General features: G+C 43.3%; 4 protein-coding genes across 12 annotated transcripts; 1 reads left to right on the top strand and 3 right to left on the bottom strand.

Moving 5' to 3' along the window:
* Positions 1-18,911: 18,911 nt before the first annotated feature.
* On the bottom strand, positions 18,912-27,492 carry SLC30A1 (solute carrier family 30 member 1). Its single transcript, XM_073338949.2, has 2 exons — positions 26,667-27,492; positions 18,912-24,544 (listed from the first exon to the last, which is right to left on the bottom strand). Exons 1-2 carry the CDS (start codon positions 27,274-27,276, stop codon positions 23,640-23,642), a joined length of 1,515 nt encoding a protein of 504 aa, XP_073195050.2. The 5' UTR covers positions 27,277-27,492; the 3' UTR covers positions 18,912-23,639.
* A 62,382-nt stretch (positions 27,493-89,874) lies between these two features.
* On the bottom strand, positions 89,875-103,099 carry NEK2 (NIMA related kinase 2). Of its 2 annotated transcripts, none has more exons than XM_073338946.1 (9): positions 102,923-103,099; positions 102,173-102,390; positions 99,495-99,735; positions 97,818-97,900; positions 97,409-97,535; positions 97,008-97,227; positions 95,866-95,920; positions 95,715-95,785; positions 89,875-90,829 (listed from the first exon to the last, which is right to left on the bottom strand). In XM_073338946.1, exons 1-9 carry the CDS (start codon positions 103,016-103,018, stop codon positions 90,612-90,614), a joined length of 1,329 nt encoding a protein of 442 aa, XP_073195047.1. In that variant the 5' UTR covers positions 103,019-103,099; the 3' UTR covers positions 89,875-90,611. The 2 variants fall into 2 exon arrangements, with proteins under 2 accessions (XP_073195047.1, XP_073195048.1); XM_073338947.1 differs by having other exon boundaries at positions 102,281-102,390.
* Positions 103,100-153,627: 50,528 nt separating this feature from the next.
* LPGAT1 (lysophosphatidylglycerol acyltransferase 1) lies at positions 153,628-287,595 on the bottom strand. Of its 8 annotated transcripts, none has more exons than XR_012158243.1 (10): positions 284,806-285,073; positions 235,848-235,966; positions 222,820-222,915; positions 217,434-217,478; positions 215,192-215,465; positions 193,083-193,209; positions 169,688-169,794; positions 164,760-165,224; positions 160,984-161,019; positions 153,628-157,319 (listed from the first exon to the last, which is right to left on the bottom strand). XR_012158243.1 is itself a non-coding variant. In XM_073338978.1 (10 exons), exons 3-10 carry the CDS (start codon positions 285,041-285,043, stop codon positions 165,073-165,075), a joined length of 1,158 nt encoding a protein of 385 aa, XP_073195079.1. In that variant the 5' UTR covers positions 285,044-285,073; positions 286,498-286,674; positions 287,357-287,595; the 3' UTR covers positions 157,603-165,072. The 8 variants fall into 8 exon arrangements, 5 of the variants coding, with proteins under 5 accessions (XP_073195079.1, XP_073195078.1, XP_073195077.1 ...); XM_073338978.1 differs by lacking the exon at positions 153,628-157,319 and adding exons at positions 286,498-286,674; positions 287,357-287,595 and having other exon boundaries at positions 157,603-165,224; XR_012158244.1 differs by lacking the exon at positions 160,984-161,019.
* Positions 255,183-256,963, top strand: LOC140908217 (uncharacterized). Its single transcript, XM_073335171.1, has 2 exons — positions 255,183-255,762; positions 256,352-256,963. Exons 1-2 carry the CDS (start codon positions 255,183-255,185, stop codon positions 256,513-256,515), a joined length of 744 nt encoding a protein of 247 aa, XP_073191272.1. The 3' UTR covers positions 256,516-256,963.
* Positions 287,596-288,358: the final 763 nt, after the last annotated feature.

The following is a 288,358-nucleotide window of genomic DNA, read 5'->3' as shown; positions in this document are numbered from 1 at the left end:
GTATGTATCCAACCAGAAAAGGCCATGCATCTAACATACTCTCTGACCTTTCTAGAGCACCCATTGCCATAGTATCTAAGACATTTTGATTGGCACCACTGTGATTTTCCTAATTAAAGTTTGAAAAATTGGCAGGCGTCAGCAGGGTGTTTTTATGTTGAATTTTGCTTACTTTCTTTTCTTAAAGAGAAAATTTTAAAAAGAGAAATTAACATGGTTTCTCAATTGAAAATTGATGCTTTGGTTGGTCCTAGCCAGCTTTGTTTTGTTTTAGTTTAAAAAAGAAAATCTTTGTTTTGTCAGCCTAACAGCGGTTCTCAAACTGTGGATTGGGACCACAAAGTGGGTCACGACTCTGTTTTAATGGGGTCGCCAGGGCTGGTGTTAGACTTGCTGGGGCCTGGAGCTGGGGCCAAACCCTGAGGGCTTCAGCCCTGGGCAGTGGGCCTCAGGCTTCAGTTTCAGGTGACAGGCCTCAGGTTACAGCCCCAGCCCCACCCCAACCCCCTCCGCCCCGCCCGGGGCAGTGATGCTCAGGCTTTGGTCTCCCCTCCAGGGGTCATGTAGTCATTTTTGTTGTCAGAAGGGGGTCATGGTGCAATGAAGTTTGAGAACCGCTGTGAGCACTACGGGATAGTGTTTGTCTGAAGCATTAGATAATCATTTAGTTCAATGTTTATTCTAAAAAATAATTTGAGTTATTACACCCCAGCCCTAACTGTAAGATCTTAGTGCTACTACTGAAATACATAGCTAGGGTTCCATTCTCTGTGTTCCATCTGCCCTCATTTCATTAACAGTCATAGAAGTTGCAAGCACATTAAAGCAGTTTTCAAGTCTGTTTCCTTTTAGCATGAGGAATAAAATTTAGAAAAGAGTCTAATTCCCATTGAAAGTCAACTGGACTTAAGCTCCTACAGGTTATATAGGCCAGATTTACAAAGGTATTTAGGCTCCTAAAGAAGCAGATAGGCATCTAATGGGGTTTTCAAAAGAGCCTTAGCAGGTCAGATGCTTAACTCCCATGATACCTAACCATCTAAGACCCTTCTGCAAATCCTGCTAGGCATCTATCTGCATCTTTCCACGGATGCTGCAGGTAAAGAAACCGTCCTGGCGCACCAGCAGATTTCCCTGACAAGCCGCATGCCAAAGGTTGCCAATCCCTGCATTAGATTCTCAGCACGATTGAACAGAGTTTCATAGACTCATAAAAATGTAGGGCTGGAAGGAACCTCAAGAAGTCATCAAATCCAGCCCCCAGTGCTGAGGCAGGACCAGGTAAACCTAGACCCGCCTGGACAGGTGTTTGTCCAACCTGTTCTTAAAAACCTCCAGTGACGGGGATCTCTCAACCTTCCTTGGAAGCCTATTCCAGAGTTTAATGTCCCTTATACATATGAGGGGAAACTTTCTAACTAAACTAAATCTCCTTTGCTGAAGATTAAGCCCATTACTGCTTGTCCTACCTTCAGTGAACATGGAGAAAAATTGATCACTGTCCTCTTTATAACTGCCTTTAACATATTTGAAGACTTATCTGTTCGTCATCCTAAGGGAATTAAACTGAGCACTATGCAATTAACTAGGTGTGGATCTCTCAGGTGAGACTTTCAAAACATGGGTCCTGTCTGTTCTGCATACACAGTAAAGGTCCCATGAGATTTTCCCTAAGAGAAGGGGTTTGCCTTAGCAATGACTACTATATCCTTTCCTCCCTCTGTTATCTAACAGGCTGTGTATCAGCAGTCCATGCATTGCAGTGGTATCATATATATGATTTGCAAACAGCTTTCAGGTCACTGAGGCCAAAATACAAAAATTAAATTGAAAATTTAAAAATTAAATTAAAAATATGTGTACATGGCAGAAATTGCTTCCTAGGAGCACCTTCTAAGATTAAAAACAAAACTGAAGAATTACAAGTGATATGGAAAAATCTCTCTCCTCTAGAAAGGAAAATATCTTTATGCAAGGGAGGTGCATGAGAGCACCAAAGGAGGTGATGTGGGGTAGCTGTTCAGGACTTCATGTTTATGCAGTTGGTTCTGGTCCATCTGAAGAGTTTTAGTAGCATTGTTTTATAGTGAATAAAGGTATTGGAGCAAATTTCCTGCTGCTGCAGATTGGTGCTGCTCCATTGAATTGAATGGCACTATACCAATCAACAGCAGCAGAAATATGGTCCAGAATGTCCATTTTCTTGAGCCTTTTTAGGAAATCTCCTCTCCAGGTAGAATGTTCTCCCTAGGGAGAACCTCTGGGCAGGGCCAGATCTAGGCATCAGCTAAGGAAGCTGGTGCCTGGGTCGGCAAATCAGAATGGGCAGCTTTTTTATTTTTTTCTTCTTCGGTGGCTGCTTTTTTTTTTTTTTTGCTTCGCTGCTTGGGGCGGCAAAAAAGGTAGAGTCGGCCCTGCTTCTGGGAGAATCCAATTTTAGTAAAATGAGAATAAAAGAACTCCTGTTATTTTGACTCTGCCAGCTTCTCTGGGCATCAAAGAAAACCCAAACCATGCAGAGCCCAACTGCTTCAGCTTCCCTCCTGCTCTGTTGGCATGGCAGTCGTCTTCAATATCCCTTTCAGCCCGCTTGCTTTACAATAGCATTCAGGATGTGAGAGGTTAAAGCACCCTGCTGTGCAGAAAGCTTTTACTTGAAAAGTCTAGCAATCTCTCTCTCCCCTAATCTACAGAACATAGCTGTGATCATGAGACAACTAAAGTCATGAGGCTGTAAATGCTAAAATGAGGGCTATTATAACAACAGGGTATTTATTAAGCGTCCTGCAACCCTGCTGTGTCCTCAGACACCAACTTCTTTCCAAGACTTTTTTGTTTTTAATAACCAACAGTTAAGAACAGAAGTCTGTTTCTGTCACTCTAATAAGAAGTTATGTAAAGAAAAAAAAATAGTTTATAAACTCTCTTCCCTCCATGCCAGCTTGACTTCCATTACCAAGGGAAGCTACATTTGTTCTGCCCTATTTTTCTGCCTGGATGTTGCAGTATAGTCTTACTACACACACACACAAAAAGCAGCATAGGTTTATCTTTTTCTGGCATCTAAGTGACACATTATAATGTTGCACAGAAGGTCAGTGCTGATGTCATTTTACAGTCATGGATACCATGGCTTTGTCATGACTTACAAGTTGGCACTGTTCATTTAGTAAGTAGTTTGTAAACTACCTCCAGTGTCTGGTAGAACTAGACTTTTCACTAGTGTTCATCTGTATTAGGATAGCACCTGGAGGCCTCCACCAAGTTGGAGTTCCATTGTACAAATAAGAGATATAGCCTGGCCCCAAAGCACTTACAGTCTGAAAGACAAGATGTAACAGGTGGGTGAGACAAAAAGGCTGGAGTGGGGAGGGAAGACGCAGTGGCAGTAAGAGAATTTTTTAATACACGCTAGCTGTGTGAACAATTCAGAGATGTCCAAACCAATTAGTAGCCTTAGTCACAGGACTCTTTATACTGTATAACCTAAATTGGTTGTTTCACTGCTCAGTTCCTAAGGCAGTTATTTCCCTCAAGTTTCTCACTCCCTGGAATTTACGATATATGAAAGATAGATTTGAAAGTCAAAATTAGACCTTATCTATTCTCAAAAAGTGCAGTAGTTTCAAATCAATCTCGTTCAACCATTCCAAACTCTTCACTTAGACACACAAACCAGTTTAACTCTTGCTTATATCAATTTCTTTTAAAATCAGTAATTTACATAAGCTAGATCCATATAACCAACAGTTAAACCGTTTTAAGTGTATGTGTGTTCGGGTTTTGTGCTGGTTTAACTAGATAGGTTTAAAAAAATCTAATTCATTAGACTTCTAGTACACACAAGGCCTTAGTGGCAGAATATAGCATTTCTACAATTTTGCTGGAAGCTATGCCATGTTCATGCAACTTTCAATTTCTAACATTCACAAATTTGCCAAAATCAAATAAAATCAATAAACACACTCATTGTGCACCTATGTAATTTTAATGAAAGCACAACAGACTGACACTCCTCCATGTAAGAGATAGGATGTAGTTAGGCTTGGAAGGATTAGATTTTTATCAATAAATGTTGGTAAACATCAATTTACTGGCTGAATTTATTGGCTGTATTTCAAGGAATCCCTGTTGAGGTTACAGGGACAAACCATCCCAATGAGTCGAAAGAATAGTAAATATGGCAGGCGATCAGCTTGGCTTAACGGTGAAATCCTAGCGGATCTTAAACATAAAAAAGAAGCTTACAAGAAGTGGAAGGTTGGACATATGACCAGGGAAGAGTATAAAAATATTGCTCGGGCATGTAGGAATGAAATCAGGAGGGCCAAACTGCACCTGGAGCTGCAGCTACCGAGAGATGTCAAGAGTAACAAGAAGGGTTTCTTCAGGTATGTTGGCAACAAGAAGAAAGCCAAGGAAAGTGTGGGCCCCTTAATGAATGAGGGAGGCAACCTAGTGACAGAAGATGTGGAAAAAGCTAATGTACTCAATGCTTTTTTCGCCTCTGTCTTCACTAACAAGGTCAGCTCCCAGACTGCTGCACTGGGCATCACAACATGGGGAATAGATGGCCAGCCCTCTGTGGAGAAAGAGGTGGTTACGGACTATTTAGAAAAGCTGGACGTGCACAAGTCCATGGGGCCGGACAAGTTGCATCCGAGAGTGCTAAAGGAATTGGCGGCTGTGATTGCAGAGCCATTGGCCATTATCTTTGAAAACTCGTGGCGAATGGGGGAAGTCCCGGATGACTGGAAAAAGGCTAATGTAGTGCCAATCTTTAAAAAAGGGAAGAAGGAGGATCCAGGGAACTACAGGCCAGTCAGCCTCACCTCAGTCCCTGGAAAAATCATGGAGCAGGTCCTCAAAGAATCAATCCTGAAGCATTTAGAGGAGAGGAAAGTGATCAGGAACAGTCAGCATGGATTCACCAAGGGAAGGTCATGCCTGACTAATCTAATCGCCTTCTATGATGAGATTACTGGTTCTGTGGATGAAGGGAAAGCAGTGGATGTATTGTTTCTTGACTTTAGCAAAGCTTTTGACACGGTCTCCCACAGTATTCTTGTCAGCAAGTTAAAGAAGTATGGGCTGGATGAATGCACTATAAGGTGGGTAGAAAGTTGGCTAGATTGTCAGGCTCAACGGGTAGTGATCAATGGCTCCATGTCTAGTTGGCAGCCGGTGTCAACTGGAGTGCCCCAGGGGTCGGTCCTGGGGCCGGTTTTATGCAATATCTTCATAAATGATCTGGAGGATGGTGTGGATTGCACTCTCAGCAAATTTGCGGATGATACTAAACTAGGAGGAGTGGTAGATACGCTGGAGGGCAGGGATAGGATACAGAGGGACCTAGACAAATTGGAGGATTGGGCCAAAAGAAATCTGATGAGGTTCAATAAGGATAAGTGCAGGGTCCTGCACTTAGGATGGAAGAACCCAATGCACAGCTACAGACTAGGGACCGAATGGCTAGGCAGCAGTTCTGCGGAAAAGGACCTAGGGGTGACAGTGGACAAGAAGCTGGATATGAGTCAGCAGTGTGCCCTTGTTGCCAAGAAGGCCAATGGCATTTTGGGATGTATAAGTAGGAGCATAGCGAGCAGATCGAGGGACGTGATCGTCCCCCTCTATTCGACATTGGTGAGGCCTCATCTGGAGTACTGTGTCCAGTTTTGGACCCCACACTACAAGAAGGATGTGGATAAATTGGAGAGAGTCCAGCGAAGGGCAACAAAAATGATTAGGGGTCTGGAACACATGACTTATGAGGAGAGGCTGAGGGAACTGGGATTGTTTAGTCTGCAGAAGAGAAGAATGAGGGGGGATTTGATAGCTGCTTTCAACTACCTGAGAGGTGGTTCCAGAGAGGATGGTTCTAGACTATTCTCAGTGGTAGAAGAGGACAGGACAAGGAGTAATGGTCTCAAGTTGCAGTGGGGGAGGTTTAGGTTGGATATTAGGAAAAACTTTTTCACTAGGAGGGTGGTGAAACACTGGAATGCGTTACCTAGGGAGGTGGTAGAATCTCCTTCCTTAGAAGTTTTTAAGGTCAGGCTTGACAAAGCCCTGGCTGGGATGATTTAATTGGAGATTGGTCCTGCTTTGAGCAGGGGGTTGGACTAGATGACCTCCTGAGGTCCCTTCCAACCCTGATATTCTATGATTCTATGAATTTCACATTCACAAACCAATGAAAATGTATTCCATTGATGATAAACATTTACAAATAGGCAAAGTAAAGAAAATGCAGCTGCGTGAGAACTTAGAGTTTGATTTAAGGATATTTACTTTGTATATTGTAACATGTGATGCTGACAGTTTGTGTTTTAGCGGTTATAAAGCTTTAACTTTTTGAATCTCCGTGTCTGCAGTTATTAAATAATTATCTGACTTCCCCAACTGTCTGACCCCTCCAGTTTCCCACAACTGTGAAAATGTAAATAGATAAAAATAGACATGCTTAAAAATAAACATCGATATTATCCATCAAAATTATACAAAAATAAAAATCAAATTCAGACAAGCCTCAATATAGAGCCTCAATGTAGAGCAAAGAGGCATGTTCGGAGGATTGAGATAGGTGGAAAAGGAAAGAAAACTAGCCCAAGATATTAGCCTAACTTTTTTTTAAATTTTTTTTTTAACATACATGCGGGACTCCGATTTCTTAGGAGTTCAACTCCTAATTTAATACACTAAGGCCTGGTCTACACTCAGAAATTAAGTTGGCTCAACTATTCACTCAGAAGCATAATTAAATTGACCTAACCCCCAACTTAGCGCTAGGTTAAAAGAGGAATTCTTCCATGGACCTAACTACCGCCTCTTGGGGAGGTGGTTGATTACACCGACAGGAGACCCTCTCCCACTGGTGTAGGTAATGTCTACACTGAAGAGCTACGGTGGCATTGTAACATTTAAAGGGTAGACAACTCTTATGAGTTGGATCCAAAAGCCCACTGAAATCAGTGAAAAGACTCCCATTGATTTCAATGGGCTTTTATCAGGCCCATAGATTCAGTATTTAAGCAACTAATTTCAAGCTTTATTCATGCATCCCAGCTGCTCAGGGTGCATAGTTATATACAACTAATTAAACCCCACCAATCCCAGCATGTCCTGGATCTCAGCTAAACCCAAGCATCAGTTCTATAGGCAGCTCTCTCTGCTTCAGTTGTTGCAGAGTCCTAGCCAGGACAGACACAGGGTAGGGGAGACAGGCAAATTAACAAGGCGATGGCAGCAAACAAGCTAGTTCCATATTTGTGGGGGGAATTTAGCAGGGGATAAGCCAAGTGGAAAGAAAAGGGAAGGAGGGGGTGAGGAGGGGTCAAGGGAAGGGGAGAAAATGGTAAGAGAGGCAGTGGGATGGAATGAAGCGGAGGTGAAGAGACTGTGAGGGAGTGAGAAGGTTGGAGCAAACAGCCAATCGGCACAGGACAGAGAAAGTCCAGTCAAAAGTACAGGAATTTCTCTCTTGGTCCTACCAACTGGAGTCTCTGGATGGCTCCTCTGTGCAGTCACCTCCTCCGCATGGGGACTTGGGGGAAAGAGGGAGACAATACCTGGGTCCTAGTACCCCAATATGTGGAGGGTCTTTCCTACACAGTTCTGGGCTGAGAAGTTCTCAGAGGAGGGGTGGCCCTGGCTGGGACCCATTTTACCCTCTTCCTCCAGTGCAGCAATCCCAGCTTTGGTAGCTTCTTCTCCTATCTTCTGGAGTCTGTGGCTGAGAGGGGTGGAGGGAAAGGAGACACGACGTGGGTCCTACTGTCCCAAGAGTAGGTGGTTGTCTCTTATATAGGCCACCGCCTCTCATGCTATGGCTTCTGCAGCTATCGTCTACTTGGCAAAACAGTATCAGGATCTCAGCTGGAAATAAGGAGAGCCTGCCCCATGTGCGCAGCTAGCAAGTGCTCCAGACACCACACTTTGGAGACCCATTTCTATACATTTTAAGCAGAGCTCAATGAAACTGGGAATTTCCATCCCCTGGGATAGTTTGACATTTCAATGTTTGTTTCATCACAGATTGGGACAAAAAGCTGAAAGTTTGAAACTTTTAGCAGAACAGAAATTCTGAACAGTTTAGATTTAGAAACATCAAAATGTTTTGTTAAACATTTTCAGCTGAAAAGAAGTCATGTGTGTTCCATGATGCTCCACACAACTCAATAAGAGGGAAATCCATATTGCGTTATGGGAGATGAAGTCCTCCAGGTACCCCAGCCTATAAGAGAGAATGGGGGCTTGAACTACAATTCCCACAAGGCATGCACTGATGAGGAAATGTAGTTTAATATTTTGTTGAACTGATTTGAAACTAAACATTTTGGGTCAGTTCAGCAAAAATTAAATATTTTGATTTGGGTCAAATTGACCCAAACCAAAACATTTCATTTAGATTTTTCCCAATGGAAAACATGATTTTCAGCAAAAATCAAAGTTTTCAATTTTGTGGAAACTATTTTCCATCAGATCATAATTCCATTGTAATTCTAGCTCTAATTTTAAGAAGCCCGAAGGTGTTCTAGTCATAGGCGCCAACTCCGTGGGTGCTTCAGGGCTGCAGCACCCATGGAAAAAAATAGGGGGTGCTCAGCACTCACTGGAGGGCCCTGCTGATCAGCTCCTTCCCCTCCCCCCCCCAGCATCTCCCACCCGCCGCAATCAGCTATTCAGCGGCCTTCAGGAGATGCTTGAGGGAAGGGGGAGGAGCTGGACCAGGAAGAGATGGGGGGGAAGGGCACGAAGAGGTGGGGGGAGGGATGGGCTTGGGGGAAGGTGAGGACTAGTGGAGGGATCTGGGGCGGAGTGGGAGTCGACCACCCCCCAGGAACTGGAGAAGTCGGCACCTCTGGTTCTAGTAATTCTAATAATTTGAGGGCAGAATTCAGAGTGAACTGGTTACTGGAGTTACAAACTCCTGAAAAGCAGATTTTAAAAATTAAGTTAATACACTCCCTCAAAACCAAAACATAGGGTTCAGTGTAAATGCTTCCGGAGTGTTAGCATTTGTGGTAACAGATAAACTGGTTACAGTCTCCTATTGCACAACTCAGAGGTACTGTCTCAGCGCATTGCAGAATCTGCAATTTCACCTGTTTGCAATGTCGTCGTCACCATCCCAGGATATTAGAGAGACAAGGTGGGTGAAGTATTATCTTTTATTGGACCATCTTCTGTGGGTGGAAGAGGCAAGCTTTCGCGCTTACACAGACCTGAAGAAGAGCTCTGTGTACGCTTCAGACTTTGTCTCTTTCACCAACAAAAGTCAATCCAACAAAAGATATTACCTCACCTTGTCTCTCCAGTTTCACCTGTCATTTATGTTAATGAGATGTGTGTAAATCTTCACACAGCTAAATTAAAGCTGTATTCCTCACCTCAAACAGACATAACCATTTACACTGCATAATATTACAGGAATGAAATAAACACCTGAGCACGATGATCATAACCAAGGTTTCATCACTTTCGGGTGGTGACTTTAAGAGTAATTAAACAGTGCAATGAGCAGGCAGTACTAGACTGATTTAAAGGGATAGGACACCACCGAGGAGGAGCATATGCATTCAGCCATCATCACCAGTGAGGAAGTGGAACTTTTTCATTAACAGCCAGATTTCCCATTTACTGCTAGCGTACACAGATTTTTCATGGTCTTTGACAGCAGAAAGATGATCTTATGCTTAAGATACAAGACTTTCACCCAGGAGACCAGGGTTGTAGTTCAGATTTTGCCACACAGTGTGGCCATAGGTAATCCATTTTATTTTGCTGGGTCAGAGTCCACATCTGGAAAACAGGGATAATAGTACTGCTCTATATCTGAGATGTTGTGAGGCTAAACTAACTAATGTTTGTGAAGCATTTGGACACTACAGTGATGAGCACCATAGAAAAGCCAATAATAAAATACATTAAGGATCAGCATTTTAGTGGTTTCAGAAGAGTGAACATGCAGACTTTAACAATTTATAAACAATTTATATAATTTGCACACATCTTTTATCAATTCTATTACACAGGCAATTCTCATTTCCATCCATGGTAATGCTTCATGAAGGAAAACTAGATTCTTCTTAGAGTATGTGTCCATGTGGATCCCACCCAGTGTGCACATATCCTATGAGCACAAGACTTGATTCTTTGCATAGTGTTCACCGGGCCACACCTGCACCCTGCAGGTCCTTGCCCCCTCACTCCCAGCCCAGGGCAGAGCAGTCACTACTTTCCCTCAGTTCATGCTTACCATCCACAGCAGTGAGATGGAACCAGGCTGTATCTGCCTGGTACCTCTTAGCACATTCTCAAAACCTGTTCTAGATCCAGATAGTTAAGGTTAATTACATAGACATTTCCACCCTTTTTCCTTTAAATTTACTCCTTTTAAAAGCATTTCTCTCAGGCTCTGCACCACAAGCACTCCAACAGCAGGTTCAAAGCCTTCAGGCTTCAAATGCTGTCCATCTTATGATGGCCTCGTTTCCCTTACAGATGGTCATAAGCAGTTGTTTTGTCTCAGCAAGGGTTATATACTTGACTGTTGCTCTGTCTCCCAGTTGTTCTCCTTAAAAGAGACAATCTAAAGACAGACTTTTAGCTGTGTATCTTCTGCAGCAGTCTGTGAGGGGTACTTTGGACCCAGAAGAATGGGCACAGAAGTTCAAGACAGGACTTTCCACATCTAAGTCCTAGTCTGTCAGTGCTCGTCAATCAGAACGTGACTCCCAAGGCCAGTAAGAAGTCTGACCCAGCACCAATAGGCCAGAAGCAATGACACACCACAGACCAGCTCAGCACTGATGGCTGCTCCAGCACCAAAAATTAGTTCTCCTCTACACCAAGAGGTAGATCAGAAAACTAGAACAAGCACAGTGCCTCGGTGGGAAGAAGCGGGGAGGGGGCTAGCTTCCCCAAGGGGAAGCTTCACCCACCACCCATGCCTCATAGGTCATGTTTGCTAGATCTTTAATCATTTTGGTTGTGCTTCTCTGGACTTTCTCCGATTTTTCCACATCCTTCCTGAAATGTGGAACCTAGAACTGGACACAATACTCCAGTTGAGGCCTAATCAGTGAGGAGTAGAGCGGAAGAATTACTTCTCATGTCTTGCTTATAACACTCCTGTTAATGCATCCCAGAATTATGTTTGCTTTTTTTTGCAACAGTGTTACACTGTTCATTCATATTTAGCTTGTGATCCACTTTAACCCCCAGATCCCTTTCTGCAGTACTCCTTCCTAGGCAGTCATTTTCCATTTTGTATGTGTTCAGCTGATTGTTCCGTCCTAAGTGAAGTACTTTGCATTTGTCCTTAATTGAATTTCATCCTATTTTCTTCAGACCATTTCTCCAGTTTGTCCAAATCATTTTGAATTTTAATCCTGTCCTCCAAAACACTTGCAACCCCTCCCAGCTTGGTATCATCAGCAAACTTTATAAGTGTACACTCTATGCCATTATCTAAATCATTGATGAAGCCATTGAACAGAACCTATAAACAAAGGAAGGCATCTTGGACCCAGTCAAAGATCTCTGGCTGACCCCTGTTACCTTAGCCCCAACGGCAAAGAGAGTAGTAAAAAAGATGTGTAATGCCTCAGAAGGGTTTCAAACAATTCTACATTCATTTAACAGATGAGACCTTACGCTCCGTGAAAGACTCCAGAGCCACTTTGCAATTTAAACCCCAGCCTCAAGGCAGAAGTCTTTCAGACACTAATCTCAGACCAGAGCGAGTGCCCACCTACAAGGTCTCTGGATCTCTGGTGGTCTCTGTGATTCAGGAGAAAGCTAGACGGTCTGACATACCAAAGTCTACAACCAAAGATAAAGACTACAAAAAGCTGGATCCCTTTGGAAGTAAATCTTACTCCTTTGCTTCACACCATCTACACATAGCAAAGTACCAAGCATGATAAAAAAAATCTCCCTTTGTGAACAAGCTTCCTCCAGGTGCCAGAGAGGAATTAAAAACCTGATCTCTGAAGGGCAACTGGTGGAAAACGTTGTTACAAGCAGCCATAGACATGTCTGAGATACAGTTCGTTCCATGCCCACAGAAGTTTCAGGGAGGGAAGGCTTAGTGGTGACAAGTATCAGCTATCCCAAAAGGAGATTCAGAGCACCATAGATGACTTGCCTTTTGAGAGCACAGACTTGGTTACCTATTTAACAGCTCCTTGAAAAACTCCAGAGCCACTTTGAGATCTCTGAGTATTTATATCCCAGCTTCAAGATGGAAGCTTTTCAGACACCAATCTCAGACCAAACAAAGCACTCACCTACTCTCAACAACTTCCTACTTACGCTCACAGGAATTCAGGATCTCTCGAAGGTGGCCTCCATCTTCTACAGTCAGTAGCCAACCTACATCATCAAGAAAGCGGGTTTCAACCATCATGTCTGAGTAACAACCTAGTCAGACTAGAGCTATCCCCAAACCCTGTCTTCAGAAGCCATCTTTCCCTAGTCTATGAGGCTTGGGTTGGAATAGTCACCAACAAATGTGTATGAGAAATCCCCTACCATGGACACACCATTAAATTCCAGTCCCTGCCTCGTAACCAAGCCCCTCTTCATCCCTGTTCAGAGGCCCTTCTCATGAAAGCCAACTGAAAGAAGTTACCCCCCTGCTTCACCTTGGAACCTAAGAAATTCAAGGGAAGAGGTTTCTACTCCTAATATTTTCTTACTCTAAAGGAAAAAAAGACTGAAAAAATATGTGTGTAGTCTCAGATTCAAGATAGTAATGTTAGTCTCTATCATCCCTTCCTCACAGGCTCAAGACCGGTTTTTGGCTTGACCTCCAAGATGCATACTTCCAGACTGTGATCCATCTGTCCCACAGGAAGTCCCTGTAATTCACTGCACACAACAGAATTAAGAGGAGCACATATAGACTCTGAATCAGTAAAGGCATACCTTCCCAAGGACAGATTTCAGTCTACCAGTATGTGAGTCTGGTGGGTGGAACTACATGCTCTTCTGTCTATCCAGACAATCTTCTACAGTATCAAGATAAATCTATCACAGTATGAACCTGTCTCAAATATGTCAGGCCACACATCAGCTTTCACTTATGTGGCACTTCTAGCCGGACTTAACCTACATCTCTTACAGGGCTGTCTGAGTCACTGTATCAATCTGTGAAACACTGAACGGACATGTTCCTCGGTCCCAGCTCATATCCTATTGTCACTGAAATGGTAGATAGATGCTCAGAACGTTGGGAAAAGAATATCCTTCTCCACACACCTGCCTACAAAGATGCTGATCAGGAACAGTTTGGGAATCCATGCTCACCTGGACCATCTTCAGATACATGGGATATGGTCTCAGAAGGAAATGAGTCTTTCCATACACATCCTAGAACTCTGGACAAACAAAGAATTCCTCTCAACTTTAAAGAATTTCATTATACACATACTTACAAACTTACACATCTATGATGTATTATGGTAAACAAGCAGGGAGGTGCCCATTTACCCCTTCTGTGCCAAGAGGCAATCAATCAGTCTTATATTGGTATAACTCCAATTGCTTTTCATCTTCCAGGGGCCAACAATTTAGATTTCTCAGAAGATATGTCACCATTCACAAATGGTCCCCAGGGAGCTCCATCCTCAGACTGATATTTCAATAGTGGGGAATCATAGAAAGGTAGGACTGGAAGGGACCTCAAAAGGTCATTTGGTCCAGTCCCAGGCACCCAAGGCAGGACTAAGTAATAACTAGACCATTTCTGACAGGGGTTCATCTAACCTGTTAAAAAAACCTCCAATGACAGAGATTTCACAACCTCCCTAGGCAATTTGTTCACGTGCTTAACTACTCTGCCAGTTAGGAAGTTTTTCCAAATATCCAACCTAAACCTCCCTTGCTCCAATTTAGGCCCAATGCTTCTTGTCCTATCCTCAGAGATAACAAGAACAATTTTCCACCCTCCTCCCTGTAACAACCTTTTTATGTACTTTAAAACTGCTATGTCCCCCCCTTCACTCTTCTCTAAACAAACCCATTTTTTTCAATCTTTCTTCATAGGTCACAGTTTCTAGACCTTTTAATCATTTTTGTTGCTGTCCTCTGCACTTTCTTCAATTTGTCCACATCTTTCCTGAAATGTGGTGCCCAGAACGGGACACAATACTCCTGTAGAGGCCTTACCAGCACAGAGTAGAGCAGAAGAATTCCTTCTTGTCTCTTGCTTGCAACGCTCCTGCTGATACATCCAGAGGCGAAAGTGGGCCAGTACGGTGTACTGGTAAGATGTGGCAATCAGTACTGGCCTGTACACTGCTGGGGCAGTGCTTTAACGTCGCTGCCCCTTTTGCCTCCCCTGAGGGCCGCTGATGGGGGGTGGCAAAAGGGGCAGCTGCTTCGGGATTTAAAAGGGCCCGGGGCTCCCGGCTGTCAGAGCTCCAGGCAGCGTGGGCTGGACAGCGTGGAAGGGTTAGCTGGGGGAGGCTTTCCCCCCAGTCCTGCCCCTTCTGCCTCAGGCCCTGCCCCTTCCAGGGGCCCAGCTCTGGGCCCCCATACCAGTAAGTCTTTTATGTTACTTTCACCCCTGGACACATCCCAGTATGATGTTTGCTTTTTTTGTAACAGTGTCACACTATTGGCTCATATATAGTTTGTGATCCACTGTGACCCCCAGATCCCTTTCCGCAGGGCTCCTTCCGAGCCAGTCATTTCCCATTTTGTATGTCTGCAATTGACTGTTCCTTCCTAAATGAAGTACTTCTTTGCATCCCATTGTAAACTTATACACCAAAGAGAACACAAAATGCCCCTTTTTTTTAAACTCTAACGGGCGCCTGAGCCCTTAATCCATGCAAGATATGTTAGATCAGGGGTTCTCACAACAAATTTTTTGGTGGCCTCAGAGTGCGGCCGCTCTGACACTTTTTCCTAAAATACTTAATTAACTTTGGGGAAAACAAATAAATATACATATATACATGTCCGAATCATTGTAATTTATTTATGTAGGGTGGTTTGGGTTTTTTGGGTTTTTTTGCAGACTCAATAATAAAAATAATGTACAGCTGTTGCCATGCTTTACTGGACCTAAACAGAATAGAAACACAAATAAGGTGCTTGTTGTCTTTTTTTCTTGTTTCTTTTGCTTTTTTTGGTTGCTTTTTTTTTTTTTTTTTAAGACTTCCCAGCTACTAAATCTGCTGTGAAAAGTACTATTAACATACAAATAAATATCACTTCACAGCAGACTTACTCAGCCCTGGCAAGCCTGGGGACAAATTAAGTCCTGAATGAGGAGGTGGGTATGGAGGCAGTAGGGGTCAGGACATGATGGGGCACTGGGGGGAGGCAGTGGGTGCCAGGAGTGATTGGGGAGCAGTGAGCTCAGAGCCAGAGCCTGCCACGAAAAGGCTGGGGAACAGAGCCTGAAGCCCCATGGCTGGAGCCTGCCACGCACCACCTCCGGGCTGAAGCCTGACCTCACTGCCCCCGGGAAGGTGGGGAGTTCACTGGCTGCCTGCTCCTCCAGCTTTTTGTGCCTCCGGGGGGGTGGGGGTGGGGGAAGTGGCAGGGCCCAACTACTGCTGGTGGCCCTGGGGGAGGGGCCGCTGCTTTCTCTCTCCCAGTCACCTCCCAGCAGGCTGTGGCTGCAAGAAAAGCCCCTGGTGGCTGCATTTGAGAAATGCCGTGTTAGATCCATGTGAAATGGAAAAATGTATTGAAATCTTTCTATAGGACCTGCTACCATAGTATCTAATTTACTTGGGAAGGGCTTAGCTCTACAAAGGAAGGGCCCTAGTGAACTTCATGGAGATATCTGCTCTTCCCTTTTCCCTGGTTAGGAGAGATTCTGCTTGGCTTTATCATGGAAAAGCTCTCAACAAGAGCTAAAGACATTGAATTAGTCTGACCTCCCCTGGGAGTTCATTCCCCAGCCTGATCTATCTCAACCAGGAATGTATTCCCTCACTCATCCCAGGTTCTCACACTCACTTCATCCAGGACGTTTATTGCCCAGAAAAGCACAGTTGTCTCATTGCAGCACAGATAAAGATTGTCACTGATGTAGAGAGACATCATTTGGAATATGAAGGGCATTTCACATCAAATTCTCAAACTAGTGAAATATAGCCTAAATGAACCTACTATAAGGTGGATTCACAACTGGCTGGAAAACCGTACTCAACTATAGCTAACAGTGGTTCACAGTCAAACTGGAAGGGTATATTGAGTGGGGTCCTGCCTTGGGTCTGGTCTGGTCTATATCTTCATAAATAATTTGTATAATAGCATACAGACTACACTTATAAATTTGCAGATGATACCAAGCCAGTAGAGGTTGCAAGCATTTTGGAGGACAGGATTAGAATTCAAAATGATCTTGACAAACTGGAAAAATAGTCTAAATTAAATAGGATGAAATTCAGTAAGGATAAATGCAAAGTACTACACTTAGGAAGGAATAATCAATTGCACAAATACAAAATGGGAAATTACTTCCCAGGAAGGAGTACTTCCAAAAAGGATCTGAGGGTTATAGTGGATCACAAACTAAATATAGGTCAACAGTGTAATACTATTGCAAAAAAAGTGAACATTCTGGGATGTACTATGAGTGTTCTAAGCAAGACACGAGAAATAATTCTTCCATTCTACTCAGCACGGCTAAGGCCTCAACTGGAGTATTCTGTCCAGTTCTAGGTACCACACTTCAGGAAAGAGGTGTAGAAATTGGAAAAAAGTCCAGAGGAGAGCAACAAAAATGACTAAAGGTCTAGAAAACATGACCTATGAAGAGTTTGTTTAGTCTGGAGAAGAAGGGGAGGGAGGGTACAGTACAGTCTTCATGTATGTAAAAGGTTATTAAAGAGAAGATAATAATAAAATGTTGTTCTTAACCAGAGGATAGGACAAGAAGTAATGGGCTTAAATTGCAGGCAGGGAGATTTAGCAATTTTTCCTGTCAGGGTAATTAAGCACTGGAAGAAATTGCCTAGGGAGGTTGTGGAGTCTCCCTCATCAGAGGTTTCTAAGAACAGGTCAGACAAACATGTGTCAGGGATGGTCTAGATCAGGGGTGGACAAACGGTGACTTGTGAGCCACATGTGACTCTTGCTTTTGGAGCCTCCCGCCCCCAATTCCCCACCTACCAGACTAGGGCGCAAGAGCTCGGGACCTCTGCCTTGTGGTGGGGTGGTGAAGTAGGGGCTTCTGCCCAGTGGGAGGGGGACCTCGGGGCTTCAGCAGGAGCAAGGCTGAAACCCAAGCCCCAGCAAGCACTTCCTGAGGTGCTGAAGCCTGGACTCCCAGCACGTGTGCCCCGGCTCTTGAACTTCTGAAGATCGTTGTACCTATCCCACAGTCCGTCTCTCGCTAGGTGTTGTGGGATGACGGAGCAGATCACAGCGCATCTGGGGACAGTGCCCATGATCATTGCTTTCTGTCCCATCACTCCATGGGCTTCCAGCTTTCTTTCCATTCTTTGGCGTTTTTTCAATGGCCCTTCTTTACTGTGCACCCTGGCATCTTTGTGGGAAGGGATGGATCCTGCACTGCTCTCCTATGCTCTGTTAACTGTCAGGAAAACATCACAGATGGCAGTGCAGTTAATCATGAAGTTCCTAACTGAAGAAGACTCGCAGGCACCCGACATTCTACACGCTATGGATAGGAGCAACTTTAGGTTGCTTTTGGCATTCACAGAGTTGCATATGGTAGACCATCGCTTTTGAGCTCGTGAAACAAACACTGAATGGTGGGATCGTATCATCATGCAGGTGTGGGATGAACAGCGGTGGCTATAGAACTTTTGGATGTTGAAAGCCACCTTTCTGGAACTGTGCGCGGAGCTCGCCCCAAACCTGCAGTACAAGGACACTAGAATGAGAGCTGCCCTCTCAGTAGAGAAGCGTGTGGCAATTGCTGAATGGAAGCTGGCAAATCCAGACTGCTACTGATCAGTTGCGAATCAATTTGGAGTGGGGAAGTTGACCGCTAGGGCTGCGCTAATGCAAGTGTGCAGGGCAATAAATCACATCCTGCTACGAAGGACCAGGACCCTGGGAAAATGTGCTCATGAAACCTTACATGGGACACCTGGACAGCAGTAAGGAGCGGTTCAACAACAGGCTCAGTAGGTGCCAGATGACAGCTGAATGGGCCTTTGGCAGATTTAAGGTGCACTGGCAATGCCTTTATGGCAGGTTAGATCTCACTAAGGATAACATTACTATGGTCATAGCTACATGCTGTACATTGCATTATCTCTGTGAAGCTAAAGATGAAAGGTTTGCTCAGGGTGGAGTTATGAGGCAGACTGTTTGGCCACTGATACCAGGGCTGTTAGAGGAGGTCAGAGAGGAGCTATTCGAATGAGGGAGGCTTTGAGGCAGCACTTTGACAACAACCACCAGTAATGTAACATTGAAGCAACTCAGACAGAGAGATACATTACATGTAGTTTTCCTAGGGGACAATGCTGACATCTGGGGCCTTGTATTTCTGTAATAAAGTAATTAAAGTATCTGTGTAGGGACGAAAGAACCATACCCACAGAACTACAAAATTAGTTACAGCTTCCCACCACTCACTGAACTTTAAACAAAAAAATAAACACAGTAGCATGTCTCATAGAACATTTATAATACATGAACAGTTCACAAAGCCTCATACTGAGGTAGAAACAGCTTTGTAAAATGATGTACATTACATATATTCATAGACATTACAATGTTTTAAAGTAAAAGAACCCAAACATACAGATCTGCAGGTAGGAAGATGACAACCGCATAAAACTGCATCACTTTTTCCCCAGGCAAACGCGAAAGTTACATAAAATAAGGGCTTCATGAAGAACACACTGATGCACGTCAGTGTGCTGTTAACTTAAGAGCATTCTTGTCCTATGACTTATTAAAGAACCTTACATATACTTTGCTGCAGTCCCTTTTCTAGCAACAACTCCTTAGGACTGCAATGTTTTTGGATTGAAAATTTAAACTATAGAACACAAAACAATGTTTTAAGTAGTTAAAGTCTACAAACTCTGAAAGCAAAGTGAAAAGTGTATGTCATAGATTTAGCAAACCTACCTTAAATTTGAGAGACCTACATGTTAAAAGTTTAATTACCGTTATGCAGTGATGTGGGGTGATTGATATTCAAAGATTTATTCAAATACTGACTACCTCTTTAAAAAATGGTGAAAGATGACACAAACTCAGTAAGTATTCATATATTTGCACCAGAAACCATGACAGGAGGTACGATAATTTGGTTTTACAACTCACTTCCCAACTTTGTTTCTACTTACAATATTCGTATCTTTAAAAAGACTGAATGCATGTAAGAGTATACTGCTAGTGGTCAGGCAGCTGAACTTGTAAGCAGAACAGCAAGATTATTTAAGTGCTTCTCATTAAATAGATACGTTTTCTCACAGGACTAATATGCTGTTTCTTTTAATGTTGGTTTAATAGAAGCCAAACCCAGTTTTTCCACTGATGAAGTCTAGACAATAGGTACAGACATGTCAAGTAGGTCCCCTCAACGATGGTTACAAAATTAAACTCATGGTGTGAGAAAAGAATCCTAATATAACCTAAAGGTGTTGTGTTGCGTTTTTTTAAATGAATACTCAGATATACGAATGGAAAAGGTATCAGGCTCACATTTATACAATATCGAAAGGTATCCCATATAGGCAATTAATTTCACAAACTAAAGGTCATAAGGAAGAATCAGACCTTATCAGTAAGGCTGCATCAGGCCTGGAAAGCTTTCAGGACTGTCTCAATTCAGGCACACGAAGAACCCCTCCTTTCCATCCATGAGGAGAAATAAAAGGTTCAAGTAGAAGGCTAAATCAGTCACCACAGAATTGAGTAAGCAACATAAAAATCAGAATTCTAAGAAGGCTAAATAACTGATGCTGTGTTATGAAATAAACCCAATGTTTTAATATGCTGTTTTAAATACCCTTAAATAGAGCATTTCATCACATGAAAAATCAGCATGTCTAGATATAAAAATTCAGGAAAAAAGTTCCCTATGGCAGAATAGGTTAGCATGTGCATTCTAGAAAGAAATGTTGTTTCCCTCTTAACTACCCATTGAGTTACTTGATTGCCTACTTTTCAAAGGTGCTAAGTAACACCAATTCCAACTGAAGTCAATAAGAGCATTGGTGCTCAACGCCTTTGAAAAAAAGTCAGACCAAGAGTTAAAAGTTCAGTTAAAAGCCAGTACTACTTATGTAACATAATTTTGATGGGAAAAACTCTCTATTACCACCCATTTCATTTTATATTGGATTTTAAAATAATCATCACTAAAAATCAGCACCTAGCTTTTGAGGCTTCTTTTGAAAAGCCATAGAGCCCTCTCCCCCCCCCCCCATTGCATATTTAGGGTCCAATCCTGCAAACACTTATTCACAGGCAAGTAACTTCACTCACACAAGTATTCCCTCTGAGTTCAATAGGACTACTCAGGAATATAAATGTTTGCAGTATCAAGCCCCTACATAGTTTTCCTCAGGCTGTCTCAATTTTGATCTACTTCTACTTGTTTACTACACACCTCTAGGAAGTGGACTCTAAAGTAAGTATATTTATGAATGAAACATTTTACCAGATATAAGATACTCTACCAAGTAACATTTAATGGGAAGCAAACAAAAACAGACACTGGAGTATACTTTCCTTTTTCCTAAAAATCAGTGTTCCATGTTTTAATTTATAATAAAAAAATAAAAATAAAAAACACCCCACACCCAGGAATGCACAATGCAGACAATTAGCTGCTTTCCTGTTCCACCTGGTAAAGTGCTTACTCATATGAGAGTCACTAATTTCATGCTTTAAAAAACGATTTATGCAATAATTCGAGAAAGCTACCAGTATTCTGGAATTACGGTCTTCAGAATTAAATCAAGTCTGCATAAATCAGATTAAAAGATTGAGATGTATTGCAAGTTATCAGGTTACAGTTTGGGCTAATTACAGCAACATGAATGTACAAATCATACTGCCACTGCTGTACAACTCCCACTTTGGGCCTAAAATGAAATATATACTGTACTCAAGTCCGAGGAGGGAAAAGTTTTTTTTCCTTTTATTTAAAGATAGCCATTGCCTGCAATGGACATAGCACTAGAAAAATATGACTTCTGGCACAAACAGATTAAAAATTTACAATGGAATGAGTGTCTACATTTCTAGACCTATTCAAATGTATTTATCTGTGACTGTTACCTAAAAAGGACAATCATGTCAGGACTAGTAGCCTCTCTATAAAAAGCAAAAGGAAAACGAGTAGTCGTGACTTTCAGTACTACTATATTTTTGGCAATAAACTGTTTTATATTTTGTTAGCGATAGTTATACAGCAGGAACTTGCCAATTCCCACTAGTGACTGGGAGACCAAATACAAACTATTAACCATACTAGTCAAACAGCTTACAGTAAAAAAAAAGCAAGGTTATCTATTTCAAGTGCACTTTGTTCATGTCAGAGGTGCAGTTTGACAATGTTTCATTCATTGCACATTAGTGAATATATGGTAGTATATTTTGCAAACAATCTTAATGTAAAACCTCATTATAATGCTTTGCTGAGAAGCTGAGGAAGCCCACTGTCACAAACAGGCCTGGTCCCCCTCTGGAAGGGCACCAGTCAGTTGTGAACCACTTAAGAGTGGGTATTATAGGGAACATGAATTAGAGATGTGCAAATTAGTGAAGAGCTCTATATTGAAGAGGGGGGAAAAAACCTACATTTCCTTCACTAACCAAAACATTTTAATACAAAATATATTAAATTTAAATACTGTTTAAGGCCTTAAAAACACAGTATGCAGTAAATCCATAAATAAGGCCAAAACGGTCCTTAAATAATCCTGTTGTGCCTGGCTATTGCAGCACATATGTAAAAGGAGCCACTGTTGGAAAACAAGCCATTTTACAATTGTGCACCTCTATAGGGCCTTCATCAGAAGATCTCAAAAGGTCTTTAGAAACTAATGTATTAAGCCTCAATACCCCATGAGGTAGGTATTATCTGCATTTTAAAAATGGGTAAAATGAGGCCAAGAAAGGTTAAGCGACTAGCCCAAGGTCACACAATGTAAGTGGCAGAGCTGGGAAAAGAACTCAGTCCTTCCAACTCTCAGTCCCATGCTTAATTACCAATCATTGTTTCTCGTTGTAAATATGCAATTCCAAAGGTGGATTTAAGGGTACATTTTGGCCTGGAACACAATTCTCAGCATGGGACCAAAGTCCCTTAGTGTCCTCTTTTATATTGCCTTCTGTTCTCCCCAATACCCTGCTGACTCAGAGTCAATAACCCAATTCTTGAGAAAGTATGAGTTGATGGCACACTGTAACAGCTTCTTCAGAGCTAGTCTATTTAGTTGAGTTAAACATTTTTAAACTGAATATTTACAAATTCAATAGGTAAAATTCTTTGACACACATTACTTTAAAAAGGGTAAAATATATTGGATGAAATCCTGGCCCCACTGATATCAGTGGCAAAGCTTCAGTTGTCTTCAATGGAGCCAGGATCTCACCTACTGTAAAAAGTACTTACTGCTGCATTGAGACTATCAGCAAAATTTCATCCAAGTGAATTTTTACTACAGTTATAATTTAAACCCTTGAAACCCAGGAAATAGAATGCCAATGTTGACAGATGCTCCACTTTAACAATGCTGGTTGGCATTACAATGATAAATACTAACTCCTTTAAATAAAGGTTCCAACTCCAATGTTACAGCACTGGAACTTAAAGGTTCTAGCAAATTCTTACATTTACATAATGATCTAATGAAATCAAGAGTGCAACTGAACTTGTGAAGAAGGAAGAACACTGAATGCATATTTTATGAATTAGCCAACAATTAGTTACTTTATCAGTCACTTCATCTCTCAGTCTGATCAAAGGAGCATACAGCAGGTTGAACTTACATTTTAACAGAACATAACTTTCACAACCGATAATTTTTACAGCCAATTTTAATTACCCCATAGCCCCAGTGGGGAAAAAAACTAGACAGTTTTCTATCAATCATGTGATATGTTTCCTTTAAAATATGCTACTATTTATGCTATGCAATAAATCCACCAAAAAAAGCACTCACATAGTTCACTGTATAAGTGTAAGGAAAAAAGTGTGAAACTGACAAAGCGGTTTTAGTTTGATGTTATTTCCATAAAAACATTCTATGAACTTTGGTTTTCATATGGGTTACAAATAATATATTAAAATATCTACAAATCAAATATTAAGGGAAAAGAGTAGCCCCAATGAGAAGTCTAACACAAACTGAGTTCCAATTTACTTATCCCTCAAGCAGCTTTTCAGGGGAGAAAATATTTTAATTTGAAGCAAACTAGTTTTCCAAATTTTTTTACAGCATTGGCACACTTTCAGTGCCACTTATTACAAAGTCAACACAAACACATTGTGTCATGACAATGCTAATATGTTCTTTAAAACAAGCATCCTAGATTTAGCAATGTGACAAGAACAGGGACTTCCGCAATTACACTGCTTGACAAACTTGCATCTCAAATATTACTCTTCCTCTTGCAATAAAGCTGTAGTAGAAGCCATCAAAACTCAAACAGCACAACTTTGGGAATTACAAAGATGATTCAAATTGCGTGTCTGGGTCATCATCTGCCTCTAGCCTAACAGCAGGTATACTTTCAGATTTAGTCCTCCTAGTTTTATGGTGTGGAGAGTCAATGATTATTTCTGAGCATGAAATAGCAATTGAAGAGGTCTTTGCGGTCTTCTTTTCAGTACTGCCTTCTGCTGTCCCACAACACTGCTTCAGAGCACACTGAGTTCTGCAGGGAAACTCACATTTGCCAACACCTGATTCAGAGCCTACACTGGCAAACTCAGGCTGAATTGTAGTGGCATGGATCCCTTCATCATGAAAAATCTCCTTAATGTGCTTTGCCACTTTCATGTATGATGCAGGGTCATGACATTTTATGTGAGCAGTACCAATGATCCTGCTGCCTGCCAGCTGCCAAACATGTAGTTCATGGACTGCTTCAACTCCTTCAAGTTTACGTAGTTTCAAGTTCAGAGAATAAATATCAATTTGTTTGGGAACAGTTTGCAAAAGGATAAGGGCAGATTCCTTAAGTAATGGATAAGTTGTGTAAAGGAGTATACAAACCATTATCAGACAAAGAGAGGGATCTAAATACAGCACCCAGCAGGGACCAGCTACATGAATACCCTCTTGTGTGAGCAGATCAGCACTGTCAAGCAGTGGGGCTACAGTAGCATTTTCTATGCAATGGCTATCAATACATGGATTAAAACAGGACCCATCTTTGGGGCATGGATTCCAAGAAAAGTAAAAGACTGAGGCATTCACCACCACAATCACTGAACCCAAGGCATCTCCAAGCACATGCAGAAAAACTCCACGCATGTTAAGCTGTCCACTGGAATCTTCTTCGACCTCAACGTCCAGAGAGTTAGGGCCAATGCTCCCATTCGCTTGTAGTTCTGCCTTGCCATCACCTGCAAAGAAAACAGTAAAACAGTTACATGCTACATCACAATATTAGATACTAGAAACATTTTACTATATCATGGTATTAACTCACAGTAAGTTTAGAAACCACATTACTACAGTGAAATATTGTAGCAAAGTGACTTCATTTAGGTTTTTGTTTTTTAAAACCTCTACCACGGCACAATTCAGCTACAGTTATACCCCAGCAATTCAATTTGTGTTCTTGTAGCAGAACAGTGGATGGAGAAGTGTATTTATTGATTATCTGTACAGAGTAAGTTGTGAAACTGTTGTCCCTTTCTTATTCTACTATAGAAAGCACAAGTCTGTATAAAACAGGTAAGAGAAAAGATGTTGTAGTTTATTCAAAGGCCTGGTCTACACATTAGGGAGGTGTGTGTGTGGGGGGGGGGGGGAAATCGATCTAAGTTATGCAACTTCATGGATAATTTAGCTGAAGTTGACTTACTTAGATCGACTTACTGTGGTGTGTGGTGTCTTCACCACAGTGAATCGACTACTGCCGCTCCCCCGTTGACTCTGCCTGCGCCTCTCACAGCGCTGGAGTACAGAAGTTGATCGCTGCCCGCCGATCTGGCAGGTAGTGTAGACATACCCAAAGAGGTTCAACTGAGTGAGGACACTATAAACTGCTCTACTTTCAGAGCAAAATGCACAAAAAGCAAGCCAGCCAGTCTACCACTTCCACAATAACTAGGAAAGAAAGTCTGCTGGCCACTGCTGATCAGAAGAGAGAGAAATATACTCATATGTACATTTTATAATTTTGGAAGGTACTCAGAAAATGGGGACCACAGAAGAACTAGATGAAGAGACAGACAGATGGCTCATACATAGAGGGTAGTTGGTTAGGAAATTAGAATGTAGATTGTTAGTGCTCGTCTGCACTAGGATAGGACAGTGTTAAAACACATGTTAACTAACACAATGTTAGACAGATGTTAGCCCTTGTCTATGCAGAGTAGTACCACATTTTAAGTTTATCAGGTGGTCATGCTTAACCCCAATATTTATATAATGTTTTCTAGTGTAGAAGAGACCTATGACAGTATAGCAGGCATGTAGTGGATACTACAAATTTCAGAGGTATATGGTGTTCAGGTATGACAAGAGAGAATTAGTATTTTTCATGGAAATTTAACTCTGCATTTTCTGATCTAATGAGGTTCTGTCAGATATACTTAACTTTAACGGCCTAAGGATTTTTACAGAGACAAGGAGGTAATATCTTTATTGGACCAATTTCCAACGGTCAGAGAGACAAGTTTCTGAGCTTTCCCAGACCTGAAGTACAGCTCTGTGTAACAGAATACCTCTGTGTAAGCTTGTCTCTCAAACCAACAGAAATTGGCCCAATAAAAAGATATTACCTTACCAACCTTGTTGCTCTAACTCAGTGAGTTACTTATGTTGAAACTAGGATACTTACCTAGGAAGTGAAATAACACTAAGGCTTATTAAGTGGTCAAGTTAATGCTTAAGGTACTAGAGCAACCTTCCTATATTGTCATAAAGCCCATCTTTTAAAAATCAACATACAGCCCAAGTACACAATGATTAGTGGATTGATTTTATGTTACGCTAGACACTTAGAGAACAAGAATCTGTAAAGTAATTCATTGTTTACCTGACAGGTGTCTGGCAGAGAAGCATTTCCCCCCAACCCACACTGAAGTCTGCTGGATTGCCAAATAAGGGCACAATGCAGAAAGCAAGTTGTCAGAGAAAGAGCGTGCATGAGTGTACTGAGTACCTGTGGATCGCCTGACCGGCTAATATAGGAACAGAAACTGTTGCCGATATATTACTACATAAACAACTATCTAACGGGGGAGTCTCTTACCTTTCTTCCACCAGCATGCAGGTGGCCTCCAAAATCCACTGCCCTCTACCAGGTTACTTGACAAAGTCTTATCTCCCTTACTTTGTCCTACTTCATCTCCTCTGAGAATGAGGAAGCGAACCTCTCCCCTACCCACCTTCCAGTCTGACACTGGAGTGTCTACCAGCCCCCCTCCTTCCTAAATTTGCTAGGAGAGATTTCCCCCCCGCCTCCTCCAGACCGCAGGCTAAGGGAGGGCTCCTCCCGGAGGCAGTACTGCTTACCTAGCTTCTCCTGGTTGACCCCATTGGTGCTGCTGCTGCAATTCTCCACCAGCGTGTTGGTCTCCTCCTTGCGCAGCACAGCATCCCCTTCCCCGGAAGATCGCTCCAATTTGGCGCGGCTGCCGCTGCGGTGGTGCTGGCTCCCCCCATGCGAGTGCCCGTGCCCGCCGCCTCCGTGCTGGTGGAAGAGGCAGAGCCCCAGCAGATTGACGAGCAGCCCGGCGGCCCCCACCCCAATCACCACGAGCGGCTGCTGGATCTCGTGGGGCTCGGTGAAGCGCTCGATGGCCTCCAGCAGGATGGTGAAGCAGAGGGCGGTGAGGAAGACGGCGTTGACCAAGGCGCCCATCACCTCGGCCCGCACCCAGCCGAAGGTGTTCTTGTGGGTGGCGCGGGTGCGCTGGGCGAAGCGCACGGCCACCAGGGCCACCACCAGGGCCATGACGTCGGACAGCATGTGGAAGGAGTCCGAGAGCATGGCCAGCGAGGCGGTGACCCGGCTCACCACCACCTCCACCACGAAGAAGAGGAAAGTGAGCGCCAGCATGCACATCAGCCGCACCCGGCGGTAGCGGGGCTGCCGGGGCTCGCCCGCCCCGTTGTCCGCCATCCTCGCGCTCCGCCCCGGCGGGGAGGGGAGGGAGGCTGAGAGGACCCGGGTCTCGGCGCTGCCGGCTGCGGGGTGAGCCCGCGGGAGGGCGGGGCGCTGCGAGGGGACGGGGCGGCGGCGGCGAGCTCCGCACTCACCTGGCCGGGCAAGGAGCGCCGCGAAGGAAAAGCGAGAGGCGGCGGCGGCACGAGCCGGGCTGAGCGGGGCGCGGGGCGTGGGGCGTCGGTCTCCAACTCCCCCGCCTCGGCCGCTCTTTGCAGACGGTTTGAAACGAAACTTTGCACCCGAGCCCCCTGTTCTTTCCACACGGAACCCCAGCTCACCGCCTCCCCCCCGCGCGTCTTATTGGCTGCGGCCCCAGCGGTGGCGGGGCGGGGCTGCCTCACATCTTCTCCCCGATTGGCCCGCAACCCTCACGACAAGCGCTTGGCCGCGCCCCCAACGCGGCGCCCATAGGCTCCGGCCGCCACCTCTCCCGGGCCAGAAGCGGGGAGTAGGCCAATGAGGCGGGGCGAGGAAGCCGATTGGACGCTTCTCCCTGTCGCTCTTGCGGTGTCCCCTTAGCCCCGCCCCCTCCGAGAGGCCGTTTGCGGGACTGGTGCAAAAGGGGGTTACGAGGGGCGAGTACCGTCCTGCCGCGCCCGCTCTCCACACGGCCCGGTCGGGCCTGAGGGCGAGGGCGGCTGCTCGCTGCCTGCCCGGCGCCACTGCTGGGCTGGGAACTCGCCCCACCCAGGGAGCGTCTGCACGGAGCCGCCCCTCCCGAGCGGCGGCAGCCCCGCGGCACTGGGGCCGGCCGGCCGGGGGGGGCCCGGGTCCCTTTGAGCACGGAAATACCCCCCCCCCCGCGCCATGAGAGCAGCGCCAGGGGGTGGGCAAAGGGCACCCCCCAGACATCTCGGGCTTCGAAGTGAGCCCCCCCGCCCCCCCCCAGGCATCACTTGTCTGCAGCTCCCCGCCCGCGCCGGGACTTGGGCACCCCCAAACAAACCGCACCGCGGGGGGCCGAGCCCCTCTAGGAGACACGGGCACCCGCCAGCCACCTCTCTTGTAAGGGGGCCCTAGGGGCGCTGCAGAGGCGGCCTGCACCCGTAGCAGCAAATACACAGCTGTCTGAACACCCACCTTCGGTCCTCTGAACCCATTAAAGTGAGTCCTGCTCCCACGGAGTCCCCTCCGCCTCCTAAGCCCCTAACTGGGGCCAGCACCCCTGCAGGGCTGCACCGCAAACAGCAGAATGAGGGGCCCTTACATCTCCCACAAGACTGCACAAGTAACACCCCCTTCAATGGGATACTGCCACAGGTGGCTCAGACCTAGGGTGATCAGATACTTCGATTTTATAGGGACAGTCCCGGTAGTTGGGGCTTTTTCAATATAGGCTCCTTTTACTCCCCGCCCCATCCCGATTTTTCACACTTGCTATCTGGTCAGGCTACTCAGGCCAGCCTGCAGAAATAGCACCAGAATCATAGCAGCTTGTTTAGTTTCAAGATAATCATTACTCATCAGAGAAACATTTTTTCTTCTCTGCAACATTTTGAAAGTTAATTTTAGTGCTGCTGTGTAAAGCACTGGAGTTGCCAGTAGGTCATGCCAGGATAATGCTTATGTAAACCAATAGCACCTGCCCACAGTAAGCATCAAAGTTAGGAATGGGAGAGGAAAGGAGGGAAACATTAAGTTTTTGCTTTATTGACCGTCAGCTGGGCAGACCTGGACTAGAAGTTATCCATAATGATCACTGTATCCTAAATCAATATCAGATTCTTAACCAGATGTTTGTTAAATCAAATGTTTCTACAATGAGTAAAAAAGAACTGGGAATCATAAACAAGTTAAAAATAATACAAAACACTCCATGCTTTCCTAGTACATAGACTGCAAAGTGTTTTGTCTTAATTGTAGCTAAAGACTTTTCAGTCTCATCATCCCACAGTTACCGTTATGCATCCTTTCCTCATTTGAGGTTCTCATACACAACAACTGGATGTCTGGGTACAGAGGTTGATAGGGTATGTATGTTTGAGACTTAACTAGAGCTGCACTGGAGAAGGCAGAAGACTGGAAGTGCCACAGAAATGTGTCTCTTGGTCCCTAGTCACCATAAATCTTTCCTATAATTCTTTCCCTGTTCTATAAAAATCTTATTCTCTCCCTCTCCTTTGACCATTAACTATTTTGCAATATTTCCTTTTCTTAAAACTCTCACACTTATAAGACACTGGTTTGCAGTGTTGTTGTAGTCAGCTGTGCTGGATTCAGCTGGGAGATAGAGAGACACGGTCATAGAATATAGTGTCATAAGACACTGAGACATGCTACTTATTACTTTAACCATCAGCAGCTCTTCTGTTCCACCAGAAGGACCTCATAATGAGAGCAGCTCTCCTCAGCCAGATGGTGCCACCAACCAACCCTCAAACTGTTGGTTCCAATGGCCATTCCTGCAACTACCAAATCCACTAGCCAATCTTCCACCTGCCAGATCTGACAGCCAACCTTCAGTGTTACTCCCAATAGCCAACTCAACAGTCATTCCCAATTGCCAAGCCCCCAACTGCCATGAAATTTTCTGATTCCAGCATTTCATCCATTCTCTTGTTAAAGGGGTATCCTCCAAACCATTCTGCTCACCACTTCAATAGCAGCAGTGAGGAAAATAATATCACCCTGTGACTACTTTCTTTCCACATGCAAAGTTTCTCCTCCTCCCATGACCTCAGCTCAACCATAAGACTGGACCCTCAGGGACTGCCTATTCTGGATGCTGCAGTTATGATGAAAATAGTAATTAGACATGGCTTGGGACTGGCCAAGCTCCATTGGATTCTTGGCCTGGCCAGTAGCATTCAGTCACATAGGCTGAAACTCATAGACTGAAAGAGTTATCGCATTGCATCAAAACATTATATAACAATCTTTCATGTCCCCCATCCTCTTGCTGCAAACATCCTAGCACCATGATGAGAGGAAATAGAATCACACTAATGAAATAGGGAGGATCCTGGAAAATATGGGATGTAAAATGTTTTGGCAGGAACCTTTCTTGAAATGAATAGACAGTTTCCCTTTGCATCTACTAAGACTGCACACAAGGGAACCAATTATGGTGGTTATTTAGTGATATGTAAAATTTAAGGAATGACTGAGTTTTAAGTTAAGTCCTATCTCCTCTGGTAATTCACTCCACAGACAAGGGACATTAACAGAAAATCTCTGGCACTCTATAGATTCACTGTGGTCATGTTTTGCTGCATTACCCCCAAGGACTGACCCTTTTTGGGTGGATCATAAATGGAGAAGTAGTCTCTGATATAGCCAGACTTTAACCCATTCACAGCCTTCATGACTGAGACCAATGCTTTGAATTGACATTGGAAGCAAAGCAGGAGCCAATGTTGTCTCCAACTTTTCAGTCTTAGGTACATGAAATGAAACAGGTGGTTTCCTGGCAAGCTGGAGATGGAAGACATCACTTATTGCCACTGTTGCTATGTGACCATTCCTATAGCTACAGAATAACCATTATTGTTATGTTTAGACAGATAAACATAATAGCTATTCCTATTTTCCTGTTGTCCAGAGCAGTGGTTATCTACCTTTTTTTTTACTCGTGGCCCCTAAACTTAAATAGACACGCCTGTAGACCCCCAATCAGAGGTGACATATGGGGGTCATGTGTCCTCACATGCCCCCCTCCTCAAGATTTCTGCCTTCCATTTGGCCCTGCTCCGTGAAGTGCAGAGCAGTGGTATATCTCCTTGGCTAGCTGCTGCCTGCTCATGGAGTCAATGGCTGTGTGGCAACCCCTTCTAATGGCAGGGGGAGATCTCTCTTCTCCAGTGATTCTGCAGTTTTTGGTTGAGCCCCCTCCCCAACCCGGACAGTCTGGGTGGCCCACTGAAGTGAGTCAGGGGGTGGAAGTGGCACTCCCTCCCCAAGTCCCACCCGGGCTGAAGCCCAAGCCCCCCACTACCTGGACTGAAACCCAATTTATTTTGGCAGACCCCTCCCCCCCGTAACCTGCTCATGGGACCCCAGGAAGCCCCGGACCCCTGGTTGAGCACTGTTGGTCTAGAGGAGGTTTAACAGGACTGACCTTTACTCAGAGAGGAGCATGAGTGAACAAGAATTTCCCCAGAAAATTACATTAATGTTGTGAATCTTCGGTCCTTCCTCATCACCACCCTACCGCCTCTGTAGTCCAGTTATCTCACCACCTTGAAAAATCAGTTCCTGGGCATAATAATAATTATTTTTATAGCATATATATCCCATTGTCAGGGCAGAACTCCACTTCCATTAGCTGGCCCCACATTGGGGAATGCCCTGAAGTGGTGACCAAATTCTATGGATTTTAAGAAGATTGAATAGGAAACATGAATATGAACATGAAAAAGAAGCTGCATCTGTTTATTGCACCAAGTCTTACATAGCATCAGTGGCCCAGCCAATACAATCTAACCAGTGTAATGAGACTTGTGGGGAAGGGTAACTGTGACTGGGAAAGATACTTAATCCAGATAAAAGTTGATTCTAGATGTAATCTTTTTCTAATTCCCCCACTAACGTGACAAATATTTTGGTCATCTTCTTCAGCTCTGCAACCAAGTTATGAGCCAAAGCATCTGTTCCTTGCATGCCATTAATACTGCCATGCTCCTTCCATGGCAGTTTAGATTAGAACTGTGTAAAAAAAAATTCATTTTAGACTTTTATTTGATGAAAAATAACCTTTTAACCAAAAATTTTCACAAAAGGGTTACGTTTTTCCAATTTTTTTATTTTTTGTTGAAACCAACATTTTTGGAATTTCAAATTTTGAAGTTTTTGAATTCTGAATTTTGAAGTTTCAATGTTTTGTTTGTTTCCCCACCCTTCCTCCCCATTTTTCTCTTTATTTCTTTTTGCTACTGAATACAACAAAATGAATTGTCTAGTTCTGGGGGAGAGAAACGGGGTATTTTTACTTTTTCATCCTCCTTTTTTCTCTTTTCCTTTTGCCATTCTATAACTTTTCCAAACTTGAGAAAGTTTGGGAAAGTTACCATGTACCATAATAAATAATAAATTAAAAGAGTAAAAGAACCCCAATCATCACCATTACTACACTAGACATCATTCATTTTATATATTCAGTCAAGAGTGCTGGAACAATTTGTATAGCGGGGGTGCTAAGAGCCAGTGAACCAAACTGTAAACCCTGTATATAATGGAAACCATTTCAACCAGTTCCAGCACCTTTGTATTCAGTGTGGGAAAGGGTTGGGTCGGGGGAAGAAGAGAAGAGAGAGAAAGGGGAAAACCCAAATTTTGAAATATCTTTAACAAAATCAGAAAAATGTAGAAAAACATGACCAGTTATTCTCTTTCAAATCATGTGAAATAGAAACAACTTTGAAATTTCAATTTTTTTTCATTAAATCATTTTCCCTATTTTTTGGCCAGCTCTAGATTGGATTTACATGAAACCTTGCTTGGGCCCTCTGTACTGAGATGAATTTCACAATGAATGAGAAAGGTCTAGATGAGCTCCAGAGATATTTTTCCTGCCTCACCTGTGGTGTTCTCAGAGGCCAAAAGAGAACAAACACTGGATAGCAAATAAAAAAAAAGTATCAAGGAATGAAATATGCTTGGAGGAGCGATAGTGTGAGGTGAAGAGGGAGGGAACTGAAGCTGTAACTAATTCAGATGAATATAAGCAGAGGCAGCAGAGACAGTTGGGAAATTGAGAGAATGCAGAAAGAACATGAGAAGAGAATACAATAGGAGGACAAGAGACTGAGTCTACAGGTAGAAATATCAAAGGCATCGTGCTACATGAGCATACGATATGTTTCAGACAGATTGAGATTGAAAACCAGGCCCAGTGCATTTATAAGATTACTGAAGAGGTTCCTACTCCTGTGAGAAATATCCAAGCAGCATAACCAGGCCCAGCAGTTTAACACTGGCTTTCACCAACCTCAGCCAAGCACTTCATAGTCTAATGACTCCCTTATTATCATCATCCAGATTAACCTGATCCTACATGCCATCTTGTATGTCCTCTTCCTCCCTCCTGCTAGATCATCTTCCTCATATTACTCAGACTGCCCAGGCAGTACAAGTAACTCCAGTTATACTAACCTATATACAGTTTCTTGAACCTCATTTTGTCTGCATCTGTTTATATGTAAAAATCTAGGTCTTGTTTGTTTGTTTGTTTTTTAATTGTTCTGCTGGAGAAAACTGCATGGAATGCTTTAATGAGTTTCATAAAGAGAGGCATTATAATAGAGTTGATAATTAGACTGCTGAAATGTTTTCCCAAACATCCCACTCCCTCTGTATCAAAATATGATTTAATGATACATTATACATCATTATACATAAGCAGGAAGTTGGTGACCAATTATACTGACATGGAGCATTTCCATGTTCCCCATTATCACCACCATCTTCTATATCAAAGTATGAGTTAATAAGGAAGCATTATTCATAAACTGGAAACTGGGGACAAAATAGGTAATATGTCTTTCACTCTTTAAAATCCCTCCTGTCCTACAGGAAGAGAGGGTCTTAATTTTATAAGAACTCTGTGTTATCCAGTGGAATTTTACTTGTAGGACAGGAGACATTTTGGAGGCCCAGGACTCTAAACTCTGTCATTTATTGCATTACAGCTGCTATTATTGACAGGGATGTTAGTTGTTTTCCCCATCTCTCTCACTGAAGGATTTCATTGATGATTGAAAGTACTGGGCTCTCTCCTCAGTCATATAAAGTATCAATATAGTAATATCAGTTTAATCAATACAGCTTAAACCACAATAATTTATGATCACTAAGCCCTTATTTTATTTCACTTCGGAGACTTGGGCCCCCACTAGAAAAAAAATGCTAAAAGACCCAGGTTTATTTCATTATTAGTTCTTAAAGGTAATTTGGAAGGAAGGGGAAAAGTGTGGGAGCGGCTCTCTGATTGTATCTCACTTAATCAATTCCCTACCATTGCAGGGGACTTGGACATGGGTGTACCTTAGCTTTCCTCTGCCTGTGGCACACAGAAGTTTAGTCTCCTGAGAGCTAGTCTAATTCTGGTTGGTGTGAGAGGTGGCTGGGTAGCATTTATTGGCTTGTGATAAACAGCAGGTCAGTCTAGATGATCTGGTGGTCCCTTATGGTCTTAAACTCTATGATCCTATGACTTAAGCCCTTTCTTTGCTCCTTTCTGAAGTGTAAAGAAGGCCTGATTGGTTTGGTTCTCTCCCGCCCCCAAGTTACATGATCTCAAATGTCTCAACTAAGGAAGATCCTACCCTACTCAAAGATGCCAGGCAAATGTATCTACCATGCTCAGTGTGCTGCCACGTCCTCCTGTCCTCACACTATTGCATCTCCTTGACCATACCCCAGTGTCATTCCCACTAAACTAGGTTGCCATATACTGCCATTCCCACACATTTCTATTGTAATATGACTCCAAATTCCCATTAATTTCAATAGAACAGGAGTAGACCCAAAGTTGGGGATTTGTAGGTCATTGGACAAATCCATGGGACTGCCTCATAAAATGCAGGCTAAGTAGGAATGCACAGATTTAAGCCATATGCAGGTATGCTTATAAGGGATCATTTTGTCCCAACTTGAATTAACTCCTTGAGTACCATACCTCTAGAGCAGTCAGGACTGTTTTTTAAAGGCTTCCAGGCATCGTTAATGGCTCCTCTGATTCTTCTATAGAGTTTGCTTCCTGTCCACATGTGTGAAGAAGAGTTTTCAAATGTATTCAGTCACTTTATCTGTGTTTCAAGAGGAGAATAATTCTGAATCTCCCATCTAGGGTTTGTTACTGCCTGGACATAGTCTAGTCTCTTTATATCTTAACCCAATGCACAGCTACAGACTAGGGACCGAATGGCTAGGCAGCAGTTCTGCGGAAAAGGACCTAGGGGTGACAGTGGACAAGAAGCTGGATATGAGTCAGCAGTGTGCCCTTGTTGCCAAGAAGGCCAATGGCATTTTGGGATGTATAAGAAGGGGCATAGCGAGCAGATCGAGGGACGTGATCGTCCCCCTCTATTCGACATTGGTGAGGCCTCATCTGGAGTACTGTGTCCAGTTTTGGGCCCCACACTTCAAGAAGGATGTGGATAAATTGGAGAGAGTCCAGCGAAGGGCAACAAAAATGATTAGGGGACTGGAACACATGAGTTATGAGGAGAGGCTGAGGGAGCTGGGCTTGTTTAGCCTGCAGAAGAGAAGAATGAGGGGGGATTTGATAGCTGCTTTCAACTACCTGAAAGGGGGTTCCAAAGAGGATGGCTCTAGACTGTTCTCAATGGTAGCAGATGACAGAACGAGGAGTAATGGTCTCAAGTTGCAGTGGGGGAGGTTTAGATTGGATATTAGGAAAAACTTTTTCACTAAGAGGGTGGTGAAACACTGGAATGCGTTACCTAGGGAGGTGGTAGAATCTCCTTCCTTAGAGGTTTTTAAGGTCAGGCTTGACAAAGCCCTGGCTGGGATGATTTAACTGGGAATTGGTCCTGCTTTGAGCAGGGGGTTGGACTAGATGACCTTCTGGGGTCCCTTCCAACCCTGATATTCTATGATTCTATGATCTTGCCAAAGAGCTTCTTTCCATGGCCAGTTACTTTGCAAAGTGCTTTGCGCTGAATTCCATTGAAAGAGTGATCTTTCAGTCAATATCTAAAAGCAGCTGAGAGCTGTGGAAAGAAAAGAACTATTGCATGTTTGCTGTGTAAATAAAGTCACTTCTTTTCCTCTGAATGTGTGTGCCAAATCACAAGTCATATGTGCCAAGACTCCAGCCATCTAGGACATTGCATCACTCCATGGCATTCCCACAGGAAAAGGTAAAACTTTATCCATAAACCTGTAGAGCAGTCACACACAAAATTCCTCTTGTGGGTTGTAGTTTGCAATTACATTGCTGAAGTTCCCCCTGCCCCTCTTTTTTTTCTTTTTGTTTAAAAACAAAGCTTACTTACATTTCGTTGTGTTTTATGCAGTAATCAGACATTTGTGGTAAAATCCTGGCCTCACTGAAGTCAATGGCAAAATTCCCACTGACTTCAGTGAGGCCAGCATTTCACCCGGGGACTTTGGGATGTGCTCAGATGCTATAATGACAGACCGGTAATCCCAGAGATCGTTCTCATGATCATCCATTCTTCTATGCTCTGTCAACACTGGCCCTCACAGTGCAGTCTGACTTCTATGGACCCTTAACTTGTTCCTCTTCTGTACAGTCACCAGAGCTGTCTTTGCTTCTAAGAGAGGCTTTTTGGACTCTGTTTGGCGAGCGTGACTCTGTCAGTCTGTTCCAATTCAGAGACTGTAGCTCTCAAGCCTACAGAGACTGTGTTCATTTTAGATTGTGATTCTAGTAGGCAATGTCTCTGTCAGTTAGCTCTCCTTAAAATGTACCTTCAGATTACATCCAGTCAGCAATAACAACAGCATTTACTCTACAGTTGTCTACACAAACAAGTTTATGTATTGTGATAGAAACAATACAAATGAAAAGTAAATCAGCTACATATATAGCCCTATTTCAGTTCAATCTGAGGCTCTAATTCACAAAAGCATCCCTGTTCAAGAAAGTGCTTAAGCATGTGCGTAGAGCTGTGTAAGTGCTTTCTTGAATAGGGATCGACTAAAGCATGTGCTTAAGTGATTTCTTGAACTGTGGTTTTAAGACGAAAACATATTGCTGTTATCAGCCTAGAGATAAGACATGAAGAGCATCTTATCACTCGGGAAAGCAAAGATACTTCTTCTTCCAAGGAGACATTGGGTGAAATTCTGCCCCCATTCAAATCAGTGGCAAAACTCTCGCTGACTTGAATGGGAACAGGATTTCACCACCCCCCCCCTTTTTTTTTACCTAACCCTTGCAAGGTAGGGGGAAATGACCCATTCCCACCAACTTTTGAGCCTTCCCTTCTTGATTAGATTTAACCAGTTTGTGTTCCTGCTAGCAATCTATTCATTTGATTAAGTTGCATGACATTCGGCAACACCTCCAGACCATCTGCCATAATTAAATACAGACCCTATCTATGACTCTTTCCATTGAATGTGTACTTTCCTTTGAACTTCCAACGGATTTCCTGGCTGCTTTAATTACCATTTGATCTAATTTAAGTTTCAGACAGACATTTTCTCCAAATTCACATGTAAACAGGCAAAAACTCTTGCTTTGGTCAGCTATGAAGTTCAGAATCTTTCCAAAATTATTTGAGCTAACACTTTTTTCTGTAGCAGTTTGGGCTCTCATGCATTCTGAATTAGATTCTAAACTGAAAAATATTCACCACTGTATTAATCACCTTCTAGAAAAAATTACTTTGAATGTCATGCACATTTCCAGACTATCATCTGTTCTCTGCTGGAAAGACAAGTAATAATGATTCAACAGAGAGGGGGGAAAGTCTATAAATATTGAACCCATGGAAGGAAAAACTATCTTTCAAGTGATTGGTGGGGAATACTTGTATCTTATTGCTGAAGTGAATAGTCCTTTATGTGATATTTTTAATAAATCACATTGTCAAATCATAATTCTTGCTGAGACTACATATTGTTTATCTTTAAAAAGAACCTAAGAGATATAGCTCTATCACCAATAGGAGTGGCTTACTGATCTAAACAGCTTATTAGGCATGCTTATGTTCCCTAGAACCACAGGTTCAGATCCCAGCAAGTTCAGTTCATCAGTCTCTGATGCACAGTAGGTAAAGTAAGTGCAGAGACATTTGCACTGTAAGTGTCTTTCGGAAGAAACCTTAAAAACTAAGGCCAATATATTCAAACTTTGGCCCTTAGAGCTAGGCATCTGAATCCATATTTAGGCCCATAGCCTGAATTTCAGAGATTCTGAGCACACTCATTGAAACAAAAGGCAGTTGCAAATGCCCAGCACTACTGAAAAACCAAGCCACATATTTAGGTGCCAAACTTAGGCACTCAAGTTTGAAAATTGTGGACGTAGGTCCCGTCTGCTCTGTGCTGACATTAAAGATCCCATGGTGCTTTTGTAAGAGCAGGGCTTTCCTCTCATTCTTGTGTTGTGTGTTTAGAGCAAGGGCCTCCCCTGCCCTTCCCCCAATCTCTCATTGCAGTAGTTTTCAACTTTTCCTACACTAGGACCTGCTTTTTCATACCAAGACTCCACTGTGAGCCCCCTCCCAGTTAGCAATAAGGAAAGGATAAGGGTGGCCATGATCCTCTGACACTTGTTCATGACCATCCTGAGAATTGCAATCCCCAGGTTTTCAAAAAGAAAAGGAGTACTTGTGGCACCTTAGAGACTAACCAATTTATTTGAGCATAAGCTTTCGTGAGCTACAGCTCACGAAAGCTTATGCTCAAATAAATTGGTTAGTCTCTAAGGTGCCACAAGTACTCCTTTTCTTTTTGCGAATACAGACTAACACGGCTGTTACTCTGAAATTCCCAGGTTGAGAATTCATGTCTTAAGGAACCTGGGGCAATTATTTCAATATGCAACTGAATTTCAGTGATGCATTTTGTAGGGTTTGTGAAGAAATCCATCAGAAGGCAAGATGCTTGATACACATGAAATACTATGACACTTATAAAAATGAATGCTTTGGGGAAATGATGAGTGTGCACATCTGTCATTTGAAAAGACACCACTTTTAGTTAAAATTAGTTAACACATGCAATGGGGAAACAGACCCTAATTGTGTGACATTATTAAATATGTAAATGCTGCCACAAAAGAAATGTCCTATTGTGGCATGAAATATTGGGCAATCAAATCTACACAGTCACAATCGGATCTACACAGTCACAATAAACATTTTCTTTCAATACCTGCTTTTGGTTCTCTTGAAACACCAGTTTCACCAGGAGGCAAAGGTACGTTTTATTGTCTGCCAACACTGCTCCTTTTAAGTCATCTAATACCAACATTTACCTGGACCTGCCAGCTGTCCTGTTCCATGGTTTGGCTCACGCTGCATTCCTGACTCTGAGCTCTTGTGCATTCTATTGCTTTCCTTGTATGCTAAACATACTTTCTAAATTAGGACAGGGATTCAAATGAATGATCAGCCAGTATGTGTGTTAAATCTAATTACATTTTAAAAACTGCTTTTCTGTTGGAAGGGACAATGGTATTTGATGCTTTTCAGACCTAGTCCTACAAAGTGCTGAGTACCCTCAATTCCTATGGCCTTCAGTGGGGAAAGAGGGGTTTTAACATCTTGCAGAATTGAAGTGTTCTACCTTTAAATCCCTCAACCAGATGACCAGTTAATCTTCACAACAGCTCTTGGAGTTAGACAAGTAAGTGTTGTTATCATCATCATTTTCCAGTCAGGGTTAACTGAGATAGAGGGGTTAAGGCCCAGATTCTCAAAGGTATTTGTATTTAGGCACCTAATTCTGATGGAAATCAATAGGAACATAAGCTTTGGAGCTGCCCGGGGGCCACCCAGCCCATGATCCAACCATTTTTTGGCCGGGCCAAACATGAGTGGCACAGTGACCCCATGTGTCAGAGTGCAACACCACTCACTTAAATTTGGAAGGGGAATGGCATAGGTGCTCATGGACTAGGGAAGGTCAGAGTGCTGAGGGGGGGCACCTGCGAGAGAAAGAAGAGGTTCAGGTGGGCAGGCAAAGCTAAATCCTCAGCCCACTTTAAATGGCACTCCACAGGCCTGGGTAGTTAGGCACCTAAACACCTTTGAGGATCTGAGCCTAAGTGACTTTCCCAAGGCCACAGAGAGTGTGTCAGAGCCAGAAGTAAAACTCAGTGGTCCTTCCTCCCATTCCAATCCTCACACCACTAAACCAGAACCAAGATTGTCAAAAACAGGTGCATAAAGTTAGGCCCCTAAATCCAAATTTAGTTGCCTAAATAAATAGCAGTAAATGGGAACTGCCGGGTGCTCAACCCTTTGGAAAATCAGGCCATTTATTTAGGCACCTAAATGAGGATTTAGAAGCCTAACTTTAGGCACCCAGTTTTAAAACTCTTGGTCCAAACCTCTCATGCTGTTATTCTATACAGTTCATTAAGTCATTCATATGATAAAATGGTGATTGTGAGTGGCATGTACCTGGGAGCACAACTTGTGTTTCCCTACTTTATATCTACCTTAGTTAAATAGTAAACCATATACATCCATGAGGTCTGCATGGTAGATCTGGGATAAGAACCAGATACATCTGTTTTCCTGGGTTGCAATGTGAAAATATGGCTTTTCCAGAGGCATCTGTACACCCAGAAGGGATTTCTGAACCTGGCACAACACATCTGCTTTAGCTCAAAAGGATCCCCCAAAAGGGGCATTTTTAGCACATCGCAGCACCCATATAGACTCTCCTATCTCACCATTTGTGAAAACACAGACTACGTGTTGCAGAAAAGATCCTCCATCCTACTCAAGGATTAATTACTGCTCAACACCCTCTGAAGATGCAACTGAGTGAAGCCATCTGTACAACAACACAGCCACTGTTAAGATTACAAGACCAACATTAGCCATCAAGAATATGGAATTGATTGTAGCCACTCCTGGAAGGACGTGTCCACAGAGTCTCCATGTAATCAGGGTGGCAGCTTGTGAAATATGTGATCCATCCCACATGATACTCAGAACTTCTGGAGTCTCACATTCCAGCATGTAGGCACCCAGAAACACAGTTGAAAATGACTGCATCACTAAGTGACTGTGCATCCACATTACAATGAAATGGGTCAAGAACGTTTGTTATAGTCATTTGTGTGACAACTTAGTGCTATATTTGGGGACATGTGGCAACTGCCACTGAGTTGTCCTCTAGGATGTGTTATTAATGGAGTCAAAGGCATGAAATGTTGGATGTTATTGAACCCTTACTCAATTCTACTTTATTAAGAGATGCAGGATAACAAGGGATGGGTTATAGCTGTTGCTGTGGTTCTCCATTCTGTTTTAATAGAGACTTGTCACACTGTAATTATGTGTAGTATTATCCTGGTATGGGGTCTAAACTGTTAGTATCAATGATCAGGACTTGTTGGACAGTCCTGCAAACTTGTTATGTGATGCTCTAGGTTGTCTGCTATAGGACATGATTAGGTTCTGCTTACTGAGAAGATTAATGATGGCCTCATAGCCATGCTTTCCCTTCTGACCCTTTTATTTAAGCACACTGTAAAGGGATCCATTACTTACTGTCAGGCCACTTCCTCCTGTCTGCTCGGGGATTAGCTCTGTCTAGGTCTCACGCCCCCTTCCATCATTTGCTCTTGCCACAGCCTCTCTCGCTCTTGATGTGCTCAGTCTTCATGACTTGGTCCTCCAGCCAGCTTACTATGGGTTTCCCCCCTTTTGGGTTATCAAACTCCCACAGAAAGAATTGTCCTTGGAGGTTTTCAAATCCACTGCCCTGACTGTGCCACTTCCCCAGCGGTTGGTAGGGGAACCCAGGCCCACTCTCTACTCCAGCTTCCAGCTCAAGGACCTTCTTCTAATCAAGGCCTGCATCATCCCACTTTGTTGCTATTTCCCTGAGCCTTTTCCTACTCTGCCTCTCTCAGGCTTTTGCACTACCAGCCTTCTGGGAAAACCTGGAGCCCCCGGGTTTCTACTCCCCTGCTTGCTTTTCTCTTTTCCCTCTCTAATGTCAAAAGAGTGACTATAGTTCATCACACACACATGCAGGAACTCCTCACTTAAAGTCATCCTGGTTAACGTTGTTTCGATGTTAAGTTGCTGATCAGTTAGGGAACATGCTGGTTTAAAGTTGTGAAATGCTCCCTTCTAACATCTGGCAGCCACCTGTTTTGTCCACTGCTTGCAGGAAGAGCAGCCCATTGCAGCTAGCTGGTGGGTGGTTGGAACTAGGGTGGACCAGCAGCCCCCTATCAGCTCCCCACTCCCCTAAGTTCCCTGTGCAGCAGCTGTCCCTTCCCCCACTGCCATGTGCTGCTCCTGCCCTCTGCCTTGGAGCTGCTCCCAGAGACTCCTGCTTGCTGTATGGGGCAGGAGGGAAGACGGGGGCTAATGTCAGGGTGCCTCCCCCTCCCCCCTGCTCCTGCACCCCGCTTACCCCATCTTCCATAGAGCAGGGGGGACACACTACTGAGGGAGCTTCTAGGCAGTAGCTATGGTCTCAAGTCTGAGCAAGCTGATTTAATTAACAAGGCAGTGTACTTAAGCCTGGGGTCAGCTACTTAAAGGGGAAATGTGCATTTTTTCTCTCACACCCAGGGTATGTGTCTGTGTCTCTATCTGCCCTCCCTCCTTTCCTGTTGCCTTGTAGAGTGTGCGAGTTAACCCTTGGGGGCTCAGTCAATTGCTAGTTCATTTGGCAGTAAGGCATTCCCTGGGAAATATCCCACCCTCTGACTCCTCCACCTCAACCAAGCGTCACAATCATCATCACTGTGTACCAGTATTAAACTGTTTGTTTAAAACTTATATTCTGTGTGTGTGTATATATATGTAATCCTTCTGCCCATCAGAGTTGGCAGCAACAAGGGCCGGGTTCAATATCTAGGGGATCCATTCCAATAACACAATGCAAACCGACTCGAGCCCCCACCCCGTGACCTGGGACAAATATATACCACCCCCGCTGGGCGCCTCCAAGAGGCGATACTTCCCCTCTCGCAAGCACATAGTCTGAGTGTAGCAAAAAGCCTTTTAATAACAGAGAGAAACAATGTGGCATTATGTTGGGGAAACACCACCAACAGGATTCACAACCCATGAGCAAAAACCCACCCCAAGCAAATTTGGGGCATGCCTTTCCCTTTGGTTCTTGAGTCCAGCAACCCCAAATCACCCAAAGTCCCAAAAGTCCAATGACCCAAAAGTCTCTGTCCCTGGTCAGGGCAGCCCCAGAGTTAGAAAGCTTATCTGCAGAGCTTTACCTCCCAACCTGGGTGGAGATGGGGGGGGAAGGAAGGGGGGAGAGAGAGGTAAGGGGCACCTTACTTGATCTGAAGCTGACCGCCCCACAGCTCCATAGGCCTTTGCTCCGCTCCGCTGCACCAGCCGCCCCACAAACTGCTTTGCTCAGTTCCGCTCTGCGGCCCACAAGCAGCTCCCACCGTCCCACAAACTGCTCCACCAGCCTATCTACAAGGCACTCCAGCCGTCCCGCTCCACAATATATCTTCAGGCTCCCCCACTACTTAACACAACACTCAGTGATTTCAGCTCTTAGTCAGTTCAGCTCTTTGGTGAATTCCGCTTGTAGTAGGGGAGCCTCAGTGCTGGTGCACCATTAGCCCAAAGCGAGCTCAGCAGCCTTTAACTAGACTCCTAACAGAATCAAAATTAGCTCTGATATTACACAATAGAGAGAGCAGAAAGTGCAATTAGCATGTAAGACCCTCACCAGGGGGCCCATGCCACCAAGTATTAATACTTCTCCCCAGCCTCTCTGTCAATTCACAGTTTTGGAACCCATGACCCTTGCCTAGCGAGTGCTACTTAGTTGATGGTGAATCCCTCCATCATAACAAAAGGCCACGTACAGTTCCAAGCACAGTTCCCATAATCAGGGTAATAACAATTTATTCTTCCTGCCCCAATAACAGAGACACTGGGGATCCCACAGCAGCCAAAGTGACCATTTGGGCATCTATGGCCTCATTCTAGGCGGGGTGGGTGTGCCTATGCAAATGAGATCAGCCCCTGAAGTTCTTTTCCACAACTTGCCACACCTCACCACCAGATGTCAGGGTGGAGCTCATCCTGACACTGCTTACATATATATAGTCTTTTGTCTGGTGAAAAAAATTTCCGTGGAACCTAACCCCCTCATTTACATTCATTTTTATGGGGAAATTGGATTCGCTTAACATTGTTTCCCTTAAAGTCGCATTTTTCAGAAACATAACTACAACATTAAGTGCAGAGTTCCTGTGTATCGTAACCGACTCAGTCTGTTTATGTCAGGATGATCATCTTTGTACACACTGGTGATGGTGGAGACTGGGGAGTGAGGTCTTTATTTGAGAGACAAGGTGGGTGAGGTAATAACTTTTATTGGCCCAACTTCTGTTGGTGAAAGAAACAAGCTCTCAAGCGTACACAGAGTTTTTCTTCAGGTCTTTATTTGCCAGCCAAAACACAGCATCTTGTCCCAGTAACACATATGCCATCTAACCAACATATAGGGAGAGACGTTAGGCTGCTGGTGTGTACTGTACAGACCACCACCTATCATGCTGACCAGTATGTCTCTTTGTTTCCTTGCATTCCCCAGCTGTTGTCTCTTGTCTTAGATTGTAAGCTCTTTGGGGCAGAGACTGACACTTTGTTGTGTGTGTATACTACCAAACACATTAGGGTCCCGGTCCATGATTACAATAATACAAATAATAATGATAATAAATGTGTCTGAATGCTTACCAGCCTTATCACAGCCTTCCACCAACCAGAGTCACAAACACCAAACCAGCCTGGCAGATAGAAGGGGATTAGAAATGTTGCCCAGTGACCTGCTGAACTTTGAGAAATCCCCCTACAGATTCGCCACCAGGAGGATATAGCCCTATTCCGTCCTTAGATTCCTGACAATGAACAAAGCACAGCCGGTTGTGGTGTTTCGACTCAGAGCAGAAATCCACTTACTGACATGTCCTAATTTAAACCTATGCTTGGATGCAGGACAGTTTCATGTTTCACATTCAGTGCTCCACCCAGAAAGCCCAATAAATAAAAAAGGCATAGATCCTTCCTCTCTGGGATTGCTTGGATACTGAGAGCATTAAGACTGCTCTTCCCAGCAAGAGGGATACAACAAGCTGCGGCAGTTCCCAAAGTTTGGTTTGCAAAGGTCCCCCCACCCCGACTCCCAAACATGGGTTTATCTCAGTTAGACACAGCCCTATAAAGAGAAATGTACACCCAAATCTTTCCACTGTAATGAGCATCTTTGTGTGCAAGCCTTTGGGTGTGGCAGAGCATCGTTATCTCTGGAGGACATGAGCAGCCTGCTGAACTCGGTGTGCTGGCAATGGAGCTGATAATTAAACCTAGTTTTTTAGTTTCGCTGCTAGAAAAATGCTTTCATAGCAAACTATTAGGAAGAATACAGCTCTCCTTTATATCAAAGGATTATTCAGACACCCAAGTTAAATACTAGGTCTCACTTAGTATGCTATTTTCAGTGCTACATTCTACATTCCTAATACTTCCAATTAAGTAAGTCAGTCCTAAAAACACTCTGATCTATTGTTGCTGGGACAAAAAGCTGCTTTTGCTCTTGGAGGTGGCTGTATTTCCAAGGTGGGTTGAAACTATTCCTTTTTGGGAGCAAAATTTCAAAACTGTGTCACAAAACGTACACATAGAGCCATTTGTACATCATAAACATACATTTGCATGCACAAATTGGGCGATTACATAGGCAGCTATTTGCACACACAATTGTCTTCTTCCCGGACTGTGTGAAAAGGAGCAGAATGCAGCAGAGAGAGAAAAAATCCTGTGAAAAAAAACAAAGTGCTGAAAAATAAGCAGAGTGAAAAATAAATACAGAGGAAATGGATAAAACACACAATGGAGCAGAGACACAGACAAAACTCAAAGGAAAACAACAAAGACAATTCCTACTGTAGCCAAGATTTCTACCTACCTCTTCCAGCTTTGCTTGTCTTGGGGGAGTAGGAGGAGTCCCCATTAAATAACATAAACTTCCCTTTAGATTGAAAGGTTTATTGGTATTATTATTATTTCTTATTTCTATTATAGTAGCATTTAGAGGCCCCATTTCAGAAAGAAAATCTCTTTTCAGCAAAGGATTTAAGCAGATGCTTAATTCTAAGGATGTGCTTAAGTGCTTTGCTGAAAAGGGAGAGATTTATATTCACAGTTAAGTGCTTTCCCAAATCAGGACCAGAGCCCCAAAGAGAATGGAGCCCCATTGCGCTAGGCACTGTATGAACAGTAGGAGAAGAGTTTACGGACAGAATGGACTAGACAGAAGAAGGCTAGGAAGAGAAAAAAGGCATACAGCCACACAGCCGGTCAGTAGTGGAGCTGAATCCCGGCCTTCTAAGTCACAGCCCAGTGCTCTGTCCACTGAATCACACGGCCTCTCCAGACTTGGGTTTATTACAATAAATAACGCTTGGGGGAAAAACAGAAACAAAAAACACCTGGAGTGAAATCCTGACCCCACCCAAGTCAATAGTAAAACTGTGGGTAAAGTGGTTGTGGATGTTTGTGAGGCCGCCAGGCAGGTGATTTACCCAAAGGTGGTGGGTGTAAACAATATCCCTGAAGTAACTGAGAGAATGAGGTTCTCAAAATTCTCTCATTTTGAGAGAATGAGGTTTCCAAACTGTGTCAGGGCCATTGATGGCTCTCATGTGCCCATAGTTTGCCTTCCTCGAGAAGCACGAGTATACATATACCACAAAGGGTACTCTGTTGTTATGCAAGCCCTCGGGGACCAGAGAGGCCAACGTATGGATGCCATTGTGGGCTGCACCAGAAAAATTCATGATGCCAGGGTTTTCCACTGGTCAGGACTCCACATTCATAGACAGTCTGGGACACTATTCTCACCAAATGACATTGTCATAAACAGAATTACTGTCCCCATTGTTACTCTGGGGACCCTACATACAATCTTTTGCCTTGGCTTATGAAACCATACCCTGATCTCAGAGGCCCTGGTAAAAAATGTTTCGCTACATACTCAGGAGGTGCAGAATGGTGGTCCAATGTACATCTGGCAGACTGAAATCCCGCTGGTGCTGTCTACAGACCCATTTTGATTTCAGTGTCATCAATGCTGTCTGCGTTACTGTGGCTTGCTGTACTCTTCACAATTTTTGTGAGGCCAAAGGTAAGTCATTTGCTCCTGAATGGACCCATTCCAGTAATGGATTGCTGAACTGGTATACTGAGCCAGAAAGTGCACCAATCAGAGCTGGAGCAGGATGCACCTGGGCAACAGAAATCAGGAATATTCTGTGCTCCCACATTGTGGACTTGGATGAACCAATGAAAGAGGGAGAATAGTACATTTATGATTGTTTTTGTACAGCAGTACTTACAGTACATGAGGTACAGTCACATCATCCAATGGACGTGGGGGGGTACTGTGGGGGATGACTGTTTATGAAAGGTGAGGAGCTGTGCATTTACATTGTGGATTGTGGTAAGGAAATATTTTGAGAGATTGTATTTGGATACATTGTCCCTGTTGTGCTGTACCATGTGTTTATCTTTATTTATTCAAAATACACATTGTATGATGTGAGGTAGTGATGGCAGTAAATGTTCTTAATTAATAAAAGCTCTTATTTGGCTGTATTACTAAAAAAAATATTCAAGCATTCCCAGGCAGGCCAGCTGCCATTAGAACATCTAAACACACTAATAAACCAACACCAAAACCAGTAATAAAACAAAGTGCATAAACCGGACAGTGAATGGTGAAAACAGTGCCATCAAAGCAATCCTCTAATTTTGTATGTTTTTTGGCATGTTCTCCTTTCCCTTTTTTGTGCTTGCACTTGGTGTGGCTGCATGGGTGCGGATGCCTGCTGGGAAAGGGGTTCAGCAGCAGGGTGAAGGAAGCCTGGACTGGGGGAGGTAGATTTTTCATGTCCAGATGCTGTTAAGGCTTTGTCTACACTGCCAATTGAACAACAAAAGGTTTGTCGTTCACAGGTGCCTTCCCTTGTCTGAAAGACAAAAGTTTTGCTGTGGCAAGTGGTAGTGTAAACAGCTCGTTCTCAGCAAGAGTGCTCTCCTGTTGGCAGCGCGAACCCCACTCGTAGGAGGTGGAAGTATTCTGACGGCAGAAGTGCCAACAAACAGTGTTTACACTGCCCGACTTTTAGCGACATGGCCGTGTCGACACAGCCATGTCGCTAGAGGCTGTGTAGTGTCGACAAAGCCTAATTAAGTTCCAGTTGCATGGGCCACCCAACCATGGAATTGTCCAAAGTGTTCCTGTCTGCATCACATGGTACTGTGGAGGGGACTCAAGCTATGGAGTGGGTGCAGCAGGAGCTTGCAGTCTAGCAGCCCTTAGTGAAAGCAGCTGTTCAAACAGGCCTTTCTGTTGCACTCTATGTTCCTCCCTCAACCAACATTCCTGTTCCACTGCAATGCTAGTGTCTCCTCCTGCACCACAATTCTCTCCTCAAGCTCTGCAGCCTGCCTGTGCTTTCCACTTGCTGGGAATCCTTAGGGTTTGGGGTGGGGTGTGGCCCGCATCTTCCTATATAAGCCCTTTCTATCATTTCGGGCATTCCATGTTTTGGAGGACATAAGAATTCTTGTGGCTCCAGAATGGAAAAGGGATATTTTATTCCGGGGGGGGGAGGGGGGGAAGAGGGAGCCTTCTGTAATTCAATCAATGTACTGCTTGTATCATTTGGGTTCTCATACAAAGTTCTACTTCTCCCTTCTGCAAGTTCCCTCCCAATGGAGCTCTCCTGCAGGATCTAGGTTCCCCAGGGCTAGGTTCTTCCAGTCGCAGAATCAGATGAACACACACACACACATATTAACAGAGCATGTCTGAGAGGACCGGGTTAATCAGCACTCCCAAGCTGACCCCTTATATGTCCCTGGACTCAGAGGGCTAGGTCAAACAGCACTTCCAAGCTGCCACCCTCATATGTCCCAGGTTCAGCATGTCCCTATCCCCACTTTCATGTTACAATTGTTCTGGTAGTAACCCACTTGATGAGCAAACCCCACAGGATTTTTGGGCACTGCAGGGATCTTTTAGCTTAGGTACGAGGAGCGTTGCTGCAGAGCGAATGCGGAAGCCCAAACACACCCATGGGGGGGGGAGAGAGAGAAGCAACCAGCTTAACCATTAAAGTTATTTATTGCCAGGTAATAACCGTAGGGGAGCCAAACAAACAAAACAGTGATAATATTAAATCTAACTTAAATTTGATTTTAAAAGGCAGGTTTAGAAAACTACGAGGAGTCCGGTAGCACCTTGAAGACTAACAGATTTATTTGGGCATAAGCTTTTGTGGGTAAAAAACCTCACTTCATGGAGTGAAAATTACAGATGCAGGCATTATTATACTGACACATGAAGAGAAGGGAGTTACCTCACAAGTTGAGAACCAGTGTTGACAGGACCAATTCAATCAGGGTGGATGTGGTCCACTCCCAATAATTGATGAGGAGGTGTCAATATCAAGAGAGGGAAAATTGCTTTTGTAGTGAGCCAGCCACTCCCAGTCCCTATTCAAGCCCAAATTAATGGTGTTAAATTTGCAAATGAATTGTAGCTCTGCAGTTTCTCCTTGAAGTCTGTTTTTGAAGTTTTTTTGTTGAAGTATGGCTACTTTTAAATTTAAAGTTTAGAAAACTATAACTGATCACACAAGTCAGGGTCAGAAGGCTATACCTAGAGAGAGAGCAAGACAGAGAGAGAGCTGGGTTCTCACTACTCCGTGAAGCCTGAATCGATCAGAGGTCCCAGGTAGTGGTGGTAGCTGAGGGTCCAGAGTGCAGGAGACAGGCAGAGCCCCCAGCACGATCAGTCAGGAGAAGATGAAGTCCCAATGGTACTGATGCAGATTTTGGATCCAGGCATCAGAACACATACTTGAGCATGGGTAGGAGTTTTTGCAGGGAAACAACAATGGTTCAAGGGAGAACACTAGATTTGTTTATGGGTAAACAGATGGCTCAAGGAAGTATATCAAAGTTGTTTTGTTCAGGCTAGACAATAAGAACTGATAATTCCTAGCTATGGGCGGTGTTCCTTGGAGGGAGCTCACAATGCAATTAGGGAGCTTAACTATTTTGGATACCAATAAAGGATTCATTACTAGAATTGGTCTGAAAGCTACTGAGCTGGGTGTGTGCAGGCGTGGGTTCATTAACATCTGGAGCAGAGACTCCCATCATGCAGTGCTTTCTTGTTTTTCTGGTCCCAGAGTTCCGTGCGGTTCTTGCCTTGGAATCTCTATTCTCCATTCTGTATGCTAATGGAGATGCCTCCCTGTCCCATCTTTGAAGCAAATGAGGCTAGGGGAATTTTCTTAATCCTGTTACCCTTGTCCCAGGGGTTTAGGTGTGTCTCCCACTGCCTTTTCATTGCAGAACTATTAACTGTGGTTTGTAACCTGTCCTTTAAATCAGCTTCTATACCCAATGACTAGAAGATAGCTAATGTAATGCCAATATTTAAAAAGGGCTCTAGAGGTGATCCTGGCAATTACAGACCAGTAAGTCTAACATCAATACCGGGCAAATTAGTTGAAACAATAGTAAAGAATAAAATTGTCGGACACATAGAAGAAAATAAATTGTTGCGCAAAGGTCAACATAGTTTCTGTAAAGGGAGATCATGTCTTACTAATCTATTAGAGTTCTTTGAAGGGGCCAACAAACACATGGACAAGGGGGATCCAGTGGACATAGTGTACTTAGATTTTCAGAAAGCCTTTGACAAGGTCCCTCACCAAAGGCTCTTATGTAAATTAAGTTGTCATGGGATAAGAGAGAAGATCCTTTCATGGACTGAGAACTGGTTAAAAGACAGGGAACAAAGGGTAGGAATAAATGATAAATTTTCAGAATGCAGAGGGGTAACTAGTGGTGTTCCCCAAGAGTCAGTCCTGTGACCAATCCTAGTAAAATTATTCATAAATGATCTGGAGAAAGGGGTAAACAGTGAGGTGGCAAAGTTTGCAGACAATACTAAACTGCTCAAGATAGTTAAGACCAAAGCAGACTGAAGAACTTCAAAAAGATCTCACAAAACTAAGTGATTGGGCAATAAAATGGCAAATGAAATTTAATGAGGATAAATGTAAAGTAATGCACATTGGAAAAAATAACCCCAACTATACATACAATATGATAGGGGCTAATTTAGCTACAACTAATCAGGAGAAAGATCTTGGAGTCATCATGGATAGTTCTCTGAAGACGTCCACGCAGTGTGCAGGGGCAGTCAAAAAAGCAAACAGGATGTTAGGAATCATTAAAAAAGAGATAGAGAATAAGACGGGGAATATCTTGTTGCCCTTATATAAATCCATGGTACGCCCACATCTTGAATATTGCGAACAGATGTGGTCGCCTCATCTCAAAAAATATATACTGGCATTAGAAAAGGTTCAGAAAAGGGTAACTAAAATGATTTGGGGTTTGGAATGGGTCCCATACAAGGAAAGATTAAAGAGGCTAGGACTTTTCAGCTTGGAAAACAGGAGACTAAGGGGGGGATATGAAAGAGGTATATAAAATCATGAGTCGTGTGGAGAAAGTGAATAAGGAAAAGTTATTTACTTGTTCCCATAATATAAGAACTAGGGGCCACCAAATGAAATTAATGGGCACTGTAAGGGAAGGGGGGGGGGTCAAACTAGGAAACAAAGGACTCCTGCCTCATGCAAATCCTGTTTAAGGGTGGGGAGTGAGGTAATCCAGGTCTTCAGTTCTCTCTGCTACCCCACCCAAGATGACTGCTGGAAACAACTAAAACTGCTGGAAACAACTAAGACTGAACAGGGCGAAAGAACTGGGCCCATGCTGGAAGGGCATCTGGCCTGTGAAGAAGATTAGTAGAACTACATTTAGGGTGAGAACTTACATGTAACTGGTTTCTTTAGTGTACTAAGCTTAGTTTGCATGCTCCATTTTATTTTCTTAGAAATCTGCCTTGTTCTGTCTGCTACCTCCTTAACTACTTAAAGTACACCTGTTATAGTTAATAAATTCGTTTCTGGTTTATAATATAACCCAGTTTTTGTGATTTCTAACTGTGGGGGGGGCGAGAAATTGTGTATTCCCTCTTCCACATTGAAGGAAGAGGCGAATATGGTATATCTTTGGGTCTGTACTCCAAGGGCAGGGCCAGATTAAGGCAGGGGCTTTAGGGGCTGCAGCCTCAGGCCCCAGCTCCAGGGCGGCCCCGCAAAAATAAATCACAGGCAGCAGTCTCCGGGATGCTAAAAGGTGCTCTCAGGCTGCCTGGCTGCCCTGGCCCCATGCTGCTCCCGGAAATGACCAGCTGCTGGCACATCTCTGCGGCCCCTGGCAGGGGTAGAGCGTTGGAGGTGGCTCTGCATGCTGCCCCCACCCCAGCACCTGAGCCCTGCTGCATCGCCGGCTGGGAGCCGCCTGTGGCAAGCGCCTCCTAGCTGGAGCCTGCACCTCGCACACCCTCCCACACCCCAACCCCTACCCCAGGTCAGAATCCCTTCCTGCATCCAAACTCCCTCCCAGACCCCGCACCCCCCACCCTCTCCTGCACCCCAATCCCCTGCCCCAGCCCTGAGCCCCCTCCTGCACCCAAACTCCCTTCCAGACCCTGCACCCCTCACCCTCTCCTGCACCCCAACACTCTGCCCCAGCCTGGAGCCCCCTTCTGCACCCAAACTCCCTCCCAGACCCTGCCCCCCCTCCTGGACCCCAACCCCGTGCCCCAGTCCCCTCCTGCACCAGTCTCCCTCCCAAACCCCGCTCCCCCTCCTGCACCAAACTCCCTCTCAGGAAAAAGACATATATACAGGGGGCCCCACAAAATCTAATAGCCCTGGGCCCACAGGAGAGTTAATCTGGCCCTGTCCAAGGGAGGTGGACATCTGAGTGCTGGAGCAAGTCCCTTAAACTGCATCTTCCCAGAGCTGAACTGCAGCTGGGTGTGGCCCTTCCTGTGTGTGTGTTAGATGAGGTTTTAAGAGCCTGGCTCAACAAGACAGGTAAAATGGGGCCCATGCTGGCAGAACAGGTAGACTCAGTGGTATCTCAGCACATCAGGTGACTTCCCAAGGGGTCCAGCCCACCACAGTCCATATGTGGGGTTGGAAAGGAATTTTTTCCACAGGTCAGACTGGCAGTGACTTTGAGGTTTTTTCACCTTCTTCTTCAGTGTGTGGGTGTGGGTCATTTGTCAGGATTATCTGGGTATTTCTCACTTAATTATTTCCCTGCATCTTGGTCCCTCCTGTTATCTGCCTGCGGTACACAATAGTCTAGTCTCCTATGGCTGTAATACATCAGTGTCATGTGGATGTTGGGTTTAGTGCACAAGTGTTGGGGGCAGGTGGTGCCCTGCAATAGACAGGAGGTCAGACTATTACCACTTCCTTTAAAGTGAACTGATTTTTTCCCAATTACTTTTCATTGCTGCTCTGTCTTTTGCAGAAGAAAAAAGTTTCACAATAGGCGCGCTAAAGAGAGATATTAATTAAATTAATTAATTATATTATATTATCCCACATAAGTACCAATATCTACTTGGTTGGACAGATATCTTCAGCAAATCTACCAATAACTCCAAAGCTAAAAGTGGCCCAGTATTAAAAATGTTATAATAATAATAAATCATAGCAGTTAGAATATTCAGCACTTATAAATTGCTTTTTCATCCATTGATCTCAAAGCACTTTACCAGTGTGGGTAAGAATCACCATCCCCATTCTACACAGGAGCAAGCAATGACAGATATGGCAATTTCCTGCAACATCTCTGGGAGCTCTTACTGAATTAAGTTTAAGTAGCTGTGGATATAATGCCATTATGTATTAGTGTGGGCCTGGCTGATCAAAGGACTCTAGTGAGCAATGTGGCAGACAAGAATGAGCTTTTGGGACAATGTATGAAGTGGATTTCCTGAGAAATATCTAGGGGAAGGTGAATGGTAATTCCCCCCTCCCTCCAATTATGCCAAACCCCAGCCCTTTGAAGATACACCCAGAGGAGAGAGTGATTGTCTGCTGATTACCTGTTCCCAGAATCCCAAGATGAAAGGCTCAAACTGCATAAAGGAGTGACTCATGGATTCATGAGTGTGCTTGTTCTGAGCTTAAAGCTGTTACGAACTTGTAACCACAGAAAAACCCCTTGGTGGGGTGTGAAGGACTGATCACCTGCCAGAGCCCTTGCTGGTGTTGCGATGATTTCTGCTAAGTCTATTAGCGTGTGTCAGTTCTTTTATTGTTTTTAATATATTTTCTCTGGCATTACTCCACCTTAAGAATAAATATGCTTGCTTGTAAAAGGCTGAGAGATAACTGCTATTTTGCTATTTATAGACTCTGAGGAGAAAAGAATATGGAGACGCTGGCCGGCTAGGCCGGCCGGCTTCCTGGGGAACTCACAGTGTAGGCAAGGAACTGCACAGCCTGGAGAAACCCCGATCAGGAGGGAGAGAGCTGTGGGTCTCTGCCCAAGAGAGGTGACTGCTGAGGAGCCGGGAGCCTAGAGTGGATGACCTTGCTGGACCACAAGTGGGAGATAAAGCTGCAGTTGATCTGAACTGTGCTGTCATAAATATAAAGGGAAGGGTAAACCCCTTTAAAATCCCTCCTGGCCAGAGGAAAAGCCCTTTCACCTGTAAAGGGTTAAAAAGCTAGGATAACCTCGCTGACCAAATGACCAATGAGGAGACACGATACTTTCAAAGGTGGAGGGGGGGAGAAACAAAGGGTCTGAGTCTGTCTGTGTGATGCTTTTGCCAGGGACAGAACAGGAATGGAGTCTTAGAATTTAGTGAGTAATCTAGCTAGATATGCGTTAGATTCTGTTTGTTTAAATGGCTGAGAAAATAAGCTGTGCTGAATGGAATGGATATTCCTGTCTTTGTGTCTTTTTGTAACTTAAGGTTTTGCCTAGAGGGATTCTCTATGTTTTGAATCTAATTACCCTGTAAGGTATTTACCATCCTGATTTTACAAAGGTGATTCTTTTTACTTTTTCTTCTATAAAAATTCTTCTTTTCAGAAACTGAATGCTTTTTCATTGTTCTTAAGATTCAAGGGTTTGGGTCTGTGGTCACCTATGCAAATTGGTGAGGATTTTTATCAAACCTTCCCCAGGAAGGGGGGTGCAAGGTTTTGGTGAGGATTTTGGGGGGAAAGACTTTTCCAAACGGGCTCTTTCCTAATAAAATAAAACCGGTTAGACATTTGGTGGTGGCAGCGAAAGTCCAAGAGCAAAAGGTAAAATAGTTTGTACCTTGGGGAAGTTTTAACCTAAACTGGTAAAAGTAAGCTTAGGAGATTTTCATGCAGGTCCCCACTTCTGAACCCTAGAGTTCAGAGTGGGGAAGGAACCTTGACATGGTGGGAGCGGTGGGATCAACTTGAAATCTCAACTTTGAGATTTTTTGAACCAGAAGCACAGATTTGAAAAGGAATTTTTTTTTCCTTTGGGCTGCTGGAAAGCAGGTTAAACTGAAAGCAGTTAGAGGTGTTTTTTTTTTCTGCTTTGGGGCCAGAGCAGAGACAAAAGGGAATTGTCTTTTGTGAGCTGGAGTTTTCTCTACCTAAAGGCAGGGTAGTTAACCTCCTGCAGGGAAATTCACAAGTCTTCACAGACCTGAAGTTTTTTTTTTCCTAAGAGCAACTAGAGGGGTTTTCTGCCTATTTGCCTGGAGACAAAGGTGTTAGGGGTTTTTTTCTTTTTTTTTTTTTTTTTTTTTTAGGATTTCTCTGTAGGCTGACAATCATTATCAGAGAATATAGGTATCATATTACAGCACAGCAAAATTTTACAAGGCAAGGGTTTTTTTTGTTTTCTTTCTAACTCCCGGGTGTAAAGTTAGTTAAAAACAGAGAGGTTAGGATGACAGACTCCACGGTTCAACAAAAGCTGGAATTAGCCAGATTTGAGGCTGAGGAAAAACAAAAGGAACATGAAAGACAGGTAGAACTCAGACGGATGGAGATGGAGGAGAAAGAAAAAGAGAGGAAGCATGCACTGGAGATGGAGAAGGCAAAGGCTCAGCAGAATATACCAACAAACCCTAACAATCCTTCTCCAGGTACAACTTCCCATCCCAGAAAGTTCCCCACCTACAAGGCAGGCGATGATACCGAGGCCTTCTTAGAAAACTTTGAAAGGGCCTGCCTTGGGTACAGCATCTCCACAGACCAATACATGGTAGGCTGAGGCCGCAGCTCAGTGGACCCTTAGCTGAGGTGGCGGCTGAAATGCCTAAGGAACACATGAACCAGTATGAACTGTTTAAAACCAAGGCGAAAGTCAGAATGGGGCTAACACCCAAGCATTCCCATCAGCGGTTCAGAGCCCTAAGGTGGAAACCAGACGTGTCATTTACCCGATATGCCTACCACATTGCGAAACATTGGGATGCCTGGATATCAGGAGCAAGTGTTAAATCTCCAGAAGATTTGCCCTTCCCAATGCAAATGGAGCAGTTCCTAGAGGGTGTTCCTGAGGAAATAGAAAGATACATCCTAGATGGGAAGCCCAAAACTGTAATCGAGGCAGGGGAGATTGGAGCCAAATGGGTGGAGGTGGCAGAAAAGAAAAAAACTGGTAGCAGTTGGAGCGGATACCAGAAGGGACAAGCTCAGACCACCCCCTACTACCAGGGGCCGCCCAAGGCCCCAACTACCACCCAAGGAACCCTCCAGACACCTTATCGTCCCGCCACACCATTCTCCAGCAACCCACCTCACCCCAGTGACCCGTCAGCTGGACGATGTTTTAAATGAAACGAGACGGGGCATGTAAAGGCCAACTGCCCCAAGAACCCCAACAGATTACAGTTCATTGCACCAGAATCACACCAGAGGTCCTCAGGCCCAGATACCTCCCAGATACCCTTGGAGCAGAGGGAAACTGTGAGTGTGGGCAGGAAGAAGGTCACCGCGTGGAGGGACACAGGAGCACAAGTCTCAGCTATCCATGCTTCCTTAGTGGACCCCAATTTAATCAACCCAGAGATCCAAGTGATGATTCAACCCTTCAAGTCCAACTCTTTCAATTTGCCTACAGCCAAGTTGCCTGTCCAGTACAAGGGCTGGTCAGGAACGTGGACTTTTGCAGTCTATGATGATTATCCCATCCCCATACTGCTGGGGAAAGACTTGGCCAATCGTGTGAAGTCAGCCAAGAGGGTGGGAATGGTCACCCGCAGCCAGGCTAAACCAGCTGTCACGCCTAGCTCTGTTCTGGAAACTTCTACCAGGACCTGGTCAGAGGTGATGGACCAGGACCCCAGGCCAATGTCTGCAACAGCAGTAGTGGATCCAGTCCCAGAGACCCAGACAGAGCCAGTCCATGAACCGGAACTGGAGGAACAACTAGCACCAGACCCATTGCCAGCACTGAACCCAGTACTTGCAACCCCAACACCAGAGGGCCCCACCGAACCTGAACCGGCAGCAGCCAATAACTCTACACAAGAGGCTCAGCCGCAGCCTGAACCCCAACATAGTGCACCAGCAGAGAGCGGTTCACAGTCAATAGAAACAGCTCCATCCCCTATATCGTTTCCAGAGGGACCAAGCATAGGTCCACAATCCAATGAGGAACTGATGTCTCCAGCATCAAGGGAACAGTTCCAGACCAAACAGGAAGTAGATGAAAGCCTCCAGAGAGCTTGGATGGTGGCATGGAGCAACCCACCGCCTCTCAGCTCTTCTAATCGATCCAGGTTTGTTGTAGAAAGAGGACTTTTACACAAGGAAACTCTGGTGGACACCAGGAAGACTGGCATCCTTAGAGACAGTTGGTAGTTCCAACGAAGTACCGGGTCAAGCTCTTGAGCTAAGCCCACGATCATCCTAGTGGCCATGCTGGGGTGAACAGGACCAAAGACTGTTTGGGGAGGTCATTCCACTGGGAGGGAATGGGCAAGGATGTTTCTACCTATGTCCGGTCTTGAGAAGTATGCCAAAAAGTGGGAAAATCCCAAGACCAGGTCAAAGCCCCTCTCCAGCCACTCCCCATCATTGAAGTTCCATTTCAGCGAGTAGCTGTGGATATTCTGGGTCCTTTTCCGAAAAAGACACCCAGAGGAAAGCAGTACATACTGACTTTCATGGATTTTGCCACCCGATGGCCGGAAGCAGTAGCTCTAAGCCACACCAGGGCTAAAAGTGTGTGCCAGTCACTAGCAGACATTTTTGCCAGGGTAGGTTGGCCCTCCAACATCCTCACAGATGCAGGAACTAATTTCCTGGCAGGAACTATGGAAAGCCTTTGGGAAGCTCATGGGGTAAATCACTTGGTTTCCACTCCTTACCACCATCAAACAAATGGCATGGTGGAGAAGTTTAATGGAACTTTGGGGGCCATGATACGTAAATTCGTAAATGAGCACTCCAGTGATTGGGACCTAGTGTTGCAGCAGTTGCTCTTTGCCTACAGAGCTGTACCACATCCAAGTTTACGGTTTTTACCATTTGAACTTGTATATGGCCGCGAGGTTAAGGGGCCATTACAGTTGGTGAAGCAGCAATGGGAGGGATTTACACCTTCTCCAGGAACTAACATTCTGGACTTTGTAACCAACCTACAAAACACCCTCCAAACCTCTCCAGCCCTTGCTGAAGAAAACCTACAGGATGCACAAAAAGAGCAAAAAGCCTGGTATGATAAACATGCCAGAGAGCATGTAGGAGACCAGGTCAGGGTCTTAAAGGCGCTCCAGGCCCATAAAATGGAAGTGTCGTGGGAAGGGCCATTCACAGTCCAGGAGCGCCTGGGAGCTGTTAATTATCTCATAGCATTCCCCACCTCCAACCAAAAGCCTAAGGTGTACCATATTAATTCTCTAAAGCCCTTTTATTCCAGAGAATTAAAGGTTTGTCAGTTTATAGCCCAGGGAGGAGATGATGCTGAGTGGCCTGAAGATGTCTACTACGAAGGGAAAAGTGCTGGTGGCGTGGAAGAGGTGAACCTCTCCATGACCCTTGGGCGTATTCAGTGACAGCTCCACTATTAATGGCTACAACCCCCCACGAGTAATAATAATTTTATTGGGTGTTAAGCCAGAAATCCCACCCATTTGCATATTAATGGCGAGACTCATCAAGCCCTCGGATCGCTACCCCTTCCTGCTTCTCCACGTGGGCACCAATGATACTGCCAAGAATGACTTTGAGCGGATCACTGCGGACTACGTGGCTCTGGGAAGAAGGATAAAGGAGTTGGAGGCGCAAGTGGTGTTCTCGTCCATCCTCCCCGTGGAAGGAAAAGGCCTGGGTAGGGACCGTCGAATCGTGGAAGTCAACGAATGGCTACGCAGGTTGAGAGGCAGAGAGAAGGCTTTGGATTCTTTGACCATGGGATGGTGTTCCATGAAGGAGGAGTGCTGGGCAGAGACGGGCTCCATCTTACGAAGAGAGGGAAGAGCATCTTTGCCAGCAGGCTGGCTAACCTAGTGAGGAGGGCTTTAAACTAGGTTCACCGGGGGAAGGAGACCAAAGCCCTGAGGTAAGTGGGAAAGCGGGATACCGGGAGGAAGCACAGGCAGGAATGTCTGTGAGGGGAGGGCTCCTGCCTCATACTGGGAATGAGGGGCGATCAACAGGTTATCTCAAGTGCTTATATACAAATGCACAAAGCCTTGGTAACAAGCAGGGAGAACTGGAGGTCCTGGTGATGTCAAAGAACTATGACGTGATTGGAATAACAGAGACTTGGTGGGATAACTCACATGACTGGAGTACTGTCATGGATGGTTATAAACTGTTCAGGAAGGACAGGCAGGGCAGAAAAGGTGGGGGAGTAGCACTGTATGTAAGGGAGCAGTATGACTGCTCAGAGCTCCGGTACGAAACTGTAGAAAAACCTGAGTGTCTCTGGATTAAGTTTAGAAGTGTGTGCAACAAGAGTGATGTAGTGGTAGGAGTCTGCTATAGACCACCGGAGCAGGGGGATGAGGTAGATGAGGCTTTCTTCCGGCAGCTCACGGAAGCTACTAGATCACATGCCCTGATTCTCATGGGTGACTTTAATTTTCCTGATATCTGCTGGGAGAGCAATACAGTGGTGCATAGACAATCCAGGAAGTTTTTGGAAAGCGTAGGGGACAATTTCCTGGCGCAAGTGCTAGAGGAGCCAACTAGGGGGGGCGCTTTTCTTGACCTGCTGCTCACAAACCGGGTAGAATTAGTGGGGGAAACAAAAGTGGATGGGAATCTGGGAGGCAGTGACCATGAGTTGGTTGAGTTCAGGATCCTGACGCAGGGAAGAAAGGTAAGCAGCAGGATACGGACCCTGGACTTCAGGAAAGCAGACTTCGACTCCCTCAGGGAACGGATGGCCAGGATCCCCTGGGGGACTAACTTGAAGGGGAAAGGAGTCCAGGAGAGCTGGCTGTATTTCAAGGAATCCCTGTTGAGGTTACAGGGACAAACCATCCCAATGAGTCAAAAGAATAGTAAATATGGCAGGCGACCAGCTTGGCTTAATGGTGAAATCCTAGCGGATCTTAAACATAAAAAAGAAGCTTACAAGAAGTGGAAGGTTGGACATATGACCAGGGAAGAGTATAAAAATATTGCTCGGGCATGTAGGAATGATATCAGGAGGGCCAAATCGCACCTGGAGCTGCAGCTAGCAAGAGATGTCAAGAGTAACAAGAAGGGTTTCTTCAGGTATGTTGGCAACAAGAAGAAAGCCAAGGAAAGTGTGGGCCCCTTACTGAATGAGGGAGGCAACCTAGTGACAGAGGATGTGGAAAAAGCTAATGTACTCAATGCTTTTTTTGCCTCTGTCTTCACGAACAAGGTCAGCTCCCAGACTGCTGCGCTGGGCATCACAAAATGGGGAAGAGATGGCCAGCCCTCTGTGGAGATAGAGGTGGTTAGGGACTATTTAGAAAAGCTGGACGTGCACAAGTCCATGGGGCCGGACGAGTTGCATCCGAGAGTGCTGAAGGAATTGGCGGCTGTGATTGCAGAGCCATTGGCCATTATCTTTGAAAACTCGTGGCGAACGGGGGAAGTCCTGGATGACTGGAAAAAGGCTAATGTAGTGCCAATCTTTAAAAAAGGGAAGAAGGAGGATCCAGGGAACTACAGGCCAGTCAGCCTCACCTCAGTCCCTGGAAAAATCATGGAGCAGGTCCTCAAAGAATCAATCCTGAAGCACTTGCATGAGAGGAAAGTGATCAGGAACAGCCAGCATGGATTCACCAAGGGAAGGTCATGCCTGACTAATCTAATCGCCTTCTATGATGAGATTACTGGTTCTGTGGATGAAGGGAAAGCAGTGGATGTATTGTTTCTTGACTTTAGCAAAGCTTTTGACACAGTCTCCCACAGTATTCTTGTCAGCAAGTTACGGAAGTATGGGCTGGATGAATGCACTATAAGGTGGGTAGAAAGCTGGCTAGATTGTCGGGCTCAACGGGTAGTGATCAATGGCTCCATGTCTAGTTGGCAGCCGGTATCAAGTGGAGTGCCCCAAGGGTCGGTCCTGGGGCCGGTTTTGTTCAATATCTTCATAAATGATCTGGAGGATGGTGTGGATTGCACTCTCAGCAAATTTGCGGATGATACTAAACTGGGAGGAGTGGTAGATACACTGGAGGGGAGGGATAGGATACAGAAGGACCTAGACAAATTGGAGGATTGGGCCAAAAGAAATCTGATGAGGTTCAATAAGGATAAGTGCAGGGTCCTGCACTTAGGATGGAAGAATCCAATGCACCGCTACAGACTAGGGACCGAATGGCTAGGCAGCAGTTCTGCGGAAAAGGACCTAGGGGTGACAGTGGATGAGAAGCTGGATATGAGTCAGTCTCCTGAAAAGGGGAGCAGTGTGCCCTTGTTGCCAAGAAGGCCAATGGCATTTTGGGATGTATAAGTAGGGGCATAGCGAGCAGATCGAGGGACGTGATCGTTCCCCTCTATTCGACATTGGTGAGGCCTCATCTGGAGTACTGTGTCCAGTTTTGGGCCCCACACTACAAGAAGGATGTGGATAAATTGGAGAGAGTCCAGCGAAGGGCAACAAAAATTATTAGGGGTCTAGAACACATGACTTATGAGGAGAGGCTGAGGGAGCTGGGATTGTTTAGCCTGCAGAAGAGAAGAATAAGGGGGGATTTGATAGCTGCTTTCAACTACCTGAAAGGGGGTTCCAAAGAGGATGGCTCTAGACTGTTCTCAGTGGTAGCAGATGACAGAACAAGGAGTAATGGTCTCAAGTTGCAGTGGGGGAGGTTTAGATTGGATATTAGGAAAAACTTTTTCATTAAGAGGGTGGTGAAACACTGGAATGCGTTACCTAGGGAGGTGGTAGAATCTCCTTCCTTAGAGGTTTTTAAGGTCAGGCTTGACAAAGCCCTGGCTGGGATGATTTAACTGGGAATTGGTCCTGCTTTGAGCAGGGGGTTGGACTAGATGACCTTCTGGGGTCCCTTCCAACCCTGAGATTCTATGATTCTATGATTCTAATAACCAAACATATGGAGGTAGCAGAATACCTGGCTCCAGCTCCAGCTCTAGATTCCACTGTTATCTCTGTTTCTCCCGCCAGTTCCAGCGCAGCTACCCCCTCCCAGACAGCTCCTCCCTCCCAGACAGCTCCTCCAACTGTGAACTAGGACGTGCTGTAGTAGCTCTGGGACATCACCTTCTCAGTGACCAGTATGAGAGCCAGGGCCACTTCCTCACTTTCATCCATGCGGGGTCTCCTCTGGTGATGCCTGTGTCTCAGGGTTATAAAGGTGCCATCCCTGCTCAGCAGATTTTCATGCATCACTGTGGGCTCAGTGCTCATTGAAGCCCCCAGCACCTGGTCAAATTGTTCATAGAAGTGGCAGGTAGACAGGGAGTTCTGAGAGGTGTCATTACTCTCCCTGACCTTCGGGTAGTTGGTCTTCAGGCACTTGACTCAATCATTGCACTGATAGGTGATCTGATGGCACCCAAACACTGCAAGTTTCTTCTCCATTTCTTTGTAGACATGATCATTCCTTGCACTCTTACCAAAGCTGAGTTACTTGCTTGCCTCACAGCAGAGATTAACCAGAATTGAGCTGTGTTCCTCTAGCCAGCTAAGCAGCACTCTGTGGGTAGGGCTTCTTCCCACTGGTGGCCATAGCTGTCATTGGAGACTGTCAAATGTCTTTCCAGGTGAGCAGTCAGCATGGAAAGGAAGAGTTAAATGCTGAGCAGCTGTACTCAGACAAGTGGGGTTGTTTCTAGTTCCTGGGAATTGAATGGGAGCTCTGGGGATTCCAGGGTCAAGAAACACAGACCCAGGGGATTGTTGGATAGTGTTGGCAAACTCTCCAGACATGGGGACCCAGGCTTGAACTGTATCCACACTGCAGAATGATGGGATTTAGACCTGGGCTCAAACACATATACCCCTGGAGTGTTCCTAGGACCCAGATCCTGAGATCTTGCTGACCTGAGCCAGAAAGATTTGTGTGTGGACAGCTTGGTCTCAAACCTGGGTCTAATCCCAGGCTTACAATACAGTTTACCCTCCAAGGCCTTACTCCTGTAATTGATAGATACAACTGGGCTGTTGTGCAGGTGTGAGTGTCCACCTATAGATATCAGTTGCAAAAATGGGCCCCAAACACCAAATTAAGACAGACATGGGTTACACAAAATACCTAGATATGGCTTCCAAGTAAGATTATATAATGTTATACAATAGGGAATGAGAGCTTTGACTCATTACTAAGGGAAATTCGGTAACACTGTACACATTCTTGGTTACAGAACAGGGATTCTGGTCATGATTCTAATCCACTTAAAGGAGTAACACCACTGAAGGTAATTGAATTAAAATTGGTGTAAGACTATCAAGCACAATTAGAATCAGGCACTGCTACCTGTCTCAGAGCATGGCTGATATGCTCAGAGCCTCAAACAGCATTAGCTTTGCCTTTCTAACCACACCTGTCTCTAATGATAGTGACAACATATTTTTAACCTTTCAGTTCCTATAAGGAAAAACATTTTTCTCTTCTTTGGGGGAAGCTATGTAATAACCCTCCTAAATATAGATTGATGTTTAATTAAAGTGCACCCTGCCTTGATAATGCCATTTTCCTTCAGAGACACCCCAACACGTCCTCCTTCCACTTCTAGTTTTAACAACAAAGTACTTATGTCTGAGGTCTAGCTAATTACCGAGGTCACTGCCATATGATGTCTTCGTTTCACCCCTCAGGAAATCATTATCTGTAATGATCTACCATCTTTATGGACTTGTTTATATTACTGTTTGAGCCTCAGAAAGCCTATATCCTCTTTCCCTAATGGTATCGAAATATTGAGTAAGACTGTTCAGACAAGATTTTTAATAGCAATTAGCACATAAGTAGGCCAGTGACTCTGACACGTGTGTCTGTGTCAGGATTTGCCAGACTTCACAGATGAACTGAGATCCCAAACCACAAAAGTATTTAGGTATTTAGTTTAGGCACCTAAGTCCCTGTTTTAGGCTCCACTGCAATCCACAAAACTCCCACCATACCGTTATGCACCTAAACTCAGTGCCTACATTTTCAGGGTAAAAAAATTCCTAGTCATCTATGTCTGCCTCATGTTTCCCAAACCTCAGCCATCCCTTTTAGGTGACAAAGCTGAGGAACTGTCCCAGACTGATGTGTCATTAGAGGAGGTTTTGGAACAAATTGATAAACTAAACAGTAATAAGTCACCAGGACTAGATGGTATTCAGCCAAGAGTTCTGAAGGAACTCAAATGTGGAATTGCAGAACTACTAACTGTAGTTTGTAACCTATCATTTAAATCAGCTTCTGTACCAAGTGACTGCAGGATAGCTAATGTGATGACAATTTTAAAAAAGGGCTTCAGAGTTGAGCCCGGCAATTACAGATCAATATGCCTGACTTCAGTACTGGGCAAACTGGTTAACACTATAGTAAAGAACAACACTGTCAGACACATAGATGAACGTAATTTGAGGAAGAGTCAACATGGTTTTTGTAAAGGGAAAATCATGCCTCACCAATCTACTAGAATTCTTTGAGAGGGTCAACAAGCATGTGGATATGGGAGATCCAGTGGATACAGTGTACTTAGATTTTCAGAAAGTCTTTGACAAGGTCCCTCACCAAAGGCTCTTAAGCAAAGTAAGTTGTCATGGGATAAGAGGGAAGATCCTCTTGTGGACTGATAACTGGTTAAAAGATAGGAAACAAAGGGTGGGAATAAATGGTCAGTTTTCAAAACGGCGAGACGTAAATAGTGGTGTGTGTCCCCCGCAGGAGTCTGCACTAAGACCAGTGCTGTTCAACATATTCATAAATGATTTGGGAAAAGGGTAAATAGTGAGGTGGCAAAATTTGCAGATGATACAAAAATACTCAAGATAGTTCAGTCCCAAGCAGACTGTGAAGAGCTACAAAAGGATCTCATCAAACTGGGTGACTGGGCAACAAAATGGCAGATGAAATTCAATGTTGATAAATGGAAAGTAATGCACACTAGAAAACATAATCCCAACTATACATCTAAAATGATGGGGTCTAAATTAGCTGTTACCACTCAAAAAAGAGATCTTGGAGTCATTGTGGATAGTTCTCTGAAAATATCCACTCAATGTGCAGCGGCAGTCAAAAAAGCAAACAGAATGTAGGGAATCATTAAGAAAGGGATAAATAATAAGACAGAAAATATCATATTGCCTCTATATAAGCCCACATCTTGAATACTGCGTGCAGATGTGGTTGCCCTATCTCAAAAAAGAGATATTGGAATTGGAAAAGATTCAGCAAAGGGAAACAAAAATGATTAGGGGTATGGAACAGTTTCCATATGAGGAGAGATTAAGAAGACTGGGACTTTTCAGCTTGGAAATTGTAGGACTAAGTGGGGATATGACTGAGGTCTATAAAATCATGACTGGTGTAGAGAAAATAAATAAGGAACTGTTATTTACTCCTCCTCATAACACAAGAACTAGGGGTCATCAAATGAAATGAATAGGCAGCAGGTTTAAAACAAACAAAAGGAAGTATTTTTTCACACAATGCAGTCAACCTGTGGAACTCCTTGCCAGAGGATGTTGTGAAGACCAAGACTATTCAACAAAGAACTAGGTAAGTTCACAGAGGATAGGTCCATCAATGGCTGTTAGCCAGGATGGGTAATGGTGCTGTCCCTTGCCTCTGTTTTTTAGAAGCTGGGAATGAGCGACTGTGGATGGATCACCTGATGATTATGTGTTCTGTTCATTCCCTCTGGGGCACCAGGCATTGGCCACTGTCGGAAGACAGGATACTGGGCTAGATGGACCTTTGGTCTGACCCAGTACGGCCGTTCTTATGGGCATGTGCATTGCTGCCTCACTTATTCCCTGCCTAGGCCCCAGAGTGACCCACAATCCAGGGGAAAATAGGTGTTTGCCTGCCTATCTTGCATGCTTAGAGACAGCCAACCAGAAGATGGGTCACATTCAAAATCAGGAGTGGTGGTGCCCACCTTCTAACTTTTATCCCAGTGGTTAGAGCACTCACTTGGAAGACCCACATTCCATTACCCCCTCTCTGCCAGAGTTGGAGAAAGGATTTGAAGGGGGATCTCCCACCTCTCAGGAGGCTGCTCTATCCACTCAGCTATGGGATATTCTGACATGGGGGTCCCTCAGTCTCCCCTGTTGAAGCTAATCTATTCAGGATCAATGAAGAGTCATTGGAGAAGGAGGACTGGACCCTGTTTCTCTGATATGGGTGCTGTAAACACTGGACTGTTCACTTGCTCTTTCTCTCTACAACAGTGACTCATTAATTATTTATACATAAGGCTACAATTTAGTCATGGGTAGTTTCAGTAAAAGTCGTGGACAGGTCACGAGTAATAAACAAAAACTCACGGCCTTGACCTGTCCATGACTTTCACTATAAATACCCCTGACTAAATCTTAGGTTCTCCAGGGACCCCGGGCACTGTTGCTGCTGCTGGGGGTGAGGACTCCGGAGGTAGGCAGTCTGGGGGGGAGAGGGAGACCTGGAGCCCCACTGCTGCTCTGGAGGGGGAGGGTGGCCTGTGGCCCTGCTGCTGCTCCTGGGAGGCCCTGGGGTCAACCACATTGGCCGCTGCAGAAGTCCAGGAGATCCCAGAAAGTCCCGGAATCCATAACTTCTGTGACCTCCGTGACAGACTTGCAGCCTTATTTATGAACAGTGGAACAGTTTCCACATGAGAGCAATTCCATTGCCTTTACAGTACCCAGACCGTAGTTACCTGCTGGAAGAACAGGTGAAATAATAAAAAAAAACTGATTAGCAGATATTTTTGCAAGTAAAAATATTGAGTTCAGGTCACTGCAAATCATGGAATCATATTATTAGTTGTTCCTAATTATTCAGACAGCTGTTGAATATTTATGAAATGCGCAAAAGTACCAAAAATTTCATGTGTTTTAGGACAAATACATGTGTGACAATTCATGCTGGAAACTGCATTATTCACTATTCATCATCTCCCCTTCAAAGTTTTCCACTCAGGAACAGAAACAATAGCATGTGACTTAAATAACCAGCCAATATTAATAGTGAATAGTTTATTTTATTCATTTATTTAGATTTTAATTACTTTAAAATAAAAGAATATGCTAATAAACAAACAGATCTGTCAATTACCTAAGCTCAAACCAAATAAACCAGCATCACTCAACTTCCCTATACAATCCTCACAAGTGCTCCAGAGTTGCAGTGAACAGTTGGAGAACTGCCGACAGGCTGAAAATTAATTATCCAAACTATTCAGTGAATATTTACAAGTGACAAACACCTCTGAAGAAAATCAGGATCCATTTACGAATGATTCTTTAACCAAAAAAGAGATTGAATTCAGAACTAGTGCTATTCACCCCCAATGGCTCTGTTAACTCCTCATGGAATTTCTGTGGCGTTTCTCTTATGGTTCTATCATGGAACTATATGACCCTGTACATTCCATATCAGAGAGGAGAGCGAGTCACTCACTTTCATTCTGAAAATATATAAATTGCTCATTATGTATCTGCTCAGTGTCCCCTTATCTTCACAACAGGACAAACCAAAATTTTAGATCTGAATTATCGAACCTTTGAGGTGTTTGAAATCTAGATCCAAATTTAGTGGCATGAGCTCATTTCTAAAGACTGCAGAGTTTTCTTCGAAAAAATATTACCTTCCTGTGATGCACTAATTCCCATGTGTGCACTTTGCTTTCAGTGTGATATAATCTTAGATAAAGGCATCTTTATGTCTGGTTTAGTAACTTTTTAGCATTGCTGATCAGACTAAAAAGAAGATTAATTGAAAAAGCAGTGTAACAATACATATTAGTAAGATTCCAAAGCCTGGCAGGCTGATTAGTTGTAAAGATTAATCTTGGCCTAGGTTTTTAAGGTGGCCCAAAAGACCTTTTAAAGTACATAAATAACTATTTCCAACCCCAAATGAGGGTTATAGTGTATGTAAACTTAGCCAGCGCATATGTAAGGCCAAATTATTCCTCCCTGCAGAAATGCCTGCCAACTAGGTCCCATATGGAGTTTGATTTTTCATTCCATTACACCAGTTTTCTGGTGCTAGACCTCCATTGGCTTCAGAGGACTTACATGGGGTAATAGCAGCATACCCAGAGTGGAGAATCAGGCCCACACTGTAAAAAACAACATCATTAAGTCCCTTATTATTCTGGCTGAACAGGCCCTGCCTCCCACTAATTTATGAGTTCTAGGAGAATAACCTGCATGGGTAGGATCATAGTTGCTGCCCACTGGTGCATTAGGAAACAGACAATCATGCAGGCTGTGCTTAGGCCCTGAATTCCAATGCTCTTTCTGCAATGGGCTTTATGGAAGGAACAGCCTCCATTCATGGTTTAGGGCAGCAAAAATGGTGGCAGGAAGCATCTGTTCTGCTTTGCCCTGCCTTTTGTACCTGCAGGGTATTTTTCTGGTGGGCTCCCATGTACAGCATCTGCCAGAATTTGGCACCTCTTGAAAATTATTTCCTCGCTTACTCGCCAAGATGTAGGCAGGGCTGTGTATTTCACCATGGTAGAGAATTAGATGATTAGCTACCCTATAAGGATTTTACTCCAGTACTGGCTACAATCAGGGATGGGATTCAGATGAAGTGGCCCGTAGGTCTTTTCTAGTCCGGCAGTCTTTATGTTTAGAAAGGGAATTAGTGGCCCTGCATTTTTAGCTCAGTATTTTGTAGCCTTTTGTTTTATTTAAAGTGAATTTAGTAATTTAGTAATTCGTGGGTTTGGCTCTGGCAGCTACAGTTTCAAGCTTAACAGAGTGAAAGTCACCTCTGCTACTTGCTTCAGAGTTAGCGTCGCTGCAACACATAAAGACCAACACATACAGATATTCACAAGTACAAGGTCTAGACTATTTTACAAGTTTTATTAAAGTTACAATTAAAGTTATGATTACCCAAGCATATAGAAATTCTATACAGACCTATGCGCAAATTACAAATATAGTTATACTCCCATCCTTAACAACAGTGTTAGGGTCTGATGGGTCTCCCATGGCTTGATCATCAGTGGAGGGATGGTTCCTGCTGGAGTCTCCCATAGGGAGTTCAATTTTCCTGTTCTGGGCATCCCCTTTTCATAATGTGATTCTGTGTGTACCTACATTCTGCGCATGTCTGTAAAAGTATCAACCCTCTTTTCTCTTATTGATCTGTGTCCCCAGGAAACTTAAGGGACCCCAATTTTACCTAGGTTGTATAAGTTCCCTTTATTCTCATTAGCATTGATGCATAACCTGTATCCTGTGGTTAAGACACGTCGGAGACAAATGTGCCTTTACAGTATTTTTATGATCTAATATTAATCTCCTGGGTAATTTTGCACAATATTACCACTTGTTACCTCTTTTCCCACAATCTTAGTGCATCGGGTTATTTTCCAATCACTTATGTCATCATTTTTTGTCTCCAAGGCCTAAAATACCTAAGCTAAAGTCTTGCAGGCGTCAACCCACAGATTCTTGCATTTCAGCTTGTCTTACTCATGTCTAATACTTGGTTCCTCTAAATACTGATCAGTCTTATACTTTTATAATCCTACAAATTAACTCTAATGACCATACAATTAATATATGTAATATAACATATTGATTAATCATAATATCACACAACAAATGGATAATAAACTAAAACCATTGGCTACAATTTAGATTCCTTTACAGGTCAAATTCCTCCAGATACAAAATGCCTGCATAAGGCCTGTGAAGAGACTGACAATATCCTGTAATATCCTGGATAAATCTTATGGAATTAAAATAAACTTTACTGAATTATTTAAACCTTATTCAATTAGGTTTAATACATTTGGGGTATGTTGTATTAAAAATGCAGTTGTGTGTGTCTTATTGTATTGTATGTGCCTCCTATAGTGGAAGGGCGATGCTAATGTAATTCCTCCATTATCAGCCCTTTGAAGCCTCCCTACTAGAGAAGTCCCCATATACGACTTCAGAACTCGATTCTCCAGGTTCCAATAGACAAAGAAAGGATTTTAGGGTAAGTAGCCTACTTAAAAACTCTCAGGGCTTTCTTCCTGATCTGGCAAATGAACAGGCCCCCTGGTCCACAGCAGGCCCCAATCCTTAGGGAAAGATTGGAAGGACTTGGCTACTGAGGTCCATGAGATTGGGTGCAAGCTCTGAGCTGAGGCTGTTTTGAACTTGTGACCATAGAAGAGAACCCCCTTTGTGGAGTTTTGAAGGGCTGCTTCTGCCAGAGTCCATGTTAGAGCTGGGGTGACGTCTGATAAGCTTATTAGCAAGTGTGTAGGTTCTCTGATTGTTTTAATGTTTTCTCTGTGGTGCTTTAACCTTAACAATAAAATAAGCTAGCAGAAAAAGAGCTGTGTGCTATCTATAGATGTGGGCATTCACACAGTTAACCATCTCTGAAGGGGAAATAAGCAGCTGCACTTGGGCAGTCTGTCTGTGCTGGGAATAACACAGGGAAGGTAGGAAACTGTTCAGCCTGGAAATACCCCTGTCAGAAGGGAGGGAGGAAGCCTGAGAGTGGGTGCCTTTGCTGGCCTGCTGAGGGGAAACACAGGTGCAGCTTTCCTGAACTGTGACAAGGTCTTCCATGCCATATAAACCCTGTGGTCAGATGGAATGGCCTCTCCAACATGGCTGCAGAGGGGTTGTCCATACTGCTCACAAGTAGGCCTTAAATAGCCCTACAGCCCACCCATAGGCTGGGAGTGAATTCCATAGCCACCTGGTCTCTGCACAGTCCTCCACCCAAAGCCCAAGTAGCCTCACTAAGGTCCCCATTACTACTGTATCTGAGCACCTCACAGTTTTTAATGTATGTATCTTCCCAACACCTCATGAGGTAAGAAAGTACTATGGTCCCTGTTTTACAAATAGCAACAGAGACATCAAGAAGATAAGTGTCCAAGGTCTGTGATGACGCAGGGACATGAACCAATTCATTTGCAAAGTAACCTAAACACTGGACCATCCTTCATCTCAGCTAATCAGGCTTTGTGCAAAGAGGGTGACCTTCACCCCTGTATAAATAAGGGCAGCAGAGGGATCTTACTGCCAACAAAACAAAAAAACATTAAGATCTTCTGTCTTCAAGCCAAATTCTGCTATCAGTATGTGCAAGTTCCATGATGTCCAGTGGGAGATTATATAGATAGACAGATATATAGATATAGATAATTAAAGTGCGTGGTACCCAGGACTCTTAAGCCATTTTATAAACATTAGTGAATTTATCCTCACTACTAGTTATAAGGTACATCACTATTATTATCCCCATTTTACAGATGCAGAAAACGGAGCGATCGGAGAATAAGTGACTTAGCTCAGGGTTACACAGCAAATAAATGACAAAACTAGAATCTTGTCGACTGACTCACAGGCTAATTAGTTTAGCCTCAAAAACAACCTTCCCTTCTGTGGGCTGACCACTAACTTTTATAAATGCAGTATGTGGAGAAAGCACTCCGTTACCACTTCCTTGGGCAGGAGAGTGTATGTATACACTCTCCCATACACACATCAGTACCCACGTATGATGATGTTATGCTACAAGCACCTTGTAAGCAGTTACTATTGTCTATGAACACTCAGTCTCATTTGCCAAAAATATTTGAAAGCGAGGACCTGAATGTTATCCTCAGTGCTGTGTGTGAGATCTAAAAAAATCACTTATGTTTAGCCTTTGTAGGAAAATGCAAAGTTCAGCAGAATTCCAAAGCCAAAGACCTGCAGGATAATGTAGCTGAGCTCCCTACCCTTGATTATTCATTGCTGTGCAGTTAGCATTCTAAAAATATCCTCAAGACCATTCTGGTTAGTGTATTAAAATAGCAGTGCCTCAAGTGGGCACCTTGGGTAATGCAGCTGAAACAGCTGGACTCAACCTTTGTCTAGGCCAGTGGTTTTCAATCAGGGGTCTGGAGACCTCTGGGGGTCTGCAGACTATGTCTAAGGGGTCTGCAGATGGTTGTCATTACCATAGAAGAGTAGCTTCCAACCTGTGGTCCGTGGATCCCGGGGGTCCACAGACTATGTCTGAGATTTCCAAAGGGGTCTGCAACTCCATTCGAAAAATCGTAGGGATCTGCACACGAAAAAAGGTTGAAAACCACTGGTCTGCACCACAGACACTATAGCAGCAGAGCTACGTCACTGAAGCTATGCTACTGTACCACCAAGGGTAGCAGTACTGTCAATCCACATCTTCCCGTCTGAATGCAATTGTTAATTAGGGTTTCAAGTTGACTTTCATTGTAACTAGGGTTGCCAACTTTCCGAATGCAGAAAATGGAACACCCTTGCCCTGACCGAACCTGGCAGGATCCCTTTTCGACCAGGCATTCCAGTCGAAAACTGGTCGCCTCGCAACACAAATCACAGGCCCCAAACCAGAAACTAGTGTTTGTGCCCATTGAAATCAATTGCGAAACTCACATTGATTTCTATGGGATCTGTATCCTAGAAAAAATAAAACTAGCAAGTTGCAACACTATGTGTTTATACTTTTCTAAAGGGACACATGAGAAAGAAAAGATACAGTTTAACCAACTCTTGAACTCTGTATTTATTAGCAAATATCAAGACAGAGAGCATTAACAACACTCAAAGAACAGCAGCACCATCTTGAGGCCAGCAGAGAATTAAAGAAATGGGTAAAAATTTGGTTTGGCCTACAAACCAATGACGTTTTATCTTTGACAGCAAAGAGAGATTTGTTTTATCCCTGTATTTCAAGAGAAAACTGATTGTCCATTTGTGTTCTTATTTTGCCTTTGGTTAAAACACACATTTATAAACAGCTATCACTTTTCAGTACAGTTCTTGGTGGGTTCTTCTGATTTCTAATTTCATTTTTTTTATTATTTGTAATTTCCTGATTTCTTCCTTTGATTAATTAGTGCTCAGAGTCTGCATTGGTGATATCTGGAGACATCTAGCAAAATTCTCCCCGTTCATTCACATCTGGTGAGTCTTTTCAGAACTGTGGAATGTTATTGCATATTCTATACTTAGGTTACGTTTATGTCTCAGAGGTCATGGAAGTCACGAAATCCATGAGTTCCAGTGACCTTCATGACTTCAGTCTGCAGTGGTCGGGAACTGCAGGGTCCCTCGCCACCTGCAAGGGCAGGGAGCTGTGGGGTACCCCTGCTGTTTCTGGCAGCCCCCGGAGCTCCAAGCTGCCACAGGTAGCAGGGTACCCTGCCGCTCCCCGCTGCTGTGGGTGGTAGGGGCACCCCACAAAGCTCCCAGGCACTGGGGCCATGGGGGAACACCCAAGCTTGCCACAGTTGCAGTCCCCTGGAGCTGTGGGTGACAGGAGTACCTCGCAGCTCCTGGTTGACACAAGAGGTGGGGGCACCCCACAGCTCCCAGCCCCCATGGACAGCAGGGGACCCCCAGAGCTGCAGGCAGCAGGGGTATCCCGCAGCCCCCAGCTGCTGCAGGAAGCTCCTACCCCCTGCGGGGATGCCCCATTTCAGGCCATGTGGGGACCTGCAGATCAATATTTTGTCACGGATATTTTTAGTAAAAGTCACGGACAGGTCACGGCTTCCATGAATTTTTCTTTTTTGCCCATGACCTGTCCGTGACTTTTACTAAAAATATCCATGACAAAATCTTATCCTTATCTCTGCTTGTGTTGTATTTTTGCTATATGCAGTGAAGATCTGGGTAAAGGGTAATAGATCTGCACTGCAGATCAGAGAGGAGAATTTTTGCCCTAGTTAGGAGCAGAGGCTGTGTAACTGAAAAATGTGAACACAAAAATATAGGGAGCAAAGGGAAGATTTCATGTTCAGGGTAAATATGGAAACCTTAAATAATAATTTTAAAAGGTCCTAGATTTACAGCTCTGGAGCCCCATATATTGTATTTATTCTCAGCACAAATATTGACATTGCAAACTCCCCCTTTCTACCCTGCATCCAGGCCTGCTGACAGCAATTCTGGGCCACAGGGTCAGGGCCGTCCCTGGGGAGGGGCAGGGGGGAAGCCCAAGGCAGAAGTGATGAATCCGTCACTTTCGGGACCGCCCATCACTTCCGGGGCTGACTGCGCTGACCAATTGTGCTGGCCCACAAGGCCCCCCAAAGCGTGGGGCCCAGAGCAGTTGTGCATGCCTAGGAGCCCTGCGGCCTGCCCGGGTGATTTTTAAAGGGCTGCAGGGCTCCTAGGCATGCAAAACTGGGCCCCTGGGCAATTGCCGCCTTTGCCCCCCCATCGGCAGGCCTGTCTGCATCCCCTGCCAATGTTTCAACCCTGACCTTGACTAGGATGACCAGATGTCCCAACATTATGAGGACCATCCTGATATTCGGGGTTTTGTCTTATATATGCATCTATACCCCTCTTCCCATCCTGCCCCCCCAAAAAACAAGTGTCCTGATTTTTCACACTTTCTATCTGATCACTCTAATCTTGACACAACTCTTGTTCATTTTCTATTGTCCATTCAAGCCAGGGTCCAACTCAGTGATTCTCAACCGAATATACCCCTGTGGGCCGCATATGCAGCTCTCTGTGCGTTATGTGGACCACATCCATACAATATATACACTACCTGCATGGCCCTGAGAATGTCACATGGGCTGCAGCAGTGTGCTGATTGGGCTGCAAGCAGCCGTGGGCTGAGAACCACTGGTCTAGCTTCTGGATGAAAATAAGTCTCCATTTCAATGTCAATATTTGTGACAGGAGTTATTGACCACTGGGAACTGAGTTAACACCAAATTGTGTTTCGACTGATGCTCTCCCTTCAAGACTTAGCATTCTAGCAGATAATATTAAACAAAAGGCAATTGCAAAGGAATTATTTTGAAGACCAGCTGCTTTTCATTGGTATGTGAAGTGATCACCGGTGATGGTATTTTGAATTCCAGCCGTTAGCTAGGGAACCTTTACAGGTAACATCACAGCATCACTTAGAAATACCAGTTCCAAAGGTCTTTTTAACTAACTTAAGTGACTGAGTTAATTTGGGAGCTTGACATCACACCAAGCGTTCCATCTCTGGGCTGGTCTTCACTATAGGGAGATTGACTCTGCTGCGATTGATGCAGCAGAAATCAATTTAGCGGGTCTAGTGAAGACCTGCTAAATCGATGGCAGAGAGCTCTCCAATTGACCCCGGTACTCCAGCTCTCCGAAAAGGGTAAGGGAAGTTGACCAGGAAAGGAACTGGAGAGTATAACCCTGCTCCACTGTGCTGAGGAAGTATTAGCCATCCATACAGGGAGGAAAGGGGAAAGGCAGTTGGAGAACACTGGGAAAGATGGATCGGGGGAATAGTCTAGTCGGTCACCATCTGGCACACCCTCTGAGGGACTGTTTGGCCCCTTGTTTGGTACAGATTGAGCACAGGGCAGAGGATGGAGGCAGGTAGCTCGGGCAGTGCTTGTAGCCCTTGGCTTGTTTGTGGGGCTGGTCATGCCAAGGCTGGCTCCCCAGGCCCTGAGGCTGCTGTGGCCCAGCCATCGAAGCACAAGTCCTGCATTGGACAAGCCAGAGAGGAGCAGCCAGGAGGCTTGCTGCATGGAGATAGCGGAAGCCATGGTGCAGGCAGCAGCAGCAGCAACATCTGATGCCACCTGGAGGGCTGCCCTGGCTGCGTTCGTGCCCTCATTGAGGATTGCTCTGAATTCCTTCTTAGAAGCCTTGGGAAGTGACCCTTCGAACTTGGCCATGGCTTGCCACATATTGAAGTCATACTGGCCAAGAAGGGCTTGGTGGTTGGCCACTCTCAGCTGAAGGCTGGAAGACAAATAAATCTTACGTCCAAAGAGATCCAGCCTCCTCAAGTCTTTATTTTTGGGGGTGGCCCTGGGTTGTCCCTGCCTCTCCTTGTGGTTAACCACCTCGACTACAAGGGAATTGGGGGCTGGGTGGGAGTATAAGTACTCATGCCCCTTGGTTGGCATGAAGTACTTGCATTCAGCCTTCTTAGAGATAGGGGCCAGGGAAGAAGGGGTCTGCCACAGGGCATTAGTGATTTTGGAAACCCCTTCATGAACGAGTAGGGCCACCCTGGCAGGAGCCGAGGCACAGAGGATGTCAAACAGAGAGTCCGAGGGCTCTTCCAATTCCTCTGCCTGAAGCTCCAGGTTGAAAGCAACCCTCTTCAAAAGTTCCTGGTGTGCTTTGGTGTCATCCATTTGGTGTTTTTGGTGAGAGGGCCCCGTGATAGCCTCATCTGGCGACAACAAGGATAATACTGGTGCCGCGGGAACCCCCACATCCATTGGTGGCCCAGCAGCTTGCTTCCCTTGATCCTCAAGCACCGGAGCAGGATGGGACACTGATACCACTGGCCTCTCTGAGGCTCCCAATACCGACTGAGCAGCCTGGAAAGGTTGCCATGGCACCGGCCACTGCACCTGGGGCCATGGGACAGGCGTCGGTGCTGATGATGTAGGTGGCACCATAGGTACCAGGGCTTGTCCTGCAGTCAGGGAGCCTCGTTCCATGCAGGAGCTATAAGCGGAGCAGTCAGTACCAGGCAACCAGTCTCGGGTGGAGCGACGGCTCTTGTCTGACTGGTGCCAGTCACTGCGTCCCGAAGCCAACTTGTCCAAGTGAGGCTGGCGTCTTAGTCAGGGTCTTGGGGACTGATGGCATGCAGCGGATCTGCGTCGGACACCCAGCGAGCCATGCCTCAAGCTACTCGACCACTACTGGGACGTCGAACTGGAAGCTACTATGGGCCAGTTGCCAGAAAGACCTTCCTGAGTAGGGCAACCTACTTCTTGGAGATGGGCAACAACGGCCTGGTGATCAGTGGTCTCTGATCCCTGATCAGTCCCGTGAACAGCACTGGGCCTTTAGAGATGGTCAGGGCCAGTCCCAGTGTTCTTGCCAGGTGGCACATGCCTCAGAGGGTCTGCGCCAATCCACCAGCGAGGTATACCTCAGGTCCCTCGATTGGTGCCCCTGCTGCAGAGACTGAAGTGGGCTCCACTGAGCATGCCTGTCCAGTCCTGAGGCTTGACAGCTTTGGACTGGCGAGCGATGAGAGGACGTCCCCCTCAATGGGGAACGGTGCCACTGAGGCAGGGACATATGCATAGGTCCCAATGCAGGCTTTCCCCAAGACCAGGGTACCGCTGGACCCGGTGCGGGTGCCACTGGGAATATCAGGATCTCCTGAGCTGCTTGAAAGGCTTCCCGCATTGACGGCACCTGAAGCTGGCTGGGGCCAGCACCGCTATCTAGAGTTGCAGGCAAAGTATGGGATGGGCTGCATTGCTCGACCTGAGCTGGGGCCCTACTTCCCAAAGAGGGCGTTGAACTTTCTGGTACGGATCTTGGCTTTCTCCCAGCCCTCTCCTTCTGGGAGGCAGATCTTCCCCTCACAGTCTTTTTTGGCTTCTTGACTGGAGCTGTGGAGGGGGACTGGTGCCAGCTCATGGATGGTGCCACCAGAGCACTGCGCACGGAGGCCACAGTGCTCAGTGCGGAGTTGGACCGCTGCTCCGGTGCTGGAGTGCCGATTCCATTAGGAGCACTTTTAGAGGGATATCACACTCCTTCTTCATCCTAGGTTTGAAGGACTTGAAGATAGGACACTTGTCGCTTATTTGCCCCTCGCCTAAGCACCTTAGGCAGCTGGTATGTAGATCGCTGACAGGCATAGGCCATTTGCAGTGGTCGCAGGGTTTAAAGCGTGGGGATTAGGGCATACCCCATCCCCCAGCTGAGTCCCACTTGGGACTATGAGAACTTCAAAGCTACTACTGAGGGTAACTAACTTGTAACAACAACTATCTACAACTATACTACAAGTTCTACAGAGTTCGTACGAACAAAGAACAAGACAACGCTAGCCGAAGCAGCACATGTTCCAGCACCATCACTGGCGGCAAGAAGGAACTGAGGGTGGGGAGAGCTGGCAGTGCCCCTTATACCACACCATGTGGCACCACTCCAGAGGATACTGCTGAGGGAAAAACTTCTGGCACTGGTGTATGTGGTGAGCACACCCACCTAATATGGAATGGACATGAGCAAGCACTAGAAGAAGAACCAGTGCTTGTAGCTTTACTGCTCTTGAAAAAAAATGGTTACTTACTTTCTCATAACAGTTGTTCTTTGAGATGTGTTGTTCACATCCATTCCACATTAGGTGCGTGCGTGCCGTATGCACGAGCGTGGGAAACTTTTTCCCTTAGTGGCTCCCAGCGGGCCGGCGGGCCCCCCGAGTGGCGCCACTGCACCCCACATATATACCCCCGCCAGCCTGACCCCCTCCAGTTCCTTCTTGCCAGCGACTCCAACAGAGGGTTGGGGGGGGGGTGGAATGGACGTGAACAACACATCTCAAAGAACAACAGTTATGAGAAAGTAAGTAACCGTTTTTTTCTTTGAGTGCTTGTTCACGTCCATTCCACATTAGGTGAATTACAAGCTTACCTCTGGAGGAGGGTAGGAGTCACGGAACAACTGCTCAGAGGACCGCTCTGCCAACTGCTGCATCCTCTCTGGCCTGCTGGTTGACCGCATAGTGGGTCGTGAAGGTGTGCACCGAGGACCAGGTGGCTGCTCTGCAGATCTCCTGGATCAGGACCTGTGCCAGGAACACCGTGGAAGTCGCCTGCGCCCTGGTCTAGTGGGCCATGACCGCCGGGGCTGGAAAACCTGTGAGCTCATAGCACACCCAGATGCAGCTTGTAATCCAAGACAAAATCCGCTGCACCGACACTGGGAGGCCTTTTAACCTCTCAGCCACAGCCACAAACAGCTGTGCGGATTTGCGAAAGGGCTTGGTGCGCTCCAAATAGAACGCCAGCGCTCGACGCACATCCAGGGTGCGCAAGCTGCGGTGACTCGGGTCATATGGGGTTTCGGGAAGAACACCGGAAGACAAGTGTCCTGTCCCAGATGGAATTGGGACACCACCTTAGGGAGGAACTTGGGGTGCGGCCGGAGCTGCACCTTGTCCTTGTGAAACACTATTTGGTGGCTCAGAGGTGAGAGCCCTCAGCTCAGACATCCTTCTGGCCAAGGTAATGACAACCAGAAACGCCACCTTCCAGGAAAGGTGGAGGAGACAACGGGTAGTGAGGGGCTCGAAAGGGAGTCCCATGAGTTTAGAAAGGACCAGGTTAAGGTTCCATGGAGGGACTGGGGAGCAGGAGTTTGGGAACACCCCCTCCAACCCTTTAAGGAACCGCCTCACCATTGGGTGGGAAAACACCGAGCCTCCTGAGAACCCCGGATGGAAGGCGGAGATGGCCGCCAGGTGCGCTCTGAGTGCGGACGGGGCTAGCCCTTGCTGCTTGAGGTGCAGGAGGTACTCCAGAATGGCCTGCACCAGGGCCTGGCCCAGCCGCACCTGTCGGGGTTCACACCAACACGAGAACCTTTTTCACTTGGCCATATAGGCCACCCTGGTAGAGGGCTTTCCACTGCCAAGCAGAATCTGCTGCACAGGAAGGGAGCACTGGCTCTCCAGGGCATTTAGCCACACAGCCTCCAAGCCATCAGGTGCAGTGACTGCAGGACGGGGTGGAGAAGCCGCCTGCCATCCTCTGTAATGAGGTCCCTGTGTAGGGGCAGGACTACTGGGGCCTCCACCGACAGCTCTAGGAGTGATGTGTACCAGTGTTGGCCGGCCCAGGCTGGGACGATGAGGATCACTGCCGCCCTGTCCCTGTGCACCTTGAGCAGGACCTTGTGCAGCAAGGGGAGCGGGGGGAAGGCATACATCAAGCCCCCTCTCCATGGGATTGCAAACGCATCCCCGATGAGCCCGGGCTGCAGCCCTGGAATGAGCAGAACCGCGGGCACTGGGCATTGGCCCTGGTGGCAAACAGATCTACCCAGGGAAACCCCCACCTGCAGAAGAGCGAAAGTACGACGTCCACCCTGAGCATCCACTCATGCATGTGGTACGACCTGCTGAGGGAGTCTGCCAGCTCTTTCCGCACCCCTGGGAAATAGAACACCTCGAGGTGAATCGCATGGGCTATGTAAAGGTCCCAGAGGAGGAGAGCCTCGCGACAGAGTGGCAAGGAATGAGCCCCGCCCTGCTTGTTTATATAAAACATGGCAGTAGCGTTCTCTGTCAGAACTGTCACGCTGTGACCACTCAGAGTGGCGTGAAAGGTCTGGCAGGCGAGATGAACTGCCCTGAGCTCCTTCACGTTGATATGGAGTGACCGCTCTGCTCTGGACCACAACCCCTGTGTCATGAGGTCCCCCAGGTGAGCCCCCCATCCGTGGTCTGACACGTCCGTCACCAGCATCAGGTCTGGAAGTGGGGCAGCAAAAGGGATGCCTTCACAAACCACAGGCTGGGACTGCCACCACAGCAGGGAGTCCAGCACAGTCCTTGGGGCTGTCACTACCAAGTCCAGGAGGTCCCTGCCTGGGCAGTACACCTGAGCGAGCCACGTCTGCAGAATCCTGAGTCTCAGTCTGGCATGCCTGACCACATGCATGCATGCTACCATGTGGCCCAGCAGCCGCAGGCAGCACCTAGCCATTGTTGTTGAAAACTGGCGCAGGGAGGCCACTGCTTGTTGGATAGCCCGGAATCGGGATACCAGAAGGCTTGCCCTGGCCTGCACCGCGTCCAGGACCGCCCCTATGAATTCCACTCTCTGCGTGGGTATGAGTGTGGACTTGGGGACGTTGACCAGGAGCCCCAGCTCGCAGAACAATCTCAGGGCCACCTCCAAATGGACCTGCACCTCCGCCTCGGATTGGCCCGCCAGGAGCCAGTCGTCAAGGTACGGGTACACCTGGATTCTCTGCCTCCATAAGAAGGCCACCAGCACCACCATGCACTTCATGAACTTCCTTGGGGCCATGGCTAGACCGAACGGGAGAACCGCAAACTGATAATGTTCTCACCCCAGGGTGAAGTGTAGGAACCACCGATGTGCTGGGAAAATGGCGATATGAAAGTATGCATCCTTCATGTCAAGGGCAGCGTACCAGTCCCCCAGATCCAGGGAAGGGATGATGGTGCCCAGAGAGACCATGCGGAACTGGGTCTTGACCAGGAATTTGTTGAGCCTGGACAGGTCTAGGATTGGGCGAAGGCCCCCTTTGGCCTTGGGGATGAGGAAGTACCAGGAGTAGAACCCTTTTCCCCTTAGGCCGTGAGGCAGCGCCTTTACTGCCCCCGCCTGTAGCAGCAAGCCGACTTCCTCCTCTAGGAGATGCTCGTGAGAGGGGTCCCTGAAGAGGGACGGGGAAGAGGGGGTAAGATGGGGGGAGACCAACTGCAGCGAGTACCCATTCCGCACCGTGCGTAAAACCCAAAGGTCCGACGTAATGGTCGACCACACACAGGAGAAACGGGACGGGAGGTTCAGGAAACAAAGGGACAGATCTGGTGGCTGGTCTGGTATGCTGTCCTCGAGCGCACCTTCAAAAGCCTGGCTTAGTGCATGGCTGGGGTTTGTGCTGGCCTTGGTTCTGGCCCAGTGCATTATTGTTATTATTGTTGTTGCACCGTCACCTGTTATCCCTGCCTCGCCTACAGTAAGGCTCATGCCTATGGCGAGGCTGGTACTGGCGTTGAGGGGGAGGCTGCAGCTTAAAGGGCTTCTTCTGGGTCACCAGGATGTGCTTACCCAGCAACTTGAGCGTAGCCCGTGAATCCTTGAGGCTATGCAGCCTCGCTTCTGTATGGTCCGAGAAGAGCCCGGACCCTTCGAAGGGTCTGGAGCGTATTCTGTACCTCGGGGGGCAGGCCTGACTCCTGGAGCCAGGCCGAGAGCCTCATGACCACCCCAACATGATTGTTCTAGCTGCAGCGTCTGCCGAATCCAGGGAGGCCTGGAGAGAGGTCTTGGCTACTGCCTTGCCCTCGTCCACCAAGGCCGTGAACTCCTGTTGGGAACCTTGCGGGAGGTTGTCCTTAAACTTCCCCACCGCTGCCCAGGAGTTGAAATTGTTCCTGTTGAAGATGACCTGCTGGTTTGCAATCCTCAGCTGAAGACCCCTGGATGAGTACACCTTTCTACCAAAAAGGTTCAGGTGTTTCGCCTCCTTGGCCTTAGGGGCCAGGGCCTGCTGTCCATGGCACTCCCTTTCGTTCAGCGCCGAAACCACTAGGGAGCATGGACTCGGGTGGAAGAATAGGAACTCATAGCCCTTAGATGGGGCAAAGTATTTACACTCCACTCCTTTAGCCATTGGAGCGCTGGAGGCTGGGGTCTGCCATATAGTCTTATAGTTAGACTGAATGGTCTTAATGAGCGGGAGCACTATTCTGGATGGACCTTTGGGGCTCAAAATGTTCACCATGGGGTCCTCCTACTCAACTGTCTCTTCGGCCTGCAACCCCAAATTTTGGGCAACTCTACGCAGCAGTTCCTGGTGGGCTCTATGGTCTATTGGTGGAGGGCTGGATACCTCTGTACCCGCCACCGCCTCATCGGGGGAAGACTAGGAGGTTAGCTGCTGCTTGACCCCCTCTGGTTGGTCCTCCTGCTCCCCATCTCCCCTAGTAGGGGCCCCCGGCTCAGGCCGGGGCGGGAGTCCATGGGACAGCACCGGGCTCGGTGCCGGACTCTCCGGTCTATGCTGGGGGGATGCTGGAAGCCTGGATACTGTTGCCTCCGGCACCGTCTGGTGTGGGTGCAGGGACCAGGACCGCTGCACCGAGTAACTTGCCCTAGACGGGGCCCCTTCGCGCTCCTGATAGGCCTAAGGGTTCCAGAAGGGCCAATGACCTGGTGGCCCCCACGGAGGTTGCCAGTTCCCCTGAGGGTCCCTGCTGTCCGGGCCCTGGTGCGGGTAGCTATAGCCGGCGCGGACTGCGGCGACGCCGATTGCGAAGGCCATGGCAGTGCCAATGATCTGCACCGGTTGGAGAACAAGCAGCTCCTGGCTGAGCGGGACCGGGATCTTGACCGGGACTGGGACCAGGAGCTGTGCCAGCATTCCCTGGACTGGGACCGTCTGCGGGAGACCTCTGGCGAGGGCTGTCTCAAGTCCTCCCGGTGCCGGTCTCTGGGCGGTGCTGGAGAGCGGTGTGCCCTTTCTGGCGCTTCTTCGCGTCGACCCGCTGCTGGTGCCGCAAACTCCTTGGGCCGCTGGCAAGTGTGAGTCTGCAGAGTCGGAGCTCAACCGGGACCAACTCCGGGAGAGGTGCCGGGACAGTGTCTTCGCGCGGCACACCATTGCCAGCTTACCCCTCGATGGCGCCTGAGGCATGGGTGCCGGAGGGTTCTCCCCATACAGGAGGGGCTCGCCGCTGACAGCTCGATGAGGTCCTTTGCAGCCTCAAAGGTGCCAGGCGTAGAGGGATGATCCGTTATGCCCTCGAGCCCATCGTCCGCACTGAGCTCATTTAGGTCTGGGCTCGGTGGGGCTTGTGCCGCTGGGCCCGCCTGTGTCAGCGCCGTGGCCTTTTTGCTCTTGTCGGTGCTCGGTGCCTTGGGAGGCGCCAGCCTCCTTTGTGGGGAACGACCATGCCTTCCTTTAGGCTGTGCCGGGGGCAGCACTGGGGAGGACGATCGGTGCCGGGGCCTAGCCTGGCGCTCTGGGGCTGACAGTTTACGGTGCTTCGCCGGTGCCGGGTCTCCTGATGGCTCCGGGGCACTACGCACAGAGGAAGCCTGAGCCGGCATCGGGTGCTCTGGTCCCGGCAGCTGCAATTCAATGCAGCCTCCATCAACAGTTGCTTTAGGCGAAAGTCTCTTTCTTTCCTTGTCCTTGGGTTGAACACCTTGCAAATCCTACACCTTTCAGTTTGATGTCCGTCCCCCAGGCAACGTAGATCACGAGTTGTGGGGGTCACTAACTGGCATAGGTTTGCGGCATGTGGCGCAAGCCTTGAAGCCGTGGACCTGCAGCATGCCCTGCAGCCCGGGGCCGGTGCTGGAGGCCTCCAAGCACCTAATCACTTAAGTGTTCACAATCTATATGTAAACAACTCATAACAGCTACTATAAAGGCTAAGGGACTGCTCTTCTACAAGAGAGAGAGATTGTTCCAACACCACCACGGACGGTAAGAAGGAACTGTAGGGTGTTGGGCCGGCGGGGGTATATATGCGGGGCGCAGTGGCGCCACCTGGGGGGCCCACCAGCCCAATGGGAGCTGCTAAGGGAAAAAGTTTCCGACGCTCATGCATGTGGCGCGTGCACACCTAATGTGGAATGGACATTAACAAGCACTCGAAGAAGATCATTTATACTGGCTCACCACTTTTTCTTACCTCAGCAGTTCATAGATATGACCTTATTGAGACAGATATTCCAGTTGTGCACAGTATCTTTGGGGACTATATTTTATTGTCTCTGTATCATTCTGGGCTAAGGATTGTATGCAACTCCAGGGGGTGGGAAAGGGTTACTATAGCTCCTCCAGGAACTAAAAACAATGGGGTAAGGGGCGGATCAAGGCAAATCACTCAGACTGTAAACACCTTCAGAGATGATTGCATATGCTGGTTCAAAATGGGTTTCATGAGACCAACAAAGAAAAGACTCTTGATATAACCAGCTAAGTTTACACACTCTTGTGGTCTTCCTTTTGATTTAACAAGCTTACAGGATCTTCTGTCCAAGGGGGATCCCGAACCATTGTGGAAGGATTGGAAAGACTTCGGTTTACTTGAGCACCATAAGACTGATGGATGACCTCTAGTAAGGTTTTTGCATGCATATAGGAATGTTTTTTGTTTTTTACGCTTTCTCTGAAATGCATTTGCCCTAAGAATAAATATGTTTTGCTTTGTGAAGGTTGGTTGGCAACTAGTGTATACTGTTGTAGTCCCTGGAGAAAGTTAACCACGCGTGCTGAACCTTGGTGAGACCTGCTTGGGAAATCAGTGAGGCGTGGAAGGACTATTAGCCTAAAACCCCAGTCTGGAGGGAAAGAGGTATAGGTATCCAGTGAAGAGAGGCGATGGCTAGGAGCTAGAAACCTTAAATGAATGCTCTCAAGGGACCACTCAGAGAATACTGGAACAGCTAGCCCTGAAACTCTGACACTTGCAGTATATCATTATTACGCTCTTGCATCCACTCTCCTTTCAATTCCAAGCTCAGTTTAATGGTTGGAATTTCATATACCACTAAGGAGTGATAAATGTACTATTCAATCCAGATTTCCAGACCTAATGGCTCTCAAGATTACAGACTGCTAAAATCCTCTCAAGTGAGACAGGGAAAATGTGAATCCTAGCCTCAATCTCATCTGATTGACATGAATAGTAGTATTAACTACAGTAAAATCACTTACATATAAACAGATGTGAGCTTAAAGACAATGGATCCAAGCCTGATTTCACTTACAACAACAGTAGCTCCATTCAAGTCAATGAAGTTACATCTGTGTGAGATCAGCCTTGGGCCCATATAGAGACAGAACGAACTGAGAACACGGAGAATTTGTATTCTTTATGCTAGGCTTGTCATTTCAAAATTGAGAGGAGAGGAAGCACACTTCCAACTCCACACAAAAGGTTCTTGAAACTTCTCTCTTATTCCCACATGGGAAGAAAGCAGCAGAGCTCAACACTATTAAAATCACCACCTCTGGCCAAATAGCAAATTACCATCACATATAGCTGTTTTAAATCTATAAGAGGCAGGGTGGATTTGATTTAAATCAAATTGATTTAAATAATTATTTAAATCACTAGTCAGGAAGACTATTTAATCATAGATTTCTACATAAAAGTGCATTCTTGTTGGTTGTTATAACCTTAATACATATTCTTCAAAACTCAGAGATAGATGTAGGTTTCATTTTTAGAAGGTACCCACTATACATTTTTAAAGTGATTTATTTTGAAAACTTTTCAGATTAGTTTTACAGCTATATCAGAAAATGAATGATGATTTGATTATTTCATTTACCAAAGGTAATTGAAGCAGATATGTATGAAGTCATTGGGAGGTGAACTATCTCCAATGCAACAGGTTAATCGTTAATATTTGGAGGGTTTTCTTGCCATGCTGTATTAGGAGGAGAACATCACCAAACAGACATTTAAATTATTTTATTTAACTAAAACAACAACATTATGTATTCTGAATTTTTTTCTTCAACAGAAAACATAATATTTTAACAAAACAAGCATATGAACTTTTGATTTTAAACATTCAAGTTTTTTAAAATCAGTTTGTTTTTGTTAACATTGTGTTAACTAAAATAGTTAAATTAAATTTAAAAAACAAAAAAATTAAATAGACTATGTCAGCCAGGTCAACATGAGAAACTTAAAATATTGGCTTCTGCAGCTAACTCAGTCATCTTCACCTTCAGTTTCTGTTTGTTCATAATCTGGAAAAGAAAAACAAGCTTTTCCGCTTTTTCAAGTCCCAAACGATTTCTCAATTTGGAATGAATTAGTCCAAAGGAAGAAAATATTCTTTCTACACCATCAGAAGTGAGATTATCACTTCAACAGTCTCTGAATCCAAGTGCTTAAGTGACTTCCACCAGTGAACTGGTGGGACTTTCTTTAAATCATCATCAGTAAACATATATTTCTTGAATGGTTCACCCTTAGCTCTGAAGTTTCTTATAGTTGGCATTATGGAGGGATGATTGCTGGATGTCCATGTCATAGCCAACTCTTCTTCTTCAGCAGTTAAGGTTTGACCCTAGTACCGAGTATTGAGAATATTTGCAAGAAAATGAGCCGGAGATGGTACTCATCCCATTTGCTTTTTTAATGCTTGTAATTTATCTCTGTCATTGCACATTTCTCTTTTTAAGATCTCTCAGTTCCTTCCAAATTTCAACAGCGTCAGCAATAAAACGGCTATTTCCCTGCATTTTGTTCAAGGCTACAGAAATAGGCTTCAGGGTACTCAGCATGTGTTCAACATTTCTCTTAAGCCCAATGTTGAGAACTTTGGTTGGGACAGTGCCATCTATTTTTTCACAATTTTGTTCACAAACTGTCATCAGATTAGGCCGGTTCTCGATATAGTGCTCAAAACAGTCCACTACTGAGTTCCATCGCATGTCTTGTGGGAGAGTTAGCTTGGTTCCTCCCACTTTTTTCAGAGCAGCTGCTGCAAAGTGGTTGTTACGGAAGTATTTTGCAATTTCAACAACATTAGCCTTTATTTCTGGAACACTGAAGTCTTTGGCTAGGAGGTGCATCATATGAGCACTGCAACCATATGTTATTAGCTTGGGATGCTCTTCACTCCCTTCTAAATTTCTTCTCATCAGGGATACATTTGCAGCATTGTCTGTGACCAAGCAGCGTACAAGACATTTGAATTCCCCCCCACCCTGTTGTTATAGCTTTTACTGCTAGTTCTTGTAAGTATTCTGCTGTGTGTGCATTTCCTGATGTATCAATTGTTTCTGTAAGGAAGACATTCCCTTCTTCTGTTGTCACACAAGCACATACAACAGGATCATTTTGGACATTGCTCCACCCATCAAGACTCAGGTTAACAATTTCACCCTCTAGACCTTTTGCACACTGCTCAATTTCTCTTTCATACACTTTATCCAGAAATTTGCCTGCGATATCTGCTCTGTTGAGTGGACTGTATCCTGGTCTTAATGACTGAACCATGTTAATAAAGTGTGGGCTCTCAATCATTCGGAAAGGAGAGTTTGTTGCATAAACAAACCAGGCAATTTTTTCATCAATTACCTCTTTTTGTAATCTGCTGGTTCTTATCACAAATCTCTCTCTGGTTGTTTCTGGATGGAGATTTTTTTTTCCTTTTTGCTACAGGTAATATACTGTGGCTATGTGACACACATGTGACTGAAACACTAATTGGCAGATAACTCTGAAACTATAGAAACTGATGGTGATCTTGAAGGTGGATAGTCTTCAGAATCTTGTCTGTTGAGGATGGATTCTCCTAAACAAAATAAGTCAATGCAGTTATTTAATTATTATTACCATATTGCTCATTTAATATTACTCATTGCATTCACTGACACTCAGTACCACTTTTAAAGATGAAATTGTAAAAAGGAAAATCTGCCTATTTTAGCTATTTTTTATCACAACTGCATCTAAAATGATAGTACCACAGAATAACTATATTTTTTTCTGCAAACATGACAATTCAAGAATAGTCCAGAAGGAATACAGGCAGTCCTTAAGAAATATGAAATTAAAAAGTTTACCAACCTGAAGATCCTGCATATTCAGACATGTTCCTTTCATCATCTTCAATGCAGCTTCCTCCCGAGAAGGAACACTTCTCACGATGTTGTTTCATTTGGGCAACCAGGCCTTGCATTTCTTTGTTGCACTGTTTGCATTTTGCACACATGTGTTCTGACCCACAGGTAGAGGAACTTCATTAAAATATTCCCAAACTGGGTCTCTTTTACAGCCTGCTGCCATTATAGGTTTTCCCTTCTAGTAAGAGAATGGTATGGTAGATTTCAAATCAATGAAGGCTACACTCAGAAAGGCCTCAAGACTTCTGGAATATGCTGCTCAAACAGTTTCACTTTTGTTTCTACTGCCTGTCCCTCCCTTCTCACATTTATCTCCAGGCTTCTTCTGCTTGTCCAGGTCTATGCTGCCCCTAACACTCTTCTATTCATTGAACTTTCTGAAACTTTGCACTTTCAGAGAGAGGTAAGGGATTGATTCTGTATACACAGATTTGCAGAGGGACAATAGGGTTGAAGTCTGTTATTTCTCACCTCTGTTTATTTAAAAACATTTTTGCTGTTAACAAGCATGTTATCGCTGGAGAGAGAAATTCAGTTTGAAAACTTCAAAACTAGGCATCTCTGATGGTATCTTCTAGACTGAGCACCGAGTCCCATTGGGTAGATAGATTTAGATTAATCTAAATCTATACAGAAGCCCCTGGAACTGCATAAAATTGGGTCCCTAATCCATGAACTATTGGAACTCATTTACAAAACTTTTCTTAAACATTACATGAATATATTCTCATACTACAGAATTAATAATCCCTATTCCACGATGAGATCTCTTTAAGCTATAATGTATCTTTAGATAGATTTTTTTGTGAGGAAAAAGCATTTGATCAAAAAAATCCAATTTCATTGATTTTTATCCACCCTGATAAGACGTACTTCCTTAGTTATAAACAACGCTAAGGGAGGTCAGATTATGAGCCTAACCTACTTCAGGCTGAGAATCTACACCCCCCCCCCCGCCCAAAAAAAACCTATAGTATTAATTAAAAAACACTTAGGGGGGATTTAATTATGATATTTCACTCTAAAATTATTAGGCCTTTCCTTACACATCACCACTGTCAAGCTATAAATAGCTGTTACACCTGCACAGCTTCAAATCTAGGTTAGAATTGTGAGTCTTTGGTAAATATATGGATATCTACCTACTCTCCCTTCTTGCCCCCCGCCTACCCCCAGATTTGGGATGAATCAGCCACACAAGAGAAAACACACAGCTCCATTATTAGGAACCTGCAAATGGATGCTGGAAAATAGATTTTTATTTTAGTACATTATGTCTACCTTCAGTTATGGGTAGATCAGTTAATTGGTGAAAGGGGGTAGAATAGCAACCTTTTCACATCTTTGCTCTTGCTGTCATATGAAACAAGAATAGCTACAAGCAGTTGTATGTTTACAATATTACAGAAAATACTTTTAAAATTAAAAAGTATAAGGTGGCAACAAAAGGATACAAGATTTCTTTGATCTAAAAAAGGAAATGGTGTAAAATAATTGTACAACAGGTAAATTTACACACTAATTTTTTTAAAGGTTTTCATAGAACTTTTCAACTGAAAGAAAAATACATCTATCACATCAAGACACTTTTTTAAATTAAAAAAGCTACCTGCATCACTTATGTAGTTTCAGAATTAATTCTTAATTTATAGACATCCTTCATTCTCTCAACTTAGCCACTTTCTCTCTCTACGTCAAACAAGTATTTTCATGTTTGACTATTTATCAAAGCTATCCTTCTGTTCCTCTGAAGTGTCCTTTCAAGCATGGACAGTCTATGATGGAAAATTCATAGAAAAGGGAAACACATACATAACTTCTTTTATGTAAAAGAAAGTTAAAATGGTAGCATCTCTGCTAAAACAAAACAGGATTGAGATGATGGTAAAAAAATAAAATCAAGACAAAAGGAGCACAATAGTTGTACCTATACATTCTTAAGTGACATTAAAATGTTAAATACTGTACACAGTTTCAGCGCATGCCCAGAATTTGCCTGCTTTTTAGTTGATAATTTTTTTCCAGTTCGCACAATGCTTGAGCCCGCAGGTTAGCAGCATAAAGGCGTTTCTTCAGCTCAGAGCATTTTTCTTTTGGGAGAGGATAATTCTCCAAATCATTGGATATAGCATTCTCTTTACTTGCACCAAAGTGAACCTTCTTTCTTGCTGAAGAGGGAAGTAGCACTTCATCTTAAAGACAGAAACAGTGAAGAAAAGGGCTTTTGACTTTCATTGAATGAGTGTTCCTCAATATTAGTTTATTCATTCATATCAGTGCCAGTCACTTTGCAGAGGGGAACCTAATCTGGATCTAAGTTAACACATGTATTAAGTAGAGTAACTGCCAAGCAGCTTTATTTGAATCAATAGAGTCAAATGCTGTTCATATGTAATTCACACTTTTGAGTTTCCAACTAATGCCATCCTTTGCCTCCCCACCCACCCAGCTTATTTAGGGGACAGTTATATAGGATACAAAAGCTCTGTTTAACATGACAGTGCTATAGGTTACTGGAGGTTGTAATTTTACTTAAGACCTAAGATAGAAAGGGCTGTAGAGACTTACTTTTGTTTCGTTTAGTCATCTCTTTACAACGAGCACACAAGAGGAGAGTACCTTTATTTTGCAGAAGAGCAAGGATACAGATAGCAGTGATACAATGAGTCAAAATAAAGGTGGAGGGTGCTGGATAGTGAAAGATGTTTAGTTTCCAAGTTCAGCACTCAATTATAGAAACTCTTGATGGCTTGAGTGTTGCAGTGAAGTATAGGATAAAACAGCTACATAACCCAGAGGCCTGACCTATGTACTGACACTAGTTGAATCAGGCCTAGTCAATATTAATGTACTGAGAACACTTTACCTACCCCTCTATGCCACAACAAATGACATGCTATTTCAGAAAAAAAGTCACCGAGGAGTACTCAGTATCTTCTGAAAATGTAAGGGATGTTTTTCCCTGGTGCAGGTAAGCCATGTGTACCTGTACACATTTGTCTTTAAATGATAGCATAGCTTGCAGGCTTCCCGAGAACGAGGGCAGAGTTCACATTTGACCATTTTACACTAGCAGCAGTTCAGTTTTAATGCAGTGTTTCAAGAACTCAATTTTGCTCAGCCATGCTTCCATAATAAAGTCCCAGCTCTGTACAGTTTTTCAGAAAACTTGTTTGATTCTCAAACCACAGGGAGCGAGAAGGTCTTAGTAAGCAACCTGCCTAAACATGATGGATTCTGCAGGGAGCCTCCGCCAGTGCAGAAGCCTAGTGGTAATCGCAACAATTGAATTTAGTCCTGAAAGAAAATACTAGTGGACTTAATAGGGGGAAAACCTCCTAGTTAGCATTTTTCTTAAAGTTAAAACCCATGCAAGTTAGTAGAGCTATAAGAGAACAGTGATTAATTTATCTGGTAGTGTGAGGTAACTGGAACAGAGTTTCAATGTTACTCTGATTTTTCTGTGATTGATGTAAAACTAGGCCCTTTGTAAGAGTAATAAAGCTGAGCTTAGTGAGATAGGGAAGGTAGAGACCTGGGTGCTGCCTTCTAACTAGGTCTGTTCTACAGCAAGCAAACTCTTTATAAGAGAAAGTTAAAAACCATGAAAAATGCAGAGGATATTAAATTAGGAATTGTCACATTATAGCATAAGTAAACCTGAATGATTACAAAGAGGAGGATGGGGGGGACAAAAGAGAAGCAGGACACCTCTTGCAGACTTCTTCCACAGTTATATCAGGAAAGGGAGAGCGTCAGAAAGTAGTAATATTGCAAGAGGCAAGGGATTAATAGGCAGACAATTAGACATTAAAACAATGCTATTTTTAGTGATTAAGCTGAAGCAGCATATGACAGCTAGAACCAGGCTTGTAGAAGACTACTTCATGTGGAATGATGGTGTGGGCATTGGATCAATGTCTCCTATATCCCAAGTGAATACTCTAAAGAACTTGGCTAGGAGTTTGAGGGAGGTAATCCTCCTCCTGCCCCTTCCACGCCCCCAGCTATTTTCTGTAAGCTTGCTTATGGGGACCCAATCTGGAGAGCAAACAGACCACAGTTAGGTTTCAGAGTAACAGCCGTGTTAGTCTGTATTCGCAAAAAGAAAAGGAGTACTTGTAGCACCTTAGAGACTAACCAATTTGAGCATAAGCTTTTGTGAGCTACAGATCACTTCATGGGATGCATACTGTGGAAAGTGTAGAAGATCTTTTTATATACACACAAAGCATGAAAGTATACCTCCTCCCACCCCACTCTCCTGCTGGTAATAGCTTATCTAAAGTGATCACTCTCCTTACAATGTGTATGATAATCAAGGTGGGCCATTTCCAGCACAAATCCAGGGTTTAACAAGAACGTCGGGGGGGGGGGGGGGGTGGTAGGAAAAAACAGGGGGAAATAGCCACTCCCAGTCTCTATTCAAGCCTAAGTCATTATGCAAGGTAACCTAAGTTAATTGTATCCAAGTTGCAAATGAATTCCAATTCAACAGTTTCTTGCTGGAGTCTGGATTTGAAGTTTTTTTGTTGTAATATAGCAACTTTCATGTCTGTAATCGCGTGACCAGAGAGATTGAAGTGTTCTCCGACGGGTTTATGAATGTTCTAATTCTTGACATCTGATTGGTGTCCATTTATTCTTTTATGTAGAGACTGTCCAGTTTGACCAATGTACATGGCAGAGGGGCATTGCTGGCACATGATGGCATATATCACATTGGTGGATGTGCAGGTGAACGAGCCTCTGATGGTGTGGCTGATGTTATTAGGCCCTGTGATGGTGTCCCCTGAATAGATGTGGGCACAGTTGGCAATGGGCTTTGTTGCAAGGATAGGTTCCTGGGTTAGTGGTTCTGTTGTATGGTATGTGGTTGCTGGTGAGTATTTGCTTCAGGTTGGGGGGCTGTCTGTAGGCAAGGACTGGCCTGTCTCCCAAGATTTGTGAGAGTGTTGGGTCATCCTTCAGGATAGGTTGTAGATCCTTAATAATGCATTGGAGGCTGAAGGTGACGGCTAGTGGCGTTCTGTTATTTTCTTTGTTAGGCCTGTCCTGTAGTAGGTGACTTCTGGGAACTCTTCTGGCTCTATCAATCTGTTTCTTCACTTCCACAGGTGGGTATTGTAGTTGTAAGAATGCTTGAGAGAGGAGATCTTGTAGGTGTTTGTCTCTGTCTGAGGGGTTGGAGCAAATGCAGTTGTATCGCAGAGCTTGGCTGTAGCCGATGGATCGTGTGGTGTGGTCAGGGTGAAAGCTGGAGGCATGTAGGTAGGAATAGCGGTCAGTAGGTTTCCGGCATAGGGTGGTGTTTATGTGACCATTGTTTATTAGCACTGTAGTGTCCAGGAAGTGGATCTCTTGTGTGGACTGGACCAGGCTGAGGTTGATGGTGGGATGGAAATTGTTGAAATCATGGTGGAATTCCTCAAGGGCTTCTTTTCCATGAGTCCAGATGATGAAGACATCAATATAGCACAAGTAGAGTAGGAGCGTTAAGGGACAAGAGCTGAGGAAGCGTTGTTCTAAGTCAGCCATAAAAATGTTGGCATACTGTGGTGCCATGCAGGTACCCATAGCAGTGCCACTGATCACTATGGATGTAGAAACCCTCTACACCAACATTCCACACAAAGATGGACTACAAGCCGTCAAGAACACTATCCCCGATAATGTCACGGCTAACCTGGTGGCTGAACTTTGTGACTTTGTCCTTACCCATAACTATTTTACATTTGGGGACAATGTAGACCTTCAGATCAGTGGCACTGCTATGGGTACCCGCATGGCCCCACAGTATGCCAACATTTTTATGGCTGATTTAGAACAGAGAGACTGAATAGAGACTGGGAGTGGCTAAGTCATTATGCAAGGTAATCTATTTCCCCTTGTTTTTTCCTACCTCCCCCCCCGACGTTCTTGTTAAACCCTGGATTTGTGCTGGAAATGGCTCACCTTGATTATCATACACATTGTAAGGAGAGTGATCACTTTAGATAAGCTATTACCAGCAGGAGAGTGGGGTGGGAGGAGGTATTTTTTCATGGTGTGTCTGTGTATAAAAAGATCTTCTACACTTTCCACAGTATGCATCCGATTAAGCGATCTGTAGCTCACGAAAGCTTATGCTCAAATAAATTGGTTAGTCTCTAAGGTGCCACAAGTACTCCTTTTCTTTAGGCCATAGTTAGAGGATCAGGCCCTGCATAAGTGACTTAGGTGGAAGAATACCTATCTTTTCCTGGTTTGTGCACCACACACTGGGGCTTCGGCATCCAGGTATGCTGCTGCAAAGCACATGCCCAGAGACAGAACATAGGCACCTAGCGAACTTATGGCAAAAAATTTAGGTGCCTACAGAATGAAGGGGGAGCTTACAGGTCTCTGAACCACAACAGTGCCTGATTCAGAAAATTGATTTAGGTGCCTAAATTCCACAATCTAGCTTTAAGTTGTTATGCAAGGTATTGTACCATGTCTGTTTTTTAGATTGGATTTGGAAAATTACTGCTTTTTGTTCTAAATCAGCTGAGGTTTCTACCAAGTATAATTTGACTCATTTGGTTGCAAGTTCAGTGTATGTTAGACTATGTGAACTATGAGCCACCCTTAAGATCAGTGGAAAAAAGGTAGTGTAAATCTGCCTTTTCTTTTAAAGCCATCCATGAAGTGAAGGCTGAGTGGTCATAAGACATGCCTTACGTTTTATTGAAGACTAAAATTTTAAAGCTAGATCATAATTACATGGATCTGATTTCACAAATTACTAATGTTTGAAACCTAGAACTAGCTAGAGAAAGTAAATTCATACTAACACCCTTCCCTTATCATTTCTGATGTTCAGGTTCAATAAATATTGACAGCAGCAGATGTGATCTCCTTGTACAGCAGTTTTTCTTCATTCCATGTGACACTTTAAAAAAAGTGGTCAAGTTTCTGTTCAAAACCATTACAGAAGTTTATGTAGTTTGTTTGGTAAGATGGGACTTTTTATGGCATGCAGAATGTCAAGGGCATCCTCATGGCTGTGCCAATCTGTGTTTACTAGTTCAAGTGGCTGTCTGTTTATTCTCATACCTGGGCTTTTTGCACCTGCCAATATCCTCTGTTCCTTGAATAGGTTGTAGTTTTTCATCAAGTTTTCAGCCCTGTTTTGAAATGAGATAAGTTAATAAACCATTTCTACAGCAAACAATCTTAAAGTTTAACCTAGGTTACACTGTAATACCTAGCAAGTTTATCTTCTGCCAGTCTCTCACGAACACATAGCTCCCGCTCCCTCTCTGGAAGTAAGCATATGAAGAAAGTTAACACAGATTTCTGGTGTTTTCCAAACAGGAGAGGCCTGGTCCCAAGACAGATTTTCATGTAGAAAAGCAGGTAATCACTGAAGTGTCAAGCCCCTAAATTTCTGCTTTGTTGCTCTAGGTAGCAAAGTAGTACATTGCTGTGTAGAGAGACAGGTTCTCTCAGCCCATGCTCTTCATGAGATATGGCAGTGACTGGACACGAAGGAGTTTAAGTGATGCATAATGTTCTTTCATCATGGAATCCTCATACTGCTTTAAAATATCAATCATGCTCTGAGAGAGTCTTGTTTTCTAGTCTAATCATGCATGGCTGGCTGAAGCTATACTAGTGTTCAGTCCTGCCATTTTGCACAGACACTTTATTTTAGCTGTGCCATATGCAGGGCTTGATTTTCAAAATAGATGTTCCCATTGTGGCACAATATAAGTTAACTGCATGCAGCTAAAGATGGCAAGTACAACTCAAGTGTTATCCATTACATAAATCCAATTAGTTAAAGAACTGACCATATAGCTCCACTGCTATGAGCTCTATTGACAATTGCTGTTTTGTAACAGTTTTGGATATTCCTCCAATGGACAGTCTCCAAAGACACACACACCCTTTTAAGTTGTGCCACATCACAACCTCCAATAATTTTCATAGATTGTAGCCAACACTAATTGTGCATTTATACAGAGTAAGGATCCAAATCTGTTGGGCAACTGCATATTCACAGTATAGAGCCAGTACAGAGTAAAATGCTACCATTTTGATTTGGTAGCATTCCATGCATTTTACCCTGTATGGCTACACATTGTTCAGGACAGCAGATTCAGGCCCCACGTTCTGTAGGTTTTGGTAACCTTTGCTTGCTATGAACAGCCTTCTCCATCCCCCACAATCCCAACCTAGGTTTCTACTCCTGGATTAGACCACCAGGTAAGGTTTAATTAAATTCAAAAGAGAAAATGGTAGTTTTAAAAATCTGACAGGCTGCACCTACAATCTGGACTACCCCCTCATAGGCTTTCAGACCAGTCTGATTAACCTCCCCACTCCCAGAATGGAATTTCATACGTTCCAGTTGTTGCTCTCTCTCTTTTATGGCTCGTTCTCTCTCCTGCAACTGTTGTTCCTTCAGTTTTAGCTCATTTACTGCAGTGCCTGAATGCTGCAGCCTTTCTGGCTCTGTTGACCTTCGTCCTCTCCTCTCAGAGAGGTTTCTCTGCTCTTCTACCACCAAGTCAGCTATCAAGGGATTCTGTAGAATTTCTTCAACAGAGGGTCGACAGTAGTCCTTAAAAGAAACAAGCCAAGGAAAGAGTGTGACAGTGTCAGTTTAAGAAGTTTAGGACACCAATTCCCTTCTTAATGGAGGAAAAACTGCACAAGTTCCATCCTACAGCAAAATTAAAGCTCTGAAATGCTTTAAGTACTTTAAGATTGAAGTATTAGTGAAAACAGCAGTCAATTCCTACCTTTAAATTCAGCATCTTTTTAAGAAGTTCATTCAACTGATCTGAATAACGATAGGGTATTCGTCTGAACTTCCCTTCTTTTATCTTCTCTGCCAACTCCTTTTGGTTATAAGCTGTAAATGGAGGCCTGAAGAAGAGATGTATTTTCTTAAAGGCTCTTTTCACTGTTTAACTGGAAAGGTGTTAAAGGGTTTTCATTGTGTTTGAGGAAAATCTCCATTTACCACTTCAATCAAGGTTCTTCTAGTGTCTAGAAGAGAGCTGGTTTTTGATTTTTAAAATATTTTGAAAACAAAACAGTTTGTCGGATTAAGATTTTAGACAAACTTTGGTCTTCACCTGTTTACAGTTTAGTCACATACTATAACTGAAGTGTAAGTAGTCTCACATCATTTATCTTTATACTTACGAGAGTGCACATAGCTCGTATAGCAAGCATCCTAGAGACCAGATGTCTGATTTTTCGTTATATGACATGCGGTTCATTTGTTCCTAAGAAAGAGAAGCCTTTATTTAAAATGTGTTATCAGGAAGGTGTACAGCAATTCATTTACAATAATGCAGCAGAACCAAGTTCTCCATGAAGGATCAGCTAATAGTTGTGCAACCTACTAAATTATCACTGGTGAGTTTGCAGTTTAATTCACAATAGCTACTTCAAGCTAGTACAATTCAGAATATAGAAGATATTACAGCAATAACTGAGCTGGAGCAAAGCTTTATTCAAACTGCATCAGTTTTTTGATCAGTACAAATTCAAGACATTATACAGGGAAAACAAACTTCCATTAGAGTCTGCACATAGAGCACAGAAGCAAAAGAGAAGTAGTGAGCTTTGACATGACCTTGCAGGATTTTCACTCCCAAGTCTATGCACCACAGAGGACGAGAACCCTTGTAGATCAATCATTTGAAGAAGGTAGAGTACCCTACTCCATCACTGCAGCACTACTATGCAGATGTGAGAAGACAAGAATCAAGTAAAAGTCAGTGCCAAGATACCAAGGCAGATACTTCAGAAATGTGACTTGCAGGGGGTAGACCTAACAAGACAAGGATGGTACTAACAAACAATACCTCGTAAGAGGTCTGTTCTCCCAGGGAGAAGAGCTGGAGCAGTAGCCATGATGGAGGTTCTTAAGAGCTTCACATCAACTGTAGTCAAGAACTAAGAATGCTGTCTTTGAAAGGATCTACTTAGGATGGTGAGCGATGACTAGTGCACAGTTCTAATTTGTGCTGGACTCAGGAACAGCAGCCTTCAAAAGTAAAATATCAGGAGGCAAGGGAGCTATTCCAGCCTCATTCTGAGAAAGAAATAGGAACAAGAATTCTACAGATGTTCTCTTTGAACACATGGATTTGAGAGAAAGGTTGTGGATTTATTAAGTATGCACAATAGTCTGATGGCAGTGGTCCTCAACTTGTTCTATACCACAAAAAGAACAGGAGTACTTGTGGCACCTTAGACTAACAAATTTATTAGAGCATAAGCTTTTGTGGGCTATAGTCCACTTCATCAGATGCACAGACTGGAACATATCGTAAGATTACACACACCTGGTGGAAGTTGCCATACAAACTGTAAGAGGCTAATTAATTATACCATGACTCCATGTAACAGAAAAACAGTTTTGGAACTCCCCATCACTACCCTCCCTACACAGAGGAGAGACAGAGAGAATGAACACAGATCCTGAGCACATTTTCAACCCAGTTCAGATGGCGGGGAAGTCCACAACCCCCAGGTTGAGAACCCATCCTATAGCTAACACACCAGAAACAGTACAACACTTAATTTATGAAATTTTACAGTCCAAAAAACTTGATGCTTAAGTCATATCAAACCCAAAAGTCAGTCATATACAAGACCATTCTGATATATGACACAGAATTGTTGCAGGCAAGTTCCCCCCTCCCTCCCCCAAACACAAGTTTTAAAGGTCTGTCCCTAGTTAAAAAGGGGTTGGCTACAGGAATTAAGATTTAGTTATAGGTTTCATTAACTAAAAACTTTTAAAGACGTTGAGGAATTCTGTTAAAAAGCCAGGTGTTGCAGAAGAAACCAGGATCTTGGAACACTTACTGGAGACATGTAATATGGAGTGCCAACAAATGTTTTAGCAAAACTGGTATCATGGTGCAATATCCTAGCCAATCCAAAGTCTCCAAGTTTCACATTGTGCTTGCTATCTAGAAAAATATTTGCTGGTTTTAGGTCACGGTGCAACACAGTGTGGCCACCATCACTCCGTCTATGACATTCTTTCAAGGCCAGGGTCAACTGAGTCAACATGCGGAGAACAAAGTCTTCCTCTAAGTAGTGTCTAGGAAAGGAGAAGAAGTTAATTTAGAGTAATATAGATCTTGTAAGGTTTCAGAGTAGCAGCTGCGTTAGGCTGTATCCACAAAAAGAAAAGGAGTACTAGTGGCACCTTCGAGACTAACAAATTTATTTGAGCATAAGCTTTCATGAGCTACAGCTCACTTCATCAGATGCATGCAGTGGAAAATACAGTGGGGAGATTTTATATACACAGAACATGAAACAATGGGTATTACCATACACACTGTAACCAGAGTGACGGTGAAAGCTTATGCTCAAATAAATTTGTTAGTCTCTAACGTACCACAAGTACTCCTTTTCTTTTTATAGATCTTGTAAATACAGTAAATAGAGAAAGTATACAAGTCACCCTCTAATTAACTATTTGTTCCCATCTTAGGGTTTTGTACTACCACCCATGGCAATAGTATCCTAACATCTACCATGCAAAGCAAATAGCAGTAACACAGAGGGCTAGATCCACAAAGTAATGCGAGTATTGCAACAGTGCTAACTTTTATGTACATTCCCATCCAGTGGAATCCACAACCTCAAGTTAGGCACCTATGCTCCCACTGCATGGAGAGAGTTAGATACCCAAGAATAGGATTTACAAAAAAAGCCAGCACATTGGGCAGAGATAGCATTACCTGTTGGAACTGCTTAAGCTGAGGAGAGGGGTGAGTCTTAATCCACACTCCTCAAAGGGATTTAGGTGTCTAACTCTATCCAAGAGGGAAATGTCCATCTCTGCTTGGGATTCTCAGCAGTGAGCTCTCTCCTGGAGTTTTTTTTTTTTTTTTAAAACACACACCCAAGAAATGCCAGGGAAAGGGGAGTGAACTTCCCTTATAGTATTTAGCCCACTCGTTAGAGCATTCACCTGGGATGTGGGAGACCTTCCATTATGTGAAGAGGAAGTTTGAACTCCCACCTCTCAGGTGAGTGTCCAAACCACTGGGCTATGCTGGTGTGGGTTGCTCTCTCTCCTATTGAAGCAGTCCACCGTATATAAACAATTAAATATTCATTGGGCCAGAGAGAATGACTAGTCCAGTGGTTAGGGCACTCCCCTGAGAGGTGGGAAACCCAAGTTCAAATCCCTTCTCCACATCAGGCAGAGGGGGAATTGAACCCAAATCTCATCCCTGGGTTAATGGAGGCCACCTCTCAACTATGGTGTGGGAGTTTAAGCAACCTCAGAGCACACCTATGAATTAGGTGCTGCCGACAAGATATGCAGGGCAATGCTTCAGGGCTTGGCACTTAAACACTGGTCTTATACCTTAGAACAATACAACTGTGAGCATGCTCACTGGCAGAAAAACTTAGACGTCTTGGGGCTTTAGGCAGCAGCTGAATAGGGGTTTTGAAGACCTCAGTAGCACCAAAATATTGGCCTTGGGGATTAAACTCAGAGCAACTAGTGGACTTCATGACATTTTGGCACCTTTTGGGAATTAAAAATGCCACACAGTGTACAGGGATTTTGTTTTAAGGCATTAATTTCCTTTTTTTTTTTAGTGGTATATACTGGACACAAGAGAATCAGTGTTGATAGCCATTCTTATGATGGAAAGGCCTTTTCAAAGATGACAGTTGGGCAGCATTTCCCATAGAGGGTCAGACTCTGGGGTCACCTAATCCCATATGGAAGTGGGCCCCACAGCCATCCCATTTTTGGATCAGAAAATCCATTCCTTTCTTCCCCCTTTGTAAGTATCACACAGCAAAACCTAGAAGATAATTGGCCCAGAGCATTGTTATGTAGAACAATTCAAGTGATTTATCTCAAAGGCTCAATTTGTGATTTTAGTTTTGCATCCTGGGACATTTAACAGACAGCATGGAGGAGCTGTCAAGGTCACCCACTCTAAAGTGCTCTGGGACTTGTATGGTTAGAGCCAAGTCAGACAAAATTATATTAGGATTCTGTTTGAGCTGAAGCAGTAAGTTCTGTTAGGATAGTTTCACCACTTCTCTTATAGATAGTTCTCACATCTAGGGGCAAGTGGACTCAAGAGAAAAAAATTAAAGCACATTCTAAAACCCACAAGACAGGAAAGGGGCTTTGAGGCAGGTTTAATATATTTGAACTTGCTTTTAAGACAGTTTACCAAATTTCTTCTTAGTTTTACTTTAAATCCCTGCAATAGTGACTATTCCAGTGTGCGTGTGGTACCTCAGTTTTTCTGTATTTTATCAACAGAAGTCAGTTTAACACAACTTCTACTAAATTATACCTTTTAAAAAAGTATACCTTCTTATACTTTAAGGAGAGACTTGAGAGTATTTAGAAGTCTGAGGTGATTAAGTGTATCAAACCCAAGTTTCTAATGGATTACAAAGAGATGCATTTTGATTTAGCTTAATCCTGGTAAATGCTCCGGTTATTTAGATGGGAGAGCATGAGATCCCCATAAACAGATTTCACATGCCTTTCCTTTGTACATCTTGCAATTAGACTAGCCAGGTCACCTCCTTCACAATACTCCATCACGATGTACAGGGTTGTGTTAGTTCTGTCAATGATGCGATCATAATACCGGACAATGTTTGGGTGTTTCAGCTCCCGGAGTAAATTCACTTCCGAAACAAGCATTTGTTTCTCGGCTTCGGTCATAGAGCCATAGTCAAGCTCTTTCCAAACTAAGACCTGAAAGACAGTGCACACCGCGACTAGCGGACAAAACACGGATGCTCCCACTAGGGACAGCTGGTCAAGCCGAGACACAAGCTAACTGTCCAGCTAGCAGCGCTTGACGAGCCGGCGGAGACGAACACGGGGCGGCCCCTGTCCCAGCCCGGCCGAGCGACGGGCAGCTTCACATTGCAGAGCAGCCGCCCCGACCCACCTCCCACGAGCCGGCCCCTGGGGTGCTGCGTGTCCCCGCTCCAGCGGATCCGCCTCACCCCTAACCCACGGGGGGCCAGCAGCGAGCCCCCGGACCCGCAGGGGCCGAGCCCGGGGAGCGCAGCCCCAGCCAGCCCTCCAGAGCCCGCCCGCCCGCCCGCGGGGGAAGCGCCGCTGCCGGGCGCCGCCAGAGGCAGCAGGGGGCTGGCCCGCCGTCAGACAGCGACCAGCCGGAGCCGCCGCCGAGGCGAGATAACCGCCCCGGGCAGCAGAGAGGTGCGGGGCCATCGGAGCCCGCAGCGCCGGGGCCCGCGCGCGGCCCCAGACCGCTCACCTTGCCGTCCGCCCGGCGCCGCACCTTCTGGCACTTGCCGTAGGAGCCGGCGCCGATGGTGAGCAGCACCTCGTAGTCCTCGGGCCGGCTCGGCATGGCGCCGCGACACGTTGAAGCGCAGCCAACAGAACAGCGACTACGCAGCTACCTGTCGCCGTCGTTTAAACGCGCCGCCCCCGCCGCCCATTGGCCCGGCGCCGCAGCCCCAGCTGCCCTCCCATTGGCTACTCTCCTGTAAACAATGCACGCCGCGTAACGGCCGTTACCACTGCTAGGCAACCAGGGCGGCGCGAGGCGTGGCGCGACGCCAGGAGGGATCCGAAGACTTAGCTCCACCCCCTTTTTGCGTCTCTCCGCGGGCACCGCCCCCTCCTCTTCGGAGCAGGCGGACAAGGCCCATCCAGGGAGTGTAGGGCAGGAACCTGCTCCCTGGAGCAATGTGCTGCCTGTAGCAGTTACTGATGTGTTACCCCCATTGTAGAAAACTGCTGCCTGATGAAGCAAATTCCTACAGATAGCAGTTTGTCCCCTGCACTCTTGTAGTCTCCCCGGCACTCATGGCAGAACTAAGTATTATCTAAACAATCCCTGACAGGTGTTTGTCTAACCTGCTCTTAAAAATCGCCCATGATGGAGATTCCACAACCTCCCTAGGCAATTTACTCTGGTGATTCGCAGGGGTATTGCATAGAATCATAGAATATCAGGGTTGGAAGGGACCCCTGAAGGTCATCTAGTCCAACCCCCTGCTCAAAGCAGGACCAATCCCCAACTAAATCATCCCAGCCAGGGCTTTGTCAAGCCTGACTTTAAAAACTTCTAAGGAAGGAGATTCCACCACCACCCTAGGTAACGCATTCCAGTGTTTCACCACCCTCCCAGTGAAAAAGTTTTTTTCTAATATCCAACCTAAACCTCCCCCACTGCAACTTGAGACCATTACTCCTTGTTCTGTCATCTGCTACCACTGAGAACAGTCTAGACCCATCCTCTTTGGAACCCCTTTTCAGGTAGTTGAAAGCAGCTATCAAATCCCCCCTCATTCTTCTCTTCCGCAGACTAAACAATCCCAGCTCCCTCAGCCTCTCCTCATAAGTCATGTGTTCCAGTCCCCTAATCATTTTTGTTGCCCTCCGCTGGACTCTTTCCAATTTATCCACATCCTTCTTGTAGTCTGGGGCTCAAAACTGGACACAGTACTCCAGATGTGGCCTCACCAATGTCAAATAGAGGGGAACGATCATGTCCCTCGATCTGCTGGCAATGCCCCTACGTATACATCCCAAAATGCCATTGGCCTTCTTGGCAACAACAGCGCATTGTTGACTCATATCCAGCTTCTCGTCCCTAGGTCCTTTTCTGCAGAACTGCTGCCGAGCCATTCTGTCCCTAGTCTGTAGCGGTGCATGGGGTTCTTCCATCCTAAGTGCAGGACTCTGCACTTGTCCTTATAGAACCTCATCAGATTTCTTTTGGCCCAATCCTCTAATTTGTCTAGGTCCCTCTGTATCCTATCCCTACCCTCCAGCGTATCTACCTCTCCTCCCAGTTTAGTGTCATCTGCAAACTTGCTGAGGGTGCAATCCACACCATCCTCCAGATCATTTATGAAGATATTGAACAAAACCGGCCCAAGGACCGACCCTTGGGGCACTCCACTTGATACCGGCTGCCAACTAGACATGGAGCCATTGATCACTACCCGTTGAGCCCGACAATCTGTCCAACTTTCTATCCACGTTATCGTCCATTCATCCAGCCCATACTTCTTTAACTTGCTGGCAAGAATACTGTGGGAAACTGTGTCAAAAGCTTTGCTAAAGTCAAGGAACAACACGTCCACCGCTTTCCCCTCATCCACAGAGCCAGTTATCTCGTCATAGAAGGCAATTAGATTAGTCAGGCATGACTTGCCCTTGGTGAATCCATGCTGACTGTTGCTGATCACTTTCCTCTCATGCAAGTGCTTCAGTATTGATTCCTTGAGGACCTGCTCCATGATTTTTCCAGGGACTGAGGTGAGGCTGACTGGCCTGTAGTTCCCAGGATCCTCCTTCTTCCCTTTTTTAAAGATGGGCACTACATTAGCCTTTTTCCAGTCGTCCGGGACTTCCCCGGATCGCCATGAGTTTTCAAAGATAATGGCCAATGGCTCTGCAATCACATCCGCCAACTCCTTTAGCACTCTCGGATGCAGCGCATCCAGCCCCATGGACTTGTGCTCGTCCAGCTTTTCTAAATAGTCCCGAACCACTTCTTTCTCCACAGAGGGCTGGTCACCTCCTCCCCATGCTGTGCTGCCCAGTGCAGTAGTCTGGTAGCTGACTTTGTTCGTGAAGACAGAGGCATAAAAAGCATTGAGTACATCAGCTTCTTCCACAACCTCTGTCACTAGGTTGCCTCCATCATTCAGTAAGGGGCCCACACTTTCCTTGACTTTCTTCTTGTTGCTAACATACCTGAAGAAACCCTGCTTGTTACTCTTAACATCTCTTGCTAGCTGCAACTCCAGGTGTGATTTGGCCTTCCTGATTTCACTCCTGCATCCCCGAGCAATATTTTTATACTCTTCCCTGGTCATTTGTCCAATCTTCCACTTCTTGTAAGCTTCTTTTTTGTGTTCAAGATCAGCAAGGATTTCACTGTTAAGCCAAGCTGGTCGCCTGCCATAATTACTATTCTTTCTACACATCGGGATGGTTTGTCCCTGTAACCTCAATAAAGGTTCTTTAAAATACAGCCAGCTCTCCTGGACTCCTTTCCCCCTCGTGTTATTCTCCCAGGGGATCCTGCCCATTAGTTCCCTGAGGGAGTCAAAGTCTGCTTTTCTGAAGTCCAGGGTCTGTATTCTGCTGCTCTTCTTTCTTCCCTGTGTCAGGATCCTGAACTCAACCATCTCATGGTCACTGCCTCCCAGGTTCCCATCCACTTTAGCTTCCCCTACTAATTCTTCCCGGTTTGTGAGCAGCAGGTCAAGAAGAGCTCTGCCCCTAGTTGGTTCCTCCAGCACTTGTACCAGGAAATTGTCTCGTACCCTTTCCAAAAACGTCTTGGATTGTCTGTGCACCGCTGTATTGCTCTCCCAGCAGATATCAGGGTGATTGAAGTCTCCCATGAGAACCAGGGTCTGCGATCTAGTAACTTCCGTGAGTTGCCGGAAGAAAGCCTCGTCCACTTCATCTCCCTGGTCCGGTGGTCTATAGCAGACTCCCACCATGACATCACCCTTGTTGCTCACACTTCTAAACTTAATCCAGAGACACTCAGGTTTTCCTGCAGTTTCATACTTGAGCTCTGAGCAGTCGTACTGCTCTCTTACATACAATGCAACTCTCCCACCTTTTCTGCCCTGCCTGTCCTTCCTGAACAGTTTATATCCATCCATGACAGTACTCCAGTGATGTGAGTTATCCCACCAAGTCTCTGTTATTCCAATCACATCATAATTCCTTGACTGTGCCAGGACTTCCAGTTCTCCCTGCTTGTTTCCCAGGCTTCTTGCATTTGTGTATAGCCACTTGAGATAACTCGCTGATCGTCCCTCCTAATGTCCAACCTAAAGCTCCCTTGCTGCTATTTAAGCCCATTGCTTCTTGTCCTATCCTCAGACGTTAAGAAGAACAATTTTTCTTCCTACTCCTTCTAACAACCTTTTATGTACTTGAAAACTGTTACCGTGTTTAACCTTCCCTCACAGGTCATGGTTTCTAGACCTTTAATCATTTTTGTTGCTCGTCTCCAGACCTTCTTTAATTTGTCCACATCTTTCCTGAAATGTGGCCCCCAGAACTGGACACAATACTCCAGTTGAGGCCTAATCAGCATGGAGTAGAGCAGAAGACTTACTTCTTGTGTCTTGCTTACAACACTCCTGCTAATACATTCCAGAATGATGTTTGCTTTTTTTGCAGCAGAGTTATACTGTTGACTCATACTTGGCTTGTGATCCACTATAACCCCCAGATTCCTTTCTGCAGTACTCCTTTCTAGGAAGTCATTTCCTATTTTGTATGTGTGCAACTGATTGTTCCTTCCTAAGTGGAATACTTTGCATTTGTCTTTATTGAATTTCATCCTACTTACTTCAGATAATTTCTCCAGTTTGTCCAGATCATTTTGAATTTTAATCCTATCCTCCAAACCACTTGCAACCCCTCCCAGCTTGGTATCGTCCGCAAACTTTATAAGTGTACTGTCTATGCCATTATCTAAATCATTGATGAAGATATTGAACAGAACCGGACCCAGAACAGATCCCTGTGGGACCCCTCTTGTTATGCCCTTCCAGCATGACTGTGGAGTGATAACTACTCTCTGGGGATGGTTTTCCAATCACTTTTGCACCCACTTTATTGTAGCTCCATCTAGGTTGCATTTCCCTAGTTTGTTTATGAGAAGGTCATGCGAGACAGTGTCAAAAATTTTACTAAAGTCAAGATATACCACATCTACCACTTTCCCCACATCCACAAGGCTTGTTACCCTGTCAAAGAAAGCTATCAGGTTGGTTTGACACTATTTGTTCTTGAAAAATCCATGCTGACTGTTATTCATCACCTTATTTTCTTCTAGATGTTTACAATCTGATTGCTTAATTATTTGCTCCATTATCTTTCTGGGTACAAAAGTTAAGCTGACTGGTCTGTAATTTCCCGGGTTGTCCTTATTTCCATTTTTGTAGATTGGCACTATAATTGCCCTTTTCCAGTCTTCTGGAATCTCTCCCATCTTCCATGACTTTTTAAAGATAATTGCTAATGGCCCAGATATCTCCTCAGTCAGCTCCTTAAGTATCCTAGGATGCATTTCGTCAGACCCTGGTGACGTGAAGACATCTAATTTGTCAAAATAATTTTTAACTTGTTCTTTTCCTATTTTTGCTTCTAATCCTACCTCATTTTTACTGGCATGCACTACATTAGACATCCAATCACCACCAACTGAAATGAAGAAGTCATTAAGCACCCCTGCCATTTCCACATTTTCTGTTATTGTTTTCCCCCCGACCCCCTCATTGCGTAAGAGGCCTACCCTGTCCTTGGTCTTCCTCTTGCTTCTAATGTATTTGTAGAATGTTTTCTTGTTACCCTTTATGTCTCTAGCTAGTTTGATCTCGTTTTGTGCCTTGGCCTTTCTAATTTTGTCCGTACATACCTGTGTTATTTGTTTATAGTCATCCTTTGTAACTTGACCTAGTTTCCACTTTTTGTAGGACTCTTCTTTGATATTCAGATCACTGAAGATCTCATGGTTAAGTCAGGGTGGGCTCTTGCCATACTTCCTATCTTTCATATGCAGTGGGATAGTTTGCTCTTGCACCCTTAACAATGTCTCTTTGAAAAACTGCCAACTGTCTTCAATTGTTTTTCCCCTTAGACTTGCTTCCCATGGGACCTTACCTACCAACTCCCTAAATTTGCTGAAGTCTGCCTTCTTCAAATCCATTATCTTTATTTTGCTGTTCTCCCTCCTACCATTCCTCAGAATCACAAACTCTATCATTTTATGATCACTTCCAGCAAAGCTGCTTTACACTTTCAAATTCTCAACCAGTTCCTCCCTATTTGTCAAAATGAAATCTAGAACAGCCTCTCCCTTAATAGCTTTCTCCACCTTCTGCAATAAAAAATGGTCTCCAATACATTCCAAGAACTTGTTGGATAATCTGTGCCCTGCTGTGTTATTTTCCCAACAGATGGCTGAGTAGCTTAAGTCCCCCATCACCACCAAGAACATAAGGTTGTTCTTATCTGCTGACTTGTCCTAATTTGCTAAAAACTGCTATCTGATGTAGCTGGGGAACGTTTGTACCTTTTCTCGGCCCTGGAGCTGCTCTTGGATGTTCTAGAGAGCAGCCTCCTCTGTGGCCACATCCACCCATTCCTCCTCCTCCTCCTCCTCCTCCTCCTCCTCTGAGTCCCTGGGGGTCCCTGCACCAGGGAGAGAAGGGGACAGGATTACGCCTGCTGCCACTCGGGGAAAGGACGGAGGCATGGTGGGGCAATGTGTCCCCTTCCCAACTCTAGGACCCAGGCAGATGAGGCCCCACACTCCCCCCTCTCTCTCAGTGATGCCTTCAACCCCCAACTCCTTCAGGAGCCCATAGGAAGGCGACCCCCCGACACTGTCCTGGACTCCCTGGGAGGTGCCTGCCCCCCTACCCCACAACTGGAGCACCAAGGACCAAAGTGCCAGCATCTAGTGTCAGTGGGGTTCATGTGGCTCAGGCCAGACACCTGGGCTGGGGACCCACCCCCATAGCACTGGTCGAGGGCCTGGACCCAAGGTGTTCACAGCCCCCTCCTCACCCCTCCCTGAGCCCAGCCTGGATCCTCACCTGGAACAAAGCAGCGGCGCCCATCGGCCTCGCTGCTGCCCGAGTCATAGGTCCTGCTGCTGTCCCATGGGGAGCAGACCGAGCTGCTGGTGCTGGGACAGGGATACTCCACCTCCTGCCCTGGGGAGGCTGGAAGGTCCTCAGTGACCGGGCAGGGCGATGCCTCCTGCTGGGAATCAGGGCTGGGTTCCTGGGGCCAGTGCTTCCCACACAACAAGTCCCAGAGCCACCCTGCCCGGTTCCCCTCCTGGGCTGGGTCCTGCCTGCCCAGTCGCATCCTGGGCCAGCTCCATTTCGGCCTGGCCGGTGGCTCTCCCACCTTGGCGCCTGTGCTGGGAGTGGGTTTCCTCTGCCAGAAGGCTGGGCACTTCCACCTCCTGGCCCAGCCAGGGGCTCCTTCCACACCAGCTGGGAGGGAGGGGCCGCTCTGCTCCTGGGGAAGATGGCAGCTGCTTCCCTCAGGCTCTAGGGCCACCTTCTTCCTGAACATCCTCAGGAGCCTGGCCATCCTGGAACCGAGCGGGGAGCAGGCGTGAGTCTGGGGTCAAGGCAGCCTCTCACTAACCAGCCTTTTTGGTCCCTGCCCATCCCTGCCCCAGCCAGAGCAGCTCCTCCTCCCCCCACAGGGGTGCAGGGAGTGTAATCTCCACACGCTGGCAGGAGCTCATTGCATGATCTGCTCCCAACGTTCCCCCTCGCCATCCCTGGTGCTGCAACACCCGGGGAGTCTCCTCCTTTTCGAGCACTGGGGTCAGTCACAAAGACCATCAGTCACTTTGGACAAGCAGCTCACTCCTGCCATCCCAGGGCACATTCCCCCCCAGGCTAGAGAAGGAACAGAACCCAGGAGTGTGGACTTCTCCTGGGAAACCATTCCCCACGTCAAAGTCCCTAGGCATAGTAAGCCCAGGGCCCCCTCGTTTCCCATTGATTTCCATGCTCAGCCGCTCACAGGGTCTGGCCCAGCTCAGAGACTCTCAGCCTGGGGAACAGTCTCCCACAAAGGAAGGGCTGTGAGCCCCATTGCTGGGACCTTTCCAAACACACTGGAGACAGCTCTGGAGAAGGCCCTCCCCGGTCTGAGAGTGAGGGGCTCCTGGGGTCGGTTTGCAAATCCAATCTCCTTTGGGAGAGATTCTCTCCTCCTCTTTCTGCCTCTCCCCAGAGAGACAGGGGACACCACAGAGGAACCCTAATGCCACTCACTTGCTCTAGGTGATGGAGTGATGGATGGCGGATGTTCAGGGTCACCTGCTGTCGCTTGCCCTCCTCCTCGCTCTCCAAGCCCAAGGCAGGCTGGAGAGGGTGGTGACCTGAGGAGTTACCCTGCCCAGCCAGCAGGCAGGGTGAAAACACTGGGCAATCGACTGGCTGTGAAAAGAAGAGTCTGTCTTATTGCCAAGGGACGGAGAAACTCAGCCAGCAGCAGGGGGTGCAGAACACTGCCCTAGTGCAGGGGTGATGGCGCCTCCCAGCTCCTGACATCCCAGCACTTTACACACCTTCCTGGAGCCTCCCAACACCCCTGGGCTGTAGGGACTGCGACCCCAACCCTACTGATGAGAAACAGGCCTGGCGAGGGGAAGCTACTGGCTCAGGGTCACACCAAGTGTCAGAGCCATGGATGGGACCCAGCAGTCCTTATTTCCAGGCCCCTTCACTAACCACTGCTGCACACTCCCTCCCACAGCTGGCAATTACAACCAGGCCCTCATGTCCAGTCCCCCTGCCTTTGAGGGGGAGTGTGCTCTGTTGTAGAGACTGGACCAGGGGGTTGGGAGTCAGGACTCCTGGGTTCCATTGCTGGTTTTCCTATTGACCTGTGGGACTTTGGGCAAGTTGCTCCCCACTCTATGACTCTGTCCCCAGCAGTCAAATGGGGATTTCCTACTTTCCCATTATGGGAAAGTGCTGGGAGAAAAAAGCTGCTCTGACAGTGCTAAGCAGCATCTGACAAATAAAGGTCAGTGTGCACTGCCCAGGAGGAGGAGTGTTTGGCTCTGGGGTTTCACTTCGGCCCAGTCTCTAGCCAGGGGCCCAGCCATGGAGTTTGGCTCAAGTAGACCAATTCTTCAATTTGTTAAGGGCGTTTGGAATTCCAACCCTGTGCTCCCAAGTGCTTGGTGTCATCTGCAAATTTTAGAAGCATACTCTCCACTCCATTTTCCAAATCATTAATGAAAATATTGAATAGTTCCGGACCCCGAACTGATCCCTGCTGGACCCACTAGGTACACCCTCTCAGCTGGACAGCCAAACATGGAGAAGGACTCTTGGAGTATGGGCTTTCAACCAGCTGTGCACCCACATTATACTAATTGCATCGAGACCACATTTCCCTAGTTTGCTTGTGAGACTGTCCGATGGGACTGTGTCAAAAGCCTTCTTAACACCAAGACAGATCACAACTCCTGTTTACCCACCTCCACTAGGCCCATAACCCTGTCAAAGAAGGAAATAGGATTGGTTTGGAATGATTTGTTCTTGACAAATCCATGTTCACTAGTCCTAAGACCCAAATTATCCTGTAGGTGCTGACAAACTGATTATTTAATAATGTGTTCCAGTATCTTTCCAGGGATGGAAGTGAGGCTGGCTAGTCTGTAAGTCCCAGGGTTCTCTTTGTTCCCCTTTTAAAGATAGGTACTGTCTTGTTAATGGATGGGAAGATGTTCTTTTTCAGGGATCTCAGAAGAGAACTGGGACACAGCACCTGGTTTGTTAAGACCACAAAAATGGAGGCAGGAACCTCTTCTCTCCTCCTGGCAAAGAACCCCAGGTACCTAAAAGAGTGGGACTCACATCCCTGAATGGGCTTTAAAAAAGACAATGGTTAACATTTGGCCCCAACCATTTCTTGTTTCCACAGATGAGTCATTTTAGCAAAGTTTAGAATTCCTTGGTGCTCAACACCGTAAAACTCCCCTTTCTCCTTCACAAAGGGCTTTAACGGCCCTTATCTCACCCAGGATGATGGCTGCCCAGAGTTCGAGAATTTTCCCTCTTCCCATTGGACAGATGGGGAGCCTGAGGTTCAGAGAAGGGAAGTGACCTACCCAAGGGCCTACACAGCAAGGTGGTGGCAGAGCCAGAAAGAGAAGCCACCAGTCCTGACTCCTGTTCTAACAGACAAGAAATCCCCCAGAGGCAGGCATAGAGCCCAGGAATCGAGATGGCCGGGAAATTACATTGAAACTGTTTCTGTCAGAAAATCCCATTCAGACTAAACCAGTTTGTTTCTTGAAATCATAACAAGTGGGATGAAAATGCTTTGCAAAAATATTTTGTTGCAAAACAAAAGCATCTCCTGTTTGTCACACTGTGTTAAATTGTCTCATCGCACACAAAGAGGAGACACTTCGATCTCGAAAATTAGATAAAACGCTTCAATCTGAGCTAAGTAGTTGCTGCTCTTAACAATTTCAAAATAATAACATACAAATAAAATAGAATACTTCAGCTATTCTATGATGTCATAATCTGATTTCATAGAATATCAGGGTTGGAAGGGATCTGAGGAAACGTGATAGGACCTCATATTCTGCACTCCTCCTAGTGCACTCTCCAGTGGGTCCCCATCCTCCACCCACCGTGAGGTAGGTAGGAGCGGATTGTTATCCCTACTTGAAAAAGGGAGACGCTAAGGCTGAGAAAGGAGAATTGACTTGTTTTAGGTCTCTCAGCCAGTCAGTGGCAGAGCTGGGAAATGGACCCAAGAGCCCTGACTTTCAAACTAACCATCGGATCTTGAATTTCATACTTTGAATGATGTGATTAAAGTGCTCTCAAATGAGCTCCAGACCAACAACAGTTCATAGTAATTATTCAGCAAGTGTTTTAGGAGAACTGGAATGTTAGAGAGAATCATGAACTGCTCAGAGACAATTAATGCAGAGAAGCAGCAAAATTCGTCAAACATATGACCGGTTATGACTTATTTACTTGGTCTTAAAAGAGAGCAACAAGGACCTGAGTCTCCTCCCTGTCAATAACCCCCCTGCTCAGCCAGCCAGGGTAGAGACTGAGGGGCGGGAGGGTGTGGGTTCTCACCAGAGAGCCCAAAAGATGGTCCAGGTCACGGGTGGAGATCACTGTCCAAGCACTATTTCAGCCCCACATTTTTGGGTGGACCTCCCACAACGGGAGCTGCAGAGAACCCCCCATGACACACACATACGCACACACACGCCTCCTGGTGGTGGGAGGGGAACAGGGGAAAGGACAAAAGAAGTAAGAGATGAAGCGAAAGGAGTGAGAGATGGAGGAAAAGGTAAAACAAAAAGAACAAACCCCAATGTCCCCAGTGATGCTAAGGGACAAAATCAAAGGTGGGGAATAAAATTCTGTCACCTTAAGCTTTTATTTTCCATGCCTAGAATTCAGCTGGCACCAGATGGATCAGACTGAACAGGTTCCAAACCTCTTGGGGGCTCTTACTTTGTAAACAGGGACATCGGTTTTCTAGTAAAATCAGGAAAAGGAAAGGAGAAAACTCGGAAGAGGTTCCTCCTTGCGCTCACGTACGTGAACCCTAATACTCTCTCAGTCCTCAAAGAGAAACCTCGAGAAAGAGACTTGCTGAAGCAAAGCCACAGGGGTCTCTGAGGTTTTCCTGGCCCTGCGCCCCTGTCCTGCCTGGCTGATGTCCGCGTCTCCCTGTGAGGTCACCGCCTCCCCACCACCTTTGACCAATAGGCTGAGGTCCTGCAAAAGGCCTTTGTGATGCCACTGCCACACCACCCCTCCCCTGCAGTGCTAATGTCCTTCCACTGGCCAGACCCATTGGAAGTTTGAGCTACCCCTGTGGATCACTCCACTCAATGAGTGTTCATTCTAGGAAGCAAGCCGGCTAGACAGTAAAACATCAGAGGTTGCTCCCAATGCTACACTCAGTTTTTCAGAAATTAGTAGACTTTATGGCCAGAAGAGACCATTAGAGCATCTAAGCTGACCTCCTGCATATCACAGGCCTCCTGTATACCACAATAGCTACTTTTTGGGCAAACACATTCCAGAAAGGCATCTAGTCTTCATTAAATGACATCAAGAGATGGAGAATCCACCATTTTCCTTGGTAGCTTGTTCCTGTGATGAATCATCCTCGCTGTTGAATATTTGTGCCTTATTTCTAATAAGAATTTGTCTCTTTTCACCCTCCTGCCATTGGGTCTTGTTATGACTTTCTGATAGATTAAAGAGCCATTAATACCCAAGATTTTCTCTCCATTAAGCCACTTCAACACTTCAATGAAGTTGCCTTTCAATCTTCTTTTGATAAGCTAAACAGGTTGACCTCTTTCAATAGCTCACTAGAAGGCATTTTTCTCCAGCCCTCAGAACATCTTGTCTTTGCTGCCCCACCTCCAATTTCTCAACATCTTTTTCAAATGAGGACACCAAAACTGGAGGCCATATTCCAATATCAGTCTCGCTGATGCTGTGTCATCTCCCTATCCTACTCATGGCTCTGCTCCTACGTCTAAGGATGGCTTTAGCTCTGTTCACCACAGCATCACACAGGGAGCTCATGTTGAGTGGCTTCTCCACTATGACCTATAAATCCTTTTCATAGTCACTGTTTTTGTTGGATCATATTAAAGAAGTTCTGTTTTAAAATCACAAATGAGTTTGATTCCCAATAGTTTAAATTCCAGGGTATTACTAATTAAGAGGTCTCTTGGGTTTTGGTACTGTTTCTCTCCCTCTATGTGTGAAATTTGCAAGCTGCTAATTGTGTTAGTACATTCTAAGACATAGTCTGTTCTCAAAGCAATTCTTTGTAACAACAACGACTCAGAGAGAGAGAGACTCAAAGCAATACTCTGTAACAACAGACTCAGCAGCCAGAGACTCCCCGCCCTTTTGTTGTATTCATCTCGCTTTGTTAACAATTGTGATTAAAATAGAGATAGAGGATGTATATGGATGGATGCTTGGTGTGGATAATAACTGAATGATCAGGGAGGTGCCAGCCTAAGAATCCCGTGTCCATCGGCTGAAGAAGGCATCAAGTGGAAATAACCAGAGGACCCCCAGAGGGCGGACTGGAATTCACCCAACAGCCTCAAGGATGGGAGAACCAAAGAACAAGATAACATCTGGCAGCATGGAGCCATCAGGAATGTGCTATTTGCTGACTGATTCGGCAGCAGCATGATGAAGCAATTCCCATAGACTGGCATAGGAAGAAATTCCTATAAAAATGGAGTTTAGAAAGTGAGAACTTTGGGGTCTGATTCTGCAAACCAACTTCCAGGAGCATCAGATGAGCATCTGACAAGGCCCTGCTCCCTCCTCATGTCCAGGCCACCTGGCCAGTGGCTTGGTATGAGCAACTCTAAGGCTGGTAACTATGATAACAACCTTGCAGAACCTGTGTGTGTGTGTGTATGAATGAATGTGTGAATAAATATGAAATTGAATGGAATGTTATAGCTATAACTAACTGCTTACTATGATTCTTTCTGTATTCACAATAAATGTGGCATTTTGCCTTTTCCCCTTTAATAAGATCCTGCTGGTTTTTATTTTATTGGTATAACATTTTCCTGGATACACTTCCCCAATCTGAGGTGTAGATGGCATGCTTGTTGCTAGGTATAGGACCTTGCATTTGGCTCTGGTCAAACTTGTTTTCTTTGAATGGGTCCAGCTTGCCGAATAAGCCAGCTCACTCTGTATCACTGCCCTCTCCTCATCAGTAATTACCACGCTGCCACTATTTTGTCACTCACCAATCTTATCAGCAGTGATTGTATGTTTGCTCCCAATTCATTGATAAAAAATTATTTAAAAAAATTAGTCCTTGAGAGCTTCTTCAGACCTTTAGTACCCAGGATCTGCCCCCCACAGAACAGTGAGAAAAGGCCATCCAGCTCTGCTGGTACATAGGGGTAAGCACAGAACAAACACACCTTGAGGAGCTGTGTTGTCCATAGGCTCTGAACAACATGTGGGGGTCAGAAGCTTACAAATGCACTACAGACCTGTAGTGTAGACAAGTCCCAACTGTGTCTCAGTTTCCCACCCTGTTAAATGGGGAGAACAAACAAACCCTTGATTAGCTCTATTTGATAGTTGGGGAAACTGAGGCACGCAGCAGTGAAGAGACTTGCTCATGGTCCCAAAGCCAGGAATAGAAAACAGCAGGTCTTCTGATAGCCCATGGCAGCAGTGGCTCTCCACAGGGGCAGGGCCCAACTCCCTGCTCCAAGCATTGCGACCTGTCACACGGGGTGAAAACACTGCTCAGGTTTGGCCTGGTCAGGCCAAATTTGACTGAGTGGTGTTGCAACCTGGTGCAACACCTGGAGCTGGGAGTTGGGCCCAGCTGCACAGGATAGGAACCACTACAGCCGGGTGACTGTGGGGCAGGCCTAGCTCTCCAACACACCATGACCCCTACCACTGTTCCCTCTAAGCTGTGCGTGTGCACACAGATCTTAAACCCCACACACACGGCGAAACCCCGCGAGCACTCCGGCTTCGGCAATGGCTTTTTTTTCCGCGTCGGCAGTGGCACTCTGGCTTTTTTGTTTGTTTGTTTGCTTCGATGGTGGCACAGAAGAAATTTTTTGCACACACGGACTGTTAAAAATTAGAGGGAACATTGACCCCCACCTCAGGGTCTCCCATGTAGGCTGAATGAGGTGTATGTTTACTTGTTTGTGCACCCTTGGTTTTATGATTTTTGTGGGTGCAGATGAACCCAGGCATCCATGCTAAAGCTGCCCCAGGACCAGACCAACCACTAACACCCACACACACACGTACATACACACACAGCTTTGTCCCCAGGGTCACACCCATCTCTGTCCCAATGGTCACAGCCCACCACTGACCTTTCCCCCCTACCACCTTTCTTACACCAGTATAACTCCAGTGATTGCAGTGGAGTACTTCCTGACTTACACCCATGTCAATGAGAGGAGATTCAGATCCAATATACAGTAAACAGAACAACCCAAGAGCTTGACCAATCACCTCTTGCCCCCTTATTCTGCCAACTCTGCTGTCACACTGTCTCCAGGAATTGATGGCACTCTCCTGCACACCTATGGCACTATAGAAATAACAACAGAAAGTTCAGTTGTTGGCTAATTACAATTTGTTTACCTTATTCTTGATGAGTTTGGAGCAGTTAGGTGATACATGTTAATATGTATGTGCTATTTTCATTACAAGGCCAGATGGCTATAGGAAAGTAGTAAGGAACAGACTAAACAAATCCCTGTTACCCTGGTAACCAAATGGCATTTGCTCCAGGTTAATCAAGTCACCTGGGGCCAATTAAGATCCTTTTTTTTTTTTTTTTTTTTTTTTTGAAACAGAAAGCAGTGGAGATAGCTAGGTTGATTGGGACAACTGAAGCCAATCAAGGGCTGGCTGGAACTGGTTAAAAGCCTCCCAGGTAGTCAGTGAGATACATGTAGAAGGAAGCTCTGTTGCTGGAGAAACTGGACAGTACCAACCCTATTAGGCACAAGGAAGGAGGCCTTGAGGTAAGGGTGAAGTAATTAAGTAAGTGGGGGCTACTGGGGAGAAGTGGCCCAGGGAATTGTACTTGTCCTGTTTCAAAAGGTCAGCTACCAATAGCTGTTAAGGGTCTCTGGGCTGGAGCCTGGAGTAGAGGGTGGGCTTGGGTTCCTCCACTCTCCATGATTAATCAGACTGTGAGACAACAGAGACTGTGTGAGAGAGGGTTGCTTCTTCCTACCTCCCTTGCTGGTTTATGATGAAAATGGCTATGTCGGCTGTGGCCCTTCTCTCTAGAGAGAAGGGCTATGTGGATGGTCCTAGTGAGCCTCTGAGGCTAGGGTAATCTGCCTGGAAGTGTGGGACCTACTGAGACAAGGTTAGAGCTTTGTCACAAAAGTCATTCAGCCCTGCAAGCCTATTACACAAAGGGTCTGATACTGCAAACTTCTGACCACCTGCAACTCCTACAGACTCAAAGAGGAATTTCAGGTACTCAGTATAGCCAACAATTAGGCCTTAAGCTGTAACAAAATACCTAGACTTAGTGCAGAATGATAAGCCACAACAAGCACTTTTATTTTATACCCAGATAGGTCTTTAAAAGTCAGAATATTCTTTAAATATTTCTAAGTTGTCAGCTGCTTAGTATCTAAGCTTCTATCTTACTTTAGTCCCCACTATAAATATTATTTAAATTTAGAATATAAAGTTTCATAAAATCTAATTACTGAAACAATATCTATAACATAGATCCCATATATACATCTATATCTACCATATAGATGTATAGCACATGACAAAGCACTGCTCAGTGCTCAAAATGCTCCATGGAGCAGAACTCCCACACTTTGCCTCCACAGGAGCTGTCTCAGATCTTCTGAATTTATATTCAGGAAGAAAAGTTCCTTTTTCACTTGAAGCAGAAATTAAACAAAGGAAAAAGCAAAACCACATTTGAAAGAAAGGAGGACAAATAGAACAATTATTTGATGGCTTCAGTGGATCTGTTCTGCTCCGGTTGATCATCTCCTAATGCGCTCTGCACTGCCCCATCATTGCAGTTCCACCTTCCTCTTTTCTACATTGGGCACCAAAAATAAAGAATGCCCAAAGTTATAGGCGATTGCAAGTGGCTTTAAAGGGACACTGCTAGATCAACTATTACTGAGAGCAGAACTTGGCCAAATATTTTTCATAGAAGTATATGTATGTTAAAAATAATGCCTTTGATTATTAAAAGTGAAAGATTTCTTTCAGTCTGATTTGTTTAACATGGGGATAATGATATTGACCTCCTTTGTAAAGCTCTCTGAGATCTATTGATGAAAAGACTATGAGAGCCAGGTATTATAATTGTTAAAAACTGGCTTCATTGTATTTTTTAAAAATTAATGGAAACATTCATATTGATCTTAGGCTTCATAAATAGGAGGACAAATTTGGCCTGACAGTGTCTCTTTAAATTGTACAAATGCAACTGGGGGCAGAATTTGGAGACTTATCCAATGTCAGCTGAAGGCAATGGAATGACTCCAATTAACTTCGGTTGGTATTATACTAGGCCATTGGTCATTAAAGTTAAATACCAAGATTTTAAAAAATGAGTGCCTAAAATCAGGTGCCTAAACCATGTTTAGTCACCTTAAGTGGCCATGCTTTTAAAAGCATTGAGCACCCAGCAGTTGCCATGACTTCAAGGGTGCTCCATTCTTTTGAAAATCAGACCATTTAAGAGCCTAACTTAAGACATTTATTTCAGAACATCTTAGCCACAGGTGCTAAACACAATGGCTTGAAGCAGATTCTCAAAGCTTACCCAGGCAGTACGACGTTGTGTTGCAGCTATACCAAATTTCCACTGGATGGCACTTGACTATCACTCCTCAAGGTGAGTCAGATAGAAAGTATTCACCTTCTTTCATTCAAAATGTTGACAAACACTGCGATATACCATAGTAGTCAAATAGCAGGACATCAACCGTAGTTCTACTCTGGGTGTTGTCAAGCAGAAAGTCTAGATGCTCATCTTAGATATCACATTAGTGTCTTTCTCCAGTGCTACCAACACTGTCTATCTGCATAAGCCTAATAGTGGGTTTTTAAGACATGCGATACCTGTGAGTTTCAGATTAAAATTAAATCATGTACATGTTAGAATTGATGTAAGGCAGAAATAATTTTAATATTTAGATGAGAGCTATAACAGACCCATATCCTCTGTGGATTGGACACAAAAGGCGACACGTATCTCAGACTGACTGGATTGCATCAGCACTATGGGGATTTTTATGCTGCAATCAGAGATGTGACTGCAGCACATGTAGACATACCAGAGCTAGCTTATTGGAGCTTGCTAGATCAAATGATAGCAGTGAAGCTGTGGCTATGTCAGGTTATAGCTACCTGTGTCGCAGTCACACATGTGATTGCAGTGTAGATATAGCCACCTATTCTGGCCTAGAGATTGTCTCTAGAGACAAGAGTAGTTTCTCAAATGTCATTATAATTTCTCCACTCAGCATTGTCCCATTAATCATTTTGTCAGGGATCTTCAAACAGGCTTGGGTGCCCAAATGTTACTGACTTTCAACAGCAGTTGGGTGCTTAACGCCCTTACTCTCCTTTGAAAAGCTCAGCCTTTAACTTCATTTTCACAGTGAGGAGAAAGCAAGGCACAAACCACTTATCTCTGCACCCATAAGAAAAAAATGAGCAAATGAATAATACCATGTAAAGAGGCAAGCTGCATGAGGTAATCTTTTATTGGACCAACTTCTGTTGGTGAGGGAGACAAGCTTACACAGAGCTCTTCAGGTCCTAATATCACAAGACAAACCTGGCTACAACACCACTAATACCATGTAAAAACATTGTGGTTTTGCTGTTACTGATGAATCATTGGTGATTCTGATTTTAATGACTTTAATACAATTAAGATCCTCTTGCTGTACAGTAAATTAGCATCATAAATAGGTAATGTCATGAGGCAATAAAAATACCAAAGCTACAATATGAACTAGGAGGGCTCTAAACTTAACTTTTAGGTTCAAAAATATCTGTTCCACACTTCTCATCTCAAACTAGCAGTAGGTCACAATCCTTTCTATTTATAATTCAATAGCAATTAGATCAGCCTTTTAGTATCGTGTAGGATCTGGGGACTGATTTTTTGCAGCTTTCTTAAGTGGTGCAGGTTGAGCCAAAGTACATATAAAATGTCATCCTCCAAAAGCTAGCTTTAGCTCTGATAACATTTAGAGATTTTTAGTAGCTCTGCAATTTGAGGGGAAAAATTCTAACAATGATCATTAAAGAATTGAATATCTACTCCATTTTTCTCTATCTGACCCTTATCAATATAGTGTCTGAGCACCCAAATCTTCCACTGATCAGAAGTTTGAAATGGCTCACTCTAGGTATAGGTTTTTTCCTTTCTGATCACTAATCCACAGCCAATCCTTAGAAAAAGTTTCCTAGTTGTGAGAAGACTTGTACTGACCTGCCTTAGTGTTTCAAGTCCTGGAAAACTGCTAAGCAGTATTAAGAGCCTGTTTTATTAACAGTTTTCTGATATTATTGTGCGTCAGTGTTCGTCACATTTCCCAATAGTTTTGCAAAATTTAAAGAGAAGTTAATATTTGCACTTCCCCTGCTCTGTGCATTTCTCGCCCACCAAATCTGTAAGGTGATTTGACTCTCACGTGCCACTGATGTCCTAAGGTATTCCTGTTTCTATAGTCAAGGGCCTAGTGACAAAATTTCAGACTCAGGGGGAAAAAAAAATAAAGAGAGGAGTCCACTATATTCACCAGTTAATCAGGTTCTTTTGAACCTGGAAACAGATAACATGACAGACCCAATAACATACAGCTCAAACAACCAATTGGATTAGACTTTGCTGAGAGAGTCCAGCCCAGCACACTTACTTAGTTAATATATAGTTTAAAAATACTATTTAAGAAATTAATGTGTTGTGGGGTGACCACCCAATACAGAACTGAAAGAGGTAAAAGTGGCTGGGCAGGCCAATTCACTTCACATGCTGCACCTAGAGGAAGAGCAAGTGATCAGGGGACTAATTAGAAGCAGGTTCAGCTGTGCAGTAACAAGCAGGGCTACTGGAAAAGGCTGTAGGAAGTAGTCACTCCCTGGGAAGAGGGCTTTGGAGCTGGTACACCCTGAGAGAAGGGGAACAAGGTGTGGTAGGAAGCAGGCCAGGGAAAGAGCAGTAAGGGCTGAGAGAGGAAGGCCCAGAACTGCTGGGCTGAAGGTCCTTGGACTAGAACCTGGAGCAGAGGGTGGGTCTGGGTTCCCATACAAGCCACAGAGAGTAGCACCATAGGGCAGCCAGAGGGAAGACTGCCTAGAACTGTTAGGGAGAAGGGACTTTGCTATCCCAGAAGGGGGGAACACTGAGTGATCTAGCCAGGGGGCTGAGCCATGAAGAGGAAGCTGCAGTTCCTGGGACCAGTGAGGGGCTGTAGACCTGTTTGTGAGACAGCTGGCCACAGCTGTGGAAGTGGGTGTTGCCCTCAAGAGCTAATCCCCACAGTGACCAGGTGGAGTCCCCAGATGAGCAGTGTGCCCTCCGAAGGTTCAGTGTTTGCCAGCAATTCAGAGAGAATGGTGTGGAGAGTCTGGGTCAGAAGGAGGCATTCAGGACCTTGTATTTATAAGGTAAAAGAAGTGAAGCAGACTTCTTTTAAAAGCACATTTAAAGTAATCTTTCTATGTCCAGAAGGATTGGTAAAGGGCCCAGGCATTTTATTTTGCTTCCATTTCAACAGATAAATGACTTGTGTCTGTACTAAGGTGTATATAGATTTTATGCTGTGTATTTAGGTCCTCACTGTTTTTCCTCTGTATTGTTTGTGTACAGTATCTCACGTTTCCCTAAAAGTACCATAAACAGATGTCATGATTTCTGTACCTAATTTTCTGGTGGCTGGCTCTCTCATTCAAAATCCACATCTAAAGATTTTATTACATTCTGTTTCAGGGCTCACATTACCCCATACTACCCACTAGCATGGTAAACTGTTTTTAAAGGATGCCTTTTTGCCTTACTGCTGCTTTTCTTTGTTTCACCACAGTGGCACCTTTTTGGTTCTCTTACTATATTTTTTTAATTTGGGGTGTACATTTAAGTTGAGTCTATTGTAGTGTCTTTAAAAAATTTCCATGCAGCTTTCAGGGATTTCACTTTTGGCAGTGTACCTTTTAATAACTGTTTAACTTCCTCATTTTTTTCTGTAGTCCCCCTTTCTGAAATTAAATGCTACCGTGTTGGGCTGCGGTTCCACCTTTGTGTAAATCTCCCAGTTTAACTCCAGATGGAGCATTGCATGCTGGGACTCTTGTAGGCCAAGGATTTCTAAAATGATTTGATTTGGAGTGCCTATGTTTTTTTGGTGCCCAACTTGAGATACTTTAATGGGCTGTGATTTTCAGGAAGTGCTGACTATTGGCTCTCCAAAAATCAGACACTTGAAGGTATTTCAATTTGGGCCCACAAAAATCAAGATAATCAATCATTAGTTGCTTTAGAAAATCTACCGTCTACATGGGCTGCACATTCATTTTAAAGATGTGGACAGCAGTTTAGAATTCTGTGGGCCACATTTGGCATGCAGGATACACTGACATGCTGTTAAATACGACTGAATGCTCAAGTACCAGAGATTCAAACTTCCTAGTTTTCTGAAACGCTTTATTGAAAAAAATCAAGGTCAGTTTCATTGAAGGGATTTTTGCATAAGGCAGGACAGAGAAGAACTAAATTTAGAAGTATTAATTATGGGGATTAAAACACCTACATTTCATTTTCTTCAACAGTCAGTTTTTAACTGTAATATGCCAAGCCAATTTGGAAACCGACAAACATGTGCAGCAAACATGAGCCTTGAAAGGGGAACTAGTTGTGGCAGCCACACCTTTAGCTTCAAAATACCAACCATTAGGAGTGAGGAAATACAGGATCACATGTATGAAAGCAAAGCTAGTGGCAGGCTAAGTTTCCATATGAGATTCTGGAAGAAGGAAACACAACTAAGAATACAGGAACTACTGAGAAAGATGTAAAAAATACAAGACCAATTTCTCTCTACAGGTATGGCAGCATGCAACTCTGAAGCCAAATTTGATCTTTCTATACTTTATATTATATTTAGCTAGCTAAATATAATATAAAGTGTTTTAAATGTCCAGCTATCCACTCTGGAGTGTGCATGATTATTTACCCAGTGAATCCCAGTGACCCTGTCTCTACATGTCCATGGTACACATGCTAATTCTGAAAATGAATATTTACCATACAGACTGAGGGCACCTTGAATTAACCATTGAGGGTACTCTTTAAAATGTGGGGTTTTGGTCCCAACTGTAGTGGCGGAGAGCCTGAATTGCTGAGAGCTCAGATGCCAGATACCCTCAACTCCCAAAGTCAATAGGAGCTGAGGGAATTAACACCTTGTAGGATCAGGGCTTTAAACAAGAGACACTACATAAGAACTCATGGGTTCTTTCTTGGCTCTGCCTCTGACTCACTCCAGTAGGCAAGTCACTCTTTGCCTCAGTTTCACCACTGGTAAGATGGGCATAATAATGAACTTGCATCAGGGGTGTCATGAGACGCAACTAACTTGTCTGAAAGCATCTCAAGATCCTTGGCAGAAAGGTGCTTTAATTCAGTACATCTTATTGTTTATATGACTGACCTATATGTGCCACTTCTTTAACAAAAATTCTTTTTCATAATGTGAAAGTTTAATTTTATTTTTCATTCATTAATCTGTACTTGCAGTCACTTCAAACAAGTTAATAGAAATGTTACCAAAGGACAATGTCACAGGATCAAAATGCACTGCTGTTGCAGACACTTTCTTCATCAGGCCATTCATTCATTTGCTAACATGTGGATGCTCATTCACTCACTTCCTGAAAACCAGTGGAGAGTTTCCCTCTCTTGCTTTCTGAATGCAAGAAAACCATATTGGAAAATGATTAATGTAGTAATCACAAATAATATCTATAATATTTATACAAAGTCTTTTCCCAATCACTCCACGATCTATGCACCTAAGAACTGTCTGGCAGCTCAGTCTTACAATGAGTCCGTTCGTATCTGTGTACAAAGGGAGGAAGCCGAAATCTGCCAAATGTCTCCTGGTTTACAAGCAATCCCGTCTGAAAAGGCAGAACAGGATTTCAAATGGCAGGCCTGTTTTATACATTTTGGGGTAGTCTCTGCTGCTTGCAGATCAGCAATAACATGCCAGCCTCATGTGCCTCTGATAGCTACATGAGCATTCATAGGTCTGGAGGACAGCCATGCCCTCTACCCTCCCCACAGGCCATACCTTAGGTGGCTGACCATATTCAAATCCTGGCGCTCTTTGGAAATTGCATGCAGTGCTGCTTGTGCAGGATTTTGAGCCTGCCAACACCCTTCTGGCTCTACAAATGTAGAGGCAAGATTTAGCTCCCTGTGCTTTGCTTCTTCAGTGACAAACAGAGAAGGATAAAAAGAACAGGAGTACTTGTGGCACCTTAAACTAATAAATTTATTGGCGCATAAGCTCACTTCATTGGATGCATAGAATGGAACATATAGTAAGAAGATATATCGAGAGAAGGTGGGAGTTGCCATACAAACTGGAAGAGGCTAATAAAGATGAGCTATTATCAGCAGAAGAAAAACTTTAGTAGTGATAATCAAGATGGCCCATTTAGACAGTTCACAAGAAGGTGTGAGGATACTTAACATAGGGAAATAGATTCAACATGTGTAATGACCCAGCCTCTCCCAGTCTCTATTCAAACCCAAGTTAATGGTATCTAACTTGCATATTAATCCAAGCTCAGCAGTTTCTCACTGGAGTCTGTTTTTGAAGCTTTTCTGTTGCAAAATTGCCACCTTTAAATCTTTTACCGAGTGGCCAGAGAGGTTGAAGTGTTCTCCTACCAGTTTTTGAATGTATTGATTCCTGATGTCAGATTTGTGTCCATTTACTCTTTTGCGTAGAGACTGTCTGGTTTGGCCAATGAACATGGCAGAGGGGCATTGCTGGCACATGATGGCATATATCACATTGGTAGATGTGCAGGTGAATGAGCCCCTGATGGTGTGGCTAATGTGATTAGGTCCTATGATGGTGTCACTTGAATAAATATGTGGACAGAGTTTGCATCAGGCTTTGTTGCAAGGATAGGTTCCTGGGTTAATGGTTTTTGTTGTGTGGTTGCTGGAGAGTACTTACTTCAGGTTGGGGGGCTGTCTGTCTCCCAAGATCTGAGTGAGATTCTTTTTCAGGATAAAGAAAAGGAGTACTTGTGGCACCTTAGAAACTAACCAATTTATCATCTGATGAAGTGAGCTGTAGCTCACAAAAGCTTATGCGCAAATAAATTGGTTAGTCTCTAAGGTGCCACAAGTACTCCTTTTCGTTTTGCAAATACAGACTAACATGGCTGTTACTCTGAAACCTGTCATTTTCAGGATAGGTTGTAAATCTTTGATGCGCTGGAGAGGTTTTAGTTGGGGGGCTGAAGGTGACGGCTAGTGGCATTCTGTTATTTTCTTTGTTGGGCCTGTTCTGTAGTAGGTGACTTCTGCGTATTCTTCTGGCTCTGTCAGTTTTTTTTTTTTTTTTTTTTCACTTCAGCAGGTGGGTATTGTAGTTTTAAGAATGCTTGATAGAGATCTTGTAGGTGTTTGTCTCTGTCTCAGGGGTTGGAGCAAATGCAGTTGTATCTTAAAGCTTGGCTGTAGACAATGGATCGTGTGGTGTCCTGGATGGAAGCTGGAGGCATGTAGGTAAGTATAGCGGTCAGTAGGTTTCCAGTATAGGATGGTGTTTGTGATCATTGCTTATTAGCACAGTAGTGTCCAGGAAATGGACCACTTGTGTGTATTGGTCTAGGCTGAGGTTGGTGGGATGGAAATTGTTGCAATCATGGTGGAATTCCTCAAGGGCTTCTTTTCCATGGGTCCAGATGATGATGATGTCAATATAGCGCAAGTAGAGTAGGGGCATTAGGGGACAAGAGCGAAGGAAGCATTCTAAGTCAGCCATAAAAATGTTTGCATACTGTGGGGCCATGTGGGTACCCATAGCAGTGCCACTGACTTGAAGGTGTATATATTGTCCCCAAATGTGAAATAGTTGTGGGTGAGGACAGTCACAAGGGTCAGCCATCAGGTTTGCCATGACATTATTGGGGATACTGTTCCTGACGGCTTGTAGTCCATCTTTGTGTGGAATGTTGGTGTAGAGGGCTTCTACATTCATAGTGGCCAGGATGGTGTTTTCTGGAAAATGAGCAATGGATTGCAGCTTCCTCAGGAAGTCAGTGGTGTCTCAAAGATAGCTGAGAGTGCTGGTAGCATAGGGCCTGAGGAGAGAGTCTACATAGCCAGACAATCCTGCTGTTAGGGTGCCAATGTGTGAGATGATGGGTCATCCAGGATTTCCAGGTTTATGGGTCTTGGGTAGCAAATAGAATACCCCTGGACAGGGTTCTAGGCATGTATCTGCACAGATCTGTTCCTGTGCTTTTTCAGGGAGTTTTTTGAGCGGATGGTGTAGTTTCTTTTGGTAATCCTTAATGGGATCAGAGGATAATGGTCTGTAGAATGTGGAGTTAGAGACCTGCCTAGCAGCCTCTTGTTCATATTCTAACTTATTCATGATGACAACAGCACCTCCTTTGTCAGCCTTTTTGATTATAATGTCAAAGTTGTTCCTGAGGCTGTTGATGGCATTGTGCTCAACACAGCTGAGGTTATGGGGCAAGTGATGCTGCTTTTCCACAATTTCAGCCCATGCATGTCAACAGAACCAATCTATGTAGAAGTCCAGTCTGTTTTGATAAGTTTTCCTGCATTTAACTATTTCCCTATACGTAGAGTACCTATTCCCAAGACTTTTGCATGGAATGTTAGTTTGTGTAACCCCCACACCTTCTGGGTGCAGTGTTCAGTCCCACTAGTGACACAAAGACCACTTAAAAAGAAAAGGAGTACTTGTGGCACCTTAGACTTGGTTAGTCTAAGGTGCCACAAGTCCTCCTTTTCTTTTTGCGAATACAGACTAACACGGCTGCTACTCTAAAGACCACTTAGAGAGTTACTAAGGCTGTAAAGCAGACTCATTTAAGAGACAGTTGGCTTCTGGCTCACGTACTAAGTTCCAGAGGCCCCAGGGCAATGCCCTGATAGGCCCTCAGATACTATGATAACCCTAATTTAGGAAATCTATTGATTCCCTTTAAATTAGAGGATTTCCTGATAAACTGGGTCCTCTATGGATAGTCACCACCAGTTGGAAAGACAATTACTGCACCAGGCACTGCTCTGAATCTCAGGGCTTGTCTACATAGCACAGCAATGCATACTAGAGGGGTGTGATTTCTAAAGTGCATCAATATGTTTCACATTAATTGGCCCAAGTATACCCTTCTGGCACACACTAAAGTTCCATACTGTGCATCAACATAGAGCTATTTCAATGGCACTATGTTAACACCCACTGAACTTTTAGTGTATGCCGGGAGGGTCTACACAGACCAGTTAGTGCACAGCACATTGGTGTGCTTGAGAAATCCTGTGTCTAGTGCATATTGCTGTACCATGTAGACAAACCCTCAGTCTCCAATCAGCTCTTATAGCAGTACATCCTATTTTCCAGCAGAGGCCTTACATGCCCTTGGAGTCTTAAAGGTGAATTCAAGAGCAGATTAAGACAGGGTTGTTGGGCTCCAAGCCTTACAATCTGAGGAGGCCTGGTCCGAGCAGGGACCAACAGGCCAACCTGCGGAGAGCAGTACAGCCTGGAGAGGAAAGATGCAGACTAGCTGCTGGAGTGGTCATCCTCGCTCATCAGGAAGATCAAGAATTTAGGAGTGAGAGGACGAAAACAGTCCTGGGGGCTGGACAGGTGTGAGGGGTTGTCTTTGCATGAGTGGGGTGGTTAGGAGGAAAACAAGAGTTAGTCCTGGGAGAAACACCATCTGGGGAGAATCTAGGCTTTGTTTTGCCTTAGGCTTCACTCAGTTTCGATTGGTTTCTGTGCTTCACATTCCCATGGTCAGGCTGTGAGGAGCCTTTACAACAAAAATCTAGCTAACCCTTTCTGGCATTTGCTTTCCCCTCTGAAATTCCCCTGCTCTGCTGTATATGCTAAACTGCCTCAGAATGCATTATTCTGGGATATCATAGTCTATAGCTGATGTTTTCATAACAAAAGTATGATCCTGAGAAATCTTAGCTAACTATTTCCTGCCTTTTTTTTCCTACCATAACAAGTGACATCACAGCTACAATACCATAAGCAGAGGGAATGAAAACATGGGTTGAGCAGGGAATGGGCAGGTTTTTTCATTTATTTATGGCAGTTGGGGTTTCACTCATGCTGGCAGAGAAACAAGGGAGGCTGTAGCTCAAGTGACCCATGATCTTGGAGATGGAGATTGTCTCAACACACAACACTAATCCCTTTTTAAACCATAATCAACCATTTTCTTGTTTTGGGATCCCATAGATGAGGACTAGTGGTTAGAGCACATGAATGGGATCCAGGTTTTGTTCTCAGCTCTACCAGACTTGCTGGGTGACATTGGTCAAGTCACTTACCTTTCCAGATCTCATTTTACACACCTGAAAATTGCAAAAATAGCTCCTCACAAGGATGTGTGATCAATGGACATCTGGAAAACACTCACGAGCTCCTTAGATAAAAGCTGCTAGTGTGCACAAAGTCCAAAGGTAGATTAATGACTTCTGGAAGAGCGTGGGGGGTGAGACATTTTGGGTTCTAGTCTTGACTCTACAACTCATTGGCTGTATAGCGAAGAAAAAGCCACTTCCTTCTGTGCATCAGTTACCTACCTGTATAATGAGGCTAATGTCACATACCAGTATCTAGCTTTGGAAAGTGCTTTGAGGTCTATGAATGCACAACAAGTGCAAAATTCTTATTACAAGAGTTCCTGGGGGATTTAAAATTAAAACTTTGCAGTTTACTTTGAACATCCACAGATTCAGTCATTGAACTCATTTGAGCAAACATAGTTGCATTTAGATCTTAAATCCTTTTGCAATAGAAGCTAGGACTCCAAATACTGACATTTTGTACTATGTGTATTCACTTTCAGCTGCTTGCATTTTTCCCCTGGGTGTGCGGTTTGGTTTTGTTTTTAAGCTCCAGCTTCCCAGGCCAGGGCTGTTTTCAAATGTGCCTTTCCTCACCAAAACACTAAGCCTATCAGCAAATCCAAGGACTGTCCCCACATATTGACATGACACCTTTAGAGTGAAGACTGCTGTTGGGAGCATTATTGTTGGCTTGCACTGACATTCATAGCAAAACACCCAATTGGAGCAGCATGGGGCCTACTCTCTAGAGTGAAGTTTCTTGCATCTGAAATGTGATCAAAATAGAAATCTTATTTGTTGCCCTTTTTTGAAGGAGTTCAGCCCCGAGGGCAAATTATTGCAGTAATGGTGGAATAAGTTCTTTGGCCCAAATCTCTCTTGTATATGTACATCCAAAAAGCCATTACTGAGTGAAATTGGAAGGCAAAACTTGGCTTCTAGAGGGAAAGGGCTGGTCAAAGTTCAGGGTGGGCACTCTGTGGGTTGAGCTGTTTAAGAGCATCTGTGGCATTCCTGGCACAGGCAACAGTATGTGATTTGTGCATTTTAACACATCCCCACTGTGCTTGTAGTCCCTATAGTCATCACTCCCCCTGACACGTATTACTCCTGACAGGAGCTGCGGTAATCTGCACACATGTGATTTGTGATCCCTTCTGGACTGGGCAGAATATACAGGTAAAGCAGCCTTTAAATCTAAAGGGTGCCAGGATTTGGCCTGCACTTCACATTCATCACTGAGGCAGAGCAGATGGTGGTGTCAGTTGCAAATGAACCATGCCACTAATTACATTTTTGCATATATGGTACATTTGCAATAACTGAGTCCTTTCCCCTCTCTTTGAATTAAGAGGGGAAAACCATGGCCACTTCCAGAAACTTGAAATGAGTAAAGAGGCTGAGAATAATAGTTGTCTGATGTAGCTGATCAGGAAGGAAGGATGGTCATATGGATAAGGCACAGGCTCAGAACACCCGGCATCTAGACCAGATTCTGCCCCACACTTCCTGTGTGATCTTGACCAGAATTCCTGTGTCTTAGGCTGAAATAGAACAGTGATCCCTGACAGTGGATGCCCAAAAACAGGGCCTTAATTTCAGAAGTTCTGAGCATCTGCAGCTCCCACTGATTCAGCTGGAGTTGCACATGCCGATTACCACATCATACGTCAGGTGTTTCAAGTGTGGCACCCAAAAGCTAAGCACCCCCCCACACACTCCCCCAAATGCAAAGCCACTCTGTGGCTCAGTTTCACCATCTGTAAATGAGGATCATTCTACTTCCCTGCCTCACAGGTATGTTGGAAGGCTAAATCCATTGATACCTGTGAGGAAGGCATCATTGTTGTGCTCACAAAACAATTACAATCTCTCGGGGGCAAGGGGGGTGTCTTATCTGTAAGATGCGTAGTACCCTCAGCTCCCATTGAGGTGAATGGTAGTTAACCCTTTACAGGATCTGGCCTGAAAGAATGTAGACCCCCTGTGCAGAGTGAGTGCTCAGATGTCCTCTTTTTGCAGAATCAAGGCCTTAGCTTGCCCCATTCTTGGGGCAGGAACTTGTCCTTGTTATGCATGCTGCTTTACAGGTAGCTAGCACAGGCATCATAGAAAGAATCAAACTCCTCCTAATATAATTTTTTACAATTGACTTTTCACTTCGAAATCACCAGCGGAGTTAGTACATAGACACAAACCCCAAAAGTGCCAGCTGGCCACCCTACTTTCCTCTCTCTCTCCTTAAGTCTCATTAATGTAGGAGGCTTCCAGGAAGAGACATAATTAGATTAACATGACCTCCAGTCTAAGGAGCATGGAGTTTAATCATAACATTTCAGCAGAAATCATTAAGGGAAATGTTGGGCACAATGCAGTCAGGTTAATTAGTAGAATATGCCAATGACTGTTGGTGGCAGCCATTGCAAGATTGAAACAGCCATTACAGGTGTGGAGTTCCGCCTCGGCCTTCAGATTTTGTTCAAAACATGAACATTTTGGGGGCATAACTTTTGAGCCTGATCCTGCATTCCTTGTACAACTAGAACATGGACTGCACAGTCAATGGGAGGGTGAGAGGTAGGTCTGTTCCCTAGCTCTTAAATTCAGCTTGTGTGTATCTTCTGTTCCTGAGGTATTAACACAACCTAGAGATGGGGAAAGCCCCATTAGGTAATCTTGTCTGTACCCTGCTGATGCAGAATCATTCCAATAATTATAACCATAATTAAAACTTCCAGAGCCCTCTATTTTAAGACATTTTCCAAATATCATCCAAGTGTAGTATAGTGAGTAGTTTATTCAGTGACTTCCTATTGCAGACCCAGGCTTAAGGAGACTGTGACAGCTGGGTAGCCAGGAAGAAATATACAGTAGGGTCTGTCTGTTTCCAGCAGCCTCAGTAACAACTCCCCTTTTATTCATTATTAAGTCCAGTCTCTCTGCTGCAAGACACTACACACTAACGCATTATGATCTAGGTAACTCTAAGTGTACACAACAATTTACAGCAGGCAACCTGTGCAGGAATGTTAACATTTCCTGTCTGAAGAGCTTATGGTTATATTTTCTTAAATGCACTCTAGTTTGAAATTGCCCAAACAATGCAGTATCCATTGCTTCCTGTGGGAGATCATCCCAGTTTAATAGAGCTCAGTGTTTAGAAATAGTTTCAGATATTCAGCCAAAGATTTTTTCCTTTCCCAATATTATTCCATTCCACCCCACAAGATGCCCTTGAACCATGGTAAATTAGTCCTCTCTGCCCTCGGTACCTGCACCCTCCACTTACTCCCTGACACCACCATCCCAACCCCTGTGGTACTGGCACCATCTATGCCAGCCCCAGCGGATCAGCGCCAATGTCCTTGGTACCGACAGCCCCAACACCATCCGTTCCAGCTTCAACGACTTCAGCACCAGCGGCCTCGGCATCAACATATACAGCTCTGGCACCGAGGGCCACGGCACCGTTCACATCAGCTCCAGCCCAGGATCCCCAAGCGCTGCGGAACCCCTTGGGCGTGGAGGGAAGAGAGCAGCCACTCTTTGCGAGGCTCTCTTCCTCCTTCTCCTCCAGATGAAGCACTACGGTAGCCCCGGCCCTGGAGGACAACAGGGTCCTACAGCAATTGCTGAAGAGGGTTGCCCAGGGCATTCAGGTGGAGGAAGTAGTGGAGGACACAGATCCAATGGTGGATATCCTCACCCCCTCTTGACCTACACATCACTCTGCCTCTCATACAGGCCATTGCTGACACCACAGAAATCTTGTGGCAGACCCAGCTTTGTTGCCCCCTACAGCTAAGTGCAATGAAAGACTCTATTTTGTGCAGTCCCAGGGCTAAGAGCACTTGTATACCCATCTTCCACCAGATTCCTTGGTTGTGGATGCTGCGAACCAAAGTGAGTGCCAGAGCTACCAAGGCCCTTTCCCAAAGAATTGGGAGGCGAAACAACTCAACCTTTTTGGGAGAAAGGTTTACTCCACTGGCTGCTTGCAGCACCACATTTCTCATCAGCAGGCCATTGTCAGCAGATACCGCTACAATACATGCGGGACAATGGCAAAGTTTGCAGAGCTGCTGCCGCAGGACTTCTGTGCTGAATTCTTGGCCCTGGTGGAAGAGAGCAAGCTCATTTCCTGAGCTTCACTACAGGCCACTCTGGATGGGGCTGTTACGGCCACTTGGGTGATGTCTACTGGGATTGCCATGAAAAGGGACTCCAGGTATCAGGTCTGCCATACAAGGTCCGGCAGACCATTCAGGATCTCCCCTTAGTCACCCCCTAAATTTTCCAAAAAGACTGATAAGACTACATAGTCTAAAAGACTCAAGCCACCCTCAAATCACTGGGCCTCCACACCCCCACCACACAGCAGAGGCATTTTAGGCCACAACCTCCTCCATGGTTCTACCAACCACAGGACAGCTCACGGAGGAAAAAAAGGAGTGGCAGGAAGAGGCTGCATCTGTCCTCAAGCCAGGGCTCTGGCCCATCCAAACCTTCATACGGCCAGAAGCAGGCATTCTAAAGGTGTGAACAAGGACAGTGCACCAGCACTTGGACTGAATCCAACCCACCTTACCTTCTCATCCCAAATATTCCCTTTCTACCCTGCATGGACCCATATCACATCAGACCTCTGCATGATCTGCACCGTTGAAAGGGGATACTCCTTCCACCCCCCTTCCCCATCCCTCTTCAGGGACCCTTCTCATGAACAACTCCTCATATATGAGGTGCAATCACGCCTCTCGCTGGGAGCAGTGGAAAAGGTTCCTCAGGAGCTGAAGGGCAAGGACTTCTATTCCCAGTATTTCCTAATACCGAAAGCCAAAGGTGGCCTCTGACCCATCCTAGACCTGCGAGAGCTCAACAGATTCATGAAGAAACTGAAGTTTCGCATGGTCTCCATCATCCCTTCCTTGGATCCAGAGGACTGGTATGTCGCCCTCGACTTGAAGGACGCATACTTTCATATAGCAATTACACCGTCCCACAGAAGGTACCTCAGGTTTGTGGTGAGCAACAAACACTACCAGTTCAGTCCTCCCGTTCAGCTTGTCAGCAGTGCCTCGTGTGTTTACCAAGTGCATGGCAGTTGTGGCCACATTCCTACAGGTACCTCATTAAATATATAACCTTAGCATTTTATGATTATGGTGCTACAGTGCATTTATATGGAGCATGCTAGCATTGGTGCTGGGTTGGGAGGTGAGCATAGGTCTCTCTAAGGGTCTGAACTATCCATCACCAGTTCCTAGCTCCATTCAAACAAGTTTAATAGCAAAGATATTTTCCTGCCGAAGATAGTGAAGAGAACAAGCAGCACCTAAAGCTACAGGTGGTATCAGAAAGCAATGGCACTGTGAAAGGGTAATAATTATAAAGGTTATCCTCTCTTGGCTGCCACTCAGTGTCAGCATTTAATCGTCTAGATAAGAGTGAAAGCATGGAGAGAGTTTAATTCACCAGACTTTCACCTCAGGAAAACAAGTCTGAGGGCACAAGTGAAAATGGGTTTAGAGGTCTCTCTCCAGGCCTTTGTGGATACAGGTCACCCTTGTATCTTTTCTGCATTCATATCATTCTCTAGAATCTCTGCTAAGAGTCAAATTTCTTTACGTTGAGGCCTAACCTGGGCTCCTGAGAGTACTGCCAGGTGGTCTGATGATGGTGGATTTCCCCCCTTCCCAAACTGTATGAAAGGAACCTACAAATGCATTAATTTTCTTTTCCAAGTAAACAGATGCTGAAGTTGTCATTGGACTATTATTCACTCTACTGAGATTAGGGTTGCCAACTTTCTAATCGCACAAACCTGAACACCCTAGCCCCGCCCCTTCCCTAAAGCCCCTCTCCTGCTCACTACATTCCCACTGCCTTAGTGGCTCGCTCACCCCTACCTTCGGTCACTTTCACTGGGCTGGGGCAGACGGTTGTGGTGTGTGAGGGCTGTGGGGTGGGGCCAGAAAGGAGGAGTTCAGGGCATGGGAGGAGGCTCTGGGCTGGGGCCAGGGATGAGGGATTTGGGGTACAGGAGGGGGCTCCAGTCTGGGGAGCTGGACCAAGGGATTCAGAGTGCAGGTGAGGACTGGGTTGAGGCAGGGGACTGGGGTGCAGGAGGGGGTGAGCTCTGGGGTGGGGCCAGGGATGAGGGGTTCAGGGTGTGGGAGGGCCCTCTAGGCTGGGCTGCAGTGGGGTGAGTGCTCTGGGCTGGGGGTGTGGGCTCTAGGGTGGGGCCAGGGATGAGGGTTTGGGGTACAGGGGGGAGCTCCAGGTTTGGAGATCAGGGTTGGGGCACAGGCTTACCTCAGGTGGCTCCCAGTCAGCAGTCCAGTGGGGATAAGGCAGGCTTCCTGCCTGTCCTAGCATCATGGTGTGCTCCAGAAGCAGTCAGCAGATCTGGGCCCTAGGTGGGACAGGATGAGGCTCTGCATGCTGCTCTCACCAGCAGGCACCGCCCCCCACCAGTGGTTCTCAGCCAATGGGAGTGCAGAGCTAGTGCTGAGGGCAGGGGCAGTGCACAGAGCCCTGTGGCCCCCCACCTAGGAGCCAGACCTGCTTCCAGGGTGCAGCACAGTGCCAGGATAGGTAGGGACTAGCCTGACTTAGCCCCACAGTACTAAACCAACCAGACTTTTAATGGCCTAGTCAGCAGTGCTGACTGGAGCCACTAGGGTCCCTTTTCAACCAGGTGTTCCAGTTGAAAACCACACACTTGGTCACCCTAACAGATGGTGGTTCATAAGAAATGCTCTCTGTTAAAATGTGAGCAAATACTTGGTAACTTCAGGTTCAAAGCATTAAGCTACTGTGGAAGTATAACATTGTATAAGGGGACATGCTGGATACATTATATATGAGAGGGCATGCCAAAACATGTTACAGAGTATCTGAGGGAGCACACATAGGGACAGTTAACTTTTGAACGGAGAAGCAATTAAGATAGAGCCAGCACGTCTAAGAAGCAGGCATCAGAATGGAAGGTGTGAAGGGCAATTAGTTAAGTTAACTGGAAGCTGTTAAAGGAGATTGTTAAGGGTGACAGGTAATTGATACGTGACTGGTCTCAGGGATCTCGAAGGGTGGTGACTAAAATCTTTTTCTTCTTTTGTCTGTAACTTGTTCTCCAAAAAACTGTATAAATTAAAAGACACAAGCCCCACTCAGGGGGGCTCACTTCTAAATGTATTAGCAGAGCAGCTTTGCTAATAAAACAGAGTGGTCTGATAAATTGTGAGTCTGACTCAAACTTTGACACTACCATATTACTTGGCATATTCTCAGACTCTCAGGAATGGTCAAGATAATACCTAGTCCTGCCATGAGTGCAGGGGACTGGACTAGATGACCTCTCAAGGTCCCTTCCAGTCCTATGATTCTAGGTTGGTACACTGAATTCTCCTCTCAACTTTAAAAATACCTGCACTTACTGTGTGTGCTGCACATTCTCCATTTTCAAGGCTAATAGAAACGTGAAGTGCATCAAATTGCTTCTTTCCAGTGAAGAAACTATCTTCTTTATTGAGCTGGTATCTCTGCTTTCTGGGGCGATTACTCACTTACAGCAAGTTCTGGGAGATAGTTCATTGTAAACTAGTAGTAATAATCCATGAAACGTTTGCGCTTTCAGTGCATTAGTGGGGTTTATACAAATCCAGATTGCAGCCAGTCAAGAGCAAGATGATTTCATACACCCCAGCAGCTCTGCCCTAACATGTTAGGCATGGAGTTTTTGGAAATGGATTTAATTAGTAACTTATTAGCTATACATATCATGTAAGGAGAGAATGGCTGTTCTGAAAGCTCCATTCTTGGAATTGTTTGGTTGTGGTGGGGGGGGGAAGAGCCAGGGCCTGTGCTAAACAGGATTAGATGACCACAATGGTCCTTTCTGGCCTGGAAATCTCTGAAAATGGGAGTTGTTCTTTGAAAACACAGCCCTTCCAGGGGCCTATGAGCTGCTATGTGAGGAGGCCACAGTGTACACGTGGGTGCTGGGGAGGACTCTTCCTGCAGGAAGTGTGACATTCCCCTGGTGTTATCTGGAGTGGTGAGTTGCTAGGTCACTCCAATCCTTGACTCTGGGAGCCAGCCTTACCCTGCTCTGCTGTGAGAACCCCCATTCCTGAGCTGTTCACACACAGCCTCTAGTATGTAAACTGCTCTTGGCCAGCTGCTGCTTGGATTGTGCAACTAAATGACACTAGCTGATATCTCCAGTCCCAGACACAACCCTAGGAACCTCTGTCTTTCAGTGTCTACTTATACCCACTGGACACTGCAAACTTATATGAGTTTGTCAATTTAACAAAGAAATTGATATGTACCAAGCTTGTTATTCCAAGCCCTGTTATCTGACATGCTTCAAACAAAATGCACTACTTAAGTAAAATAAACACACACATTTATTAGCTACAAAAGATAGATTTTAAGTGATAAGACAGATTTGGTCAAATGAAATAAAACCGAAACATTCTAAGCTGCTCTTAACACTTTCCATGCCCTTACAAACTTAGATGCTTCTCACCACAGGCTGGCTGGCTGCCCTTCAGCCAGGCTCTCCCTTTGACCAGTGCTTCAGTCACTTGGTGGTGATGTCTGTAGATGGAGGTGGAAGAGAGAAATCATGGCAAACGTCTTTCCCGTTTATCATGTTCTTTCTTTCCTCTTAGCTTTGCCCTCCTCTTTCAGGGTCTGGTGAACATTACCTCATCATAGTCCCTGACTGACCCAGGGAAGGGGGGTGACTCATTCGAGAGTCCAACAGATCCTTTTTTGTTGCCTAGGCCAGTATCCTTTATTCCTGTGAGGCTGGGCTGGGATTGTCCCATACATGCCCTGATGAGGTGTGAATTGCCCCTTTGTTCCCAGAGTTTTGCCTGGACTTGTTCTAAGTGACAAGGACACATTTTCAGCCTCATAACTATATACATGAAATTACAACTTATAACATTACTAACAACAACCATGCTCAGTGCATCATGAGCCTTCTGAAGACACCCAACATGACAAACTTTGCATTGGATATCACACAATCATATTGTAAGGATGAACATGGGGGTGCAGGGAGTTCCCCTGAGATACAGTGTGTCCCAGGAAGGTCCCAAGAAAGGTGAGAATTCAATGAATAAATAGTTCTTCAAAAACTACATCTTGCCAGCGGAGGTGTACACAGACACCCCCGCATTGTGTGCCACCAGGGCAGCACAAGCAGGAGACTAGCAGTTTTTATTGACTATCCCATTCTTCCCCTTCCTCATGGGGCATTGCTTTTATATCTATTTTAGGCCCCAATTTAGCAAGGCACTTAAGCACATGCATATCTTTAAGCACAGGAATAGTCTCATTGACTTCAGGTCTGTTCTCTTTCTGATCTCCATACCTTTTCTTTCTTCCCTCTTCTTGCTACCTCTGAGGTCTTCATCTCTTCTCCCTCCAACTGCCCACCAAGCCTTCCCCAATCTCTCAAAGCCTCTTCTCACTTCACTTTCTTTGCAGAGCCTTCTTGGCCTCTGGTATCTTGAAGCCTAGCCCTAGGCCATCTACTTATCCTACCCCTCTCCCACATGTTGAGGCTACAAGCGCTAATCTAAGCTGGGCCATTTTGGGGCTTTTGCAGAAAATACGGAATTGATCCTTTCCCACAGAAAATATATGAATTCAAAACTTTTGAGCAGGGTTGCGTTGCCTGTGCAGAGCACTGCCAATGGAATGGAATGGAAATGCATGCTGGAATGCTCTCTCTTGCTGCCAGAAGGGTGGGTGAGAGTAAAAGAACAGGTGTGAGTAAGGAGTTCCCTGGAGCCAGATGGCCTGTTCTGGGGCTCCCACACTAAATCTGCAGACCCAGGCACAGAAACAGGGAGAAAACAGAGGAGCTTAGGAGAAAACAGGACAGATGCTGCTAAAGAAATAGGACTGTTTTCTCAAGGGAAGGGGAGCCCTAGATCTGCACAAGCTCTTTGCTTTCTTCTCCTTCTCCTGGGGCTGCTCTCTACTTCAGTCTGCTGTTTCAGCTGCCCAAGTTGGGTAGAGAGGATGGAACCATTCAGAAGTAGGGAAGAGTTTTTTTTAATTAAGAATTTAAGCAGTAAGATGTCATAAAACTTCATCTCAGTCCCCAGAGCAAACATGCCCATTAGCAAGTCAAAGTGCTTTCTCAGGGATTTGGTGCGGGACCACCATTCTCCAACATACTTGACAATCTTGCCCTCCCCGACTTCTGCAGGGTTCATTCACCTTCGAGAGCAGGCCAGCTCTAGCTGCCCTGCTTACCCAGCAGGATCTGCTGCTTTTACCAGTGTTTCTGATGGACTTTAAAGTGTGAGAACCTAGAGACAGAGTGGGAAAGGTTGGGACAAAATAAAAAACAGATTCTCAACATTATATGAAGGTAATTATTAATACGAAACAATATTAATCTTTAGAATATTGTTAAATCTGCCAAAGTTGTGTCTTTACACTATGAAAGAAGCAGTGTTCATGTTTCTGGTCATAAGTTTTATACTACTTGTATGTTCCAGCTGATCAGCAAAGAGCTATGTGCATCTATGATTTAGAAATCCCCTCACATATTAAAGCAATACAATTTGGTTCTGCTTTAGCCTTCTATAGAGATAACAAGTTACCGTGAATGAAGTGCTTTGCATGCAAAACACTGCACTAAGAAGAGTAGCCCTCTTTAATCTACAGGCACTATTTACATCTGCCGATGTGCCACTCAGTGTTCTGGATAACTCAATACCACAGGGCTCCTGGCAAACAAACCTGACATCTAGGACTCACATTGCCAGCTCAGTGTTTGCATATGGAACAGCTCCCTAAAGGCTTTGATCCCTTAAGTAAAAACAAACTTAGCTGAAGCAGTTTCTGTGTCAGCTGTCTGATGAAACCACCAGTGGCAGAGAGCCCTTTGTCCTCACGTACTTGCCAAGCTACTTGAGGAGACTTTTTTTAAAAGAAACAAACCAAATGAAAGTGCATTGTAAAATTTCTGCTTACCCCGTGGGAGAAATCCACTCTGCTTAGGGAATGTTCTATGGAACCTGAGAAGGATGGGAAAAACCAACAAAAAACCTTACCCAAGTAAAAAATCTCACATTGAAAATATTAAAACCCCCTCACTCTTAGTGATGGAGGTCCCTTCGTGGAGATCCACAGAACACAGCTCTGCATTGCAACAGCATCACCCCATGATGACCCAGTGCTAATCAAAGCATGGCAGCTCTGTGGAAAGTGAGCACAAGGCCCTGACCCCACTCCTTTAGCACCCTCAACTCCCACTAAAGTCAGAGGGAGTCAAGGGCTCCTCAGCATCTGGCAGGATTAGGTCAATACCAAGGAGATAGAAACAGATCTCCAAACAGATGATATGTGATGGGACAAACCCTAAATGAAGGACACGGGAGAAATAGTGCAGCAATCAGACAGTGTCTGAGGGCTTGTCTGTGCTTGAAAGTTGCATGAATTTAAAATCATTTTAAACTGAGTTTATTTCAGTTAATTTTAAATTGATTAGGAATTGGTTTAAACTAACCTAAAATAAACCACTCAAACTGAACTAGGAGGGTCCATGCAGACACACACACCAGTCTCATTAAATCCCAGTTAACTTAAACCCATGAAGCTGGTGTGCGTAGACAAGGCCTGAAATATAACTAACATTTCCTAGTGAACAACTTCAGGTGATGCGGTGACATTTTGGATGTAAGTAAAGGTGTTTAAAGGTGGGTTTAAAAGGAAGGACAGTTCATCTGTGTTTGACAAGCGAGAGGTGAATTTGCAGCAAAGGGAGAGTGTGTGTTGGAAGGAAACAGCTCGTGATTTAGGTGAGATGGGTGTGGCACAGGGACAATCATTAAATTTTTTTTTTTAAAGCTCGGGACCCTAATTTCAAAAAGGAGTAAGGCAGCAGGAGGGTATAAGACCACAGTGTAGGGCGGAGAGAACAAAAGGAAACAGGTTTATCTATGGGGAGAAGAGAAAGTTCTTTGCTTCTCCTGAGAGTTTAAACCTAAGTCCCAGATTCAGCAAGGTATTTAAGCACATTAATTAATACCTAGTTCTTGCATGTTTCAGAGTAGCAGCCGTGTTAGTCTGTATCAGCAAAAAGAACAGGAGGACTTGTGGCACCTTAGAGACTAACAAATTTATTTGAGTATAAGCTTTCGTGGCGGTTTTTCATCCATAGATCTCAAAGCACTTTACAAGGGAGCTCAGTATCATTTTTATAGGAAAGGGAAACCGGCACAGAACAGCAAAATGACTTGCCCCGTCACCTAGAAGCAGCAACAGAACCCACGTCTCCTGAGTCCCAGTGTAGTGCTCTATCCACTAGGCCTCACATGTAACTGTAAGCATGTGAGTAGTCTCTGTGATTTCAAAGTCAAGATCAATAGTAGCCTGATGACCCGGATGAATTCTCATTATGTGTCACATTTTCAGTCTCTCTCAGCAGGGATATTTAATAAGTTTGAGGCTTCAGAAAAATGAAAGCACTTTAATTTTTAATTAGTAGACATCAGGGGACATGACCCTTTTAAAAAACACAACAGGGAGGTTTGGGTAATTGAGGTCTGAATATTCAAAGTTGCAGTATATTATATAAATATGGCTGTAGCTGTCCAATACTGACCTTAAGTTACAGATCATTGGGCTTGAAGCTTTGGTAGTTTCAGATGTCCTTTTTTAAAAAAAAAAAACCACACACACACAAGTTACAGGACTTAAAATAATAAAAAATAACCCGCTGTGGCATAAAATTTCCTGGAGCAACAATGCCTCAGCTGTGCTCACATTGACTATGATACTTAGGACAAAGCTGCTTCCTTCTTTAATACAGGATGTTATATCATGAGGGTCTAAGGTTTCACTGGCTGTAACATAAGCACAATTAAATTACAATGCTTCATCAACAATAACCATTAGTGTGCAGTGGTCAGGGAAGGAGCAAGAGACATTTCAGGGATGGGCGTTCCTATTTATACACAGAAAAATGCAATATGCTGATGGCGTGAAAAAGGTCTCTCTGAGACAATGGGTGCAAGGTGGCTGGTTTTATTTAGAATCAGCTGACCTCCCTTTCTTGAGAAACAATTCAGATTGACTTCAGGTAAAAAGGGATCCTCCCTATCTCCTTGTGCTAAGCAAATTTCAAAGCACAATACAACTTGTCAGAGGAAGCATTCCTCTTTGTGTTGCTGCTGCACTACTAAGGAGGGCCGGGGAGGGGAAGTGGATGCTGGTCTACATGCAGAGTTGCACCAGTTGAACTGAAAGGTGTGATTTTAAACCACTGTAGTTAAACTGGTGCAAAGGGCTACATTTTAAACCAGACTTATTTCAGTTTTGCTTCAGTCAGTAAGAAACAGTTTGTTAAACTCAAATGGGCCTCTTAAAGCAAATTCCCAGTGTCTACACCAGGGCTTTGCAGCAGTTTAGTTCAACTTGTGTGTAGACAACCCCTAAGCAGCAGCTTCCCAAACTCTAACATCTACAGGCTTGTCAACCTTTGAAATGCTACAGCAGCACTGCTGTGCGGGGCTATAGTGATTCAATGTAGACACTACCTGTGCTGACAGGAGGGGGTTCTCCCATCGGGGCAGGTAACCCACCTTCCTGAGAGTTGGTAGCTAACGCTGTTTACAGAGGGGGTTAGGTTGGCTTAACTACATTGCTCATGGGTATGAATTTTTCACACCCTTGAGCAACATAGCTGAGTTGACCTAACTTTTTTGCCTAAACTAAGCCTGAGTAAATTACACCAGTGAAGACAGACGGGTTTTCTTGGAATCCCTGGCAAAGAGAACCCAGAAGTGAAGAGTGAGCATTGAACGCAACAGCAATAATAATGCTGAGGTAACACTCGCTACCAGTACTGCATGTCCCATGATAAAGAAGAGCATGCAAGAGGGTAGGGCAGAGGAATTGGCTGAATGCTTGATACCAGCACTGCCAAGTTTGGATCGCTGTTTAAATCATTCACCTCAGTTATCCATGGGCACTTGCCTATGCCTGGAATTCTAGGTCCTCCTCAAAGATACATGGTGTGTCCACACTATAGCATTCGCTCAAGCACATCAACCTTCAGTCACTTCCTCGCACGAGAGAATGCACCCGTGCTGCACGAAAACACTTGAGTTGCATGGCGGTTGCTGTAACATGCTCAGTCATGTGACACACAATGGGGTGGGGTGCTAGAGGATTGTGGGAAGGTATAATAGGGTATGAGATCACAGTTCTTTTCTCACCTCTGGTGCCCCCTGCAAGCTGCCAACTGACCTTGGTGGATCTTCTCCAGTTAGATGTTTATTGTAAGAGCTTTCAATCATCAGCAGCAAATACAAAGGCCTTGTCTGCATCCCACACACTTGTACAAACTCTTGTCTTATAGGTTTCCATCTGGGCTGTTGGAAACGCAGATTACAGCAAGCGCTAGCAGTTACACCAATAACACAGAAGATAAGGACTCCGTATCACATCCAGTTTGGCCCTCCGGCCAAATCAGAGTCCAAATGCACCGTTCAATGAGAACTCTTGTGCCATAACGCAGGTGAATTTACTAGTGAAGAGAAGCCATTAGAGAGCTTATCATGGCCTTGCATCCCTAACATTTCCCACTGATGCTAATGCTGCCGCAACTCCATTTGTGGTAGCAATGAGAAGAGCACGGGTGCAGACAAGGCAGTGGGCGCTTTACTCACCTATTTGTCTAGATCTGCTCTGAGCTGGGTTGGATGGCAAGGTGTCAGAAACACAGATGTACAATGTGCCCACTAGTGGGTAACTTGGGTGGGGAAAGCTAGCACAATACAGTCTAAAGGAGCATTGTCACTTCAGGGACTGTTCTTTACATCAGCTGTGCCCAATTGGGAAGGGGTGTGTGTGCACGTGCTGATTTCAAGCTGGTTTTTAATGCCTTAGTTGTAGAAACCCTGGCTGCCCGTAGATATGCTGCTCGAAGGCCAGCTGAGTTCATGCAGCATCTCTCCATGAGGGGTTCCACCGGAGGGAGGCAGCCAGTTATCCCACCAGCTTGTACTCTGCAATTCATTCCCTGGCCACCCTTCTCAGTCACTCCTACCCCACTTTTAACCATCATGTTACAACTTCTATTTTCAGAGAGCGTTTGGTTTTAAGTATGGCCACCCCTGCACTGATGATAGTCCCCCTCCTCTTTTTTTCTTGCTCTCTTTTATTGTCGCTAACCCCTTACATTTGTTTTAATATTTTATAACCTCAGGTGTTTTTGTTGTGTTTCTAGCCACGCCGCACATCGCTGGTGAGGAAAATCTTCCCCTCTCACCCTCCCTCTTCACTGTATGGTTCCCCTGTGATCTGGGCAACAACCAATGATAAAAACTAGCTGTAGCCAATGACTGCTGGTCTAGGACAACTGCACTCCCGAACTCCCACATGGCCTCAGGGTGTTCCTGCAAGTGTCCCCTGCTTCAATTTCCAAACAGTACATTCACTACCTTTCCAGTCCCAATATTCTGTCAACACACCAAGTCCAACTCCAGGGTCTCTCTTTAGATGCTCAGGAAGGGCTCCAGCATCTCTCATTCACACCTCCCCTCTAGCTGGAGGGCTTCTCTGCCCTGTTTCATTCTCAGGTATGGTTCTCGCTCTTGCCCAGAGACATTAGTGAGCTCACCCCTTCATCACTTCCCAGCTTCAGCTCTCTGGCTCAGAGAGCCAGCCGGTGTCTCCCTGCTGTTCTCAGCCTTCAGCCCTCTCTGGCCTGGAGAAGTTTGCATGTGACCCCCAAATACCTTCTGCTTTCAGCAGCCTGGTCTCGCTCCATGGCTCATTAGGGAACTCTCACTGCTCTTCCTCTGGGACATCTCCTCCCTGAAGCTCTCAGCCCAGCTCTCCTCTTCCTCTTTACTTCCCTAGAAACCACCAGCTCTTCCCCTTCTCTGTTGCCCTGGACATCTGCACACCTTTGGGCTCTCTCTCATTTATAGCTCCTGGGGCCACCCTACTCTTCTCATTGCACCAAACTAGGGCACACCTGGTCTGGAACAGGCACCTTGGGTCCAATTTCATTTAAGGGGCAACTGTCCTGTTACAGCCACTACTGACTAAAATCCTGGTGAATAAGATTTTAGAAACAGCGTCCTCCCACAGCACTGGGAAAGTACAGACACAGGTGGGGAGCTGGGACAGTGAAAAAGCAGTTTTCCCTTGGCCACTTAGCAGGAAAGGTTAGCTGTTTATTCAGTCATCATCAGCAAATACAAAGGCCTTGTCTATATCCCATACACTTGTACCAACCCTTGTCTTAGAGGTTTCCATCTGGGCTGTTAGAAACACAGATGACAGCAAGCACTAGTGGTGCTAAGACAATAATACAGAAGATAAGGACTCCATATCACAGCCAGCTTTCAGAGGAGCAGCCGTGTTAGTCTGTATTCGCAAAAAGAAAAGGAGTACTTGTGGCACCTTAGAGACTAACCAATTTATCTGAGCATGAGCTTTCGTGAGCTACAGCTCACTTCATCGGATGCATACTGTGGAAAGTATAGAAGATCTTTTTATACACACAAAGCATGAAAAAATGGGTGTTTACCACTACAAAAGGTTTTCTCTCCCCCCACCCCACTCTCCTGCTGGTAATAGCTTATCTAAAGTGATCACTCTCCTTACAATGTGTATGATAATCAAGTTGGGCCATTTCCAGCACAAATCCAGGTTTTCTCCCCTTTTACTTTCCACAGTATGCATCCGATGAAGTGAGCTGTAGCTCACGAAAGCTTATGCTCAAATAAATTGGTTAGTCTCTAAGGTGCCACAAGTCCTCCTTTTCTTATATCACATCCAGTTGATAGCTTAGGAGTAGGTAAATTAGCTGTGATGCAGAGTCCACTGATTACCAGAGGAAAATCAATGGAAGCAATTTGGTATAACTCTAAAACCCTCCAGATTTTCAAACATCAAAACTAGTCCATCTGAAATCCCAGCATGGGTATTATAACCCCCCTCCTATCCCCGCCACACAGCGTGGCCCACTGCTGCAAGCTCCTAAACATTCTCAACTTCAATGGAAGTGAAAGGTGCTCAGCCCCTTGCAGGGCTGAGGCAATAGATGCCCAGTCGCATTAGAGCAGCCCAAACGCTGGTTTTATGCACAGCACTACATGATTCTGCAGTAGCTGAAGGACAAGGTGTTAAGTGATCTAGACACACGGCAACAGAGTTTTCATTTCCGAGCCAGTCCCTGACCCTTAGTGAAGAATGGGGAGATATGGCAGGTGATTTTCAGAAGGACTTGACCTTTGGAAAGTGCTTAGCTGAGACCATTAGCATCTTAAAGGAATTCTAAAAAGAGTTTGCCAGAAGTCAGAGGCCCTCCCACGGTCTGGCCTGTACAATTATGTTTCTGTCAACTGTGTTTGGAATATGAAGAACAAACAAGAGGCAGTGGGTGCGCCAGAATCTCAAGTGCAGCCAAAACAAAGCAGGTTTTTCTTTAACATTCAGTTTCTGACTAAGCTACCGGGCTGCTTACATCAAAGGGTACAGATGAGCCTGAGCTATGAAGCTGGGATCCGGATATTAAATCCGACAGTGTTTGGATTTGGGGTTTTAGTTCAAACCACTATATGGATAGGGGTGAGCAGCACAATTCAGCTCAGATCCAGATCCATCTTAGATCCTCATGCCACCAATGCCAGAGTTCAGATGGAAGGGGTTGCAATTTTTGTTTGGGCCTCATCTATATAAAAGAGGTCAATGAAGTAATTGAGCAGGATTTCACTATATGCATGATCTAGACACATATTAACCAATGCTTTAGAAAACCCTCCAATCTGATGTGCACTAGGCAATAACTGGTAGAACTACAGTGAACCACCTTTAAAGAAGGCCTGCCCTGAAGAGGTGAAAACAATGGGTTTCTGCTATTTTTGCTGCTTTACAGTATACAGCGAAGGCCGGGTTGGTTAAAAAACAGGCAGATTCCACGCTCCCTCCCCATTAACCTTAGAAATATCAAGTCTGGTCTTTCCTGTTTTGCCAGAGCATTTTTTACTGAGAATGCAGCACTGAGAACTGGGAGCACTCTCGGCCCTTAATTGAAGGGACAGGACTGTTTAAAGATTTAGCAAGAGTTCTTCTTTCTCCCACTGATTGCCAGTACCCAGATTAAAAATCCCCTCCCTCTCTCTTAAACTTCACTCCCCCATAAACCAAGGCATTTCAATCTGGGGGTTGCATCCCAAAAGACGCCAGGGGATTGTGACTGCATTGCCCTTCCAACATTACTAAATGGGAGGGAGTTTCTGGTATAGAAAAGGATGTGAGAACCACTGTCATAACTTGGGGTTTTCCAGGGACCCACAGAGTCCGCTAGAGAAAAAAACGAATGCAGACAAGATCTAGATTTCTTTAAAAGAATCTGCTTACTTTTTAAAAGAGAAAAAGCTCATCTTTCAAGGCCTACCTCCTGCACCCCAATGGACCAAACAAGGCACAAACCCTGTTTTCTTTCCCTGGCAGATCACTTTTAAAACTGGTGGGTAAAAGCTCAGTCCTCATGATAACAAAGTCTTCCCCTCAGCCCATCTCATTCAAACCAGTTTAGCACATGCTGCTGGTGACAGCGGAAGACAAATGAGCAGTTGTTTTGTGCCAGTAATTTTGTTGTCCATCTAACTAGGACTTTTGCCGTGCTAACTTCACAGCTTCCTATTTGCTCCTCTTCTGAGCTGACAAAACACAGAAGAGAAAAATGGACAATTGTTCTATTTAAATCCCTGTAAGCCTTGTGCTCATTAAAGGTAAAGAGGTAGAACTGTAGTCTTAGCTAGGATTGCACTAATTAGTGTGATTGGCCCCTCTGACATCTACCTTGCTAGGTTTGGGTTTCCCTGCATTGCCTGATGAAGTGTGTACAGTATCTTCTTACACAGCAAAGTGTCCTTGAGAGAGTGGCATGTGGGCTGGAAAATAGGGCAGTAGCCTTTTGCAATACTTACCTGCAATTTTCCGCATTCTTCTACTGTTGCTTAACAGATAAAGATTTCAGACATGTTGTTTGAATTACAGCAATGCCCAGAGGTGCCTCACTGTGCTGGTTGTTGTACAAACACAGTAAGAAACAGAGCCTGCCCCAAAGAGCTTTCAGTCAATGGCCTTGCTTCACTGTTAGCACTCAAACATGTATTTAATTCTAAACATGTGGTTATGGCCCTTTGACTTCAATGGGCTACAAGCACAAGCTTAAAGTTAAACGTATTTAAGTGCTCTGCTATATCAGCTCCTCAATAGATAAGAAAGGGTAAGGAGAAAGGAAGCAATTTTCTGCTTACTCAGACATTTCTCCCTTTGACTATCTTCTCCTTTTCTTTGATCATGCAGTGAAGTCATAACCGTGTGTGTGTGAGAGCATTATTGAACTACTGCCATAAAGAAGACTATGATATCAATAACTCAGTAATAGGACTTCACTTGTGGGGGGAGATGCATAGAGGAGTGGGGGAGGGAGGGAAGAAAGAGAAGAACATAGTTATTGCATATTGCAGAAGGAAACCACTAATGAAGTAAAATATTTTTGATAGCTGGCAATAATGGAAAGAAACTGTATGAATGATGCATGAAAGACAAATGGATTAGTGCTTAAATGAGATCTCAGATCACGGAAAACCCTCTGCCCTCCTGTAGGGTTATTTTTATAATTTGATTTATTAAAGATTTGGCAGAAGAAAAATGCTTTTGAACAAAGTGCATTACAGGAGTTCTCCTGTCCCTCCCACAGTATACACCACTCATTGTCAGATACTGGGAAGCACTATACGTGATTAAATAATGATGGTTAATAGTTGTTAATCTATTTCTACACCATCAGGCATTTGCTTAAAGTGCTGTAAAAGTTGTCTAGTGTTACTCTCACACTTGACATTTATGTTGTTTCAGCAGGACTCAAGAGATGTGCTTTTCTGTTTTTTAACTGTCAATGGGATTTTTGCTTTATCCATTAAATATATATTTACCATTTTATTCATACCTGTTTAGTCAGAGCCAAGACATCACTCATGACGGAGGCCAAGGATAACCTTTAACATTAAATTGGAGGCTTGCCACAGGCTGTATTCTAGCTGTACAGTTTATTTCCTTAGCAAGTTACTCATTTTCTTTGGGATTTGAATGTAATGCCGATACAGCAGAAGTAGAGGGGTTAAGCTATGGGTGATGAAAGTGATTAGAGGCATGAAGAGAGAGTGAAACAATTAGGATTGGTGAATTCAGGGGAAGCCTAGAAAGGCTGGAAACGATAGAGGTATGTAAAGCAATGAAAGGTTAAACAGGAGCTCCTTCTCTGTGCCAGTCTCATAATACAAGAACAAAGAAACAGCCAATGAAACTGAAAGGCAGTGCATTTAAAACTGAGCAAATTTAAAAAAAAAAAAAACAAAAAACATAGGGCATGACTAGCACATGAACTCACAAAGTATCCTTGAGGCCAAAAGCTTGGTAGGATTCATAAAAAGACTGTAAATTTATATTGATAATGAGAATATTCCTAGTTACATCAAATAGAATAAAAAACACAAGGACTATAAACCCTCAGACGTCAGGACATAGGCCAACCTCTAATAGAAGGGATTAGGAACTTCCTCTGTAAGCATGTTATTGTGTAGTTTCTCACTTCAGGACTCCTTGCACTTTTCTCTGAAGCATCTGGTTCAGGCCATTGTTAGTGACAGGATGCCTGACAACAAGAACCAAACAGGTGTGATTCAGTCTGGCAGTTCCTATGTCTACATAATGGAGCCGATCTATTGTTAAGAGTTATTCCCAAAGTCTAATGCATCCAATATCAAATGAATAATTTTTATAACTATTTAATATTTTATCTGCTGCTGCCTGTTCCAGTGCACATAAGAACCTTACTCTCCTTCAAATCCTTCTGCCCCCGCCCCCACTTTGCATCTCGTTTCTCCATCCAGTCTGCTCAGGAGTGTTCAAGTACTGCTGCAGCAGCTTGCCGTGACTGGATTGTACAGCTCCTAAAAATCCTCCCCTAACCAGGGAGAAACCGTCACATCCCTAGATAAGCTGTGCCCTTATTTCTAGTCTGAACGTGTCTAGCTTCAACTTCCAACCATTGGATCTCGTTAGGTCTTTTTCTAATAGGTTCAAGAGCTGTCTACTCCAGGAACTCTCGTCCCCAAGCAGGAACTTGTAGACCATGATCAAGTTACCTCTTAACTTGCTCTTTGATTAAACAGATTGAGCTTCTTTAGTCTAACTGGAAGGGATGTTTTCCAGACCCCTGTTATTCTTGTAACTCTTTTCTGTGCTCTTTCCAGTTTGGTCAACATTCTTCCTCTTGTGAGAATTAGAGTATAAATTAAATCCTAGAAATTAGAGTTCTGCTAATGGAATTTATCCCTTTAAATTAATACAAAACTAAAAAAAGAATAGCTAGCAACCTTAACAAAGCAGAGTTCAGTTTGCCCATATTTTACCTTTAAGGTGTTCACTAATACCTGCCTTGCAGAATGGAGTGGGGCCTAGGTCAAATTTAAAACCTTGTTGGAAATGTAGCTAAGTCACCTTGCCAATGACAGAAGGGGCAACCTCTCAACTCCTCCTGCTGCAGGAGTATGCATCCGACCATTCATCTGCTCAGAACATCCAAATGATTTACGCAGTATAGTGGCTAGTAACAGCTCCAAAATACCAGGTTTATTTTTGTGTAAGTTCTCCACAGCCCTTCTTGCCCCATGACATCATGGCCATGACTAAGGAGTTTAAAATAGCTCTCTGTAATGCCAAGCACTGTCCCATTTATACAATTTACATGTCCTGGCTTCTCCCAGCCGTCTGAGCTGTCCTGCCCTTTCTGATCTGCTCTCAGATTTCTAATGTGTTTCTAAGCTGCTGTTTGGAAGGTATTGAGATTCAAAACAAAAGGGGAAATATTTTGAAGGTCACTTATATCAAGAGTATGATACATTCAACCTTCAAAAGAAAAGGCTGATTTTGAAGTTGGACGAGTAACAGATAAAAATAACGTAATGTATCATTTATGTTATATGTGTGTTTATTAAAAAAATTCATTACCATAAGCACCTCCAGAAAACCAAAGAATCAGAGTATGGCTGTAAACAAGAAAGGGGCTCTATGAATTCCATAATTTGGGCCTTATTCTGCCACAGGATACACACCCTAGCCCAGGGGTCCCCAACTTTTTATCTCGTGCCACCCCCCCTCAGGCCCCGAGCTGGGACTGGGCCTCTAGTTCCGGGGGATGCGGACGGGCTAAAGGGGCCAAGGCTGGGGTAAGGGGCAGGGGAAGAACTAGGAGCGGACCAGAAGCTGGGGGCCGAGGCCAGCAGCCGGGGCCCAGGGCCCTGTAGCTGGGACCAGGAGGGGAGCTGGGTGACGATCTCTCCCCAACCCCCGTGGGGGCAAGCCCAGGTTCCCCCCGAATGGTCCTCTGCATTCCCCTAGGGGAGCGCACCCCACTGTTTGGGGACCTCTAACCTAGCCTCTTATTGAGCAGGCCCCTCATTCTCCCCAGATGGTTTTGTAATAGGGTGGTCGCTATCCAAGTCCCCCTTGTGGCCATGGCTTGCTTTGCAGGCACCCTGGCCATTAGCCTCCTTGTGTGGGCTCCTTAGCACTCCACAGTCTCTGTTGTAGATCACAGCACCACTACCTATGGCTGGTTTAATATCAAATAAGTTCATACAACCCTCAGAGGCCTTAATCACTAAACAATCCAAAAAATCCTCAGGTGACAAAGTCCATAATTCTACTCCAACAGCTCATACTTTACTCCAGTTCTTCTGCCACACCCAGAGCTCCTTCTCTGTCAGTGTGCTCCACCCGAAGCCTCCAGTCCCAGACCTTTCTGACAGGAGCTCAGCCCTCTAGCCCTGGCTTCCTTCACTTTCAGGGTCTCTCTTGTGCTGAGGGAGAAGGCAGTCTATCCGCTGCTCTCCTCCAGAGAGCTCCTGCCAATTGGCTGGAAGAGAGGGGAGCCCTGATCCACCACAGCATTCCTAATCCTGGGCCCTTAAAAGAACAGTCCTGACGTTTTCCCCCCCCCCCCCATCCAGCTCCTAATTCTATAGGGTGGCTTCCTCTCTTCTGCTACCAAGCCATTTCCTTGGCCTTTGTTCTGTCCAACTCCCTGGAACAGTGTCTTCTGGCCCCTCTACGCTTACAGGGCCAGTACATCCTGTTGAAGACTTTCATATTAACTATTCTCAGTGTACAAGTCAAAGAGATTCTTCCAACTGCAGCTGGTGTTAGAAAACCAAGGTGAGCTCTGTCTGCCTCCGAAGCTGATTCTGCCATCAGGACCTAGCTGACTGCTGTCTGCAATGCACAAGGCAAAATAGAATTGTGGTCACAATCCCACAGTTATATTGAATTGGCAGTGCTAACAAAATTAAATAACTTGTTTTATTCACTGAAGCATGCAGATTTGACTCAAAGATATAGGGACTCGGTGTTAAATTGCATTTTAGGTAGCTCCCTTTTTCACCATGATCACACTTACTGGAGGGCTTTCCCGTCTTGGCTCCAGATACCATAACAACCATTTGTAGCCTAGGGACACCCCTTCCTAAGCATTGTTTTGGCTGGCAGTCTGAAAAAAAGGTGAGTGAAAAATGAAAACTGCAACTTATATTTTTACGATCTCTTCCTTTACAATAATGGCGAGAACATACCAATGCCTTTTAAATTAATATAACAAGAATGGCTAGAGACAGGAAACCCAGGAGTCTGTACAAGGAAGCAGTGCTCCACATTTGAATCAGTGAGAGAAGCTGGGTCAAGTTCTATTGGAAAATGCTGCTTCTTAATCCAACATTGGTTTAGCTATGAATATGGTAGATCATTTACTGCATGTTTTGTCAAGTACTATTAGAACTTTCCTTTAAACAGTTGTGACAGCCTCCAGCTGTGCCCCATTTGCTCTCCCACTCAGTTGCTAATTAGTTTTTTCTTTATCACCAGTGGTGGCCCAGACTGTCTGCTTCCTCATGGGAGGGGATGTGCCAATTATGGTACGTCTACACTGCAGCTGGGAGCATAGGTGCCGATTCCACGGATCCTCTGGGGCTCAAGCACCCACTGGAAAAAAAAAAAAAAAAAGGAAGTGCTCCACGCCCACAGGGCTGGATTAATCTTTTGTGGGTCCTGCGTGCCCAGACCATGGCCCCGCCCCCTGCTCTGCCCCGAGGACCTGCCCCCACTCAAGCTCTTCCCCTGGAGGCTCCGCCTGCCGCTTGCATTGGGGTCAGGGGGTGGAGAGTGTTGTACCAATAAAATAAAAACCAGCAGGATCTTAAAGGGAAAAAGGCAAAATACCACATTTATTGTGAATACAGAAAGAATCATAGTAAGCAGTTAGTTACAGCTGTAACATTCCATTCAATCTCTTATTTATTCACACATTCATTCATACACACACACACACAGGTTCTGCAAGGTTGTCATCATAGTTACCAGCCTTAGAGTTGTTCATGCCAAGCCACTGGCCAGGTGGCCTGGACATGAGGAGGGAGCAGGGCCTTGTCAGATGCTCATCTGATGCTCCTGGGAGTTGGTTTGCAGAATCAGACCTTGAAGTTCTCACTTTTTAGAGTCTATTTTTATAGGAATTTCTTCCTATGCTAGTCTATGGGAATTGCTTCATCATGCTGTTGCTGAATCAATCAGCAGATAGCACATTCCTGACGGCTCCATGCTGCTAGATGTTATCTTGTTCTTTGGTTCTCCCATTCTTGAGGCTGTTGAGTGGATTCCAGTCTGCCCTCCGGGGGGTGGGGTGGGGGGCTCCTCTGGTTATTTCCACTTGACGCCTTCTTGACGTCCTTCAGCCGATGGACACTGGGTTCTTAGGCTGGCACCTCCCTGATCATTCAGTTATTATCCACACCAAGCATCCATCCACATCCATCCTCTATCTCTATTTTAATCACAATTGTTAATACAACAAAAGGGCGGGCAGTCTCTGGGTGCTGTTTCTGTTAGAGTATTGCTTTGAGTCTCTCTCTCTGTGAATTGCTTTGAGAACAGACTCTGTCTTAGAATGTACTAACGCAATTAGCAGCTTGCAAGTTTCACACACAGAGGGAGAGAAACAGTACCAAAAACCAAGAGACCTCTTAATTAGTAATACCCTGGAATTGAAACTATGGGGAATCAAACTCATTTGTGATTTTAATACAGAACTTCTTTCATATGATCCAACAAAGGAGCACTCACCAGCAAAAACAAAGGTCATCGCCTGGGTAGACAGAATGGTGCTAGCAGAGCTTGAGCGAGTGTGATAAAAATAGCAGGGTGGACGTTGGAGGTCGAGTGGGGACTTGGGCTAGCCATCCCACTTCAGGCTGTCAAGCCCACCCCACCCCCAGGTCTAAACTGCCACCCAAGACACAATGTCCACACTGCTGTTTTTAGCATGCTAATGCAACAAGTGTGTCTACCAGGGCTGGGAAGCTCACTCCCAGCTGCAGTGTAGACTTAGCCCTAAGGGTATGTCTGCACTACAGTCTGAGGTGTGGCCGCGGTATGAGACCCAAGCTACCTTTATCTGCACTAACAGCTAAAAAGAGCAGTGTAGCTGCAGGGCTATGGGATTCAGGGTGGGCTATCAATGCACATGTGTACCCAGGGTCCCTAGACTGACTGTCTAGTCCACATTGAAGTTTGTGCTGCCATGTCTACACTGCTATTTTAGCCATGCTAGGGCTATCCTTGCTGCAATCATGCCTTGGACTGCATTGTAAACATTCCCTTAGGAAGTTCCATGAGGTTCAGCTCTGAGCTCTGGAGGGTCGGGCCTACCCTGGCAAAATTTAAGATCCGTGATTTACGATCACTGCAGCTTCACCAGTGGTGGCAGCAGTGCAGACTCAGCATATTCAAGGCTCAAGTGCTTTAACCAGCCTCCGAGTAGAGTTATGAGGTGGTCTGAATATCCAAGCCCTGCTACCCCCAGTGAAGGTGCATCAGTGGTGAAAGAGAGGTTCTAAACTGGCCAGGGTGGCTGCATGTGAGCCATCACCCCATCCAGGGGGAAGGGTTCTCTGTCTCATGCAAAAGCCAGGGGCACAGCCCCAAGATCGCATGCATCTCAGGAAGTCTGTGCAGCAGGGCAGCTTTGCTATAATTTGGGCTCTTACCACTGAGTGCTTGTTGACTAGCCACACCTGTGTCAGCAAATTTGGAGGAGATGGTGGTATGTAGAGCAGTCACACTACAGCCCGTATCCTCAAAAAGCAGCATTTGCAGAATCTGGGGAAGGATGATGCCATTTGGGCTCCTCCTTTGTGTATCTGTCACCCCCTCAATACAAAGGAGCACATGTGCATGGAACGGACAATAACATGTCTATTGACTGAACTTGCTGCTGGGATATAACAATGAAATGGGAGCCCAAGGGTTAATTGCCCTCACTGTTAAAAGTGTGCCTTATTTCTATTCAATTTGTTTAGGGTCAGCTTCCAACCATTGAATCTAGTTATGCCATTTCCTGCTAGATTACAGAGCTGTCTAGTATCAGCAATCTCTTCTCCCTGTAGCCTGTGGTCATGTCACCTCTTAACCTTCTCTTGGAGAAACTAGATTGAGATTTTAGTCTCACTGTAAGGCAGGTTTTGGAGATCTGGAATTATTCTTGTGGGTATTTTTACTGATCCCTTTCCAATTTGTCAACATCCTTTTTGAAGCAAGGACCACAGAACTGGAGACAGTAGTGCAGTAAAAGTTTCTCTAATACCACCACCCTACCCCAACTTGTTATATACCCTTGTATGCATTCAAGGATCATGTTCTCACTCTTAGCCACAGTACGGCCCTGGGAGCTCCTGTTCAACAGATTACCTACCATGACCCCTAAATCCTTTTCAGAGTAACTGCTTGTAAATGTAGTCCCTCATTTTTTAATTGTGACCTCAATTCTGTGTTCCTAGATGGAGGACCTTGCATTTGGCTGAATTATGTTGTTCAAATGAGCCTATCTTAACAAGTGATCCAGGTTGGTCTACATAACTGACCTGTCCCCGTCATTTACCCTGTACCAGTTGTGTGTGTCATCTGCAAATTTTACCAGCAGGGATTTCATATTTTCTTCCAGATAATTGATAATTATCTGGAATAGCATTGGGCTTAGAAGAGATCCATGGAGGTACCTCACAAGATGATGATTCTTTATTTAAAATTAGTTTTTGAGATTTATCAGTTAACCAGTTTTTAATCCATTTCATATGTGCTACATCGATTTTTGTATAGTGCTTTTTTTTTTAAAAAAATCAGACCATACAGAAATAAGGCAAATACGTACAGAAGCCTAGGTATATCATCATCAACATAGTTACCTTTGTCAGCCAAACTTGTAATCCCATCAAAACACAGTATCAAGGTGGTTTGACAAGACTTTTTTCCTCCCCCACATAGCACTATGTTGGTTGGCCTTAATTATGCTACCATCTTCTAATTATTTAGTGATGGCTTAGACTAACTGGTGTATAATTATCTGAGTTGTCCCATTTACTCTTTTTAAATATTGGCACAATATTAACTTTTTTCCAGTCCTTTCAAATTTCCCTAGTATTCCAAAATTTATCAAAAATCAATATTAATGGTTCAGTGAGCACCTCTGCCAATTCTTTCAATACTCTTGGGTGCAAGTTGGCTGTTCCTGCCAATTTAAAAATGTTTAATATTCAAATAATATCCACGGGTCCTACAAATGCCTATCACAACATGTGGTGTACTTCATCCAGTGCACTAAATGCCCCAATAACTATGTGGGTGAAATGAGACAATCACTATATTATTGAATTAATTCACACAGGAAAATGATAAAAGACAAAAACACCACATCACCTGTGGGTGAACATTTTTCACAAAGTGATCTCTCCATTTCTGACCTCTCGGTCCTCATCCTAAAAGGAAAACAGCAAAACACCTTCAAAAGATGAGCCTGGGAGCTGAAATTCATAATTTTGCTAGACACTAAAAATCATGGACTGGATTTATGGCTTATTACAACAATCTATAACCCACTAACAACCCCCCAACAGCTGCCTTCTCCCCTTTTTCCCCCCCAGAAGGTGTTAACAAGGCACTTCAACTTGAATGGTCCCTTGAAATATGTTGTTTACTTACGTGAAACAATCTGTTCCATTTGTATTTAGACGTGACATTCCGAGTACATTTCCCATCCCGGTCCTAAAGAAGAGCTCTGTGTAAGCTCAAAAGCTTGTCTCTCTCACTAACAAAAATTGGTCCACTAAAGATATTACCTCATCCACCTTGTCTGTCTAATATTCAAACTGACAGGTATTTCCAAGGAGTGTTTCAAAAATTCAGTTAATAATGTTTAAGAATGTTATTAAATAAGCATTTTCTAGTGATCTCTTAAGATTTTAGAGCCAGTTATCTTTGAGGTTCCATGGAACATCACAGCCCCACTCTCATGAGCAGGTCTTAATCACATCAGCCAGCTAGCTAGGTATGAAAATAGAGATGAAACAGAAATGCATGAAGAACCAGAATGGATTCAGTTGTCAATTTATGCAGGGTTGGGGCTGAAGACCCCTAAAGGGGTGCATCTACACAGGGATATTAGTAACAGGGCCCCTTCCCAGGAACAGCGAGTAGCGTGTTCTCTCCTTTGAACCTGCAATGGTTGAAGCCATGCTGACCTTTTCAGGGTCACACATTTTCCCTACAATTGGGCTCTGTGAAGGAGCACCTGCCCCACACTGGACTCAAAGGGGTTAAGAGAGCCCTTGGGTGGCTTCTCCCGAGAGGGGCTGCAAGGAGCAGCCAATCAGGGCTGGGCTGGCCCGGCCCATATAAAAAAGGGCTGCAGAGCAGAGCAGCTTCAGTCACTCCCTGGAGCTTGAGGAGGGAAGACCAGCTGCCTTGCAGGCTGAAGGCAGCAAACACCATGGACAGAGCAGTGCTGCAGGCAGAGACCCAGAGGGCTAAAGACAGCTCCTGGAGGGCTGCAGGCTGAGGCCCTGAGGCAAGGGCAAAGAGGGTGCTGGGGCCTCAGGGAAGTGGCCCAGGGAGATATACTGAGGAGTCGGAGGGGAAGCAGCAAGTGCTGGCCACGCACAGGGTCCCTGGGCAGGCCTGGATCTCTCTCCTCCCTCACCACTGAGGAAGTGGCCAGACATTGGGTTGCAGTTGCCACTGAGGGCAGTGGCTGGACCGTTGGACTGCAGTACATTCCTCCAGAACGGGGGGAGCACAGAGTGCGACAAAGCTGGAGGGCTGTGTCATGAAGAGTATGTCACGGTCCTTGGAGGGATGTGGTTCCAGGAATGGAGGAGGTGACGGGCAGAGCATCACCAGGGCAAAGCACACTGGTTACCAGAGCTTATTCCCATATTGGCCGTGAGGAGGCGCTGGAGTGGTGAGTGGATCCCGTTACAAGCTCTCAGTGTTTGTCAGGCTCTTACAGGTATTCGTTTTTACCTCCAACTCATGGTCCCAGCATTGTGGCCACCAGGCTTAAGATGGACATGAAGCCATGGCTCCCTTTAAAAGAAGCCTACACTCAATGAGATGGAGAGGTAGCAGTTGAGAAATGCATTGCTGGGCACTGACTTTGTCTCTCCTATAAATGGGTTAAATGCACTATATTTACAGCATTCTGAGCCCTCATCAGCTTGGGGTGGCAGATGAAAAGAACCAGGGAGTGAGAGAGAAACAAACTTGGGACTGGAAATTGAATCCCGTGTCTCTTGCATCCCAGTATCACCACTGAACCAGCCACAGAAAGGACTATGTTTTTGAGTCAGTTTCACACTGTACATGATTTGTTGCCATATTCCTTTATAAGCTTAACGTGTGTGTGTGTGCACACGTGTCACTCAAGTCACCTTTGTTGTTTTCTGCCTCAGCTGAAATTCTTGGTGTTTGCTAAGCCAGGAATCCACCAGACAAATTAATAGATCACCAGAAAAGCGAAGTACAAGATTATCAGAGTCCTGAGAGGTAAAAATTTATTTATATCTGATCAGCATGTTATGATATGGTCACACCTGCTCATACAGCTGACGTTCTCATAGCCAAAGAGGGATTTTTTTTGTCCTTTTTAAAATACATTTTTTTCCAGCAGGAAGGAACTTTGTTTTTTTGTTTTAAACCCCAAACATTTTCATATTAAGCAGGAATTAAAAACAATGGCTTTTTTCAACACATTAGAACAGGGCTGGTCAGCACTGGATCTCATAGTGCTTTAAATTCAGCTTTCACGTTTCCGCTCACCCCCTTTTTTCTATACACTTTTTTCACAGAAAAACACAAACAAAACCCAGAAGGGAAATGAAGAGGTAGCCATAACTACAACCATTGCACTGTTCTACCGATTATGCAAGATGCCTCAGTGTACTCCAAAGAGTTCCATTTTTCTGTTACCTATTACTGTGTACAATATTATTTGTTAAAACGTTAACTTAACAGCACTAAAAATGACACTTGGTAAGTGCTACTGTTAAGAGATATAGTCCAGGGCCACGGAATGTATGGTGCAGCTTATACTGCTTTGCCTAGCTGAAGTTGTTTAAAATTAGAGCGCTTCACACATCAGAAACATACAAAATGGCAACACTTTCTAGGAAAAAACTGAATTCCCATCTTTCTAGCTTGAAGGCAGTCCATGGCTTACTTAGGGCCCAGATTCTGTATTCTTTACATGCTCTGAACTTCCATCACCTTCAAGGAGGATTTTAGATGTAGAAAGAATGCATGGCTTGGCTCTACAATCTTTGGGCCAAATTCTGCAGTCCTTAGTCCAGCAAAGCTTCCAATGAATGTAAAGAAAGTTCTGCTGGAGAAAGGAGTTGCAGAAGTTGCTCTTCCTCTTCCCACCTTTTTATTTTGTTAGTTCAAAAATCAGTTCTGACCCAGAAAGACATGTCTCCAGAAACAGCAACGATCTATAATTTTAAATAAATACTGAAATACAGTAATAACATATATGCACTAACTAAAACCCAAACTGCACTGGGAGCAGAAACACAATTTTGCTACTTGATGTTTCCATGGTAACCACAGTGGACATTTAGTACTACCTTACCCTTCCACATCAAACAAAAATATCAACGATGAAGGGTTAAAACCATGGAATCGTGAAAAATCAACTTTATTTTGTCACACTTAAACAAAAAGAGTCACCTGTTAGTCTCTGTAAAGAAACATCTCTTTTGGTATCTGTATCTAAATTACTGAAAAATGTCTTGGTTGTTGCAAAGATTTGATAAAAATATCCAAGGAAGAAATAAGTAAAATAAATCCAAGTGTGACCAGCCCTTTGCAAAATCCCTTTTAGTAACTAACTACAAGTGTTTCCATTCACTCTGACCATACACAACAAAACGCAGATACACATCAGGGAGAGGGAAAATTCAGAGAGACTAACGTTAACAATATGGCATCAAGAAAACTAAATTTCGTTGTACAAAATAAACACCTTTTTGATATAAGTTTAAAGGAAATCAACTCACTTTAACACAACAGATGTTCAATGTATAATTGTTTTATTACCCAATGGTAAAATAAAAAGTTTAACTGTAAAATGCATAGACTCCTTACTTTTAAAGATTTTTCTCTGTATCACAGCCATGTAGCCTACAGTTGTACACAATAAAAATAAGACAATTCAGCAATGTTAATAATGTGTGCAGACCTTGCAACTCAAGTACAGGTTGTTTTTCTTTTTTAATTTTGCTTTTCCAACTGTTTTAAAAACAATTAAATGTAAAAATTAACACACATGCAATTTTGCAAAATACCACATTTTCTTTCATATGGCTGCATTATTTCCAAACAGTACAGTACCTTCATTCGTACAGTTACTTTATTCCATCTGATTTTGTTATATCAGCACAAAATAGTTCAGGCCAACTACCAAAAAACCAAACCCCAAACCTTAACCCCCAAACAGTTTTGCAATTTGGAAATCCCAGATTTAAGTAGCTTTGGTCCCAAGGTAAATTTTATGCCAAGGTAAAGTGGACCAGTCTAATACCTGCCACACACAGTATTCGGTATTTTTATTGTTTTCTACAAACAGATGTAAAGGTTCACAGCACTTGTGGCAATGAGGGGAGGGAAAAAACCAAAAAAAGACAGTTCGCTCCATCTTTTTGTGAATAATGAATACCACCCCAACAGTAGTTATATTTTAGATGCAGTAAGTTGCACCTTATTTCTGATGACTTCTAGAAGAGAAAGATTTATTTATTTATTTTAACTGAGAAACACAAATAAAAGCCTGGCTTTTTAAATATGACTAAAGCAGCTTAAAAAAACCCTCTTTCAAGACAAATCATGACTGAAAGAGTTGGTCGAACGGTTTGTAAGTTACAAGAGGACCTATACGGAAAGGATAGTCACAAAAGGGAAAAAAACAGCGGTTCCATAATTTGTGAATGGTACAATGTTAATCTTTTATGGGATCCAAAAAGCAGCAACTCTGAACTACTAAGCTATATTGTTTGTTCACAAAGTGGTTATTAACCAATTTAAAAAGATGTACGATCTAAAACATGGAACCAACATTTGCAATTTTAAAAAAATTCTCTTTAGTTCTTCCTCATGTTCTAAAGTAGTAGAGAAATTAACAGTTCCACAATCTGTATAATTAAATGTCCTGCAGATATTTTCACCCTGCATTGTTTTAGATATTCCCCCACAATACTGCTCCTTACACCATCAATTCAAAGTTGTATTAATTATACTGCAACTTGGCAGGTACTTTTACCATTAAATTAAATTTTCTACTAGATGCATCTTTCTCTCCAGAGAAAACTGTTCTAAACAGAAACCCCCTGGGTAGCTTGCAGCAAAGTGTCCGCTACTGCTATGATCACGAACCAGGTGCAGGTAACTGAACTATCACTCAAAGGAGTTGCATATTTTACAAGATAGCCTGCTAATCTCCAAACAGTCTAGACCAGCAGGGTATTTAATTACCATATTTCCTATATATTACCTATATTTTATATGTTTTTTTCCCTTAATAAAAAAAATCCTTTTAACACTCCTGTTTTATTCTCCTTCATAAACTAGCATCTAAGTCCACGATGGGATGGTACTTCTACTCAGAATTCCTAACAGCAGTGTCTTTCCAATGTCACCTAATTCAACCATGCACGACACACTCTCTTCACATCTTCCAGTGCAGATAGGAGAGAACCAATCTAATGTGACTTAATCTCCCCATTGAAACTACAATCAGTGCCTTAAAACAAAAATATTTTGCAATATTAAAAAAAAGGGAACAGGTTGAATAACAAACAAACGAACTGGGTAAATCATATGCCCATCTCAGCACACTACTGCTCACTCCTACTATTTCATTCGGCAGCATGTGAGTACGTAGTGTGTCACGCTAGGTCACTGGAAACAACATACTGCATTAGAAAAGCAATATACTCTTTGCATGCAGTATCAGGTTCATAATGAACAGTAGTTTGATGCATGCTACTGTTGTGCAACTTGCTTAGTCACAATCTTCCCTTTCTATATCAACCCCTTCAACTTATTTTGTTTTGAATTGGGAACGTTGGAATGTGGGTAACAACCACATAGTTCCAACCAAATCATATGTTAGTAAGACAAATAAAAACAGTCTGCCACTTGCACTCTGCAGATCATTTCCAGTACACTCTTGTTCAGACCTGGCCTGCTATTTACGGCCACATTTATGATGGTTGGTATTGAACTTCCCTCCTGAAATATGGCAGATGAAATGCATTGCTTACTTCAGTTATAGTTTAACAAGAATGGATTGAAGCGTAAAGGAAAATTCTCATGTTCCAAACTGGCCTCCCTGTGCAGTATTTTGTTTGATTTTGTTCTTACACTACAATTCAGCTCAGTGTGTAGGGGGTGTGTGGGTGTTAGTTATCAGGAAGTTTGAGTTTGAAAACTGCAGCTTATACTGAACACTAAGCTAAACGTTAACACTGTCTTCTGCATTTCACCTGTAGTGGTATCGTAATAGTCCATGAGGTATTTCAGTTGATCTTCTATAATGCATCATTTTGTTATCAGCCACGAAAATTCACATCTTTCCCTTTTTTTGGTTTTCCCCCAAAAAGCAAAAGGAAAAATATGAAGCTATGTTTTGTATTTTTATTCTGTACATTACTTATCAAAACTGGTTCTCATGAGCTTAAGGAAAAACAGGGAATCTATACCACAAACTCAACATATACAACTACTGTTGGCTTACTTTGCTCTCAGTAAAGTTACAATCCATGAAAGATAATACACCATAGTAACTCTAACTTCTGACTACATGTTCTGTACTTATAAAGAGTAATGGTATTCTAGGAATAGTTCTTTTTTATCTCTGTAATCACATGAACATGATGCCAACTAAACCTGTCAGAAGTGAGAACCCACAGCGCTGACTTCCCATCAAAAGATTTGTAAGCCAGACATAGGAAAATCTGTTTTGTGCCAGGCTGCCTTTTAATTCTTCTTTTAGTCAGACTGACACTTTCAGCATGGTGGCAGGTTAATACTGCTCTCTGTATAGTTATTCCTTCCCCCCCACCCCCCCAACAAATAGGTTGAACATTTTCCTATAGCTTTAGGCCAGCACTTATACCCACTTTTTTTTTTAAAAGACACCAGCTTCCTAATATTCTTCCTAAGCAAAATATTGATGATTTGGCATTGATTTGCTTAAACCCTGCCACAAATGTATTTAGTGCTGTTGCAACAAATGGAAAAAAGGTCTCTAAGCTATAACACCGTCATATTGGCTAAAGTTTGGTATCCAACACAGAAGGGCAGCAGGAAGAGTTAATGCCTCTTAAAATTCCAAGTTGCTATAGATAAAGCTTGCTTTTTCCTGTAAGCTATATACCTTTCCTTCACTGTATTTTCATCTTTAAAAGTGCATTTTGCAAAAAGACAATCAATTTATGGAACACATTTTAAACACAAAAGGGAACTAATCAAGTGATGTGACTTTTTAAAGTTCCCTCACAAGAAGGAATACACTGGAACATGGAACTCAATGGTAATGGGCTGATTTATCAGGTGCACATCATTTTTAAACACATTATGATACTGAAACACCTTTCTGAGCACTGTTTTCTCCCAAAAAACATTGCCGACACTGGCTGTCACTTGGGTGTTGTCCTTAGGAATGGTGTGTCTAATACAACAATGGCTGATCAAGGAGCAGTTAAGATACAGTAACCAGCTCTGCAGAATGTTTAACTGATCCCAGCAGTAAAACTTGAGTTTTTGCAAATGAAGGATCTCTAACCACACAACTTGTAGTGCAGACTACTGGAGAAACAAAATTGATGAATTTTCTGAGCTTTAACTACAATGCCGAGAAATACCTGCGGTGTTAGAACTTTTTTGTTGCAGCCTTTCTTCTACAGTGGTTGTACAATTGCACCTCTTGTCCAAATGCTGAATTTGCTTAAGAGTGTGGGGGGTATCCACCTTTTAAAAATATGGACAGTTCTTAAAATACATCAGGTCACGATATTACTGATCCTCACTTTTAGTGGAGTTTAAAATCTCCCCTAAGAGGGGTTAAAATCCATCCAGCATTTTCCTTTATTCTTGTATATTCACATTTGCACACAAACATGATGCAGATTTGCAAGAGCCTGGCTTCTCAAAGTGTCCTCAGGTCCCTTTCAACTTCTAAAATAGGCAATGATAAAAATACTGAAGGATGTAGTACCACATAACGCCCGACAAAAATGCAAGGGACTGTATGACAATTAGCCACAAGTTGTTGAGGGTCATCTCTCGGGAAATAGCCTTTGCTTGACCCTGAAGAGGAGGAAAAGCTCCTAGAAGACAAGAAATAGCATTGTTAATCCTTCTGCAATAGGAGCTATAGTTTACGAGTGCACTATTCTTTAGCAGCATTGCCTGTGCTGACAGTGACGGTGGTTACAAGGAATCCGTTGGTTGTCTGCCTTAGGGTGGTAATTTTTCAGAATATAATTTCCTACAGTACAATTTCTGTCTTTACAAAGTGGGAAAAAATGTTAAATTAGTGTTCCTTCCATAGTGGTAAAAACAAATACAATTAGGTGGGCCCAACATGGATTTTCCTAGCTGTTATTTGTCAAAATGCTTTCCCCCAACCTGATCATTATCTCAAACACATCTCTTTAAGTCTTTGAATTTAAGACTTTGCTTTAGTTTCACTCGGTGTGAACGTTCTCCAGCCAGAGTGGCTGCAAAGTGTCATCTCACGTGACAATCATGCATTTGGCATCCTGTGTCTGCCCACATCTCAGCCAGAATCTCACTCACTGAGTTGGGCTTGTGCTGCAAACAAGAGTTGCAAATATGCCTATGGCCACTAGAGGCTACGATGACCAGATGTCCTGATTTTAGGGACAGTCCCGATATTTGGGAATTTTTCTTATATAGGCACCTATTACTCCTGATATTTCACACTTTCTATCTGATCACCCTACTAGAGGCTGCTATGGAGCCTGAATTCAGGCCAGCAAGTGGTCTGCTGGTCTTTCCTCTGGCTACTCCCAGTGCTGGATCTGAGTAGGGACAGAACATCAGCAGGTGTTGGCTGACCAGTAGGGACAGAAGATGAGAGGACTCAGTACTACCCTCAGGTTCTTCCAGCCAGACACTCAGACACCTCAGACCCCGGGCCTCCCAGTGAGACCCTAGCCAGATCTCTTGCTCTCCCAGACAGCATCTGTCCACCTACCCCAGGTACCGCCACACCAAACTATAACTCAGCAATCCTAGACTCCAGACTGCAGCCTATCCCAGAACCCCTAGACTCCAGTCCCACTTGCCCACCCTATGCATGCCTAAAGCCTTATAACTGCCAAGTTTTGCACAGCTGTGTGTCCTACCCCTTCCACAACTTGGGGCAGGATAAAGTTGACCATAAACTGAACTTTATGGTCATATGCAAAGTATTTGCAAATATGCAACTTACTACATTAAAAAATTTGCATAAAATGTCAAAGCTGCACAAAACTTGGCAGTTGTGAAGCAGTTTTTTCCATTTTTCATGTGCAAAGCTGGTATTAAAAACCCTCCTCATGATACAACAAATTAGAAGTGCTTGCAGGGGCATTATGGGAGCACCACTAAGTTTCCTCTACCATCCATCCACTTCTTTTAGACGAAAGTCATACCAGTACAACTTTACCTTTGCACATTAGAATTTACGAACAGCATAGATTTAGACATAGCAGTGAGTTTATACATACGTATTATTGCTTCCACATTTGTTATCTCTGGTGAACTGCACCCATAGAAATGTTTAAGAAAAAAAACTTAGTGTAGACAAGGCTTTTCTCTCTCTCCCTACGAACACACTACGTCATATATAAACTTTGACAAATTACCTCCCACCAGCCAGGAGAGAATCTCTCTCTCTCTCTCTCTCTCTCAGAAGACAGCCTCTCCACCCCATTTATTCACCAACAACTCAGACTTGGTTACGCACACACAATTCACCCTTTGCACATCTATCCCGTCACTACTGCATTCGCTCATTCTTATTCATCCCCACCCAAATAATCAATTCTCTCTCCTGCCCCAGTTCTCAGCAAAGTCTCTTTAAAAGTGCTCCAGGGTTATATGATAGAGAGTTTCTCCAGTCTAATTTGGGAGTTCTTGATATCTAGTCAGCAAAAAGGAAAGTTTTGCAAAAAAGTGTGCGCTTTCAATTATTTTTAAGATTAATTTCACCTGCTCTCTCCAAATAAAAACATTCTAACAGAGAGCAGATATTGTAGATTGTTTGTCTCTTTATTTTTAAACTTTTTGAATTATATTACTGCAGTTAAAAACAAAACTACATACAAACCCCAAACTAAGTTTTTTTTTTTAAACAAACACTGATCATTCACTGGGCTACTATGTTTTTAATACTGCACAGTAACTTGCTTCTGAGTAAAGTTACTGCATGCCACAATTCAGTCTGGGGAAAGCTTTACAAGCTGAGACATGAATCACTAAAATAGTATTTACGAAGTAAGTGAAAGTGATGAAACAACTGTAGTGGTTGCAGCAGACACAGTGATATATAATGTGGCAGCAAAGCAAAAAAAAAAGCAAGTGCTTCACCAAAGCGCTGACATTCCCTTCACATTTAGCCTGAGGACCTACTGGCAGTATTGTCACTGAATTGAGAGCAGCTCTTCTGCAATAAGATATCACAGGGTAAAATTATAGGAGCAAATCCTCCACTTGTGTTAACTGTCATAACTAAACTAAGCTAATTTAGACGAGCTAAGGGTCTGCTCCAGGGTGTATTAATTTATGACTACTTCCATTGACAATATACTAAGCATCAATTAAACTATAATCTAGCTCTTAGAAAAACAGATGTTTACATACATGAATGTACCTAGAACTAGTAGTTTTTGAGCAAGGAATTAGGAGGTTTTCATTTTGCTGCTTGGAATTCTTAGCTAATCAAATCATTTAGGTTTTTCACTGCCACAATTTTAAAGCACTGTCTATACAGCTGGTTTTAGAACACCAGCATGAGCCCTGCTACCCTGAGTCTGTTAACCTGGGCTGGGAGACTCGCTCCCATTCACTACAAAATGCTGTGCAGACATCCCTAAGGCCCCAATCTTGCAATGTACTTCACCCACATGGGGCTCCAATGAAGTCAGAGACTTTGTAATTGTGCAAGGTCTGCCCACATGCAACACATTACAGGATCTGACCCAATAAAGATGTTTTTGGATATAAAGACCCATTGTATTTGAGTATTTTGATGAGTGAGATGAGTCTGATATGGCAAAAGGCTAGTTATTCTTCTCAAAGTGAGGTGCACATGACGTATTGTAGTTGGATGTTGAGATTTTATTAATATTTCAAGCACCCACCATATTTACAAATTATAATAATATCTCTAAAGTTTTATGAAATGATCAACCATTAGTATTAACAATGAATAATCCAATCTCTTTTTACATAGACACACTTTGGAATGTTGAACTTAACCGAGTGGGCTGACTGGATGACTGTTTTAGGCAACAGCATAAGAAATTTAACAAAGAAGCTTTGTTTTCCTATAAAAAGGCAAATAATTTGCGGTATTTCAAACCCAGTCACTCTAATCAGGTAACATCACCGTCTAATAAATTTCCTTTCCTACATATAAACGTCTAAATGAAAAACTCAATGTTTTTCACTCATCCAGTTTTGTAAAGGAAAAACCAAAAAGCCCCCCAAAATAAAAACTAACAAAACTGTTGTTTTTTTCTTATCATGGTTAATTTATCTTTTCTCTATATGGTACAAAAACACAGGGCTATTAGAGGACAGCTGGTAAACTTCAATGTTGGTCAAATGGAAAAGGATAAAAACCTTGAGAAAATGTATCCCCAGCTTTATTTTCAAAGAAGAGTGCATATAAAAATGAAGTTACAAAATGTGTGATACTTGCCAGTGTCCCTTCAGCAATATACCAGCGTCCCATAATTTGTTTAGAACTCTGTGATCTGTCTTCGTTTAGGATACTTTATTGTATGCTGTGTTGTATTTACAATATTCCTTCACGTTTTGAGGGAGTGTGTGGGGTCTGGTGCTTGGACTAGGACTCCTGAGTTCTATGACACTGATTTGCTGTGAATCCTTGGGAAAGTCACAACCTCTTTGTGCTTCAGTTTAATGGGCACAGTGATCCAATATGGCATTTTCTGACTCACTGTCCATCTAGTTCATTATCCTGTCCCTAACAGTAGACAGTTACCGGATACATCAGAGGAAGGTGTACGAACGAACAGTGGACAGATGTGGTTTAATTTGTCCCCCAGAGAAGCCTCATCTTAACCCCTATTCATTAAAAATTTTAAGCTCTGAAGCATGAAGTTTTATATCACTTCCAAAACTTGTAAGCATTAACTCTTAGTATTTTTGGTATACATATAAAGATCCAGTCGCTCTTTGAATCTTGAGCTAAATTCTTGCTCTTAGTGACATCTTATGGCAATGAGTTCCACAGTCTAAGTATATGGTGAGTGAAAATGGGATTTTCTTTTAACAGCTTTGCATTTGTCACCTTTTGATTTCACCTCTGCTCTGAGGCAGGAAGAACAGAAGCTCCTGATCTCTCCTCTGTATATGATTCATTATTTTATATACTTTCCCCAGACACAAAACATGGATAACAAATGTCTATTTCATGATGGTGTTATGACTAGTAATTAAATGTTCTTAAAATTATTCTGAGATCCTTGCATGAAAGCCAGTATGGAAATGCAAACCATTATTAAGTGTTCTCTTAGGGGAGACAACATGCTACCTGTTTTGTAAAAATGTGACAAGAGATCCTCTTTTTCAATGAATCGTTGATATAGCCAATCAGTGAGGGCGTCAGGTTGTGCAGGTACATCTTTAATTGGAAAAATCCTACCAAAAGAAAGAACAGAACAATGTGACTGGATCTATTAAAGTCATTCTACATGTAAGAAAGCCCCCCACTTTTCCCTCAAAAATACACGAGAACAGAATAAAACTATTAAATTGGTCTGTGTTCCCTCTCATTTACAGCTCAAATAATACTTAACCTTCAAAACAGTGGAATATTTCAGATCACCAGTCAAATGAATGCTAAGGACATAGGAATCATCAGTACCTAGCAACTGCAGACCATCATCAAGGCTGCACAGAGCCCACACACCTCTGCAGTGTACAAAGGCTTAAATAAAAAAAAAAGTGTAATGTGATATGCATGCCTATTTTTCCTATAAAAATGATCCATGGACAATAGAATTGGTGGATAAAAAAAACAAACAAACTCACCCACCCCAACACCATACACTCTGAGAAGATTCTTCTACCCTCTTTGGGAAGGAAATTCTTTGGTATTTTAGGATTTGTGAAGGATGTAGTTAGCATTAATAGCTCTTCTGTGTCTCAGAACAAATCACCCTTTATGCCCAACAATGAAGCTGCTCTATCTGTCTGGAATTTATAAAGCAGGTTACACAAATGCTTTATCTTCAGTGTATAAGCATACTGAAATATTGCTACAAGATTTTAACAAGCAACAATATAAGCTAAATCTGATTAATATTTATATATAAACAAAATAGCTCACTGTATAAAGAGATCTAAAGATGAGCCTATCACATGACAACAGGGATAGATAGAGGGGAGGGCAAGAAGATATTACCCAGTGATACCATTAAAACCATTTGTTTTGTTTTATGATATAAGCCAAATCCTGCCCACCTGAGCAGGGTTAGATAGTTGCATATGTGGGTGTGCTTTAGAATATCCATACCTGCACCCAGAAATGAAGGACAATTTTAAGATTATAGTAGGCTAGCCATTTAAAAAGCACTGCTTTTTACAATTTTTTTTTTTGTGGGGGAGAGGGGCAAAATCAGAGAACTTTATGGCACAACTGTTTACAAAGTTAAAGTTGTGCTGGAAATGGCCCAACTTGATTATCATACACATTGTAAGGAGAGTGATCACTTTAGATAAGCTATTACCAGCAGGAGAGTGGGGTGGGAGGAGGTATTGTTTCATGGTCTCTGTGTATATAATGTCTTCTGCAGTTTCCACGGTATGCATCCGATGAAGTGAGCTGTAGCTCACGAAAGCTTATGCTCAAATAAATTGGTTAGTCTCTAAGGTGCCACAAGTACTCCTTTTCTTTTTGCGAAAGTTAACCAGTGATTCTTATGATAATTATGGGACACCACATACAACAATTCTACATAAAGCAATAAAGTTGGATTTTTTACCAGACTGTTATACCAGTATTGAAAGCAATATAATCTGATTTCCCAAACTGCCACAAACGATCTAACTATTTTAAGCCAGAATGCCGGCAGTATATTCAGAAACATCAATTAAAATTTAAAACTATTTCCATATAGCCTACATTGTTTACTCCTGGGGAGGCACACTTCTTGCCTTCTGAACTTTCAGGATGCCAAGGTAAGTGGATTGGTAGTTTTCTTTATATTTTCTAAGGGAGTGACAATTACAATGTCTTTGTAACCTTGTTACAGGGTTTCAAGCTTGGCCTCCCGATTTTGGTACTTTTGTCAGAATATCGAGGTTGGATTCTAGATGTTCCAGTAATTTTTTAACATTTAACTACAGAAGTGGGTCCACAGAACCAATCTCATGTCAAAGTGTCAAAATGAGGTGGCTTATTATGAAGCGCTTCTTAGAAAGATTTCCCCCAATGTATGAAGAGGATCACTAACTTTTAAACTATGGCCTAAAGGGCAGTGAAGCTCCATAGTGAATGCATATTTCCCCATAAATCTGGCCTCTTATCTAACTAATTTGCTCATTAAACATCTTGCGAATAAAAAAAAGCCACCCTTTTCACTATACCAATTACCATCCCCATTATATCACTTTCCTTTTCTCAGAGAGCATGTTTTAGCCTCAGCAAGCCTGGGGAAAAAAAGAAAAGAAAGGTCAGGGAACAAATGCTCTCCACTCTCATTACTGGACTCTCTAATATAAGTGCCTTTCGGCTTCTCTTATATAAGACTGCTTCGTGTGCCTTGGTCTCCCAAATAAATGCAAGAGACAACTGAATCTATGTGGCCTGAAAAAGGCAGTCTGAAGTGAAATTATTTTTATAATAGATTGTGTTTTCTGCTGCACCTTCCATTTGTCGTTCTCACGCTTTGCTATGCATTTATTTTCTTCAGTGGACTTTTCACTGCTATTTAAACATGGAATTCATTAGGCTGAAAAGGATTTGAGGTAACAGAACAACCTAAGGCTAATTGTGTAATGTTTTAAACAACATAGGCCTCTGGGGAAGGTTGGAAGGTGTCCTAATAGCATTATGAAATGGTAGGCAACGACTCTTTAAAAATGATCTTTTTTCATTCTTGTATTTTCTCTTGTTCCTTTGCTATGTCACTCATGCCTCTCTCCCTCCTCAATTCTCCCTGCTTAATAGCTCCTCATTGTCACAAAACCAACATGAAGTTTCCCAGACCCTGAATGCACTGCTGCTGCATTTTGTTCCTCTCATTATTCCAAACACCACTTTTTTTGGATGCTACATTTCCATATCTGAGACATTCTAAACTGAAGCTATTAGTAGCAGTGTATCCCTCCTGTCCCCTTTCCTAATAGCCATAACAGTCTCTCTTGCAACGTCTCCTCATAATATCAAAACACTAGTGAGTATCTCTAACAAAACACTGCCAAACAGACACTCCTCTCTGCTGTCTCAGTGGTATCAGGTTGATAAGGCTTTCTTTGGTTTCCCTCTTTCCCACAGTGCCAGAACTCCAGTGAACTGAAATCTACACTATCCAACCTGATAGGAAATGAAGTATAGTACATTCTCAGCAACTTGTTTTAGAATCTACCAGCTGCAACATTTAATTCTCTTTAGTACTTAGTTAAATGAATTTTACCAAGTAATTATAGCACAAACAAAAGTCAATATATTTAGAAAAAGCACTGCATGTCAATCAGCCAGCATATATTTAAATTGCTTCATAATTCTTCATGGGTTTTCTCTTCACAACTGCTATTAATGCAAAAATCATCTAGTTTGTTAACCATCAGGTATAGAAGGCTCAAAAGAAATAGTTTGCTCTGATAAAACTATTGATGCTGTTCTATTGAGAGCAGACTCAGATAAAGTGTTAAAAAAATAATCAGAAACACCCAGAGGTGGCTACATTTCAGTAGTACCTTATGCTTACACAGTACAGCAGCACAGTCTTCTAATTAAAGCACAGGGCTGGGAGTCAGGAGATCTAAGTTCTAGTCTCAGTTCTTCCACAGACTATATTTGACCTTGGGCAAGTCACCTTAGGGCCTGCTATTTCTCTACTTCAACCAGAGGAGTCGGTGTTCAGTACTTCTGAAAATAAGGTCTTTAACCTCTCTGTGTATCTGTTTCTCATCCTGTAAAACTGGGATAATATTTACCCTGGCTAACAGGTAATTGCAGGATTAATGTTTGCAATGTACCCAGAGATCCTCAGATGAACTATGCTATACAACTGTAATATTAAAGACTGCTCTTAGATGATTTAAAATGGTATTATGATATTATATGAGAATCAAAAAGTGAGACATGAAACTAATCATTAAGATCACAGACAGAAAAAGTAAAAAGCATTAACAGTGGAAGTTATATATTAAATTGTTCCCATGATAATAAAAGAATGTTTTTTGTAACACAAGAGTTTTTAAAATAGGATTTTTAACCTGACATGGCTTCCATTGTCAGTCAGCAGCAAGTGTGAGCAATTCTGCTGTAATATAACAAAATCACCAAGGTAGAAGAACAGTATGAGAAGACTCCCTTTAGCTTCAAGTGCTAAAGTCCTAGATTTTGGGTGTAATAAAGCTTTTCTGTGAGGGAGCAACAGGAAGCATTATTAAGGTTATGCCTACACTACAGAGACTATACTGGGACAGCTCCTTAGCATAGATGCAACTTACACTGATAGAATGAATGTTTCTGTCTGTGTCAGAATGCCATCTCCCTGAACTAAATTACGTGTGTTGATGGAAGCTCTTTTCTGTTCACACAGCTGCATCTACACTGGGAGTTTTGTCAGCATAGCTACGTTGATTGTGCGGGTGTTTTTTTTCACAGCCATGTAACTTGTCCACGTAGACTAGACCTAACTCTCTTACTAGATTATCCTTCTGTACAGGGGAGAGTAATTTAAGCCAGTCTACAGAACAAATAAAAATATAAGAAAGTAAGTTGCAGTATGGTTGTCTGCTGTTCTGATTACAACAGTTCCATTTTACAGTTAAATGGAACATTATCTGGGTCCTTGAATAATGTTAAGGACTTGGACAATGCAAATGCAGCCCCGGTGTAACTACATCCCATTACATAATTCTACTTTTAGTGTAGGGAAGTCCTTTAGAGAGACCTGGGATGAAATCCTTGTCCTACTGAAGTCAACACCAAAATACCCATTGACTTCAGTAGGGCCAGAATTTTACCCCTGCTTACAACATGGTTAAATTTATTTGGAGTTTGTCTGTCTGCTGTGCTCTACCTGTGCCTCTACATTTTAAGACCACTCACTCCAGACAATATTTCTAAGGAAAGTGTTTTCTCTTTGAAAAAACATGGTATCACTATTAAAAGTATAATAAAAGCTACCCGGAAAAAGAAAATACAACTGACCCCCGTATTTGCAGAAATATTAAGAAAGCTAAAATGGATCAATAAGCATGAAATTAGTTATTCAAACAGTTTCCAGTAAAGCTGGCGGGACAAGGTGAGTGAGGTAATATTTTTATTAGACCAACTTCTGTTGGTGAAAGAGACAAGCTTTCAAGCTTACACAGAGCTCTCTTCAAGCTGGTAGGTTCTCTGCTATATTTGCATAAGACTATATTTTGCAGATAAAACAGAGATCTGGAAAATATGTAGGCACTAATAACCTAGGCTTACAAGAGCATTTTATGGAAAAGAAGTTACTTAAGGTATTGTTAATGAGCCTAGCTGAAAAGTCTGAATACAGACTGCAGGTCTAACCTACATTAAAAAGAGAAGGCCATTAGTAAGAAGCCTTATGTTTAAGTATTGTTCTCACTGGCATGGTTTCCCCTCTATCTTAAACAATTTTACATGCCCCTTTCTTGGCTATGGCCCTATTAACCTGCTCTATTTGACACCTAATGACAAATATGACAGCATCACCTGGCTCTCCCCCAAAGTGAATATTAAATGATTGTTCCATTAGGGTGTAGGGGAGTCAGAGTTCAATACTCATCATAGCAAAGTACAACAGACATGGCAAAATTAGTTGATTGGCACACTTTGCCACAATGAATTTTGAAATCTGTTCACCACATCCACACTAACAGGACTATTTAATACCATCTTAGGGACGAGAAGGGTTGTGGCAGCTCGTGTCTAACCCAATACCAAATTCAGCTATTTCTCAAATGTAGGTACCTTCCTAGTCCATTAGCACTGTTCTATAAAGCAGTCTAGCTTTAACTATGATTCTGGCTAACAAACTTTCAGGACAATAGCAGACAGGGCACCTTTTTCTTCAGAGAAAACTTTCTAAACCATACCTCCAGGAAAGTTTCAAAGTAATACACTCCCAGCTCAAGAAAAACAGCTGTAAGAGTGATAGGAATCAGTACCGATATGATATACATGAATGCCTGCAAGGTGTGTAATGAAAGTTTTATCAGCATGAGTTTGGGGTTGTGGCCGCACCATTCGTAAATTATGCAGGTCATTCCAATGAATGCTGATAAAAAAAATTTACACCACAGAACCACATATTCTGTATATGCCGCATACTGTCAATGTGTTTTAGTCCGTTTTAAAAACATTTGAGGTTTTTTTATGCCTCTGCCTATAAAACCTCTGCTTTATTACTAGAACCCTGTGAAAATTTTTTAAATAATTTTCATGTGCTATTTTTGGGGAATTTTGAATTGTTTTGTTTTCCAGTTTTATCCACACGGAATAACTATTTTATCCCTCAGGGGGTGTGGGGGGTTGCAGAGCAAGCCCACCCTGCAGTGGCAGATCCTGTCCTGCAGGATGGGTCTGGCTCCCTGCTCTGGGCATTACAATCTGGTGCACAGGGTGGCAGCACCACTAGGTTTGGCTTGGCCACCCCTCCACCGTGATGATGCAGAGGTGGCTGAGCCAAATTTGAGTGAGGGGCCATGTGCTAGGTTGCAATGCCATTCACTTAAATTTCCCCACTCATCCCATCACCATGACAGCGAAGTGGCTAGCCCAAACCTGAGCAGTTCTGCGACCACATATGCTAGGATGCAACACCCAGAGCAGGGAGTCAGGCCCAGGCCGGCAGGACAGGAGCCACTGCTGCAGGGTGAATTTTATTGTTTTTAGCTTTATTTTGTGTTTCATACTTATGAAAAACATGGGGCTCTACTTATTACCATGAGTCCAATTGTAGAGGACTCAGAAGGAGCCATAAACATCTCTAAAATAACGTTAAACCAATTTTTCTATACTAAAAGGTCAAAACTTTAAATCTCCCTTTTCCAATGGTATAAAACGTTCCATTTCTACCTATGCAGGGTTGAGAGACACCAGATCTCAAACCTATCACTGGCACAGAACTAAATACTGCCAATTCTTGGCTTGGAGTGAACGTAGTTTGGGGAGCAGAGCGGGACAATTCTATACTTGAAGGGGAAGAAAAGAAGGAAAAACCATCTCTGTAACAGGCTGACTTAAAAATAATGGCAACTTTATGAAGCTGTTTTGAGATTTGTAATCTAGGATGGGTAAAATGAATTAGTGAGCAAGGGTAAGGTGAAGTGGTCAAAGATGCTTGATAATTTGCAAAACCTATGATGCATTTATCAAGGATGCAAAATTTATTGCATGTTGAGCACCATCACATTATATTGATATAGTTAATAATCATTCCACACATACCCAACCTTGCGTGATGGTTAATATTAGTTCTCTCTACACACGAATTACTAGACCTACCCCTCCTACCTACATAGGATTTACAATTCTATTTATTCCACTCAGCACTTTTCAGGAGCCTTTGCTATAATCTTCCTGCATCCACAATGCCGAGTGTACATTTATCTGCATTGTATCAGTGCCAGTCACAATAAAAAGGTAACTAATGTCCCTCACTTTATTTAAGCTATGATTTTCTTATAGCTGCCATTTCTGAAGAAAAAGGATCTTTGGCCCGAAGCAATGATTATAGATTATTTGTTAGTCAAATAAAATGTGTACACTAGGCAGTGATTGTCCGATCAAGCCATAAAAAACAAAGCAAAACAGAACTGTAGGCAGCATGGCAGGGGGTTAGGTCAGACTTCAGTTAAATTCAGATGTAGTACACAGATCAAAGTAGAACTGTATAGAAAGAAATCAGCTCTAGGTATAAGCTGTATGGGGGCAGTGATTGTCTTGTGTGAGATGTCTAGCACAATAGGGCCCCAACCATGATTGGGGCTCTAAGACCCTATTTTCATTCTCTTTTTTTAAGTTGGTCTCAGGATATGAGCACTCAACACTTAAGCCACGAACAAAGAGAGTGATGATTCTTATGTTTCTTGAGCAATAAATTTTTTAAAAGACAACATGCTTTGCTGGCTCAAATTTGAAAGGGGCTCAGTTTTCAAAGAGAAAAATCAACTTTCATGTGTTCGATAACACATTCCTTTGCTGAATGTCCTGCACAGCCTGGTTATTGAGGGGATCAACTACAGAGACCCAGGCATACCTCACTATTAATTTCTACTTCAAGACATGCTTTATCACCACCCTCACTCCTCATGGTTACCTGAGGGTTCTAGCTCAATAACCCAGCTAAGCATGGTATATTCAGAGCATGTACCTAGTTCCTCTTGTTAAAAGGTTTTCAGAACAACAAGAAAATAGCTTGTGAATAGAGTGGGCGTTTTATCTCGTGTTCCCCTCTGGTGTTATCTGGACTGGTGATCAGCTAGGTCACACCAATCCTTGACTCTGGGAGCCAGCCTTACCCTGCTCTGCTGTGAGAACCCCCACTCCTGGGCTGTTCACACACAGCCTCTGGCATGTAAGCTGCTCCCAGCTACTTGCAACCGAATTACACTAGCCAGTATCTCCGGTCCCAGACACAACCCTAGGAACCTCCGTCTTGCAGTATCCAGTTACTGGATGCTGCAAACTTATATGAGATTGTCAATTTAACCAAGAAATTGATATGTACCAGGCTTGTTATCCCAAGGGGAGCCTCTGACACACTTCAAACCAAATACACTGCTTCAGGTAGAATAAACAAAACAGATTTATTAATGATAAAGATGGATTTAAAATCACTTAAAATCTAAGCATAACAAGCCAGATATAGTCAAATGAAATAAAAGCAAAATGCATTCTAAGCCGATTTTAACACTTTCAGTTATAACCTGTAACATTACTGTAACAATTACTAAAACATTACTATAACAACCATGCTCAGTGCATCATGAGCTTTCTGAAGACACCCAATATGACAAACTTTGCATTGGATACCACACAATAATTTTATAAAGATGAACATGGGGGAGTAGGGTGTTCCCCCGACATACAGATCACAGTGTTTTTGAGCCTACATTTTGTTGGTGATGTCCAAAGAATGTATCATCTATCACACTAGTATTATGGGAGGCCTAAGGAAGGCTGTATTATCAATTTCCTGCTTTAATCTATCTAGATTATGTGGGCCCTATCACCACAGTATCCGACTTTCTTAATCACTGGACACAATCCAATAAATGTTACAGTTTAATAATTTATCAGTTAAACAATCAAAGTAATTTTGAATCAATATTAAATCAGGCAAGAGAAGAACTAAGGCTCTGTAAACCAGGGACTCGGTGCCAACTGAAAAATGGCACAGGGGTGCACAGCGATTTACAGGGGCCGCCTGGGTCTGATATATGCATATAGTTCACCAAAGAGTGACGTGCGGTTTCTACCAAGGTTGTCATAATCTTCATGAAATGTGTATACATATAATATTTAATGAGTAATATAACTATTAGGGCTGTCAAACGATTAAAAAAATTAATCCTGAGAGATTAAAAATAATCACGATTAATTATCGTTTTAATCGCACTGTTAAACAATAGAATACCATTTATTTAAATATATTTGGACGTTTTCAAATATATTGATTTCAATTACAACACAGAATACAAAGTGTACAGTGCTTACTTTATAGTTTTGATTACAAATATTTGCACTGTAAAAAAGAAACAAAAAAATAGTATTTTTCAGTTCACCTCATACAAGTATTGTAGTGTAATCTCTGAATCATGAAAGTGCAATTTACAAATGTAGAATTATTTGTTTTACATAACTGGACTGAAAAATAAAAACGTAAAATTTTAGAGACTACAAGTCATTTGTAAACTGCACTTATGTGATAGAGATTGCACTACAATATTTGTATGAGGTGAACTGAAGTGAGCTGTAGCTCACGAAAGCTTATGCTCAAATAAATTTGTTAGTCTCTAAGGTGCCACAAGTCCTCCTTTTCTTTTTGCGGATACACACTAACACGGCTGCGACTCTGAAACCTGAAAAAATACTATTTCTTTTGTTTATCTTTTTTACAGGGCAAATATTTGTAACCAAAACTATAAAGTGAGCCCTGTATACTTTGTATTCTGTGTTGTAATTGAAATCAATATATTTGAAAATGAAGAAAAAATCCAAAATATTTATAATAAATTTAAATTGGTATTCTAGTATTGTTTAACAGTGCGATTAAAACTGCAAGTAATTGCAAATAATTTTTTTAATTGAGTTAATTTGTTCTGAGTTAATTGCTATAATAAAAATTATGTACTTAAATTCTGGGAGTTAAGGCAGGTCACCAGGAGGTAACATATCTCAGATGTGTTCCTTTCAGTCAGGCGGTAACAAGATGCTTATCTCTGGCCATGAGAGTATTGTATGCCTCACAGTGGATGCCTATTTGCATTCTGGGCCAGATACCAGTTGAAAGATTTGTGAAATCTACAAGAGAAAAAATCTACAGAGAAAAAACCCGAACAATCAGCATCAGGATGTCCTGTTTACAACTAAGATCAAATGCAAGGAAACACACTGGATCCTTCATGAGGGACACAAACTGACAGCATGTTGTGTGTCATGGAAGAGGGGTCACAGCCAAACTAGCTGTAAAGCACTGGTGAGCAATACTTTATTAGATAGGATAGTACCTTGTTAATTAAGTCTAGGCTCTAGAATGCATGTTATGATTTTTATTTGTAACAATTGTTTCCATACTTCTACTTGCTATTACTTGAATCTCTATTCTTTGTTAAAATAAACCTATTCTTGATTTCACTCTAAAACACATCTAAGTGCTGTATGTGAAACAGAGCAGAATTCTGAGGAGGAACTGGTAAGCTGGGTGTTCCGTTTATACTCCAGGGAGATGCTCAGAGGACACAGGGGTTGGACCATGCCTATTGCTAAACTGTAAAGACAGTGGGACCAGCGTAGGCCTCTAAGGGTGGGGGTGCGGTGCTTGTGGTGCCCATGTAGATTTACCAACTTCTTAACTGCTGACAATCAGATGCTCCTGCCCCACACTCCACCTCTTCCCCAAAGGCCCCATCCCCGACTCGCTCCTGTCCCCCTTCCTCACAGCTGGATCCTCTCCACCTCCCTCCTCACTGAGCTCTCTCTGCTCCGGAGCTGCAGCCTGATGCAAAGCCTGCCCGCCCAGGAGATGCGGGTAGGAGGCAGCTCTGGCTGAGCAGGGGCTGCTGAACGTTGATTACCCAGCGCCTCCCACAGCTCCCCACCCATGGTAACCGGACTTTTGGTGTCTGGTGAGTGAATCTGACCAGATACTGCCTGGTACCCTTTTTGATCGGACTTGCTGGTCGAAAACTGGGCACCCGGCAACTTTATGCCCCTGGCCAGTGAAGTTGGAGAGCTGATCCTCAGCAGGCACAGACAAGGCTTCCTCGGGGTTAGCAACATGCCTCACATCCCCGGGAAACGTCACAGGCTCCAACAACATAGGATGTCATTGTTTGGTATCGTAGCAACCATCCATTCTAGTATACTTTGACATTTTCAAATATCTTCTAGATAAAAGTTATTCTTACTATTTCAGATTAATGGGTGTGATCTGACAGACACAATATTAGTTATTAAGTTTTTTTTTTTTTAAAGCTGGAACAAACTCCGCAATGTGTCTTGTGAGCTGCAGCTCAAATTGGTTATTTATTTATTTTTTTAAAAAAATCACATGCTGCCACAAATATCTTTTTTGTCCACAAGGTGGCTCCCCTAGAATTTATACTTCTAAAACTGTTACCTTTTTTGGATTCTATGGGCTCATTCTGTTTCAGTAGGGTGGTCCTTCAACTGTAAAAGTCTTCAGAATCTATTGTTACAGGAACCCAAAGATGGTCTTTTCCCTGCACTCCAGTAGGTCTTATCTAAACACTGCTCATTTTTTGTGGCATCTCTAGTTAGTGCAGCACTGATGTTAAACTGGATTTACTTTCTTGTGCTACTCTCCTGTCTATTTGCAAAACCTGCCGTTATCCCCATTGATCAGGTTGGCTCTTACTCATATTTCTATAACCAGCATTGAGACTGCGAACTAAAAATTGAACTTCTGTTGAATTCCTCATGAAGTCAAATGTAGTGAGCTGTCATGACTGGAAACAAAGGGAGATTTAACATCTCACATTTTTTGAGTCTTACCTAGCAATGGCATCCTTCTAGTTTTGTTTTGTTTTTAAACTGTCCTTATCTTGTTTTACCTGATTGGCATCTCTCTTCCCAGGACTGCAATTTCCTGATTAATAGGTTTCGATAGAAGGAAACAAACAAGACTAAAAAGCTCAAGCAGAATGGAATTTAATTCTTTCTTGATTTCTTTTTTATCAGGGGGAAAAACTGCTCTGCTATAAAACCCTACCCCTCTTTTTACATCATTATTTATCAGTAATCAGCTGAGAGAAACTAGAGACTCACAATTAACTAAAGGTTTCAGAGTAACAGCCGTGTTAGTCTGTATTCACAAAAAGAAAAGGAGTACTTGTGGCACCTTAGAGACTAACCAATTTATGTGAGCATAAGCTTTCGTGAGCTACAGCTCACTTGAACTTCACTCCGATGAAGTGAGCTGTAGCTCATGAAAACTTATGCTCACATAAATTGGTTAGTCTCTAAGGTGCCACAAGTACTCCTCTTCTTTTTACAATTAACTAAGGTTCAACTTCCTTCATTTTCGTAAAGAAATATCAAAGTCCATCTCACTAATTGCAGCAAGAACCTTGTCACACAATTTTGCCTTCCTGGGAGTTTGGCTGCAATCATGAAATAAGAGTCCAGTGAAGTTGTCTTTATGTAATTATATAATCAATCTCATTTTATCACACAGATGGTCACTTATGCCAGATCAAATAATTATTTTCACTTTGGCTGCCAGAAGAATAAAACGTTAAACACACACTTATCCATTACACATACAGAACATGAATGAAATGCAGCTAATTGCCCAATGCCGAATAGTGTTCTTACGCCCAAATAGGAAAAGCTGGGGGAAGAGGGAGAAAGCTAGAGATTCTTATGAACAGTCCTATTTTAGAATGTTATAGTCTTAATGGCAGCATGCTCTGTCAACAACTGTGGATTCAAGAAAGTCAGCTATGTCAAGTGGAAAGCACTTATACTTTTCACAGATTTGGATAGACTTCCCCCACCCCCAAAAACCACAGTTTAAGCATGCATATGCACATATTAAGTGCCAAATGCTCTTCCACACCCATAAGTAAAGTTTTCTTCCTCTCCTCCCCACAACCTCCATTTCAGACAAGATGTACAGCAAACGCCAATGCTCAGCCATTCTGTGGAGGCTGAAACAGTGGATGCATCTTGCTACCCACTCCCTACACAAGTTTTGGCCTGTGTATCTACACAGTTCAGAGAACCTACTGGCCAGGCCTCCAACACTTAGAACATTTGCTGTGTAGCAGGGAACTCATAGTTGGTTAAATGGCTCTGGTGTGACTGCACCTGGAATACAGCAGTAATTTCTAGACAGCACTTTATCCACAGGATGGTGATGTATTGCACGTAAGGAAGTTCAGGGGAAAACAACAAAAATGGTAAGACCAGGAGATAGTGGGCCAAATTCACAAAGGTTACATGTGTAAGTTACATGCATGCAAATTAGCATAAATTGATATAAGTTACATGCTAAGGGGAAGGAAGCAAAACATTTTAACAGGGAAAAGTAATCAATAGGAGGATGTGAGATGATGTAAAATGATAAATCAATATAAATTCAATAAAGTCAAGTGCAAGGTACTACACTTAGGAAGGAAAAATTAAATACAAATACAAAATGGGGGACAGCAAGGCAGAAGTACTGCAGACAAGGATCTGGGGGTTATAGTGGTTCACAAACTGATTATGACTCAGCGTGATGCTGTTCCAAAAAAGGGAAATATTCTGGGATGTATTAGCACGAATATCTTATGTAAGACATGGGAGATAGTTCCGCTCTACTGAGCACTGGTGAGGCCTCCGCTGGAATACTGAGTCCAGATTTTGGCACCACACTAAAAGTTGTGGACAAACTGGAGGCAGTTCAGAGGAGAGCAACAAAAATAAGAGGGTTAGAAGATATGACCTATGAAGAAAGATTGAAAGAATTGGTCATTTTTAGTCTAAAGATTAGGATTGCGGGAGGGTGGGGGGGCAAGTGGGGAGCGGAAGACAACCATGGTAACAGGAATTAAAACTATCCAGAATCACATCAGTGTCAGAATTTGTGGCTTTACCCAAAAACCTCCCAGGGGTTCCTCTTTCTCAAGTCAAAATCATTAAGTGGAAACATACCAATTCTCTTATTGTCACAGATTTATTGGCCATCAGTGGGTTTAGTCCTTATGCAGGCTGTGTTCCCAGTGAAGGCCTCTTCTGTGTTACTCAGTGAGAGTTTTGTCTGCATTAACAGTGAAGTCACTTCCATTAAGTTTAGTGGTCATTGATTCAAGTTTTAAGATGGCAAGAATAGGCCAAATGTATTAAATGGGTTGCAAGTAAAATGATAATCAAAATTCTCTTTGTAAAGCACTTTGAGATCTACTGATGAAAAGCACTATATAAGAGCTATGCATTAGTAGTAGTAATAACATTTAAAACTATCATCTGTTACAAAAGAAGCATGGAAAGGATAAATGAAAAACTTGGTTTCAAAGTAGTTTTTATAAAAGTTTGAAGTTGTCAAACCATGAAAACAATCACTTTCACAAGCATAGTAAAAAAAATTGCATATGAAAATCTTTATAGGCTTTCACCAAATTTTGACATCCCCCTTCTCCACATAGTTGCCTAAACTAATGATACATTCTCCCTGGGCCTAAACAATTGTTCATATTATTGAAGAACATGCAATTGTATATTCACATGAAATAAGCTTTCCTAATGTTAAAGTAGAATGAATTATACTGAAATTATAATTCATTAAAGAAATGCATCTGGTGGGTTTGTTGAAATATAGTTGTCAGGAAGAGAAACATTAAGGACAATGGGTTCTCAAACTAATTAACTTAGAGCTTCTACTGAGCTAGGAGATTGGTAAATGTTAGTATGCAAATAAGATATGTATGTATATTTGTCAGTTTCTGCTTCCTTTTGTCTCTTATGTTAAATTGGCTTTGGCTTATCAGTATAAATAAGTTAGCTTGAGCTTTTGAATCTGACTTTGACACTAGGAACAATATGAGAGATGACCAGAATTAAGCAGGATTCTAATAATTCAAGCTCAGTAATCAAACCAAGATACATAATTTGAGGATATTTTATGTTGCTGAAGATTTACTTCTTATCAACATATAATTTCCTTGGATACATGAAAGCTGGGGCGGAACAGGTTATCTAGTCACATCCCATAAGAAATGGTAAGTAGACATTCCGCCCATGACATAGAATCCTTACTCACCAAAGTACTTCTGCTTTTGATGTAGAGAGGCTATGCCATCCCTACAATTATGTTCTGTAAAGCTTGGATTTGAACAACCTCAAGTTTCTAAACAAAGTTTTAATTCTGAGAAGTGTCAGTAACAAGTTTTTCTTCCTCCAAGATGACCCACTGAACCTAGATATAGAGAGTACCTGACATCTTTAATAAATGAACACGACAAATACATACTACAGTAATGGAAGCATGAGAAATTCTTAGGGAGAACTGGCTTCCTTGATCTGCTCACTGATTCTACTATATATTGATTCAAAGGATATGTATACACTTGGGACTGTGATAGAACCTTGCCATGATATACTAAGTTTAACTGGAAACAGCAGCTTTTAGTTCCATCTCAGTCTTGTCTTTTTCACTTCCAGAACAGTTTCTCTTTTTAACCAGTTCTTAATCTGGATAGACCTTCACTAATTTTTGGTATAAAATTTCTTCTAGAGTTTGATGCTCTTGGAATTATTTCTCAGATTAAGGGTTGCCGGGAAATAAGAATGGTTTTGATGCATTTTTGTCCTTATACTGGGATAAATGGTAAAGTGTCACCCATTGCAAGTGCAAAAGTTTAGGGAAATTCAATAATCCTAATACTTCAGGTACCCATTTAAAAAAAGTGTAGTTCAGGATTTTTGCCCAAATACAAACTAAGGTCATTAAATCAACACAACATTTCTGATGTATTAACTGTGTCCTGTTTTTAAAGGATTAATTTGCCCGGGGAACTCTGAACAATAAATACAATCCTTAAGATAACACTTAAGGCACTGAACCTTCACCCTGTTGTTGCCGGAGCCAATGTGTGAGATTATTGTATACTGTTACCTAACCTTTTGTTGATAGCTTCATTGTTGGCAGTAAAAACAACGAGGAGTCCTTGTGGCAATTTAGAGACTAACGAATTTATTTGGGCATAAGCTTTCGTGGGCTAAAACCCACTTCATCAGATGCATGGAGTGGAACATACAGTTGGCAGTGAAGATGTCAGACAAGGCCTGACATGGTAGTGGATTCAACACAACCTATGTTTTCTGTCTCATAGTGTCCTCCGTGAAGAGATAGGCAAATCCTTGCTGGCTGGGGGATTTGAGTTATTCTGGGACATTTTCCTTCTCTGCCATATTCCTGGTAGTTGAAACCACAAAGTCTAAAAAGCATCCCAATAAATAATAAAATAATTGACTATAAGCTCTTTGGGGCAAGGACTATCTTTTTGTTCTGTGTTTGTACAGCTCCTACTACAGTGGGGTCATAGTCCACAACACTATGGTAATACAAAAGTATTACCCCAAAAAAAGGAATACAAACCACCTAAAACTATGCTATAAGAATACAATTACACAAATGTATTGAACTACACATTTTTATTTCACTGCCCTCCCTCCCCACACTTCAACCTGTTTTCAGCTTACTATAATTTGTGACATCATATTCCTTTGCTAACAATGGCTCTCTTGGGTTCTTTACATACTACAGGGGGAGATCGATTTAAGTTACGCAACTTCAGCTATGTGAATAATGTAGCTGAAGTCGACGTACTTAGATCTACTTACCACGGGGTCCACACTATGCGACGTCGACTGGAGACTCTCTCCCATCGACTCCCCTTGCATTTCTTGTTCAGGTGGAGTACAGGAGTCGACGGGAGAGCGATCTGCGGTTGATTTAGCGGGTCTTCACTAGACCCACTAAATCACCTGCTGACTCATTGATCGCCGGACATCAAACCCCCTGTAAGTTTAGATAAGGCCTTAGTTTACATTCATTTACACAAACAAATAACCTCTCAAAATAATTAAAAAACAAACATTCATTCTGCAAACAGCATCAGAAGAGCAGAATTTATAAAGCTGATTCTGAGTTTTGCATAGCAGACCTTGTTAGTAATATAAAGCTTAAGGAACGAATGCCATAATGAAGACTAGATACCTTAACAAAACTGGGAGTCTTTTTGCTATCTTAATTAGGATTCCTAGATTAATCCTTACTATGTTACTAGTTAAATTCCTGTTGGATGCACAGTGAATTAAAATCTGATTAGAACTGTCCTTAGTTTTGAGCAATACAAATAATCTGCTAAGGCAACTCCATCACACCAAACTATGTAGCAGCTGGCCTTTAATAATGATCCCATTCCTAGCTAGCAGGACTGGCAAAAAGGCTCTTATCATGGTCTCTTGAATAATGAAGCCCATAAAGATTGTTTGGGAGAGAAGTGGAAGGAAATGGAGGGAACAGTTGTGAAATAGATGCATCTGAAACAAACTGCACCACCACCACACTTTTCCTCCTACCACCCAAGAAAATATGAAAATTAACTTTTTTACATCTCACTATTCACCCCCTCTTCTACAGCATTAAAATACTTACCACACTACTCTAAGTTTTCATAAAATGGAGATATTTTTTAAATCTTACAAATTGGAAAAAAGAAAATAAATAATGCTGGACTTCATATTTTATTGCACCTTGTGGCATAAAGGAAAAAGGGCAGGAAAATTCAAATTAAAAAAAAATTTGTGAAAAACGTAGGTAAGTTGTTCCATTTCCAACCCTTCAAAATGGTAACTTTTATTGAAACTTTTTTTTTTTTTTACCAGCTCTATTGAAGATTAAGCAAATTCTATCCACTGCTTCTCTTTATCCACCATGGTGGTTGTTTCAGAGTAGCTGTGCTAGTCTGTATTCGCAAAAAGAAAAGGAGTACTTGTGGCACCTTAGAGACTAACCAATTTATTTGAGCATAAGCTTTCGTGAGCTACAGCTCACTTCATCGGATGCATTCAGTGGAAAATACAGTGGGGAGATTCATCTAGTACAATAGAAAGTAATATTTCCCCTTTCCAACCAGGGATGGAATAATGTGACAGCATTCAGGCTGGCTGTTAAAGGGTGGGCAGAAATGGGCAAAATAAAGTAGTGTGAGTGGGTCTAAATCTGTTTCAGAACAGTTTCTGGTTAAGAACTGACACAGTGAACACAAGACAGCTGTAACCTTTGTATTTTTGGACAAGTAAGGCTGCTAGAAGAATATATGTATGAAACACTCCACAGGCATACAATCTGGCAACAGTCTAAATGGTCCAGCTGCCTATCTCAAAACAAGTACACAAAATCAAAAGAAACCGATGCAAATTCACTGGGCTTCAATTAACCTGAATTCTCATTTCTGGAACAGTTCCAACATTGTGACAGTAGAACTAAGATTTTCATTAACACTGCAAACTGCCTCAATGACAACCGTTTTTCTAAACTGTGATCTATTGTTCTATTACACACACCTCTCTCTCTCTCTGTCTCCACAGGTTCTCAACAATTCTGACAATTGCAGTTCCAGAAAAGATTTCAAGCGGTCAAAAAAAAAAAAGAGTTGTCATTGAAATGCAGCTGTGCAACATCCAGCCAAAAACCATGCTAGGCTGATAGGGGCTGAGAGGTTGCATACTCTAATTCTGAGGAGAAAGAAGCAGGTACCAGTCCCTCATTTTGACCGTGCAGTCAATTATGTAACAACATTGTCTGACTCCATGGAACCACTATGGTAGAGTGAGGTAAATAAGAAGTGGAGAGACAGTTCTCTGATCAGAGGATGCCCCAGGGGAAAAAGACACGGACTAAAATGGATGAAATTGGTGTTCCCTCAGACTGGAAATAAGGTGTACATTTTTGACAGTGAGGGTAATTAACCACTGGAACAATTTACTAGGGGTCATGGTGGGTTCTCCATCACTGGCAATTTTTAAATCAAGATGGGATGTTTTTTTAAAAGACCTGCTTTAAGATCTATGAGGGCAGAGAGAGTCCTATGGGCTGTGTGATAAAGGAGATCAAACTAGATGATCACAGTTGTCCTTCTGGCCCTGGAATCTCTGAATCTATAACTAATTTGTTCTTATGTGTGTATTTATGATTCAGAAAAGTTAATAGTTAATATTATTAACCTGATATCATTGTGCAGAACAAATGCATTTTAAATCAGTGCTGAAAGTGAGAAGGAAAGTTGGGGGCATTTCTGAAGTGCTACAGCTCCCTATAATGCAATTACACACATTACAAGAAGACATATGGGACAGTGGCTCCTGGGCCAGCCACACAGGCTGCTGCTTAGGCGGCCCTAGGTAGCTGGCCCCAGGGCCCACCCAAGCAGCAGCCGATGCGGCAGGCCCTGGGGACCGCCTAAGTAGTGGTCCTGGGGTGGCCGGAGCAGCCGCTGGCAGCTCCCTCACCCCAGGCTCCGCTCCCCTCCAGCAGGGGGCTCCCCCCCCCCAAGATTTAGTCAGGGGGTATTTATGGTGTAAGTCATGGACAGATCACAGGCCATGAATTTTTCTTTATTGCCCGTGACCTATATATGACTTTTACTAAAAATACCCATGACTAAACTGTAGCCTTAACTATAGTATTATTGGTATTTCTAGTGGGTTAGTTAACCAGTGTTCCAGGTTAGATAACTAACTACTGCATGAAATTGTATGAGGTATCTTTCAAAATCAAATGTTACTTTAAATATTGTGTTCTTGAAAGTGAGATGCTGACAGCATAAACATAGTCAAGGCCTTGTTTATTGTGTGGCAGGCTGGATCTAAATTCTGTGGCAAGGCCCCCTAGTTAAGAACGACCCTACTGGATCAGATCAACAGTCCATCTAGCCCATTACCCTGTCTTCCAAGTATGTTACGTGCTTCAGAGGGAATGAACAGAACAGGCACTCATCAAGTAATCCCTGTTCTCTTCCTAGCTTCTGGCAGTCAGAGGGTAGGCACAACCAGAGCATGGGGCTGCATCCCTGACCATCTTGGCTAATAAGTTTATGGAGGATAGGTCCATAAATGGCTAATTCTTTTTGGAACCTTGTTATAGTTTTGGTCTTCGAAACATCTCCTGGCAACGAGTTCCACAGGCTGACTGAGCTGTGTGAAGAAGTACTTCCTTTTGTTTGTTTTAAGCCTGCTGCCTATTAATTTCATTGGGTGACCCCTAGTTCTTGTGCTATATGAAGGAGTAAATAACACTTTCTCTTTCCAGTATGGCAAACTGGAAAATCTCAAGCAACTTCAGGTTAACTAGGAAATGGAAGTTTTTACTGATAAATATAATCTATATAGGAGACTTTGGATTATTATTTTGATGTTAAATACAATTCTACACATCCCCAAATTTTCAGTATGCTGTGGAATTTTATATTTAAACATGCAAGTACATTATGGAAGTTATCAAGTGGGAATAAAGAGGGTTAGATAGCTGGATAGGAGACACCTGGAGCCTTTGGCATTTGTGGAGGAGTGGGATGTAGAGGCTTTTGGCACCGAGGATGGGATTCATTCCCTCTCTCTCCTGTTGTGGACAGGGACACAGGTGACTAGATATTTTTGGGAGAAGGGACCTGTATTCCTACGGCCAGATCCTCTGCCCTGCTATAGCAGCTTCAGGTTTGCTGCTCAAAGCAGGCTTAAACCCATCTTTTAACAAAACAAAAGCATGAGAGGAGTTCCCCGAGGTAGAGAAATCCTCTGGTTGCATAGTGCAGCTGTAAAGTTCCTATGCCAATATCTCCTGGGCCCTGGTATAGGAGGAATGAGCCACGAGAAAATGGGACCTAGTTAGGGCACCCCCAAACCCTGGACAATTACTAGCTGCTAACAATAGCCTAACATGACTGTACATTATCTGCGGCCGGGGGGGGGGAGGGGGGGGCGAGAGGCAGAGTCAGGCCTGACATTCCCAAGAACAAGGGAGAGCAAAGGTGATAACACGCCACTTTTTGTGCCAAATATAGCTCAGAGTTATGCAAATGTCCAGAACCCAGGAACTGGAAACAATGGTTTCCTGCCCCAGCAACACTTAATTAACTGATTTCCCTCTGCAACCGCATCCAAGTAAGATGGTTAAATTGAATGTTTCTGATGATATAATTACAAGCAAAATAATCAACAATGTTGATATTTAAACTCACTCTCTCTCTCTCTGTAGGTACTTTGTATGGACCCTTCCTCATAACCTTTGAGCACCTCCCGGTAATAAACTTCATAACCTCAGAGTATAATGAGACCAAAGGAATACAGTCAAGATCAGAAGAATAACTGCTTGACTGTTTTTCAACCCAAAATATAGAGCACAGAGAAATTATTATTATAGTGCAATCAGTGTTCGTGCCAACCATAATTTTATGTCTCCTTACAATCTAGTTTCATGGTATGAAAATTAAGAACATAAAATGAATGTTCAAGATTAACTAAATTTAACTACAATGAGACTAATGTAGCTCATTTCTAAATTTCAATTCTATTGCTTATGGGGTCTTCAAAAGCAACTAGTTTGCCTCATTCTGCTAATGTAGCTTTTATTTAACAGTTTATATTAAGTGCTTTGTTTTTCAAGTCTATATTTATTTAAAATGTCCTGAATATGCATTAACATTGAACATATTGTTAGAATAGTGCATGAAAGACCACCACAAGCAACAATGATACTTTTCTTGTTATAAAAATATCTGCCCCACCTCTCCTTTCCTTGGGCCTGTGAGTTGCTCCACACTGCCACAATAGCTACATGTGTATTTTCAGTACAGAGGGCATGCCCAGTGACAGCATTTAACTGAATACATAACACAGTTAATAAATGCCAATTTAATTTTTCAGGAAACCTATTCCACTGATTAGAACAAACAGTAAACAAAAGGCATCCCCTTTCCGTTTTTTAATTTGAAGGATCATTTCAAGGCTGGTGCCAACCTGGTCTGTAGTCAACTGTTTACCCAATGATACGTATGCAACCTGTTTTCTGGGAAACAGGGATTAATAGCTTTTTCACAGCCAACATTAAGTCACAACACTATTGACAGTTTCCTTCCAATGAACCCATTCACAGAAAAATTGTGCCCCCTCTTTCCCCCACACCAAGCATTAGTGAAATTCCCTGCTTTGCTTCATTGATTTAGAAGTCGGAGAATCATTATCATTATGTGCTTCCAAAGTCAATGGTTTCATTTTGTGCGTGAGTGTACATGCATGCGCCCGATCAGGGGATGGAAGTGCACTGCAAAACTTTTAGGGGGAAGGTTTCTTTTCTGAGCTATCCAACCAAGAGCCTCACATGACAAACAGACCAAGTGAACAACCTTAAAATAAAACTATTCAATTTTCCTCTTTCATGTGCACCCCCTTAAAATTGAACTATATCACTTCTCTCTCTTGGGGAAAAAAAAAATCCAGACAAGTCACCAGCAGATAGACTTCCTCCCTCATTCACTGAGCTGGTCCCTTCAAGAAGGGGCTAGCATAGGAGGAATTCTCTTTTACCAATGTCCCTACCTAGGTTCGTCTGGGATGCTGTCATTTCCCTAATGCTACTCTGCTAGCTCCCTTAGCACTTTTTTATCCAAAAAAGGGTTGTCTTGGTTAAAAGATTAAATGGAAACTGAACTCAGCTTTCAGCAGCGAGGTTAACAATCACAATGTTGACTGTGTGAGCAGTTCGCATACACAGACACAAGCTGTGTTCAACACCATGTCAGCTGGTTCTGGGTAAACCCTGAGATTTATCGATGGTCCAGCTAGCAGAATATTGAATATGATTTTTCCCTGTCTACCCTCACTGCAAGGTCATGGTCCACATCTAGTTAGTTAACACTACTCCTCAAGACTGTTTCAACTACATACTTTTCTAACAAAGACAAATGCTCCCTGGCCGAAAGCACCTGCTGTGAGCATTGAGTAGCATCGTGGGTTTCACAGTGTGGAGGAGGGGGGCGGAAAAATTCAGAGTATGACCATAAACTATTAATTTTCAAGCAAAATAAACCCAGATTCAAGTTTACTTAATGGAAGAATCGTATACTTAAAAAACAAATTGACTGGTTATAACCTCCTTTAAGATGACAATTCAGTTTAGGTGACACTTAATGAGCAACATAGAAGGGAAGCCAGTTATAATGCAACTGCAAACAAACCTACACAGTGAGGTAAAACCCATATCCTGTAGAACACTGTTTTAATAGTTGTTGAGTGTAATCAGTCAATGAGCACAATACATCACACTATTAGGAAACCTATAACAGCTTCCCAAGTCCTGTGTCTAACCAACTAGACAAACCACTTCTAAATACAGAAAGTAAAGATTTTACTACATCTCTCCAATATTCTGAAATGTGCTGTGCAGAACTCAAACTGATTTTTAGGCCTTACTTCAGCTGTGTACTAAAACTTTATTTCCTACCTGTAATGTACATGTGTGACAGTCGGTCGTCTGTAGCCAAGAATCCAGGTCTGGATGTCTATAGGTTCTTCATTAGGGTAAGCAATGGTTGTATCTATCACCCACTGAAGACCTTTTGATTTGCTCTCTACGAATAAAGTGGAAGAAAGAAGATGGGGTGTTAAAAATTAGATCAAATTATATTCCATTGGCTTGACATCCATTCTAGTGTTACATTTCCTTAATATTATATCACTTAATTTGTACAAACATTACTTAAAATCCCCCAAAAAATCAGGTAGATCAAGAGAAAGACTAAGGACATGGTGAATATCATTCTACGTAAAACCTCAGAAATATGGTCAAAATCTCAATGTAATAACTAAACTGTCTAACAATTAGTGTAATTTTTATTGACATGATCTATGGCAGGGGTCAGCAACTTTTCAGAAGTGATGTGCCGAGTCTTCATTTATTCTCTTTAATTTAAGGTTTCGCATGCCAGTAATGCATTTTAACATTTTTTAGAAGGTCTCTCTCTATAAGTCTATATATTATATAACTAAACTATTGTCATATGTAAAGTAAACAAGGTTTTCAAAATGTTTAAGAAGCTTCATTTAAAATTAAATTAAAATGCTGATCTTACACAGCCGGCCCGCTCAGCACGCTGCCAGCCTGGGGTTCCGTTCACCTAGGCCGGCAGCAGGCTGAGCGGGGCCTGCGGCTGGAACCCCAGCTGGCAAGGGGTTGGCAGCCAGAACCCTAGACCGGAAGCAGGCTGAGCAGGGCCAGCGGCCGGGACCCCAGACCGGCAGTGGGCCGAGTGGCTCAGCCTACTGCCAGTCTGGGATCTCGGCCCTGCCCACATAGAGTGGGTACCTACCTTCTCCCTGGTTCTAGCCCGTTCTCTTCCTCTCTCTCTCTCTGCACTGAGCTGAAGGTGGGAGTGCACTGAGCACAGGGCTGGGGGTGAAGGAGTAGGCTGGGGGTTGGGGTGTAGGGCCTGGCCAAGAGCTAGAATGAGGGAGAGGACTCAGGGTTGGGGCAGGAGGTTTGGGTGTGGAGTGCTTACCTGAGCAGCTCCCATTTGGTGCAAGGGGGAAGGTGGGTGTGTGTGTGCAGGAGCTCCCGTTTGGTGCTCAGGGTGGGGGTGGGAATGTGGGGGGTGCAAGAGTCCGGGCATAGGGTGTGGGGGGTGCAGGAGTTAGGGCAGAGGGCTGGGGGCATGTGAAGGGGGTGCAGGAGTCAGGACATGGGGGGGTTGGAGTCATGGCAGAGGACTGGGTGTGTGTGAGGGGGTGCAGGGGTCAGGGCAGGGGGGCTGGGGGTGTGAGCTAGGGTCATGGGGGTGCTCCCAGCCCCCTGCCCAGAGCCGCTCACGGCAGGGAGCTGGAGGGAATATGCCCTGATTCCACCCCCCTTCCCCAAGGCCCCGTCCCCACCTCTTCTCCGCCTCCTCCCCGGAGCAGTGAGCTGCTCGGCTTCTCCCCCTCCCACTCAAGGGCCATCAGCTGATTGGTGGCAGTGAGGGAGAGGAGGAGAGGCAACGCAGGAACCCAGCACGCTGGGGGAAGAGGTGGGGGGGGGGGGAACCTTGTCTGCCCTGCAGCAGCAGCCAGCAGGACCAAGTTTCTTCACCCTGCCCCCGCGGTGGGGGCGGCGGCAAAGAGCAGGCCAGGGTGGGCAGGATTTTTAATGGCATGCTACTGCCTGCCGGGGTCCTGGCCTGGGTTTGGCAGAGGGCTGAGTGGGGCCGGCGGCTGGGACCCGGCAGGCAGCAGCATGCCATTAAAAATCGGCTCGCTTGCCGTGTTTGGCACGCATGCCATAGGTTGCCAACCCCTGATCTATGACTTGTGTCCCAGCATGCTCACTGTTTCTCTTTGTTTTGATACACTGCTTTTTATATGTATTTATACAGAAAGCCACAATATTTTTAAAAAAATGTTAAAAGTCCCCTTTCCTACATTATTAAAGAACGCCACCATAGATTATAAAAACTGATAGATTTTTAGAAACCTCAAGTCACATTTAACCATTTCTGCAGTTTACTTTTTCCTTCAGTTCATTCTGTATTTCATTCAGTTTGGGCAGTTTAATTTGCTGCTCTCTCATGCATGAGCACAAAGTTGCAACATTTGGTTTGTAAACAATGCAGACAAAAACATACAAAAAGTTTTTAAAAATTAATCTCTTTTAAAACATGTCAGGGGAAATATTTCTGTTAGCATTAGGGTTTTGTAAAAGCGCTCCTTCCCCTACACTACTCCAAAAGATGGGGAAAAAACACCGAAACCTAAATTATTTTTTAGATTAATATATTTATTGGCTTTCCTACCGCATTCACCACTGTATTATCTGAACATACATAAATAAATAATTTACCCTCAAGACACCCTTTTTAGGTAGGGAAGTATTACTGTCCTCTTTGTACAGAGAGAGAAACGGAACAACAGAGATTAAGAGACCTGCCTAAAATCACATGGAAATTTGTGGCAGGCCTCAGAATAGCACATTCCCAATCCAGCATTTTAAGCAAAAGAGACCAAGAGAAAGATCATTCCCTTCTCCAAGTGTCTTGGAGTGAACAAAATTTTTAAATTAAAACTCAAAAACACAATAAAAAAAAGCACAATAAAAAAGCAGGTGTTATCATACTAATGAGATAATAGGAAACTTGGTTCAAAACCTAAAAACATTTTCATGAAACAATTTTTATATTTTTGAATTTTCAAAACATTTCATCCACACTATAAAACTAGTAAAAAAGCCCAGCAAACATCTACTGCAAAACAATTCAGTTTTTTAAAAAGGAATTTCAGAGTTTCAACCAGCATCAGTAAATATTGATTTTAATTCTGACCAAAATATCAGTGGCCACTGTAATTAGCTGAATAACATGAAGACATAATTTAGAAAGATGAGAAGAATGACTCAAGTCATATTTTTAATGTTAGCAGTGTTAAATTCAATCTAATGCTAAAGTAATTCATAGCAAAGACAAAGCAGTTCTCTCTCTTTTTACATATATATACACACATTTACCTGAAATACACAAAGATAATTAATTTTTTATTTTCCATAGTGTGAAATAAAAATGAACTATTAACATTAGTCTTATTATGGGGTGGGAAGCACAAATCACTAGTAAGATGTGCCAGAAGAATACAAAATAATATTTTAACCAAAATCTTTGTATTTTACAATAAAAATTGTTCTAAGTTACTTAAAAAAAAGAGTAGTGGTTTAAAACTGCTGTCTCAACACCTGATGGTTCGGACTCCATCACTGCAGGAAGGCCACTGCTGCCTCCCTCCCTCTTATGTGTTGCTTTCCTACTTGCTTGCCCTAACTTAGTAGCAATTGCAGTGCAGTGCTGTGTGGATGCCTCCAATCAGCTCCACCTCAACACAAAGAGAAACCACAGATCTGAGTCCTGCGACAAACCACTAGCCCTAACTATAAAAGGTCTTGCACTCTTTCAGCCTTTCACAGACCTCAGCTTTTAACATGGCAGCTCTTAACTAAATTAGTTACTATCGCATCCTACCACAAAGATACCAACTTGTCAAAGTCATAGATACTCTTTAAATCAGGAATGTGAAGGAATCCATGACTTCAACCTTGTTCTTTCATTTGAAAACTTACAGACGCTGTCAACTTGAATTTTCTAATAGTTTTCTAACAGAAACAGTTTTCTAATAAAGCATTAATTTATTAGTTAAAGAGGAGTTAAACATTGCTTCTTGATGAAATGTTATTTACTGGCATATCTAAAATTATATAAGAAAAAAATTTTTTAAATGCCTTAGTAAACAAAAAAAACCACAAGTACGATGTTAATAAATGTGATTAACTAAAACTATCTACTATCAAAAAAGCCAGAAATTTAAGGAGAATAGCAAGGGCAGTAGACACTTTGTACGGTTGCTGGCAAAGTCAAATACTTGACGCAATATTCTGGTCATTAAAATTTATTGTCGCATAAGACAGGAGTTCACAACAAATGTAAACCAACACAAAGGTCAGCATTTTCACCAAGTAATCATATTTTTGTCTCAACATTTTATTCCTACTAATGTTTACAATGTTACAATTAACCCCTACAATTGCTAGAATGGAAAAAAGATTTATCTTTTGGTACATTTCTGGATGTATAGTCAGTTTCACTGGTTTTGTTGAATTGCATTATTTATGTTCTCCCTGAGAAAGTGTTTCCAATAACAGGAAAGCTAGGGCTAATACTGAAACTCAAGAGGAAGCAGGCTGTTGCACGAAGACAGAGCAGGCTGTGCCCGCCTGAGCATGTTTGATGGCGCTGCTCTCAGGTCCATCCAAAAAGACTTCTGAACCCAAGAAATGATTTTAAAAAAAAAAAAAAAATCAGGGCATGCTATTTGCTACAGCAGCAAACTGATCTTTTTGAAATAAAAAAATAAAAATAAAAATTCAAGCTTACCATGCCCCTCTTGGTTTTGTTATGAATTTGAATTGAAAAATCATTCTTAGATAGCACTGAATGTTCATCATACATAAGGGAGAGTATGGTTCTGTTTTGCTTAAAAAGGTCTTGGCAATTTTCACTACAATTTAAAATCCTGATCGTTGAAGGACAATTGGACTTCCTAACACATAGATAAGGCATATCTGTTGTACCAATAAAATAAAAACCAGCAGGATCTTATTAAAGGGAAAAAGGCAAAATACCACATTTATTGTGAATACAGAAAGAATCATAGTAAGCAGTTAGTTATAGTTATAACATTCCATTCAATCTCAAATTTATTCTCACATTCATTCATACAAACACACACACACACACACACACACAGGTTCTGCAAGGTTGTTATCATAGTTACCAGCCTTAGAGTTGCCCATGCCAAGCCACTGGCCAGGTGGCCTGGACATGAGGAGGGAGCAGGGCCTTGTCAGATGCTCATCTGATGCTCCTGGAAGTTGGTTTGCAGAATCAGACCCCAAAGTTCTCACTTTTTAGAGTCTATTTTTATAGGAATTTCTTCCTATGCCAGTCTATGGGAATTGCTTCATCATGCTGTTGCTGAATCAATCAGCAGATAGCACATTCCTGACAGCTCCAAGATGTTATCTTGTTCTTTGGTTCTCCCATTCTTGAGGCTGTTGGGTGGATTCCAGTCTGCCCTCCGGGTGGGGTCCTCTGGTTATTTCCACTTGACGCCTTCTTCAGCCGATGGACACTGGATTCTTAGGCTGGCACCTCCCTGATCATTCAGTTATTATCCACACCAAGCATCCATCCACATACATCCTCTATCTCTATTTTAATCACAATTTTTAATACAACAAAAGGGCGGGGAGTCTCTGGGTGCTGTTTCTGTTGTTAGAGTATTGCTTTGAGTCTCTCTCTCTGTGAATTGCTTTGAGAACAGACTCTGTCTTAGAATGTACTAACACAATTAGCAGCTTGCAAGTTTCACACATAGAGGGAGAGAAACAGTACCAAAAACCAAGAGACCTCTTAATTAGTAATACCCTGGAATTTAAACTCTGGGGAATCAAACTCATTTGTGATTTTAATACAGAACTTCTTTAATATGATCCAACATATCTACACAATAAATGCACAGCCCCACTTTTATGATGGGCATAACCAGGCTATAATTTTAATTCCGTTTTAACCTAGTTCAAAGTTACACACCCATTTGGACGTAAAAAACATGGGGCACTGTTGTAATTGGAGTCCTGACAATTTGTAGTGTAAACATGCTTTACATGCGTCTGTTCAAGAAGCCCTCCCTCCAGCTCTGGTGTGACCAGGGCAACCACAACCATCCCTGGCAGCCAAGCTAGTTTGAACTTTCAATTTCTATTAAAAGACTCTCTCAATCTGCCTTTTTGGTAGAAGCGGAAATATCAAACAGCCTGACTACCAGAGAGCTCTCTGAAGCAGCAGCTAGCTACAACAACTTTGAAACTGACTTCACTGGGGTCTTGTGTTTTCTCCTTATGAGATTTCACCTGGGCTGCTACTTTCCAAACAAACACTTTACTGTAAGCCATATTATTTTAATCTTTTAGTTTCTCTTTGAATAATTCAGAAACATTCACCCCCCTGATCCTTCTCTTTTAATAGAGGATGAATGTTCAAAATAGCCTGCAGGGATCCCATTCACATACAGTTCTACACAAACCATGTAGAAGTAGGCTACCTTGTGAGAGGTACATACCATGCACTATTGTTTCTTCAGAGTACTTGGACACACACACAAAAATAAGAATAATCAACTATCAAGGGAATATTTGTTTGGCCAGGAAAGCAAATCAAAGGAGAAACTAAGTAGTCTCTTAGTGTACTTTTTCTTCTGAAATAATGGTAGTGGTGAATTTTCATAATTATTTCTTCCCTGTTCTCATTCTATCAGGGTGGGCGGGTCCTTTGATCTTCATATCAGTGCTGAGTAGTACCCAAAACTTGGCCTGCGACAGTGGCTCCCCTTAAGACCCTCCTTTATTGCTCTATCTTCCTCCCATAGAGGACACTGACTGGCTACTATGAGACAGATTCAGTGGGGTTCAAAATTCTCCCTGCTGGCCAAGTCCAAATGCTTATTAGTTGAGTTTTAAAGCTTATTAGACTCAGGCTGACCATCTGGATCCACCAAATTTTGGGCCCTCCTTTTTCCTTTGAGTCATTTGGCCTTAACCAGGAGTGGGAATTTTGAACCCCTTGGAATGCGTGTGCACCAGTAGATGATCAGCATCAGCCATGGGAACAGGGTAAAGCAACAAAGCAGAATGTGAAGGGGAGGGACTGCCTCTGACAGAGTTCGGTGACATGCTACCACTGGGCTCTGATCTGAAAAGCAAAGAGTCCACCATCCATGTACAGAGACAAGTTTCAGTGTGTTGTTGATGGTTAATTGTACTTCCCGTCTTATGCACTAGTATGTCGACAACATGTCCAGTTCTGAGAAAGCTAATGTGCACACTCATCCCCAGGCCTGATAAGAGGTTGTTTACCAGCAATTGTGGTTGTGACAGCAGCACAAATGAAAAACAGATGTGTGAACATAGAGGAAGATAGGGGGATGGAGGGATGGGCCCAAGGTTTGGTGTTTTTGCTCTCTGGCTTGCTGAAAAGACCCCCTTTTAATCATCAAGGAAGAGAAAAGCCCATAAAAATGCTTTTCTTTCCAATGATTTTTAAAAAAAATAGATTATTTAAAAGATATGTATCAGAAAATTATATTTTAAAAAATTAGTGAATTAAAGAACAGTGCAACAGTGTCTATCTCCTCAAAAGAGAAAAGTGAATTCATGCAGTTCTCTAATAAAGCCATTTCTGAAAGTTAAGTAATAAAGATGAACTGGACTACATTTGAAGGCCCTAAGATCTGACTTCAACAAAGATAAAATCAAATGCATAAAAAAAGCCTGTTATCAGAGTCTGCTATACAGTGGATTCTAACACGGTCTTATTTTACCAAAGTAAAGTTGGTTGAATTAAACTCTGGAATGTATATCTTCAGTGACCAATGGGATCCAAGTCACCACGACTTGCTAGCTTTTGCTTAGTAATATTCAAATGCAGAGACTTCTAAACCAAACAAAGTAACAAACCTGAATTCTACCAGAACATTTTTCTGTTTTTAAAACCCGTCAGAGAATCAAGTCCAGTTACTTGGAGAAATATAGCTTTGCAAACGGTTCAGAGACACAATCTGAAAGGGACTTTTATAGGCCCTTTGAGCATACATTTAAGCACTTGTTTCCTCTGAAAGAAAATCAGTCCATGGAGCATTAGATTACTGGTGTATGTGCAGCATGTATTTTACCTATTATTCTCTACAGATTCCTCTCTCTGGGCAGAGAGCTCCAAGTACAGCATCCTGATGTGGGACACTCTGGATTCCTCAGCAGGGTTACTTTTATCAGGTGCCAAAATGAACATTTAAATCTTTCTGTATGCAGACAGATAGATGGCACTTCCTTTCTGGCATCAAGGGCTCTCACTCTTAAGGACAACAAGCCATCAAGCCTTGGCAGCAATTTCACTGAACATTTTTCCTTTTCACTCCTGGGAGAGAAGTCCTGTACTTTCAATGTGGTTCATTTAAAAAAAAAAAAAAGTTTCTCCAAAGAGTGCAGTACAGGTACAAGAGGAACAACTCACTTGTACTTACATAATTTAGTACTTAAAGGAACTAAGATACATTTCTACATAGATGTCAGCTATAGGATTAAGGTTCTTGGATCAGGCTGAAGAAGAAGTATGATCAGAGACCTAGAAAAATTCTGTTCACGTGAAGAGAAATTGAAAATAAAAAAAGTGAAATTCCTTACCTTGGCAAGATAAATAAATAAAAGGGGATATGATAAAAGTATATAAAACAATGAATGGTAGAGAGAGGATAGATCAGGAACTTCTATTCTCCCTGTCTCATAACACAACAAAACGAGGGCACTCAAATTAAAAAGTAGGAAATTCAAACCTTACAAAAAGGAAATATAAAGTATAACAACACTGTGGAACTCATTGCCATAGGATGTCATTGAAGCCAAGAACTTAACAAGGCTCAAAAAAAGGGATTGGATATTTACATAGATACTAAGAATATCCAGAATTGTTATAATTAACGACAATAAACATTTTGGAAGAAGTATTGAAACCTTGAGTTTCAGGGTTTAAGCCAATCTCGAACTATTAGAGACCAGATGAGACCTACATGTGGGGCAGATTATGCCACATCTGCCCACTGTGGGTTCTTACACCTTTCTCTGAAGCATCTGGTTCCAACTGCTGTCATAGACAGGATACTTGACTACAGGCAAAATAATGGAGTTTTAAAGAAGAGCAAAATTAATGCCAATCAACATGGGCTTATGGAAAAATAGATGGCAAACTAACTTGATAACTTTATGGTATTACAAGTTTGGTTGATAAAGATAATAGTGTTGATGTAAATAGATGTCTGAGACACATCTGACTTAGTACCATAAAACATTTGAATTGAAAAATTAGAATGATGCAATCAACACTGCCCACAATGAATTGATTAAAACTGGATGATTATTAGGTCTTAAAATGTAATTGTGAACAGGGAATCATCATCAAACAGGATGTTTCTCTACTGGGGTCCTGCAGGGATAGGTTCTTAACCCTACACTATTTATCATTTTTATAAGTGACCTGAAAGAAAAACAAAATCATTAGTAATCAAGTTTGCAGATGACAAACATTGAGGGTGTGGTAAATGATACTGATAAAGAGCAATATGGATTGCTTAGTAAACTGAGCACAAGCAAACAATATGCATTTTAATATGCCGAAATATAAAGTCATACATCTAGGAACAAAGAATGTAGCCCATACTTACAGAATGGGAGGGAGTCTATCCTGGGAAGCAGAGTCTCTGACAAGGACTTGGAAGGTCATAGTGGATAATCAGCCAAACATGTGTTCCCAGTGCTACTTCTAGTGTGGCCAGAAGGGTTAACGTGATCCCCTTGGATGAATAAACGGGGGAATATCAAATAAGAGTAGAGAGGTTATATTACCTCTGCATTTGGGACTGGTGTGGCCACTACTGAAATATCATGTCCAGTTCTGGTGTCCACAATTCAAGAAGGATGTTGATTAATTGGAGAGAGTTCAAAGGAGAGCCTTGAGGATAATTAAAGGATTAGAAAAGACATGCCTTATATTGAAAGGCACAAGGAGTTCAATCTACTCATCTTAACAAAGAGAAAGCTAAAGGCATGTCCTCACTAGCACCGTTAAAGAGCTGGCCTCGGCAGTGCTTTAACATGGTTGTGTAGTCGCGGCATAGTGCTGGGAGAGCTCTCTCCCAGCACTATAAAAACAAAAAAACCCACGCACCTCCACAAGGGGAATAGCTATCAGCGTGCTACACTGGCACTTTACAGCGCTGAAACTTGTAGCATTCAGGGGTGTGCTTTTTCATACCCCTGAGCGAGAAAGCTGCAGCGCTGTAAGTGCCAGTGTACACAATCCCTAAGGGTTGTCCTGATCACAGTCTATAAGGAGAAGAAAAATTTCATAAGGGCTTTCCATCTAGCAGACTTGAGGAGATCAGACTTGATCACAATCATTCCTTCTGAATGTATAATCTATGACTAGACAGACTGCTGGTCTGATCCTGTATAGCAATTCCTATACTCGTAAATAAGCAGGTGACCTAAACTTATTGAAGAGAGATAACTAACTTATCAAAATTTTGACACACTACATAAACATCCAAAGTTTTCAGGGTAATTAATGCTTCATTTCCCCTAATAAATCCATTAATTCCTTAACAAATTGAGACTATCCTATGGATTCAGTATCTGAATTACTATAACATTGTACCCTATTCCATCACAAAAAAAAAAAAAATCTCAGAACACAAAATTATAATAAATCTAGAGATTTCTAGCAAGCATATCTGATTCAATGTATAATTCACACAATTATTTACATCTATCATTAGTCTATTTAATGTGAATTGAGATATAATTTTACTGAATGTGAACATACTCAGTGTTTGCCACTGTTTTTTCCATTATGAAAATTGCTTTCCTGTAGTTCTTTTTCCCTGATATATATTTCATCAGATTAACACTCTTGGATCCATGCTGCTAGACCAAGACTAGCCAGGGACTTCAATAGCTCTAAGGTTTTTGAGCATGTCAAGTAATTGGGGTGTACCTCACCAGATACCAGTACCTATACTGTCCTCAGACTCCACAGGGGTTATTTTTCAAATGGGAGGCAAACTCCCAATGACAACCACTTGAACTATAAAAATCAAGAAAAATCCTCCCAAAATCTGAGAGGTCAGTGAGTGAGTGGTAATCTTGGTTTGTTTTCTGGTAAGATGCACAAGATATTTTCTTTTCTCAAAGATACAAATCCTGCTAGGGCTCCCATGATGTTCTCAAGAGTGGAAATCCATGTCTCAATCTCTACCCACCCTGGAGTCAGGAAGGATTCCAGATGTAGAGCGGTACCTGGTTTGGAATGATCATTTCATGGTCAAAAAAAAGCCAAACATACCTGTCTCAGCCAATACAGGGCTTTTAGTATCACTGACATTTGCCTGTCCAGAGATTTGCCTGCCCAAGACTGGTCAGAAAGCTTTCTACCAGAGATACTGGTGGGAAGGCATATGGGAGCTTCCTCTTACTGACAGGGTCAAGTCTTTTATATTAAAGCAATGTGAATAAAAAAAAAAAAACACTTTTCAAAAGGCTGCCGTACTACATTAAAAATTCCTGTAAGCTTTTGTTTAATTTAGGTGACCTTTATCCCTTAACATGGGAAGGCCAACAAAGGGGCAGGTTGCAAGACAGGAAATTATCAGGTGTGGACTAGAGTATGAGCAATAAGGATTGAAAGGAAGGGACAGATTTTAGAGATGCTGTAGAGAAAGCAGTGAAGGCTTCGGTAACTGCTTGGGTGTAAGGATAAAAAAGGGGGTGGGGGCAAAAAGGAGTCAGGTCTATTTACGTAATCTAAGTATTTCTACAGTGCCCATCATTAAAGTGCAAGATGAAACTATAATTGTGACCTTGAATGATGGGAAAGACAGTGACAGAGCAGGGGACTGAGGAAAGATCAACTCTGTTTTAGCCATATTGAGTCTGAAATGGAATGAAGACATTCAAGAAAGAGGGAAACTGTACTTGTTAATGAGGTAGTCTCTCCTATGTTAACAAAGCCACTTCTGTCTTAGAGCCTCATCCAAAATTAATTGCAGTCAATCAGTGTAATGGCTCCTATGGACTTCAGTGGGTTTACGATCAGACCCTCAGTGAATCTTGAGTCAGACAAACCTGAGCAATATTACTGTCAGGTGGGTAAGATTCCTTTATTCCTCTTAATGGGGTCCTTCCAAGTCTAGCTGTGACTGTCAAATGCCTACGCAGCAGTAGGTAATGTTTTCTTCGATGTAGGTAGGTACATTTATCCAATTAATGTCCAGGCTTAGCAGTCTGTGAAATTTTACTGCAAAAACTTGGGTAGAGCTAGCTGCCTTTATTCCAGATCTGGACTACATTTACTAGGCCACATCTATTAGAGAGACTGTTAATTACAAAATATGACAAGCTGTGACAAATTCAGGAGACAGCATGTAGATACTAATTAGAACAGAATTCCCTGGACTCTTCCTTTTACACGATCTTTGCCAAATCAGTAACCTCTCTAACTTCATTTCATACTGTAACAATGGAAAGAACACCTACTTCCCTTTACTTTAGGCTGATACCTGTACATGATGACATAGCAACATTTGAAAAGTCACATGCAGTTTAAAACAACAAATCTGACACTTGGATTACTGCCCAGGTAATTAAGCATGTCTTCCTTAAAAACAGAGAAAGTATGCTGCCCTAAGGCAGCCCTTTGGATTTGGCAAAGCCATGTCAAGCTTTAATTTTAATTAAAAACGAAGTGTTACTTCAGTGTTGGTTGTTAAAGTATTATACTGAATGTTGTGCATATTTTCTTTGTTAACCAAGGCCAGCTTGTCTGAGCTACCAAATCTTAATTGCAAAGGAAAAAGTTTAAAAACTAGGTAACTGTGGCCTGTTAGTAGCAACTTGTTGCCTGCACATGATCAGACAATGCGAGAGGCACAGGGAACACTTGTTGTCCCAGTAGAAACCAGGATACTGATGCAGTTTTGAAGTTTCTGGCTTGTTCCCATTTAAAATTCATCTCTTAATAGCATTTTAAGATATTTGGGTGTACTAGTCTCCCCCATCCTTGTTAGTTTATAAAAAAATACATTCACTAGAGAAAGCTTAGGAGTGTTCTGATCTTGAACCTAAAACTTATCAGGTCACATTTCATCCCAAAGAAATATTTCCAGAAAGAACGAACAGCTGTGTTCTTTAAATATAAGTATGCCAGTACAAAAGACTTCCTTAAAAAGTATTTGGTTTCTTACCTGATTAACTGTATAAAAAGGAACTCAACATACAGACTTATTAGACAGTGCATAATATTTCTTAACAAGTGTCTATAATATTAATGTGACTACAAAGTCCAGAATCTTCATAGAAAGAAAGGAATAAAGATATAGTAGGAAGAAAACACTGCAAGAAGTAACTACTTTCATTGTAAGTAATGTGTATATTTTAGGGCTAGTCTACACTGGCAATGTTAAAGTGGTGCCACGTGACTTGTGTGGTCACAGCGCAGCACTGGGAGAGAGCTCTCCCAGCGCTCTAAAAAACCCACCTCCATGAGGGGCGTAGCTCCCAGCACCACTGGCGCTTTACAGTGCTGAAAGTTTGCTGCGCTCAGGAGGGTGTAAAGCGCTGCCAGTGTAGACAAGCCCTTAGTAGCTTCCACATTCACTCCCTCAAATTCCAAAAGATGATAGGTGTCCACAATACCTGAAGATATGCTGGACTATCGCCTACAAATATATGCCTGTGCTGAATTTGACACAAGGTCCACCATATGCCTGTGGCAGGTCTGGTTCTCTAATGTTAGAAACATGTTTAGATTGTCCCATAGGATCCATTGTCTTCAATCTGAATTTGCACCATTAAAAAAAAAAAAAAGAAGAGAGAGAGGTTGCATTTTCTGAGTGGAAACAACCCCCCTTTTCGATGGACCAGGGCCAGGTTCAACTGCCCAACCCTGTGGCCGTACCTGAACTAAAATCATCCTATAATGCACCAGCTGGTGCTGTTTGTCCATCTTTCTTTCAACCTAGTGTTCCTGTAGCCAGTCTGCCTGTCCCAAAGTGTCACAAAAATCCTATTTGTTTTATCACCAGACAACTGGTAAGGCTCACTGCGTACCTCATGCACTGTTTATAATTTAACATATATTAGGTTTACACTATATTCCTGTACACTAACACATGACTAATTGCATGATAGTTATTGGCCAGGCATACAGGGGCAGCTGCTCAATAACTCCACAATTAATCAATTTCTTGTAAGCTGTGTACAACATACATTAAGGACTGGATAGCTTCCTTGGTGCTCCACTCATATTAAAATTTCTGAGAACATTTACTCTGTACACACAAGCAGATTATACCACCACTTAATATATCTATTTTTTTATATTTCCTCTAAAATCTACCAAAAAAAAAATCTAGACAGTGTTTAGACTAATTCCTTATTAAACAACTGGATTGTAAATTATTTATATTTTATCTAATTTTGAGTTATGCCATTATTACGTTGTCACATTACCAGATGACCCTGCATGAATAGCTAGCCTAACATGGGTGAAATTCCATTAGGGTCACTGGAAAGTCAGTTTTCCCTCTAGATTTGATCTGCAACCTCAATATTACACAAGACCATTGATCTCTAGGCAAGAAAGCAAAGAAGATTTTTGTTTACTTGTAAGAGTAATATTTATTTACAAGAACACATTAAGAATGTAATGTTAAATGTTCACTTTTTAACTAAATATTCTCCATTCTTCAGAAGGATGGCTCCTGCCAGTTAATAGGATAACTCAAATGGGCAGATATTTAGACGACAATAATGTGAACCAGACAATAGCCTCTCATACTGGATATAGTTTAGGGGAAATTTCACCCCAACCCACATACTTCTTTCATAAAGATAAAATGAGCCCTTTTCTCTTTTTTTTAATTTTTAAACAAATACCTAATGTATAATCTTCTAAAATATGAAATTCAGATATTGCTTCTGTTCTCCCCTCCTTTATTTCTGTCTTTTCCTCTCTCCACATATCCTTTTCCTCTGCCACTCATTCTCCTTCACTCTGAAACAAATAGGGAAATCAATGTAAAAAATATTCTTCACCTCCCACTGTCCTTCACTTAAAAAGTTTCCAGAGGCAGTTGAGGGGGGTACAGGGATGTTGTTCAAGGATTCCTCCAACTAGTTTGTCCCTATTACTCTGCTCTTCTCCCCAAAAAGGACACACACACACCCCTTCCTCTGACATTCATCTCTCTGGAGCTCTATTGATGCTGCTCTTAAAGGGACAGGTTTCAGAGTAGCAGCCGTGTTAGTCTGTATTCGCAAAAAGAACAGGAAGACTTGTGGCACCTTAGAGACTAACCAATTTATTTGAGCATAAGCTTTTGTAAGCTACAGCTCACTTCATCGGATGCATTCAGTGGAAAATACAGTGAGATTAAATGGGTTAGTCTCAAGGGTGCCACTAGTACTCCTTTTCTTTTTTCTTAAAGGGACAGATTTAGTTTTCCAATTAAGTTAATTGCAAAACTTTTATTAACATCAAGAGGAGAAAATTTAAGCCCTCGAGTGTCCTGAGTTGGCTACTCTATGTACATCTTCCCCCAGAAAAAGGGAGAACACTAACTATGTCATACAAGAAGCCCCTGCAGGCATGAGCGACAAGTCTGGTTCTGAACTGAGGTATGTTGCCACTGGACCAGACCAGCCCGTTTGTTCAAGTTTCATCTCATACATCTCTCCAGTTCACATGCAGGAATAACAGAGACATAGCACACTGTGGCTACCACACTTGGATGGGGATGCAAAGTGGGAAGGATGAAGGAAAATCTTAATCTCCACTTCACATCCTAACCTCCACCCAGTTCCCCAGCAGTGGGAAACTATGGCTGTGATTCACTGCACATGTCATTTCACCAGTAACTCAGGTCAGCAGAAGGGAATCTGGGAATACCTGGATGGCTGATTAACACCCTCCCCGCCCCCAACCATCCTACTCTATAAACAGAACATTACATAATTGGCAAGTGGCCTTATTCTCAGACGTGTGAGGAGTAACCACTAGTCAATGGGAGCTGCAGGTGCTCAACCACACTGAATGTCAGACCCTATATACATTATATTTCAATCCATGTTCCCCTAAACATCTAGTACTGGCTAGTGGTAAGATGTTTACTTGACAGATCAGCAGTTTGAGTAGTTATATCAAATCCTACAGTGTTCCAAATAAAAAGTAAAGTACAGTTTAGCTGAACTATTAAGAATGTTTGTAGGAATAACAGAAAGGGTTAAATTTACGAATAAAAAACTGTTCATTTAACGTTTTCAGAGACCTCCTCTCTGAGACAGATAACAGACCTAAATATTAGCAATCATACTTCAGAGTGAGAAGTAAATCAGTGTTCCTGTTTACAGGGTTTTCTATATTCTTTGTTTTATGTTAATTAAAAGTATAATACAAACATAAGTACGCTGCTGCAGAACTAGAAAAGAAGTTTGAGAACAAAAGTCTTCCTCCTCCTTATTAATAACTTATCTGCTTAACAACTACTAGCACTAAGCAGTCTACGAAAATAACCTAAGAACAGAGTAAGCAATGGATAATAGCACTCTTCAAATATAAAGTCAGAAAAGTAAAGACTGAAATAAGTTAGCTGGCAATGTTACATTCAATAAAGTAATCTACAGAATCATAGCAATGTGGGACTGGACCGGACGCAATACCTCATTTTGTCCAGTCCTCCGCACTGAGGCAGGACTAAGTATTATCTAGACATGGGGTTCTCAAACTTCATTGCACCACAACCCCTTTCTGACAACAAAAATTACTACATGACCCCAGGAGCAGGGACCGAAGCCTGAGCCTGCCCAAGCCCCGCGAGACGGGGCCAAAGCCAAAGCCCCACCACCCTGGGCGGAGGGGAGGCAAAGCCAAAGCTCAAGGGCTTCAGCCCCAGGCAGAGGGCCTGTAACCTGAGCCCTGCCGCCCAGGGCTTAAGTCCTTGGGCATCAGTCCCGGGTGGTGGGGTTCTGACTTTGGCCCAGGGCCCCAGCAAGTCTAGGCCAGCCCCGGCAACCCCACAAAAACGGGGTTGTGACCCACTTTGGGGTCCCAACCCACAGCTTGAGAACCGCTAATCTAGACCATCCCTGACAGTTGTTTGTCTAACCTGTTCTTAACTTCCAATGGTCAAACCCTCCCTACGTAATTTGTTCCAGTGCTTAGCTACCCTTACAATTAGGAAGTTTTCCCTAAGGTCTGACCTAAAATCTCCCTGGCTGCACTTTAAGCCCATTACTTCTTGTCCTGTCCTCAATGGATAAAGAGAACAATTTATCACCCTCCTTTTTTTTACAACCATTTATATACTTGACAACAGTTATACCCCCGCCTCAGTCTTCTCTAGACTAAACAAACAGAATTTTTTCAGTCTTTTCTTGTAGGTCATGATTTCTAGACCTTTAATCATTTTTACTGCTCTCCACTGAACTTTCCCCAATTTGTCCACATTTTTGCCAAACTGTTGTGCCCAGAACTGGACACAATACTCTAGCTGATGCCTCATGACTGTGGAGTAGAGCGGAAGAATTACTTCTCACATCTTGCTTAAAACACTCCTGCTAATACATCCCAGAATGATGTTTCCGCCCCCCCCCCCCACACACACACCTTTTTTTTTTTTTGAAACAGTATTACATAGTTGACTAATTTAGTTTGTGATCCACTATAATCCCCAGATCCTTTTTATGCAGTACTCCTTCCTAGAAAGTAATTTCCAATTTTGTATTTGTGAAATGGATTTGCCCTTCCTAAATACAGCATTTTACATTTGTCCTTATTGAACTTCAGCTAGTTATTTCAGACCATTTCTCCAATTTATCAAGATCCCTTTTAATTCTAATCCTGCCCTCCACCCCACACCAGCTTGATAACATCCACAAACTTTATACTTGTACACTCTATGCCATTTTCTTAATCGTTTATTAAGATATCAAATAGAACAGGACCCAGTACAGATTCCTCTGGGACCCCATTCAATATGCCTTTCCAGCTGGACTCAACCATTAATAACTACTCTCTGAGTAGTTTTCCAACCAGTTGTGCACCCACCTTATAGTAACAGAGGAAAGAGTACCAGGTAACTCATGAAGTGAGAATCTGCAAAGCTTCCCCTAACAACTGGCAATTTAATCCAAGAACTCACTATTTAGGGAGTAAGCTAATGAATAGATTTACAGCATCAGCGAGCCATCTCCAAGTCTGAAAGGTCATAAAATAAAGACATTCCCAACAGTGAAGCTTCCCGAGACAAAACCCCTGACCAGATCCAAGAAGGAAGCAAGCAAAGACATCATGCCTGATGGAACAGGAAGACTAACCATCATCACCAAGAACAGAGGTAGAAGAAGACCCTCACAGTTCAGCTGGAGTACCTGTCACTATCCCCAACGAATCCCATTTAGTAACAAAGAGCTGCAAAATCAGACTAGAAATAGGCTTTCACCTGACACACACACATAAATACTTATCTATAAATGTCTTAAAAAAAAAAACAAAAAACCCCCCAAAACGCTAGATGCATGCCTTGCTGATGTTTAATTCAGCTGAGACCCATGATATTAGCATTGAAGCTCCAGTTATGTGATTCTACTGTTAAGAGTAACTTGCCTGCAAATCGAAGTGTGTATTAAAAGCACTTCATAGAAATTGCAAGTGATGAACTTAAATTAAGGCAAACATTTGCTGATATATAATTGTTTCCTTTAATAACCGTATTCAAAATTAACAGCTGATCATTTTTGTTATGCTCAGAGTTGTCTGAAAGATTTCATAAGAAGCAGTAGAAACAATCAAAAGTGATGTGGATGGTTATTTTAGAAAGCAAGTACTGAGCTGTTTTTTAGCCATGGGATGATGAGTTATGTGTGGTCTTTTTTGGTTTAGCTAGCTGTAATAAAATAGATATGTTTACTTAAAAAGTCAAAACTTTTAATTTAAAGAGCATGAGTGAAAAGACTGTTTCAATGTAGTGAAACAGCCTTCTGATAAATTCCTCTACTATTTTGTTTAGTCTCAATTTTAGGGATCTTAGCCCTTATATGTTAGTAAGATGGTGACTGAAAGTTTATCCATTTTTGTGGTATTGCCCTTACTGCACAAGTGATTTTCCGGTCCACTGTTATACATTATTTTAGTTGTAATGTATGTGATTGTAAAGCTGTAAGAAACATGAACGTATTAAAAAATCCTAGTAAGATCTTTAACCTTGTATCACAACTTATAAGAGGCCAGAACGAGCAGTGAATTATCTGCCAAGTCTCTAGGGAGACAAGTGAGTTCAAATGTATAACAGCAGAAGCAAAACTATGAAGTCTTTTCTAACAAGCTGGGTAGAAAGGACAACAGCACATTGTCCTTCTCAAATGGCTCTCAACAAAGGAAATGGATATAAACTCATTTTTCTTAAAAGAAAGCTTACATTCTAAAGACAACATTAGAATGTTTTTCTGCATTCATGATTATTTTTAAGCATCACACAAGGGAGCCTTGAAGGTGTCTTATCTTCTTGTTTATTTTGATGCATAGCAGCAGGTGGGGAAATGTACCAATACAAGGATTTTTGCTTTTCATAACTGTGTTTGTGGCCAAGGAGTGAGGGTGAAATCAGCCACCACCGGGGGGGGGGGGGGGTGGAGGGGGAAATCATACTAATTACATATACCACAAAACACGGTTCTAAAAAAGCATATCTCATTGGTAAGCAAAGTTATAAAGCAGCACTTACTAGCTTTTATTCACAGAATCTAGAAAGAGAGTGCACCTAACAGGTCATTTAGTCCACGCTCCTGCCACTGGTGGATTATTCTCTGTTGCTTATTTATTAGCATTTGGTCAGTTGTAGTTTTACACTTTCCAAAGAAGAGAGTTTGTAATTTCTTTTAGGAAAGTTTAGCATAGGCGAATGCTCTTTCCCCCCATAACATTGTTTGTTAAATAAAAATTGGTTTTCCTTTAGATCATCTCAGAGAATTGATTCTGTCTCCATTCTGTACGTAGTTGGAGAGAAGAACGCCAAGTATTAAGGGATGCAATTCACACAGCTCAACTTGCAATTCATTTTAATCAGAACACTTCTACTATCTCCAAAATAAAAATCAACCCCTATCAGTAGGCCATCTCTTCCCATTTCCTAGGTAGGCAAGGTTACTTTCATCAATAGGGTTTGCTCCCAGTCTTCTCTATCTATTTCAATATATCCTTTTGCATATATACTTGGAGACCAATCCCCACACTGTTTTGAAAACAAAACAAAACAAAAACAAACGAACAAAAAACAATAACTGATGTGCCGGGTTTTCATAAAGCAAAGGATGAATCCCTACTCTCAAATTTAGTTATGATGTATAATTCTTTAGGTACAGTTACACATAACACTAGTTTCAATATGGAGAAGACCACTGCCTCTACTATGAGTGATGGAAATCCCATAATTATAGTCAAGATAGATCTAAACCCACTGACTGTTTGAAAATGCCAAAAAGCAAAAAAAACTTAAGTGACTAGACAGATTTAAAGCCACAACTATCAACCCCCACCACTAGGGCCCTGGGTTACACGGTCACATTATTCCCTCTCCAACGCAAACACTTCAGGACAAAAAGTAGTATTATTGATTTCTTAGAACTGCTCCATCATAAAAGAGATATGAAACAACCCTTCACATCTCAAGACTCAAAATGAAAAGTTTAATCACAAAAGTGTACGGGATACAGTAAAAGCTGTAGAGCTAAAGCAGAAAACATTGGACAAAGATCAAAATGAAACAAACATGACATGATAAGATAATAAATTTTGCAATAAAAAGTTATAAAAGCCAGGAGAGAAAATTGGAAAGTACAATAATATTAATTTCCTGGGAATACTTGGAGGAGGAGAAAGCACAGTTTCAGTGGGAAAAGGAAAATTCTTAACTCATGAACACACACTGACGAAGGAAAAATAGACTGCCTACATTGCATGTTGCAATAAAATTCCCATAATGCATCTCCCTATCGGAATGGGGGAAATTGCAAGTATGACATCTGTGGTATTATCAGAAATAGGAGGAAAAAAAGCCAGACTCTTAAAAGGCAGCCAGTGGAGGGAAGGAGAAAGGGATTGGGGGAGAGGTGTTTGAGATCTTTTATATAAGAGGGGTGGAGAGAAGAGAGAGTATTTTTTCTATTACTCAGTTCCCCGACACAAAGTCGAAGGAAGGAAACTACTCCAATAAATCAGTTATTAACGGAGGGAACCAATGAAGCAGTCTCATTTATAAGGGTCAGATCCATGTATTCTGGAACAAAAGCTCTGCATTCAAGTTTCTGAATACAGCACAGAGAGGAAATAGACAGATGGTATCAGAAGAGGAATCTTAAGGCAGAAAGATTATTTCAACCTAGAAAGTCTCTTTTATTAGAAGATGGTTGTTAATGGCTATTCAAAACATAGCCATTTACAGGCCTGTCTCTCTTATCTAGTTTTCTTTTTCTAGGGATAAGGAAGATGCCATGTTTTTGATAAATGTAAACAGTAAAAGTGTGATGTTTATGGATCCTATATCTCAGTGTTTGCAGAGTATAGGCTTCCTCTATAATCACCTCTAGGTATGCATGATGTTCGCTATGAAAATTAAAAGCCGCTAGGTGATTCTAGAATCGTGTGATACTTGGTATGAGAGTTAAACATGCATGATTCACTATGGAAGGATTTGAAGCAATTTTGCTGCAGAAGTGCTACTATTATCCTACTTAAAGTTATATATGAAGAGAGAACCATGACTATACAGAGAAGTCCTGATTCCCAGTCACCTCCTGATCGCTATATTGAGCGGGCTTCTATCATGAATACTGAGTGTCAGAGCTGCTGCATCTTGGTTCTTCAATCTGTTAAAGCCCCTTGTAAACTCCCTACTTAACAATATTTTAAATTAGCCACTTGCATACAACATACCAAAGATGTTATGTACTATTATCTATGACACACATGAACCCACTAGTCTGCGTATTCCAAACCAGACTCTATAGTTTCATCTCTGAGTAAGGAATTAGTGGAGTGAATCTCCATACATCCGGTTGGTCATTCAATACCACTATGATGGGTGCAGAGTATAAAAATCTAAATAGAACAGAAAGTCAGAGAATACAACCAAAAATATCTTTCAAGTTCCAAAAATAAAGGACTGAAACCAAAGTGCAAATGCTAAGAAATTTTGAAAAATATTATAGTCAACCAATACTTATAATTAGAATTTTCAGCATATTTTGAACAAGATTTCACACATTCAGGTAGTGATCTGGCTGGAAAAAGACCTCTAACTCAAAGCATCATGAAGTTTTATTTAGTAACTATGTATTCACGTTGAACAATAGCTATTTTGAAATTTCATAACAACAATTCCTACCTGCTACCATCGCATCTCCACCTGCTGGGGTTCCATTTTCTTGCTGAGCTACGAGTGATTTCAGAATAACTTGTGTTGCTCCCAGTCTCGGCAGGGTGACATGTGTAAGAAATGGCAAATTGTTTTTCTTGGCAAATGCCTGGCTTGTTTCCCTCCTTTTCCTAAGAAAGCCGCCCTCTGGAAACAGTACAATCCACTTCCGGTCACGGCTCCTGTAATGTTTGTCTAGATGCTCCTTTAGGAGCACAAGCTGCTGGTCACGGTGAGCTTTTCCCTGGGAGGGGGAGGAGAGAAAGGTTAGCAATATTTTAAGTAGTCTTAAAATCTAAGCAGGTTTTTAAAAATCCTAAAAACTGATCAATTAAAATAATGTTTAAACTCTGTTTTTTCTCAGAATGCTACATAATAAACCTTCAATGCCAACATAAATACTATTTTCCCAAAAGCAACCACGGATGGTCAACTCAATGCCACCCTCATAATGGACGAAGAGAGGTTTTCAAAAGTGAGAGTAAAACTGCCATTCTGACCAGTTCTCTTTTTTAAGTGTAATCTTTAAAGTGCAGTTATACCGTTAAAAAGGATTCCGTATGACATAATAAATATGGAACCCCAGACCACTATCTGTTAACGGTCCTCTGATCAAATTTGCCCAAGTTTACATGTTAAAAAAAAAAGTTTTTATTGCAACTGCAAACCCAACGAGAATCCAAAGTCAAGATGGTTTACACAACACCACTCATAATAAAGTGGTTGCAAGACAAAACTCTGCTCTCACTGCATTCACCCTTGTGCAATCCCATTATCTTCAATACAAAGGAATGGGACAAGTTCTTCAGTACTGGTCTCTTTCCTTCAGTAGGGGTTGCAAAGGTTTAACTGAGACTAGAATTTAATTCTGTTGATAGCATACAAGCCAAACACAGAACTCTTCCCATTCTCCCATAGTGGGGCTACCTGAATGTATTACTTATTTGTTTGCCAAAGCTAGCAGTTATGACAATGAATACACCAGGGAAAGATCTTCTCTGTAAGACGACACTATTTTTAAATAGGGTTAGAAATGAGGGCATTTCCCCCTTGGTCATGGTTTTAAAGAGTAGGTTTGCAATATGTACCAGCATTCAGCATTTATAAAGTAGGTTTTTGATAACTGAAAGAAGAAATAAAATGAATACATCTAGTTTTTGTCTTAAGTAAAGTAAAAGTTTGCCAAGAAAAAGAGAGTTCGTTTCTTAAAAAGAATCATCATAAGTAATCTGAAATTAATTTATATAATATAAAATATGGCGATTATATGAGAAATTTCAATTAGGAGGAATTCCCTAAAAACATTCAGGCCAGCAAGCATAAACATTCATATTATTGTTTCTAAACAAAACTGCTGTTAGATGAGAGAGAAGCACCACAGGCTACATTCTGGCATTCTATAGAGGTAGGCAGCTACTGGCACAGATTAATTTTTTGGTGTGTGATTCTGAAATTATGTTTTGTTATCTCTTCTATTTAGAGGACAAGAGTCTGATTTGTAAACAGCTCTAAATAAATTCCTTGCTAACCTTTGCAGCTATCTAAGAAGAGTCATTCCTTTTGTGCCAAAAAAAGACTACACCATTAACACAAAGCATTACTCAGGACAACAAGATATTAGAAGGGTAAAAAGTTGGCACTAAGGTAGCTAGTCTGGGGACTCTGGTAGTTATTAAACCTTAAGTGGTAAATAAAAAATGACTGTGCTTCTTCCCTTTACTACTACTTTTTGATATATTAATACAGTCTCAATACTATACACACACACACACACCCCCCAAATATGTTTGTTCCTGGGGTAACACCCACCAGGTACACTCAAGCCAGACAGCTGTGTGTTCGTGGCCCATTAAAGGCAATTAACTCTCACAATGAGGCCATAAAAGAAACTCATTCCATCCAGACGGCTCTTCCTGCAGACATCTTAGCCTCCAAGTGGCCAATGGCTGGTCCCTGTGAGTCAGCAAGCCATGGAAGGGCATGTGATGTGCTCATGTGACCCTGGACTTCATCTTGTTGCCTGTACTTTTCCTGTGCTGTGTATTTTGTTTGGGACAGTAAAATTCCATCCAAATGGCAGAGGGTATAAAAAAAAACCTTGAATCATCTCCATGCTGCCTCTTTCCTGCTTTGATTCTCTGGACTGTGGATTTACAACTGAAAGGAACATATTGACTATGGACTGAGGACCTTCCAATCTTTTGGAAGTTACCTGAGACTTTACAAGCCAGCAGTTTGTTCCATCACTGCTACAAACCTAAGATAAGAAATTTGCAATGATTGTATGTTCATGATCTATTAACCATTTTAATTCTCTTCCTCTTTTCCCTTATAAATAAACCTTTATGTTTTAGTTACTAAAGGACTGGCAACTGCGTATTTATTGGGTAAGAGCCGAGTTATATATTGACCTGGCTATGTGACTGTCCTCTTGAGATCAGAAGAATCCTTTGTTTGATAACATTGGTTTTCAATAACAAAGTCTAGTGTTTGGGTGATGAAATAAGGCATAGGCGCAGACTTCCCCTCTGCCCAGTGGGTGCTCAACTCCCCCCCCCCCCAGCTACGCCTCTTCCCGCCCCTACACCGCCCTCACCCCACCCCCATTCCACTTGTTCCCCAAAAGTCCCCACCCCTATTCCACCATCTACCTCCAAGTCCCAACCCCTGCCCCACCTCTTCCCCTAAGCGTGCCACGTCCCCACTCCTCCCCTTCCCTCCGGGAAAGTCCTAAGTGCTGCCAAACAGCTGTTAGGCATGCGGGGGGGGGGGGCGGGAAGCGCTGGGAGGGAGGGGGAGGAGAGGGGACTCGGTGCTATGGGGGGGGGGGAGGAAAGGAGGGGGGAGCTTGGCTGCCGGTGGGTGCAGAGCACCTGCTAATTTTTCCCCAGGGGTGCTCCAGCCCCGGAGCACCCACGGAGTCGGCACCTATGAAATAAGGGCTGGAATGCCTTAGGCGACAGCATTTTTAACTTGTTGTTAACCAGTGTGGTAAGACAGAAATTTACTTTTGTTACTGTCTTAGTACATCGTATGATAGAATAACCACCAGTTTTGGGGTGAATCTGCCCTATTTCTCAGCAGTTTGTCTTGAATCTGATGTCCTCAGCTGTGACCCACTGAGGCATGGTGACGGGGCGGGATGGAGAAAGGTGACTTATTATAAAGACATTTCTGCACAGATTTTGAAATCACAAGCTTCCAAACTTGTCTGTACTTTAAAGATACACTCACCAGATTGCTTCTTAAATACTGCATTGGTCAGGAAGTATGCAGCAGTTGATTATCTCCTAATTTGCCAAGCCCCTACACACACTCCATAAAGTTTACATGGGCCCATATGAGTCTGGTAACAAAAGTGAATTGCATTCAAGGAACTTCATATTTTAGAGGTCAGATCTTTCCAACCCCTCAAGGATATGGATGAAACAACACCCAGCAAGCACTGGATGCTCTCAGATACCATCATACTAGACAGCCTGAAAAAGTTGTGATTTGGGGAGGACCATTTGAAAGAGTTAAGGAGTGGATAAGAAGAAGAGGAAGGTAAACAGATGGTAGGGCCACCAAAGCAGCAAAAGACCTTGAAACACACCCTTCTTTTTCCGATAGGCCATTAAAATGACAGCTGAACCATGATTAGACAAAAAGAAAAGGAGTACTTGTGGCACCTTAGAGACTAACAAATTTATTTGAGCATAAGCTTTTGTGGGCTAAAACCCACTTCATGGGATGCATGCAGTGGAAAATACAGTAGGAAGATACACATACACACACACACACACCCCATGAAAAAAATGGGTGTTGCCATACACACTATAAAGAGAGTGATCCTTTAAGGTGAGCTATTATCAGCAGGAGAAAAAAAACTTTTTGTAGTGATAATCAAGATGGCCCATTTCCAACAGTTGACAAGAAGGTGAAAGTAACAGTAAGGGAGGGAATAAGCATGAGGAAATAGTTTTACTTTGTGTAATGACCCATCCACTTCCACTCTTTACTGAAGCCTAATTTAAAGGTGTCCAGTTTGCAAATTAATTCCAATTCAGCAGTCTCTCGTTGGAGTCTGTTTGACTTTTTTTGTTGTAATATTGCGACTTTTAGGTCTGTAATTCAGTGACCAGGAAGACTGAAGTGTTCTCCGAACGGTTTTTGAATGTTATAATTCTTGATGCTTGATTACAGTTACTACAATCCATTGGTGATCTCCCAGAAAACACCATCCTGGCCACAATGGATGTAGAAGCCCTCTATACCAACATTCCACACAAAGATGGACTACAAGCCATCAGGAACAGTATCCCCAATAATGTCACGGCAAACCTGGTGGCTGAACTTTGTGACTTTGTCCTCACCCACATGTATTTCACATTTGGGGACAATGTATACCTTCAAGTCAGCAGCATTGCTATGGGTACCTGCATGGCCCCACGGTATGCCAACATTTTTATGGCTGACTTAGAACAACGCTTCCTTAGCTCTCGTCCCTTAACGCCCTACTCTACTTGCTCTATATTGATGACATCTTCATCATCTGGACCCATGGAAAAGAAGCCCTGGAGGAATTCCACCATGATTTCAACAATTTCCATCCCACCATCAACCTCAGCCTGGAGCAGTCCACACAAGAGATCCACTTCCTGGACACTACAGTACTAATAAGCGATGGTCACATATACACCACCCTATACCGGAAACCTACTGACCACTATGCTTACCTACATGCCTCCAGCTTTCATCCAGACCACACCACACGATCCATTGTCTACAGCCAAGTTCTATGACACAACCGCATTTGCTCCAACCCCTCAGACAAACACCTATAAAATCTCTATCAAGCATTCTTACAACTACAATACCCACCTGCTGAAGCGAAGAAACAGATTGACAGAGCAGAGGAGTACCCAGAAGTCACCTACTACAGGACAGGCCCAACAAAGAAAATAACAGAACGCTACTAGCCGTCACCTTCAGCCCCCAACTAAAACCTCTCCAGCGCATCATCAAGGATCTACAACTTATTCTGAAGGACGATCCCTCACTCTCACAGACCTTGGGAGACAGGCCACTCCTTGCTTACAGACAGCCCCCAACCTGAAGCAAATACTCTCCAGCAACCACACAATACACAACAAAAACACTAACCCAGGAAACTATCCGTGCAACAAAGCCCATTGCCAACTCTGTCCACATATCTATTCAGGGGACAACATCACAGGGCCTAATAACATCACCCACACTATCAGAGGCTCGTTCACCTGCACATCTACCAATGTGATATATGCCATCATGTGCCAGCAATGCCCCTCTGCCATGTACACTGGCCAAACCGGACAGTCTCTACGTAAAAGAATAAATGGACACAAATCAGATGTCAAGAATTAGAACATTCAAAAACCAGTCTGAGAACACTTCAATCTCCCTGGTTGCTCAATTACAGACCTAAAAGTCACAATACTACAACAAAAAAGTCAAAAAACAGACTCCAACGAGAGACTGCTGAATTGGAATTAATTTGCAAACTGGACACCATTAAATTAGGCTTCAATAAAGACTAGGAGTGGATGTCTCATTACACAAAGTAAAACTATTTCCCCTTGCTTATTTCTCCCTCCCGCCCCGTAACTCTCACCTTCTTGTCTACTGTTGGAAATTGGCCATCCTGATCATCACTACAAAAGGTTTTTTTCTCCTGCTGATAATAGCTCACCTTAATTGATCACTCTCATTAGTGTATGGCAACAGTCATTTTTTCATGTTCTCTGTGTGTGTGTATATATATCTTCCTACTGTATTTTCCACTGCATGCATCCCATAAAGTGGGTTTTAGCCCACGAAAGCTTATGCTCAAATAAATTTGTTAGTCTCTAAGGTGCCACAAGTATTCCTCATTCTAACACAGCTACCACTCTGAAACCGAAGATTAGACAGTTGCTTTAGAATCTGCATTCTTCTAGCTGGTGACTAGTAGTTCTGTAGCACAAGCAATAGTCTTGATCTTTTGTGGAGGGAGAGCATGGGAGTAACAGAAACCCATTGGGTCACAGTTCCTTGAGGGCACCATGCATCTTCCTATCCCAGGAGCAGACAAGTTAGAAAATGAAATTTACACTAATAGCAGGCCAGTTATTAGGTGAAAAAAGAGCACTAGTCACCCCCTTTGAAAAAAACAAATACTCTAGTTACTGCAAGTAAACCTGTTCATGAGAGGGAGGGAGGGGAGTTCATTTTTATTATGATACCATGATCAATGCTCAAAGAAGATTATAGGGGGTTTTTGAAGCTACTTTTGCAATGAAAAATATTGTATGCCAGTGATGTATATGCCCATCAGAAAAACAATTACAGAAGAAAAAGATACATTTCTCTTTCACTGTTTGTACTCAGATTCCAGATAGCATACTTCTCTGATTAATGAAAATTTGAGGTCTGCAGTACCATACCCTTTTACAAGGGTAAACATTGTTTTTGCAGCTTAATAATTTTTCAATTTACTTTCAGATATACATTGGTTACATTAGGTAGATGGAAGAGCAACAAAAACATCCAAAAATATCCTAAAATGTATAACCTATTAGCAAATCTGCCTCTGCCCTCTAGCATACATAACTCAGTATTTGTCTTGTATGTGTGCTAAATGTAAGTAAATACGATAGAAAGATCGATATTTTAAAACGTGTCAGGTTCAGTTCTTCTCTCAGATGCACAAAGAGTACTATCATGTAACCAAAGGTCATCCACAAAGCACTGTAGGCCCACCACTGGAGGTTATTTTATTATGTAATCGTGCCTGTAATTTGATAGGCACCCCTGTAATCTCCTAACTGAAAATCTGATCTGAAATTTATATTTTTTCAAACAGATCCTCAGTCACTCCATTTTAAATACAGATTAGCCTCTTTCCTCAAAGTTACAATATCCCAGTTACCCTACACCTGCCTGCCCCCTTCCTAACCCAGACAAATAAATAAGGCGGGTGGAGGGGAAGAAGTGTGTATATTGAATGTCATACTTTGCATAACTGGAATCAGATCAATGTTAGCTACCAAACCTTTTTTACATTTTCTTATTCTTGGAGGATGGTTTGCTCTGCATGTAACAAACAAAAAAGTAATACAGAAAATCTCAGTAAGCATTTATCTGTCAGCTTTTAGGATAATATAGCCAACAAACAAGAGTCACTGATGTTTACACATTATCAGTATTCCAGGCCTGATTCAGCACTATATTATTCTACATTTATGGCAATGTACCTCTGTTAGATTGTAAACTCTGAAGCAAAGACTGTAATTGACTGTCTAATTGTACCGTGGCCTAGCACAATGGGACTCCTCCTGGTTGAGGCCTCTATCATCATATAAATGTTAAGTAATACAATTACTAAAAACGAATTAAAATATTTTAATTTATTTTATATTAAATCTATCTCTAGCAAGTACATTTCAGCACAAGGATTTCACCTTGTAATCCCCACTACAGAAATTACACAAATAAACCCTAGAAGGTCACACTGAAATTCTGGATCTAGAAAACTTAACAGAAAACAGAGCACTGACTACAAGGATAAATCAAGGCACTACCATACGTCTATTGTTTACCTGTTTTATAAAGAAGTCTCCGTGGATCAGCGATACAATCCCAAAGTTTGTATACTTAAAAATATGATCCATCAGCCACATCATCTGACGGACAACCTGAAAGTTTAGGAAAGGACTTGTAAGTATATACTGTATGCAAAGAATCAGACAGAGAGATCATCTTTTCAAAAACCAACAACAAACCCACAAGCTAACGCATAAACAGTATTAGCTCTTCAAAAGTGAAAAGTGGATCAGGTGCCATTTTGTTTTCTAGGAACAAATATGACCCCTCTCGTTAAAGTCAGCGAACAATTTTACCTTGCTACTCAAATGGTGTAACTTTACACAGGCACACTGTATGCCCCTGTGACACTCTATACATTGGGGAAGCGCCCTGTAACCCCCATATTCACCACATATATAATTGTGATATTTCATATGAAGCATGCCATGTCAGGTATCAACCCTTGCAAACGTTATGATCTGCTGAAAGCCATTGTTCTATCTAAATATGTGCATCATTAATGCATATAAAATTATAAGAATGGTCTTGTATGGTTTTCACTAAAATATGCTGTGGTTTTGGGAAGTGCACAGATACTAGCTCTCCAGAGACAACGACAAGGGAGGTAACCAATGCCCAGGTGGGTGTTGAACATATATCACCAGTCATTGTCCAGCAGAGGAGTTACAATACAATAAAAAGAAAAGGAGGACTTGTGGCACCTTAGAGACGAACCAATTTATTTGAGCATAAGCTTTCGTGAGCTACAGCTCACTTCATCGGATGCATTCAGTGGAAAATACAGTGAGGAGATTTATATACACACAGAACATGAAAAAAAATCACTTAAGTGATCACTTTCCTTACAGTGTGCATGATAAACACCCATTTTTTCATGTTCGGTGTGTATATAAATCTCCTCACTGTATTTTCCACTGAATGCATCCGATGAAGTGAGCTGTAGCTCACGAAAGCTGATGCTCAAATACATTGGTTAATCTCTAAAGTGCCACAAGTACTCCTTTTCTTTTTGCAAATACAGACTAACACGGCTGCTCCTCTGAAACCTTACAATACAATGACTCCCTCACAGGAGACACACAGGGGGTACTGCTTCACCTTGTGACTCAGCAATGCCCACCAGACATGCCTGGACTTGTATTCTCCAAGCACATGGACTAAGGGTATAAAACAGAACAGGGTGGCCACATGTTTGGCCTTTCTCCTTCCCCCACTTATGCTGCAAGCAACAAAGGCACTGAGAAGACTGAAGACTAACAGAGGAGTCTGGCCCAGGTTTCAAGGGTGAAACTGCAATATCCAGTAGGGTGAGAAAAACTGCTTAACCTAGATGTTGCCCAGTCTAATAGGGTTGAGAGTCTAGCCTGCATGCATATATTTTATTTTATTTTTTGCCTATCACTTATAATCACTTAAAAATACATATTTTGTAATCAATAAATTTGTTTTACTGTTTTTCTTCACCAGTGAGTTTGCCTGAAGAGCTTGGTAAATCTGCTCAAGTTTGCAAAGGCTGGTGTATATCCACTTTCCATTGATGAAGTGGTGAACCAATTAATAAACTTGCTTTGCTCAAGAAAGGGTCTTGAGCAGTGCAAGACGGGTATATTCCTGAAGTACAAGGCTGGGAGCGGCAGCCCGGGGGTGGGGGGGGAAGGGAGGAAGAGAATTTGCCTTACTCTGCGTGATTCATGAGTGGCTCTGGGAGCATTAATGCAATCTAGCTGGGTGTGGGGCTCCACATGCAGGTGTGCTGCGTGATAGAGCCTGGAGGAGTTTGCTGCTTGTCACTAGCAAAGCATTGTGAGAGACAACCCAGAATAGTGAGTTAAGGGGACACAGTAGTCCCACAGTCCAAGGTTGCACCCCAAGGATCCCATCAGAGCCCCCTTCTGACATGCCACCCCCATTTTAAATCAGACAGCTTCATCCACAAACTGTACTCAGTTTAAATTTTAGAGAAACTATCTATTTGATTTTAAATCTTCAGCAACTTTGTGTCTCCCATAAAAAAATAACATCAAAAATAAAATGCAAGTGGTGGGTAACAGACTTTAAAAGTTATTTGACATAAAATAGTGTATCTCCAGGTGAAGAACAATTACCTACCTGTAAATATGGTTCTTCGAGACGTTGTAATCCATGCGGATCCCACTTTAGATGTGGATACATCCATGTCCATGAGATCAAAGCTTTTGAACAACAGTGTCAGTTGAGCCATACCTGTGCCACATATGCCCTGTGCCCTCCCGCCGAGGACATAACAGGCAGAGCAGGCATAACCATACCTTCGTTCCCTGACTAATTCAGAATCCCAGAGGACTCTGAAAAAGCAGGGTAAAGGGAAGGTCATGGGATCCATATGGACGACAACATCCCAAAAAAAATCAATCACACTTACTATAAAGATTAAATAACTGTTCTTTCTTCAAGTACGTGCACATGTGGATCCCACTCTAGGTAACTAACAAGCAGTGTCCAGTCTGGAAAGTCAGACTGAGAAGACCTGATTGACATTGACTGGATAGCGACTGTAAACACTGCTTGATGAAATCTGACATCTGATCTTGCAGCCATGCCAAGAGCATAGTGTTTGACAAAGTAAGGGAATTAACTTCACAGAGCTGCCTTGCAAATTTCAGACAGAGCGATGTTCCTGAAGTATACAGAAAGGGCAGCCTGTGCTCTAGTGGAGTGAGCTTTAATATTTGGAGGAAAAGATGTAGCTGACAGATGACAGCAGATTGAAATACACTATGAAATCAATTTTACTCTTCTGTGGGAGGAAACGGCTTGACCCTTTGAAGCACCAGAGGTGGCAACCAAAAGATGGAGTGTGTCTGAAAGGCTTTAGTTATATCTATACAGCAAAAACTGTGCACAGGCTAGCCAACCTGAGCTAGCGTGAATCCAGCTAACATGGGTAACAGCAGCAGCAAAGTCAGCACAGTACAGACTAGTGAGCCGAGAATGTACTCAAGGTTCATGCTAGACTTATACTATCCATGCTGAAGCCTGCGCTGTCTTCACTGCTAGCATTACTTGTGCTAGCTTGAGTCAAGCTACTTTGGATAGGCTAGCCAACGCACAGCTTTTGCTGCATAGACACAGGCTATGTCTAAGGCTAAGATTTAGTCATGGGCATTTTTAGTAAAAGTCCTGGACAATAAACAAAAATTCACGGCCCCATGACCTGTCCATGACTTGTACTATATACCCAACTAAATTTCTGGTGTTCTAGGGGGCTCCAGGTGCACAGCTGCTGCTCTCGAGAGGAGCCCCCAGGGCCACAGATGCTGCTCTGAAGAGGGGCCTCCAGGGGGCAGGCCCTCTGGGGTGCCTGCTGATGCTGGAGGGGCGGCATGGGACCGCTACCGACGCTGCTGGCAGGGGATGGCCCCAACCGCGGCCACTGCTGCTACAGGGAGGGGCCGGTGCAGTCCCCCGCAAACTGCTCGGGTGGCCCTGGGGTCAGTCGCACCTGCTGGTTGCAAGTCTGGCACGGAGGTCCTGGAAAGTCACAGAATCCATGACTTCTGTGACAGACTCGCAACCTTACCTATGTCCTATTGAGATAACATACCAAGACCCTTGAAGCAAGGGTCCACGGTGGGGAATTTCTTCGCTCCCAAAGAGAACTGGGGTTGGGGAGGGTGGAAGGGGATAAACTAATAGACTGTGCCAGATTTTCGTTTGAATCAATATAGGGAATAAACTTGGGTAAAGTTTTAACACCCCCTTATCTCTATGGAATGTTATGGTAAAGAGGTTGGAGTTCACTGACCCTTCTGGATGATGTAATGGCAACTAAGGCAGCCACTTTGAGAATAAAGTGGTATAGAGAGCATTCAGAGAGGTCCAAAGGGGGTTCCAGGTGGCTTGTAAGGGCAATATTAAGATTGCACATAAGAAGGGCTTCTCTGATCGGTGAGCATTTATTATTGCTGAGATTGCTGCAAGGTGGACTTAGGCAGAACTAAGAAGTCCAGAGTGTTTTAAATCTAGAATGTGGTAGGGGATCTTTTGGTATAATGGGCCTTCAGTGTGTCATGGTTGTGTTAGGCTGACCAAGTTGAAAATCATTTCTATTTAGAGGTACAATGGAGAGTTTTTGCCTTTGCAGGAAGTTCTCTTGTATTTTTAAGCAGCAGTCCATCAGTAACGCTCAATCAGCCAACATGACCTTGGGTCTGGATGAAACATCTGACCCTCATTCTGTGATAGTATCCCTGTAAAATCTGGAAGTGGTATGGAAGGATCAATAGACATCTTGAGGAGATGTGTTAGCCAGAATTGTGTCTGCTAATATGGAGTTGTCAGAATGAGTAATGGCTGCATCCTGTCCAATTTTTGCAAATTGATCTGAGAAAAAAAGGAATTGGTAGAAATGCATACACAAGAAACTTGTCTTGAGCTTGAAAAAAAGAGATGATGGAAGCAAGTATTACCATCCTGAATGGGAGACGGCATATACATTTGTTAAGTCTTCCTTATCCTGGAGAAAAAGGGGATCTTCATCCTATCTCAGATCTAGGAACTATCAGTAGAAGCATCTTCCCTGTTACTCCAAGAGGTATCCACTCTATAGCTCCTAGGCAAAGCACAGAAGCTACTTCTTCCTTAGCTGAAGGGACCCTGAAGAGGGACAGGGAATGGGAGTGGGGAAAAGAACTGAAATTGCAAGACCTAGCCATGGCAGACAATGTCCAGCACTCATCTGTCAGTTATAGAAGTCCAAGCCTAATTGGGGGTGGAGGGTGGGATTCAAGCTGGTCTCCAAAGGGAGGGTATGGGCTGGCACTTGAGTGGTTAAACATGGATCTTGACCCATCCATCAAGCCTGTTGTCTGGAAGCAGATGACGGGTGATGAGCAACTGAGGCAGACGATGGCCACCTCCAAGAGAACCGTGTCTTTTTCTTGGGTACTTAGAAGACCATGGTTGAAAGTAGGTATCTTTTGTCTGGAGTACCTCTGATATTTAGAGGGTTCACCCATTTGGGGCTGTGGCTTGGATGCCAAATGAATAGAATGTGGACCGGGAGTTCTTCACAGAGTATGGTGGGTCAACCGTGTGTGCACTAAGTCAGTCTGCCCTAGAAGGGCAAATCATCATTTCGACACTGCACTTCTCCCAGAATGCCAGAGGCCTGCAGCCACGAAGCTCTGTGCATTGTGACTGTGGTAGACATCGCTCATTGTGTCTCATGATCACAGGCTGTAAGAAGGAACCAAGGGACAGCTACGGCTGCTCTGGGCTTTATGCCCTTTGGTGGGAACACACATGAGTACTCATGGTACAGCAGATACTAATATTCAAAAGATTCCAATATCACAGGGGTGGCCAACCTGAGCCTGAGAAGGAGCCAGAATTTACCAATGTACATTGCTAAAGAGCCACAGTAATACATCAGCAGCCCCCCCCCCCCCCCATCAGCTCCCGCCCTCCAGCAGCCCCACCAGTCAGCACCTCCCACCTGCCACAATCAGCTGTTTCGCATGTGCGGGAGGCTCTGGGGGGGAAGGGAGGAGGAGTGAGGGCATGGCAGGCTCAGGGGAAGGGATGGAGGGGGGCAGGGCGTGGGGCAGAGCAGGGGGTTGAGCAGTGAGCACCCCCACGGCACACTGGAAAGTTAACATCTGTAGCTCCAGCCCCGGAGTCAGCGCCTATGCAAGGAGCTGCATATTAACCTCTGAAGAGCCACATGCGGCTCTGGAGCCACAGGTTGGCCACCCCTGCAATATCTCATGCATAAGACACATGCACACTCGGGGATCCACACTGACACATACACAAGGAATTTATTTTTTCTGATTCAGTTTCAGGAGGTGCACTGCTTTTTGCTTTCTATCCTACCCACTTAAAAGTGAAGGGTTTCAGAGTAGCAGCTGTGTTAGTCTGTATCCACAAGAAGAAAAGGAGGACTTGTGGTACCTTAGAGACTAACAAATTTATTTGAACATAAGCTTTCGTGAGCTACAGCTCACTTCATCGGATGCATTCAGTGGATTTTCCGCTAAATGCATCCGATGAAGTGAGCTGTAGCTCACGAAAGCTTATGCTCAAATAAATTTGTTAGTCTCTGAGGTGCCACAAGTACTCCTTTTCTTTTTAAAAGTGAATGAGGATGAAGTGTGAAGAAAAGTATTTCCCAGGATAAACTACAAGCCCAGATGCTTCCTATTCCACAGTGCTGACTTCATCTCACTCTGAGCAGCTCTTGAATCGTGCAATCTGGTTAGATGGACTTTGATCTTGTAGCAGCTGCTGTAATTGCACAGTGAAACTGGGAAAAGCAAGTCTTGAAACTTGCAGTGCAAGGCAGCGGCGTATTAACACCTAGGCCGAGGGCAGAAAATTTGCAGGGGCAGCAAATTTATAATAGCAGCCAGAGGCTGCTTCCCCCCGGTGCTGATTCATGCCCTCCCCCCTGGCCCCGCCCCAACTCCACCCCTTCTCCACCCCTCCTCCCTACCTCTATTGGTCCCCTTCCCCAAATCCCTGCCCCAGCCCCTCCTCCTCTCCTGAGCAAGCCACATTCCCCTCCTTTCCCCCCCTCCTTTGCAAAGCTGTTTCGCGCACAAGCACTGGCAGGGAGAAGCAGGACCCGGCAGCGCACTCAAGGGAGGAGGCGGAGGGGGAGTGGAGGTGAGCGGGGGGGGGGGGGGGAGGGCAATTATTTCTGGGCCTAGGGGCAGCGAAATCATTAATCCACCACTGGTGCAAGATAAAAAGCAGTCTCTCTTCCCAACTGCATTCTCTCAAACAGTGCTCTTTGGAATCCTTGTTTTACACAAGGAAGTATAACCAAACATATGGATACTACTCTGGCAACACTACCACTGAGGCATTTTAACTTATCCTTCTTGGCTGAAGAGATAATATACTTCATAGTTGACACCAATTCAACTTCTCAAAACTATATAAAAAGGACAGTGAACTTGAACAGATCACCTCAGATCCAATTTCCAACAAGCAGAAACCCTGCTCTGTAAAACTTGTCTTTAAAGAGAAAAACTTGCAGACCTTATATTATATGGAATAAAAGTTTAATTTCAACTGACAGGAATATTTCCTTCACAGGAGACCCATGTTTCCCCAATTCAAGCAAGCAAATCTGGAACAATGTTTTCACAAAGTGTTATAGTTAATTAGCATTTCTATTTAAATTTGAGAAGGCTAACATCGATGGGGGTTTTTTGAATATTTTGTTTATAAACAAACATTCCAGTATGTCATAGATTCTAAAACACTGTCATTTTGCTAATATGTGCCCCTCAAGAATCTGCTGGTGAATTTTCAGAGCACTGCAGCACACTCCCTTGCTATGTGCAGAACCTGACCTTCAGCAGTAAGTCAGACAGTTCAGAATTCTGAATTTACCTCCTCTTTTTTAAAAAGTGTTGTGAATGGATAGTGACCACCAAATCTATTTGATTTAAAAAATGATTGGGACTCGGAAGACCTGGGTTCTATTCCTAGCTCAGCCACTAGCCTGCTGGGTGACCTTGGAAAAGTCACTTCACCTTTGTGCCTCAGTTTCCTCATCTGTGAAATGTGGATACTGATATTTACCTCCTTTGAGAAGTGCTTTGAGATCTACTGATGAAAAGCACTATAAGAGTTAGATTAATAATAAATAACAACAACAACAAACAATAATACCTAAAAACCTTTCTGGGACACCACCAATTTGTTAAGAACAGACAAATACCAATGGTATGAAAGTTCTCAAAGCCCAGAGAAAGAGGGGGAAAAAAAAAAAAAAAAAAAAGACTATTTCAATGGTATATTTAAAACCTAAGCTCACTTTAACAGTAGTAGTTATGCAATGATTTCTTTTGGCCATATCAATTTGTTTTACCTTTCCAGTGTTCCAGATTTCTGCTCAAAAGAAATGACCAATGTCACACTGTACTCTCACAGTGATTAGAGATCTGATTTAAGCAATTCAAAGCATTTGATTTAGCAACTCTATTATGAATAAGCTAGACTGATTTTCCAAATAATTATTATAATTACTTATATGAATCATGCAATATTTCAACACATACTAAGATTTTACATTTTTAAAAAATGCAAACTAAAAAAGGCAATTCAATACTTAAGCTCTGGACCTATGCATATCTAAGAGTGAAGGATTGTAGCTTGCTGTAGTTTTCTCAAAACCCACAGACTTGAGAAAGCTTAGAAATTCAGACTTAAGGTTAAAAAGAAAACAATAACCAATATCAGAAAGAATGGAAACAAATACTGAAGGACTTCTAAAAAAATCTTTAATTCTGCCTCTGTTCTGTAGCATTCTGTGCACTCATCACACCTTGTGGGTAAGATGGAGATATTCTGATGGAAGATTTTATAGGAACCTAAAGAAGTTTGAAGCCTGTGGATATCTTTAATACATTAAATCTACTTTATTTATAAAGGATGTCTATGGAGTCAAAGAACGTGGACGTATGAAACTTTGGTTTTCTTTATATGTTATCAAGGATACTAAAGAGATTTCTCAAAAATGTAAACTATCTAAGTCTTGGTCTGATCTTTAAGAGGTTTGAAACAAGACACTGTAGTTACATGTCTACACTTAGTCTCATATTGACACAACATTTACACTTGTACAGAGTGCCTCTGGGGAACTGTCCCAAATGAACAGCCCTAAATGTGGTCACAGTTGGTGAAGCAATGTAAAATTTCTAGAAAATTCCCAAAGGTCTTAAAGAAAGCAGGAAGCGTTCACTCTATCATTGTAAAGACAGGTACAATGCAGTTTAAATGTTACAGCAGAGTACAAACAAAATTAAAATAATCCAAATATATCACTTCCTCAATTTTCAGAGTAATTGGTGCATTAAATGTGCTTTGTTTGTGAATGATGTAGTCTATGGTTTTTCACTTGTTTTCTGGCCTGTGACACAGAGGTGGGGTTAAAGTTATTCTGTAAATCTTGATTGGTCATTTCCATATTTTATAATGCTGTGGGAGAGAGGGAAGGCATACCATGTAATCGTAACTTTGAATATCCAGGGCAATGTTGTTGTCGTCAGAGGATGACGAAAGTCTCTGAAAAGCTTTTCCCATTAAGTCACTGATTTTTTTATTTTCTCTTTCTCTCTCTGGTTATAGATTAGGGCTGTCGATTAATCACAGTTAACTCACGCGATTAACTGCAATTAATCATGGCTTTAATAGCCTTGTTAAACAATAGAATACCAATTGAAATTTATTAAATATTTTTGGATATTTTTCTACATTTTCAAATATATGGATTTCAGTTACAACATAGAATACAAAGTGTACAGTGCTCACTTTATATTAATTTTTATTACAAATGTTTGCACACTAAAAATGTTAAAAAATAGTATTTTTCAATTCACCTCATATAAGTACTGTAGTGCATTCTTTTTATTGTGAAATTGCAACTTACAAATGCAGATTTTTGTGTGTTACATAACTGCACCCAAAAACAAAATAAAACTTTAGAGTCTACAAGTCCACTCAGTCCTACTTCTTGTTCAGCTAATCGCTAACACAAACAAGTGTGTTCACATTTGCAGGAGATAATGCTGCCCGCTTGTTATTTACAATGTCACCTGAAAGTGAGAATAGGGGTCCACAGGGTACTTTTGTAGCAGACATTGCAAGGTATTTATGAGCCAGATATGCTAAGCATTTGTATGCTTCGGCCACTACTCCAGAGGACATGCTTCCGTGCTGATGACACTCGTTAAAAAATGTGTTAATTAAATTTGTGACAAACTCCTTGGGGGAGAATTGTACAACCCCTGCTCTGTTTTACCAGCATTCTGCCATATATTTCATGTTATAGCAGTCTGTGATGACGACCCAGCACATGTTCATTTTCAGAACACTTTCACAGCAGATTTGACAAAACGCAAAGAAGGTACTAATGTGAAATTTTTAAAGATAGAGACATCACTCAACTGAAGGTTTAAGAATCTGAAGTGCCTTCCAAAATCTGAGAGGGACAAGGTGTGGAGCATGCTTTCAGAAGTATTAAAAGAGTAACACTCTGACGGGGAAGCTACAGAATCTGAACCACCAAAAAAGAACATCAATCGTATCCTGGTGGCATGTGACTCAAATGATGAAAACGAACATGCATCAGTCCGTACTGCTTTGGATCATTATTGAACAGAACCTGTCATCAGCATGGACACATGTCCTCTGGAATGGTGGTTGAAGCATGAAGGGACATATGAATCTGGCACATAAATATCTTGCTACGTCAGCTACAACAGTGCCATGCAAAGGCCTGTTCTCACTTTCAGGTGACGTAAATTAGAGGCAGGCAGCATTATCTCCCGCAAATGTGAACACGCTTGTTTGTCTGAGTGATTGACTGAACAAGTAGTAGGACTGAATGGACTTGAAGGCTCTATAGTTTTACAATTTTTTTAATGCAGTTATTTTTGTACATAATTCTACATTTGTAAGTTCACCTTTCATGATAAAGAGATTGCACTAATGTACTTGTAATATGAGAATTGAAAAATACTATTTCTTTTGTTTTTACAGTGCAAATATTTGTAATCAAAAATATAAAGTGAGCACTATACACTTTGTATTCTGTGTTGTAATTGAAATCAATATATTTGAAAATGTAGAAAACATCCAAAAATATTTAAATAAATGGTATTCTATTATTGTTTATGAGCACAATTAATTTTTTTAATTGCTTGACACCCCTATTTTTATAGATACGTGTGTGTGTGTGTATACGTAACATCTTAACTCCATCTTAATCAAATTTAAATGCTTGTGAATTTCCCTACATTATTTGGGGGAAAAAAAATTATATAAGAATGGCTCAGTGTCAGGGTTTCCTGTGAAGGTACAAGGTGTGCAGAGACTTTGGGGAAAGACTGCAAGGTGTTTCTCATGCCTCCTCCTTCCCTCCATTGTGAAAGCTTCATTAGGATGGCGGGGACAGAAGAGAATGTAGAGTGGATTCAATATATTTGGACTACTCGTCTCTTAAACTGCTATGTACATCTCGTTTTCTTCCTAGCCTACCCATGTATGGCACTCTCTCCTGCTTACCCCTCAGAATACTCCTTCCTCATAGGACTCCCCACATTGTGATCTCCAACATCTGAGCCATGTAGACTTCTATGAACTCTACATAGCCCATAATTAAGGCTGCATGTCTGTCATGGAAGTCACGGATTCCGTGACTTTCCGTGACCTTTGCAGCAGCTGGTGTGTCTGGCTGAGGGGCTACCCGAACACTCTGGCAGCTCCTGGGCCAGCAGCAGTTTGGGTGTGGGAGGGGGCTCAGGGCAGGGGGTTGGGGTGCAGGGCAGCACTTACCTGGGCAGGCAGGGGAAGGCTCCCTGGAAACAGCCGGCATGACCCAGCAACTCCTGACATACGCAGAGCAGCCAGGGGGCTTTGCACGCTGTCCCTGCTTGCAGGCACCGCCCCCGCAGCTCCCATAGTCTGCGGTTCCTGGCCAATGGGAGCTGCAGAACCAGAGCTTGGCAGGGGCAGTGTGCGGAGCCCACCTGGCCTTCCTTCCCCCTAGGAGTTGCAGGGACACGCAGAGCTGGGTAGTGAGCCTACCAGCCCCACCAACCGTGCCCCCCAGCACCAGCTGGGGTCCCTATCTGTGTGTCACTGGTGGGCACCCCCTCCACCCCCAAGAGCCAGCCATGGTCTCACACCGCCGTCCCCCACCTCCTCCCCAGCATCAGCAGGGGTCCCAGGCCACCCTCCCCAACACCCACGGCACCCCCCAGACCACCACCACCACCACCCCCGAGCACCCAGGGGCCCTGACCCAAGTTTTAGTTATGGGTAAATAGTACAAATCATGGACAGGCCATGGGCTGTGAATTTATATTTCCTGCGTGACTTTTACTAAAAATACCAGTGGCTAAAACGTAGCCTTACCCATAATGCACGTGAAAACTTTGCAATGACAACTATTACTAACAAAACTGCCAAAAAGGTACCAGCCCTTGCCAAGTCCAACATATTAAGCCTAATTTAGAATGAGGCCAAGTAATTTTGACAACTTAAACAGGATCAATAAAGTGGTCACAAGAGATCACTTTCAATTTCTGAACTCTCATCTCTCCGAAATGCCTCATCCAATTTATTTCTCACTTTTTTGGGAAAAAATTCTCTCCTGGCATAAAAACATATCTGTGAAATTTCACATGTATTGGTTTATTTTGGGAAAAGTTGGAATGAGTTTAGTGTGGTGGCATGAAAGAGAAAAAGAAAAAAAAAGTCATTTATGACTGACTGTTTGCTTCAATATTAACTATATGAAGACTTGCCTCTTCACAATTCATATACATTAGGCCTCATACCTTTGTCTTGTAACTCACTTCTAAAGAAGTCCATATTTAAAATCTCAGAAATTTGCTCTAAACTACTGGCTGTCACATAAAAAACCAAAACCTAATACAGGGTTGGGTGGGGTTTTGTTGTGGGGTTGTTGGGGTGTTTTTTTTGAGGGGGGCACGGGGAAGAGGAGAGGGGAAAATCATCTGGGGAAAGGAGAGTAACATACTAAAGGAAAAAGTTATTAATGGCAGATTTATACATAAAACATAAGAATGCCCATATTGGGTCAGACCAGTGGTCCATATGGCCCAGTATCCTGTCTTCCAACAGTGGCCAACAGTAGATGCTTCAGGTGAATGAACAGAATAGGCAATTATCAAGTGATCCATCCCCTTGCTGTCCAGTCTCAGAAACTAGCAATCAGAGGCTTAGGGGACACCCTGAGCATGGTGTTGCATCCCTGACCATCTTGGCTAACAGCAAATGATGGACCTGTCCTCCATGAACTTATCTAATTATTTTTTGAACCCCGTTATATTTTTGGCCTTTATAACTTCTCCTGGCATGGAGTTCCACAGGTTGACTATGCATTGTGTGAAGTACTTCCTTTTGTTTTAAACCTGCTGCCTATCAGTTTCATTGTTACATACACCTCACCAACAACTGCATACACAAAGAATAGCCCATTTCCCTGATGATAGCCTACCGTGCCTTTATCCTGAAGGCACATCATTAGCGTGCAGACATCTCCTGTTGCTTGATGGTTCACCAACATCATGGCTTCATCTTCTGAAACCACTTTAACATCATCTCCCCATTCGACTACTGTTAAAAGAAAAAAAAGGAAAGAGTAAAGCTTTAAATCTGATCAAATTTTTAAAGCTACGAGAAGTCTTACAAATAGAAACCTACAAGCTGCAGGCCAATTTAAACTAGCACATAACACTGGACAATCATTAGATTAGCAATGCCATTTCCCCGAGCAAAACAGGAACCCAGTTTGTAACTTTTAATCAGCAAGCACTGTAAAAACAACTGAAATAATCTACCGGAACATATATACACACAAAATAAATCTCTTTTCTTATATCAGTCACCACACTATATTTGGGCCTTCAAAACCCACTATAAAACTTTTGACCCATCTTTCAAGTTGAGCCGTCTCCCCTCATTAGATGCAGAAGTGGCCCAAAACGTCAAATTTTAGTCTCCACATTTGTTTCACCTCCATGTTTATTCGTAAGAAACTGTTCTGGTTAAACAAAATAAGCCCTGTAAATTTAATATGCTTAATATCCTAAGATACATAAGCTTACCTACAATTTCTCCAAACTTAAGAAAATTATTTGTAGGAGAAAAAGTGTTGGTTCAGAGAATGACTTGCTCAAAGAACAGGAACAATTAGTCATTATTTAGTATAGCTGAGACCAAAAATGTGCGTGGCAAGAGTGGTGAGAGGATGTTAGTCAGCAGCTGTGGTATCCAAACTTTACAAAAACAAGCAAAACTACCAGAAGAGGTCAGAAGGCAGACATTAACATTCTTGACTTGATGGTCACAATGTGACTAAACTCAGAAATGAAAAAGAGACAACCTCCTACAGGAGAACAGACTATGAAATTTTGGTAAAAACTTAGTTCAAATGAGAGACCTTTAAACACAAACACACACAAGCCTGTTGCCTGAGCAATGAAAGACTCGAGTGAAGAGAATCCCTCCTCAGCTGAACGGATGGTCACTTAGATGCAAGGACTACAAGGAGAGGAAAGGCAGTAAAGTAGTTCTATTATATTCAGAAGGAAAATACTGGATAACGTGTTTGTTTGGGGGTTTTTTTGGTTTGTTTGGGGTTTTTTTTCCTGCACTTTTATCCACTACCTCATGAAGTTCTTACTTGGCTGACCAACATACCAGTTTTTTACATCACAAGAGAGACAGACATATTCTATCACTCTGTCCTACAGAAGTTAACACCATATCTTTAATACAGTAATCCTTGACTGCCATCAGCAACAGCTCTCTCAGCCAGCCAGAGAAGGGCTCACCACACAGGAGTCTCAGTAAATTGCACTCTTAATTACTCTCCCCCATCCATCATCTGTACAGTAACTGAACTAAGCACAGCAACAGGATACCCGCAGAAGACAGGAAGCAGTACTCAGTGCATAACATGGATTTCCAAGCCCTACCAAAAGGACACCTTTTGACGTTTATTTTCTCCTCCTTTGGTTGGTAAAGATCATAACGTTGATGCAATATACTTGACTTCTATAAAACTGGAACAGGTGTAAAATTAACATGGCTCACATGAAATAGATAAAAAGCTGGCTAAGTGACAGATCTCAAAAAGTAATTTTAAATAAAGAATCAAACAGGTGTGATTCTAGTGGGGGTCAGCAGAGATTGGCTCTTGGCCCTATGCTATTTAACACTTTATCAATGACTTAGAAGAAAGCAAAAATCACTGATAGTTTGCAGAGGACACAAATTGGGGGAGTGGTAAATAATTAAGAGGAAAGGTCACTAATATAGAGTCATCTGGACTGCTTGATAAGCACTTAATATGCAAACAATATGCATTTTAATACGGTTAAATGTAAACATACACATCTAGGAACAAAGAATGCAGGCCATATTTATGGAATGGGGAACTCAATCCCGGGAAGCAGTGACCCTGAAAAAGATTTGGGAGTCGTGGTGGAGAATCAGCTGGACATGAGCTTTCGAGTGCAATGCTGTCACCAAAAGGGCTAACGGGATCCTTGGATGTACAAACAGGGGAATGTACAGCCGGAGTAGAGAGGTTATATTACCGCTGTATTGGGCACTGGTGTGACTGCTGCTGGAATACTGTATCTAGTTCTGGTGCCAACAATTCAAGAATGATGTTTATAAATTGGAGAGGGTTCAGAGAACAGTCCTGAAAATGATTAAAGGATTAGAAAACATGTCTTACAGGGATAGACTCAAGGAGCTCAATCTTAATTGATCACAGTCAAAAACCTATATGGGGAACAAATATTTTAATGGGCTCTTCAGTGGCTGTAAGTCAAAGCTAGACAAATTCAGAGTGGCAATAAGGTGTGTGTGTGTGTGTGTGTGTGTGTGTGTGTGTGTGTGTGTGTGTGTGTGTGTGTGTGTGTGTGTGTGTGTAACAGTGAGGGATATTAACTATTGGAACAATTTACCGGGGGGGGGGGGGGGGGGGTCATGGTGGACTCTCCATCACTGGCCATTTTTAAATCAAGATAAGATGTTTTTCTAAAAGATACCCTCTAGGAATTTTTTTGGGGAAGTTCTATGGCCTATGTTATTCAGGAGGTCAGAATAAAACCACCACAATGGTCCCTTCTGGTCTTGGAATCTATGAATCCTCAGAAATCCAGACAGCACTGCACTCTCAGATTTCAGAAGACATGCAGAGCTTTTGGCCATATCTGACAGCTACAATATAGTGTGAATTGAGCCTTAATACAAAAAGTTAAATTCTACATCTGGACCGCAACTCAACAAATCAGATGACTGATATTGGGAGATATATTTCTGGTACCATACAACCTGCCCTCTCTCTCCACAGTGAGAGAAGCAACAGACCCTCCTCAATTTGCTTAACACACACCTGGAAGATTCTCTCTGTCCCTAACCGGCTCCTTGACCATTTGCAAATCCTCTTTCTCAAGAAAGTTTGGTCCCTCCCTGAATTAATCGTTTAAATTATAAACTGAATCCTACTTGGAGCAGATTACCTGAACACAGAATCAGTTTACAGAGCATCTGTCATGTACCTATATAGACAAACTAACACACAGTACTGAGAGATACTATCCATATATCTGAGGTTATAGGGAAAATATTATGGTTTTAAGTTTCACATGAGAAATACCATAGTATATGATCCTTTATGAAAGCATAATTTCAGTATGCTTTCACTATGCAGCTAAATTGACAACTCACCAATGCATAACACTGCCTCAATGCTGTGCTTCTGAAGCCTGGCCTCTCTCCCTCCCCGAAAAAATACATTATGCATATATAAAGTGCAATTTCACAGCACCTAACTCTTACTGTGTCAAACCACTTTTTCACCAGATTGCTCAAAAAGGGGACTGCTCAAAGAGGGCCTTTTCCTTGCCAAATGTCATTTCCACTGTCCAAAAAGTTGCAAGATTTATTTAATTTATTTATTTTCAGGAAATGTATAAATATGACTGGTTCTGAATGCCTATAGGGGAACACTCCTTCTGCGCAAGCTGAACTACACACTACATGAGAAGTACTTCCTGGGAGGAGTGGTATGTATGCCTCCTTTTCATACTGTACTACTTGATCTTTACACAGTAAATTGCCTAAGCTTGGTAACCTGGTCTCAAAAACATTTTCATTATTGAATTACAAGGACAGTCAACCAATTGGCTACACTTTAGACAGATTCCAGAGTTGTTCACATGAGTCTTGCATGCAGCATCAGGTGAGTTTGTTTTTGCAATTTTTTTTTAAAAAGGAAAATATAATGGTAAACCCTCCCAAAATTGGTAGGGACACCAATCAATGATGGAGGTGTGGTACAGACAATACTTATAACTTTTTTTTAAAATTTTAATTTCAAGTTTGTGGTGTCCCTTTAAACTTCAGTGTAATACATACATAGTTCTATCATGGCAGGCACTCCCGCCCTTGTAAACTTTCAGACTGTTAGAACAAGGAAAATGAGTGCATTTTTTCTTTAAGGGATATTTGTGGTATTGCATTCACTTCTGCAAGTGGAAAAACACAGCTCAAACATCAGGTGCGTGGCAGCAAAACAAGGGGACACTGCTGTTCTTCACTATGGAAAGGCAACAGTTCAGTGACAAACATTTGTCACTTGGGGCTCTTGAACAACAGCAAATGCTCCTCTCCTAATTTCCTCCCATTGCCAAGACACATTGCATGTCACAGTGATTCTGAATTTAGCAGCTCCAAAATAAATCATGTTTCTGCAAATACCAGTTCAGCACACAAGAGGGAATAAACTTGGGTAAAGTTTTAACAGGTTTTGAAATCTGTGCATAGGGTTTCACCAGCCACGAGCATAGGACTCCAAAGCCATCTGGCTGGCTCCCCTGCCTATGAACAGCCAGCTCAGGACAGAGATTCCTGAAAGCGTACATACCTGGGACAAAGGAGATGGGAGGTGTCCCGGGGCTTAATCCTGCACCATTCAAGTCTATGGGAAATTTTCCTACTTATTTGAATGGAACCGGATCAAGCCCCGTAATCCATAAGTAAGGCTAAGATTTTTTTCACTGATATTTTTTTTAGTAAAAGTCACTGACAGGTGAAGGGCAATAAAGAAAAATTCCTGGAAGCTAGTGACCGGTCCCTGACTTTTACTAAAAATACCCATCAAAAAATGGGAGCCACTAGGCAGTTGCAGGGGCCTGGCTGGGAGCTCCAGAGATCTTTGGAAGTCATGAATTCCATGATTTCCAAAACCTTTGTGACAAAATTCTAGCCTTACTCACAAGCACAGCTTCAGGCAGCTTTTGAAGCCTCTCTGCTGCTCCTTCTCCCAAGCATTATGTCTTTATTATCTGAAACCGAATTATGTCAGCAGTAAGTGGGGACCTGGCCCTGTTTCAGTTAAATGAGATTTCATTATACTAATTTACAGATAGCAATTCTAAACTCATGGTGAATTTAGTGCTGATGAAACTTGCCAGATTAAGACTTTTGGATACTGAAATCTTCTACACACAAAAAATACACACAAGCAACATGCTTACAAGCAGAAAAAGCTTTACCTACAGCTACCTCAATTCTGACCTGGAAGGGCCACATCAGGGAACGGAAGGGTTGTTGAGCCTCCATGAACAGGACCCAGAGCTCCAAATTCAGATTTTGGATATCTCAGTTTTGGACCAGAGTTTGCAAGAACAACTAGTAGGTACAACTGTAGGGAAGTGATCCTCAAGAGAAAGAATGAAGCCTCAGAGACAGCATGCCAGTAAGAAAAGAATTAAGAATAAGAAAGGAAGAAGCAAATCTATCTAAGATTCATAAGGCAAAAAGGGTCAATATTCATCCATATCCTTAGCATCAGTAATAGCACTTTCATAATCACAGTCCAAAATTAGACCACATTTTCTCAAAATCCTGCAGATTACTGAGCTTTCTATGAACAACTCTGTTTAGAGCCACTAGCATGAGGGCAATAAAAATAAATACTTTTTTTCCAAATTTGTGGCTGAAATATTGTGCTTTGCTCTCCATTTCTGCGACCAGAGTAGCAGCTGACATTTCTGAGAACACTTTGCAATTTTATAAATCATGATTAAACACATTTGGGGGGCGGCAGGGGGAGAGAGAGAATTAAAAAGCTTTGAGAAGTACCCAATATATTCACATGTAGTGAATTTCATATCAACATAAAGATGGTTTATTTATTTTATACACTCTGGCATACCTCTTCAGACAGGAGATTCAGAAATCTAGAGATTGTTTGCAAGGGATCAACTATGCGAATTAAGACACTGCACCATTAACCAATATGTATGAACTCATTTACATATTGGCTTTTATTTGTAACTGAACATTTGTTTAATTTTCTACACCTGCTTTCTCACTACAGTATTAGGCTATGTCTACACTGCACAGCTTACAGCAGCAGTGGCAAGGCTTTAGTGGCACAGCTGTAAGGCACACAACGTAGCCGCTCTTTGTCAGCAGGAGGGAGCTCTCCTGCAGACAAAAATAAAACCACCCTCGATGAGGGGCAGTAGCTTTGTCAGCAGGAGCATGCCTGCCACCGATAAAGCACTGTCCACACCAGCACTTTTCATTGGTAAAATTTCAGCCCTGAGGAAACATCTAAGATTATTATTTTTAAACCGACACACACAGATTTGCAGATGAGGGAAGTCTCCTAACCAGAAGCCACTACGACACACACAGAGAGGAACCCAGATACAGTGCATTTCTCCCTCTTGACTGCAGCTGCACTCAGATCACAAACATTGCCTTACTCAGTCCACAAACAAAGTTACAGAGCCCAACATAAATAGTTCTAGGGTAGAAGGACCTTCGAAGCTCCTGCTTCCTTCAGAGGAGGGCTCTCTGTTTTGGAAGGGCGACATGTTGCCACCCCCAAGAATTCAAAAAGCATGAATTAGGCCACAAAATCATGTGATTGGCTTGAGTTATGAGATACTTAAATAATAAATTTGGGGTTCAGTTTATCTGCCTCCTGGATTTTGAACCTCTAGGGCACATTCAGGTCATGCTGTCAAGCTCGCAAACATGAGGGCTAAGACACTTCGCTTTAAGTGAATATCTCATGTAGTCACAAATCCAGTAGTTGGTGCTTTAAGACAAAAAAAAAGTATTTCAAGACTTGTAACAACAAAAAGTTGTGAGTTGGCAACACTGAAAACAAAGCAATATTGTGCATTTTTTATGATCAAGGTCCTGTAAATACACTCAATAACCTATGCAAATTTTCAGCCATAAAAATCAACAGCATAAAACACAAAGTATACTCTGCTTCCCTTCTGACCTCAGCAAATTGTTCTAAGCCTCAAAACACCAAAGTTGAAGTGAATTACTAAATTTAATACATTCTTCTCTGAATTCTAACAATATGTTTTCTTATAATGAAGTATTACATACAGTCTAGTGACGTTCAGAGTGGCTGATCAAACCTTGTTTCAGCTATGCCAGCGAGATACAGATGTTAAAAAGTTATTTACCCTTTGTTGTTGAGGCCTCTGAGAGACAGCATTAGGAAATTCTGGGAATGGTGGCAGAGATTAGTTAGAAATAAAACTAATGAGACGCTCGATAAGCAACTGTGACATGCCAGGGTACAATCCAGCCTGTTGAGCAGCTGCGTCATCCCTGCCCCGCAACCTTAGGTGTCTTACAATGACTTGCTGTAGTAGCTCCCACCTGGGATGCTCACAAACAGCCTTCCAGCCTGCAAGCCACAGCCTGAGCGTCTGTGTAACTGCAACCTGCCAGCCACACACAGGTTACACTCTGGCTCTCACCTGCCTTGGGTATACTGTAGAGTGACCCACAGTCTTAGATTTTCCCCTAGAAATGTATGTCTTGTACTGCCCAGCCCTTTCCTGGACAATACATTTTTATTATATCCTTTATTTCTTTAAAAGATTAACATGCACACAACTTGTCACACTAAATGGAGTTCCCCAGACACTTCAATTTTAACACACTGGATTAGATAAAACAATAAAACAAGTTGATAAACTACAAAGAGATTACTTGTACTCGTTTACAATCTAAGAGGCATAAAAGTCAGAAATGGTTACAAGAAAAATAAAGACAACTTTCCGAAAACCTGACTTAAACTGTATCAGAATTCAAGCAAAATTTCTCACTACATGCTTTGAGCAGTCTTACTAACCAAATCCTGTGGGTCAGGAACTCTTCTCCCAGAGTCAAACAAATGCTTCCTTACCACTACAGGTGCAGCGAAAGCAATTGGCTGGGGAGGTGGGATGTCCCTTAGGGTATTTGTCATTCCCTTATTACAGTTTCAGTCCGCTTCTTGAAAAACATTTCTAGCTGGGCACCAGTAGACAAAAAGTCTATGTGGAAAGATGTTCCCAGCTGCTTTTTTCTCAACTGTTTGAGCTTCCTTTGTTTTCCTTCCTGCTTGATTACTCTGTTCACTGCTTGATTACTCTGTTCACTGCTTAAATGCAAATTAAGGCAAGCCCACATTCCTTTGTTTAGGACAGATCTGTTTGCTAACCTCAGTTTGAGCAAGGCCGTGGTGTTTGGAAGATGTATTATCATTCTCATTCAGGCAAATCTTGTACATTGCCACACAGTTTTAATCAGGACAATACTGACCAGCAAATTATGAGTTTTCGAATGATATCCTACAAGGCATGCCTTGTACAAAGATTATTACAACAGTGTGTAGACTGTGAATACAGGGGTCACAGCAGCTCATTGATTTCAAGGTTTCCATAATCACTGTGTAAGACCTGGTCAGTTTGGACCCTCACTAATCCTCCCCCATCCTCACCTCTACATACATATCTATATTTTCAGGAACTCTGAAAGGCAATTGGCTGTAGTCTGGGCTACACAATATGCCTAGACCTTGTAAAAACATGTGTAAACGTATGAGAGAGAGTTGTTAATTTTAAAAAATACATTTGTTTGTGCAAATTAATAGACTAGTTCGGTGTTGTGAAAACAGAAAAAAACTGATTATATCCTGTTTTAGATAACAGTGTTTCACAGTAATTAAGAAAACATTTCCACATTAAAAGCATTAAAAATACTAACTGAAAGAAAAGCAATAGCCTTTTCTGTCACACCCCTACCCTCCAGTTGTCTTTGAGGTTACAGGAATTCCTAGCTAATAGCACAGAAAGCATCACAGAGTCATACATACATACATACATTGACTGAAAGGAAAATGAACATAATCCTGAGAGAAAAGAGAGGAGCAAGAAGTGAGGTTTATAAAATGTAGCTTCACATTTTATTTATTTAAATAAAGTTTACTATTTTACTTATGCTTCTAAGAACATACCTCGGGCCCCACCAAATTTCCCAGGCATGAAAAATGTGTCACAGAATGTGAAATAAGCCCTTCCCTGTGAAATCCAATGTCCCCGTGATCCTAGGAGCACTCCAGCAAAGGGGGCTCCTAGCTCTGGCTGTGCTGGGGAGGGACAGGACTTGCTCTTTCCCTGAAACGCTGCTCTTGGGTATCTCTCCTGGCCTCAGATAGCTCTGCAACACCCTCCTTCCCACTCTGTTCAGTTCTGAAGGCAGCATAGACATGAGGGTGGCAATTCCACGACCCCCTACAACAGGTTTGCGACACACTCTCCCACAAACCCCTTTTGAGTCAGGACCCCCATGGTTACATCACCGAAATTTCACATTTAAAATATCTGAAAATGTGAAATATATCAAATTTCAAATCCTATGGCTGTGAAATTGACCATAATGGACTGTGAATTTGGTAGGGCCCTAAATATAAATTTTTAATAAGAACTTAAGACACTGAGTACCTCTGCCATTCATTCCAGCATCTGCAATCTAAAGATCATTCTGGAGACATTGGAGAGACAAGGTGGATGACAAAATATCTTTATTGGACCAACTTCTGGTGGCAAGAGAGACAAGCTTTTGAGCTTACACAGACCTGAAGAAGAACTCTGTGTAAGCTCAAAAGCTTGTCTCTCTCGCCACCAGAAGTTGGTCCAATAAAAAAATATTGCCTCACCAACCTTGCCTCTCTAATATCCTGGGATCAACACGACTACAAACACTGCATAAAATTCTAAGGACATGACATACAAAGCAAAGATTTCAACTACTAAAGAACATGTTTATAACTAACTCAATTCAGTATTATTGCAACAACTCTAAATTACACTAGTGGTTAATTTTCCCTCCCTCAATACCCTATTAAGTCTCTGTCTTCATAGAATCACAGAAGAGAGAGACGGTCTCCTCAGCAATGAAGGCCTGTTTACCACTATACATTTTCTTAGCGACTTAAATCAAGTTTGGTTTTCAGATGTCCCACTGAACTTCCATCACTTCCCCAGGAAGACTACTCCATACGATTAAACATCTAATTTTCCTGATATTCAACTTACATTTTCTTTCTATTTTCATCCCATTACTCCTAGTTATAGCTTCCCTTCACCTCCATTGTTGGAGTTATAAAGTCAGTCTTAAAATTACTCCGCCACTGCCTTCGGTGGTTGTGATGGGATCCCCAGGGTACAATCTGGAACTGGGGTACCGCTGTGTCCCCTTAACTCTCCAGCTTGGGCTGTCTCTCACAATGCTTTGCTAGGGACAAGTAGCAAACCTCTCTGGGCACTGTTATCACTTAGTACAACAGCAAATGGAGCCCCACACCAAGCTAAATTGCATGAGCCACTCACGAATCTCACAGAGAAAGGCACCAGCAAATCTCCCATGTCCCCAGCCTCAGACCCTGGAATATGCCATCTTGCACTGCTCCAGACCCTTTCTTCAGCAATGCAAGTTTATTAATTGGTTCACCACTTTGTCAAAGGAAAGTGGACATGCACCAGCCTTTGTAACTTGAGCAGATTTCCCAAACACTTCAGACAATCTCACCAGTAACAATAAAACATTAAAATAAGTTTACTGATTACAGAAAGATAGATTTTAAGTGATTGTAGTGGTAGGCACAAAAGGTCAGAGATAGTTCCCGAAGAAAATAAAAGGTAAGTATGCAGTGTAAATCCTGAACCTTATTAGATTAATCAGTATTTGGATGAAGCAGTTTCTCTCACCCCATGGGAAGTTGCAGGTAGGTTACTATCCTTAATACATGGGCTTTCCCTTCAAGCCTGGGACCAGTCTCCTCAGTTCAAGTCTTTTTCTTCCCAGCATTCTTATTGCTTCCAGCATAGGAGGGGGAGGAGAAAGGTAAAGGTACGATGCCACTGTCCCTTACTTTATACTCTTAGTCCATGTCCCTGGACAAAAACTAGTCTTGCCATGCCTGATGGGCCTTGCTGAGTCACAGGGTTGAGCAATCCCTATTGTGTGGTGCTTCTCTTACAAAATTGTACATCCCTTGTTTACAGCTCCCCTGCTGATTAATGGTCATCTAACATCCACCTGGGGGTGGATTACCTCCTTTGTTGTCACTGAGAACTAGCAGAGAACAACTCGAAAATTGACAACATATTTCAATAACAACCATACATATTTTGACAGAACAATGGGTTTCAGCAGATCGTGGTCTTTCATATGATATCTTACGTGGCATGCTTTGTATGAAATATCACAGCCAAATCTGAACAATGAATATGGGGATTATAGGGTGCTACTTGGAGGTACGGTGTGTCACAGTGGTCACTTGCAAACTATCACAATACTCAGCCCCTTAATCACTCAAACTTCCTCTTTAGATTTTTTTTTAAGTCTCTTCTTATAAGAGAATTAAAATAGATGGCAATTAAATTAGATCTGTATTTGACTCTCCCACCTCTCTCATCAAGCCAATGATGAAACTAAGTATAGTAGTTTATTTTGGAAAGACACTATTTCAAACATTAAGAGTGCTGATTACTTCTGAACACAGACTCCTTCATATGTGGATGCACCCAAGGATCTATATGTGCAGCTTTTCTTGTGTACTGTGCCCACTAGTTCCCCAAAATAACAGAATGTGACCTAACAGCGGGCTAGACGTTCTTTTGACACTAGCCTTAACAGCTCCAAATACCATGACTAGTAAGGGCAGGCCTAGGATAGATTAAAGCAATGCAGCTGACGATGTGCTTTGTCAGTCTGATTTTTCAGAGAATGTGACCAATGAATGGAGGAGGGAAAAAGCATATAGCAGAGAAGGTCTCTATGAAGTGCAGAATCATGGAAGCTTGCTACTGTTTACCATCGTGAACAGATCCATTAATGAGGTACTCCAGTGAGTGCAAACTTACTGAGATAGTTCCAAGTTTAAAAGACCATTTCCCAGGTGAAGTTTCTAGCGGCTCAGCCAAACCAACTAAATGTGGCAAGATTTTACAAGATTTACCATCCTGATGGCCAGTAAATGCTACTCTGCCCAAGCCAGCGGAACAGCAGAAAACTGGTCTGCCAAAAGCTGCTTCCAGCACTATCTTGCTTGTTCATATACAATAGGTCAGGTGTAGTCAATTATTTTTTGTCAAAGTCCAGATTTCTTGGTCAATGTATTATAGTCAAGGTCCAAACTCCAGAGAAAATAATAAAGTAAATCTCAACTGTAAATCTACCTTATAGTAGTTTTTTGTCTCAGAATTAGAAAGGTAGAAGCCTCTCCATAGCTAAGATGCCAATCAGGATCTCATCACAAGACTGATTTTGCCCCAGTCCATTTTGTAACTTAAAATTTGATTAAGCATTTGAGTTAAAAGTCTTTACATAAATGGATAACAACTACTTTAAACAAAAATTTGCAATGTATTTTTGGGCCCTTCTTTCTGCTCAATGTAATCATATTACATCACAAAATCTAAGTACTGGCAGATTTTGACACTGAGACCTGCATCTGCATGGGCTGAAGGCAGGAATAATATGATGTTTGAAGAAAATTATCCAAAATAGGAGAACAGAAACAAAACAAAAAAGAATCTGGGAAAACTCCTCCTCCATTCCCCATAAAAATTGGTCCTTGGGTATAAAAGTGCGCACAGGCTCATTTTCCAAATGGAGAAACAGAGGTTAAATGACTTGCCACTGTCTGTGACAAAGCTAGCAAAGGAATCCTGATCTCAGATGTGGCAGATCCATGCCTTCATCTCTACACCATCATAATACATAACAGCCAAATTTATGCTGCAAGAAATTGAAGTCCAAGACCTCCATACTAGCATTCTCTGAAATGATTCCAGTTCCACACACAGGGTCAGTTAGACAGGCAGAACTGCAATGTGCGGATGAGACAATGGTGTTCGGAGAAGGGATTTAGATTTATCAGGAACCGGGAAACCTTTTGGGAAAGGAGGAGTCTAGATACAATGGATAGGCTCCATCTAAACCAAAACAGAACTAGACTGCTGGCATGTACAATTAAAAAGGTCATAGCAGAGTTTTTAAACTAAGGGCTGGGGGAAAGCCGACAGGTCTCTGTCCAAACCATGTGCTCCTCTGTACCTTAAAGGGGATACTCTATATCCTAGTAAGGAAGACAGGATAGAAGTTGATAAAGTACAAGTAGGAAATAAAGAAAAATAGTCAAACAAAAACAAACAAAAAATTCCCATTCAATTACATCACATGAAGGCAGACAACTAAATAGTGACATTTTAGAAGTGCTTGTATACAAATGCTGGAAGTTTACGTATTAAAATGAGCAAACTCCAGTTCCTGGTATTAAAGAGGATATTGATAAAACAGGCATCACAGAAACTTGGTGGAACGATGATAAACTATCAATGTGACACGGTATTACCAAGATGCCAAATATATACGAATGACAGTATAGGTTGCCCTGGTTGGCGATTGGCACTATATGTGAAAGAAACCATACAGTCAAATAAAGTAAAAATCTTAAATGAATCGAACTGTACACAGAACCTCTATGGACAGGGATTCTATGCTCGAAAATTATCAGCATAGCGGTTGGAATATACTACCAACCATCTGACCAGGATGGCATCGGTAACTGAAATGCCCTGGGAGATTAAAAAAGCTACAAAACCAGAAAACCCAATAATAATGGGGGATTTCAACTATCCCCATTCTGACTGGGTACCTGTCACCTCAGGATGGGATGCAGAGATAAAATTTCTAGACACCACTTATGATTGCTTCTTGGAGCAGCCAGTCCAGGAATCCACAAGGGGAGATGCAATTCTTGATTTAGTCCTAAGCAAAGCACAGGATTTGGTCCAATAGGTGAAAATAGCTGAACCGCTTGGAAATAGTGACCATAATGTAATTAAATGTAACCTCCATGTAGGGGGAAAAATGCCAAAAGAAGCCCACTACAGTAGCATTTAACTTAAGAAAAAGGAAACTACACAAACGAGGAAGCTAGTTAAACAGAAATTAAAAGGAACAGTCAAAAGGATGAAATGATTGCACGCTGCATGAAAACTATTTAAAATCATCATAAATAGAGGCTCAAACTAAATATATACCCCAAATAAAAGTAAGAGGACCAACAAAATGCCACCACAGCTAAACAGCAAAGTAAGAGAGGAGGTTACAGGGAAAAAGGCATCCTTTGAAAACTGAAGGTCAAATCCTACTGAGGAAAATAGAAAGGAGTATAAACCCCAGCAAGTCAAGTATAATTAGGCAGGCTAAAAAAGAATTTGAAGACCAGTTTGGGAGGGGGGAAGTAACTATCCACAATGACTCCAAGACCTCTTTCTTGAGTGGTAACAGCTAATTTAGACTATCATTTTAGATGTAGAGTTGGGATTATGTTTTCCAGCGTGCATTACTTTGCATTCATCAATACTGAATTTCATCTGCCATTTTGTTGCCCAGTCATCCAGTTTTGAGAGATCCCGTTGTAGCTCTTTGCAGTCTGCCTGGGACTTAACTATCTTGAGTAGTTTTATATCATCTGCAAATTTTGCCTCCTCACCATTTGCCACTTTTTCCATATCATTTATGAATATGTTGAATAGGACTGGTCCCAGTACAGACGCCTGGGAGACACCACTAATTACCTCTCCCCATTCTGAGTACTGACCATTTATTCCTACCCTTTGTTTCCTATCTTTTAACCAGTTACTAATCCATGAGAGGACCTTCCCTCTTATCCCAGAACAGCTTACTTTGCTTTAAGAGTCTTTGATGAGGGACCTTGTGAAAGGCTTTCAGAAAAGTCCAAGTAAATTATGCCAAATGACTCACCCTTGTTCAAATCTTGTTGACTCTCTCAAAGAATTCTAATAAATTGGTGAGGCATGATTTCTCTTCACAAAAGCCTTGTTGATTCTTCCCCAACATATCATGTTCATCTGTGTCTGATAATTCTGTTCTTTACCATAGTTTCATCCAATATGCCTGGTACTGAAGTTAGGCTTTCTGGCCTCCAATTGCCAGGATTGTCTCTGGAGCCTTTTTAAAAAGTTAGCTTTACATTACTTTGATTACATTGCATCAATTTTAAAAAGGGCTCTAGAGGTGATCCTGGCAACTGACTTCAGTACTGGGCAAACTGGTTGAAACTATAGTAAAGAACAACATGGTTTTTGTAAAGTGAAATCATACCTCACCAATCTACTAGAATTCTTTGAGGGGATCAACAAGCATGTGGACAAGGGGGATGCAGTGAATATGGTTGTGACATTGTATACCCTGGAGGAGTGTCCTGGTATCCCAAAATTCTTCATTTTTATATAATCGTGACCTTACATATAAAGCATGCTATGTAAGGTATCGGGGGAAAGGCTATGATCTGCTGAAGGTAATTTCTCTATCCATATATGTATATCATCAATGCATATGAAGTTATGAGAATTGTGCTGTATGGTTGTCACTAAAACCTGCTGTTAAGTTGGGGACTCAGCCAGATATTAGCTCCCCAGAGGCAACAGCCAGGAAAGTAACCAACACCCAGGCGGGGTATCAATGAACCCATCAATGACCATTGTCCAGCAAGGGAGCTGCAATGCAATGACTCACCTCCATGAGGCTACACCAGGGGAATTGCTCAACCTTGCCTGGAGACTCAGCAATGCCCCCTCAGACATGTCTGGACTTGTGTAGGCGCCAACTCCATGGGTGCTCCGGAGCTGGAGCACCCACGGGGAAAAAGTGTGTGCTCTTCACACAACAGCAGCCAGCTCCCCCGCTCCCCCTGCGCCCCACCTCCTCCTCTGAGTGTGTGCATCCCCGCTCCTCTGCCTACCTCCCAGCACTTCCCGCGCTGCTGTTTGGCGACATGCTGGGAGGGAGGGGGAATCCAGCACGCTTAGGGGAGGAGATGGGGAAGGAGTTGGAATGGGGCAGGGAGCGGCGGAAACTTTGGGGAAGAGGTTGGAATAGGGGCGGAACATGGGCGGGAGGGAGCAGGGAAGGGGTGGAGTCGAGTCAGGGTGGGGCCGGGGACAGAGAAGGGTCGAGCACCCAGCAGCAGGAGCAGAAATCAGCGCCTATGGGTGTATGTCCACTTTTCATTGCTGAATTAATAAATCTGCATTGCTCGTCTTGAGCAGTGCTAGGTGGTATATTCCTGAGTGCTAGGAGGCTTTAGCTCTGGTGCATTTTGCTGTGTGATTCATGAGTGGCTCTGGGAGCATTCATGCAATATAGCTGGGTGTGGGGCTCCACATGTGGTTGTGCTGAGTGATCACAGCGCCCGGAGGGGTTTATTGCTGGTCACAATTAAGGCATTTTGAGAGAGAGCCCAGGCTGGAGAGAGTTCAGGGGGCACAGTGGTCCCACGGTCCCAAGCTGCACCCCGGGGGAATCCCGTCACAATAGTGTACTAAGAGTTTCAGAAAGCCTTTGACAAGGTCCCTCACCAAAGGCTCTTAAGCAAAGTATGTAGCCATGGGATAAGCGGGAAGGTGCTCTCATGGATCAGTAACTGGTTAAAAGAAGAAGCAAAGGACAGGAAAAAATGGTCAATTTTCACAGTGGAGAGTGGTAAATAGTGATGTCCCCCAAGGATCTATATTAAGACTAGTGCTGTTCAACATATTCATAAGTTATTTGAGAGAGGAAGTGAAGAGTGAAATGGCAAAATTGGCAGACAATACTAAATTACTCAAGATACATAAGTTCAAAGCTGACTGCAAAGAGTTACAAAAAGATTCCACCAAACAGGGGAATGAACAGCAAAACAGCAGGTGAAATTCAATGCATTAGAAAATGTAATCACTATACATACAAAATGATGGGGTCTAAATTAACTGTTCCACTCAAAAGAGATCTTGGAGCCAACATGGACAGTTCTCTGAAAATATCCACTCAGTGTGCAGCAGCAGTCAAAAAAGCTAACAAAATGTTGGAAAGCATTAGGAAACAGACAATAAGATAGAAAATATAATGACACTACACAAATCCATAGTACACCCACACCTGGAATACTGCATTCATCTAAAAAAAGATATATTAGACTTGGAAAAGGTGCAGAGAAGGGCAATAAAAATGACTATGGAATAGCTGGGTATGGAACAGCTTCCATAGGAGGAGAGATTAAAAGGACTGGGATTGTTCATCTTAGAAAAAGACATGACGGGGGGGGAGGAGTGGCGATATACAAATCACAAATGATGTGGAATAAGCGAACAGAAGTGTTATTTACCCCTTTACATAAACACAAGAATTAAGTATCACCCAATGAAATTAATAGGCAGCAGGTTTAAAACAAACATAAGGAAGTACTTTTTCACACAATGCACAGTCAACCTGTGGAACTCATTGCCAGGGGATGTTGTGAAGGCCAAAAAAGTGTAACAGGGTTCAAAAAAAAAACAACAACAACAAAAAAAACAAAGAGTTAAATAAGTTACCAGAGGATAGGTCCATCAATGGTTATTAGCCAAGATGATCAGGGATGCAACCCCCACACTCTGGGTGTTCCTAAGCCTCTGATTGCCAGAATCTAGGACTGGATGACAGGGATGAATCATTCAACTTGCCCTGTTCTGTTCACTGCCTCTGAAGTATCTGGCACTGGCCACTGAGAGAAGACAAGATACTGGGCTAGATGGACCAGTGGTCCAGCCCAGTAAGGCAATTCTTATACAAAATGCTTCGAACCCTCTACTTCAATAGGCCAACTGTCAAATTTGGTTAATAATGTTGAGGACACCTCTGGAAAAAAAATCTTTGAAATCTACAGATGAAAAAGTAGTAAGTATTTTTAACCACACCTTTCATGTGTGACAAATATGGCACAGAGGTTCAGTGACTTGACCTGTGGCCTAGAGAACTGGGCATTAATTGATAAACACAAAAGTTGGAGGTCTAGTCTTGATTCTGCTACTTTGCCAAATATTCTTTACACTTTTTACCAATATTTAGTTACAGTGAGCTCACTGAGCACACATGCATGACAATGCAGGTAGACAGGGAACGTGCCTCTAAACGTCAGGTGCATCTCGCATGAAACAGGACTCTGCAGAAGCCATTTTTAACCTACATTCATGCCTAAAATGTAACTGATAACCACTGTATAGCATTTCATATTTTTAAAACTGTTGTCACTTACCTACTTAAAAAGATATAGCAAAAGATGTACAGAAAAAAATACTGGGAAATTCAAGAAACAAAAACTTTGCTTTAAATATCAATTAAAATTACTAAGTGACAAAAAGGTACTTAACACATCACTTACCAGAGCTAAGCATATAAGCAAGCACTACCCACATAACATACACTGTCACCAACTATAAAGAAATGCATGTTTACAACAAATGCCTTGAATCTGACTCTACATAAATATTATTGTAAAAATAAAAATGTCCTTTTCAGAAGCATTGTGTGCTGTATGTGGAGATTAGTAAACTCTGAGGGTCAAGACCTTATCTTCCTATATATTTGTACAGCTATCAAAATGGCACCCTGTACCCGACTAGAGCAATATAAATTAGTAACCCTAATATTATAAGTATTTTAATAGGAAAAAGTGTATAGCATTACTTTCAAGAAACAGTAGTAATGGAATACTTGACTTCAAAATTCTTATTTTCAATTGATAAATAAAGTAACTGATTATTTCCCACTAAATATTATCCCTTAAGGAAAACAATGCATTAAAAAGCCACATGACGATCAATAGATCAGAACTAAGGTTGCTTTGTGAAAAAATATGTATTTCTTTAAACTCGAAAAGAATACAGCACTTATGTAGACAATGAGAGATTTGTGTTATCCTTCACCAGTCATCTCCTTTTTAAAAAGTGTTTGAGGGCTACTCTACACTGGCAATGCTAAAGTGCTGGCACGGCAGCACTTTAACGTGGCTTGTTAGTGCTGGCTCCCAGCGCTCTAAAAAAACAAAAACAAAACAAAAAAACTCTCCACAAGAGGCGCAGCTCCCAGCACTGGTGCACGGTTTACACTGGCGCTTTACAGTGCTGAAACTTGCTGCGCTCAGGGGGGGGTGTTTTTTCACACCCCTGAGCGAGAAAGTTGCAGCGCTGTAAAGTGCCAGTGTAGACAAGCCTTAAGTTTTATAAAATGATGTGATAGGCAGCTACACATTCTCACTTAGCCCTGGTCTACACTAGGATTTTAGGTCGAATTTAGCAGCGTTAAATCGATGTAAACCTGCACCCATCCACACGATGAAGCCCTTTTTTTCGACTTAAAGGGCTCTTAAAATCGATTTCCTTACTCCACCCTTGACAAGTGGATTAGCGCTTAAAATCGGCCTTGCCGGGTCGAATTTGGGGTACTATGGACACAATTTGAAGGTATTGGCCTCCAGGAGCTATCCCAGAGTGCTCCATTGTGACCTCTCTGGATAGCGCTTTCAACTCAGATGCACTGGCCAGATAGACAGGAAAAGAACCGTGAACTTTTGAATCATTTCCTGTTTGGCCAGCGTGGCAAGCTGCAGGTGACCATGCAGAGCTCATCAGCACAGGTGACCATGATGGAGTTCCAGAATCGCAAAAGAGCTCCAGCATGGACTGAACAGGAGGTACGGGATCTGATCGCTGTATGGGGAGAGGAATCCGTGCTATCAGAACTCCGTTCCAGTTTTCGAAATGCCAAAACCTTTGTCAAAATCTCCCAGGGCATGAAGGACGGAGGCCATAACAGGGACCCGAAGCAGTGCCGCGTGAAACTGAAGGAGCTGAGGCAAGCCTACCAGAAAACCAGAGAGGCGAACGGCCGCTCCGGGTCAGAGCCCCAAACATGCCGCTTCTATGATGAGCTGCATGCCATTTTAGGGGGTTCAGCCACCACTACCCCAGCCGTGTTGTTTGACTCCTTCAATGGAGATGAAGGCAACACGGAAGCAGGTTTTGGGGATGAAGAAGATGAAGATGATGAGGTTGTAGATAGCTCACAGCAAGCAAGCGGAGAAACCGGTTTTCCCGACAGCCAGGAACTGTTTCTCACCCTGGACCTGGAGCCAGTACCCCCCGAACCCACCCAAGGCTGCCTCCTGGACCCGGCAGGCAGAGGAGAGACCTCCGGTGAGTGTACCTTTTAAAATACTATACATGGTTTAAAAAGCAAGCATGTGAAAGGATTAATTTGCCCTGGCATTTGCGGCTCTCCTGGATGTACTCCCAAAGCCTTTGCAAAAGGTTTCTGGGGAGGGCAGCCTTATTGCATCCTCCATGGTAGGACACTTTACCACTCCAGGCCAGTAACACGTACTCGGGAATCATTGTACAACAAAGCATTGCAGTGTATGTTTGCTGGCATTCAAACAACATCCGTTCTTTATCGCTCTGTGTTATCCTCAGGAGAGTGAGATATCATTCATGGTCACCTGGTTGAAATAGGGTGCTTTTCTTCAGGGGACACTCAGAGGTGCCCATTCCTGCTGAGCTGATTGCCTGCGGCTGAACAGAAATGTTCCCCGCTGTTAGCCACGGGGAGGGGGGAGAGATGAGGGGGTAGCCACGCAGTGCGGGGAGGCAAAATGTGACCGTGTAACGAAAGCACATGTGCTATGTATGTAATGTTAACAGCAAGGTTTACCCTGAAAGAGTGTAGCCACTGTTTTATAAAATGTGTCTTTTTAAATACCACTGTCCCTTTTTTTTCCTCCACCAGCTGTATGTGTTTCAATGATCACAGGATCTTCTCCTTCCCAGAGGCTAGTGAAAACTAGAAAGAAAAAAAAAAAAAAACACACTCGTGATGAAATGTTCTCTGAGCTCATGCTGTCCTCCCACACTGACAGAGCACAGACGAACGCGTGGAGGCAAATAATGTAAGAGTGCAGGAAAGCACAAAATGACCAGGAGGAGAGGTGGCGGGCTGAAGAGAGTAAGTGGCAGGCTGAAGACAGGGCTGAAGCTCAAATGTGGCGGCAGCATGATGAGAGGAGGCAGGATTCAATGCTGAGGCTGCTGGAGGACCAAACCAGTATGCTCCAGTGTATGGTTGAGCTGCAGCAAAGGCAGCTGGAGCACAGACTGCCACTACAGCCCCTGTGTAACCAACCGCCCTCCTCCCCAAGTTCCATAGCCTCCACACCCAGACGCCCAAGAACGCGGTGGGGGGGCCAGTGGCCAACCAGCCACTCCGCCACAGAGGATTGCCCAAAAAACAGAAGGCTGGCATTCAATAAATTTTAAAGTTGTAAACTTTTAAAGTGCTGTGTGGCAATTTCCTTCCCTCCTCCACCACCCCTCCTGGGCTACCTTGGTAGTCATCCCCCTATTTGTGTGATGAATGAATAAAGAATGCATGAATGTGAAGCAACAATGACTTTATTGCCTCTGCAAGCAATGATCGAAGGGAGGAGGGGAGGGTGGTTAGCTTTCAGGGAAGTAGAGTGAACCAAGGGGCGGGGGTTTCATCAAAGAGAAACAAACAGAACTTTCACACCGTAGCCTGGCCAGTCATGAAACTGGTTTTCAAAGCTTCTCTGATGTGTACCGTGCCCTCCTGTGCTCTAACCACCCTGGTGTCTGGCTGCGCATAACCAGCAGCCAGGCGATTTGCCTCAACCTCCCACCCCGCCAAAAATATCTTCCCCCTTACTCTCACAGATATTGTGGAGCGCACAGCAAGCAGTAATAACAGTGGGAATATTGGTTTTGCTGAGGTCTAAGCAAGTCAGTAAAATGCGCCAGCGCGCCTTTAAACGTCCAAATGCACATTCTACCACTATTCTGCACTTGCTCAGCCTGTAGTTGAACAGCTCCTGACTACTGTCCAGGCTGCCTGTGTACGGCTTCATGAGCCATGGCATTAAGCGGTAGGCTGGGTCCCCAAGGATAACTATAGGCTTTTCAACATCCCCAACAGTTATTTTCTGGTCTGGGAATAAAGTCCCTTCCTGCAGCTTTTGAAACAGACCAGAGTTCCTGAAGATGCGAGAGTCATGTACCTTTCCCGGCCATCCCATGTTGATGTTGGTGAAACGTCCCTTGTGATCCACCAGAGCTTGCAGCACTACTGAAAAGTACCCCTTGCGGTTTCTGTACTCGCGGGCTTGGTGCTCCGGTGCCAAGATAGGGATATGGGTTCCGTCTATGGCCCCACCACAGTTAGGGAATCCCATTGCAGCAAAGCCATCCACTATGACCTGCACATTTCCCAGGGTCACTACCCTTGATATCAGCAGATCTTTGATTGCGTGGGCTACTTGCATCACAGCAGCCCCCACAGTAGATTTGCCCACTCCAAATTGATTCCCGACTGACCGGTAGCTGTCTGGCGTTGCAAGCTTCCACAAGGCTATCGCCACTCGCTTCTCAACAGTGAGGGCTGCTCTCATCTTGGTATTCATGCTCTTCAGGGCAGGGGAAAGCAAGTCACAAAGTTCCATGAAAGTGCCCTTACGCATGCAAAAGTTTCGCAGCCACTGGGAATCGTCCCAGACCTGCAACACTATGCGGTCCCACCAGTCTGTGCTTGTTTCCCGAGCCCAGAATCGGCGTTCCACAGCACGAACCTGCCCCATTAGCACCATGATGCATGCATTGGCAGGGCCCATGGTTTCAGAGAAATCTGTGTCCATGTCCTGATCACTCACATGACCGTGCTGACGTTGCCTCCTCGCCCGGTATCGCTCTGCCAGGTTCTGGTGCTGCATATACTGCTGGATAATGCATGTGGTGTTTAATGTGCTCCTAATTGCCAAAGTGAGCTGAGCGGCCTCCATGCTTGCCTTGGTATGGTGTCCGCACAGAAAAAAGGCGCGGAACGATTGTCTGCCGTTGCTTTGACAGAGGGAGGGGTGACTGACGACATGGCTTACAGGGAATTAAAATCAACAAAGGGGGTGGCTTCACATCAATGAGTATTTCAGGCAGGACTTCATGGAGGGTTTCAATAAGAAATGGTGCACCTAAGTTATTGTTCTTATTGAAACAAGCAGGTTGGTCTGGCCTCCGATTGATACGTGGCTAGATTTACCTCGCTGCACCTTCTCTGTGAGTGACTGCAGTGTGACCTAGAGGAATGAGTCCCCTAGACTGGGGGGGGGGGGGAAGCAAATGAGTACAAAACAAATCTGGTCTATTTCTTGTTTTGATACACTCCATCTGTCTTTTACATCTTTGGCTGGCAGCAGACAGTGCAGAAGGACTGCAAGCCATCCACATCTCATGGCTGCTCGGCAGAAGATGGTGCAGTAGGACTGCTAGCAATCCGTGTCACCTGCCTGCTCACCATAAGATGGTTCAATAGGACTGACTGCAGGACTAAAGAGAATGATCTGGTCAAGTCACTCCAAATTTAGTCCCTGCGCCCATGTCTGCCCAGGCGCTCCTGATCGACCTCACAGAGGCGACCAGGAGCACCTCGGACATGACTATGATGGCTACCAGTCCTACTGTACCTTCTGCTGCCACAAGGCAATGGGTTGATGCTGCTGTGTAGCAATGCAGTACCACGTCTGCCAGCACTCAGAAGACATACAGTGATGGTTACCTGAGTGGGCTCCATGCTTGCCAGGGTACGGCGTCTGCACAGGTAACTCAAGAAAAAAGGCGCAAAATGATTGTCTGCTGCTGCTTTCACGGAGGGAGGGAGGGAGGGAGGGAACGGGGGCCTGATGATATGTACCCAGAACCACCCACGACAATGTGTCAGCCCCATCAGGCATTGGGATCTCAACCCAGAATTCCAATGGGCAGCAGAGACTGCGGGAACTGTGGGATAGCTACCAACAGTGCAACACTCCGGAAGTCGACGCTTGCCTCAGTACTGTGGAAGCACTCCACCGAGTTAATGCACTTAAAGCATTTTCTGTGGGGACACACACTCGAATATATAAAAACGATTTCTAAAAAACAACTTCTATAAATTCGACCTAATTTTGTAGTGTAGACATACCCTTAGCAACCTTAGATGGGGTTTGAAGTGAAGTTTATTTTTGGAATACACAGAGTATATAAAGTTTCTACTCTTATGCACTTAACTTTATTACAAACCTACTTTTATGACTAGTTTGGAATTAACTAAACTAGATATAAAATTTAGGCATCTACTACCGTTAAGTCAAAACCCTATCATTTCTGCTCTGAAAGCTTTCTTTGCTGTACTCGTAGACATTACGGAAAGCATCAGTCCGAGAAAGATAGAATATCTTAATCCTCGAGGTTCAGCTTTTTAACAGCTAGCATTACCAAAATCAGGTCAACTTAACATATGTCCAGCTTTGGTTACACCCATCAATTTATTTCAGAGAATTTCATCATTGGCAGCCCTGTTCCAAACCTCATTTTAGCCATCAGCATCCCTGAGAATAGATTATGTCCTTTTGTCTGGGTAAGTGAAGATTGATACTGGCAGAAACTGAACGAGAAATCCAGAACAGAAAGGTTACTTCACGAACAAAACAACAAAAAATAATATATTAAGTGATTAAAACAAAAAGCGTGCAGAACATATAACTACAGTATTTTCTGTGCTATTTCATGTTGATTTTGGCAGTTATTTAGCCTAAAAACAGTTGAACTGGCTAAAGTTAACTAATATTACAACCACAAGAGTTTAGAAAGTTTTTTCAAATATTATGAACGTACTTGTTACCCACTGGGTCATTTGAAAATGATCCAATACATTTTGAGAGACTTAGGCCCTCATTTTTTCTGTATCCTGGAGATATAGTTTAAACTATACTAGACATTTCACTTTAGATGCTAGTAGTCTTGGCCACAAAAAGTATGAAAGTGACTTTTGGAAAATATCAAATAGCAAGATAAAAATCAACTTTTTAATCAGCTGGGGTATTTTTCAGTAGCCTGAATGCCAGAGTAAAATAGCCTGAATGTCAGAGTAGACAAAATAGTCTTAGCTCAATTTCTAGTCAAAAGACACACAAGGGCAACAGAAATTCCTGAAAAATTGCTCTACATGGTGGAGAGGTAGAATTTAGTCAGCTGAAAAGGGCAGTACATGAGCAATCACAATCAATTTCTCTCTCTTTCTAAGTCTGCAAGTGCACCCATGTGTCCACACATGACCGCAAAACACCAAGGATGAAGTATTCCCCCTTTCCAACATATGGTACACAACCAGCATATACTGTCCGAAAACTGTTCAGGCTAACATGTTTTGCGTGGGCAGTTTGTATTTAAACTTGAACACTGCATAAAACCAAAACCACTGATGAGGCAAGCCATCCCAGCCCAAACCACTTAAACAATAATCTGAACACAGTTTAGTACTCATTATAGGTAGACAGATGGACACACACACTGCTCCGATTAAGTCCTACCAGAATCCAGTATCAGGTCACGCATTTCAGTAATGCGAAAGATCCAGTTAAAGGCCTACAATAGATGCCAAGAGCAGCTCTCAAAGCATTCTTGACTTACACAGACATCAAAATTATAATATTTGCTCAGTGAAGCAGCAAGCTTGCCAGAGCACACACTGTTCTCCCCATTAACAAGTCTGCAAGATGCAAAAACTACCCAGAGAAGCATTACCACAGCCATCAAGTAACATGATAACATTCCTAGTGCCCTAAAATGCCAATAGATGTTCTAATAGTCAGAATGCTATAGTTTATTTATGACTTAAATGGGCGAGGAGAGAATAATCATGTTACTAGTACAAAAGCATTGATGGAACGGTCTACCAAACTTCTTCCACTGAAGAAGAGATTAAAAGAAACTACAGTAGAGTCCAATTTTAAATCTGCAGCTTTTTTTGTGAAATGAAATATCAGAACAAAAGGGTCAGTTTAATTAAGTGAAATTAACTAGACTAAGCAAAATAAAGGCTAAATTTAGGAGAAAAAGTCCAGGAGCAGTTTTTCAGTATCTGCAAAAATAAGATAGCTGGTTTAGTAAAAAAGGAAGTGCATCACTCAGATGCCTGAAAGAGAAGGGGTTGGGAAGCGATTAGAGAAACATAAGAGTCACTGTGATCAGGTCAGTTCATATTTAAAAAGGCAGATAACTGACAACTGCTGCTGGGTCACCCCTAGTGAACTCAAAAGAACAGAACAGTGTCAATCCACAAACAAAAATGTCAGAGAGAAGCAAGACAATTTCCAGCATCGTTGAATGGAGATATACAGTACAAGGGCTTGCCTTTGATTCCTGCACGCCAAAGGAGGCAGATGTGCAAGGCTAGAACAGTGCCTTTTGCTGGTTGATGCTGCAAGTTGTTAATCCTTATTAGACATGCCCAAAAGAACACTGCTTTTTTTTATACTGCCCTTCCGGGTGCTGTCATGTAATACAAGCATATAGAGTTTCCACAGAGGAGGATGGCAGCCAAGTTCTTTAAATAGAGTGATGACAAGATTACTAGCTTGCTAATGGTTGTATTCCACAATGTGGAAGTGACAGATATCAAAACAAAAATCCCAAAAGGTATGTCTTTCTACATCAGGGGTGGGCAAACTTCTTGGCCTGAGGGCCACATCTGGGAATAGAAATTGTATGGCAGGCCATGAATGCTCACAAAATTGGTGTTGGTGTGAGGGAGGGGGTAACAGGTTCTGGCTGGGAGTGCAGACTCTGGGGTGGGTCTGGGGCTGCGGGCTCTGGAGTGCAGGAAGGTGCTCCGGGCTGGGATCAAGGGGTTCGGAGGATGGGAGGGGAGATCAGGGCTGGGACAGGAGGTTGGGGTGTGGGAAAAGGCTCAGGGGTGCAGCTCTGCGCAGTGCTTACCTCAAGCGGCTCCCAGAAGCAGAGGCATGTTCCTTCTCCAGTTCCTATGTGGAGGCGTGGCCGGGCAGCTCTGCACACTGCCCCATCCACAGACACCACCCCTGCAGCTCCCATTGGCCATGGTTCCCAGCCTATGGAAGCTGCGGGGGAGACACTTGGGGCAGGATGCAGAGTGGAGCCCCCTGGCTGCCCCTATACGTAGGAACCAGAGAGGGGCCATGCCGCTGTTTCTGGGAGTCACGTAGAGCGGCCCCCGACCCTGGAGAGCTGGAGTAGGGCAAGCCCCACACCCCACTCCCCAGTGGAAGCTCAAGGGCCAGATTAAAATGGCCTGCAGGCCAGTTCTGGCCCACGGGCCGTAGTTTGCCCACCCCTGTTCTACACTGCAAAAAACCTAAACCCACAGCAGCAAGCCTCAGAGCCTGGATCACACTTGACTGACTCAGGCTTGAGTTACAGCACTAAAAATAGCAGTGTAGACATTCCCATTCAGGCTGGAGCCCAGGCACTGAGACCTAGTGAGCAGGGTGGGTCTCAGACCCCAGGCTCCAGCCTGAACGGGAACATCTACGCTGCTATTTTTAGTGCTGTAGCTCAAGCCCAAGTCAATTGACCCAGGCTCTGAGACTCACTGCTGTGGGGAGGTTGTAATTTGTTTTTCCAGTGTAGAAATATCCAGAAGAATCAGTCCACTGGCCCAATGACAGTTCTCTGCAGTGCCACATGAGGAATTCTGGTTCAAATCCTGTTGTTGCTACCTGGGCTGCTATGGGCTAGAATGATGAAGAGGCAACATAATCAACCCTTATCATATGAACTGGCACTTAGGTATGAACAGGCCATCTCCCATTCAACATCAACCTTATAGCTAATCCTTATTTGCACAAAAAGAGTCCCATCTTGTCCTTTGGCTAGAAGGCCAGTGGCTGCGATGAAAAGCCCTTCTGAGTAGGAAAGATGCCTTCTTGACCCTCAGACAGAGGATCTCAGATAAAATTTGGGGGGCTGGTATTTCTGATGGGTTTTTTTGATGCAGTGGGTAAGTGTTCAATCATTCACGGTTGACACTGGCTAGTTAGCTTCTAGCAAAAAAAACCCCTACAGCCCACAATTTGCATATGTTGATATTATAAGCTCCAGTCACATGTACAGTTTTGAGAGATTATATAAAAATAACAGTTTAATACAGTATACAATACAGTAAGACTATACACTGAGCACATTTAAAAGTCTGTATTACCATTTTACCAAGAATTGCCTGAAGGTTGTCTTACAGTAAATATGAAATAACTCATCCTGAAGACTTGGACACTTAGGAGTCAAAAATATAATTAAATTGCAACAATTCTGGAACATCTTTCTGACCTAAAAACAGTTAAATAAGAATCTCTCATTCAATAAGGCAGAACGAATCTATGGGGAGGAGAGGGAAATAGTTTCCTTCTCAGTCTATAAAAGCATACCAATGGCTGCTAGAAAATTCAGAATGTCATGAATGCAAGGATTGGTTACAAGTACAGGTGGTTTTAAGTGAAAAATAAATAGATAGCACCTTGAATTCACAGCAACTTTCATCCTTAAGATTCCTAACATACTTTACAAAACTATACAGCATCACGGATATGCAGTCACATCAGGGATGAAAAGCAGCCAATGATCCGTGCCCACCATATTTCATAGGAGAGGCAGATAGGACTTTTTAAAAAGCACACTCAATCTTACAAAAAACTGCCACTGGATCCTTACTATATACAGAGAGCAGACAAGAACTATGTTTTTTAAAAACAACAAGGAGTCCAGTTTCACCTTAAAGACTAACAGATTTATTTGGGCATAAGCTTTCGTGGGTAAAAAACCCACTTCTTCAGATGCATGGAGTGAAAATTACAGATACAGGCATAAATATATATATTGGCACACGAAGAGAAGGGAGTTACCTTACAAGTGGAGAATCAATGTTGAAGGCCAATTCAGTCAGGAAGTTTGCATCTGAAGAAGTGGGTTTTTTACCCACAAAAGCCCATGACCAAATAAATCTGTTAGTCTTTAAAGTGCCACCAGACTCCTCATTGCTCATGACTGGGGCTCCTATGGGCCTCCACAATACTAAGATAATTTATGTCAAAACCTAAGGCAGATTTTTCTTTTTAAATTAGACTTACTTGTCTGATTGGAAAGTGACTTGACACATAGGGTATAATGTCTACATTGCAATTAAAAACCCAACACTGGCCAAAGCCAGCTGGCTTGGGCCTGGGCTACGGGGCAGTTTAATTGCAATGTAGACTTTGGGTGAGGCTAGAGCCAGGGCTCTAGGACCTTCGAGGCAGGAGGTTCCCCATGCTCGGGCCGCAGCCTGAACCTGAAAATCTAAAGCACAATTAAAACAGACCCTTAGCCAGAGCCCCCACGATCTTACCATGGGTTTTTAACTGCAGTGTAGATTTACCCATAGTCTCACGGGACGTATTCAGGACTATGTCTTAACACTGAATGAAGATTATACATCAAAGATTTAGTAGTTGGATTTTATGTTTGTATTTTGGATAATTTAGAATGAAGGATATAATAATTAGCATGTATTAAATGTACTGATGAATGATTTAACCATATCCTGCCACCCACCCTTTTTGAAAAGCAGAAAGGAATGGCCTAAGGGGCCATTGGTAGAAACGCATCAGGCAGGCTGCCTGTGTCTGAACTGATATTAAGGCAGGAACAGTCCTTTGTTTTAGGATAAGTTTTCATTACAGTATTTGCTATAAGGTCATGTTTTTTATCTACATTGCAAACCAAGTTGTGTAAGATTCTTTTGTAACCCCTTTAGTCACCATACAACCCTTTCTAAAATGTAATCCTGTCTAAGATTCACTGTAAAAATGTTTGGTGTGAGTAAAGGATGTGTGCATGATTAAGGATGAGTGTGAAAGCCACCACAAATGTCCAGATGGTCAAGAAAAAGTGAGAGACAGCAGGAAAATCAGAAAACATCCATTGTATCGGATGCTAAATGAGTTAACAGCATTGACAACCTCAGAGGTGAGGCAAACACCCCCGAAGGTGAGACAACAAATAAGAGAGAACAGTGAAAAACCCCAAGATTAACACCACTTAAGGACAAAATGACATTGCAAAATCCATAGACTAAAGTGGGAATTTACAAGTATAAAGCTGGGGTCTTTTGCCATAAGACTCTGGGTTCAGTCCTGCAAAGCCTCGGAGCATCAGATCGCGACCGACAGAGCCCAGCTTCTCACTCCTGCTCAGACTAACTGGCCATTAGATTGACTCAAGCTACAACAGACTGATAACTATAAGACCATCTGCATGACCTGTGTGTGTGTGTGTGTGTGTGTGAGACTGAATGCATATGCTTACTCTCGTGTTTTCAATAAACACTGAGTGTTATCTTTTTCAGGGGAAAAGATCCCATGTGGTTTTTATAAGCATAACAAAGATGCTTATCTGTGGACCCGCAGAGTAGGTCTACACTGCACACTAAGCACAGCTCTGTGGGAGGTTTCAGAGTAACAGCCGTGTTAGTCTGTATTCACAAAAAGAAAAGGAGTATTTGTGGCACCTTAAAGACTAACCAATTTATTTGAGCATAAGCCTTCGTGAGCTACAGCTCACTTCATCGGATGCATACTGTGGAAAGTGTAGAAGATCTTTTTATACACACAAAGCATGAAAAATACCTCCCCCCACCCCACTCTCCTGCTGGTAATAGCTTATCTAAAGTGATCACTCTCCTTACACTGCGTATGATAATCAAGGTGGGCCATTTCCAGTACAAATCCAGGGTTTAACAAGAACGTGGGGGGGGGGGGGGGAGATAGGAAAAAACAAGGGGAAATAGGTTACCTTGCATAATGACTTAGCCACTCCCAGTCTCTATTCAAGCTTAAGTTAATTGCATCCAATTTGCAAATGAATTCCAATTCAACAGTTTCTCGCTGGAGTCTGGATTTGAAGTTTTTTTGTTGTAATATCGCAACTTTCATGTCTGTAATCGCGTGACCAGAGAGATTGAAGTGTTCTCCGACTGCTTTATGAATGTTATGTAACCCTTCTGCCCGTCAGAGTTGGCGGCAACAAGGGCCGGGTTCAATATCTAGGGGATTCATTCCAATAACACAATGCAAACCGGCTCGAGCCCCCACCCAGTGACCTGGGACAAATATATCACCACCCTCGCTGGGTGCCTCGAAGAGGCAATACTTCCCCTCTCGCAAGCACATAGTCTGAGTGTAGCAAAAAAGCCTTTTAGTAACAGAGAGAAACAATGTGGCATTATGTTGGAGAAATACCACCAACAGGATTCGTAGCACAACCCATGAGCAAAAAAAAAAAAAACCACCCCAAGCAAACTGGGGCGTGTCCTTTCCCTTTGGTTCTTGAGTCCAGCAACCCCAAATCACCCAATGCCCCAAAAGTCTCTGTCCCTGGTCAGGGCAGCCCCAGAGTTCAAAAGTTTATCTGCAGAGCTTTACCTCCCAACCTGGGTGGAGATGGGGGGGAGGGAGGGGTAAGGGGCACCTTACATGATCTGAAGCTGACCGCCCCACAGCTCCATAGGCCTTCACTCTGCCAGCCGCCCCACGAACTGCTTCACTCCACGTCCCACAAGCAGACCCCGCCATTCAATGAACTGCTCCACCAGCCTGTCCACAAGGCACTCCAGCTGTCCCACGAATTGCTCCACAATATATCTTCAGGCTCCCCCACTACTTAACACAATGCTCAGTGATTTCAGCTCTTAGTCAGTTCAGCTCTTCGGTGAATTCAGCTTGTAGTAGGGTAGCCTCAATGCTGGTGCACCATTAGCCCAAAGTGAGCTCAGCAGCATGTAACTAGACTCCTAATGGAATCAAAATTAGCTCTGATATGCCACAGTGGAAAGAGGAGGAAGTGCAATTAGCATGTAAGGCCATCACCTAGGGGCCCATGCCACCAAGTATTAATACTTGTCCCCAGCCTCTCTCAGTTCACAGAGTTTTGGAACCCATGACCCTTGCCTAGCGACTGCTACTTAGTTGATGGTGAGTCCCTCCATCATAACAAAGGCCAAGTACAGTTCCAAGCACAGTTCCCATAATCAGGGTAATAATTTATTCTTCCTGCCCCAATAACAGAGACACTGGGGATCCCACAGCAGCCAAAGTGACCGCTTGGGCAGCTATGGCCTCATTCTAGGCAGGGTGGGTGTGCCTATGCAAATGAGATCGGCCCCTAAAGTTCTTTTCCGCAACTTGCCACACCTCACCACCAGATGTCAGGGTGGAGCTCATCCTGACACCGCTTACAGTTATAATTCTTGACATCTGATGTGTCCATTTATTCTTTTACGTAGAGACTGTCCAGTTTGACCAATGTACATGGCAGAGGGGCATTGCTGGCACATGATGGCATATATTACATTGGTGGATGTGCAGGTGAACGAGCCTCTGATGGTGTGGCTGATGTTATTAGGCCCTGTGATGGTGTCCCCTGAATAGAGATGTGGGCACAGTTGGCAACGGGCTTTGTTGCAAGGATAGGTTCCTGGGTTAGTGGTTCTGTTGTGTGGTATGTGGTTGCTGGTGAGAGAGTATTTGCTTCAGGTTGGGGGGCTGTCTGTAAGCGAGGACTGGCCTGTCTCCCAAGATTTGTGAGAGTGTTGGGTCATCCTTCAGGATAGGTTGTAGATCCTTAATAATGCGTTGGAGGCTGAAGGTGATGGCTAGTGGCGTTCTGTTATTTTCTTTGTTAGGCCTGTCCTGTAGTAGGTGACTTCTGGGAACTCTTCTGGCTCTATCAATCTGTTTCTTCACTTCCGCAGGTGGGTATTGTAGTTGTAAGAATGCTTGAGAGAGATCTTGTAGGTGTTTGTCTCTGTCTGAGGGGTTGGAGCAAATGCAGTTGTATCTCAGAGCTTGGCTGTAGACGATGGATCGTGTGGTGTGGTCAGGGTGAAAGCTGGAGGCATGTAGGTAGGAATAGCGGTCAGTAGGTTTCCGGTATAGGGTGGTGTATATGTGACCATCGTTTATTAGCACTGTAGTGTCCAGGAAGTGGATCTCTTGTGTGGACTGGTCCAGGCTGAGGTTGATGGTGGGATGGAAATTGTTGAAATCATGGTGGAATTCCTCCAGGGCTTCTTTTCCATGGGTCCAGATGAAGACGTCATCAATATAGCGCAAGTAGAGTGGGGGCGTTAGGGGACGAGAGCTGAGGAAGCGTTGTTCTAAGTCAGCCATAAAAATGTTGGCATACTGTGGGGCCATGCAGGTACCCATAGCAGTGCCGCTGATCTGAAGGTATACATTGTCCCCAAATGTAAAATAGTTATGGGTAAGGACAAAGTCACAAAGTTCAGCCACCAGGTTAGCCGTGACATTATCGGGGATCGTGTTCTTGACGGCTTGTAGTCCATCTTTGTGGTGGAATGTTGGTATAGAGGGCTTCTACATCCATAGTGGCCAGGATGGTGTTATCAGGAAGATCACCGATGGATTGTAGTTTCCTCAGGAAGTCAGTGGTGTCTCGAAGGTAGCTGGGAGTGCTGGTAGCGTAGGGCCTGAGGAGGGAGTCTACATACCCAGACAATCCTGCTGTCAGGGTGCCAATGCCCGAGATGATGGGGCGCCCAGAATTTCCAGGTTTATGGATCTTGGGTAGTAGATAGAATATCCCAGGTCGGGGTTCCAGGGGTGTGTCTGTGCGTATTTGATCTTGTGCTTTTTCAGGGAGTTTCTTGAGCAAATGCTGTAGTTTCTTTTGGTAATTCTCAGTGGGATCAAAGGGTAATTGCTTGTAGAAAGTGGTGATGGAGAGCTGCCGAGCAGCCTCTTGTTCATATTCCGAGCTATTCATGATGACAACAGCACCTCCTTTGTCAGCCTTTTTTGATTATGATGTCAGAGTTGTTTCTGAGGCTGTGGATGACATTGTGTTCCGCACGGCTGAGGTTATGGGGCAAGTGATGCTGCCTTTCCATAATTTCAGCTCATGTACGTCGGCGGAAGCACTCCATGTAGAAGTCCAGTCTGCTGTTTTGACCTTCAGGAGGAGTCCACCTAGAATCCTTCTTTTTGTAGTGTTGGTAGGGAGGTCTCTGTGGATTAGTATGTTGTTCAGAGGTATGTTGGAAATATTCCTTGAGTCGGAGACGTCGAAAATAGGATTCTAGGTCACCACAGAACTGTATCATGTTCGTGGGGGTGGAGGGGCAGAAGGAGAGGCCCCGAGATAGGACAGCTGCTTCTGCTGGGCTGAAAGTATAGTTGGATAGGTTAACAATATTGCTGGGTGGGTTGAGGGAACCATTGCTGTGGCCCCTTGTGGCATGTAGTAGTTTAGAAAGTTTAGTGTCCTTTTTCTTTTGTAGAGAAGCAAGTGTGTGTTGTAAATGGCTTGTCTAGTTTTAGTAAAGTCCAGCCACGAGGAAGTTTGTGTGGAAGGTTGGTTTTTTATGAGAGTATCCATTTTTGAGAGCTCATTCTTAATCTTTCCCTGTTTGCTGTAGAGGATGCTGATCAGGTGGTTCCGCAGTTTCTTTGAGAGCGTGTGGCACAAGCTGTCAGCATAGTCTGTGTGGTATGTAGATTGTAATGGATTTTTTACCTTCAGACCTTTTGGTACGATGTCCATCTGTTTCATTTGGAAAGGAAGATGATGTCTGTCAGCATCTGTACAAGTTTTTTCATGCAGTTGACAAATTTCCAGTCGGGCTTGTGGACCCAGAGTTTCCAAGCCCACATTTGAGTGTCCACACAGCACTGTAAACCAAGGTTTAAAATTGCTGGACCTGGGTCTCACGTGCTAACGTGTCCACACTGCACTATACAAACCTTCTAACTCGGGTCTGAAGCTTGAACTATGTCCGAAACTACACTGCTTGGACTCAAGTCACAGTAGGACTCAGGCTCTGACCCTCCATTCCAGCAGAATCCTAGGACCCAAGTCAAACTGATGTGTGTGTGAACAGAAGGGGGACATGGACTCAAACCTAAGTCAGAGCCTAGACTTAGTGTGCAGTGTAGATGTATCTTTAGGTGCGTCATCTGAAAAGGAAGTTGCTTGACTGCATTTCTACACTAGTAATTTCAACACCAATAGTCAGTTTACATTTTTTAAATGGTTTCAGAGTAACAGCCGTGTTAGTCTGTATTCGCAAAAAGAAAAGGAGTACTTGTGGCACCTTAGAGACTAACCAATTTATTTGAGCATAAGCTTATGCTCAAATAAAATGCTCAGATAAATTGGTTAGTCTCTAAGGTGCCACAAGTACTCCTTTTCTTTTTGCATTTTTTAAATGAAAGCTTAGGTCCTCAAACAGTTTAGTTGTTCTTTTAAAAGTGCACCAAAGCACAATAGACCACCAACACTCGTTTGCCACAGATTGTTTCATAAATATGCCTTTCCCCATCTCAAAAGTGGTCCTATGCACAAGACCTCCCCTAGCTCTCTTCTGAAGAAAGCCTCATTTGAAGTTTCTAGGACATGCCCTTTCTGAGATAAAACAGAGCACCAAACTACAACAAAGATGCATTATCTGGCCACACACACCATCTGAAATGTCAGGTTTCAAAGTAACAGCCGTATTAGTCTGTATTCGCAAAAAGAAAAGGACGGCTTGTGGCACCTTAGAGACTAACCAATTTATTTGAGCATAAGCTTTTGTGAGCTACAGCTCACTTCATCGGATGCATTCCGATGAAGTGAGCTGTAGCTCACGAAAGCTTATGCTCAAATAAATTGGTTAGTCTCTAAGGTGCCATCTGAAATGTAAGGATCATTGTGGGGGGGTTCTGGCAGAGAAACTGGGTGGACAGGCAGACTGTGGGGCACAAGTTTATAACAGCAAGTCAACTTTTGAGATATGGTTTTCCATAGCTTTTCAATTTCTTGCATTTCCTTGGGGGAAGGAAGGCTATTCAAAAATATTGTAAAAAAATTATGACAACCTCCTTAAACATAAGTCCACGAAGCAGTGTATGACCTGTAAGCAACAGCTTTTTCTTCTTTTCCCTTTTTTTGGTGGAGTCGGAATTGTTTGGGTATTTTTAAATAAGAAAGAGCAAGCTTCTCTCCTACTACAATAGAGCACTCTAACGGAGCACCTTCTGTCATGCCTACAGGATCCAGAATCAGCAAGAACCAGCACTGTCTTTGTAGAGTCAATTATTCAATTAGCAGAACACAGGTGGGGCAGTTACAGGAATTACCATATGCTTACTGCAGTTTCCATTTGAGTCACCAGTCTCATGACTGATTCTGCAGTCTTTCTAAACGTGTAATTTCCACTGAAGTTAATGGGAGTGATACAGAGAAGGGGACTATATCCCTCCCCAAGTATTTAATTCATGTCATCACTAGCTCCATTAAAAACGTAACCTACTAAACTAGTAACTTTATATCAAATCTAATCTGTACTTTTCTGGACTCAAAGATTCAAATATCCAGTACCACAACCCAATGAGACAAAAAGGTTGTGTTTTTTTTAAATACATTAAAATGAAAGGTGATCTGCAAGTGTTTTCTCTGCAGCCACACCACCTTCATACTGTAATAGGGTTGCACCTGATCAGTATATAAATATAAATATAAATGGGACACCTTCAAAGAACGCCAACTGCTGCAAAAAGCAGTGTTAGTGATTCCTAGAGGATGCGACCCTCTTCCCTTTGAAGCAATGCCACAGAACGGCCAACGGACAATGGCTCAAGCATAAGTTATTAGACCCAATACACTAATAAGGTAAGAAATAGGGTATCCAAAACTGAACCACCTGATTAGTCTCAAATTAAGATAGTGACTGGAGAACATGTGCCTGTCCAAAAATGTGGAAAATTGGGTTTCAAAAATTGGACCTCTGGAATACAAGCAAAAAATCTGGATACCAAGATAGTGAATGAGGTAATCATCAGAGTTGATTTCATGATGGCTCATAACTGTAATAAATGCCAGGAAAGCTGTCTTATAAATTCAGTCTGTGGAAATTCCCTTTAAAGATGATCCGCAGGTGAGACAAATGATTTGGTAAGCAACTGGTTTGCTGCAAACAAACTGTCCTGACACCAGGGGCAGACCCCATAACAGCTGTATGCTGTGGTAATTTTCCAGCAAAAGGAAAGAAGGGGAGTAGTTAAAACTTGCTCCAAGACCTTGAGTCCCAGAGGGAATCTTGGCTGTTTAAAGTTCTTGTGGATTTGAAGCAGAAATGGATTCCTGTTTGCTTGCCTCACATCTGTCACAAAACAGCAAATGGTGTACAAAACGTGAACCAGAGGATCTAGAAGATGCTCGTATAAAAGAAAACTATAGGGGAAAAGAAGTTAAAGGTGACCGGCCAGAGTTTGTATTGGACTTATTCCAGCACTGTGTTGTACCCTTAAATGAGGTACAGCAGAACAGTCTAAGAGACTTTCTGGTTAGAAATCTGGGAATGTTCTTCTGATCCAACCAAGAAATACATCATGCTGCAGTGGTCCAGCACAAGACTGATCTGGAGATGGGGAGGAAACTGCCAATTAAACAGCCCTGTCACTGTTTACTAGTAGCAAAGAGGGAAGGGGCATTATAGGCCATTGAGGAAATGTTGAAAGCTCAATTTTACCCTCCTGACAACAGTCCTTGAACCTTATCCATAGTTCCGGTTAAGATAAAAAGGTGGCAATACCAGATTGTGTGAACTATAGAAAACTAAATTTCGTCCCTTTAAAGGATCCTATCCGTTACCACAAATGGACGATATCCTAAATGCAAGTTCAATGTGATTTTCCCCACTGGATGTTAGAAGTGGGTACTGGCAAGTAGAAGCAGATCCAAAGGACAGTAAAAAGATTGCTTGCACAGCAAAACAAGGCATGTGGCAATTTAGAATGACGACTTTTGGCTTGTGCAATGCACCTGCCATGTTGGAGAGGGTACTTACTCCATGCACACTCAGCCTGCCTGTTATGATGTCTTGGTGTATGCTAAAAACCTTTGACCAGGAAATGTTACATTTAGATGTGATAAGCAGAAGTCTGTCAACTGGAAACTGAACCCAAAGAAACATGAGGCATTATTAAAATAAAAACGGTAAATTTGTTTTGGGTACAAGTGACGGGGACGTTTCCACTCAAAAAAACAAAATAGACGCTGTATGGAACTGGCCAACTCGCCAGACACAGATACAGAGTTTTGTAGGACTCTGATCCTATTACAGAAGGTGTATTTGTGGGTTTGCCAATATTGCAAAACCACTGCACAGGTTGGTTCAAAAAGGGAAGCTATTTCAGTGGTCAGCAGAGTGTGATTTAGCATTTTTTAAGTTGAAAAAGGCCTTCCTTACACACCCAATAAAGGACTGCACCTGCCTTAGCCTACCTGATTTTCAAAAAAACATTCATATTGGGTACACATGCTAGCACTTACAGTTTGGAAGCAGTATTGACACAAGAACACAAAGGACTTGAGAGGGTCATTGCTTATCACAGCAAAACTCTAAGTTCTTCGCAGAAAAAAATTCAGAAAAAAGTCATTCCCCAAAAGAACTCCTAGCAGTGGTTAAATCTACAGAATATTTTCACTACTATATATAGATGGGTCTAGAATTCTAAACAACCTTAACAATTTAGAGAATTGGTCTGAAATTCAATAGAGACAAGTGCAAAGTTCTACACTTAGGAAGGGGGAAAAAAATCAAATGCAACTACAAAAAATGGGAATAACTGACTAAATGGCAGTGCTGCTGAGAAGGATCTGGGGGGCTTATAGTGGGTCACAAATTAAATGAATCAACAATGTGATGCAGTTGCAAAAAAGGCTAACATAATTCTGGGGTACATTAATAGAAGTGTCACCCGCAAGACATGGGAGATAATTGTTCCATGCTAAGCAGCTACAGATGAGGCTTCAGCTGGAGTACTGTGTTCAATTCTGGGTGCCACAGTTAAGGAAAGATGTGGATAAATTGGAGAGAGTCCAAAGAAGAGCAACAAAAATGGTTAAACGTTTAGAAAACCTGACCTATCCAGAAAGGGTAAAGAAAACTTGAGAAAGTGGGTCTTGAGAAGAGAAGACTGAGGGCAGATCTGATAGGTCTGAAAATGTGTTAAGGACAGTTATACATAGGACAGTGGTCAATTGTTCTCCTTTGTCCACTGAAGGTATGACAACAAGTAATGGGCTTAATCTGTAGCAAGGGAAATTTACGCCATGTCTACACTAGTGAGCACAGAGCGGCACAACTGTACCGATGCAGCTGCACCACTAAGACTGCTCGTGTAGCCACTCTATGCCAATGGGGGAGAACTCTCCCGTCCACATAATTAAACCACCTCCAATAAGTGGCAGTAGCTATGTCAGCAACATAGCATGTCCACATTGAGTGACGTAAGTTACACTTACAGAAACACCAGAGTTGTGTTTTTTCACACCTGAGCGACATAATTTGTACTGACAAAAGTGCTAGTGTAGACATAGCCTTAGGTTAGATAATAGTAAAGACAGCCCTCCTAGTTAGAAAGTTACATTCTGGAGTAATAGGCTTCCAAGAGAGGTTGTGGAATCTCCTTCATTGGAGGTTTTTATGAACCTTTAATCCTGCTCCCTGAAAGAGGAAGTTACAGCAAACTAAGGCCACAACTCCTAAAAGACAGAATCTACACAAGAATTTAATGAACTTTAACTTCACATCTTTGGTTGATTTCCTGAGTGTCCCTCTGTAGACAAGCTCTAAGAGTGGAAGAAAAATCAGATTCCACCCCAAGACAGATAAGGGAAAGAGGTCAAACTTCTGGGGTGGGTGCACTACACTGCAGCCTATGTCGGCAAAACTTACGTTGCTCAGGGGTGTAAATATTCCACCCTGGAGCGACATTAGTTACACCAACATAAGCAGTTGTGTGCACAGCGCTATGTTGGTGGAAGAGCTTCTCTCACTGACATAGCTTATGCCGCTCGCAGAGGTGGGAGGGGTGGGGTTTATGCCAATGGGAGAGCTCTCTCCTATCAACAAAGAACATCTGCACCAGATGCACTGCAGCAGTACCGCTTGTATCAGTGCAGCTGTGCCGCTGTAGCTCTGTATGTATGGACGTACCCTAACAGAGACCAGAAAGAGGAACAAGGCTCAGTTGGTCCTGTAACCATGACTCATACATACAGGAATGAGAGACATGGGAGCTTTAGGAAAGGGACTGGAGGCTTGAAATGTTAGCAGCGTCCCAGTGAAGATTAATTAGCACTCTAAATTCAGGCAAATTACCCAATTTGCAATCACAGTATGGTAACTGCAATTACAGGTTAGAGACACAATTACATGCCTAAGGCCTGGTCTAGAGTACAAAGATTGTAGGCATAGCTTTGGCAGCTAGGGGTATAAAAATAAGATTAAAAAACCCATCTCCTAGCTGACACAGCTCTGCTGTCAAACCTAGGTGTAGACGCAACTATGCCAACAGAAGAGTGCTTCTGTCAGGATAGCTAGTACGGTTCAGGGAGGTGGTGTAGCTGTGCTGACCGAAGAACTCCTTATGCAGGCTGCACCTTACCCTACGAGGCTCTGCCAGCATAGCTATCCCAGTAAGGCTCTGTAGCAGAAACAAGCCTTAAGTTACCTGAAACTTGAAAGGTCCACATTAGACTCAGAACTTTCACTCCATTGTGACAAACAGGAACAATCCACACATCTTTGAACTGTTTTAGGCTATGAAAGCCGTGCTACACTTCACATTTGGAAGGTTACACAAGGTTTATATTATAGGTATCACAGCTAGCGAAGCATATTTGGTTAAGGTTGTCCCACACTTTCCATTATAAGACTCTGTTTTCAGTTGTTTATAATTCTGCCACACTAACATTTCACAAATTTTTTCATGCCTGGTGTTTTGCCTCAGGCTTAACGTTTTTTGGCAAATTTCAGCACAAGTTGTTCAGATGTTTCTCAAAATGAGCATAGGGAAACACTGATTCTTGCCCATGTTAAAAATTCTTATAATTGTCTTCTTGAGAACCCCTATCTCCTAAATGCTTTGGAGCAGAGACTTAAAGTTGTCTTGATCAAGTTATGTCTCTGAAAATCTTCCTTTATACATGCTGAGTAGAGAGTTGTTAGAGTTCAGCAACTAAATTCTCTGAAGTTCTGTCTGAAAGCAGAGAGAGTTCTTGTTGAGAGACTTCCCTCCTATGCTCCCAATGCTTCCTCCTGCTCATGCACCAAAGCAACAACAAAGAAGCAACAATGAAGAGAGGTGATGAACCAGGCCTGGGTGTGGTAGTGAAGGTTGAGAAGAAAAGACTAATAACGGACCAGGCTGAAAGGGACAGGGGAATAAGGGTCTGTAACCACTTGAGTATACTCCCTCTCAGAATCTGGAATAGAACCTAGAATCTCACAAATCTCAATATTCCTCTGCAGCCAGCAAAACCCACTGGCAAAATGTATCATCTCCATTTAGTGACTGATCCACAGAAGATGACAACCTATTACTGCTATCAGCTGCTGTTACCTCAAATGACACAGGTCTGTAGTTGGTCTAAGGGTATGCCTACACTACGAAATTAGGTCGAATTTATAGAAGTCGATTTTTTAGGAAGCGATTTTATACAGTCGATTATGTCCCACCACTAAGCGCATTAAATCGGCCGAGTGCGTCCACAGTACCGTGGCTAGCATCAACTTTTGGAGCGTTGCACTGTGGGTAGCTATCCCACAGTTCCCGCAGTCTCCGCCACCCATTGGAATTCTGAATTAAACTCCCAATGCCTGATGGGGTAAAAACATTGTCGCAGGTGGTTTTGGGTGCATGCTGTCAGTTGCCCCTTCCTCCGTGAAAGCAACGGCAGACAATCATTTTGTGCCTTTTTTCCATGCAGACGCCATACTGCTTTCAGCAGACAGTGCAGTAGGACTGCTAACTGTCATCATCAAACCACCGCTTCCGCTGCAACTCTGCTTTCCTGCTTTTGTCTTGATAACAAATTTCTCCATGTTGGCTGTCATGGGCTCCCGCTTCAACTCTGCTCTCAAGAATCCACCTTGCAGGTCCTCTAGTCATTCTCTAAAAATATCTATTCTCGTGGCATTCATTGTCAGCCACTGCTGCAACTCTGCTCTCCTGCAGACGCCATACCATGGTAAGCATGGAGCCCGCTCAGATCAGCGCGGCAGCTATGTGCATTGTAAACACCTCACCCATTATCCTGCAGTATGTTCAGAACCAGAACCTGCAAAAGCAGGTAGTGAGGTGACAGCAGCGTGGTGACAAGAGTGATGAGGACATGGACACAAACTTCTCTCAAAGTATGGGCCCCGGCAATTTGGACATCCTGGTGGCAATGGGACAGGCTCATGCTGTTGAATGCCAATTCTGGGCCCAGGAAACAAGCACAGACTGGTGGGACCACATAGCGTTGCGGGTCTGGGATGATTCCCAGTGGCTGCGAAACTTTCACATGCATAAGGGCACTTTCATGGAACTTTGTGACTTGCTTTCCCCTGCCCTGAAGCGCAGGAATACCAAGATGAGAACAGCCCTCACAGTTCACTCGCCACAAGCGAGTGGCGATAGCCCTCTGGAAGCTTGCAATGTCAGACAGCTACCGGTCAGTTGGGAATCAATTTGGAGTGAGCAAATCTATTGTGGGGGCTCCTTGCATCACAGCAGCCAACGCAATCACTGAGCTGCTGCTATCAAGGGTAGTGACTCTGGGAAACGTGCAGGTCATAGTGGATGGCTTTGCAATGGGATTCCCTAACTGTGGTGGGGCGATAGACAGAATGCATATCCCTATCTTGGGACCGGACCACCTTGGCAGCCAGTACATAAACCAAAAGGGGTACTTTTCAATGGTGCTGCAAGCACTGGTGGATTACAAGGGACTTTTCACCAATATCAACGTGGGATGGCCAGGAAAGGTACATGACACTCGCATCTTCAGGAACTCTGGTCTGTTTCAAAAGCTGCAGGAAGGGACTTTATTCCCAGACCAGAAAATAACCGTTGGGGATGTTGAAAAGCCTATAGTTATCCTTGGGGACACAGCCTACCGCTTAATGCCATGGCTCATGAAGCCATACACAGGCAGCCTGGACAGTAGTCAGCTGCTGTTCAACTATAGGCTGAGCAAGTGCAGAACGGTGGTAGAATGTGCATTTGGATGTTTAAAAGCGCGCTGGCGCAGTTTACTGACACTGTTACACCTCAGCAAAACCAATATCCCCACTGTTATTACTGCTTGCTGTGCGCTCTACAATAACTGTGAGAGAGTAAAGGGGAGACATTTATGGCACGGTGAGAGGTTGAGGCAAACCGCCTGGCCACTGATTATGCGCAGCGACACCAGGGCAGTTAGAAGAGTACAGAAGGGCGCGGTGCGCATCAGAGAAGCTTTGAAAACCAGTTTCATGACTGGCCAGGCTATGGTATGAAAGTTGTTTGTTTCTCCTTGATGAAAACCCCCACCCCCTGGTTCACTCTACTTCCCTGTAAGCGAACCACCTTCCCCTCCCGCCCTTCAATGACCACTTGCAGAGGCAATAAAGTCATTCTTGTTTCAAATTCTCATGCATTCAAGTGACATAAGACCTCTTTCCACATGTCCAAGCAACTGACCACAGACCAAATACATTCCTCACTGTTTTATTTGGAAAGAGGAAGGCATATGTATTTTTCAAAATTCAGTATTTCATGCTATTTAAAATATTAAGTGTTTTTACTAGAAAACTGACAAAGTGCTTGTCCATTTATGAACACTAAATACAAAATGAATGCTAATCCTCAAAGATTTGTTTTTAAAAGAAAATATCAAACTAATATTGTGTGGCAAAAATCGGATGTCTGACAATTTCTTTTTAGTTTATGGCAGTGACTGTTGCTTAAGACACCGTGAAATATTCCTAATTAAAAATAAATGGTCAGGGAGAAGTAGGGGAACAGGAAATGGTGGCAAGGAGGGAAGAGGTTAGGTCATGTAAATTGGTCAGCAAAACATTTACTTTTAGATCTTATCAGCTCTTTTCCAACCCCTGTTCTACTTCCTGGCTGACAGTCATGTAACACCATAAGAGAAAGATTCCACCTGCTTCTCCAGTCCTATGCATCTAAAAGAAAACTTGCAACAACTGATTTTAGTGTTGGTGGAGAAAAAAGTCAACAAAGTCTGCTGGCTGAGTACATGGGTGATTTGGAGGAACTAGGGTGGCCACTGAGACCATGCAGATGGCCAGACACAGACTGACACTGCTACCAGAAGCTAGCTCCTTTCTACCAAGGTGAACATCATCATACCTTTACTGGCTAAACTTAATTATAGTAGTTCCAAGAGTCCCCAAATAAGAATCCAGGTCCCACTGTTCTGGGTGCTGTTCAAACAAGACAATCCCAGCCTCACAGAGCTTAAAAATCTAAATACGGTTCTTTCACTTTTGCCCCTACAGTGGAAGCATTCATTCACTTTCACCTATCCAGAAGGCTTTTTCCCCTCTATTGCCTTAAATAACTCCTAGATGCAGTTGCAGCCTGCAGTCACTCAAGACATGTCTACCTGTAGCTAGGAGTGTGCCTCCCATCACGGATAGACAGATACATGCTAGCTCTGCTCAAGCCATCACACTAAAAATAGCTGTGGTCATGGTGGCGGCTCAGGCTAGCTGACCAAGTACAAACTCACTCAACCACCTGGGTATGTACTTGGGCTCCTAGTCTGATCCACAATCATGGCCACGGAGCCGTGGTTGAGAGGGGCGCCGCCCAAGTGCAGCAAGCTGACAGGCCTGGGCTGCCAGAACGAAGTGAGTGCAGACAAGCCCAGGGCTGAAGCCGCCGGGCAGGGGGGGCAAGCAATGCCGCCCAGAGCTGCCAGCCTGGCGGGGACACACAGAAAGCAGGACTCATCCCTGTGGAGCCAGCACACCAGGCCCACGGGCCTGGTGGTCAGGGAGCATATGGTCAGGGGGAGCCCCTGGGCTCAGAAACTCCTCCCTGTGCAGTTCTACTTTTAATCTAAACCAACCCAGTGCTGTGTTTGATTTAAAGTGAAGGTTAACTCCAGTTAATGTGGCAAGCTACTGGGTATTTAAAGAACAAACAAACCTTAATCTCTCTCTGAATGGCCCAGGAGAAGGCTGGATGTTGCAGAGCACATGGTTTGGGGAAAATTCGGGACTGGAGGATGTTGGGGTCATCTTGACAAATGTAAGTAAGGCCGGTGGAGGAGAGAGCATGACAGTGGTATAACAAGCAGGCTACTGGAATCAGAGTTGCCGAGTCAATTGCTTAATACACAAGACACTCCATGTACGCTGGCTGTAAGCATCCAGACTAGGGAGCTACAGCAGCAGAGCATTTTGAGGCACTCATGGATACAGAGCAGGCAGTGACAACCCCTCACTGGTCTGGACTGCGCTCCAGAATGTTATAATGACCAATATACAAAGTGAACAACAGATTCAGAACCCCATCACAGGCATAGTAAGGTAAAGAAACTTTGGCCCCTGGACTAGCTCAGAATCTCAGATTTATTTGGGGTTTTTTTGGAGTAACAAAATCAATATTACCCCTCTGGTCAGCTTACAACTAGTACAGTAGAACGGTTAGAAGTGTTACTTTTGAAAGCCCCCACTTTCAACTGTAAGTATCTTTAGAGAAAGGTGCCTAGACTGAGAACAATAAAATGGCTTCAAGCTAGTTTATGAAAACTTGAAAATGGGATCTACAAAGCTACACTAAACTCCTTTGACAGTACTAGATCAGTACTGCTTTAATAAAGCACAGGACATACTGCATGAAAAATGGATTATTCCATTTTCTGTTTTTATGAATAGTGTTAAAAAGCAGAGCATAAAGAAACCTTTGTAATACCAAGTAAGAGCAAGTGGTTATGACCAAGAACTATTACTTAATCCTTTTTTTTTTAATTCTTCTTTAAACCTCCTTCCCCTTTTCAGCTTGCCCAGTTATACTCTTCCACTTTACATAACCCATATCCAAACAATATCAGGAATGGGGCAAATGGGGGGACTAGAAAATACAGAAGCCAAAGGAAGGAGGCAAAGAGAGACACTTGAGGTCTTTCCCTCATTTGTTCCTGGACCCTATTATACTCATTTCCCTAAAATAAAAAAAGCAGCCAGACTCTAGGCCATTAATTATTAATATATACTTATTTGCATGTGTGTCACTGGCTATCTGATAGCCTGAGTTTACAAACATTAGCAAAGCTTCAAACACTAGAGAAGTAGAGTACTACTCATGTTACAGATAGGGTAACTGATGGACAAAGGGGAAATGCTTTTACCCATAGTTACATAGCAATTAAGTGGCAGAGCTGAAAGCCAGAACCTATTAATCCTGACTTCCAGTTCCTTGTTCTAACTACTAGGTATATTAGTATATTTTAAATATATATAATTTGTTTGATCTTCAAACTCATAGCTCTTAAAACCAAATTTAGTTATCTTTATGACTATGAAATCAATATCCAAGTTGTGGTTGCCACGGCGGGCAGAAAGAAATCACCTTTCACCTGAAGCAGAACATTCTCAGGTCAAAAAACCACCCACCTTATTTCTTTCTACCCCACTGCCATCATTCTTAATTAATCTAGTTTACATAAAATTAGCCAAAAGAGGACATATTAGTGTTATCCTCCACATCAAATATAGGTGGCATCTTGCATACCCTTTAATTCAGAAGAAAAGTATTACTCAAAGATATCCAATAGCTAGCTTTTCTCCTGGTCAGAAAAGTGAAAAATCCTTCATATAGTCAGTACATGCAACTTAATTTACAGGTGTACATTCAGCTGCCATCACTACTTATCTCTAATTTTAATGCATGCGAACAAAAGATATATTGGAACTAGTATGCACTGAGTAACTAACCTTAGTCCTAGTTTTGGACACTCAAAAAAATAGATGTATTCTATACCACATTCTATCCTTCCACATTATCAGCTAATACCCAATGTCAATCGCTTCACATGTGCAATAGTAAGAGTAGCACTTGAATTCTGAATGAAAGTGGTACATCTCTCTATCTTAAAAAACAGACGGACCCCATATAACTACATTACATGTACTCCAGATGAGGAGATTTTATACATACAATTAAATCATTTTATACACATTTTCCAAAACTATATGTAACCCACACACCTCCTGGATGTGGTGTTCTGTCCCATCTAGTGGCATAGAGAGAGGCAGAAAGAGAGATTAATGAGTCTGCTCTACAGCCTTAGCCAACAGCCAGTTAGTTTTTAGCTCATGCAGTAGAGGCTCCGACACTAAGCTCCAGAAATCCCAGGTTTGATCCCGCTCTCTGACAACCAGAGTCTGTCGGTGTTACATATACAATATGCTGCACCCTCACTAGAGAGAAGGAAAGAAGAGCTAAAAAAAGAGAGGAAATGCACCCTTTGTCTCTTTTGTAGGTGAGCCTACAGAATATTATTGTTCTATCAGCACCTACTTAAGTGTATTCTCTTATTTGATAAGGAGGGCTCAGTATCAGATTTAAGACTTCCTTCCACAAGTGACAAATGCCTTAATTCATAGTAGAAAGCAAGGAATAGGGTTCCCTTGCCCTAAAATCATCCAAGAGAATACTTCCACCCTGGTGTCAATTCTCCTATTCAAATTAACTTTAAAACAAACAAATATACTAAGGAGTTCTTCAATAATAAAACAAAGCTGTTCAAATTGTCAAAATGCAACAGCACGCCAATTAGCAGATGTATGCAGATCATGTCGAAACCACTTTCCATGCAAGAGGCAAAAGAAACCACACAGTTCTGCAGTCAGCAGGGAATAGATCCCAAAGAAATTAACTTCAGCATTCACTGAATGTCATATATTCATGGGACAATGGCTTGAATTTTAACTAGCATTTTCAATCTGCACATACCAGAGTCATATGCTGAATTAATTTTACCTTACCATTATGCTGATAACTTTCACATATCCAATTAACACACACACACACTCAACAGCATAAAGGTCCCTCTTTTCATGTTGGAAGAGCTTTCCTTTATTGTGGTTAGAGACTGAAGTGGACATCTAAAAAGCACCTGCCACTGCAAATACCATGTGGACTTCTTTTAATGAGCAAATGTAAACATAAAAGATTAAAAGACTAGCACATCTGGAAAAGCTCAGGCTGTACCAGGCAAGACAATTCTGAAGCAGTGCAATGTTTGTGACAGTTCCAGCTCCACAGCCTGGAAACTAATTTTGTTGCCGCCACCACCTGCTCAAGAAGAACCAGAAGCTCACCTAGAATATCCACAGAACATGTGCATCTTGAAAAGACGCATGACAAGGTACCAAAAGGCCCATTAGCACAGGGACTTCAGCTCTTGTAGCCTAATCAATGCTTTTTCTGGGAAGTGAGAAAGATCCATCTGGGTCAACACTTAGAATCCTGACTAATTAGGAGTCTGACCAGACTCCATCAGAGCTGTAGGCTGTCATTCCTTTAATGCATGGAAAAGGCCTGTAGATGCATCCTGGGCAGGAAAGAGGGAGATAGACAATTTTAGGAGAGGTGTTCACATACTGCTCTCTCTAGAAACGTTTACTGTACCCACCTCCCCCTTTCCAAAGTGTTGATGGTTGTTTCCTTGCACAGCGTGCAGCTGGCAAGATGAAAGTCAGTGTCTCCAAGGACAAGTCTAGAACCTTCCTTAATATTTCTGCTCAGTCTACTACCCTGATGACCCTACAAAGACTAAGAGGCAAAAAGAAGTTCAATAATGATTACAAAGTAATGCACGCAAGATATAAAACCATATAGTCAAAACTTTAGCTCTACTAAAAGTAAACGAAGACCTACACGCTCTAGAGTGTTGTCTCTATTTTTCATCTACATCCATGACCGAAGCAGCAAAAAAGAAAATTCCAGTTGCAACTCATATGGATTATAAGAGCTATTCTTCAGAGATGAACTTGATTCAAACCGCTTACTCTTGTGAGTTGATCGCTCTAAGTAGAAATGATCTGGAGATATGTACTGCATGCATATTTAAAGGAGGTTTATACAAAGTGTGTGTATTTCACCCTCATACACAACAGAAATAACTCTTTTCAGAGGTGCTACTACTCCACAGAACATCAGAACAAGATAATCTAGGGCCTTGAAAAAATAGCACTCCTAAAGCCATGGATCTTACTAACAAAGTAGAATACTGATTGAGAGCTAAGAACCTCTATTGCTTAATATGTTCTTTTGAATCCAAACATGTTATGCATTATGTTAAGATATTTTTGAAAGATCAGTTTTCATATAATAAATATTAGATTCAATTATGTTACCATCCAGAAATATAGTGCAGGTTTGTATAAAAATCATCCCACTGTATTAATATACATCACTATTAATGCCTGTGTTTCAAAGTTTATTTTAATTATTATACTTATACTTTTTTTTTTTTTAAGTATTAAAACAGTCTTACCTGTATATCCTGCCCACCAGCCCCAGGAAGCCACCATAGCTAAAAGCCATTTAAATAACACTCCTTCGATATACCAAAACCGCTTACTATCCAACAGTCGAAGAGGCTGCAGTATAATTAAATACAAGATGTAGGATGGAATAGCAACCAGGTTATTGGCAACCATGAAGCTGAACCTCAGGAGTCCTTTCAGAAGTGTATAGCCCACCCTCTGGGCCTGTTCTAAAGTCACAGCCATTCTCTTCACACCAGAGTATGTGGGCTCTTCCTACAGTAAAAGGAGAACAAGGTACAGCCATTACTTACAGAATAAAAAAGAAAAGAAAAAAACAAAAACACCTCTCTACAGAGCCAAAATGCTAGTGAGATAGATATTGTCCCCTTAACAAAGCTGCCTACTTCAGCCCCAATCCATTTTCATAAGCATCTGCAGCCCTTATTTACCTCTACGATACCTCAAAATTAGTCAGACTGGAGGATGAAAATAAAGTACACTGAACATTTCCACGTCCCACAGAAACAAAGAAAGAAGTCAAAAATACCATACACCATCAAGGTGATACTCGCCTGCACTAAAAAGCTGTGATTTGAGAAGTTTCTGGGAGTCACACAAAAAATCTGCAGCTATGAACTAAGGTAAGTGGCATATCAATAGACTTGGAAGGATTACGTTTTATCAGTAGACATTGGTTTCACTGTACACACACAAACCAAGGAACAAATATTTCCATTGATAACTGAAGTTTACAGATAGGCAAAGTAAGAAAAATGCTGCAAGAACTTTTATTAGAGATTGATTTAAACATATTTACTTTCTGCTTTAATATGTTATGTCGGTAATTTGTATTTTAATGGTTATAAAGCTTTAACTTTCTGAATCTCAATATCTATCATCAGTAAATAATTACTGTCTGACCACAGTTACCATAAATTTTCCACACCTGTAAAAATTTAAATGGATAAAAAATAGAAAAGATACTTAAAAACAAACAGCTATATGACAAAAATATATATATAAAAATAATAATTCTGCCAAGCCTACATATCAAACTGGACATTAGGCAAGTCATCATATAAATTACATAAGCATACCCTGGAGAACACATTCCCTGGGCAGCAAGTGATCACTGAAAACCAAACAACAGAACTAGGGAGGGATGGGGTAGTAGTCCCTTCCCTTTCAAACTCAGTGACTTGCCATGGCTCACACCAAAAGGGGTAGGAACGCTCAGAAATTTTCCTCCTCCCGCTCGGAAAAAGGGGGAGAAAATACATTGTTTGCAACAGGGTTTTACCGGGACAACGGGAAGGGGAAATAATGACACACACTCCTCGTTTCAGAAGAGCAGCCGTGTTAGTCTGTATTCGCAAAAAGAAAAGGAGGACTTGTGGCACCTTAGAGACTAACCAATTTATTTGAGCATAAGCTTTCGTGAGCTACAGCTCACTTCATCGGTCTCTCCAAAGTCAAGAGCTAGCACCGAGGAGGCAAGGTCTCCCTCACCCTTCACGCGGCGAAGCCTGGCTGAGGAGGAGCGGGGCGAGCTCCCGCAGCTAGACCCGCCGAGCGGGAGCCAGGCGGCGAGCGAGGAGTAGGGGAGGACAACAGGGCAGCCAAGGGGGGACGTGAGGAGGGGGAAGCGGGGGCTAGGGCCGTTCGCCGGGTGACTGACCCCGGCCGGCGGGACTCACCTCCTGCGGCGCAGGGGAACTGAGGAGGCCGCGGCGGGAGGCGGCGGCGGCGCGTGTCGCGGTTGGCGGCGGCGGGAGGCGACTCGGCGGGCTCAGGGACCCGGAGGTGGCTGGCCGGGCCCTGAGTAACGGGCCGGGAGCGCTTCGCTCCCGCCGCTCTACTCCCCTTGCAGCGGCCTACGGAGAGAGGGGCGGGGTCACGGTCCGCGCCTGCAGGCAGCAGGGACCAGCCGGGCCCCGTCCCGCTTTTCGGCTACAGCTGCCGCGGGGCTCGGGCCTATCGCGCCCTCCCGGCGCCGCCCCCGCCCGGCGCCCCTCCTCCCCGCGCCCGGCAGCAGCCCTCCGTGCCCGGGAGAGCCGGCCTGACAGCCGCGGGCGGCGGAGCGCGTCTGGCCGGGGCGGCATCCTGCACCGTCCCCAGGGTCAGCCGGGCACCCCCCGCCCCCCCCATGCAGGGGGCTCTCTTAAGAGCAGCAATCGGGTGTCCTTGCTCGGCCCCCCCCCCCACCGCATCCCCATCCCCCGAGAAGGGGAGCTCCGGGGAGCGATGGGGGAGGCTGGGGGGACCCTGCCCCCCATTCCCGAGAAGGAGATTTTGGGGGAGCGATGGGGGGTCCCTGGAGGTATCCCTGCCCCCGGCCCCATCCCCGAGAAGGGGATCCCGGGGGACCAAGGAGGAGGACCGTGCCCCCTATCCCCGAGAAGGGGATCCCGGGGGAGGAGCGACGGGGGGGGGACCGTGCCCCCCCCCCAGCTCTAGGTGCTTCTCTCGGGGAGCAGCAGGGGTCCGGGCCCCTTCCCGCACACCCATCGGGCTGGGTCTCCCTTCCCAGGCAGAGGCCGTGCCGGGGCTCCCTACCTCCGCCTCGCTGGCTCTGTCCCCGGGGTAGGCGCTCGGGGGCCCGAGGGATTCATGCCGCCGGCGGCTCGCGCTGCCTAACCACCCCCGCAGCCGGGCTGGGTCTCCGCCGTGACGGCTCGCCCCTCGCGCTCGCTCCCGAGGAAGCGGCGGCTGCAAGAGGCAGGAGCGGGGCTCACACTGCACCAAGCGCGGCTCCCTCCGGCCGACAGCTCCCTCTAATGAGCACAGGCTGGTTGTGCCCCCGGCGGGCAGGCCAGCACCAGGCGGCTCCTCCCCTTCCCCACGCCCAGCCCTTTGGCATCCTTTTCCCCATTGCCACCGGTGCTCGGGTCACCTGGCGCTCGCACGCCCATTGCTAAGGGCAAGAGCAGCCCTGGCGCAGCACCCAGCAGGAGGCGCTCCAGTTTCCCCAAATACTCTCCCCTTGGCCCAGGAGAGCCAGCCCCAGGCTATGCCGTAGAGCAACCGGAGGCAGAGCTCAGGTCGAGTGGAGATTTGCATATGACAATGGCATTACACGCTGTTTACATAAGAAATTAACAATTTATTTGAGCATCAGCTTTTGTGAGCTATAGCTCACTGGATGGAGTGAGCTGTAGCTCAGGAAAGCTTATGCTCAAATAAATTTGTTAGTCTCTAAGGTGCCACAAGTCCTTTTCTTTTTGCGGATACAGACTAACACGGCTGCTACTCTGAAACTGTACATAACAAACACATCTCCACTTCTATCCAGCACTTGCTCTGAGGACATAGGAATGATCTGAAAAACTACAGATCTTTAAGTAGTTCACATTATAAACATTTTTAAATGGCCCCATTCTGAGACTTTTGTGTTTGGTTGGAGCATATTCTTTTTTGCCCCAGATCTCACTACCAAAGAAATGGCAGGTTTAAGAAATAAATGTTGATTCACTTCTAGAATGTAACAAAATCAAAGCTGTACATTCCTTTAAAGTTTAGGGTTAGGTTTTATTAATAAATCATGACCATATCTATCTG

This window comes from Lepidochelys kempii, chromosome 3 (assembly GCF_965140285.1).
Source record: "Lepidochelys kempii isolate rLepKem1 chromosome 3, rLepKem1.hap1, whole genome shotgun sequence".
NCBI classification, from domain to species: domain Eukaryota; kingdom Metazoa; phylum Chordata; order Testudines; family Cheloniidae; genus Lepidochelys; species Lepidochelys kempii.
This window is presented reverse-complemented; position numbering and strand designations above follow the sequence as displayed.

Bases quoted from the DNA above. Each gene is read 5' to 3' on its own strand.
- SLC30A1 (XM_073338949.2), bottom strand. From the start codon at position 27,276: ATGGCGGACAACGGGGCGGGCGAGCCCCGGCAGCCCCGCTACCGCCGG. The intron at 24,545-26,666 runs GTAAGCAGTACT...TTTTCTTTGCAG, and splicing joins GGTCAACCAGGAGAAGCTAG to GTGATGGCAAGGCAGAACTA.
- LOC140908217 (XM_073335171.1), top strand. From the start codon at position 255,183: ATGCAGAGCTCATCAGCACAGGTGACCATGATGGAGTTCCAGAATCGC. The intron at 255,763-256,351 runs GTGAGTGTACCT...TTCCTCCACCAG, and splicing joins AGGCAGAGGAGAGACCTCCG to CTGTATGTGTTTCAATGATC.
- NEK2 (XM_073338946.1), bottom strand. From the start codon at position 103,018: ATGCCGAGCCGGCCCGAGGACTACGAGGTGCTGCTCACCATCGGCGCC. The intron at 95,921-97,007 runs GTATGAAATTCC...GCTTACTTCCAG, and splicing joins GAGAGAGCAACAACTGGAAC to AGAGGGAGCGGGAGCTATGT. The intron at 95,786-95,865 runs GTATTACAGTGT...ATTTCAAAACAG, and splicing joins GCAGAAGATAAACTTGCTAG to GGCTGAAAACTTGATGAAAA.
- LPGAT1 (XM_073338978.1), bottom strand. From the start codon at position 285,043: ATGGCTGTGACTTTAGAACAGGCCCAGAGGGTGGGCTATACACTTCTG. The intron at 235,967-284,805 runs GTAAGACTGTTT...TTCTTTTAACAG, and splicing joins CTGGTGGGCAGGATATACAG to TAGTCGAATGGGGAGATGAT. The intron at 215,466-217,433 runs GTAACTTCCAAA...TCCCCCTCCCAG, and splicing joins GCTGGCTTGTAAAGTCTCAG to GGAAAAGCTCACCGTGACCA.